Source organism: Tympanuchus pallidicinctus, unplaced genomic scaffold, assembly GCF_026119805.1.
Source record: "Tympanuchus pallidicinctus isolate F22 unplaced genomic scaffold, pur_lepc_1.0 scaffold18, whole genome shotgun sequence".
NCBI lineage: Eukaryota > Metazoa > Chordata > Aves > Galliformes > Phasianidae > Tympanuchus > Tympanuchus pallidicinctus.
Window position 1 is genome coordinate 7063926 of NW_026294699.1, and position 233354 is coordinate 7297279.

Below are 233354 nucleotides of genomic sequence, written 5' to 3' on the forward strand. Positions count from 1 at the left end.
TTATGTTAATTAGCTAAATGAATGAGCAAACTAATTCAGCACTTATCCACGTAAAAAGAAGGGACTGTGTTGGAGCTCAGAAAGTAGCCCAGCGCTGGCACCCCAGGAGAGAGATGGGAGGTGACCGTGATGGGAGTGCTGCCCAGTGGGTCCTTCTGGGGGCTGCTGCCTGCCCCACCCCTGGCCACGGCCTGCTGCTGATGAGCTCATGTCCTTTTTTATTTTATCTGGAGGCAAAAGTTATTTCTTCTGAAGGGCCAGGGCTGGAGCCAGCTGCTAATAAAAGCAAACCATCAGTGAGCAGCGATGGGAAACCAAGGGATGGTGTGGCAGGCAGGGGCTTGCTTTCAATGCACAAAAAAAAGTCCTTTTAAATTGAAATTCAGCAAGGAATTAAAAGCACATATAGGCGGACTTTATTAGAAAGTGAAACATTTGATCTTGGCTATTAATCTGTTGTAAGAAGACTTTCATTTCCTGGCCATATGTACCCAGCGATAGACGTTCATAAATGAGATCGCATTAAAATCTACTTTATGTTTCTAGTGAAATCTTTTATGCACGGTCTATTTATGAAGAAAAAAAAAAAAAAAAAAAGAAAAACAGAACAATTAGAGAAGCAGACTAAGAGAACTAAATTATTATAGCTCATTAATACGTGAGAGAAATACTGCTCCAGCCTGAAGGCTCTGCACTGTGCAGCACTGAAGTGCCCGAGGCTGTGGCTGCTCCGTGGCTGTGCTGCCAGCTGCTTATGGCAGTGGGAACGTGAGCAGCCCCTGCAAGTGGCTCATGTAGGGTTGGGCTGCAAAGATGCAACTCTTCACAATACCCATACCTGCAGGAACTGACCACAACCTAGCAACACATCTTGTGTCACAAGATTTGGCACTAACAGCTCTTCAACACCTTTGATGTTCTTGGTGTCCAAACCACCATTCTCTTCTCAGGTTAAAGGAATATATTTTTCTTCTATTTTTATTTATTTATAATGCAGGGCTGTGTCATATTCCTGCTGCATTTCAAGCAGCTTTTCATTTCCACTTGGGCAGACTGACAAAAGACCCAGTAGGGACCACAGCAGCACCATTTTGGATCATATTAATGTATTAACAAATATGGGGCTGAGACTCCTCTAGCATGGCATTAGGAACCTGGCATGAAACCACGTAGCTTGAGGGCTGCCCAAAACAAGCCAGGGCTGCCAGGGGAAGGCAGAAATCGTGCTGAAGTGCCAATGTGGCACCACAACAGCCAAGGTCATCCTTTGTGAGAGAATAAGAAATTACCTGTCTGTTTTTGAAGTATAGTAGAACCTCATGAATCTCTCACTTTTTCATCTTTTATGGACTCTTTTTTTAGAAATCAGGCTACAGATTCTTTAGTAATAGATGAAAAAAAGTCAAATATCCAGGCACTGCAAAGAAATCCCTATTGTCAAGGCAATGAAATACCTCATTGCTGTTACACTTGGCTTCTTGTGCTTTCTTACTGGCACCTGATCTGCAAAACAATTTGAGTTGATATTGTGAATTAAGTAAGTGTGCTCTACTCTGTATAAATACTAACGATGATCAGACAGATTAGGCATGGCAGAAGAAAAGAAAACCCAACAAACTGATGACACTGTGATCTCAATGAGACAAAGCTATGTGGTCCATTGAGCTCATGGCTGTGAGCATGGTGCTGCAGACAGATCTTTCCATGATGCATTGGGCTTTTTGTGCATAACCACAAGGAACGTTCAGCTCCTAGCTGAAGTTTGCTAAGAAAGCAAAATGCATGAGCACCTGGTAGCTTGATTTTTTTCTTTTTTCAAGTTAAGGCCGATGACACATTTGGAGACAATTAAAACAAAGGTGGAGCTTTTCAGCTAGGAAAAAAGAAAAAGCAGCATGCTTATGCTATATATAAATAAAACCAGGCTTCAGTACTGAGAGCAGACTGTTTTGTTATTTTTTTCCCTTCTACAGAAAATCTTTTCTTTGTGCCAGGACTAAAATATTAGCACTGTGTTCCCTCCTCTGTTTAAGCAGACCTCATTGCATCTAAGTGCCAAAAAAGTGGAATTCCAGAACAGCAGGTGAAAAGAAAACAGAAGATCAAAAGCTGCTCTGGCTGCCAGGAGAACCTGCAAGCACTGCTTGAGGGTGCATGAAAAAGTCACGCAGACTCCTGATGGTGTCAGAGACTTTTGGAAGGTCATCAAGGATGGGTTTTTTTTCTCAGGCATCCCACATCAAAAAGCAGCACTAGGAGAGAAACTCGCAATGCATCATGAGAAGCCTGTTTTAGATACACCCTGCTTGTAGGAGAATTTAGGTGTTTTCCTCAGCATAACCTATAGAAGCAGCTTTAAGAAACCCATGCTTAGACTGGAGCCTGTTAAGTGCTTATAGCAGGTGGCCATTAAACAATGGCTAATTTGTGTCCTTAACACATGTAGGGGAACTATGGAAGAAGTGTGTCTGTCTGAGCTCATCCTCTCAGCAGAGACAAAGGACAGACTTTGCTGTTCCTGTAACCAGGAGGCCTTCACATTAATTTCTGTTGCTACACACAGCTTCCATTTGTATGTCTGTGACCTTCCTCTTTAGTGATGATGAATGCTTTGGGGATGGATGGGAGAAACGTCAGTGCACTTCATCAGTAGCTGTCTTTAGAAGAGAGAGCTGCAACGGGCTTTTTCTCAATCCCTTTCTACCCCCTCTGTGTCTTGGTTTGTTTGGAAGAGGCCCAACAGCAGTCATCTGTGATTGGCTCAAAAAGTTTGGACCCGTCTCTGGACCTTGTGGGCAGTATTGGGAGCACTGGTGTCCATCTCCTGCCTCCCAGTGCTCTTACTGGTGGTGACATTAGCCCTGACCAGTGCAAGCCATCATCTTGACCAACAGTGAAAGTCTCCTCTATAATTACCATGGCTGCAAAATGGAGCCTAAGAAAAGACTCACTGGGCAGCAATTAGCATCAGCATGGGGATCACAAATCAGTAATGCTTCATTCCATTTTTACTCCTAAATATCAGCAGATAATGAAGTTCTCTTTAAATAAAGACTTCCCTCAGTGAGCTAAAATAACACGTGTACATCCACTCCTAAAGACAGCTTTTTTTTTTTTTATTTTAAAATTCTGCATCTGAAAACACAGTATGACAGAAAGCATTTATATACAACTGCAGTGTTTTTGGTATAATACAGTATTTAGTACATCCATTTCATTTTCTGCAAAAAAATTTGCTTTATTGGACAAAAAAACCAAACTCCCATTGACAAAGAATACAGCTAAGGCACGTTGTTTTCTGCTAAATGAAAGACAAGAGGGTGCAAAAACGGGTAGTGCAATAATTGCTGAAAATCACATTCTACTACAAGAAAAGCATTCTGACTTTGAACTTTGATCACCAGTCAATTTTAAGACATTTCAATATCTCATAAAATACTCCTTTAAATAAATAGCAAAATATCTACATCTTTCAGTGTGTTCCATTTGAATTTCCAATTTTTTTTAAACTTTGCTGTATATACATGTTTTTTTCTCCCTATTCAATAGCTTACAAAATATTTCTGTACAGCTTTATGCATATTATGATCTGTAACAAAATAGTTATTTCTTAAAACTATATTACCACCAGTCTTTGAAAATGACAGAATAGGAATAACTTATTATGGACTATGTTAGGAAATACAAAAATCCAATCAACCCCAAACAAAACCAAAATAACAAAGTCAGAAAAATCATTTAATTAACTCAAATCAGTTATTTTTGTTTCACAATTCTTGCTTGCTGTGTAAACCTTCTCATTTGCCTTTGGGTTGTATATGCATCAGAATACTGAAACAGGGTAGGATATGAGATTCCTAAAAGCACTGCAGCCTGCCGGGAATATTGGTGCTGCTGAAACATGACAGTGTTCCTTGGAGAACAGCAGCAATGAAACCCAACATACCCAAGCCTTAGCAGAAGTTCGTGGCCTCTGCAGACTTGGACAACCTTTGGATAAAGCTCCAGAGGCCAGATTTTTTGGAAGTGCATTTGTAACTTTGATGGTACAGCCAGACTCCTCTGTCTTCTATGCCTCCTGTTAGATTCCCAACCACCACTCAAAATCTGGCCCCTCGTGGTGACGTTCTTCACATTTTAAGACCGTACCGTTAGGAAGCATCTTCTCTCAGTTACAAGTACAAATCTGACACGAATGCTGCTGCGCTCTGCCAAAATGAGTGACGCTGCTCCAGTATTTGTCTCATGCATCTGAGAGCAGTCTGTCCTGTTACAGTCTGAAGATAAATAAAAAGCTATTATGTCTGCACTTTGTAGGTAATTAAATCAACCTTCCTTATCTACCGTAAGTTGCAAGAGACAGAGCTCATAATTTCCTAGGGTTTACATGAACTTCTGAGCCTTCCTTTGCCCAAAGGGAAGGTCATTTTCTTCCCTTAAAGACTGCATTTGTAAGCAATTTCTATTGTATTTGTGAAGTGTAAGCTGACAGCAACACAACTGAGCTGTAATAGAAACCTCAAGGTGCCTTTTATTCCTTCCACAACAAACAGAAAAAGTGAGCAAGACACAGACAACACCTAACTTTCTAACACAGTTTAAGGCCACATTTAGAAAGGATGAAAGTAAGGCTTTCTTTGAGGGGCTGCACACACTGAACGCCACAATGGGAACAGACACTGAGCAATTCAAAGCCAATAGGCTTCACCCAGAGAAAATCTGAACCACCACCCGAATTCTGGCCAACACGTCTGTGCTTTCTTTTGGATATAAGTAGGAAAATAAATGCCACAGTCATCCTGCAGAATATTCCCAGCAAACTGAAGGCGCTCCCCTAGCAAGAGATTACTGTCTTCTCGATTGAGGGTGTTAATTACAACAGAACCAAAGACAAGCAAAGTCATTACAATATACAAATGCAGCGCAATGAACCGCGCCTAGAATTGTCACTCTGTTATCAGAGGCACCTGTACAGTATCTTGCTGTTTATTTGGCAAGGTTACAAGTAATACTTCTAGGTTTTAACAAAGTAGAAAGAGAATTTGCATAGATTGTACATTCAGTTCAAGGAGACTTCTGGTACCTTTTTTTGTTGTTATCAGGTAAACATGTTTGCAGACACAGTGAGGTAGCAGCTGTGATAGCACCATGAGCAAAAGAAGGTAACCAAGGCAGAAGCAAAGAGCAGAGGGATCTATGAGCTACTGGTAGTATAAAGGAGCAAAATCAACACGGTACCTGCAGCCTCACATTGTGAGGGTTAATTGCTCGACTGCAGGAAACCTAATGCTGCTGTGGTCCTGGGTGACATAGGCTGTAAGATCTCGTTGCCTCAATTTTCAGTGCTCTCAGCCTGATTCCTCTTTTCCTTACAGTGGTGGTGATGGTGAAGGCCTTCAAAAGCCAGCCTGTTCCGTGCTGCACCTCTGAAGGGAGCTCTTGAACAGTCTACAGGAAGAAAGGTATTTCCCAATACAGCCCGTCCCACACTTGCTAAGGCTCTGTCTGCCATGTTGTCTGCAGCATCCTGCCTGCCCTCTTCCACACTGGTTTTGCTTCTCTGTGCAGCGGCAGCTGCCACCCTGTGTGACTGGGCCTCCTGTCCCAGGAGCTGCTGCTGGGCCCCAAAGGGCAGCGTCCCACCCCTCCAGCGCCAGCTGGCTCCTACTCTGCTCACGGATGTCGGCCAGTGCTTTCAATTGCCATTGAATATGGGTTTAATGCAGTGTCCTAAGAATCTTTAAGACTATCTTGGAGGCCTTGAATAGATGCAATGAAAGCACATGGATATCATTATCTTCTCACTGCCAGACTGAAGCTAAGGACAGTGGGACACAGCGCTAACTGCTTTCTACCAACTCAGTCTTTGCTGATGAAATAACCAAGCCCACTGTTACATACCTTAAATAACCATGCCCCAAGAATTGGGAAAAGGTACTTGCTGTCATGTTTTCAGATTCCTTCACATATATTAGTAGTGAGCTGACTGAAGGCTGCTCTAAAAAGCGAACTTTTCTGATTTACAACTAGGGGTTTTGATGATGCCTAAGGGATTTGGCTCACATGAGTACAGAACTTCCTGCCCAACAGAAAGCAATGGAGTTGGCCAAGGTTCCATCTGGCCAAGTCCTGAAGCCCTGGGAGCTGGGAAAATGAGGAGGGTGTGATAGCCAGCAGCAAGCTGGCAGCTCTCTGACAGCTGTGATGAAAGAAGAGAACTGCAGAAATCAACAAAAGTTGGTCCTCATTGTCTGACCACAATTAAAATCTGGATTTTGTTTTATTTTTATCTGGGAAGTCAAAACTAAGATCTCATGGTATCAGCATTTCTCAGGCTTGCTGTGCAGAAAAGAAGGTGCTCAGTTTATTCAAAGTGTTGTTGCTGCACAACTGTGTCAAACTTTTGCAGTTTCAGCACCTTCTTTGTCTTCTGCCTCTCCCTTCAGTCAGGTTTAGAATATTCCAGCTCTGACTCACTACTCTGGTCATTATAATATGAGACTGAGACTTCGTTAATATTGTGATTAGTGCTGTAGGAGATGGACAGAAGGTGAATAAACATTAGTTGGTCCTTCTGTTGGTCTTGCAGGATCATTGTTAAGTTGTTAAACAACTACACATGCATTGTGCATTAAAGCTGATACCTAGGAAAGCCACTCTGTAACACAAATGCATACACCTCCATGTGTAGGCTCAGTGGTAATGAAGACTGAGCAAGAGAGAGACAGATGGACTTCCTTGTATAATACTTGCCATCATGGAGGGGTTGTTAAAATTCCCTGCTTGCTGAGAGCACAAAAAATGAAGGCATAATTTCAACTCTAAGAAGCCTTTGAATATCAGAAAATGGAAATATAAATGCAATCACTTAATGTCCAAACATTATCAAAGAAAGAATTGGACACCTCTAAAAATAAACTGTCATTTGAGCTGTTTCTATTTGCCTCAAGGTTTAACATTACCATATAAACAGGTTTGCATATCACTAAGACCGACTTTGGATGTAATTCATTAAATCATGTATGTAGAAGTTCTGCGTTTGGCCACGTTTCCTTTCTGTGTAATTCAGATTGATCACAGAAATGTTCCACGGCTACTGTGCAGAGCAGGCACAGCATTTAAATGAGCAAAGCATTACACATAGAGGGCAAATGCACGCATATGGAAACCCATCCCTTTGCCACAGAAGGGATTCTGATCAAAGCTGGCTTTCAGCTGGAGTCCCATTCAGCAAGGAATGGCCAGCATGATTGGAAAATGACACCAGCACACTCAGATGGGGATGCATAACTTGGTTGTTTTATACGAACTGTGGGTTCCTGCTCTGAATTCTCCTTTTCACCAAATGTAAGATCTGTGAAGTTATTCTCTTCTAATAATATATGATATTCACCCCAGGCTACAAGTGCCTGCCATTTCAGGACCAGAAAAGCCATTCAGCAGCACCACCACAGCCACTTGGTTGGAGCAAGCTCTGATTCCTGATGGAAGAAGTCTTGCATCCACAGGGCTTACTGCACCATTATAGCACTTCCCAGCTTAGACTTATCTCTACAGGACCTCTGTCTGAGCCTACAGACAGACAGCTACAGCAGATGCTGTTGTGTAGGTCCAAAGCTCAACACTCACACCAGACGACGTTCCGAGCACAGCAGCTCAGCCACTGAGGATTTCAAACACATACTTACTCAGGATCAGCACCCTGTGAAAGCTTTGCCTGAGGAAGGACTGCAGGACCTCTTGTTTCAAGCTGATGCTGTAACAGCAGCACTGGGAGTGCCAGCTTGCTACTCAACTTCTTTGAGCTTTTTGTCTTTCAGAAAACAAACTAATATTAAAAAAAAAAACTAGTATACAATGTAAGTAGATACTTCAGCAACCACTTGAGTTCTTCTCCCTTTTTGAACTACAGCAAACTAATCTGTGCCTTACATTTAGAATGACTGGCAGATTTTCTTCTAGCCACAGAAGCCTGGGTTGTTGTCACCTTCTGTTTCATCTAGTTAACAATGAGAGTTTCCTAACAAAGTAATTAAAAACACTCCTGTTTAAGAATAAAAAAGTATCAAATTTAAAAATCAAGTTATCTGCATGTGTGTGTGGATGCACCCTTACACACATGCCAATGTGCAAGACAGACTGAGCAGCCTGTGAGTACCCCAGCAGCTGTACTGAGAACAATCACTGATGGGGTTGTTAATGGTGTGCCCTAACTAGCTCCCCATTTATCCACAGGGCTCTGACTGTGCAGCTGCCATTGCCATGTGACTGAAGCCCTGGATGGATTTCTCAGTGAGGACTGGAGGCTCCCAGAGAATCTGAACTTCACTGGAATGTTAGATTGAAAACAAGCACTGCTAACAAAAAAAAACTCAAAAACATACTGAGTAAGTAATAATACCGCATTGCTATCATATAAACCTGTTGGCAAACCTGGTTTTAAACACATTTGCCTCTAGAGCCAGTTGAAAAGCAGGAACATTATTTTGACTGAAATATTTCAACCAGCTCTCATTGCTACAAGCTTTCCTAAACCTAGAGCTCTCATGAGTGTCAGAATGAGGATAAAGAAAGAAAGGGAGATGTGAAGGGAGGAAGGCCTTTTCTTAATAAAGGCAGCTTCAGTTAGTAAGATAACATAATCTTCAAGCTGCAAAAGCAGCACCTACTAATTAGTCATTGACTAAAACATAAATAATAAATACCTAAATTGTTCCTTCTATGCATCCATTTTCATGCCAGATAAACACTTCAATGCTCTGCCTTCATGCCAGCACAGCTGACACTGCAATTTCAAGTCCAAAGCAAACTGCGAGTAGCTTTAAACCAACGCTACGGAGAGAGACAGAACGAGCTGCTGGAATCTCTGTGTCACGGACATCTTGCAAGCGCTGTTTAAAAGGGAATTCAACCTTTCTGTGAGATGCGATTATGGAATGATTTAAGGGTCTATTTCCCTCCTGGTGTGGAAGCTTAACTCTCATCAGCAGGAATGGGAGCTAGACATACACACACAAGGGTAAACAGATACCTTGCTGTTTAAATCAACAAGATTTTGTTCCTGATTAACACAATAGCACTTAATAGCTTTCTTGGGTCAAGAGATTACCACAGCAACAACAACAAAGTGCATGTTTTATGTAAATGCAAAATGCATCTGTTGGAGATGAATTTACATAAAACTTATATTATACAAAGTTCTTGGAATATAAGAAAGTGAAGTCTCTTGCTGCTGTAGAAAATGCAGCTAAAAGTGATGCAACAGATGCCTATTTCAAACAGGAAGCAGCCTGCTAGAAACTCTAAGGACAGGGGAGGGTAGAGTTTTCTGAGAGAATAAAGCAAGAGCACTGAGAAGCAAGGTATTGCTCTCCTTCATGTCCAGCTTTGGTCAGGAACTCTGATATCCTGCTCAGCTTTCTAGGTGCCCTGGCAAATTTTAATACCCTTCTTCACGCAGAGCTAGCAGATCTGAGACCTAAGGAGGAAATTAGTGTTAAGACTTACTTATTTGTCACTACTTAAGGAAGAAATGTGTTGCAGATTTAGGTTCCAATCTTACTCTCACTGATAAAAATAATCTCCGACTCTAAACTGCAAGGGCAAATGCCACTGTTTTACTGGTACTGAGCAACTCCACTGCTTGAGAAAATACAGCAAAAGTGAGCAGTCACTGCCCAATCTACGCCCAGTGATGCACACACTTCTGTGCAGGAAGTCTGCAAAATACGGAGTGCTGGTGAGCTTAGAAAGACCCTGCACATTCCAAAGGTCTGAATCCAGACTGCTTCTTGGTCTTTCAAAATAATATTTGAAGTAGCCAGATCCTGAACCTGACTACACGAGAAATGAAAAGCTGATACTGCCAAACACCAGTGCCACGTAGAGTTTATCATGAAATTGGTCTGAAAACCTCTGAATGTAACCTGAAGGCCCTTGCTTCGGCTCACATTCCCTAACTAGGATGACACAGACAGCACAGCAGTTAGCTGTGTCCAGAATTACTTTATGTTACATACAAAAAATAACAATGAGGGTGTACCATAATTATTTCATGTTCTGTAAGGTAATCCGGCCATATGGGATACAGCCTGCAGTAACCAACCTCCCCAGGAAGCATAAATAGAAGGGAATTTTGCTGTGATTTATTTATGGTAGCAAAATAATTAAAGCCTATGAAACACCAGAGGTACAGACAAATTTATTTTTAAAAAACACCACTTTTAGCAGCTGTTCCCTCACTGCCCTCTCCATGGCTCACTGCTGCTGCTGCTTTGAGGCCCACACGGTGAGCCAAGCCACTCCAACGGAACTGATGGAGAGAGCAGTGCCAAAGGCCTTGTCAGATTATTTTTTAAGAAATAATTACATTGCAATATGTAACAAAAAAGTATAACGTTCCCTTAGGTGAAACCTAGCATGAGATTCATGTTGGAGCAAGGTTCGATTCCCTTTTAAGACCCTATGCCGAAGGAGGGCGTACCGGCTGCTACCTCAAGCGACCGTCGGGTTTGACGGGGCCCAGCTCGGACTTGGGGTCGGGGCTCAGGGAGCTCCAGGCAGTCTGGGTGCAGGCCTGCATGACGGGGCAGGCGGTGGGGCCGGTGCTGCAGATGTCCACGGCCGACCAGACGCTGCTGACCAGTGAGTCCACCCAGGCGTCCAGCCGGGCGCCCACCAGCGCCGCGTTCCTCTTGGCCTGATCCACGCGAGCAGCGCTGACTGGAATGTTTAAGACTGGGTTCAAGCCTTGGAAGCTCTGCTCCATGTATGCGTTCTTTGGAGGCCCGCTGTGATATTTCATGGCTTCCTCTGGAGAAGGCAGAAACAAACCACAAAATTAGAGTGTCGAAGAAAACCTTTGGGGTTTAAGGGTTCAGCACAACTAAAAGGTGGGCCCAGCCTTGCAGCTCCTGCCCATAGCTGGAGCCTGGGCAATGTGCAGTTCCCTCCTGTGAAGAACTTATTCTGCATTCAGGAAAAGCCAATGTTGTCTCTCTCCCCAAGAGGAGGCCTGCAGATACGCCCTGTTCAGCTGGTTACCCCGCCAACATCCACACAGACTGTGCTTTGAAATGAGGGAATGGCTGAAGGAGACCCGAGGTGAGAGTGTTAGAAACTGTGGTCAGACTTCAAGTGTTATCAATGTCTTGTCTAGCAGGAAGAGCTCAGCCTGGTTTTCTTCTAAACAGATTGCCCTTCCCCTGTTATGGAAGTCACAACTCTTGTATGCAGTATCTGCCTCCAGAAGCCACATGGTGACACTCTGGCACCAGAAGGACAGCAACCTGGCCTTGGACCGACCAGGTAGGGCTTGCGGAGCTGCGACCCCAGCAGAATTGCTGGAAGCACTCCAGTCTCACTGGGAAAACGCTCTCTAAAGACAATCATATTTCAAGCAGTTGCACTGAATAATGGATCAAACCCATTTCCCTTGCATTGTGGTTGCTTTTCTTAGAGTAACTCCTCTACCTCAGCCAAATGCAGTACATCGTTAGAAAAAATCACTGTCAGAGTGCATAACACCTTCAAAGACCTTCAGACCCTCAGCCCAGTCTGAGGCTTGCTGACTTCTGGAGGTAGCTGAGGTGCTACTCATACGCCCAGAATGTGTGCCTCCACAAAAATTCACTCAGTGCCTCTAGGGAGTAAATTCTCAACTCTTTCTTTCTGTTCTCAGCTGACTTCTCTACCATCCTTGTTCCCGGCAGCACAGAGGATATGTTCAGCTCTGCCAACATATACAGTCTAAAACACAAAAAGGGCCCATTCAGGGCACTCCAGGCTAGGAAAGCCACTGGGTTCAGATATCATTTAGAGGCCAGGAATTACATATTCACGTCTACAATTCCTTCCACATATCCTTGCTGCTCACACTGAGCCCTTTCTTCCACACAGAGGACAGCATCTCAGGCATTGGCAATAAATCAGTATGTTGATTTAGAGGGAAAAGGGACACTTAATTGGAGCTCTGCTGTTACATTTGCAAAGTCTTTAATGTCAAATGCAGCGCAAGTCCATTACTTCAAATCCTCAATTAAATCAGTTCAGCAGATCCCCATCGCCATTATACATGCTTTAACTATTCCTATATTCTATACCTATCTACTGCCCGTTTTCCTTTAAATGAATAGACTAGAATAACTTCTAGTCAAAAGGAGTTTGTTCCATGCACTTATGTCAGAAGTGTGCTCTGCCAGAGCTCTACAGTTTAAGAAACAGAACGAGTACACATGATTAAATTTCCTCCTTTGGAAGCAATTAAATATGGAAGATTGTTTGTCAACATATTAATTAAATAGGAGTATTATAAGTAAAAATCCCCGAACAAATAAGATTTGGCATTGCTAGCAGGATCATCTGACTGAAACAGGCAGCTCAGAGAGCTTGCTGAATTAAAAGCTGCTGTGCATGTGTTTGCTGTGTGGAACAAGAGAGAAGTTTTTCCAGACAAACAACAGGATGAAACAGAACTCGCCCTGACTCAGATTTTTCTCAGACATTCCCACCTGCACACTGCTGTGTGGTTCTACACCACTCAGTGAGTGCTGCACTCTGCTGCAGACCAGCTGTGCTGCATGGATGTGCCTGCAGAGACAGTGCTCAAAGTGGATAAAGGAACTGAAGGGAATCCTTTGTTTTTAAAATAACCCAAACAAGTATTACCACGCAGAGCTGGTTAACAGCAGTCAGTGCAGAGCTACGCATCAATAGAAAACTCTAAGGGTTCAACCCAGAACCCTCTCCTTAAGCCTCCACATCTTTGTTCAAGAGTTCACAAGAGAAAGTAATGACCTCTCCTCCCTGTTCGCTGCCCATGCTGCTCATTCACACTATGGGAGATGTTGGGTGCTATTCCTCTTTGCATTAGAGACAAAAAAAGAAGAGATAATAATGACCTTATAACCTACTGGGCTGGGAAAGCAAGGAGATGTGGATCCCAAGCCCTGAAACACTGCACAAAGGGAGGCTGGAGCTACTGTGCATCATTTTGAAGTGCTTACTTACACTTCAGTCCTTGCTCATGAAAAAAGTAATGAATGTAAGGCCTGCCTCCACGAGATGTGGTTTTATACATTTAAGACTCCAGTCACAGCAACCAATTCAAAATTAACTGGACTGCAGACAGTAAGCCAGATATTTTTTTCCAGTGAAAACATCCATATGGGCCTTTGAGGTGGAAGACTTACCAGTGCAAAATATGTTCCACTGACTTTAAATTACAGTTTGAAAAAATAAGTTATTTTTTGTGCCCCGCTGCCGTTTGCACTTCACTCTGGGAGGGCATTTCCCTCCTCAACTGACTTTCCTTAGCATTACTTGTTTGGGCTGAGCACACAGCCTGCAGTCAGCTGCACAGGCTGAGATCTCAGCAGTTCTGTGTGGGTTTGTTCTTCATTTTGCAGAAAAACCAAATGAGGTTAGACAGAGAGTGGGCTACGGAATGAAAGCAGCAGTTACCTTGGTACACATTAAGGCACTAGACCTGTGGTTTTTTTTAAGGAACACAGAACGTACAGCTTTATTTCCTTACTTGAATTGCATTGAAGCCCTCTGGCAAAGAGGTAATTTTTTATCGACATTTGGTTTGTTTTCTCTTGCAGCAAACAAGACAGTGCTGCATTTGCTCATTGCAAAGCTAATCGACTCCTTGTCAACTGGATCTGAACTAAATTTCAAAGCAAATCCCTGTCTTCAGGGTTTTTCTTGGACTGACGATTCTAGGGCATGTCTACTCTCCTGCAGACACAGGCCTGCCTGCTGCTGTTACTACGTTCATCAAGAACGTATCATGTCATAGCTGGTTAATTTAAAGAAATCACAGCAGTTCTGACACAAGTTGCCACCCACTTTATAATCCGTATAGACGCAATTAGAATTGATTGAGCCATTGCAAATAACCAACAGCAAAACAAAGGTTTCCCAGTACATAATTAAGCTGATCCATAAATATGGATTAGGTTAACAGGTTTCTGAGATGTATGTGTGCATTGTGGGGTGTCTGCCAATGCCTCCAAGCCTTTGAAAGAGGCGCCTGTAGCTGGAGGGCACTGGGACCATGGGGTGGTGTTTGAGGCTCCCTGTCCAGCTGTGGGGCAGCAGGAGCTCCATGCCAGGAGCATGCAAACGCATCAGGAACCAAACATGAAAGGTGCCTCTGCAGAAGGATGCTCTCCTTCCTTCCTTCTTTGCTTGAGGGAAGAGGTTTTCAAGTAATTTATTTGTTTTCAATCTAGTCTAGAATGGGCTTGAGGTCTGGGGCTTCATCTCGATTTACTTTATTTAGGTTTTATAAAACTACATTAAACACATGGCAACTCATTAGTACCACTCCAGCTGGGACACCACCATCAAAGCTTTGTATGAATATAAACTCAAATTTGAAAATGAATTGGTTTGGCTTTTTCCCTGTATCTCTCAGTGCTTCAGGGAGATGTGTGCAGTCCCACCTGGGAGGAGCACTTGCACAGACTTTGTGCAGCAAAGAGAAAGAGAGATGATGGAGAAGCAGATCCAACCTCCATGGAATTTGCTGCCTAAAGCATACAGTAAGAAACCCTCATCCTTGTGTATAGCCACATCTTCTAGCCATCTGTCTCCCTGTCTTGCATCCTCCACATTATATTTCCTTTCTGTCTTGGCCTGAGGCATCCCAATGGCCTGTGGCAGCTTTCCTGTGTCCTTACAGTGAGCAAGGAGAACTTGGCTCTAACACAGTCAGCCATACAGTGAGACACTCTGAGTCACCATTTAAAGAAAAAACAAAACAACAACAGAATCTGGCTGTGCAGGACACAGGGAGAAGGAGATACTGGTGGACCAAGTGAAGCTCAACTTGCTTTTTCCAAATGGGTTATTTGACAAATTCACATAACTCACTTTATGTCCTTCCTCCAAACATGCAAAGACCTGAAGAAATTCCTTGGCCAGAATGATCTGCTGAAGGCAGAACTGATCAGAGACAGAACTCAGAGAAAATAGACACAGATCTGAATGACTGGAGGGGAAAGAGGAGCAATAAAGAATAAATAGCATGAGATTCTAAACTTTCCACTGAAATAGCTTTGGGAGCCTCGTTTTCTGTGGAAACATCCCCAACCTCCAAGTGTACTCAATCATTCCATGTGAGAACGGATCTCGGATCTTTTATGGGTCCAGTCCTTGTAAAGGGCAACAAATGCCTGTGTTTAAACAATTTACATTCTACCAGTTATGTGCATCTGGACATAATATGCCAGGAAAAAGCCTGTCCCTGATTTCTCCTTGTGGCTTTACTTGCATGCACTAACTCTAGGCCAAAGCTAATAAATAAATGAGAATAGAAAACGAATAACTAGCTGCATATGCTGTTTTTATAAACTGCTAAATGAAACATCTTTGCTGGTAGCTGGTCCCAGAATTAACTTTTTTAGTTCGAACTGTAATCATGAATTTTGAGAGAGATACAGGAATGAACATGTTCTGCTTCATTTAAGAGAGGAGCAAGTTGCTCCCTTCATGGTGTAGGGAAAAAGAAATCAGCTTTTGTGCTCTGTGCTGGTCAGTAGATATGCAGTGATTTAGGAAGTACAGTGACAGTTGTCACGTTCTTGCTCTCGAGATACAACAGCCTGCTGCCAGATTTGGGCAGATACTTTTTAGACAGTCAGACTGTGCACAAATATGGGCAGATCGTTATGTAGGTACCTATGTGGACTCCGGTTTCTACATCTGGAATGTGTGAGACAGAGTCAGCCTGATCCTGATGAAGCAAATCAGTGTGTATGTGAATGAAAAAGGCTTCTGGAGGAGCAAATTATCTGCAGTGGAAATCTTTCTGACAAGAGCTTTAGAGCTTTTCTTTTTTACTCAGGGTGAGGGAAGGACAAAACTTGAATCCCTAATAAAACATACTTTTCTCTTCTGCTGACAACTCCTGGCTAAGGCTGATGTATGTTTTATTTTCAGTGGGACAAGACAATAATACTATTCCTTCATTTTAGAGGATTTTTGGCAGCTTTCACATTGTTTACAACAGTAACAGAAATTGTTCTTTTAGAACTTCTAATTCTTCTGTCGTATTCTCACAATGCCTTTATTTGGCACAGAGAAATATATTTAAGTAATAAAGTGGTGACAAACTGACAAAAGCTTGAAATCAAAGCTAAATGACAATTGCCAGCACAGAGCACAGTAACATCACTGAGACAGAAAGCCTTGAAAAAACCCAAACAAACAAATCTGCATTGTAAATATCATTCTAACTAGAGTGAAGTGTCTCTCTCTGCCCCTGTAATTAATTTTCTCCTTTACCTTTGTGCCTCAGCCACAGGGAGATTATGCATCCCAGCATCAGCAGCAAAGTGCTCCTGAGGCTTTTCCTAGATAATATTGTTCCCTGGCTTTGTATTTCATTCCTATGGTAGATTCTCATTACCATATGAATAGGGCTCTTTAACAAGAAATATGAGCCAGATCTTCTCTCAGTGAATCAATGGGACAACTTTTTCTTTCTTATTTGTGGCAAAATGCAGGGACTCCCTGATTCCAGTGGAACAATTTGAGATTCCGCCTTTGGACAGAGGGCTTTTGCCTTCCCACCACAAAGCATGGGTGCTGGGCTGAAGCCTCACACATGCTTGGCTTTGCTCAGCACTCTCACATAGCAAAACACAGCAAGGCTGCTGGCTACGTGCCACATTTTCAATCCAGTCTGTGCCTCAACTGTTAAATTAGCAAAGAATGTGGAATTCATTCACTTGCAGGAGATGAATCTCTAACAGCCACGTTCAGAAGCAGGGCTGCTTCAAACTTAAAATTCTTTCTACACGCGGTGTTTTTCAGAATGTATCATTGCCTAGCAGCTAATAAGAGCAGCAGGTTGTCCGTGGTGCAGTTTTTCCTTAAGAAACGATGTCACCAAATGCTACAAGGAGAAATCAGCATGTTGGCTGTCCTGGTGAGAAATGTGTAGCATCAGGCTCCCGCTGAGCACGATAAGGGCGGCATTAGCGCTCAGCAGCTGTCTGGTGGTGCGTGTGTTACAGAAGCAGCATAGTGCTGGAAGGTGGAGGCCCGACTCGCTTTATGTGCTGCTTCATCAGGAAGAACAACTTCTGAAAAGTTAAAAGGGCCATTCGTGTATCTCTCAATTTTAAGCTAGGGATATTAGATGGAAGCACTGGAGTGCATTAAGAATAACAGTAAAGACACTGCTGACAACAAACCGGTGTTGATCACAGCGAACAAGACTGTACTCTCCCTCCCAGCTCATTGTACCTGGCACTGGATGAAGAGCTGAGCACCCAGGCATGGGCTGCTGCTGGCCCTACGGCGGCTCAGTGTTGCTGTGGTGGGAAAGAAAATGGTTTCCCTGTGTGAAGTCTGACTGGGTCTGATGCTGCACACACCAGGGCTGCTGCACCTACTGGTATTTCTGTAACACGTGTGTTTGGCATGTACTGAGCAGGCTTTGGCAGGGATCAGGCAGAAGTGAATGCCTGCACATGACAACCTGTCAGGTAGCTCTGGCCTAGAGTTATTTTCCTTGATTCAGTATTTCATATATTAATGTTTTATATCATTAAACACACAGTCTTTGCCAAGATAGCTGTTTAAACGCCTGTAACTCTGTATGAGCAAATGTGAATGCACAGCTTCAGAGAAGGGTCCGTTTTTCTTTCTAAGTGATGGCTTCTATGACAGCTGTTATTTCTGAGTCTGAATTTCCCTGGATTTTGAACAGTGTGTATTTTAAAGATATAAATAGACTTTCGTTCAAAGTGGCTGTCTTGTACAGGCTGGATACAGACACTTCACTTGTCTTGGTGCGACAATTTCATCTGATTTACTATTTATAATATTCCTCTATTTTCGCTGTTTCCAGTGCTGCACTACTTCATTTTTAACAGTGGCATTTACAATGAATACAGACAAAATAACTGTATTATTCCAGTAACAAATATTAAAACTTACCTTGTTTGATAGGCTGCCGATTTGAGAAGGTGAGAGGCGTAACAAGGAATTTGGTTTCAGCTACCTGGACCCAGTGGTGCAGAATTTTTATTGTCCAGACACCAGGCCTCAGGGGCAAATTCAAGGGTGGTTTGTAGTGAGTAAATTCTGCGCTGGATTCAATGAGGATGTCGTACGTCGCTGCTATGACGTTGACTGGGTCCACCCAAATGACAGTAACGGTGACGTTGGGGCCTTTTCCCCATTTCTGCATGCCAACTGGCTCATCTGTTGGCCCCAGGAGACCGCCGAAATTCCGGAACAGCCTTTCCTTGGCATCCCACTCCGTGCCAATCTGAAATCAGAGACCACACCACTGCTAGCATCATCTCTGCAAGCTGAGACTGCCACGTCAAATAAGGGCTCTCAAGACACAAGCTGTATTTCTCAACTTCCACAGGGTACACAGATGAGTACTATCATACTAAGAGGGATGTAATAGGCTCCAGTAGCTCTCCATTTCTTCCACATGAAAGCAGTCAATAAAGAACCAAGTCCAGTGACCGAACACTGACTATTGCAATGCATAGGTCCTATTATCTCCTGGGATATCAACACGTGCAGTACATTTGAGAGATGGAGCCTGCAACACAGACCTAGCCAGCTAGTGCTAAGAGTAAGGATGAGGCTTGTGCTGACTTCAGGACAATTCACATTGGGCCCTTTACTACAATTTATGCACGAGATGCTGTTTCCTTGCACTCCCTCCCCACATGATGCAATTATTTCTGGTAAACTCTTTTCTTACTGTCATAATAGTGACACTGTTTTTTTAATTATTCCTAACTAGCAGTAAAGCAGCTGATTCACAATCTAGCGTAAATATTTAATAGACCTTTCCTTTCTCAGGAAAGGTCTATGAAATATGAAAGCAGCTTTCATATTTCAGTGTTCTTTACGTGAATTGTAATGGTTCACCCATAACCCACAGGGTGATACAAATTTACGAGCTGTTGCCATTGAGCACTTGTACACAACTGAAAAAAAATCCATCTGTAAACAGAGAGCAATAAAATGTAATAATTACCCTTCTTAGGTCAACTTTACTTTTTACTCTTCCAGCACCAAGTCTGTGGGGGCTGCTCTGAAAGTAATGTCACCTGCTTTATGTCGGCCCATGATGTCAGAGGCGGCTGTTGGTGGGATGGCAGCAGAGGTTGAACCTTCCCACCAACATCCTATTGCATGGTGTTGCTGTGTGACAGACAGCAGCAGAGGGGCACTCTGACGTGGAAGGGTAGATAAAGCAAAAAAAAGTGGAACTGAATTCCTCCATGCAGAAAAAAATGGTGCCCACTGACATTCATGGACACTTGCTGACCACTGATGGAGACCAAACAGTGGCTGTGAGCACAGCTGAGGCAGTGGGTAGTGTGTTTCAGCAACAGTGCCATCCAAGCAGCTATCAGACAGTGTGTCATCTCTGCTGGTGCAGATTTCTATATGAGCGCGGCATGGAGCTCTTGTTCATCACTGGTGAAAATGCACAGCTAATGCTGGTGACTATGCTTTTTGTAGTGGAGAATTTGCTCTATTAAACAGTGCTATTATGCTCTTTATATCTGTTGCAGTTTCCATGCAAATAAACAGGTGGCATTACTTTCAGAGCAGCTTACACAGCGTGTACTTATGGGGCTGACAGTTAACAAACCATTCTATCCATTCTCAAAAAGGCAACAGAGTGGATCACGCTACTGAATGTCACATATTAGCTTTTGGTTGAAGTGTCTGTCTTCCTTGTCCCATAAGGTCCTGATCTCATGACCTCAAATCAAAAGCAATCAGTATCAAAAAAGATTTGAGTGACCTCATGGGAAGGGAAGAACAGAAGAAGCCCTTGGCTCTTTTTTGCAAGCAGACATCTGATGCCATTCCTTGGAGAGACATACAGATGTCTTCACCAACCCGGTACCACAACCTTCGTAGTCCTCCTGGTGCTCTTTGGCTTTAATCTCCAAACAAACAGCAGTGACGACCTATGAGTTGATCATGGTCTACACAGAAACCATGGGGTTCTCTCAGGTGGTCTCTGGAGTCCCATGCACACGCAGACAGGATCCTCTCTTTCACTAAATGTGGATACTGAAGATTTCCCCAATGCTGTCCTGTCCCTCATATTAACCTCACATGGGTCATGGGCAGAACCTGCTTTCCTGAAAGTGTAATGAATGATTGTAGCCAATTTGCTTCAAAGATTTTTCTTCTAGATTTTACCTTAATTGATGAAAATAAGTGGTCCCAATTTAATGTTGAAATCCCTCAAATCTGGAAAACTTAACAACTACCTGATATTTATTACCACTGTTGTGTATTTTGGAAACTGTCTGGTCCTGAGACCAACTTAAATAAGTCCCTGTGTTTGGCAGACAAATTACAGGAGGACTACTAGCAAAAAGCTACAAGGCCAGTAGAATAAAATTCTAACATCCTAAACTCGTCCTTCTTCATATGAATTCCTCTACAGGACTATGACACAGCAGAATAAGAGACAAAACGAGCCTTCTACTGCTCTGCCATCAGCCCAGCAGTGCCTGCTATTTCCAAGGTATTTCACCTCACATACCAGCTAATCAAACCTGACAGTGCAGCCCAAATATCAGACTCAGCAGTGACTGCCTTGAGGAGCTGTCAGAGCCAACTCTCCTGACAAAGCCAACTGAATATGTATGGAAATAAGCTGAGAAAGAAAATTTCCTGACCAGATCCCACCACCTACTCCACTGACCCTCGTTGGGTATGCTGATATCACGCCTACCTCTCAAGAGACCTGGAAATAATGAAACCACAACACGTGAAGCAAACCTGCACCCTCCTGGGCAAAGAAAACCCTGTAAGGAACAGTTGCTTCTGCCACATCTGGTATTTCTTACTGAACTGCTCCTTCAGGAAAGCAGGCTTTATCCTCAAGAATTAAATACGTTAAAGGCTTCCTTCCCAAACCCAGCAATGTTCAGAGCAGTTAACAGTATCAGGCCCAGACAAACTGGAGGTCGTGTTTCAGTCTATGGCTGAAGTCCCTCTAAAGCAGTGCTGACCACAAACCATATGAGAATGTGAATAGCATCATTCAGAGATCTTACCATCCAAGGATTTCCTAGAGATACCAGAGAAATACAAACTAAAACAGTATTCAGGAAGTGATGCCAGCTTTCCTCTTGGAGGGGGTCCTCCCACCATGAGACATACCTCACCCAAAGGCCTCTGCCTTCAGTTTGAGAAGATTCCACCCAAACCAACCCATCACCCACCGCATCGGCAGCTCCAGTCCCAGGATGGGAGCCAGTGTGGAGCTATAATCCTGCCATGCAGACAAAGCCCACAATGGAAAGCAGAGGGTGAAAGATGTGGTAGAAGCAACCAGTGCCATCTCACCGACGGCCACAGGATGCTGGAGAAGGGAAGGCATGGAGCTAAAGACATCTGTTGCAGGATCTGCCCTTTATTACCAGTTGCCAGTTGGGGGACATGCTTAGAATCACAGAATCACCAAGATTGGAAAAGACCTAAAAGATCATCCATTCCAACTGTTCACCTATTCCCAATAGCTCCCACTAAACCATGTCCCTCAACGCAACATCCAGCCTTTCCTTGAACACCCCCAGGGTCGTGACTCCACCACCTCCCTTGGCAGTCCATTCCATGCTTTCTGTGCTGCACAGCTTACAGGATAAGCTAGTTTTAGAAGCTCCATGTTTTAAAAAGAATTTTACTTAAAGCACTATTGAGAGACTTGCAGCTCCTCCCTTAAACTTGACATGGCTGAATTCCCAGTACTGAGATGACTGATTTTACAGGTCAGAAGTTACTACAGTCCTGTAATATTTGTCACAGCCCCTTAGAATATCTGAAGTAGACTTTCACTTTCAAATGGAATACAGAAAGTACAGGCTGGAATCAAACAGCAATGAAGAACTGATAACATATGAAAAGATGCGGCACAGAAAGCAACATTTTCCATATCATTATTTTAATCACCATTATTTTGGGCTTCAAGAGCAGGCACTGTGCATGGTGGATGTTTGGAAAGCTGGAACTCACCCACTGGCTTATAACTCCCAATTCTATCTCTGTTCAGTCCCCAGATAAAATTTTCCCAAGATAAATTATGCCTTGATTATGGGCTTGTGTCTCATTGCTCACCACAAACAGGACCATTAGGTTCACACAATGTGCACTAATTGCCTGCCACCTAGTTTATTTTATTCTCTGTGATGAATCACGAGTCTTAACAAGACTAGAAATGAACTTAGTGTTCCACTGAAACACTCTGAGCTGAAACTTTTAGTACTCTACAGCAAATCAATCTTCTGCCTTCCACGTAGAAGTTATCATTGATCTGGACTAATTGGACATATATTATGTGTATTATGTACAAGCCAGTTTTAGGAGATGTGGGAGTTTCCAAGAAAAAAGGAGGAAACACTTGGAAATCTTCTTTCTTGGATTTCCTGTAAGGTTATTCTATTTTCTCAGCCAAAGACTGAGTACAGGAGCCCAATGCAACTGGAACACTATTATGAACCCGTTCACATAGCGTATGGTGAAATCCCCCACTCAGGATGCAAAGTCTGAGAAGCAAAGACAAGGAGCAGAGGGCAGGAAGGGCTGATCCTGCCCAGAGAGAACCTGTCTCTGCTGCCATTCTGGTTATGTCTGAGTGACACAAAGGCACCCCGGAGCCTGCACACACAGCAAGTCTGTGCTCTTCCCAGCAGATCCCACTGGTGTAAGCTGGGGACAAAACTCCCATTTAAAAGACTCCATTCAGTTTCAAGTTTCTGCCAAATTATGGGATGAAATTTGGAAAGAAAAAGAAAACCCACACAGATTTATGTCCCAGTGAGCCCAAATCATGAATTTCTGTTTTGATGGTTAACCTGCAATCATCGATGTCCTCACCTGAGCTGAACTGCTAAGTTTGCTTTACATTAGCTGGACTTCAACAAAGAGGTGGCATTTTAATAAGCTGTAGCAGATGACAGACTTTGCAGCCACACTGAAGCTGAAGAGGTTAATGCTGGATTTATATCAGGGTAACTGAGAGTATCATTTGGCTCAGAGGCAGAGATGCCTGCTGGCCAATGGAGGGCAGAAATAAGACAAACATTTAAGAAACAATTAAAACAATTAAATGTTTGACTTTGTGCCTCCTGGTCTTTTAAAACCTAGATCATTTCTGAAAAGAGAGGACAGTCCAAGAGTTTAGGTGAGAAAAAACAAGAAAGAGATGTAAGCAGCCACCAAAACTCTTTCCCCAGATTTCAAATAGAAGAAAAGGTTTCCTCAGCCTGAAAAAAGCTCCCCAGTGACCAAATCCCTCCCATGCTTTGCACTGACACAGGTCACTGCAGCAGCAGATCCCTCCATGTCTACCTGCAGCCCAGCTACTGGCTATGAGGCCGTGAAGACGGGCTCATCAGTGCAGCAGATTTCAGGCATCCTCCCTGCAAGGCGACACTCTTCCTGTGTGTTGGGCAAAGGGGCCACTGACACACTGCTGCTTCCCCAGCAGGGGACACTGACACTGAGCATCGCTGCTCCACGGCACCTGCAGAGCAGGCTTACTGTTCTGCAGGGCCGGTTTGGGGGAAAAAAGGCTTGGTGCTAATGCACTGGAGCCAGAGGGGATCTGGCGTGTGGCCAGAGAGTTAATTCTGGTCCCACGAGTGCTCCCTCCCCACAAGTGAGATGAAGTTAGATGTATTCTTACTAAATATGTTTATTCTAGTTCTCAAATACTGAGTGAATGCGCTTGTTTCTATCATTCATTAGAAAAAGATTCTGCCAGCCCTGTTGCTTTTGAAAGAAGGACTCAGAGAAGGCATCAAACCAAAAGTGAGATAAAAAATACCAAATAAACAGCAGAAGTACTCCTACAAATCACAAGAATTAAAGCTTGTATGATCATTTATCACTGCATGAAATGGCAAGTCTACCATTGGACACATTGATAAACGAAACGCACCTTCCATCCATCTCTTTAATGGCACATTAATGTCATGGATTTGCCACGCACACCAAAACACTGAATCCAACTCAGGCATTTCTTAATTGCCCAAGAAGATGGTAATTTATGGACTAGGCTATAATGACTGGAATGCATTTGTTCAATCAATTTTGTGGCCTAATTGAAATTTGTGGCTTAACAAGAAAAATCACAAAATTAACTGCTCAGACAGTTGTATCTTTAAAACAGAACACAGATGTCAGGTTCTATTAGTGGTCAACTTTCCTGATACATTCTAGGGTACACTTTTTCCACTATATGTCAGATACCGAGACAAATTCCTACAACAAATAACAGGATTTGTGGGAAATCTCAGCCACTACTGTGATGATTTTCTCTTTCATGTTACAGCATCAATATTCTACCCAAATGCGGCACTGGTGCCTGACTATCACTAATTTCATGGTTTGTTTTCAGCATATTCTCGAGAGGAACGTTTACCACATCCTTGCTCACATCTGGAGCTTCAGAAACACGGCATTTTTCAGCTCCCACATCTCTCTCACAGCAGTCACAACAATCACAGTCACAGAACTTCTGAGCCCCTTTTACAACAGTGAATGCCTTCAGTTTGTCAAAGAGGGAATGAGGGACACTGAGAGTAACATAAGTGAGAGTTAACCATGGATCTGGGCTGGCAAACAATATTGCCTTTGATAAAGAAACTGCATTGCACTACAGAGCTGCTCTCAGCTATAAATTACATGGAAATGCAGTTTCCATAGGCTGCTGAACTAGTACATAATCTCTTCCGTGGCTCGTGTGAATGAGTGGCTATGAATACTCACCTCTGAGAACTGCAATCTTCCAAAATCACTGGGCGGACTTGCGATCTTGAAGACTTTCTTTGGCATCACCCATGTTTCCAAAGTCTCTAGTTTACTGACAGCCAGGTTGGTGGCGTGGTGTCTGATGAGGAAACCTTGGAAACGGTCAGCAAGGAAGTAAAGGTGGACAGAAACTGGGTGGCCCATGGGATAGTATCTGCAAAACAGCACATGCACACACTCATCAGTTACACGAGAGAGACATGAAATCTCCATTTACTTGGAGCTAATGGCTTAAGAAGCATTCATTTCAACTAGAGGATTCACCGCTGTACATTAAGAGATTTCAAATGCATTCATGACTCATTATCAAACATTCTTAGGCTGTACTGATTACCCTGAAACGCAGAAAATGTCAGCAGGAATATATACTCATTTAGAAGCTATCCACTGCTATCCACATGGTTATAAGCTCTTTAGGAGATACCTTTGTGCCATGCTAGCCAGCACCCCTCCCTTTCTACCTCTTCTGGGTAAAATGTGTCACCCAGAGATGTCAGATTAAATGGATAAATGATAAACAGAGAAAAAATGATGTTCAAGAAATGTGCTTACTGCCTTACATTGGATCCTCTCCTTTCTTTCGGCCCTCAGCAGGTTTAGTTCCTACCTGACAATGGCACAAAAGCAGGCTGGGGACAGCAGAGGGTGCTGCGAGGCTGGATGAGGGTGAGCCCATGCCCCAGGCTGTTCTGCACACAGATCTGCTCCCCATGCACTCCCAAAGGCAGCACTTGTAGGGCTGTGCAGCGGCAATGGGAGCTGGGATCCGGTCCCCATGTTTTAAGAAATACCCTTCATGTTCTTTCCAGATTTGAAACGACTTCTGCCATGGTTTTTTTTTACTCACAACTAACAAGAAACTGAAAAAAGGTCAAACAAAACCACTACTTGGGAGACTTGGAAACTTCCTGCTACAGTTTGGATTTTAGAGACAATGTAGTCATTGATTCAGGGTATTAAAATCTATGGTCAATTGTCTGCTGTAGTCCCAGTAAGATTTGAAATGATGCATGAGTGCACACACAGATGAATTAATAACTAAAAATATGTTCACAGCTCCAAAATCAAGTCATCTGCTACTTCACAGCAGTGACATTAACTGTCAATCAAGGCGTGTTTGCAACACATTCAAAGCCAACCAGTCTCAAAAGTCTCCCCATTCAAGTCGGGGAGGACTGGCTCCTCACACTAGTGGTAAGAGAGCTAACCAAGAATGACTTTCCATTACCCTAACCCAGCAGCAGCCAGCAGGAAGTCTCTAGAGCCCAAGAAATAAACATAACAAGACGGGCTACAAACAGGGCCAGCAGTGACAGACCGAGTGAAAACACAGCACAGCTATGCAGCCAATACCAGCAACAATCTGACTTCTGTGCTGAGCACTAAGGCCTCCTGTTTCATATGTGCAGCAGCAAATATTTACAATACCCTTGAAATAGTCTGAGTAAATTGTCTCTTGGCAGCAGCGAGTAAAAACATCTAGAGATGGTGAGAAATAAATTAAATCTCAAGCGCACATTAACGCTGTTCTCACTGAAGATGCTGATCTGCAATCTAATGCAGTAGCTGAGCAGTTTGCATGAGGCACATCTTTCTGAGGCTGCCCCTTGTTAGAACAGCGTGCAAAGCAGTTACTTACAGATGTCTCCTGGGCAGCAGTGGGCAGCAGCATGGGACTGGCACTAAGTGTGATGCAGAGCGGTGGATGCTTTCCTCGCAGTGCCTCCAGCAGTGTGAAATGAGCTGGTCTGGTGACTGCTATCAGCTAACTTTCTGCTGCTGATAGCCCTGATGGCACTGGGAATGCTGTTGAGGTGCTCAGCCCTAATGCATGCCTGCTGTCACTGCTTTAGAGATATGCAGAATCACTAGAGAAGGAGGAAGTTCATAAATGCACACATGCAGAAAGACAACAAAATATCCACAGAGAAGAGATGTGAACCATAACCTGAAGATTATCCACTTTTCCATGATTTAAACTGGCCACGGACATTTAGAGGGGGATAAGGTAGATATGAAACAAAATCCCTACTCCCTGTCACTGCTTGCAATTCCTTCTTGAGCTGTCTGTGGGGCTGCAGCCCACTGTAAGGCAGCCAGGCTTTATCCCGAGGACAGCTGCAATCAGCAGTGGATGACGTGACTTCCCTATTTATAATCTGAAGCAAGCTTGAAAAGCACCTTGAGTTCCTGTGCAATGAAAAGCTCCCCAGAAATGATACTGATTACTGATATAAATTATCATTGGAACGCTAGCAAAAGAAATAAGCACAGAAGTAATTGTTGCATTATTTCAGTACTGGCTATACATAGCTCCCATTCTCTCTGCTGGCTTCACTCTGCAGGACAAATGACCTCAGGACTTCTTTCAGTCTGCCTTTATTTCATATAAGGAAGTTATGCTACTAGTGATTATTTATAACTAATTGTTATTGATCTCTTACTGCTCTGTACTGCTAACCTTTAATGGCAAAGCTGTAATAGGAACCAAGAACCATTGCCACATCTTTCTAAACGACTTTCACAAGTCACAGTGCATTCAAAAACACAAGACAGGCCCGCTCCGTCTGTCAAACTACAAGGACTGTCTCAAATGCTTTCTAGCTCATCCTGTATGTGTTTTCTATTAAGATTACAAAAGGCAGGGTCCCAAAAATACACTTTGACGGAGAAATTAAGAGACTGTACAGTAAGACTTTAAAAGATGAATCCTCTCAGCTAAGCAGCTTGAGATGTGCGTGCAGGCAGCAAGCTTCCACCACGAGGTAAACCCTCACTATGCAAGTCTGACTCTAAGAATTCTCCCTTCAAAACATTTATATACTGAATTCCTATTTGCTAGGCTTACACACAAAAAAGGAATTTAGAATATGGCTTTTATTTGCTATATATATGTATGTATTTATATATACATATGTTTTGTTCATTCGACGTTAATGGATCCCACTTGTTGCAACATTTTTGGCACAGATGGCTGCAGCAAGCAAGCAAACCCTACTCAAGCAAGCACTTCTCTGTGCTCCGTGTATGTGCCCAGGGAAGCAAACAAGCAAAGACCATTAACCTGCCTGGATTACACTAATTCTGAAATCCCGTCCTTTGCTTTGGTAAGCATTATAGAGGTGAGCATGACCTCTGCTGCAATCACACAGAAGCTTTAGGAGCTGCGGGTGTAATACACTCGCTGAAATTAATAAAGAAAATGCAGCAGCAGGGGCAGCGGTGCCCGGCTGGATCCTGCCAGCCCTCATCAGAGGAGCTCCTTATAAGCACAGCAAATAGGTCACCTAACGTCAACTCTGAACAACCAACACTTTGTTACAGGCAGAAACACTCCTGGAACTCACAGCTGTACACCTGGCTACCAACTCCCTGCCAACACATCCCAGCAGAACCTCCTCCGGTCTTCAGAAACACCCAGAAAAAGACAAGATCCCAACTGACCGGCAGCTGTTGTCCCCAGCGGAGTGAAAGGAGCTCTCGGCTCTGCGCAGGCCCAGGCGGACGAAGGCGTGGTACATGGTGAGCGCCACGTCGCTGAGGCTGTGCACGCCGTCGGGCTCGTCGTACACGTTCTCCCAGTAGGAGCGGAGGCCGGGGGTGCCGGGCGGGTAGTTGCCGTACAGGTAATAGTCCAGCTGCCCGATTATCTCCTGGTTCACCACCGCTTCGAATTTGCGGGCAAAGAAAGTTGGCCTGGCAGTCTGCTGCGGTGAGGTGAAAGGAAAAGAGACAAGCTGAGAACGTGAGCAGAACTGCCCCACAGATAAAGGTGGCTTGAACGGCACCTGTGGTTAAGGTTCAGTTAAAAGCTATGCAGTAACTCAACAAAAATGCAGATGGTTCTGGCCTGGATGTCGGCCCGAGGTTCCCCCAAGGCAGCCAGCCCTACAGGAGTGCTCTGCTCTGGATTCAGCATCACCCATTCAAAACACATTTCTTTGCCATCAGGAACAAATTCAACGACCAGCAAAGGCACAGGATCAGATCAGACCGAAGGGGAAGCACAGCGCAGGTTCCCGTTACTTGGCTTCAACTGCCCTCCCTGGGAGGTCCTCCACCACTGGGCTGTCTCAACTTGGTGGAGATTATGCTGAGGTGTTAACAGAATGTTCTCCCATTGCATGAAACCTCAAAGGAACAGGGTGATTACAGTCTGTAGCTCTACTCAGCACGCTGTCATTACAAACAACCACATCTTCCTGAATTTTCAGGCAGCACTGCATTCAAACGAGGTGAAAATGCTAAATCATTTTAGAGAATTAAAATGAGGCATTATGGCTGTTACTAATATGTAGAATATGGAAAAGACATAGAGATCTTGGAAAGGGTCCAGAGGAGGGCGACTAAGATGATCAGGGGGCTGGAGCACCTCCCCTATGAGGACAGGCTGAGGGAGTTGGGCTTGTTCAGCCTGGAGAAGAGAAGGCTGCGGGGCGACCTCATTGCAGCCTATCAATACCTGAAGGGAACCTACACCCAGGAGGGGAGTAAACTCTTCAGAAGGGCTGACAACAGCAGGACTAGGGGAAATGGATCAAAGTTGAAGGAGGAAAGATTTAGGTTGGATGTTAGGGGGAAGTTCTTCACAAGGAGAGTGGTTAGGCCCTGGAACAGGCTGCCCAGGGAGGTTGTGGATGCCCCGTCCTTGGACGTGTTCAAGGCCAGGTTGGACGGGGTCCTGGGCAACCTGATCTGAATGTGTGTGTTTGGTGGCCCTGCTAGGCAGGGGGGTTGGAACTACATGATCCTTGAGGTCCCTTCCAACCCAGGTGATTCTGTGATTCTGTGAAAACAAATCAAATTAAAAGAAACTGAGCAGTTTAAGGAAAATCACATGTTGCACTGCTACTCTTCTGATAGAAAAGCATCCTTTGTTCCTTAGACATTGGATGTTTGAGCACTGTACATTGTTTATTGGTGTGAAAAGCATTTTTGGAAGAGAAAAATATTGAGTGTGACAAATGGCCAAATAAAATATCAGAAATTAAAATTTTTTCCTATCTATCTCTTATGGTGCGTTGTATCCCTTTTGTTTGGGGACAGACAGAACAAATAATGCAAAACTCCATCATTTCACTCATCCAATGAAGTGGTCAAGTGGGTCAGCTATTTTGAAACAATGGCTGGGATATCGCTAGAAGTCAACACGGTAAGCTGTGCTTTTAAAACTCAGCCACAATTCCTCAATCACTTTACAGACTACTCTGCAGGCAAATACTCTCACAGGTAACAGACACAACGGAAATGCAACGTGTGAATGCAGTCTTAGAGAAAAAAAAGCTGCAGCAGGCTTTTTGGACAGTTTTTGCTAGTGAATAAAACAGGGTAGGGCCCGTTCTCGGGTCCTGAAGGCAAGCGGTGTGATGAAGTCTGCATCTGTACAGCTTTGACTATTCCCTGCAGACAAAATGGACTCATCTACCTGCACTGGTAACAACAGCTGGCCTTTTCCCTTGAGCCACACTCTGTCACTGCTGGTAGGCATGAGTCAAAAATATGTCACAAAGAATCCTAATATTTAAATGATGTGTGGGGATTACTGTGTTCCTACCTCACACCCTGGTCCTGCTTGGTTTATTGCTGTAAACACAAGCAAAATGGGCACTGTAACTTAGGGCAAAATAATGACAACTGTGCTGTCACCTGATTCATCTAAAAATGAACCAGACACAAGTTTCTTTCAAGTCTGGTTTCTAAAGCAGTTATCCTCATAGCCCACAAAGACATCAGAATTACTGCGCAGTTTGGGTTCTTTCCCTGCTGTCCATTCTTTTTATGTTTTCAGAGAAAAACCCACAGTCTTTAGAAGGCACTTTTTATTTATCTTGGTGCTTGAACACTGCTTTGGCCTGCTCAGAACGAACTCTCCAGACCAGACAGCAGGAACAGCCAGGTCTCGTGTCCAGCTACTAGTGAAGCAATGCACACATCTGGACACCAAGGCTGTGAGACAGCAGCTGTATTAAGCCCAAATACCTGGTTGACAAGAATCAGGAGAATTTAGAACAAATATAATCTGTGCACAAATATAAATGGCACAGATGACAACAGTAATTTTTCTCTGCTGGTGCCAAGCATTTTGTGTCTGGAGCCACCTCCCACTGCCTTGCTCTGAAAGCTCTCCACACGCAGGAGGGATGAGGAAGGCACCCTACACCTCCGTGTCAGCGGTCTCACAGAGATCCTCTGCTCTGCACTTGACACAGTTTCAGGCATACTACTGCATATGCTACTTGACTTTTAAAAGCTTTTAAAAATCCTTTGTTTTGCCTTGCTCATATTCAGACATGCATTCTGACGTGCCAAGGAGTTCAAAAGTGCCTGAGATGGTTGAAAATTCTTTTGAGGATGTTCGTTTTCACTCTCAGACAGCACATGCTGTGGGCTCTCTGATCTCCTCCTCTGCAGCTTGCTTTGTGTCTCTGTGGAAACCACAAGTGAGACTTCTGGCACGGCGCGCTCATCCGAGGGGCTCTCTCATCAGGCACAGTGTCATAGGGGGCCTTTAATGTCTATTCTAATGCTGAACATTCCCTCACTGCTCAGTTTACCTGATAGTTGCTGCGGGTTGTTTTCCCAGCCTGGAGCAGATCCACCTCTGCAAATTTGCAGGAGCATTTTAAGGCTTCCCATGTGTTCTGTGCTGGAGACTTTCCCAGGATTGGAGTCTGGGACAGCAGAGCCCCTCCTAGATAACATCTCATTTGCTCCTTTTTGACCGCCTGTGTCTCTGACTTCAACCATGTCTGGTAGGCAGCACAGCACAATAAAGAAAAGTCTCTGTTTTGGAGCAGTCATTTTTGTGCTGTAGGGTAACTCATTCCCTATCCCACACAAAGCCTGAACAAACATGCTTTATGCAAGGAGCCCTGAGAGCCGGAGGGATGGAACTGCAAATCTGGTGACCTTGAAACAAGCACTCGTTCATTCTTAACAGAAGATACACAAGCCAGATACAGTCTGGAGAGTGAGTGCTCCCCTGAGCACAAGGATTTGCTCTCATGTCTGCCTTGAGGATACTGTATCACAAAGGAACCAATTAAACTTTTTGAGGCAGTCCTGCCAAGCCTGCATGACCGAAGTTCCTAACTCTGGCTTCCAAAACCACGAGGCAAACAGAAATATAACTGTATTTAAAGAATACAATAATGAAAACTGATTTGCCTTGTGCTATGCAAGCAATTCTAGTCAATTTTAAAGCTTTATTCTGAAGATGAGGAACCCTTAACAACATTAAGCCACAACTTTCATGAAATCATGAAGGCACCTGAGCTGGAACTTGTAAAAACTCATCAGCCCAAGTGGTACAGTGTGATGGGTGTCAAGCTTCCCTCATTTCTAGTACAAGAGGCCCACCAATGCCATGCAGTCAGAAGAGCAACCCTGGGGCCCTGCTGCACAGCAATTAGTCTCAAAGGCTAAAATACAGAAAGCCACATTTCTCCTCCTCCTGGACTGAAGATAATTGCATCCTCACACCTCTTTGGTACCTTTCTTGGGTATACCTGCCCTTTGTGGGTATTAGAAAAGAGAATGGTTCAGTTACCTGGAATCTGTGGAAGTCTGCTGGTTTGAAGTCATTGGGCGAACAGCCACACCAGTCAACAATGTGCTTGTACTGACACTTGCAACCAAGTTTACGGTTCCAGTTTGTGATGCGCAGGTTGTTGTCCACCATGGAGTCGCAGTACAAGCTATTTTCCAGAACAGTGTGAAAGAAAGACTGAAAAACAGACAGAACACATGAGTACACACATGATAAATCTCAAATTGTTCCCTAAAACAATTCTCAAACCTTAACCACCAACTTGGTTACTATGGAATAAAAAGAAGTCTCTGCTCTTGGGTGGGTCTGTGCACCTCCAACACTCCTAAATGCTCTGCTGGTTGAATGGGCTTGCACTGAAATACTCAGCTCACCCCAGGCATCAGAAGGACGTTCTGCCTTCTGCAATTACGTCTGAAATCATAAGTCTTTATCTGCTGACTCAAGGCAGCAAGGAAGTCCTATTGGGCTATCCTAATTATATCTCCATAATATCAGCTATTACATAAATCATGTGTAATGGGGACTGATATAGCAGGTTAACAGGTCAGTGAAGGCAGAGTGATTTTAAGAAGCCAGTCACGTATCTTGCAAAGAAAACCTCGTAGATAGAAACTATGGAATATGATCAAATTTAGCTCTGTAAGAGACAATTTTAGGAGTAGAGACTTCTCTTTAAAATCAGCAAGATCTATAAATAATCAGCATGACACTACCATGGCTGGCCCCCCAAATAATCCCCCTACCCTTTTAATGTTAAATGACAGCCCAGTGAATATGGATTTTATGCTTGAACTGTTTAGTTAAACCCATAAAGGCATCCATTCTCATTCAAGCGGGAGGAAGAAAAAAAAACCTTACCCAATTACCCATTGCCCTGTGTCCTTTCATAATGATACAGAAATTTCTCTAAGATAATGGATGAAAAGGTTATCAGAGTTGAGAGAAAAGGTGATTTTTAACAGAAACGGGATTAAAGCAGAATTATTCAACATGTGTGTGGAATAATAAACTCCTATCATAAGATGACAATCACCGCGTTCCACTGCAAGCTAATAAGCCTAAATCTGCAAGATCAGACTCATCAATCCCTCACAGTGTTCAGGGGCTGCTGGCAAGGAGAAAAGCTGCCACCTTAAAGAGAGCCGTAAGGTGCTGCTAGGATGGCTGCATGCTGCACTCCCTGGGAGCACAGCCCTGTGCAACGCAGCCGCCAGGCCAGCACAGTACTGCCTGCCGGGCTCAGCTCTGCCTGGGGACACTGTGTGATGCCTGACACAGTGCCATGGAGAGAGCCCAGCCTGGTGTGAGTTCCTGACCTGCAGCACCTGTAGCCAGAACCATCCCTAAGTGACAGAGCCCGTCTGCAACGATGCCTTCTAGCGCAGTTTTGAATGGAACAATAAACCTTTGTTTGGAGACTTTTTGTCTTTAAACAGAAGGAATGGGTAACAGTGAACAAAGCTACTTAGGAAGACAATATGCCAGCTTCAACAGCCCTCAGAAGCCTTGTGGAGGAACAATCTGCACACCCGGCTGGATTTCTGGTTGTTCAGTGACAGATTAATAGGCTTAAAAGTATAAAACAAAGCCACTCCTGGCAAAGATGTCCCACAAACAAACTGCATGAGCAGATCTGACGCTGACAGACGCTGACACAATTCTCACTGCTGACCGCAGGACGATCCCAAGCCCACTGACATCAGAAAAATCCTCACACTTTGTGATCTTCGAGCCATGCACGAAGCTGCCCTTTAGAAAACGAAGGCACCTCTTCGAACTCACCTCAGCAGGCAGCAACGTGTAAGAATAAAACCTCTTCATCTTTGTCACGAGGTCGTCGTTGGAAAAAGTGACATACTCCACAAACTTCCTGTTGAGGAGAAACCAGTCCGACCCCCCATCCACCGCGATGCCCTCAGGGATCTTCCTGTCCCCCAGGCGCCACATGTGCGTGTCGCACTCCAGGAAGAGCCGGTCCAGTCCCTGTTTTCTAATGAACCTGAGGGAAAGCAAAGCCGGACATTAGACGCTCATTTGTGTTTTGTTATGGGCGCTAGCTCGACAAATAATGAAGCTACTTTCTCAAACAAAACAGGACCAAGAGGTCACTTGTTTGTATTTCTGCTCTGCTCATAAACAACGCAGAGGGGTTTAATAAATGATTCATTAGTTATATGTTTGGATACAGGGGAAAGAACAACAGATTGCTTTTAAACATCATTTACACCTTCTGCTGTCCTAAGACAGAACTGTGCACATTACAGTGCCTAACGGCAGGAAATTCTGCACTGCTCATTAACTCTTTGCAAACCACTGGGGAACCACCGGATTGCAGAGGGGAACTACGACCAGTCTGTGCCGTCGGCTTCTCCAAATAAACGCGGCGCTGCTGAAAAACAGCTAACTGTACATAAAGGCAAAATGACCAATTACCTTCTATGTTATTACCCTGTGAATTTTTCTACAGGGGTATAGTTAATTAGGAAGAAATACAACTGCATTGCTCTTTGCTGTAGAATGAGTATGTTTGCTTCATTTTCAAGTCTACAGGGAACAATGTTTTGTTTACTGCTGAACCATGAACACGAGGAGCAACCACAGAACTGCAGTGTTATGGAAATGAATTATTTGAGACCAATATAATAAGAAAAAGGAGTTGGAAAATCAATCTGTGCTTGAAAACATGCTGGACTGTATGCCCACACGTTCGGGGACAGTCTGACACAGGTTTCTATTTGTTATTCCATTTTCAGAATAATTTCTCCCAAAGGGAAGCAGGACTGCCATGAATTAGCACAGGTTTACCCGGGGGGCTGAGAGCATTAATAAAGGCAAGTCACTGTGCTGAACACATGCCGTGCATTCCGAGCAATAGCAGACGGCAGCTGGCCAGGCTGCTTGCAGGAACGAGGATGTCCCAGCTAATGGGCCAAGATGAGGGGTCTTGCTCCTTGTAGGCTAATTCCCTGGTTGAAGTGTCATTCTGTATCAATCAAAGAACCAAAAAAAAAGTCATGAGAATTACAAAATGTTGTGTACTGCTTTTCAAAAAGACCAGAAACGACTTCAGGGTCTTTCCCAACGTCCTACTGACAGCGATGTCTCTGTTCTATTAACACAACCATGTGGACAATGTGTGGATGCAACATTTTTCTTTCCATGAACAAGTTTCTAATTTCATGTTCCATTATGAAGGATAACAGAAAAGTCTTGCAATTTTAATGCAGTGCTCTGGAATGTAATCTTCAAATTCAATATTTATGCAGTTATCTCCAAATCAAATATTAATGTGCCTGAAAGTTCGGTCATCTATTTATTTCCTTTCAAAACTAAATACTCATTTGAGTTAATTATTTTAAGAAAATAATAGAATTTTATTGACCATATTTAAGCAGGATGTAAAGTTCTTTCCCATGAAGTCATTTCTTCCAACTGCTATCTCTGCTGATTTATCATCCTGTATTCACATTTTCTAACAGAAGGGTTTTTGAATTCAACAGAAACCCCCAACCCAGAAGAACGCCTGATCATTTCAAAACCCCTCAACTCACAACTGTCTCAGCCAGCACTACAAGATGGGGTTTACAGCTAACAAATCCTCAAACACTTTAGCTTTACTGTCTGAAACTGGCAACAGAAGAACGCAGCCATGATCAAAATGAGAAGGTCCCAACAACTCCAGACTCACAGCTTTGTGTTTTCCGTAACGGTTTAAAGGCTTCTTTTTCTTGCTAACATACACAGTTCTATGTTTTTTTAATGTCTTGTACAAGCAAATCCTGGCGTATGGAGCGAAGAAAGACCATTCTTGGTAGCACAAATGTTTTCGCAGTAAATCTTAGTCCTAAAATCCTATTCAACAAGGTTATCAGAAGACAGCTAAATGCGCTTTCCAACATCCATACTCCAGCAAAGCGATGTAGCCCAACTGAAAAGCAACAAAGCCTTTGGGATCTGCAGAAGCCAACCCTCGTGCTAACAATTCTTAAGGAATGCTTCCCAGGAACATCTTATCAGGTTCTAAATAGCAGTAACAAACAAATAAGAAAAGGGCATTTCTCAGAAGGCTCACTCAGCCTGCTTCACACACAGTTATTACACCTAACATTGCAATTTGCTGCATAGCAGATGATTTCCTTTTATCTGTAGAGCAGCAATTCATACAAGGAACTCTGAAGTTAGAGCTCTCCACTGGGCAATGGCTTGTTATCCATTTATGCTCCTTGGGAGCCAAGGGGACCCAGCGCAGCTCAGATCTGCCAGAAGTGAAGGGATCCTGCCTGAGGATGCAGTGGGCTGTCCCAGCAAGCCCAGGCCGTGCTGCTGGCATGTGCAGCACAAAGCTGCACACCGAAGTGGAAAAGGTGGATGAGGCTTTCTTTTTTCTCCATGCCCTGCTCCAGGATGACTGATGTTACTGGCTGCTCTGGCAAGACCAATTTTGGCACTTAGGGAAGAAAGAGCTTACTCTAAGCATACTGGATGTTTCCTGAGGGAAAGCTAAAGGTGCCATTTGTATGCCATGTAGGCCTTTCAAGGAATCAAAACCCCTCCAATGTTACAAACAGTTCATAAGGATTCTTCGCTAGCCATCCAGCAACGCTTGCAGCAGCCAGTCCTGAAAAGAAAGATAAGGAGACGGAGGGCAAAACCATAACCTACTGATTTGTTTCTATAGTCTAATGCTGCATTTCATCAGTTCCTTGCTATGCCTGCTGTAATACTGAAACACTGCTTTTTCTAAAGCTATGCCAAGCTTCAGAGAAAGCAACAAAATGCAGAAGTGATGATTCTTCCCTTACGTCTCTTTCTTGGGTTTTGTAGGACAGCCAGCAGATCTCTCTTGAAAGAATGTTAAAAAAAAGTGCATTAGCAACAGTATTTCATTTCTGTTAGTCAATGTGAACAAGTTCTGGTGCTTTCTGGCATCCTGAACTTCAGGTAATACTTGCAGTTGCACTTGCCAGGACAGTGACACAGTGTGGCTGGCCAAATGCGATGCAGACTGCCATCAGATGGAGACACTTGACCCTTTCTCCTGATCTAAGTGAACAACGGAAGGAAGATAATGATGATATGAAAAGAGAGCCAGCCAGGAGAAACTAAAATTAAGATAAAACCAGGGTTAAGAAAAAAGAATCTCATTTTACCTTAGTTCACATAAGGCTCCATCTAAGACATTTTATCCTTATTTTCGCATTAACTCTTGATCAGAAGCCTCCAGCTTCATGGCAGCTGCATTCTACTCTCAAGTAACTGCAAACAGTGCATGACAGCAATGCAACTCTCCAGCTGAGCTCCCCAACCAGGCTGCTGGGGGTCTGAATGTTGCAGTTTCTGGTACTGGGCTTTACAAGGTTCCCTATTAATATTTTTATACTTAGTTAAAAAAACAACACCGGCTGCTACACACTGTGTCACATTTCGTACAGCTAGCTAACTGCCAGACAGCTCATGACTGCAGTGTAGCTCAGGGAACTCCTCTTACTTTGCAGTACATTTAAATATTTACCAACTCATTTCAAATGAGAACCTACAACTGTGCCCCACAGAGCATTTTGTAAGACATTTAGTACGTGCTCCTGCAATGTGAATATAAACATGCAGCTAAGCTCCCACAGCATGTTTGCATTACCAATAAATGCTGCTGCAGTTACCTACTCTGAGCAGACACCTCAAGCAGCTCTTCCCTTTTTGAGCAGATTTCTCCAAGTGGTGCTGTGCACTGCAGTGACACTGACACCCCCACTACTGGGTACAATGCACAAGCTCATGCTTTTGTCCTGCTGCCTTCTGCTTTCCAAAGTCCATGAATGAAGGGAACTTTCTGGCAACTGAGCATGCAGGAAGTGCAGAATTCAGAACATTGGCCCTTTAAAAAGGTCAGGGAAGAGCATTGGTATAAATAGATAAAAACAAAAAGATGAAAAAAGGGGGGGAAATAAAATGTCACCTGATGCATTTAAATTGCAGCATCCTGAATGCAAATTTTATAACGTGAAAGGCAGAATTATTTCTTATCTTTCTTTCTAAAATTCTTGAAAAAACTATGAACACAGTGCTACCCTATCAATCCCTTAAGCTTTAATGCAAATGCACAAACACCAATGAAATGAGAACGGCTGGATTTGCTTTACTTAGACTGGACTTGTTTCACAGGCATAAGCTGAACCCGTAAGCAAGCACACAAATCAGAATGCTTTTAGTAGCTTTGCCACTGCACTAACTGCTCAGAAGCTGACTAGAACGTTGCTTTTCTAAAATGATCAGGGATGGCCATTTGTCACTCTGCCCTACAGGAGAGGAGCACTGGGCCGTGTGGAGCAGCACCAGCCTCAGGGCCCAAGGTTCAGCTCAGAGCTAACAACACAGGTCACAGAGCCATGGAAAAGACACACAGCACTAAGAGACACAGAGGCATCAGCTCTGCCATCATTTGGGTACCGTGAGACCAAAAAGCACTACTCGAAGGATTTCCAAATCATCTGCATTACCAATGTGATTTCCAACACTCTTCAGCAGTTTTAAATTCAGTGTGCAATAAATCTGTGGCAGACAACAGGTCTGCTACAACAACCACTGAAGATTTAGTTCTTAACAGCGTAGCAGATATGGTACAGGATTCTAACTACTATGTTACACATGTCCTTTCTCAAGCAATGGTGTCATTATGGAAACCAAACATCCATCAGATTTAGGGTATTCCACAGGAGATGGGCTGCTCGTCGCTGATGGATACGGGTTTTATCTGGCCATTATTCCATATCTACACGGACATAATTGGATTTTTCAAGCTTTGTAATAGAGCCTCATACTCTACATAATTTATTGCTGCTTCTTCATATGCAATTTCCTCATCCTTTTCATTTGATGCTTTAATCATATCACATCTTCATACGAGCTTTAGAAGACATTTCTCATGATACTTTTGGCTTGTCGACCTTTTCCTAAGAGTTAACTTGCACTGGCTTAGAAAAATCTTATTTTCCATCTTCTGGAAATCTCTCAGAGGAGTCTTAAAAAACCTTCCTGCTTCTTAACATTTTGATGCTGTGGCTCAGAGAGCAAACTCCTCCAGTGTGCCAAAAATAAGAAAAATTCTAAAATTGTTTTTAGTGTAGGAAACTTCAAGAGTCTATTTTTGCAGTAATGACTCCACTAGGCAATGCCTTGTTTTGACAACAGCCCCATCCAGTCCCCTGTGAGAGTAAAGCTCCAAGGGGACTTTCAAGGATTTGCCTCTGCGTTTCCACCACTCCTCAGTTCCAATGTCTCTTAGGAAACGCTGGGACAACTTTTCCAAGGACAAAAATGCAACAGTGAACTCTCACGACATGGGAGTTTGCAAATCCAGTGGTTGTTTTGTTTTTTTAATATAAAAATAATCAAAATATGGAGAAAACTGCACATGAAGAGAGACAGCATGAATTCATCGCAGACGGACTCAGCAACATGAAAGCTGACATTCTGCCATCTGTTGTCTCTGATAAATGTCTTCCTCAGATGATTTCTGCTCCCCAGCACCCACACGACTAACCATGCCCACCAGGGAGTGCTGCTGGGGCGGTGCAGCTGAGCTCTAAGTTGTCTCATCCATGTGCATCTATGGGATTCAAACTTTCCAAATGATGTGGGTAAGTGTGAGTTGCTTCTATGGGCCTCCAAGCTGCCAAATCAGGTTATTCATCCCCGATTCTTTAAGCAGTGGGTAGAACAGGGCCAACAACATCTGACAAAAACAATATTCCCTGCTAATTTCATAAAACGTCTCAGGATCTTGGATGAAGGGACACAAATTTTATTACTTACACCACTAAAAAAAAAGCATGCAGCTCAACGTTCTTAGATAGCAATCAGATTTCTGATTACTTTTCCGTGCCACAATTTTCATCTCCCCACCCCACTCTGAAAGTTATTGCTTCTTCAGACCTTCCCACGTGCTGCTTCTTCCTGAACTGCTGCTTATATATTCTACCAACATTAATAAACTCAACCAAAAAAAAAAAAAAAATCCCACTTTTTCCCATGTCAAAGCACAAGGCTGCTTTCATTGCATCTTCCTACCATCTTTTATCTATGTCTTTCCTTTGCTTGGCCATTTAGCACTGCTTTCAAAAACAGAATAGGATAAAAAGCCCTATAGGGAAGCAAATAGTCAAACTGAAACAGCAAAGGCTTTACGGCGCCCCTAACTCTTTCTATAAAGCAGTAAGGAACAGATGAAAGTTAGCTGTAACATTTTCAAATGCCCTCTTTGCATAGAAGATGCACGTTGCTATTTCAGTCGCTACAGCTCACATGCAACTGTGGGGCTGAGCTACTTACAAGCAAAAAATAGATCTTCCCAGTCTGTGTGCTTCAGAATACTGAAGTGTTTGAAAAAAAAGAAAAAGAACACAAAAAGCCTGGGAGTGAGATCTGAGCCAAATGAACCACCAAATACTTGATGTGAGCAGGAAGGGAAGTGATTAAACTGTTCTGACAGCAGGGATAATAAATCCATATTTTCTAGTATTAAAAGAAAACAACAAGCACCAGAAGAGAACCCAGGTTCCACCCAAACTGCCAAATTTGTGGAGGCCGTTCCTTTAGTTACCTGTTTTCTACTATGAGCTCCAGATTCTGCTAGGATTTAGCAGCATCCAACCTTTGCAGCATGCTTACAGCACTCTGAAATGATTAATGTTTGCTTCTGTTTGTGCTTTTTTTCTTAGAAGTCATTTTCCTGTCACTGGAGATGTCACATTTCACCATCTCCATATTTTATTACACATCATCCAGGTGCTGTTCCTGGTACAGCTTGCACAACTACCAGCTTGTTCTTTCTCTTTAATAGTGTAAGACACTGAAAGGAGGAGAAAATGTGTTGCCCACTAAGTGCTGTGTAATGACTCCAGCCACTGTGCGCAATCTCCCTCACACATCTAGCTCTCTAAGGAAATAATGCTTCTCCAGCTGAGCTAAGGAGCCATTTTCACATCCGTTCCCTTTCTTGAAACTACTAAATGAAAATCAGAGTGATGCACTTTTTAATGACTTTGGCATAACTAAAAGAAAACTTCTCTCTAAAAAAGGAAGCCTGCTTTCTCTCCTTATTTGGCAGTAAAACATGTACTGATTTTGAACATGGCTTGAATACAAAGCACACTGTAATTGAGCTGTACGAGCGTTTCAGCTTTAAGATGGCACTTCTGATCTTTGTTTCTGATCTACAGACAGAATTCAGAAAATATGCAGGAGGTTACAAAGCAGATTTAGTCGGAAGGTTTACTTTTTAGGAGTCGTATTCACTCACAAATTAAAATAGGAAGCAGCAGTGATTTTTATATGCTGAGTTCCTGCATTATTAGTTTACCAGGTTTTGAGAGAAAAACCTCAGAAGAGAAGTTATCATTGCACACGGAGCATCAGTGAGTCAGGTGCAGCACCCTCTCCCATATCATCCCTTCAGCAGAACATTTTAGAGAAAAAGCCCTGTTAAGTCTGCTTAGAGACAGGATGTCCCTGGGCAAAGCTTTCTCTGACTGCCCTCTAAGTGAGAGATTGGTTTGTGTCTAAAATCCCAAATTGGCCCTGTTTTCTTTTGCCTTTTTTTTTTTTTCAGGCTGCAGCTCCTTAGCTCTTACAGAGCTCCCGTTTGCACCATTTGCCCTACTGGATACTTGTTTCACACAGGGATGTGGCAAGGCAGAGTACATAGTAACATTTAAAGAATGGCCAGACAAAGGATTTCCTGATTCCTGCCCACAGGGCTAAACCTCTAACCCTCACCGGTATGACCATAGCTCAGATAGCTCGAGCATGAAATAAAAGTCATTGGAAACTGTGTGCCAAATGGTTGTGGCAGACAGTACATTTAGGCACAACTGAATAACTGGAACATTAAAACTGAAAGATCAGGCTGGAAATTCATCTACTATACGAACAGAGGTCTAACTGCTTTTTGATCAGCTTCTGACACTCATGCATTAACATTTACTGAATGCCAATATTAATCAGAGGTCTCTGGCTGCTGGCCTGTGCCCTGTCCCTTCAGATATCTCGAGCATGCAGGAGGGGAGCCAGGCTATCTCCCCAGTAGAAATTCTGGGGAGCTGCCAAGGGGCAACATGAAGGGATCCATTCATCCAGCAGCCAGAAGCAGGAATGCTTATGGGACTCATGGAGCACACAGACAGAGGAAGCAGAACTTTGTGTCCCACGTGATGCTCCCTGATGCACAGAGAGGTTTTGTTAGAAATCCAGGAGAAAAACCCCAAAACCTGGTGATGTGCTGTAATGGGGTAAAATGTATTTAAATGTTCATAGAGTCAAAGGGAACCAATTAATTAATAAATGGGCAGTTATTGCTTTGAGTAGAGGGCAAGTGACACATTAACTTACTTTATTACTAAATTAATACTAGATTTATGTGCTTAATTGATCTAAAATGCTCTAACCCAGCTGAAGTTTCATGCTTAGTTAATGACTGTTTACATGGGTTGACAGTGACAGGACAAGACCGACTGCACCTCCCTGGCCACTGCTTCTTCCTCCTTTACTCAGCCCCACTGCTGACCACTGCTGCCAGCAGAGCTGAGTCCGCCAGTCACTCTGACACTCTGCATTTCCCAGGCTGAAGAATCTCCTGTGAAAACTGCTGACTCTAATTTAAATATTATCCCTCACAGTACTTTTTTTACTACGTGCTACAGAATTTTAGTATGCATCATGAAAGCTCATGAGGACTCCATTCAAACCAGAGCATGACAGAATTGATAAATTCAATGACAAGAGCAAGAACTGTCAAGAAGAGAAACCTGCGAGCTATTCTACCCACCCTCAGCACTGAACATGCTATGTGATGTCTCACATTCTCTCTACACTTTATCTGAACCCAGCCTTACAGCACGCTTGACATTTTACAGAATAAAGAGATTACCTGCTGACCCAGGCAGAACAAAAGAGTATTTTCAGGTGCAAAGCTACTGGGACTCAGCATATGGAGTTGCTGAAGCTGATGTAGGATTGGTTATGTAGTATGAAAATACCAATAATAAGGAAAAGAGAAGCATCACAGTCAGACAGTAAAGCTCTTTGAGCTACAGATGCTGTTGAAAGCCCTGGAAATGTGGTGCTTGGTCACTACTGCTCCCTGAAAGCAAAAGCTGATGCGCTGTGGGCAAGAGCATATCTGCCTTCCTTCAAGTCTCCCACAGGGTGGATGGAGAGGAACACTGCTCTGAGGTCTTGAAATCATAGGGGTCACAGAACCCTCAGCTATCACCCCCAGCCCTGCCAGCATGTGCAGGCTGGCCCAGAGCTCATGGAGACTCGCTGCCTGCACAAGACTTTCCTTCCGGCCCCTTTGGAAGTTTTATTATTTCTGATAAACCACCTCTGTAAGAGTGGTCAGCAAGGGGTTGTGCAGACTTGGAGCAATATTCTGGACTAATTCCAAAGTACCATTCCCAAACAGCCATCCATGTTAGACCACAAGCAGGGAACAATCATGGACTGCTTCATGCCTTCTTCCCTATAAAACCATCTTTACATCTGACCATCAGGAAGAGCCACCCTGGATCGACCATTCTCAGGTAGGGGCTTCTCCTCACCCACTTCCTCTTTGCTGGAGCAGGGATTTCTCCACTCAGTTGCACACAGAAGCCCAGTGCTGCAGGTCAAACAGCAGAGTGAAGGGCCGCCTTACCTTGCGTTGTCCCTCCCGTGCGACTTCAAGAAGTTCATGTCGCGGTACCTGGACAGGAACGCTACGAGCTGGTCATTTGTTCTGTGAGAGAAAGAACAGAAGGTGAACAATCACAGGATGAAAAGTACCATCTTTAGAGCTCTTTATGCACTTCTTGCTCTCATTTGGAAACCCTCTGCAGAACGAAGCAATTACTGAAAAACTTAAATCCTTCTGCTAAGCTCCACTGTCCTCCTGTATTGAGCATGGTGTGCCTGGAAAGAAGCAATATTATGCCTTGAAAAAAAATCACATCAAATCTTGGCAAATGTTTTCAGTATTGGAACAGAGCACATACTGAGAAATACTGCTCAGCACTTTTCAAGTATGAAAATCCAGCTGCGAGAAAGCTGGACTGATAGTTCCCTTTTACATGCTTTGCTAGGTCTGTCTCAGGGAATTTGGTGAAGTATCTATTGGCATTTTCTTTGTTTCAGTCTTTGTACTAAAGAGGCCACAGCTGGAATGCAGAAAGCAGGAGAACTTGGTTGTCAAAATCCCAATAAAATTAATAGGAACAAAGGAATTCCGAAGGTTAATTCCAGTTTGTATGGCTGGCAACTCGACACTGGCATTTTCAGAATTTCAGCTGACACGTCTGAGAAGGTACTTCTGCATGGCAGCTTTTGTGGTCTGGTTATTTCTTTAGCAATGGAGCAAAAATGTCCTCTTTTTACCTAGGTCAGCATATTTTAGGAAAAGAGAAGAAATCATATTAAAAAGATCTTCACCTTTTGGTTTGCATTCAAAAACTCATTATAGGTGCAATAGCTGTTAAGGAAATGGTCTGTAAATGAACTTGATAGCAGAAAAACTAAGAAAACCAGCTGTCAATAGCATTGTAACTTGAAAACATTTTATTAGTATAAGCCCTAGAAAATCAAGTGAAACAAGACTATTGTACCACATGCGTTTAACTTCTGGCATTGGTCTGCAACAACTCAGAAGTGTTATCAGACTAGTAGCCTATTTCCATATCTAAAAACCCAATTTCTTGTTGTCATAAATAGCATTACCTCACTGAACTTACAAGAACAAGTTAGCCATTGATTTTATCTGGACCAAATGGAGATTCTGTCCATTGACTGGCCTGTGTGACCAGGCTGAGCAGCCTCAGACCCTCCTCCTATGCTCACTCATCTACGCTTTACTACCTCCCAGGGTCAGTCTATGCATCTCAATTTGGCAACCTCAGAAAACTGCTTTCTGTATAGTAAGCTGTGCAGATTTTCACATTTGCTGCTCCAGTGATTCCCCATCTTACTGGGATGAATAGGCATTTAATGAATTTACTTAGCAATGCTTCCACATGAAATGGTTTCAATGGCTGACATCTTTGGGTGAGTTTCTAGGCAAAAGCTGGCATGCAAAGACGATCTTTAGAAATATAACCAAGTTGGGAAGTGTTTGAGTTTTAATTTTCTTACAGGACAAAAATCAAATCAACTGAAGCAACAGCCCACACCACTTAATAAAACATCATGTATGGATTGCTCACCAACCTATAGTGGGCTATTCAGTGGTGCTCCGTCGAATGCATCTGGGCTCAGGGCTGTCATATGAGCTTTTCAGTCATTTCCACTTTTTAGATACTTCTTATAAAAGCCCATATGGCTTTTAGTTCTCAAAAAAATTAATAATTGATAACTTTCCACTCTTTGAAAACACTGGTGGCATCATGGTCCTACTTTCTGTAAAATATGTATTTTTGGAAAAAACTCCCCACAGGATTTTATTAAGTATGCTTCTTTTCGTGTGTTGACAACATGGAAATAAAACATCACATTTCCATTTGGTAAAACACTTCAGTTATTTGACATTCAGATTCACGCAGTCAACCAATTCCTTGCTCAGTATGGGAGCACAACGGATTTCTATTAAGCTTTCATTCAAACCACTTCTTCTGGCCCTGACACCATGAGGATGCTGCACATCACCTCCAAGCTATCCCATCACACCACATTAAAAAGAAAACCAAGGGTATTCAACACGCTGTAGATGCTTCTTTATGTGCAGGGGCAGCACCGTCACAGAGCCAGCAGCACTGGTTATTTACAGCACCCCCAGCACCCTGTAAGAAATGAGCCTCTGCTTCATCTGAGTGAAGCAATGGAAAGTTGAGACTTCCAACCGTAGACATCATTGGGAGCAACATCATCAGCACAATGCCAAATTAATTTCTGCTCCAACTCCACACATTTCACGGCAATTCACTGAGCACAAACCTGGCAAAAAAAATCCCTTGCTAATCAGTACAGTGTAAGAGAAAGTAAGGAGAGCAACACATTTCCAGTGCTTCCTTCCTAGGAGGAAATCAGAAAGTCGGGATAAAGGAGAGTATTTTTGTGCTAATGTGCACACTAGTACATGTGTTACATTTCAATCAGTCTCCCCAGTGTGCAGCAGCACAAACACGATGTAAGAAGTCTTTCCAGAGTGGTGGTGAATGCACTCACACAGCTCCCACTTTTACTTCCCTTTGTTATTAAGCTAATTAGGAGTGTGAGGTGTCAGGGAAAAGGATTAGTTAACTGAGCATCTGTATGGTGAGTGGGTGGGGAGGGTGATGTGCGAGTAGAGGGCAGAGGAAATGTGCTCACTCACAGGTGTGTGGCACACTGAGCGAGATGTGAAACTGAACCTCTCGTGAATTCAGCATGTAGAGGGGATCCACGAAAAGGAGACAAGTGAAGGAGAATGAAGAGGAAACAAAGCATTTCTGACATCACTGATGGAGATTTAGGGTCATGCAAGAGCAGGACTCCCAGCTGGAATGGTGGGGTCCACCAAATCCATCCAGACTCAGCTCAGAGGACAAATACAGCCCTGAAAGGTTATGGCTGAACTCCTGCACTGGGTTCAGAGAGGGTTAGGACCAACACGATGCTTAGGGGTCCAAGAAATTAAGAGGTGAGAGGTACAGCAGGAATGGAGCTCAGAGAGACTGCCAAAGGAAAGCAAAGCCAGACATCAGCTTTCTCTCATGAGCATCCCTACTGTAGGGTTCAGGTGTCTGAGGGTGTAAGCAGTCACCAGGGTCTCAAGTATACGGACATGGTTTGCACTGCAGTACATTCAGAAAATAACATGTGCACTGGGAAACAAACTGGAAAATGGGAAAGAAACCCAGTGACTTAGTGCTGGCACTGTCTGGAGGCCGACCTGCCCAGGGGCAGTACGAGCATCTCCCCATGCATGGCCACAGCACAGTGCTGCACAGAACAAAGGGCAGTGCTGGTTTTAAATAAATCTTCCCTGTCCTGGTGACTAATCCATGCAAAGAGCAAAGATCCCCTTAGTTTACAGCTGTGAAAATAGATTAAGAAAAGTCTTTGGTGAATCTGAGAGAAGGAAAACAAGCAATTGTTACATTTGGAAGACAGTGAAGTCTAACATAAATTTCCTTGATTCAGCAAAGTGCATTAACGCATGGACAACCCAAAGGATGTAAAGAATAGCATCCTCTTCAATGATCATAAACCAAAACTTACACAACTGCTTAACAACATGACTTACATTAATCAAATGTTCAAAGTTCAAAGTTTTTGCTTTTGGCAGCACACATATATGGGAACAATACTGTTTGATTCTGAGTAGGAATGAGATGAATAAAAGAGCAACTGCTGTACCTCTGTTTCTGGGCACTGCCTGCCCAGGCTGAAGTGGAAATTAACAACCTTATCACCAAGTGGGAGCAGTCTGCTCACATGTGACACAGTGTGCTGTGCTACCAGCACCAGCCATTAACATGGATCTCACACAGAATCACAGAACTGGAGGAGCTGGAAGGGACCTCTGGAGATCATCTAATCCAATGCCCTGTTCAAGCAGGTTCCCTACAGGAGGAGACCTATTCTTCTCCCTGCGTATGTCTCAGATCCTTAGTGCCATTCTGACCATAGAGAATTTACCTGTCCTGCACTAGAACTTGCTATTTCTAACTTCAATTTTGAGAATAATCAGTGTTTTAAAAAAAAGTGCTATAAGCAGAAATGATTAAGCTCTAAGTTAGTGACTATGCTGAGGCCCATTTGCAAACACTGCAGTGATACCAGAAGGTTCATCATGTGTAATTGTAACTGACATTCATGGCACCCACATCTCACCTGGTAATTGTTCTGTAAACAGAACATAGAAAGGAAAATGTTTCCTGACCTGGAAAGCTCACAGGATAGAAAAAGCATTAAATAAGTCACTAAAGACTAACTAAGATCACAGTCCTCAACAGAACATCTCAAGATGATGAACACAAGTATTGGCTGAACTCGGTGCAACATCACATTGAGAGCTGGCTGCAAGACTGCTCATATCAGCCTACAAACACCCTTTACTGCTGGTAGCTAACTCCACACCCAGGGAAAATGCTCCACTGAGGGATAAGGCAGTGATGCTTAAAGCAAAATGATAAAACCATGTGGGTGCAAGCAGAACAATAAAGAAAGCCACTTTCTGTTGCACAGTTCAATTCTGGGACCCTGCACGCCCAGCCTGGTCACCACATGGTGCTGCCAGCCCATCCATCTCCCCAGCTCCAGCGCTGCCTTTGCAAGGGGAGCGCCAGAGAATCAGGCAGCATCAAGGAGAGACGACTCTGCTGTGTAAAAGCACAGGGAAGGCTATACTTAGCCCTTGCTATCTGTCACAGAACAAATATTAGCATTTGCTCAGAGAAGCCGATTCCCCTAAGACCAGTCATTCATAAAACACAGCATAAAAATGAGAGCGACAGAGGGGATTTCAGAGGCCAACCGCATGCAGAAGGTTGCAGGTGACTATTAACACCTCTGCTTTTACAGCACTGTTGTCTTTAGCTGTTTGTTTTGTCTTTCAAGCTGCGTTTAGCAGAGGAGCAGGTGGCAGAGGAGCAGCAGCAGGGCTGAACGGGACCTGCCACGCTGGGGTGCTCCAGGTGCTAGGCAGTCACAGCTTGGCCACTGCTGGGTGACCCCCCAGGTTCTCTGTGAGCAACACAATCACCTTTGCAGCACTTTCAATTACTGCTTTCCATTCAACCACATTCGGTCTCCTACAGAAAAGAACTAACAGAGTCATAGAGGAGGAGGTAAAGTCTTCTTTAAATGTCACATAGCTGAATAAACCCAGTGAGAGAACAGACACGGCTGGGCACAAAAGAGAGAAGAAGAATAAACTCCATTTTCTGCTCCTGAGACACTGCATAACACGTGTTACACAAATTCAGTTCTTCAGATGTCATCCACCAACCAAATAAATAAGAAGCCCACCATTGACAAGCAGCGGCGCATGCTTAAAATGAGCATCCTGGAGAGACCATATATAACAGAATTCCACCCAGCATTAATGAACAAATGTGATTAAAACTATCTGCAGCTCTGGACTGCAGCCAAAGCGCTGCCAGCACTATTTGATATGTAAATGCTTAAAACATTTGCTGTGTGCACAGTCCTCGATGCAAAGGCTCTATAGAGGGTTCCTTCATCTAATTAGAGATATTGGCTTAGCAAACTTTGGAGTTTATAAAAACCCTCAACGTCTCATTATTCTTTTAAAATAGAATATTCATTTGTTTGGAACGTTTTCCAGCTATATCCCACGAAGCCTCAAAATGCCTGTGGCTAATGAAAAACGCCAGCCCTGTATCAGCTAATAAACCCTTGGGCTTTTACGATAACAAAATACTCACTGCATACACTCATTAAAACTTTTTAACTTGCTGCTTTTGACTTTCTTTAGCTATTTGCTAGGTTTAAAGTAATCTACTCAATTTCCAATTATTTTATAGTGCAATTTCATCAGAAGCATTTAAATTATAGAGGATCTTATCAAACACACCACATTACAGCAGTCGCTGTGCTCCTGATCCAGTGAGGCACTTAACAGTGTGTGCTTAACCATAGCACACTTGTGGCTCTTCTGAAACGGTGCTGCTTCCATGCTTGTAGTCTCAGCAACTGTTTCAAGGGTAAGGGTCGGCATGTGCACCTTTTAGGAAGAAAAATGTGCAACAATTACACATAGAATTATCAGCTAGGAACTGTCCTTGAATTCAACTGAGATCTCTTGGATGCATCAGTGCTAAGGAGGCTTTTCCATGGAGCTCAACCCAGCTGCACCTTGGTTTGTCCACCTCCACCCTGGATATACCACATGGCTCCAGGAATACCCCTACAGTCATTGCCACAGCCAAATGATTTGCTCAGATCCCATGTTCTGAATGCCCCTACCGCTGTACCTAGAAGTAAAGAAGCAAGGAAAGCACTGCACTGCAGTGCTGTGTAATATGCAGCTGTTTTCTCCAATTTTCAAACAACCTATGTATTTCACAACAAAATTAGGAGATGCATTGCTTAAAATACTGTTTTCCCTTCATACATCTATCTCTATGCAATCTCTAGGCCTAATTATATACAAGCTTAAAAATACAAATGGAACAGAAGCTTCTGAAGATCTAAATGTGCAACAGCACAGATAAGACATGTGCAAAACCATCAAAGAAACCCAACCCCAAGCAGCACAAACATTTTCCTGAACCACCTGGTGTTCAGACATTCAACTCAGAGATATTCTGCTGGAAAGGAAGGAAACATTTCACAATGACTTGTTCAACAATTTATTATGTATTTTTCTCCCAGTTTATGAATGATCAGCACATCACAGTCGGTATCATTTGGGGTTCATTTTTTTTCCCTTCTTGCTAGCCCAGAGCTTGAGTGCCTTCCAGACAGCCTTTGCTGAAAAGGTCCATTAACTGCTTATTTCCAACAAATATTTTTAAGTTAATGCATAGACATGTGTCTGACGTAGATAAGGGCCAGAAAACCTGTTAGAGGTATGCACTGCTGCAAATCAAAACTCCAATCCCACCACATTCAGAAGAGGTGTTAGTTTAGTTGAACCAAATGTACAGAAGACATTTCCATTGGTGGCAAAAAACTGTTTATCAAGCCCCAGTGGCAGTCCCTTAATTCATATTTGGAAAGTAAAATAATGCAGATTGGAGAAGAGAAAAATACTGCAGTGTGGGGTTCACACACTTCTAATCAGAGCCTGATCCAGGCTGTTGGGATACTGGAGGCTTGCAGCCCAGACCCCACGCTGATCAGGCTGGGGAGGAATGCTGCAGGACTGTGTGCACAGCCTGGGAACGGCCTAAAATGAGCGCTGTCCTACCATTCTGACAGCTGCTCTCTTCTCTTTGCTTACGTGTTTCACAGCAGGTAGTGCTCCACAGGAAAACTTCTGAAGCACCCATTTTCTCCCCACAAGCCCAATTTATTAACATGCCCAAGTGATGTCACTCCATGACTTCTAACAGTTGCTGAAACACTTCCACAAAGACAACTATTTTTCACAAAGCTGCCCTTACCTATCATCACAACAAGGCATTCTACTACTAAACTGCCTCAATGCAGAGGTCAATAGACAGAAGCACCCTATTTAACAGGCTAACAAACCCAGTTCCTATGGAACAAACCAGAGCAGCCTCCTATTGATCTATCGATTTGTGAACATAATTTGCAAGGACACAGCACCACAAAGGGTTAAGGCACACACCACTATCCTGTGCTGAATTTAAAAAAAAAGAAAAAAAAGAAAAAAAAAAGTGTGAGAAACTTCCCTAATCCAGGGATATTTCATGATCAGAACCAAATGTGGTAGATTTTTAGGTTTATCATTGCACTGGGATTTCATGTGGCACAGAACAATGTCCTGCTTTGTGCTCTTCCAGGGTTTGGCTGCCACAGCATATTCATGCAGAGCCCCATCTGCCTACATGAAACATCCCATTTGGATGAAAACAATAATCACTGATTAAGTGGAGTGAGCGGCAGAAATGATCAACAAGTCCATTACTCAAATTAGTGAGACTTTGGTTAAAAGGAAAAAAAAAGTCTCAATATTGGGCTGAGTGGGATCCTTTCGTTTGTGTACGCTGTATATATTTTGTGCTGCATATTTTACATTCAGCAATTCTTTCACAAACTTCAAAATTAAATTATCAGCATCTCAGCATAAAAGAGAAGAAATTAAATAGGAGCCTAAATTTAAGGCAACTTCACTTTCCTACCGAATTTATTCCTTCATCCAACTGAATTTTATTAGGGCAAGTCAGTAACAAAAATGATTCTCTCATTATGATTACAATAAAAAAAGCTCACTTTCTTCCACAGAAGGGGGAAGGGCCTGTGCACGGCATACACTGCAGGCACAAGGGGTAGCTGCTGCTGTAGTGCTCCTGCCACCCACCGTGCTGCTGACCCAATGCACCTCACTGGCAATGAAACCCCAGGAGTTCACGCCAACCTTGCACGCAGGAGCAAACCTGAGACCACCATCACACTGCTGGAAGTGGGAGCAGAACACCCCGAGAGGCACAGCTCTGTCACCCAGTATTTATATTGGGTCTTGCCTACCTCCCTGGTTAATTTGCAACATAAACCTGCAAAAAACAGCCAGCATAGCTCTACACAGCACAGCGTGGAAGTGGGAAAGATCTACCTAGACAAAGAAATCCTTTTGAGCAGCCCACTCTTTCCAAGGAATAGGCAAGATAGAACATAAACTCATTCCAGATGATCTCAATCCCCTGAACACGGGTTACCTCGAGGAACACACCTGGGCCCCCCGCACAGGAGGCACCCACGTGCCATCAATGCAGCTGGCCTCCGTCTGGCCAGCCCTGCTGCAGAGGCCCTTTCACAAACCCTGGCTAAAAGCAATGCGAGTTCTACTTTGGAAGCTCCTCGTGGGCCTGCCACTCCCTTTGATCCCTGAGCTGCTGAGCAACCTGTCGGAGCGCATCAATTCAAAGGACCAGAAGGCAAAACGGGGAAAACGGGGTCAGGCTAATGGGATTTAACATTAATTCCACACCGAGTCTGAAAAGATGGAAGAACAGGGCCTGGAGGGTAAAAGGGATAATGAATTGAGAGCTGATGGAAGGAAACTTAATTGATTTTAACAACGGAAAGTCACATTTTGTTACCTTTATTTGGGTTGAGCAATAATCTTATTTTGACAATTTGGGCCAGCTGATGACCTGCCCTACTCTTTGGAGTATGGCAGTGAGGGATGCAGCACTGGGATGATGGGTATGAGCATCTAGCAGAGAGCAGGAAAACATCAAAGTCACTGTCTGGCTCCATTAGCTGGTGTCACTGGGGCTGGAGAAAAAATAGCTGGGGGGCGGGAGGCTGCTATTCACACTCACTTAGAGCTGCAACCAATGAAGTCTTATTTCATCAGGAGAACCAGTGCTTCACCTCAACCTGAGAAAGAACTTCAGATGCCCAAAGAATGCATTGTAGCAAGTTTACTTGCTAAAAATTACTTTGTGGAAGCAAGCTTTCAAACAAAGATCGATTCAGTATTTGGAAACAACCTGGCCCCAGACCAGCTCCTAACACTCCGAAGAGTGCAATTACCCCGACGAAAGGTTGAATGATGGATATAATTGACCTGTGTGCTGCAGAGTGGAATGCCTACTGCAGAGAACCATTTAGGGTCTCCTCCCCTGAGATCAGCTTGGAATTAAAGTGCAGTCACAAACACAGTCAGCTGTATTCAGCACCACCTTGTCACTCGTGTATATAGATGGAAAGTACCATACAAATGTGTTGTGACTGTGCAGGGCAAGCAGAAATGAAGTACTCAAATGTAACACAAGATTGTAATAGCCAACAAGATGTTAATTCTACCTGGGATGGCACAGCAAGGAGAGGTCCTGAATTTCTGCTCTAGGAGATGCCAGGCCAAAGCTCCCATGGCATCCCAAAATGTAAAGTTCTGACTAATCAGCACAGCAAAAATAAATTATCTTGGGAGAAAGAAATGCATTCTGCAGCATGTCCCAAATGATCTGTTACTCCAAAGCAGCTGTAATTCTGTTGCAAACTATTTCCTTCAATCAGCCCTTCCGCTCATTCACATGTGGTGAATGAGCACATACAAAATGTCAAAGCACATAATTTAATACTACAAGACCCGAATTTATATATAAATTGGCAGAAAAATCTTTAACATCAATTACCACTCAACTCGTGTACATTTTTAGCCCTATTTTGATGGAAAACAGTTTACCTACTCCCTCTCCTTTCTGTTTCAGCATCACCACTGAAAGGCTGAACTGAAACAACCCTTTGCTCACCCCTTCGTGGCCCCTTAGTGTTTAAGAGTGACTTATGAAAGGTAATGGCACATGTTGCTGCTTCATCTTCACTTTCAATTGCCACCCAATATTATTTTGCAGCTGTTTTATTGCGAGTGGCATCCTGAAATCTAAACAAAAGAAGTTTCTTAACGACAATTTCAACAGATTTTTAATTTCCTGAGAGAATTCTGCAGGGCTACAAAGGGAGAGCATGTTTAAAATGCAGTGCTATAACAGAAACGTTTCCCTTTTCCAAGCAGTTTTAGCATTTGGAATTTGATAATCATTTTACTGAACGTTCTATAAAAAACAGCTCAGTAGAGATTAAGTTGCTGCTCCCAGAGCCCAGGTAAACTCACAAGGAACTGTTTCTCTGCAGCTCTTTTACCCCTCTCCCAATTACATCTATAGAATAAAGGCTGCTTGGAGCAAAGCTGCGGGGGGAATTGGGACACAGCGTCTTGCCTGAGGACCGATGCCCACTTCCAGCCACAAACCTTGCTGCAGCTTCTTGCCCACAGGCACTAAGCAGCCGGAATGCTGTGAGAAGGGCCTGCAAATACAAGCCAGCCAGTGGGGAATTTCAATAGTGACACATTTAAAGGACAAGAGCCATTCTGCACTAAGGACCCTTTTTTCACTACTTTTTCAGATTACTCCTGACTCTTTCACCACAAAGACAAGCTCCAAGAAAAACGCAGGTCACATAGAGAGTCCTGGGGCTGTGAAGGAGAAGCAGCTGAGCTGGCAAGATCCCTCGTACTGCTCAGAGCCCTCAGCCCTAACAGATCTGTTATCCTTACCAAAACACTGCGCGAGATGTTCTTCCAGCATCCTGAAGACAAAAAATGTAATTGTGTTGCCTAGGAACTGATGCTGCACATTATCACAATGTTTGCGTTGCTATTGTTTGTAGGTAAGGCTGAATGTCATTCACTAAAGACATGCACTTAATTCTTTTATGAGGCAGACCTTTTTTCTTAGTCATAAATAAATGAAAAACAAATCGCATCCAGAAAGAAAACAGCAAAGAGCTGAAAACAAACCCTTTGGCTCTGCACTGGAGAACCTCTTTAATCAGTATGAACAGCAGAGATGAACCCAGAGACAAACCAGCCTCCAATCTGGGGTGCATTAACTTTTGTTGTCAGATTAAAGCTGCCACAGGGAACATTCCAGAAGTTCCAACTAGGCACAAAGCTACGAAGTGCTGTAGATGTCACATTCCTACAAAAAACAAAAGCTGTTTGTAGCTCCGAGCCCAGCAGGAGAAGTGAAGAAGGAGCAGCCTCATCTGCTGTGGCTGCACACAGCAAGGGCGGGTCTCTCATCACTGCCAGGTTGAAGAAAATATTATGTTAACACCAGATGTAAATAAAAGTCTCAAGCCGCAATAATTTCAACATGTCACCCCCCACCCTTTGCAAACAGCATGTGCAAAAGCTCTGCTTTGCCAACCACTAGATAATCTAGCAGTAAACCAGAGAAGTGGGATAACAGACCAGAAATGTAACCTTAAAAGAAATCTCAGGCTATTGTGCTGGAGAAGTGAGGGAAGAGAAGGAGAAAAGGTTATTTGAGGGATTTAAGGAAGAAGAACATCTGAAACTGTAAGAGAATGCAGATATATGGAAAACATAGATAAAGTCCCTTTTTGGATAGGAAAGAAGATTTCCTGGGAAGCATTAAGAGTGGACTGATGTCTGGCTTACCAGATAAAGATATTCTGAGCAAACAAAACTGCATACGATGTCAGCTACAACACCAAGATAAAAACCTTAGATGCTGGCATCTTAACAGATGCTGTACTGCCAAAGCTACCTGCTCTGCCATCAAAACAGATAAATACTATTTTCCCATGCTTCAGCTCAGGACCATGTTTGAAACACACTTTAAAGCATGCATAATGTATTATCTCCCTACTGCCAATTCCTTGCTCTATTGGCAAGGCCTGACTTTATGAGCAGCGCTGCAAGGGGTGCATGATCAGAGTGCAAAGTCAAACCCAGGCCTGGAACACCAGCATCCTTCACAGAGGCTCTCACATTGAGTAACAGCTCAATATGTACTACCAGGAAGGAAAGAGCTGTGAAGAGATGGCTCTGAAGTCAGAACCTCAGTGAAAGATGATTGTTTGGCTAAGTAAAAATGATGAGAAGTTGAGAGAGAGCATAACTGCCTTTTGAGCGAATGTCTCTGGTGATCATGTTGCTACTACACAGCTTCCATCAGCCCTGCTGGCTTTGGATTTGTAATTTTACAACAAGAGGGCACAGCTGAGTCTCAGACATTTCTCTTAAAGCTAGAGTGCTCTACCTTAGAGTTCAGTTCTTTGTTTCCTGTGCTCCCAGTAGCGCACTTTGAGTCTGCCTGTTGCAAAAGCTGAGAAGTTTTGTAGAAGCAGATGGAGAGCCTGAGTCTCGTTTGCTCACTCAGTACAAACTGCATTCTCTCACTACTTCTTTCTCAGTCATCCGCTTGAAAGGTTTGGCCACTAGGTCAAAAGTCCACAACAAACCTTATCAGGTCATCAGAAATCTGCTATATAGAACAAAACCCATCTCCAGTGAACTTTACATAGTGTCAGCCACCCAAGCTCTGCTGAAATAAGGAAACTGCTAATCCCTGGGGTCATCCCATCACCTGAAAAACAAGTTGAAAAAGTGGCAAAACATTTTCTCTTTGGTTTCCTTTCCTGATACCCAAAGGAAGCAATTTCTGGTCCCTAGTGGGGCCCAAGTGCAGGACCTGGACGTGTAAGCTACGAGAGATGAAAGTTGTGAAGAAGAAAGGTGAATGAAAGGACAGCTTTATCACTGGTAGGCTGCCTGCCATGTTCAGATTTGGCAGGAATTCAAGCAAAACTGTTGATTTTGGGTGGTTATCTTCGCTAACAATTCCCCTAGGGAGCCGGGAGCACAGGTCGGCTGGAGCAAATGAAGACTGAGAGCCAGGCTGCCTGCCTGCTGCTGGCTGATGGACTGGAAACGCTGACCTGAGAGAAAGGTCCACCTGCTTCACAGGGAATCTTTAAAGTTCCTATGGAACCCTGAAATGTGTAGTGAATATTGCTATTCAGCATTAAAAAGGTTAACTTGGCCCCTGATCAGAGGAGAACACAATAAAAGAAGAGCAGGTCACTCAAGAGCTTTCTGTCAGCTGTGGTTTCTTGATTTTTGAATACAATTCTGACTGACAGAGATGATCATCATAAGTTACATGAATTTTGGCACCTGTTACTGAAAGTACTGGTCCCAGTTAGATCATTCAATTGACTCCGTTAGAGTCTGTATCCACTCTCCCCAAATGCTACCAGTACTTTGATACATATTCAAGTTCCACACCAAAATCTCTCCTATCTCATTTGACCGAGTCTTCACAACGCAGGAAGACATTTCAATAAAATTTTTATCCTAAAAAGAACTCATCTTCATAGTATGAGCTACCAAAACACAATAGTTTTACTGGTTTTCTTATTATACCCAATCACTCATAATTGAAAATCAGTATTGTCTGCATTCCCATTTCCATAAATAAGCCACTCTTTTTTCTTACCATTCTGAAGCACTCCCCAAGCTTCTGCTAATAATTTCACTTGACCTTTATTAAAGACAGAGCATTAGCTGGCAATTAGATTTGGTGATCCCTTTGGTGATAGAGATTCAGTGATTTACTGTAAATTACAAGAAGTTCAAATGCTTCATTACGTGTATCCTCTGTACAAGCTTTGTGACCAGGTAAGCACTGACATGACATTCACCGCTAAATCAGGAAGTTCAATGAGATCATTTGAGTGTACGACACTTCACCTGTCCCATTACCCAAGGACTCATGCAAAGCACATTAAACATTCAGCATCAACAGATGCTCACCACAGTTCCCCTTGTTGGGAGTGAAATTTCAGTCCCTGAAGGTAAGGTTGACTACCTGATGCTGTTTGTCAGAGGCAATAAATAATGCAAATAGATATGCATGTAAAATAAAAGGATAAAGACATTGATAGCTTTCCCACAGAGCTTTGAAAGAGACTCTCAGAAGAACAGACTTCTTCCTCAAAAAAAAAAAAAATCATGAAAAAACTAAGAAAAAGGAAGGTATATATTTTGTTCTCTGTGAATGTTATGGTTGTGGGAGACGGTGTCTTGAGAAACGTGAAAGCATGTGCCTTTTTCTCAACCCTTAAAACAACAAAAAGACCCTAAACCACACAGCCTTAGAGCAAATAGAGAAAAAAGTCAGAAAACTCCTACCCCAAAGTATCTCTCTGCCATTTCATCGCTCCTTCTCCTACTCACTATGGTTATCAGGGTTGAGCAGAGTCAAGTTAGATGATGCTCCAAATCATTTCCCTCAGGCCAACAAACAGCCTACTGCCTCATGGAAAATGCAGTATTTTCTCAGAGGTATCTCTATGCTCAGACTGTGTGAGCGATTTCTACTGCAGTGACAACTAGAAGCACATGAATGAGAACCTCATTGTATGTACCTGCTTGACAGAGTCCACCAAGGCTTCAAAAGCTAAACACTAAGGCACGACTACAGCAACTGAGATATTCACATTTTCTTAGTTTGCATATATTTTATTTCTATTTTAATTGCTCCCCTCCCATAATGAATGGTTCTGATCTTTCTTTTTTTTTTTCTCCCTGTGCCTTTATATGCTGTGATCCTTGACATCTGCTTCTAGGCATCTCTTCTATAAGATGAAGGGTTCCCAGTACTTGTAATGTAGCCTGTGAGCATAGCAGACTGCTCCCCAGACAGATTTAGGCTTCATCATACAGAATTAACCCCGCATATAGAATGTGTTCTCCTGACTTAGAAGGCTGGATTAGCTTTTATTATCAGAAGAGAAGTAGTAAAGGTTTCAGTGTTACAGATGGAATGGCAGATGGGAAACGAAAGCTTAATGTGAAGCAGCTCTGGATCAAAACTATTAATCCACAAAATTCATATGTTCTTATGCAGGGAAGCCTAGCTAAAAACACTGCAATATGACTAACCAGTGTGAGAACTGCCTCTAGCCCATTATCTAACAAATCATGGCCTAACGTCTGGAAAAAGCAAAAACCCCTCAAACACACTATTTACTGTTTCCTGAAAAAACAATCTGTCCTGTATGCAGAGAGGTAGCGCCTTCCTAAGATCGTAAAGAATATTAATTTATAGCACCTCTACTACGGAAATTAAATAGACTCATACATATTTTTGATGAGCTAACATTTTCTAGGGTTTATAACTGTAATAGTCCACATTCAAAAAATTTTACAGCACCTGTAATTCACTGTTATTGAAGTCACAGCATTAAAAAAGGGATTTTACTTTGTGTTGAAGTGCATCGTGTAGAGGGGGAGCCTGTATCCAACAGTTCTGGTAACAGAGAGCTTTGACAGAAAGGGAAGTGAGCACTTCAGCGCCTGCCCAGCTGCTGGCAGCCCACCACGCAATCCCAGAGCAGCTGCAACGCAGCAGTGCAGCCTTCAACAATTCCCACCATGAAGAAACAAACGCCTGGAATTTTTCCAGCTGAATGGCACTTGTTTGGAGTTTGAATGACTTTAAGATACCACGGCATACTACAAAGAATCCATTAATGCAGAACTGACTGCAGTCTACTCAACAAATCCTGTGGCTGTTTATGGCCACATCTGTTAGTGACTGATCCCATTTGGCCCTGAGGTTTAACTTGTTTCGCAGAGCATTTGAGAATGCTGCAGGTCACGGCCTCAGCGCTACAAGATTACGTTTAGGGTGAACACTATACCACAGCATGGTAACTGGATACATCTGCTGGGACTGTCCTGTAATTACACTACACCTCCAACCATTTATTCACTTATAATTTATCTTACTTGATTACAAGTCCCATCACCTACCTTTCTCCTCTGTTGCCTTTCATTATTCTACTTTTTATCATCAGTGTAGGACTCCTGAGCAGGAAAATGAGTTACAGGGAATAAGAAGCTACTTTTTTTGCAGAACAGAGACACAGAGAATGTTACATGCTCTCCTTTACAATCACACATAGTTGATTGCTCACACATTGCTACAGCTCTTCCTGTAGGACACCAAATCAGATGCAATGTGAAATACTGGGAGTCCTAAGCTCAAGCTCCCTTGGTCCAATATCAGTGCACTCTCTGTGACTCTTATATTCTTGCCTAGTTTTCCTCCCCAAAACACGCTGCATTTGACTGACAGTGCTTAGAAACGGGCACCAGTGACACTTCTCACAGGAATCCCTCCTAAGGCAAAAGCTCACGCTGTTTTCAATTCACACTTCTGTGGGGATTCCTGTCTGAGACGCAAGATTCAGAAAAGTCCCATTATTTGAGATCTTGAAGAAATCTAATCAGCTCTTTTTACTGCCTTTTGCTAATATATTTATTTTGTATTAGTACAAAGAGCATGCAATGTCATCACTTATAGGAGAATTACCCAAGAAAGTTATTTCCCTTTTCTTGATTCCTTTCAGTATGAAGGGAAACAGATGTCACAAGGAGAACTTCCTCCTTCTCTCTTCTTGATAATTCTTATAGCCTAGAAACAACAGCTGAAGCACAGTTGTTCTTTGCTTTCTGTAGTTTTCACTCTCCTTCCCCTTTTTATTGCCTACTTTTGCATAATGTAGTAAACTTCACTGAATGCAGTTGTATTGCCTGGGTTATGCAAATGCAGAAAGAACGTAATTTCACTTAAAATCACAAGCTTTATCATGCGGTGATGTGTGAAGTTCCTTCCCTGATGGTGTCTGAATAGAGACATTCAGGGAATGGTTGGTGCTGAAGATATAATTGACTCCTAGCAACTTATTTGTCACTTCTACTATCATTATCCTTTACAGAAAAAGTACTAAAAAAAGGGAAGAACAGAACATTACCTTCACTGAATCTACATTCACACCTTCAGCTCCCTCTGAGACATCAAATCAAACTGTTGATCAGAGCCCTGGCAGGGAGCAATCTCTCCATGCCTGGAGTTCATTTAGCTCTGGTGTTTCCCATTACTTTACTCAGCCTCTCTCTAGGTGCCCCTTGCTGGAAATGGGGACTAAATAGAGCAGCACCTGCTTCCTCACTGAAAGTGAAGAATTGGTTCTGCTAAGCTGCTTGCAGCCACAGATGCATAGGGTACAGTAAGGTGACAGTCTCCAAGGCAAAACCACGGTTATCAGACACCAGCCTCACCAAGAGAAGTCTCCTGCTGTAAAACAGAAGAAACTGCTCCTCTGACCTCTACTTCTTGCAGCACAGAAACACCATCCCTTACAGCAGTACTTACTTCCCTTAGGAACAAGAGACGTGTTTAAATGTGCTTAAAAGACTTGCTGTACCTGATTGGGTAGTCGGCAGCGCTGAGGTTAATGAAGAAATCCCATGGCCAGTCATTCATCTCCATTAAGTCCCTCATGCTCTGCAGGTAGGTGGACAGAAGACTTGCTCCTCCCCAGATAGTTGCCATTCTCCAGGAAGTGACTCTCACATTTGGGTACTGGTTAGCAAACTGGAGCACTTGCCGGTGTAAGTAATTGGATCGCTTTACAGGAGAAAAAAGTGACATATTCAAGTTACTCTGTCCAAAATTGTCCCTCCCTGCATTGACTAACCAGTAGCTGTATTTCTTGACTACCTGAGTGTAGTGACCTTTGCCCTTCAGCTGTTACACCGCACAGCCTTCTTCTGCAAAATGTTAATGATGAAACATGTAAAGCTCCCTCTTTTAGCTCATTTCGTTACAACTCAAGTAACTGTTAAGCAGTACAATTAACGCTTAGTTATAATTTCTCATCAGTAGATCCTAGGTAGCTCTGTTAACACCTGCATCTTCAGCTGCCCCAAAGGACCTCAGGTCAGCTCTCCATTTAAGAGGCCACTGCAGCAACGAGTCAATTACTAAGTGTACAAGACAGACATGGATAGATACTCAAAGACATACAAAAAGAGATGAAAGCTCTTACACAGACAAGATAACAAGAAAGAGTTATACAAAAAGTGGCTCCAAACATATAACAGATGGAAAGACAAGAAGTGACATGCACTTTATGTGGCAGAGGTAAAGAGAAGATGAAGATGACAAAGATGGGTAGACTGACAGATGGTGAGACAGGCAATTTATAACCAGTGATATATTACCTTGTCAACATGAATGTAATAAAAATGGTCTTTATGGTAAATAGCCTTAAACATGCGTTGGAGCTGCCGAGAAGCTCTGCCATGAACAACCAAGACAAATGCGATCCTGACTGGATTGGCTGGCATGTACTCTACGGAGTCCTCATCCCACTGTACATTGTTGTTGGCTTTTCCTGTTTGAAAACAAAACACAGGACATCTCTGAGTGTATCTGAGAACAGCATGCATTTGACCTTGGCTCATTTTTTAAAAACCAGTCTCTAAGGGGAAGTGAGAACTTCCAAGGAGTGCCAGCCCATGCTGCACCAAAACCGTCCCCACCTGGAGGCTTCCACCCAGACCGAGCCACATGAGCATAGGGAAGGACCCAAAAGTCTGAGCTCCTTCTTTGAGTCAGACACACCAAGCTCTGCCTGGACACACACACTTGAACCTTCAAAGCAATCACCTCAAAGTTTCTAAGTGCTGTTCAAAATATTTTCAGAATGCCAAAGCTAACTCCTCAGCAAGAGACCCCTCGCTCCATCAAACAACCCTCATTTCTCTGATCAGCACTGCTCTGCTGAGAGGCTGGTAAAACTCTGCTATTTAACAGCAGCTGAGGATTATCTTGACAGATAGCATCTATTTGCAACTACAGGAGTAGCCTTGAACATTTAAATGGCATCCTGTGCACCTCTGCTTCTCCATGTGTGAGACTGAGCCTCAGAATCCTTTCTCAAATCTATTTTTTATTTTTTTATACTAACAGAGGAATTTATGGTCTCAATTTTCTAAGGAAAACACCATACTGTAGGTTTTTGGCTGGATGTACTGATAAGTGCTGAAGGGACATTTTTACTCAGGAATGTAGACAGCCCTGTTTTGGTTTCGTGTAACATTCTTCATCTCAAAAATCTGACCATGATAGAAGAAAACACTGATTTTATCCAAAAAAACTACCACTCATTCTTCATCTAACAACATCTTCATCCCTTTGACCTTGTCAGGATTTTTCTCAATAGAAATGTTTTAGGAAGAACTTGAAATTTTGCATGTAAGCAGAAGGAAAGCACCCCAAAGATTAACAAACTCCAAACCACTCCTGCCTCTATTTCCCCCTTGCAAACATAAACTTTTTTTTTTCTAGGCAGCATCATTGTCTAAAATGCAACTGAGCTCCTCAAAACAAAAAAAAAAAAAAAAAAAGAAAAAAAAGAAGAAAAAAAAGGTACAATTTTTCACCTGTGCTGTCTTTCTGGTTCATTTTGTCAGAAAAGAAAATCTATCTGACCATCCTGAAAAGCCTGAACTTCTAATTATATTGGAAATAGTTATTAGTTATTGCAAATAGAAGTGAATGTGAGCAGGATTCAAACATTCACTTGACACTACAGAGAAAGGTGCAGAAATGGACATACATGAGCTACGCCAGGTGAAAGTAGCAGCAGTGATCACATGCAAGAACATCAACTTAACCCATACACCGTGCTCTGGCGTAACAGGATCCTTCAGACTCAATGCACCTGTATGTATCCAATAAATAACCAGCTCAACCAGAGCACTCAGTTGGGTGGGAAGTTTGGTCCCCCCAGCAGGAAAGCAGCCCTTCAGCCCGTGGGTGCTCCACAGCCCTGCTGTGTGGGAAAGAAGAGCAGAGGAGTGTGTCCTGAGAGGTGAGCTCCAGCTCCTGCCCCTGGGCTGCCCCTCTGCTCAGCTCACACACCGACAGCAGATGCAATAGGTTTATGCACTTTTGTTTGAGTAATTGAAACGCTTCTTTAGACAACCACATGGTGCTGCCAGGTGAAAGGCAGCACCATGTGATGGAAAGGAATAGCCTCAGCATCTCCAGTGACACTCCCTCCAGGTCCTTCTCCTCAGCCATACTTCTGCAGTGCTTTGCCTTAGATAAGAACATGTTTCTTCTGTCCTGGAGGCCAAGAAAAGCTATCCATGTGAGAAGTGCATCCAATCTCTGCAGTGAGGCTCTTTGCTGTACCACATATGGGGTTGAAAGGCAGATATGTGCCTATCTGTCCCATGTAAAAGACCTTTACCTCCTTGCAGCCCCTCAGGGAAAGTCTATCTGGAGTGGTACTGCTCACAAATTAATGCAACTTTAATGCCTCAAGATGTGTTCAGATTGCCTATCAAAAAATCTTTAGCCATGAATCACTCCTAATGTTAAAAAGCACACCACCAACTTAAATGGCATTTCTTTACAAAATCATCCACTAACTCACTAAGACTCGGATGAACTCCGATTAAAAGATTAGAACAGAATTTAAATTTCATTTCTTCTATCACATCCAGTTTGTCTACCATGGCATTTACATACACTCAGTTCTTCTGTTCCTCCTACATCACTGCTGAGCCTCCCCATGTGTGTGCTCAGGGCTTCTGCTCAGCAGCAGGGACACAAAGTGACCGTGAAAGGAAAAAAATATACAAGGAGAACTGACAGGAGACTGAAGGGCAATTGCAATAGCTAAAACAAGCAATTTTTCATTTAAATTGCTCTGATTTCAAGCTGTCGATGTCCCATCAGTGGGCACAAATATTTTTAGTGGTTTTCATTACATTTTTGGATACCTCTTTACTGAAATTAGTGGCTTTCTGCAATGATATGCGGAAGGTGACGGGAATTTAAAATAGCTGTATTGTGGGTCTTTTATTTTAAACTCACTTGCTTTCAATATCCACACTATCATTTACCTAGTAATTACTGAAAACAAAATCCTCCTGAATTTTCATCTGAAATGCCACTGCACTTTATCAGGTTTCTCTAATAAATTCCTGCAGTGACTTATTCTCCTCTCTGTTATTTTCCTCTTTTTCTATGTTTCTTCCTTCTGCCTATTAAGATTCAGGTTTTTTCAGTCACATTTTCCACCTGCACGCTATTTTGGCTTCTAATCCTTTCCCTGCCTGCCTGGAATTTCACGAAGGTAAGAACATTGCAACTTTTCCATACATCAGAGTGTGTGCTGCTTCAGCTCTGTACTGGCACTTCTCTGTTTTCAGTCTGGGGCTGATGAGCAGACTGCTCTGCTGATTAAACAGAGAACCAGCTGGATTTCTGAATAAGGTGAAACACTGAGTATTCTTTTGCTCCATAAATATAGCAGGAGTTCAGGGCTGTATAAACAATGGGAAGAGTATAACAGCACTAACAACAGTGTTCCTAACAGACCTACCATGCATGTGGCACACCATAGGCCTTCGTGTCACATTAAAAAAAGCAGTCTTCAGCTCTGTGACAAAATGCCTTTTGTAAACTTACTTGGAAAATTGGAAGTTGCCTTTCTGGCTTCCTGCTCAATAACTTACATTGAGGTTTGCCAGGAAAAACACATCTCTTTTTGCAGGTAACAGGAAAACCTCTTCTCCAGTGCAGTTCCAACTTGCCTTCTCTAAGCCCCAGAGAAATCAATACTCATAATTAAGAGTTTATTCTTCAACCACTGCAGTATTACTAAATGCCAGAGTAATAAACATTGTGCAATCACTTTCCTATTTGTTGTAGTGCCACATAATGCTCAATCATCCACCAAAAGAACTCAGAACCAACTAATCTATTACTTCTAGTGCTAATTAATGAGATCGTCAGACTTCTCTAGCAGCACCAAGCAACCTTTTAATGAATTCTGTGAGCCATATTATTTTTTTGTAAATTAATCCATCCATTTCTACTCTAAGTCTGGCATCGTCCTGTCTGTTCAGCAGAATGCCTGGATACTGCTGACTCAACCTGAACACCACTTTGTGCATGGGCCAGGCCTCGATACCATGAATCAGCTGACAGAGGACATCACAAGAGGCACTGCTGTGTAGTTCAGCACACTATTTACCAATCACAACCATAACACAATCAGATAGCTACCAGTACAGCAGGAATCCCGGCCCTAAGCACTCCACAGAGGCAGAGCTCTGCATCCCTGCCTGAACACACAGGAGCAGCCCTGGGACCACTTCTGCCACTGAGCAGTAGTTGCAGATTTTCTCTGTGTTCCTCCATTCTAATTCCTCAGCACTCCTAACAATCCAGGAGGCTGGAAATGTCCAGGGTTGTCTTCGTCTGAAACTTCTTCCATTTTGGTTAGCGCAGAACAAAGACAGTTTTGCTGTGTTCAAAGGAGACAAGAATAAAAAAATATCTCTACTTAGAAATTTGCATGTTTCTAACACAACTACCAGCAGAAGTAGCTGGCAGTGTGTATACATATAAAAGCAGCAAAACAAACAGCTCTGTGGCAATTTACAGGTGAGCCTTTAGGATCTTATGAGAAGCCTTTGTTTGACAACCTGAAAATAGCAAAATTTCTCTGGACTTATCTACAAGGACGCTCTTGTTGGTGTAAAGCAAGAGAGGAAGCTCTGTTACTGTAATGATCCATTTCAGTAAAGCCACAGGGCTAAGGAGAGTACCCTGTCTGTACCCTCCAGTGAGGACACGTTACACAGACAAGGTAACTCCTGAAGCATGCTATGTGAATTGCTCTTAGGTTAGAAAGCAAATTTTGCTGTCCCAGAACCCAGAACCCAAATAGGATTTTGTCACAATGCAGGTGAGTATTCATCAAAACGTGAGCCAGGCAGCACATTTAATTCAGATGGATTTCTATGCTGATGCATCTTGCAAGGAACCCCAGCCTCCCCCTGCCTCCCGTCAGGCCTCGAGCACAGTGCTCAGACCATGGGGCTCAGTGCCTTTGCTGATCACCTCTGCCTGGGTTTTCCCTTTAGCAAAGCACACCTGGCTCCTGCTGCAATTCATTCACATGGCTGGCCATACATACGCCTTCTCTTACTGGGTTTTAACACACTCAGCAAAGCAGAAGAGATGGAATCAGCAGAGATTTTCCATGCAGCTGTCCCCAGGGCATAGGGATTTGTGAGGAATGCTTATGACTTACAAAATGAAACGCTCCTGGTTACGATCTGCAGATTTCCTTTAAATTGCTGTTACCCGTACTTACTATCTGCAAATTAGCATCGAGGACTTTGGATAAAATTTCAGAAATTATGCTGCTATTGAAAAGTGGATATTCAATTTTTTTGCAGTAATGTTTTATCTCAACAACTCTTGAGTATTTTTCATTCCCAGCCTCTGCCATGAATTACAGAAGCAATTTACGATCCTCTGTAAGTTCACACAATCAAGTAACCCGTAAGCAAAAATCAATGCAAGGTAGGTGGGGAGCAGCAAAACGTGATGTACAAGCACTCCATGACTTGTCCGTTCAGCATTAAAGAGACACATTTCAGTACTGTTCTCCCATGCTGAGCAGAAGCCCTGCCTGGAACAAAGGGGTTGATGTGGGCCTGGGCCTGCTGTTATGGTGTCAAACACAGCAGTGCAGGCTGCGGGCAGCCAGAGGAGAGGAGTTCCTGCCTTACAGCTGGACAAGGTCTTGCAGGAGATCACTGCAAGTTTCTACGCAGTGAATTTGTGGACAGTGAAGCAGTTTTATGCCCCTGCAGAAGTACAAGATAGTAAGGGAAAATGGTTACAATCATGGATTTGGGTTGAGTTGCACTGTAACTCCGGTGCTGGAGGATCTCTACCTTCCCTGAACAGAAAAATAAAGTGTGTGTGAAGAAAGGAAGGTAGGAGGAGAGAAGACACATGGAGAACTGTTTCATATTCACAACTGGATCATAAGACAATGAATTATTTCTATCTTTTCCAGGGAAAAAAATATGATGATTTTCTATTTCGGAAATTGAAAGAGAACATTTCCATCCCTGCTCTGTCACCTTCCTGTCAGAGCTGCTTAACTTTTGTGTTGTGTGCACCACTGCAAATACTCATCCAAGAACCACTGCCCCATTGGGGCGGGTACAGTCCATTAGATATAAAAGAAACCTGCACCAGGAAACTAGGTTTTCCACACCATATTTGTCTCCACACCATATGAAGGATTCACACTGAAGAACTGAGAACAAAGATTTCTATTTTTTTCTATCCCAAAGCTGTTGCAATGACACAGGACTGTGCAAAATCAACCCCAGTGCAGAAATTCAGATTACACGTGTGCGTGTGCTATACCAACACATTGTGTGAGTGGGATTCAAAGGACAGAGGCAGCGTTGGGTCTGGAAGCAGTTTGCTGTGCTCTAAATACAAATTCCGCTTTGTCTTGCAGTCAGCCTCAAGTAGTTATTGTAACCATTCCTACGTTTTGCAAACGACAGTCTAATTATCAGATACTGCTACACTGCTCTCACAGCACACACTAATCTTCATTTGCTATGCTAACTATCAAGTTTGCATTTCTGATCATTCTAGTGATGAAAATGGCCACGTTCCCAGGAGGCACATCTCAGCTACTTGTAGCTTTGCTGGAGCATGCTAGCCAAACTTTTTTCCTCCCTGAGATTACTGGTCTTGAGAACTAACCCATTGCTACGGAGCAATCAAGGCAGCAAGAAAGCACCAAAATCATCACAACACAAAGTGTAACAGAAATACAGCCATATCAAGTCTCAAGCCTCAAATTAGCATTTAAACCAGTCTGTCTTTATTCTAGCACTCTGTTGTGTTTTCTTCTTGATTTTTGTTTTTGTTTTGGAGAACGGCACATCTGTAACCTTTATTCCATCTCTTCCTGTCATGCTCACAGCACAAGTAATCAATAAGCAGTGAAAATAAATGCACTTACATGGTTAGAATAGCCTCTACTTTACATAACCGCCCAGGAGGAATCTGCTGAGACTGCTGAGGAATGAAGAGGCAGACACATGCATGCTGGTTACCTGGTGATCAATGCCTTCCTGCTCTGTTCTACCACTGTGCTGCCATCCTTCACATCCCGTATCAAGGACTGTCTCCCTGGATATCCTTAAGAAATGAACAGTCAGTCACCGTGACCAGCTGGTGTAAGGCCAGGTAACTTCACTGCAACTGCAGGAGCGAGATCATTTATATCACATGAGGGTTTGGGCTGCTAACTACAAATTCACCCTTCCTTTGAGATTCCCATTACATCTGTCCCCTGTTTTTTTAAAATCAGATTTTGAAGCACAGAGTCTGCCTTGATTCTCTGCCCACGATGACCACGAACATGATGTTGGACAGAAGAAAAAAGGGAAGACTTTTATCGTTTTTTTTTTTTATCAGTTAGGCACTGAGAAGGACTGACACTAACAGTGCAGCAAAAATAAACCTGCAAGCCTGCAGCATGTGTTGGAAAACACTGCCAAAGTTCAGATTTAACATTTTAGCTGACACTAGTTGTACTGTAAGTGGAATTAACAGAAATTTCTTCATAGAGACAAAAGATAAATAGCACACACCCAGGCAGCTCCACTCCAGAGCCACATCCCACTGAGTTCAGCTCCATGGATTTCTGAAGCTGCAGCACTGCAACGCATCTGATTGCTTGTAAGAATCTCATATTGTGGAAATAAAAGATGCACAAGAGATCAGAATCACATATGTGTATGTACCATGGATACACGTACAATCTGCGTGCATACATATGCACTGTATACACTGGTGGGTCAGTGAAAAAAATAATCACAATTGAAATGTTTAAACTAAAACATTAAACGCTACACCTCAGAAACTGGCTTCCCAAATAAATGCAATTTCTGCATTCAGAGAATAATTTTTTCTTCTGCCCGTGGGCTGACACGTAACTCTTCCGAAATATCCCTTGTGGCAGAGGACACTGGTCAGCAATGGCTTACCCAAGGCTGCTTCAAGCAGCAGAGCTGCACTACGCGATCATTCACTTTCTGTTTCCAGCCCTGCTGACCACCGGGCCTAATCGACTCACCCAGCAACAAAGGCGGCCTTCTGATGAGCAGGAGCTGGGGCTGCCGGATAGAATCAAGAGACATTTCCAAGACCTGGACCTTCCCTTAATACTGGCATCCATCAACGAGCTTGTTTTATGTCTCTCTGGATTATATGCACTAGATCAACTAATTCTGGGCAATTTAAATTTTTGTAACCTTACCCCATGCACTTCACGTTCCCTGTATGATGTATTTTTCATTTATCTGTCTTAATAGTGACACATTAATTATTTTATCATTGATTAGCTCTTGTGCTTCAAGAACGCTTGCTACCATGTACACTACTGAAAGGGTAAGCGTGAATAATTTTACCTAACAGGGAAGAAAAAGAGGACCAATTTTCTTCTAGTATATTACTTGTCAGACAGAGAAATAGAACATAATTATGTTGTGACATTTCCAACAGCAAATATATTCTATTGTAAGCAATTAACAGTGGTTCCTTTGGCAGACTTTGGAAGATTACTCATACGGTATGCAAAGCTACAATAACATCTGAATAATAAATAGCGCTGCACTCCCTTAGCTGGATTTCATCATACATGCATAGGTCAAAAGAGAGGAGAAAGAGAGGAACGGCAATTCTCGCACAAGCCACAAGTGCAAATTGCAGCACTTCTGGGATGGCAGCGGTGGGGCCGCACCGCCTTCCTGGCTGCAATGCCTTCCAGAAGCTGCTGCTGATCAAGAGGGATTAGTGCAGATGGTTTAAGAAGAAAATCATGGAGCATTAATCCTCTAAACATTTCATAGTCAACATATCTTTAATACAATCCCTCTAATCCAATTAGGGCGCCTTGAAAATCATATCTTCAATTCCACGCTGTGTCGGGATCGGCGCTGCAGGCACACGGCCGCTTCCATGCCTGCTCAGCCCCCTGCCTCTGCTCAGCACAGCCCTGAGCCCCTGCCAGCACTGCAACACACTGTGCGTCCATCACCTGACAGTCCCTGGCCACAGCTCACCAGATGGATAACACATCTTAAACACCAAACGCCTATTCGTAAAGACACAGAATTAAACATGCAGGAAAAAAAATGCATCATTTCAATTCCCGCTTTCACATCTGGACAGCAGCTATTGAGACACATTACCATTAAGAGGACTGAGGTCCCAGCAGGTGGATGGGCATCCTGTCCTTGCACCACCCATGCCCCTGAGCTAACAGGGTTTGCAACCAAGCAACAAGTTACTAACTGATCTATCACAGCTAGGATGATTTTTTTAATGTTCTCATGAAAATTACTTGGACTGGTTTCTCTCAACACTTATATTTAGGGACAAAGAACAGAGACAAAAAGCACAGTATTGTCACTAAAGCAAAATACTTTTCATTCTATTGCTCCGTGCCATTAGCATACTATTAGCAGAAGAAACTCAAATTGATGGCACAGGAAACTCTTCAACAAAAGCAAACTGCAGTGTTTTTTTTCTGTACACATTTCAGTTTTGCTGTAAAAAAACCAACAACAACGGAAGCCAACAACAACAATAAAAAAAATAGGCAGAAAAGCGGTATTTTTTTGATAAGTTACTGGCTGCAGCTAAAAGCATCCGAGGAGAATTCATATGAGCCACGCATTCTTGCAATAACACCATCATTTACAGACTGGAGCTCCAGATTTCCCACGGATTTTAACCAGGCTGCGATGTGTCTGGATGTCAAGGAGCTGCTCCAACAGCAACCCACAGAGGAGTCTGCCCTCTCCCACATACAAGCAGTATCTGCTCAATGCTGAAAATTGCAATTTTTACACTGACCTCTCTCTAAAGACAAAGATAACAATGGATATTATTCCCGAGATTACTTCAGCTCTGCACCTGCAGCTCCCACCTGTGCTGGCACTGAGCTTGGTGCAGGAGTGAGAGCCGTGCAGCAGCGCGGGACTCCAGGCACAATGCAGTGGTGCAGCACACTGTGAGCAGGGCACGAGTCCAAGGAGTTACGTGTTGAAATTAGGGAAAGCCCGTGCTGAAAAAGTGCTTTGAAGCTTTAGGTGTAATCCGGTAACACTGGCTTCCAATAGAATTCTTTTACCTGCCGCCGGCTCACAATTCACAAGCTAACTGACCACTCCTGTCACGAGGAGGCTGAAAAACAAAACACACCATGCTCAGATGTGATTCAGTGCCTCTCTGCTTAAGGACTGGAGCTCCAAACTAAACATTTCATTCACAACTTGGCTTTCATGGTAAAGCAGGACAGAAAAACCATCAACTGGCAGCAAAACTGCTAAGAAAAACTCATTTGGGAGACGAGAAAGTGTGAAACACAAGAAACATCTTACAGATTGTAAAACGGCATGTTTATTTAAAAAAACAAGAGCAGGAAAAATACAGGCTCTGGGCAGAGCACAGCAGTGACAGCTCCAGGCCCACAGGCAGCCCAGCTGCAGGTCTGTGCAGCCCAGGGCACCGAGCACAGCCTGCAGGTAACAGCAGCAACTGGGGGATGAGGAGGTGCAGGGGGGGAAGAGAAATGGGGGGAAAGCCCCAACAGTCTGTTAGGAAACTGGTTATAAGCCTCCCCACATGCCAGGGAGATCAGTAAGGAACCTAATGCTGGCACCTTAGATGTACAGAAGGGCAAACACCCCAAAGTCACCAGCACAGGACCAGCAGGGTCTCCAGGTATCACCAGGTCTCCAATTACTGCTGCAGCTGTAGGCACCTTTGCACAGCAGTGGAATTTGTTCTTTCTGTAGCTCAAAGGCTAAAACATGCCAAAGAGGTTCATCTGCTGAATTCATCTCAGCTCGTCCCCTCCTATGAGGCAGGAGTCACTCATTTGAAATCAATGGTGAATTGACAGCATTAAACCAGTATCAAAAGAGAATCAGCACATCTGAGCCACATTCTGCTCGGTTGACTCATGTTTCAGCTCTGAACAATTCTTTTGTATATAAATGCAGATCAACTTCGAGCTTTCATAACAATTCCCCATTTTATCTAAAAGAACCAAATGCAACTGAGGGGCAATTTCTTTCACATGTCACTTCTTCATCGCACAAAGTACCATCTTCTCCTCAATGTAAAACCAATTTCAATTTCTGAAATTTCTGGAAACTAATTCAACACATCATGACCAAATGCTTGATGCTCAAGAGGAGAACATTCTCAGAGCTGAAGAGATCTGAAATGAGGATGCTCGTCTGCTGGCAGCCCTTTCGTTCAAACAAAATCACTTCTTAAATCTGAAAGTCAAACGCTGTGGAAAGGGTTAATACACTGATGCAAACATCATTTAAAACAACGATTACACCTGACACCACAATTACATTGCCATAGTGTATAATCCCAAAGGAACAGAGACCTTTTGCCAAAGGTGGTTTGACTGTTAATATGAAACCCAATGTGTGCTCACTTTAATTACATTTGCCTACTGAGAACATATTACAGAGTCCAAAATGCTAATTCATTGTCAGCATGACAGCAGGAACCAATATTAAATCTTGCACACCAATCTTTGCACGCACAAATTTTCCAGATTACCAATTACCGCACAAAAACACGACATGCTGCAAGCATGGTAATCAGCATGGAAGTCAAATGGGAACCAAATACAGCAAAGTGCAGCTCAAGTTGGAGCCAGCAGTGGGTGTAGGTAATCTCCAGACTGCTCCTCCTGCCTCTGTAACCTGGTCTGACTTTATCCCGCTTACACACAGCTCTGTGCTGACTTCCTTGGCCTTAATCCTCACCAGCACAGTGATGCCGTGGTGAAACTGATGTCCGTGAACCTTGTTAGTTGAAGCATACACTTCAGTTGCTAATTCCACTTAACAGTATATAACAGCAGATCATAGGGGGGTTAGGGTGGAGCTTTTGACTCTTCTCAAGTCTTCAGTCTCCTGCATTTCAAAGACACTGCGGAGTGCTTGTGTTCTCCTCTCGTGGTTTCTGGCACCGTGCTCACGTTAGGAGTCGGTTGTACCTCCTAATCCACACCAGTACCAGCAAGACTTCTGTATCAGACACATTCAGGTCTACTTTTAATTAATGAATATATTCATGCATCATTCAGTATTTTATAAGGAAAGTGCCTGGAGTATGAAGGGAAGAGCCCCAGTGCTCACCAGTGAGCTAACCCTGGGGAGCAGAGACATAAATCCAGCTCTGAAGGCAGCAGAGACCCAGCCAACACTTCTAACTGCTTCTTTGCCTGCCTTTTTGTTGCTTTACTGATGCATAATTAATTAATAGCTACTGCGCCTTCCCAACAGAGCATTTTAAATAACAGTTAAATTTCTTTATGGATGATTATGAGTCATAAAAGTATGTCTGGATGTTCAAAGCAATAAACAAGCCCAGGTAGGAAGCCCAACCCGCTGAGGTAACTGTTCTTTCAAAGCCTGAAGTTGTGGGGATGCAAAATGCCTACTGCACAGCACTGAGCTATTTCCAGTCTGGCTTTATCCAATTAATCTGTAGAAATGTAAAATTTGCCAAACGGCAAACGCCATTCGAAAGGAACAGAAGGGCATTTCAGAAAAGCTGCTGTGTTGGTGAGGTTCAGTGTTTCACCAAAAGGAGGCTGCACCAATTTAGACCAGCTCCAAGTTATCACTTTCAGTTCTCAACTAAGACAATGGAAATTGTTGAATCACAATTATTTCTACTCAAGATTCATGCAAGTGGTGAAATATACCTTTTTAGCTTTCAAACATAGTCAGTAATGACTGATGGTTTTCCTTTTTTGCCTGAATTCTGGACAAACTCGGATTCAAAGGTATTTTTAGCGCAACTTCATGCTACTGCAGATGGATAGCTTTAGATTAATTTGAAATAAATTCATATTGCTTAAAGATGCAAACTCACTTGGACATCCCATTTCTCTGTATGGTACTATTTTCCACCTCCATGTCCAAACCCAAAAAGCTTTCTATTATTCAAAGAAAATTGCAGCATTAGTGTTCAACAACATGTCCTTCCTTAAGAAAGGAAAGGAACTTGCGCTGCTCGTTCACTCTCCTCTAGGTTTAGTTATCATCTGAATGAGGATTTCAATTCTTTTCCCAGTCTTATCCATCAAGGGACGAATCCAGATGCCATCCTGTGGTTTTGTTTCCAGTTCTCACAAGGCCAAGTGCTTCCCTCCCCTCCACTGATCCCCTGCTTATTTTTATACATGGGTACGAACCCCTTCAGAGCAGCTCTGGGATGTGAGAAGGGCTCGGTGTGGGCAGCCCGAGGAGCCCACATCCTCCAGCAGTACCACGAGGAGCAGCCAGCAGTGCCCTGAGGGAACATGTGGGTCCCCCAGCAACCAGGCCAGCCAGCTCTCGGCTGCTCACTGAGAACATTCTTAGTAGCATACAAGCAAAACAGCTCACCCTCAACTCCCCACACAAACTACTGCCATACTCTTTTTCTTTCTAATATTTCTATCTTCTAATCTTAATTCTTCTGGCTTACGGCTCAATCCTTCTATGGGGATTCATAGCAAATACAAAGAATAATATCTTCCCTACTTTCAAATATTAAGATGGATCATTATTCCTCCTGACATGTTAGAAGATATTTATCAGTATGAGTTATGAGGCCTTTCTGACTGCGAAGATTTAAACATCGATTTAATGCCAACTTAAAGACTGCTAAAAGTGTTGGAGATTGCATTAGATAAATAATTTAACAATAAAAGGTATATCAAGGCAGACATTATTGCAACCTCCTGCCAATCAATCACCATTTTCCATGTTTATCCAATTTCCATCTCAAGGCTCGGTACATCAAATTGCCTAGACATATAGGACACAACTGAAATAACTTCATCATTGAATAAAATTGCATGGCCATTAAAATTCTCTAAAATCAAGATAGCTGACATTATGTTAAATATTGGCTTCAGTTCCGTAGGGTAATAAATTCTGACCTAAATCCAATCTTTCATGGATAGCTGATTCAAAATGAAAAATTACTGTTTAGTCATTTTACCTTAGGAAAATTTCTATGGAAACCAAACACAGCCCGGGGCGGTCTTTGAAATATATGATAATTAAAAACACAACTCCCATCCCAGGCATCCTGAAACAAAGTAAATGGATTTGTTTTGGTGCACAAATATCAGACACGTTAACAGCCACCAAATTGAGAGGTTGTGCCTCTCCCAGGTCTCTGATGCAGAAGCAATCAATCGGCGCATGGCACAACTTGCACACCTTATAGCCAGCAGGCATCCCCTGCAGCTCCTGCAACAGGGCAAAGGTGCTGGGCTGGCCAGATAAAAGCAGGGAAGTAGTGCAGCAGAATTCTGCTCCGATCTCACATTTGGGCATTGCTGAAGACTCAGAAAAAACTCATTATTCTGTAACAAAATTAACTCCAACACTTTTGATAATCAGATGTTAAAATCCACTTAAATAGGAAGTGAACGACAATACCACGACACATCATGTTTTCACCTATATAATTTGCAATGGAATTAAGCACCTTTTATCCCCAGTCTGTACATGGTGTAACTCGCCTAGGGTGTCCCAATAAGCCTGTAATGTATCAACGGGGTAAATCCAAGCTCCCAAAGTCAGTGTTATATGATGGGTTATGATACGGCAAAGCAGCATGCTTTCCTCTCACTCTTTAGGCAGGAGCTCCTTAATGACTTCTGTGAGTAATCGTATCCTCAGGTGACAATCTAATAAATAGACTCTGAAAAATATATTCTTTCATCATAGCAAGAACAAGAGAACCTTTTTTTTTTTTTCCCCTTAAGTGAGATTTCTGGTTGAGTGAATTCCACTGTAACTCTCTGAGGCCTTTCAGGCTTGCAATGGGGGTCTCTCATTCCTCTCTCATTTCTTCTCTTGTTTTTGTAATCTGCACCGATAGGAAGGAAGCAAAAAGACACAATGTACCTGTCTTAATTTTGGCAACTTATGCCCACAAATGGCTATAAATGATAGAGAGAAATAAAAATGTGTGAATTTCTGTGTGAACTTTGGCCTGTTTGTTGTAAAGGACTGAGCTAAATCTAACAGGATTTCTTACCATGGACATTCAGAAGTGGATCAGGCTGAATAGAGTTCATTTCTCCTGGCCAGGTGAACAATGCCAGAAGTGTCTGAAGCCCCTCTGCAGCATCTCTCTTGAGCCCAACAGAAGTGATTTTCCCACTTGCTTTTCAGGAACCTGCTGGCAGAACATTTCTAGAAACAAAACTGCCATACAATGGTTCTTATGCCCTCAACTCAAGTTGGACATGCTTGCTTTGGACCGTACACTTCTGTGGACCTCTTCTCTTCTTTAACCTTGCTTGCTCCTATATGACCAACACTAGCTTCTTTTTCACTGGTGATCTTAAAAATTACCAAGATAGAGATACAGATATTTCTGTCTCATCATCTTAGATTTGAGTGGATACCTAAATGAAGCAGCTGACTTTTCCCAGAAATGCAAAAGATTCGGGATTACTCATTCACACTCTTGAAGCAGAGTGTAAACTAACATAAAAAGCAAAATCGGGCTACGATGGAATAACTTAGGGAATGCAGCCAAGACTGGTGGCTCTACTTCTAACTGCAGTTGTGCGTGCATAGGCAACTTTGACATTGGAGTGGTCAGAGGTACTGCGCTTCACTGCAGGCAGTACCCTTTGTTCTGGCATTAGCTAATGAACAATAGGCCAGCAGAAAACAGACTCTGGAACAGAAGTCTCCTTCTGAGATACGTCATTTTGTTGCCCCCTGAAACATAGATACATAAAGCTACTGGCATCCAAAACAGAAGTGAATACTTATGTTCTGGACTGCTGTGTAAAGAGAGAAGACAACATCACGACTTTGGAAAATCCACCTGCAATTCATGGAACCAAGTTCAAAAGTGTGCTTTTTTAAGAGGGAAAACAAATACTGGAGTAGGTTTTAGTTGCTGAAGACAGTGTTTAAATGAGTCATCAAAGCTAGTGCAATGTACATCAGCTATACTACTAACACACTTTGCTTTTAATATTTCATGGGAATCTTGGGTTTGTCTTCATCTCCTGGCAGGAAACAGTAAATTATGCAAAAATACACCTAAGTCCCACATAGGCTGCCTCTGCTGCGGCTTGGCAAACCCAGCATGTGCTACACAGAAGACTTGTTATTCCCAATTAATCTCAGCAGCTGCCTCAGCTCTTATTAGCTGTTTGCTTATGCTGGCTGGCAAGGTGGGCAACTGAGCCAGGCTTGGCTCTCCTGCCCAGCTCTCCTTTTTGTAAGGGAGTAATCCTTACCATGCTCTCAAGTAAGTGATCAAAGATGATTCGTCCTCAGACACAGGGAATGACTTTGGTCCAAATCTTCAAAGATGTTCAGAGACTCACAGATGTGCAATTAATGAGAAATTATTTCAGAGCACTAGATCCCATGCAAAAGAAAAAATACAAACAGATACAACATGCATTGCAGTAAATTCCTCCTTTAAAATTCCTTTTTCCTGCCTACCATTCAGTGAATTACCCAGAATGAATCATAGCTCACAAATAGATGGAGAACATGGAAATGTTCAGTTCTGTTTAGTCATGCTACTGTCAAGCTCACCAATATTATGCAGCACCGTAATACACAACATACACAGAAGATTTCAGCAGTTGAAAATACTCTGCTGCGTAGTAGTAGCTACTGGCTGGCTGGAAGTCTTAATTTCCAATTAAAAGCACAGATGAGTAAGCAGCAAGAGCAGCGCTTCAGCTGCAATTTACAGCAGAAGGGTGCATTCTCACTGGCAAAGCGTTTCTCTAACATTCTGAGGAGTTACACAAATGAATCAAGACTTCAACAAAACACTTTGCCCTCAGTTTCAGTGAGCAAGTCTCCAGAAAACAGAAGCAATCACCTTGCAGAATGAGGATGATACAAGCAATTACAGTTCGAATTAGTTACTTGCAGAGCTGTCTTGCTCAGCAGTGAGGTTTCCCAAGAACTCCCACCATCCTTACATCCTTGGTGACAGGCGAGCACCCACCACAAGAACTGGTTGTTAGGATCTGGCTCCAGTGAGAGCCTTCCCTCTGGGAGAGGGAACTGAAAAATTCCTTGGCCTCCTTGGAGGCTGGTGAGAAAATCAGAGAAGGAAAATGATGGAATTCTGCCACGAACTTCTCAGTAGGGCCAGGACTTGAAACCCCAGATCTTGCCAGGAACAGTTTGTGAGTAAGACTGTAAATAGAATACATTAGAGTTGCATGTGCATTAAAGCAGATACTGGGAGCTGAGAGCACTGCTCTTCCTTATGCAGGTGCCAATCAGGAATGTCTTCTTAGACACAACCAGATGATAAATCAGTGACTTATCATTGATATTAAAGCAGAGAGTGAGGGAATCAGGGCTATTCACATCTAACAAGCTCCTGAACAACCGAAGACAAGCATTTATCTGGAAGACTAAATACACACAGAGCAATTTCAGAATCTTATCCGAGGTTGCACTGCTACAGTCTCTTGTTATTCACTTTTTCTATACCAGTCTTGATTACTCAGGGAGAAAAAAGACTGATGTTTTAAAACTACCTTCTGTGTAAGAAATACTTGCACAGAAACAACTAAATCGTGGTTTTCTTAAAATAGCATTAATGTCCTATAAGACTGGCTTCATGCCTAGACTGTTGGCATTTTAATTCAGGGTAGATCCCTTCAGCAACTCCTCATTCCCAGGGAAAGACACTGCAAAACAGCCTCTGCTCTCATAAGGCCCAGTAATTCCCTGAGTTCATCAACTACGTGTACCCATCTGAAAACACGCCTGAAGCAGGGCATATTCCTTTTAACTGTGTACCAAATTCTGGAGCAAACTCTGTGAACAGTCAAGGCATCTATTCCAAGCAGCCACAAAACAGGAAAATTCTCTAGGCCAGCTGAGCGGAGGAATTTAAATGTAAAGGTTTTCCCTCCCCCCCAATTATTTTAGAGGCAATGCAGATTATGTCATTGTCCTCAAATCAAACAGGGGCTGCCTCGAGCTGCAGCTAACGTGGGATTGCTGGGACACAGCAGTCTCCTTTCCTCAAAGCAACAGCTCATCAGATGGAGGTTCCTGTGAAAACCAGTATTTCTTTCCCACACTTAGAGACATGCAAATGTTAGAAATACAGAGCTGAATGCGTAGCGAGTCAGCCTCAGCAATCTATTTCTACCTTTGGTGACACTGCAGACACAACACTGAAAGCAAATCTGAAAGTTGCTGTTGCCCATTAACATTTAATGCATACCAGTGACATTCCAACAGTTTTGTTACTGTTGCAAAGTCAGATTAGGGAAGAACTAACACTGACGCTGCTCACACAACCTTAATATAATCTGGATTTAATACTACTGTGCTTCATACTGCACAGCTTCCTGCTCAGCACTGAGTAAAACCAGGAGAATTTAGATGCAATGCTTTCACTTAAACACTCATCCACTGAATCACTGCAATGAGTCCACATCAGAAGCCCAACACCTATTTTACATGAAAATAAGCAAAACTGCTGGTATGGTTTGAGTTTTCCTACCACAAAACACTTTTTAAACATACTTTCTGACTATATTTTTAATTTAAAAACCTGCCAGCTCCCACCAACAACCTCCTTTTGCTTCAATCATATCCATCTCATCCACACCACTCCAACTATGCACACTGCAGGATCACGGAAGCATTAGCCACTGCTCAAGCACTTTGCTTTCATTGCTGTACACACACAGCAACCTTTATCAAAGTGCTCACTAAGCCCCTGCTGCTCATTTGGCCATTAGCTGCTCCCACACCTGCCCAGCTGCCCCTCTAATGCTCCCTAAAATGACAGCATTTTCCAGAACAGCAATTTGGTGATAACTAGGACTGCTGGTCGCGAATTTTTCAGCCTTCATGCCCTTCATTTATAGTGCTGTGCACTGCTCTCAGCATTTTCTTAAGATGCCATTCGCCAACACTTGTCTGCCCTCAAATTTGCTGCCCTGTTCATCTCTGTTACAAGATGTGTGGACTTTCCATCTACAAAGAAAGACATCCAGTTTCTGACTCACTGGCCAGATTCAGCTTTTGAGGATAAACCATTGATTTGGTTCCCTTTCCCAGGAACATCTCTTCCATGAGCAACGAGAAGCGTTTGGGCAGCTTTTGCATCAAGGAAGGATTGCGTTTCTGTTCCAGTGACCAAGTGCTCCAGGCACACAGTAAAAACCACAGCCTTTCCATCTGATGCCTGACTGAAAATCCAGTACAAGTGGCAGCAGCTTCTCTGCATTTTGGATCCTGGCATATACATGTACTTTTGGCACATAGGCTATTCTCTGGTTTCCATCCATACAATGAGGTAGGGTTCATTTTCAGCCAAAACAACTAAGTGTCTTTCCATTACTCTGTCATATTCTAATTTCATCTGTCAAAACGTGCACACGTGACCACAAAATGTTAACCTGAGAATCATTAGTCTGTGCATTACTGCTGATATCTTTTTTTTTCCTCTTTATAGTGTCACGGCTTCACTGATTTTGGTATTGTTGGCTCTGCTTCACACACAGCCAAGGGTACAAGGGAGGCACACCACATTTTAGAAGCTCAGTACACCTAAAATTCAAGCACTGAATCTTGAAACTGCCTTTTATACAGAAAGAAGTGCTGGAACACGGTTTCCAGAAGAGAACACAATCTCTGTACATGGTGTAATTACATCTCGGTGTACTGCAGAATAACGGCACATGGCTTAAATGCTATTAATTGTGAGCAGTTTTGTTCCACAGGATGTTGTTCGCTGATAACTACTCAATTAGTGTTATTTTGCAATTAGTCTACTCACAGTAAATTTATTGCAACTAGAGTCATCTATGGTGCAGCAAATTAAAACGCTGTCTGGGCTGTATGTGCAGTGGCTCTTATATGCTTCTTAAACCGTGCATAGCTCATCACAGTCATTTTGTCACACTGACAGATTAGAGGTGCAGGAAAGCAGCAGCCACTGTCACTGGCAATCCTGAAAACAGGAGAAAAAGATAAATTTGTGGTCCAGCCACCTTTAGATCAAACCCAGTGAGTGCAAAAACGCAATGCCAAAACTGTGAGCGCTAAACAAAGGCATACATTTACATGTCACTGTGTGCTTACCCATGCATATACAGAGGGTGAAATTTAATATTTGCTTAGTTGAAACTCCCATTCTTCTAAAATTATACAGAGGATTCTCCCATTTCCATGCTTTGAAGAACGGCTCTGCTCCACCTCGTGAGTATTTGGCATTTGTGAGGCTTATCCCCTCTGTTCCTGCAAATCAACCTCCTCCTGCCAAGTGCTTTGAAGTGTTCAGCTACACACACTGCAGGCGTACAGACTGCTACTACCTGTGCATATTATACAGTAAACAGAGCTCCAGAGCCCTTTTCTCATGGCTTGAAGAGTGAAAAAAGGTGGTGTTCTCTAAAATGAAATGGAGCACTCTCCTCAGCAGCAAATGAGAAATTCAAATCTCTTGCCTCGGTGTGCCAGAGGAGTATTATCACTAAGAAACTCAAGGGAAAGCAGTCTGATCTGTGAAGAACTTTTTCAGTGCTGGTGAGTTATGTGGAAACAGAGTAGCTTGATTATTTTTCTACTTTATTTATGAGTTGGGCTTACCCCATAGGAATGAAGGTAGCAGAAAACTGCTAAGACTACAGTAGCGCCAACAGAAAATAAATCGGGCTCACTTGAGGCAGGTTTTCTGGGGACTTTTCTTTTGCCAGAATATCTTAGAAAAAACCTCCCAAAGAAACTGCTACTTATTTTTGTCTATCTAGGGCCACAGATCTGGGTCAAGCATAAGCCCAGATGGATAACTAACAATAAGGATTAGGGCAGAGTGTCCCCTGGACTGTAGCAGCCTGTAGAAGCTGGCCCACAAGGAGGGCTGATGCAGAAACCACTCCTGATGACTCACAGATCCAGTACCAAGCACCAACGAGAACTGCACATCCAGCTAACTTGAGGGCTGTCATAATCCACATCAGAGTGAAAAGCAGAGAATTCAGGGACTGATGCAGCCAGCAGGCCTGAAGTTGGGCTACTTTAATTGCAGAAAGAAGATCAGCAAGGGAAAGTCCCAGCTTGATACACACCTTTCTGTGGAGTTGTGCAATTGTAATTTATTGCTGCTCAAATTTTTAATCACACAGGGTCACCATGGCCATCCTAAATTGCACCCTTCCCATGGGAATAAAGGACTTTGCTGGGGAATAATGTGGCACATATCACTTGTGCTTTGCCAAAGAGGTTTAAGATTAAATTATTTTAAAGCCAAGAGTTCACATTTCAACTTCCACTTCTTATCAGTGCATCTGCCCTAGAGAAAGGCCATGGACAGGAAAGAGACAGTTCATCCAGGCCCAGCTTTGCTGAGCACCAGCTGAGTCCAGCTCACCTGGGGAGTCAGTGCCTGCATGGCTGGAGACCAGGCAGGAGATGGGCCCAGCAAGGAAGCAGCCAGCCCTGCTGTCTGCAGGATGCTAATCTCCATATCCCATCTGAAAAGAACTGAACTCCCCAGAGGGATGGTGTCAGACTTACTTCCCCCCACCCCCCCTTACCTTCACTGACTATATTTCCCCCCAAAACACACTTCTACCAGCTCCAAACACTCCCTTCAAAATGAAGCGACTTACAAGCTGCCTGCTGCCCTGATCTTAGCTTTGACTTCAGATAAGGCTGCACCCAAAGCTTGTGACACCAGCTTCCTGGTCTACAGCACTGGTGTCCTGTTTTCAGGCTGGGCTCATTGGCCAATGCTTATTCAAATTCTGAGCGAGGCAGACAACTCCTCCTGTTCCAGGCCCCGTCCTGCTGCAAGGCAGACACTGCAATGTCCTCAGAGGGACTACAGCCTGTCTGCTCCTGTTCTCATGGAAACAATGCTGCATTTCATACAGGTGGCAAACAACATGCTACTGGCGTTAACAATCCTTTCTTATAGGCTGAAGATGGTTACATCCTTTTCTTTTTTTTTTTTTTTTTTTTTGCTCATTGCCATTGGAAATAAAGTATTTAAAAGAAAAAAAAAAAAAGAGCCTGTAAGATCCTGTTCCTGCTGATAACAATTCAAGTGACTGTATCGCTTAACATTTATGACAATCCAGCTGGATGGAGTCACGTCCATGATTGATAGCTACGTTGAACTATTTTGTGGCTTTGATCAACCAAGACAGGATCCAACGGGATTAAATAGTGGATGACATCTCAATGGAAACTGTAGCACTGGGAACACATTTATACACAGAGATAATGGATGAATGTGCTTCTACAATGCATAAATATTTAAACTTTACAGCTCTGCTGAAAACGGACAGGAAATCTTTTTTCAAACCAAACTGAAAGGGATAGTGCTTATATGCTAAAAATAAAGGCTAACAAGTGCCTGGATGTCTGACTTTTGCTGACAGACAGCATATAGCTTTCTTGATGCATGAACTGGCAAAATGTCTAAACAGACCTCCCCTCCGCCAGCAATCTTGACAACAGGTTGTCTTATGTTCCCAGAAGTTGATAGCCAGTGCTTCACAAACCTCTTCTAATGAAGATCAATGCCTTTCAGGCGTATCTGGACCTGATGAAGACACCTTTGACCAAGGATGTGGAAAACAGCAGCAGCAGGAAAGGTCCGAGACCACAAAACAGAACTCAATCTACGGATCTTTAACTGGGCTGTAAAATTTAACAGATCAACCAAGTGGTATTATAATAGAAAGAGACTAAGGCTGAACAGGAGCCAGTCCTGAGGAGTACTCTAACACCTACTGGGCACCTTCGATTCAGGCGTTCCCATATGTCTATCTTAATAGCCCTCTATCAGATGTTTCAGAAGTCACTACTAAGCCTGGATCTCTTCTATAGCTCTGAGGTCCCAGCCTGCCTGTGCACTGGCACCACTTGCAGAAGCGATTCATGTCCTACTCAATACGCTGCTGCTTTATCACTTCCCCACAGCAGAGCTCCCAGGTCTGCTCCAGAGCACCCTATATGTAACACAGGATGTACAGAATTCTCTGCCAATGAAATCTGGCTGTTGAAGCAGTAAACTTCAGCTGTCAGCATGGGCAGCCGGAAATAACCCCGAGGCAAAGAAAAGTCAACATTTTCTACAAAGATCCATCTGGCTAAGTTAATACATTCCCAAATTATACTTCTTAAACAGGCCTCACTGCCTAAAATAAAAATTTGAATGAAACTTAATCACTGTTAACCCAAAAAACTGCATTCACAGTCTTTTTACACTTAATATTTTAAGGTGGCATATCCCCATAACTCATGAGCTGCTAATAAATTCATGTGTATTTTAAAATAAAAGCATATTGGACAATGACTCCATTTCACTACGTCTTTGGAGGGGAACTCAGTGATGCTGAGACTGCCATCGATGCCTGATTTTGCTGAATTCTTACCTTTCTGCTGATCTGGTTTTACTCTCCCTATAACTTGTTCTGCCTTCCCTGTCTCTCTTCCCACTCACGCTGAACATCTTCTATTCGCTCCATTAATTCCTTATCTCCAATATTGGCCCACAGTGTAAAGACTTGGAATTTTACCATGAATTTTACCAATTTTACCAAAGAAAGAAAAACACCAAAAAACATGTTGTAAAAGAAAGAAACAAATCAAAAACAACCCCACAGCCACAAAACAACAGTCACAGAGGTGGGAAATGAGGTGCTGATGCCATTCACTGTGATAATATGCAACATCTAAGCTAAAAGCTTAAGCTTCTATTAGAGAGAGACATTCCTCTGGGGCACCTCCTTTTTTACACTCTGTGAAAACAGTTTAACCTCCAAATTCAGCCAAGAGCACCACGATCCTCCTCCTCTTCCCCTCTATACCACACTGAGTCTACCCAATAGTAACCACTGCTCTGAGACGGTGCAATGAACAGGTAAGCTGTCAGGGTTAGAGGATGTAAGTAAATATTCCTCATGAAATAAACTAAACATTGTTTTCAAACAAGCACTTTACTATGGTGAAATTTTACAGCTGAGTAAATGGCGGCTCATGAAGCGTTCCTACTGAAAGGCAGAAATGGGCTAGTGAAATATGCAAAGTGAAACCAAGCAGAGAGACGCCTGATGTATCTGACTGCACACAGGAACCACAAGCAACAAATCAAAGCCTGACTTAGGCAACAGTTGGCACCTGGCTCTCTACAGTAGTAATTTTGGAAATTACTTCAGCTGATTAAAGATCATTAAAAACAGAAGCGAGTCACAGAACTGGATTTTTTTTCATGCTTAAAAAAATAGTTATGTTCCTTACAGTTATCTCTTACAAAAATGCCTAGTGGCTCTAGTTCTTAGCTAGAATTCCACTGCAGAACCATTAAAAATGGCTGTAACAACAGTATATCTCATTTACTGGCTAGCAGAACACACCAGAATTAACTACAGTTGTTCTCTGATCCCAGAAAAGCAGGCAACTCAGTGACAAGACACGCACCTCAACTGTGCTTCTCTGCATCTGTAGATGAAGAACTAAAAGAAATAAAAGTAGCAGATAAATTCTCATATCACAAAGTGCAATAAAAATCTGGGGTAAGTGAAAAAGAAATTCAGCATAAATCTACCAAGGATCCTGCGATACCAACGTAACTCCCTGCTTAAAACATCCTCAGATTCTCCCCAGCTTTCCCAGACTACAGAAGTACATGTTTCTGCAGCAAAGTCCATTTCTTGTCATTAGGAATCCGTTTCAATCATACACAGTCCTACTCCCAAGACACTGCTTTATTTCTCCTTCATCACCTCCCAACTTACCCTCCAGCGTACAGAAACGTGTCACCTTCTCCGGCATCAGCTTTCCATGCTTGTGCTGACAGTACACATCAGCGATCTCCTGCCGACATTGCTTAGACTTTGCCCGGGACATGGCTGAGATTGCCTCTTTGCCCGTGACCTCGCACTTGGGTGGCTGGTCGTATCTCAGTTCAGGAGAGCTGTTTCCAGTTTTTTTCAGAGGCTGCTGTATGGGAGGTGTGTGCAGGTCCTTCAGGTTGCTGCTGCTGCTGTTCTTTCCAGGCTTATCACCCAACTGCACCACCTCATTGGAGCTCTTCCCCAGCAGCGAGTTCTCCTTTACCTTCTCCTCTTCCAGTTTCTTTCTCAAATGCTCCTTTTGCTTGCTAAGGGGTTTTTTCACCAGCTCAGACTGGTGTTTTTGCCTCTGAGTCCTGGGAGCAAAGTTACTGTTATCAATATTTTCAAAGTCCTTGGGGACCGAATTCTCATTATTGCTGTCTGTTCGTGTTTTCTCTTTCGGTCGGTGGGAAAAATAGCCATCCTATAAATAGAGAGAAAAATTACATTTTTCTTACTACAATACTCATGTGCAATGCATTACAAGCATTTCAAATATGAAAATATCAATAAATTATAGTCCAGCATACTGGAAAATGTCATGTTACAGAAAGGTAAGGCTGAGGAAGTCACCTGAGCTCCGACATCAGTGCAGGCAACCACATCACCCACTGCCCTTCATCTCTCAGCTGGGCCTGACTCCATCTCAGATGGTGCAGGGGGTTTACAGGCTTGTGAGCAGTTGCTGACTGGAGAAGACTTCATCCTGACACCATTAGAATCAATGGCAAAGCCCTCAGAAAGGCCTGGCCCAGGCCCTGACCACCAGTCCTCACCAAAGCACCCCTTGTCTCCTCGGCAGGATGAACATCCTGACCATACGGGCTGTATTGTTCAAAACATGCTATACGAAGGAAAGGGAACGGACATGGTGCAATGTTTGTCTGCTGCAGAATAACACCGGCCTTCGTGATTTCCCCCCTCCACCTGTTACCATGGAAACTCAGCCCAGCACTGACTGCAATAGCAGATTTTTAAGAGTCGCATTTTTATTTGCCATCAGACGGGTTACACTGGTGACAACTCCTGGGGAAAGCACAACAGGCAGCACGAGGACTGTGAAATCAGAGAACACCCTTGTTTGCTGTGCATTGGCAGGTGGGCTCCCTGGGAGCCAAGTTCCACCTCAGTACTGCCCATGTCCCAGCCTTGCAATGGCCACAGCGCTCCCTGGCTTCCTGAGCCTGCTGTATGGCCTCCTCCTGCAGCTGTCCTCCAAATCATCTCCAAAACATGCTGATTAAACTCAGAAAGAACCCTAATAGGGAGGCAACTCCATAGCCTACTCCTGGACACCACCATGGTCTGCACGATGGCATGCTCTCTGCAGACAGAGGGATGCAAACTGTGCCACAGGGGGAGGCTGTTTGTCTGTCCAGCCTGCTTCAGGCTGAGGGAGCTGAGCCAGGCCAGGCCTGGAGTGCTGGGGGAGTGGGGGCTGCTGAGCATGGAGAAGAGGTGGCTCTGGGACCTCTCGTTAGCATCCATTAACACCTGAAGGAAGGTGCACAGAGGATGGAGCCAGGCTCCTTGCAGTGGTGCCAGGAGCAGAGGCACTGGGCACCACCCAGAGCACAGGAGTTCTCTCTGTCCATTATTCAGCACTGTGCGACGCCCAGAGGCTGTGGGGTCTGCGCCTTGCAGATGTTCAGAAGCCACATAGATGTGGGCCTGAGCAAGGCATCCTGGAACAATATCCCTAAAAGAGTAGGCCTGAGCCAGGCAGGCCTGTAGAAATGCTAACGGCAGAGAAGGGAGGTGTGTGACAGCAGAGGGTTGTGGGCACCATGTCCTCCAGCCACAGCAGAAGCTGAGGATGGCCGAAGCTGAAAGCGTCCTTCACCAGCACTTCTAAGCCTTTGTCGCTCTTTATGCTGTCTTGAGCTGCTCATATTCTCATGGGGATCAGACAGGCGTGAAAGAAATCCTCAGCAAAAGGGCAGAATTAATTCTGAGAATGTACAAAGAACAGTACAACATCTAAGTTCTCCCAAATGCTGAGAGCTGGCTACGTGGCTCCCTTCAGACCTCCGCAAACCTCTCCTGGCTGGCACGCAATTGACAAATTGAATGAACGCATTCACAGAAGAAAGTCTGTAAGACAGAAAAGAAAAAGGAGGACAATCCCAGGGACATCAGAGAGCACAGCAATCTGTTAGAGGAAAGACACAGAAGACCAGAACAAGAGGCACCTATATGTGTAAATGAATATGAAATCGGAATCTCTGCTCTAGCTGCAGAAGCTAGCCCTCAGGCTAGCAGGTAACACTCTTTTAGACTCATGGAACAGGCAGTATCTCTACTTATTAAAGTGCTCAACAGCAGACAAAAGCAAGGGGAATTGTTACTAAAACATCTGATGACCAGGTTATAAATATTGATAGACTTTTTTTCTGCCCAGCACTCTCTCCACTCCTGCTAGACTAAGCAGGCAGAAAGCAGTGCTTGCCAAATCACAGCAGTGGCTAACGATGACTGATGGGAGCCATACTTAGCACCTACCAACCACATCTCATGTCCCAAAAATTTCAGCAGTGCTAGCTAATTGTTTTCTCCCACCTCTTCTATGAGGAGCCATTTCACAGTCAGATTTCAGCAAAAAGGAGGCTGAGATAATGACTTGTCCAAGGTCACACAGCAAGCCAGTATTGCTTTGACCTCTGCAGCTCAGCAATGAGGAATGTTTGAATAGTTTATTCATTAGAAGATCTGGTGAAGTGATTCTCTTCCACGAATATCTCAGCTTGCAAGTAGCTATTGCAAATGGAATGCAGAGGTTTTTCACAAGACAACTGTTTTTCAAACAAAATATTTTTATTTTTGAGAAAGTGTATCTTTTTTTTTTTAAAAAAAAGTCTCATTTTTAAGAGTAGAAAGCACACAAAATCAATTTTTTTCTATTTTTTAAACAAAGGAGTAAGATTTTTAAAATTTATATCTCAGTGAAAGAGCAACAAAAAAGAAACCAACAAAAAATCCCACCAAAAACAGTTTCAAGACAGCACTTGTTCCTGATCAAACAAAAAGAATTCCTCTATTTTCAGAGCCCAACTCTTTTTACTTATCCTATATCTCCAATATATCTTCAAAAAGAAAAAGACCCCTGACCCCAGCAGCGAACTGCAAACAGAGCAAGACAAATATGAAGCTTATTAACACCTCTTCCGCGGTGCTGCTGCTCTGAGTAATGGCCCAGCGCTTCAGATGTTTGATAGCTGCCATGCTCCTTTCTTGTTCAGCCAACTTCTGAACCTCAGGTTGGCTATGCCAGTAGCACACTTCATCTTGCTTTATTTTAATGCAATGATAGAAACATCTTGCATTTATATACACAGAACAGCTCTGAAAACATAACTACTCTGAAGACACACTTTCTCTAAGCTGTTGCTAGAGCTCAACTTTCCCTCTCACTCTATGCTCAAATGCATACGCACCGACCCCTTTTAAGAAGGGGCAATAAGCTGCACCCAGCCTCGCAATGAGGCAGGAACCACTGCGAGCTACCTGGGGCTGGGGATACCTGGATGGTTAAACAACAAGTGAAATGAGACACATGAGCTGCAGTCGCTGCATGGCTGGTGAGATCAAAGCCGTGCTGGGGTCATGCTGACATCCCCAAGGCTGCCTCACTGGCCAGCCATGTCCTGGCGATGGGGATGCGATGGCTTAGGGCACCTGCCTGTGCTTGCTCAACATGGGGCTGGGTCCATCTTGTGGCTCTTGTGTTACAGCCATTTGTTTCATACTTATGAGATAGTGATGTAGATAGCACCCTGATGGCAATGGTTAATTGGGTGTACAAACATATGAAAATAAACAGGGAGGCTTTTCCCTTGCTTTTTTTTTTTTTTTCCACCTGCTTATATGAAGCTGAAAGACAACACTCATCTAAAATGCTATTAATACCATTAGCATAAATTTTATGTCCCAAACACTTCCTGAGCTATTTATAGTCCTTAAACTTCAGCAACTTGCATACATGGAATATGAAGGAAAATATGAAAGAGGAAATGAGAACTTTGCGTTGCATTTCAATGACAGCCGTGCAGAGAGCTACAGGGACATGGCTCGGCAGCAATGCAAGCACCCTTATGGTTAGTTCTCATCATTGATATAGCTGAAGGCACTCTCTGTCTCTTACGGGAGCATTCCAGCACTCAGAAACTCGGCCAAAATACCTGGCTGCAACAATGAGAAAAAGTCTATCTTCTGCAGCAAACTCTTTCCAAAGCCTCCGAAGGCCGCGATGGGATCTTTCTGTGTATCTTAGCAATCTTCCCTCTCTGACTCTCACTAAATGACTTTTCTCTTCAGGTTAAAAAAGAAAAAAAGGAAAAAAAATAAGGAAACAAAGAAATATGCTGTACCACAAACAGCATATTGATAAGGGAGGAGAGCAGAATTCCACTATTTTTTTTTTTTTTTTCTTCCAGTAATTGTTCTAATGCCCACAGTAAGAAATTGGTGTGAACGCTCTGCCCTCAGCCCCTACCTGATGCCCCATGCAGACACCTCCATAGCACTAAAAAGCCTTCAAGGATGAGGTGTGGGGCCTCTCCTCTTACAAATCGCATCTGACACAGGAGAGTGGTAGAAAGCCTTGATGAAACCTCAGGAGAAAAAAGCAAAGTAAACAGAGGATTTACTGGCATAAGGCTCACCTCTTCAAACTCTTCTCTCCTTTCAAGTGCTTTGCTCCCCTCTGGGAAATGCCTTTCCAAGTGTACACGCTGGAATTTGAGAAGACAAATGTATCACAAGCGCTTCAAAGGCAGACACAAAACTAAGCTGGGCTTTAATCGCTGCCTGCCTGGGGGCACGGAGAAGACCACAAAAGCTCTGCAGAGACAGCATCTGGGAGGAGCGAGGGCTAAAAATACAGCCCAACTGCAGAACAGCTGTGCCAACCAGAAGGCGTGTATGTACCTCCGTGCATACCGAACAAAAAGCGAACAGGGCACCCAACAACTGCCATGGCTGGACATGATCTGATTGCAGCCTCAGGTGAGCCTGGGGCACCCACACCTGCTGATGCAAAGAGGGAATGCCACCAAGCACAGTCTCTACCTCTCAACAACTCAATTCCTTCTCAGCAACTTTCACCAACTATGCACAATGTAGTGGTTTCAAAGCAGGACCCACACGTGTCAGCAGGACAAGCTTTGCAGGGAGAGGACACGAAGCTCAGCACTTAAAAGTTTGCAACAGCAGCAGCTGCTGACAATAAATCGCATTCATCTGCAAAGTTTAGGAGTAGAGACAAAAGCAGCACATATGGGCTTAACCAGGCTATAGGAAGATGGATTTCTCTTGCTCTGCAATACTTATTTTACTATGCTAGATTCACTGTAGACTTTGTGCCATGGATATAAAATATGTTCAAGTCAGGACAAAGAAATCCTGGAGAAAGATCACGGTGAAATCATGCGTTGCCACTTCTGGCAGTGCTACACAATCTGTATCAGAGGATTTGCTGTTCAAAAAGTCATCCTTCCCAGCTTTGGACCAACTATTTGTAAGCAGCACCTTCCCAACTCTCAACGCACTTGCAAATTATACTGAATACATTACCAAAAACAAAAAGAAAAAGAAAATTATACCAGAACCCAATTAGAAGCAGAGAGCTTATTAACATAGCCTCTATGTATCCACAGTCAAAAATGAAAGTAGCGTTTTCAAGACAACACCTAACAATGTTATCTTTCTTTTGTACAAACTTAATCACATTCATAGAATGCTCAGAAAATTATTATTAAAATCACCATTCTGGTATTTGCAAAAGAATAGTTTTCAGGCACAGACAGAGATCAAAACAGACTCTACTCAAATCCACCTCATTTAAGAGGGCTTCTGCAACAATCACTGAGTTCTGTAGGTTTCAAACACATACCACTCAAGAGCCAAGCAATCTGACTCGTATTTCCATCACACCCCATCTGACTTTGGCTGTGCTTCTCCTGCAGCCTGGGAACCACGTGGCTTCTCTTGGGGGACAAACCACAAACTGCATTTGCACATCCTTCTTGTGCAATGTCTGTAGCTCAGCTGACAAACATGCTGCTCCTGCTGCCATTCTGCTTCTGCAGAGAGGTGCCAATCAGGTCAAAATACTTTTCTCCTCACATTTTAAATGCCAGCTCTGTTTACAGCCTTTCTAAAGAAACCCTTGGAGGGCTCGCATTGCTTTGCAAGCGCTGTATTTCAAAGCTCAGGTGTGACACTGTCATGTCTATCACCAAACACAGCCTGAGAGAAGGATTTCCACAAACACAAAGTTTAGGTCCTAACTGTATCTGGTCCTCAGAAGGTCAGGGAGAGGCAAAGTGCCACGTGCTGCATGGCGACAACCCTGGCATGGAGAGTCTGAATGACGCTGGGGCCTCTGTATGTGAATACATGACGATTCAGCAATAACACACACTCCCAAACTGGGAAGGAACGCTCTGTACCACAGGGCATGGATGAGATCACAGCCAACTACATACTGATTGCCTCTGATGCTAAAAATAACAATATAACATTATTGAAAAGTAATGTTTGAAGCTCAAAGCTATTGCATGTAGCAAGAGTCTCAGTTGTTCTCCAAAACCTGAACGGGCTTTAATTTGCCAAACTCCATCTTTATTAAAGCATTTCCCACGCAGAATGAACGCGCTTTGGTACACTGCCCACTATTTCTATAGCTTATCAGAGACCGGCTAACATGCAGACAAATGGGCAGCCAGGGGGAAAACAGAGTGAGGGCCCTGCAGGCAGCTCATGTGTGGCTCAGGGCTCTGAGCTCAAGCACCGCGCCCAGCGAGCAGTGGCTGTGCTGGGCAGGCAGCAGTGCTCAGAGCTGCTCCTTGCGGCAGCAGGACTATGCTCCTTTCACTGGAGGAGTCATCCATTGCCATCCCAGTATCACAGAAGTCCTACAGAGGCCACGCAGATGGAGGCACCATGTGCAAGCAAGCCCTGAATGGAAGCGCTCACAGTCTTTCTCTGGCACAACCTACTTCCTCTCCAAGTACAAAACCCTGGGCTTGCTGTGCTGAGAAGCACGTATCTATCAAAGCTCCGTATCTATCAAAGCTCCGTCCCACACAAAGCTGGCATTGTTCCACAAGTAACACAGACATCAGGATGTGCAGCTGCGGGGCAGTGCCCCGAGGGGCACAGGACCATCTATTCGGCCGGTCCTGAGACCAGGAAGGATTTAACAGCACTACATGGGAAGATAATTAAATAAAGTCTCCTCTTTGTTCAACATTAATTACAGCTCTGTGACATCTTATTTTGTAATGCTAGTTAATTACTCAATAATGATACCTTCCAACTGCCAAGAAGTCAGCGGATGGCATCCCTACAAGTTAAGGCTTCTCCTGGAGCACAGCCGTCCTCCTGTGCTCGGACCTTGGCACACTCGAGGGCTGTATCTTTGTCAAACCACAGGGAATCACAGAATGGCTTGGATTGGAAAGGACCTCAAAGAGACCATAATTCTGTAAGAATCCATGGGAAAAAAAAAACAACAAAAACCACCACAACATCGTCTCCATCACTGTAGAATAAATCTGACAGTGTGTCTGTACGGAGTCATCCCAACTCGTCTGCCAGATGCTTACTAAAGGATGGTCACCATCAGAATAGTAGCAAATAGTAATCTATTGATTTATTTATTTAGCAAAAAAGTCATTGCAAAGGATTTTTAAGGCTGAGCATAACAAGAGGTACCACTGCTGGTACTGCGCTGCCTATCTCAGCACACTGCAGACATCTTGTTGCTCTGTCAGAATGAACATGAAATTAAGGACTTTGGTTGAGGATGTGGCTGATGGGCCACGAGACCTTGAAAAATGAGTGCTTCTGGCAGGTTTGGACAGGAGCACAGCCAGAGAGCAGATGGAGAAGTGACAGCAGATGTTAAAGCAGTTAGCTTTGTCCATATGCTTTTCCATTTTGCTGTAATAAGTACATTGTACTTTAATCGTCAGAGGCTGAAGACTTGTGAGAATCATTCTGTGAGCAATGTATGAACCAACTTCGTGCCTGACATTAAAGAGAAAGGCACAAAGGGTGGAAACAAATTTATTGATTTTGAACTTGAAAGCTGGTAGAGATGAAAGATGTAACGGCATCAAATGCAGTCCGCCAGTACGTACAAAGATCATGAGAAGAAGTGCTCACTTGGACTTAAAGGGAAATTCCAACACTTGAAAAAGCACCAGCCCTTCAGGAAACAGCACTAACAAATACCATCACTAATACATAGGTTGCTCTGAAAGTAACGCCTCCTATTTATTTCTATGGAAACTGCAAGAGATACAAAGAGCACAACAGCACTCTGTGATAGAGAAAACTCCCAGCTACAAAGCACTATCTTTCAGCATAGTCCCCAACGTTAGCTGTGCATTTTTGTCAGTGATGAACAAGAGCTGCATGTCACAATCATATAAAAACCTGCACCAGCGAAGGTGACCCACTGCCCCCACTGCTGAAGTGCACCACCTCCCTGTGCTACATCCATTGCTGGTCTTCATCAATATTCAGCAAACAAGAATGCCCATGGGTGCCATTTTTTTTCTGCATGGAGGAATTCAATTCCATCCCTTTGCTTCATCCACTCTTCCATGTCAGATGCTGTTGTGTCAGAGTGCCCCTCTGCTGCTGTCTGTCACACAGCAACACCATGCAATGGGATGTTGGTGGGAAGGTTCATCCCACCAACAGCTGCCTCTGACATCATGGGCTGACATAAAACAGGTGACATTACTTTCAGAGCAGCTCTCATAGAAGGTGCGTACTTTTTCCTTTTGTATACATGCTATTTTTGCAATAAGGTAAAATATAGAATAAATACAGCTTCAAAACTTTGGCTGCTTTTCTCGGAACAGTTTTCCTGTGTTTTTTTTTCTGCTAGCTTGCGTTTGACTTTGAGTGATTTGGATCATGTAATAACACCACAGAGCACCCCTCAAGAGATGGAACAGATTTCCACATTTCCTGCAGCTCAGTGCAGTGCCTAAATGAGCAGCTCTTTTGCATTAACAGTAATTTCAAATGTTCATCTGGCTATTAGAGTCTGGAATAAAACTACAGGGAACTGTGAAAGCAAACATCTGCAGTATTTTAAAAACTGTCAGCCTTCTTTTCTGCTATCTCAGGCTCTTCAGGAAAATCTGTACTTACAGAGAAGGACTGGAAGATACCTAAGACTATTTTACTCAGTCTGTAACAGAACTTGCTTTATAGTCAGGAGCTGCCCCCAGCTTACAAATGCTGCTCTCTTCCATGCAATGCCTGACCCCGGGCTCAGGCAGCTCGCAGCGCTGGTGGAGCAGCTGCCCTCCAACACTGATGGCATTTTCAACCTCCTGGCCTCATTTCAACTCAACCCCATCTCTGAACAGAGCTCAGCACAAGAGATGAGGAAGGACTGAACCGAAGGGCAAAATACAATTTCTAAGGAAGCTCAGGAAAAACCCTGGAGGTTTGCTTGTCCTTTTTCTCCTTTTTTTTTTTTCTTTCCCCCACGGCTCCTTCCCAAGGGAAGGTGGATGGTACAACTCTCCCAACAGACACGAAGGAGCTTCAAGCCCAGACGTGAAGGTGCCTACATGAAGTCAGCACTTTCTCAAAGGAAAGGTGATTTAAGTGACTTTGTATTAATGCCCATTATCCTGTGCTCGTCAAACAGGACCCTCAAGCAGCATTTGAAAAATGCTGCACTTTCATAGAGTAAAAAAGCAACTGCCACTTGTGCCTCATAGATTCTACAGGACAGATGGTTACGTGTGGAGGGGGCTGCTCTGGGGAGGGCAAAACACAGCTCTGGGCCCTGGAGCACGGAGTGGGCCCTGGTAGCGAGAGCTATTCTGGTAATGAAAAGAAAACAATGTTTTGTGTATTTATGTATTTGTGTATACAGCAAGTTGTACCACTTAACTGTGTGACAAGGGTGCCCAGAAAGACGGTGCTGTATAAATAAAGAACACCAAGTGTTTACTGGGGTAAAGTTTGGCCACTGGAATGCAAACTCCAACACAACAACCACACTGCACACCCATCACCTGCCAACTTGTTTGTCAATTCCCAAACTCACCAGAAGATTCTTCTCCTGCACTGCAGTGTCAGTGATCCGTCCCACAGCAAATAACGTGGCTATGTGAACTGAACTCTTTGCCTTCATCCTTATTTCTTTCAGCCAAAATTCAGCCCATATACACTTAACGTCTTTCAGAGGAGTAGTAAACACTTGAAATTGCTTCCTGATGATTTGTTATGAACTAGATTCCAACTAACTTCAACTGGAGAACAACTCCAACTCACATCTAAACAATCTCAGACTGCCCACAGTGAACTGCTGAGAAACACAATCAGATTTCTGGCAGCTATGGAGATTAAGCATAATTAAAGTACGGATGGTAGAAACCGAAGACCCCCTCACATACAAATGAAAATATCCTTGTAAAATACGGTCAGTTTAACACAAACATATTCAGCCTTAATTAGGTAGAAAATCTATTTAGATAAATACAATACAAAGAATAATAATGAACTTCTGGATTACATTTTGTTACTTGGAGGGAAAATACAACACAAACAAATGGGAAGTAATTGGAGCTTATTTAATAGTCTCAGACTATCAGCTTGAACAACTATAATCGTTAAAGACCCTGCAGTGATCTTCTACCGATAAACGTTGTTAAATCAGAATTACAATATGACAAGCATGAACAGCAAAGCCTATTAATACAAACAGCACTAAAAGAAACAGATTAATTCCAAGCCTTTTTCAGCTGCCCAGCACCACGAGAAGCCTTTGAACCAAACATTCTAGAAGGAAAGGTCTCCACATTTCCTCTATTTTGAATAAGACTGAAATAGGAACATTTAAATATGTAGAGCAGCTGCAGGTAAGCAATGGCTGTCCAGCATTAGAAACACATCAACACAGAGCTCAGCATTCACTGCTCAAGGTGAGCCAAGCAGATCCCTTCATGCAAGTCTCAAGCACTGCCCTGACCCTGAGGACCACGAGGGACGGATGGGTGTTTGGAGCACTTTCTTGTAGGATGGATCTGGTAAACCTGGTACCACGTCTTGCTGGTGGAAAACCAACTGCTGCCATTTAATTCCTACCCATGGAAGGCATCTTCCCTCTTACACCTCTTCTCCATCCCTTCCACAAACACAAAGAGATGCTGGATGGACTCTTCTACTGCTCTAAGGACAGCTTTGAAGTCCCCTTCCCCAGAAGTTACCCCAGAGCTGCCCCAAACCTTCTATGCAGCTTCACCTTTGCCAGCCATGCCCATGAGACGGATGTGCCTGGGCCAGGCTCATTTCATCACAGCCATAGTCTGCCCCCTGTCATAGCTACATGTGGTTTGGCCATATTTTCTGCCCCTGTAAACAGGCATGATTCATACAGACCCATGGCTGTATGCCAGCCAGTAGTAGGAGATGATTTAATTAAATGGAATTAATTCAAGCCTCCATTAAATCAGGCTCAGGCGCTAACATTATCAGGAATGCGCCCTGTCACGCTGTGCACAGGTCACATTCCCAGACCTGTCACAGACTGCCCAGAGGGTCACATCCTGCCCTGCGCCTTCACAGGCTGCTCTGCAGCTCCCACCTGGAATTCTGTCAGGAACAAGGAACTGCTCACACTAAGGCAGCAGCCACTTCCTACCTGACAGCACTGCCCGGGTAGCACAGGGTAACATTGACTTTGCCAGTCACTCTCACAGCCTGAGAATGCAAAGATCCCAAATCACAATGCACTCCATTATTTTAACTAACAGAACTGTTAGTGCATCATAAAAGTACTTCCTTCTAAGGGCAACCGCAGCAAAGGTTTATATTTACAGCCTGCAGCTTTTATGGTGACCTAGAGCTAACTTTGCCTCAGGGACACTAAGGAAGCACTGCTTCTGCAGGCATGGGGAAGTTCAGCCCATAAGAATGCTTCTTTATTCCTGGTGGCTGCCCCAGGAATATCCCCTCCTATTCTCCTCACAATCTACCTGCCAGGGAGAAAACAGTAAATCATTGCTAACAAAATATTTGATCAAAACAGCAGGTTTGGGCTTACAGGTTATGAAACCTGTTCAAGCAGCACAGGACTGTGCACTAGCAGCTCCACAGCCATACTCGCATGAGCATCCATGAGCAGTACATGGGAAGTCACGCAAGCGACCTCAGCAGCACAGATTTGAGCAAGCACCAGCTTGCAGCACACCTAAAGGTTTGCTAGGGACCAATCTCTTCCAAATCAGCTGAAGTCTCATTTGAAAAAATAAATAAATTACTACTACGTATAATAAGATCAATGAAAATCCGCTTGACTGTCAATAAATTTTCTTTTGTCTTCCTCCTATCTTTCCCATTCTAAAGCAGCAAAATAACATAAATGGAGTCTGATAAAGTGTAACTTGTGTCAACAAATAGATACTGTACAAATATTTATCAAATTTACCCGGGATTTTGATTAGTCATGCCCCACATCATCAGCATTGGTCTAAAACAAGCTTAGAGTGGGAATATGATGTTACCAATTGGCAGCTGTGGCATTATTTCCACCTAAGTGGATTTCAGCGGGTAGAGGAAGTGGCAGGATGGAGTTCCTACCATCAGCCATCCAACTAGCCACTCTTTTCTGTCCATCGGGATTTTTTTTTCTTGATTTTGCAGCAGTCATCAGCTCCCAGTAACCATCATGGTAATGGTGAAAGGCAAAGACACCATTCACACCAAAGTGCTTACAGGGAGGAGCTGTCAGTCTTGTCTCCATTACAAGCATATTTATCAATCTACAGCATTCCTGATGCACGTGCTCCTGTAATGCACCTTTGAAAAGAAAACTCTTTCCTGAAAATTTCCTGATTGCAGAAGAAAGCTTCACTTGCAGAGACAGCACAACAAAGTACATAATATGGTCCATGTTCTGCTTTTCAGAATGTGCATTTCCCATTAGTATTTCTTACTATGCAACCAATTCAAGTACCAAAGTGACACCTGACAAGTATAATGCTATATATTATCAACAGAATAATAATACTCCAGCAGAGTAATCTTTCCAAAAGGTTTGAAGGAAATGAAGAAAATCTCTCTCTAATCTTATCTAGGATGCAAAAGCTGCCAAGATGAGGGCACTGCCAAAAATCTTCCTACCGCAGCTATCAGCATTAGGAATTTGAAGCTAGCTGTTTCTAATCTGTGTTTTTTAAGGATGGATGTATCAATCACTACACGGAGCAAAGCCTATGACACACACACTGCTCCATGTGCTTTTTGTGATGGCTGCAGATAAAGCTCTGCTGGCTCACAAGGCCTGGCACTTTGCTTAGCTCTTTCCCTATATTCAAGGCAAACAGCAGCTATTATCCCGCCTGCTCATCCACTACCTCTCAGTAATGTAATGCTGCTCTGAGAGAAACAGCAACTTTAGCAAGTTTCCAGGATTTTTGTCCTTGCACATATCCACCTTTCTCCAGAAAAGCTCCTCGTGTTGGCAAGTTGTTGGGATTTTATTTTCTAAACTCTGGGGCAAAGCTCTGACCCCACAGCACTACCAACACACAGCTACAGCAAAGAGAGGCAAAGCAGGAGAGCACCCGGCTCCCCAAATTCTCCTTTTGCTTTTCCCACCCTCCTGCTGCCAGCACCATGCTGGGGGAGCATGGCCACGTGAGAAGGATGGCACAGTGTTTGCTCAGGACTATGCCGGATGGAATACCAATGCAGCCCAGCAACAAGCTGAACAGCAAACAGGAAGGAGGAAAAAAAACCCTCTAAAGCAACAAATAGCCGGAGATGAGCTTTCCCAGCAGGTAACACATTGCAATTCTGAGCACAGCCGTATCACAGAGCAGCACGTGCAACAGAGATGGCTCCTCCAGGAAAACAAGCTCCAGGTTCCCACTGCTCATAAAGACAGGGCTACTTCTTCTTGTCAGCAGATCTGAAATTGTTGCCTTTTATAATTCCTTATTAGCATCAAATTATGTTAGCCGAGCAGACTTGAAGAAACCTGATCCAAGCAGACGCCTGCTGTAAATACCGATGTGAAAAGATGCATTTCGCATGTGATGAAAGCCGAGAATGAGCTGTCGTCTCCACTTAGTTTAACTCGTGCACTGTCCTTTATCATAGCAAAAGCCTTCAGCGAGAAGAAACAATGTTAGGTTCTGCCTAGGGCCCAGATTCTCAGCTCATGCTCAAAATAATTTTATGCTCTTCCAAAAGGAAAGCCTTTGAGAGCATGCTAACATCTGCATGGGCTATCACTGGTTCCCAGTTGCTCCAGAAGATTCAAAAAGAGCAGGCAGAGGTATCTATCAGGCAACGTTTACTCTTGGCATCGAAATCTCTACACCTTGAAAAGGGAACCAGATTACTATCATTCTTAACTCTGACCCAATGATGAGTTGGACAGTTTCCAGTAAACAAGTGGGCTGTTACAGAAGCAATTAAAATCAGCAGAATCACTTGAATTATTTTTTCCTTCCTTGTTTGTGAGTAAATGTGTGCTGTCGTCAAAATTCCCCTGGAAACAGAAAACAGCAGTGACAGCCAGGAGGGGCACCTGAAAAATCCCCCCAGTGGCCTCTCTGCCACCGGCTGCCCGCGAGAGGGGCACAATCCCAGCACTGCACAACAGCTGGAACTACAAATGCACACAGCCAACACGACCATTCCTGTATGTGAGCAATGACTTCAGTGCTGGTTTTACAGAGCGCGGCGAAGTGCCGGCAGCGTCTGACCAGAAATCACTGCGATGGAGAAAGAATTAGTTGAGAAGTTTTTGCAGGAAATGATTTAACATGAGCCCTCTTCACTGTAAGTTCGGCATTCATTAGATGCAAAAAGTCTTTAAGAAGCAGCATTTAATTACTCACGGATTGTTTTAATTGCTATTACAAAGCAGTAGCTCCTAATTACAGATCACATTCATACAAATATGATCTGATTGTGATCGCTAGGACTTACTGTAGTGCTCTTGTTCACCAACACAGCGTCTTTGTACTTAAAGTACAATTATGTCATTAAAAAGCCACAGGAACTTCATCATTAATGTGTGGGTAGCGTAATCTTAATTTTCTCCTGCAGATATTGAGCTGAGACCAATCATGCAAGATTTTCCAGTATGTAAAACAACTGTCACTTTTCATTACAAAGACTACGAAGCAAAGGGAACACTGAAATAACAGGGCTGAAACAACAGCTTTCCAGATTTAGAAAATCCCTTGCCACATGCTGTCTAGGAGCACTTTGTTCAATGGCTACATTTTCCCAGGAGTTCTGAAACAAGGTGTAATGTCCCTGTGTTCAGAATTCCATTCTAGGTCAGCAAATCAGTCAACAACAGACCATTCCATTTATCCTTCATGCTGATGATGGTACAACCTCAAGTGTTTGGGAGGATTTCTTTTTTTATTTATTTAAGAAAACCCGACTGAAGATCAGTGCAATTGCCAGAGGCTGAAGATTTTAGCTCATGATAGTACAAAAAAAAAAAAAAAAAAAAAAAGTCAGGCAGACTGAATGGCAAAATGTATAAAACCAAAAGTAATGCCTGATTCAGAAATGGGAGATGCGGGGAAAAAAGCCTTCAACAATAACTCATTTCAAGGAAATGCAGATACTGACGTCAGCACACAGGGACATGAAGGTAGACAGTCAGCCTTCAGAAAAGTTGAATAAAGGGCTCAGCTCTCCAAGATCCTGAACACTAGGCAAAATTAGGACGGAAGAAGGAAAATGCAAAGCAAACAGCTTTACAAAATATAATAAATGCAAATATATATGTAAGTAAAGTCAAAAACAGTCAGTGGAAAGTATGTGGTATATAAACAATGAGAAAGGATGAGGAGTTCATAAACGCTATTATGTTATTCTCCCAAAGCCCCAGACAGCTGAATGAAATGAACCCCAGGTTGGGTCTGCTCAACACTTATTTGGCCCTCGGCTTCATCTAGATTGTAATTTCTGACCCAATCCTGAACCGTGCTTCTCAGCACCCCTCCTGTCAGATGCCATGTACCAGGTACAAGGCTCTTTGTGTGCTTTCCTTTTAATCTCGTCAAAGCTTCTGTTTTGCTGTTCAATAGTTCACCTTTTGTCTGACTGCTGCCCTTGCTCAGGTTCCAACCTTTGCAGATCTGAGGACCTGTCAGACAAGGAACAAAGGACTCTTTTCTAAATGGATAAAGGAACATAAAAACAGCCACGGGTCAGATCCTGCTCGCTGTTATGACAGCGGACTGATCTGTGAAGTGCTGTCAGGATGAGTCAGGCTTCTTCAGCTGCTGGCTTCTCCAGTGAAAGCTAATGAAACCCCCCAAACTTTTCAGCCTTAAAGCAGCAGCACAGATTCAGGCGAGGACCAGAACAGAACACCATTCGTAATCAACAAAGCTTGAGTTTCCAAACACTTGAGTATCCCAAGTTGGTCCTCCATGCCATGGTGCTGCAAAGCACATGACTACAGTACTAAGGGATTCATCAGATCCAGTGGCATTCCCTGCCCTCACAGCAGAACAGATCTCTACCATGGCACTGTGTGATATTCATGGAATTTTTGTCACTACCTTAAAGCTTATGTGGATAATGTTCAATAAAGCTGTATTAATTAATATCTCCTACATGTGTAGGATGATGATGGTCTTGTAAAAGTGAGAAAGAGGCATTAAACATAGCATTAAAAAACACATTCAGACTGCATGTATTATGTTTTCATGTATAAAACGAAAAGTTAACCGGGCACCTCTAAGCCAGGATAAAGCTGCTCCAACCCAGCAGCTTTCTCTCTGACAAAATCTGGCTTATGGTATCACAGAAAACAAAAATGGATGCCTCACTCCTTTCTCAGACAACTCATTGTTTTTCACTTGCTGTAAGCCCCTGCCCACCCTGCTGGTTATGCACTCTTCCACCAGCAGAGTGGGCCAGGAAAAGCACATCCATCATCTTTCTACAGCTTTCTTTCCCCAGTTCGCAGTATCAGAAAAGAGTCCCTGTTTCTCCTGCATTATCCCCCCCCTCTAACAGACTCATGTTGATGCTGGAGATCTTCCTCCTGTTTTTAAGTACCATTACAGTCCTTACGAAAATGCACACAATGGAAATACTCATAAATACAGCTTTATAATATACTACAAGCACTGAAGGTCAAACTAAACTCAGCATGCGTCTCTTTTTCACATGATGATACACTTACATTTTACATGTAACTCACATTTCCTGATTTTTCTTCTAAAACCAAGTTTCAGAATGGCCTGTTTGTCTCCACTGCAACCTCGTAAATTTGCAGCCTGTCCTATAAAGCAACAAGTGAACAACAAAGTAAAGAAAGGTGTGGGTGGAAAGAAAAAAACCTCTTTGTTGGACATCCTCTTTGTTGACCCAGTTAAAGGAAGCTGGACCTCCAGATATTAGTTAAATGTAGAAGATACACATCTATATCCTGTTTCGTAACAGCATCAAAGCTGCTGATGTGGCATCTTCCCAGTGTTGGGTGACTCAGGATTACACGGTTTGTGAATGGAAGCTTTTTATACACCAGTGGAATTTCAGGTGCTAAGACGCAGAGAGGCAATTCCTGCCTGTTATTCAGAAAAGGTTACAGAACAAAGGAAAAATCATCACATTGCTTCATCTCATCCATTCACACAATGCACAGTGACTCATGGCTGCTGACAAAGCCTGGACTCCCAAGGAAGCTTAGTGTTTCTTGCTATCATTTTTTTTTTTTTTTTTTAATTTTGAAGTGAGGATAGCTGCAATTACCACTCAGCTGCCACTCACTTTCCTAACACTGTTTCGTGCCTAAAATAGCAAATAAAACCATTGGAGCAGACAGGAGCAGCTCAGTGCAGCAGCCTGGAGGGGATGTTCCCACTGTTATTGCAGGAGCACAGCTCCAGGCAGGGGCTGTTCCTGCAGCCAGCCTGCACTGCACACCAACACAAGCCAGCCCTGAAGGAGGCCTGGACCTATGGGTGCAGCACCAGGAGAGCAGAACAATTGTGGAGTAGCATGTACCTCATTAAATGGGGCTGAGCTGCTGCACTGTGAGAACTCAAAAAACAGTGGTAGGAAACAGGTGAGAAAGACGTACAGGCCTGTATGGGAAGCAGAGGGTTATTTCCACAGAAAAACTACAGCTCATCTGAAGTAAAACAGGAGACAGCAAATTCAACCTGCACATTCAGCAAATTCAAAGGAAGAAAACAAGGATGATTTATCTCTGAGCTCTTGCTGCAGTCTGTGGCCAGCTTTAGGTAAAATGTAGTAAACTTCTAATGCTTATACAGCATCTTTCATCCCACACACTCCACAACACACATCTCCACTGAAATACTACACTTTTCAACTGTAACACAAGCAATAAATAATTTCCACTAAAAGAATGCATATTTTTTTTCCTGAACTTTTTTGGAAACCTGTGGGCAAGACTTCCCAGTAAAGACGTGCCATACAAATATGAAAACAGGACTCCTCTAACCAACACTCCCTGTCTCAGAAAATCCAAACTGAATCTCTGCTAGGTTTATAATCCATTTACAGAAGGGAGCTTCCACACACAGCTCATGGAAGTCCACGTAAAGAGAAATGGGAACATGCACCAATAGTAAATCCAGCTAAGGGTCATCAAATCTTTTGGACAGAGTTGTGGCAGCTGATAGCTTGTGTTCCACTGATTTAGTAGGCCAACTAATAGACGTTGTGATGCCAGACATTTGAGTACATGGTCATTAAGCAATACTTTTGCAAATCCAGAAAAGCTTAGATGCTACCCATATGGTCCACAGCTAATTTTAGCCACCAGTGAAGCAAATGTATGTTACTATAATAAGAGATACAACTGCTCTACCGAGATGACACCATTAATTTAGGAACCACTGAACAGAAGCTCACAGTTCCTGCCATCCTGATTGTTCATCTGCAGCACGGAATGATTTGTCAAGTCAACAGCATTGGTTACTCAATGACTTACAAAATCAGGAGCAAGCAGCTTTTCAATAGCTCATGTCCTTCACAGGAAGAGTGCGGTCTGCACTAGGGTTCAGTATTACATGAAGAAATGTAAAACATGCACATGAAGTAGTGACAGAAGGTAGAAACACAGAAGGAAAGAAAAGAAAGGTAGAGTCAAAATGTTTTTCTGTACATCAATACCAAAAGAAGACAATTTCAGATGAATTTGAAGTGACTATGACTAACTGATATCAAATAAATAGTAATTGCTGCTCTCTACCGGAGAATACACAGCCCTTGGCATTGCTGTGTCCAGAATAGGGCCTGAGATCAGAAAGCTGCAACTGTCCCAGCACCTGCAGAACGAGTTACACAGGCAACAGACGTGATACAAATGCTCACTGTTCTGCTTCACAGCTGCTGGGAGTGCATCTTCCAGTGCCACGTAGCACACAACACGCTGCTGCCACCAACCAGCCCAGCTGCTGGTATGGCTTGTGTGATCTCTGCATACCTGAGCTAAACCTCGGGATTGCTGCTGACATCGTTCTCAACTGCTGTTTCCTTCCCAGCCTGTCTCCCATGGCTCAAGCAATCCACAGGCCGTATTCCCTCACTGAACTGTGGGGTCCCTCCAGCCCAGCACACTGCCTGCCAGGCCTGCCGGCCTCTTCTTGGCTGCCAACCCATCACCGAGTCCCACACCAATGCTGTGAGCACAACTCAGTACTGCACCTTTCCAGGAACACAACAGGAAATGCATAATGATGCATTTCTCTCAGGTGAAGCCTAAGGACACCAATTCACTCTCCTTACACGTCAGGGGCAGTTAAATAAAACATCACATCGAAGTGAGGTACATCCTAGCAATTATGTACGCATCTAATGAAGATATCTTCACCTGATAACCTCCCAGCAGCAGTTATAACAGTCCTGTGGACAGGAACACATAACTTCTCCATTCTTATCTCTGTCCATAACCCATATTTGTCTCCTTCACACGCACTTTGGATCAGGACTCACCTCGCGCACTGTGCCCACGTGTCCCAGAGTCCTGAACTGCAGCCTCTGAGGAAGTGACAGAACTCTACTGACAAGTGGACACCAATCCTAAGCACCTTCTGTTTGTCAAGAAATACCTCTTTGTAGTTGATTTCAAGTTGCCAACAGAAATTTCCACAGGCTTTCAGACTCTTGTAGTGACCCAGACGTACAAGCCAATGGAACTTCTTGCATAGATTAGCTTGGCAAATTCACCAATTTGTTAGGTTCTCCTGAAACTAACTATAAAGCAACATGCAACTACTTTTGTCAATGCAGGGAATGTGAATGTGAACCATCGTCATCGTGTATTCTGATGTGCACAAAGAATAAAACAAGGTAAGAAGCAACTTGGACAAACTGTAAAACACTAAGTACACATGGCTCTGAATTCCTGTGGTCATTTGAAAGAGCATAAAGATTCACTTACAGCTAGTAAGTGACCACTCCTCGCTTTGCATGTTTGTAACAAATCAGCTATTACAAGAATGCTTTTTGGTTGTTTTTTTTTTTTTTTTTAGCTCCACACAAGGACTTTTCAAGTGCAGAAGTTTCCTAATATAGAACGGAATTAATCAATTTCATTGCAAAAAGGTCCCAAAATATAATGCCATTTTAAACAGTTAAGTCTGAGTTACTGACCTTCAAAACTCTACTGGCCTTACTTACACACACACATAGATACACTGAGGATGATAGCCTGGGCTATGAAGTTACCAACAAAACAGGGGGGCAGACAGAAGCACAACAGCACTGAAAAATATCTTAAGTAGAAGAGATGTGGGAAAACTCACAGGAGAAAGGACTGCTCAGGTGCTACTTCTGATTAGCATGTTTGACTAAGTTAACCTAGATCCATGTATTGCTGCCAAGAAGCAGAAGAGAGCCAAACACTCAAACACCAGCTCTGAGCTGTGCTGGATGGGATCCGGGGCTCAACACAGCCCAGGCTCTGCCCAAATTTTGGAGCTTGAGCAGGTCTGTAGCTCATACACAAGCTGCAAAGAACAAACTCATGTAATTTCTCAGCAGCTAATTTAATAGCTCTTTCAAGCCATAAGATAAATGAGAAATACATTTAATACTTGAGAAAAACTCACTGTGGTCAGTAATTCCAACTAATTAAAAAGAAAGAACACAAAAAACCCCACCATATTTTCTTGTAGCTTAATTGCATGTGAAATAGAAATGATCCTATGGTGATTTATAAAAAAAAAAAAAAAAAAGACTTGGGACTTTCTATATTTGCATTTAACCCTTATGAGGTGGCTAGAAAGGGCATCATGGAGGGACAAATCCAAGGGACCCTGTGGTGAACAGCGATGGCTGTATAGCACTAGCTGAAGATCCCAATCCTTGTACTGAAGCCACAGGTTATAAACCAGGAACTCAGTGCTGTATCCCCCTGGTAAGCAGCCCGCAGCTGTGCCTCACCCTATTCTCACTGGTTTCCAAACACTCTCTGTAGCTGTATTGGAGCAGGGCTGACCTGAGGCTGACTGTCACTTGAGATAATAGCAAAGCTGTGAATAACATGGTATGACAGCAAAGGAGGCAAGAGGACAACCCAGGAGTGATTTTACTGTCGACTATGGCACTAAATGGCCAAAGCACAAACACTGTGCGGATCAACACAATATTTTCAGTGATAAGCAAAACATCTCTTCACAGTAACAGCAAATCTGAGACCAGAAGGGATTTCCTTTGCTGCGGTATTCTTTCAGGCTAACTAAAACATACGCTCACTGCAAATTTTTGGAATACAGGAAAGGAACTCTTCCCCTCACTCAGCGCCCCGCACGAGCTGACAGCAAAGCTGCTCCCTGCAGCCCTGGGTGCAGCCTTGCAGCCATCGCAGCCCCACATAGCTCAGCTTAGCCTGCACAGAAGGGCCCTGTGCAGAGCACAGAGCGGCCTTCAGGCCAGGCCGCGGGTGGTTGGTGTGTGTTCCTGCGGTGTAAAACCAAATCCCATTTATTTGGAAAGGCTCCTGTGCGTTCCCAGCCTCCGCCATGGTGGGGTGGGGTGTGCTGGCCGAGAAGATGCTGGCTCTGGGGCTGCTGAGATCATTGTGCCCACACCCTCACACAGCCCATGCTCAGAGAGCAAAGCACGGCCTGCTCAGAAGGAAAGCAGAAAATTACTTTTTAACCAGCGCCACAGAACGTTGTGCAGCAAGGTGTGCACAGGGAGGCAAACAAAATGTGCTATGAATCTAGCGTGGTTTTATCTTTAAAGAGGAACTCTGCCAGTTCATACAACCAGCACAGCCCAAACCTAATGCCTAATGGAAGCAGCTCTCTGCAGTCCCTAAGGATTACTGGAGACAAATTATCAAAAGCACATCAGTGGCAAAACTGCACCGCAAGCCAAGAAACAAAGAACAGAAAAGTTGTTTTTTTCCCCTTTCTTTTCTTCGTCCTCCTCTCTGTGCAAACTGGTTATGAACATCTATGTTGTGCAGTTGAGTAATACAGGCTGCATATGAAGCACTCTGAGCAAAAAAAAAAAGTGCAACACTTTCAGAAAGCAAAGACTTGTGTGCTTCACTGAAACCTCAGAGCCCTGCCACCCAGGATTGACTGTGGACCACGGACCACAAGAGTCAAAACAGCAGCTTTGACCAACAACATGAGGTGACTACACTGCCTAAAAGCACAGCATTACTACTTTTGGGTGACTATCGCAAGAGCTGTGTCCATTCACTGCCCACCTGGGGTAAGAGCTAGCAGCCCTCTGGCTCATTACAGAGTTTCTGAAGCTCTACATGAATAAAGCAAACCACCAACAGACATCATGGTGGTAGCTGGAGAAACTGCCCTCTGTGCAACAGCACTTGTTGAAGCCTTTCATCTTTAGACTGAAAGCCAGAGGGTGTACTAAAAGTCATGCATGGGTTTTTCCTAAGTAGGATGAGGTTTTGCACCACTGTGAAAAGATCAGACAAGACACACTGGATGATGAGCAGCGTGTGAAGATCACGTCACTGCATGGTATTTAGCTTTCAATACTTCCTATTTACAGAGCTCTCCAACTGCTCCATTCCAACACCAACAGGGCAGACAGAGCAACAGGCAGTGCTGCTGTGGCAGGGTAGGTGCAGGCCTGGAGCCAGCAGCACAGCTGTGCATCGTAAGCCAAGCACCGTGTCCCTGCAGAGCACACCCAGCAGCACTGCACCACCGCGTCCTGCCACACAGCCTGCTCCTGACCACAGGACAGGACAGGACAGCTGGGGACAGTGGAGTGTGGGGGCTCTGACAGATGCAGGCATCTCAGACAGAAGTCACACGCTGTATCAGTTACCTTACAAACACATAACATCACCCGAAATACTCACATTTCCACAGTCTGTGACCACAAGCACCATTACAACAATTACATTTCTCTACAAGTGCTCATTTTACACTCACAAATGCTCACTTCACACCACATGACTGACCTTAAATTCCTGCAGAACATAGGCTTAATTCCAGCTTCTCCCACATGCAATGACACTTGAAGCCAAACATACAAAGGTATCGAGGAACCTGAGGATAGTAACCAGTACCTCAGCACCATGACAGCACGCCTGGGAGCTATACTTCATCTCACTAGTAGTTTTCCTGTATCTTTACAAGTCTATCATGACCCATCCTAAAACAAATCTAACACACATGCTCGGGCTACAATGTTCCTTCCAGCAGCAGAATTCCAACTACAAATGCACTGCACCACAGCAACTTTGAGCCTCAGAATAAAACTTAAGTAAACTTGGAATAAAAACCCATTCCCCTGGGGAATACTCTGCAATTGTTGATATTTGACGAGACACCTGCTGAGATGGCACGGGTGACCTTCTTCCCAAAAACAGACAGGCACTGACCTTAGTGACAGCAAAGCTGATTTTAGGCTTTCACCGAGGATGGAGTCTCCTCAGGATCCCCAGCGGAACCTCTGTAACACAGCCTGTTATCTGCTGCTTCCCCCCAAACTGGGCAATTAAGACGTCCCAGAAGCATGGCAAGAAACCAGCTTTACAAAGCAATCTGTACTTCATGGTAGCTGCTCTTTATCATTTTCCAATCAACACTAGTTGGCTTCTAATTGATTTTATATTGCGTCCCTTACCAAAAGTAAGAATGTTGTGTTTACTAGGGCAGCACAAAGAGGGCAGGCCTATTCTTACTGCTGTATTTAATGCTGCTGCTAATCATGGAGATTAGACTGAAACAATTACAACAGCTAATTAAAGAACAATGCGGTTTTTGGCATCTTTTCTCAGACAGCACTATTGGGAATTCCTAACTCAGGCAAAGCAGGGATAATTAAAAATCGAGCTCTGGTTTCCCCTGCACTGGCAGCTGGATCCCGCTGATTAAACTGCAAATAAAACACATGAAACCAACACTTTGTAGTGTATCCAATTTCACTTAAAAGGGCCTTTAAAACTGAATCATAAACAGAGAAACAGCGCGCAGCAAATTATTGTGCTAAGGCTGGCTCTGCGCTCCTGCCTGTGCTTGCTCGCTATCTTCCATGGACACAGCAGTGCCTGCAGGCCGCTCGCAGCGCCCACCGCCCTTCCTAAGGCACCTCTGGGGGGGATGGCACCAGCAGCAAGCAAGCTCTGATGTAAATAACACAGCTCCGAATGGTCTGCACGGGGAAGGCAGAGCAGCACACAGCAACAACGCGGGGCAGAGGGGCTGCCACCTGCAGCAGCTCTCTGTTGTCCCCTGGGTCATGCTCAGACCGTGGCACTGCCCACAGCCTACATGTAGGCACCAGACAGACCTGCACAGCTTCATAACAAATGTAATTAAAATAACAGTGTTTACTCTTGGCAAGCATTTATTTGCCTGTACACTTCTGCCCTCTGAGAAGAGCAGCAAGAGCGCAAACCAGCCAAAAGAATGAGGCATGAAGGGTGATGTGTAAATGCCCAGCGACGTGTCTGGGAGCTCAGAAATCTGCCTGCGGCTGTTCCTGCCTGTGCCCTCTGGGCAAATACTTAATATTTGTTATTTAAAATAAAGAGATTCTGTTCAGATTTTGAAAGCAGCGCCAAAACTTTCCTATTTATGCAGTTTTGCAGAGGAGCACCCCTATTAACCCATATTCCCCCATGTAACTGGACGGTGCCTCAGGTCAAGCTGATGTCAGAGCACAATTATGCCACGATTGTAAGGGATTTTTGTTAGCATTATATATTAAAACATTTCATAAACAACAAATAATAGTAAGCAGAGAGTACACGCTTAATGCCAGCAGTATTTCTGGAGAAGAGAAGCACTAATGAGCAAGGTGCTGGTGTTGGTGATCCAGAAGAAGCAGCTGATAAAGAACTGCAGAAGAGGAAGAGAACCAAATCCCATACAGAAACATAGAATATAAACAGAGGGACCTGGCCACCAGCTCATGACAAACCTAGGAGACATGCTTGTGCTTGTGACCCCCATCTGACTGATAAAATGGGGAGTGATAACAACTGTGCTAATAGCTTTCTGTTAGCTTTGTTACTTAAATGCTCACTCACCTTATTATGCAGACATAAGCTATTCTTTACACTATCTCTTGTTTCCTACTACTCTTCTCTGTCTCTAACAACAGGAGTTTATACTAAAGAAGCAGCTTTCGCATTTTGCTCTGAAGTTACAAGTTGGTTCTCAATCCATAAGGTGATATCTGATGATTAAAATTTTGGCCAAGAAAAGCAAAGCATTTCACAGCTATCCCTCTTCATCTACTACCACCATGGCTTTACATACCTGTACAGAAGCTATGCACGTTTTTATAAAATTAAGTTACTTTAGATAAAGAAAGTGATTCAAATATAATTGTTCTTTCCAGGCTCCAAAACCAGTTTAGAACTTGGAAAAACTATTAAAGCGGAACAGCTGGAAAAAATGCTTCATTTTTCACTTAATAATAAATGCTTGAAAGGATTGCAACATTTTATAAGGTCACGTAGAACACCATTTATGGCACAACAGTAATGAGTTATTCAGCTCCAGCAAAGAATATAAATCTTTGTAATGCACATGGTTAAAATGTGGTTTAATTCTTATTATCCTTTGGCTTTGAGTCAGAGTTCCTGCTGTGCGTTATAATGTTCAGACGATACATATTTTCTGAGACTCCTTAATTAAACCTGCAGCATAAGGCTCTGCCTCCAGCTGTTGGTCACAGCACCTGCCCTGCCTGCCCTCCATCCCATCCTGCAGCCAGAGCTGGGGGACACAGTGCAACACGTGCTCCTGGCGTCCCCCAGGCTGAGGCTGTTCCTCTGGGCAGATCCTGCTGCTGCACAGCTGAAGTTTGTGACAAAATGCAGCTACTAGAAGACCAAGAAAATACAGGCTCTTTCATAGCTTGCCTTCAATAATTTCCAGGGGTATGCTAGAGCAGGAGCCTGCAGCACAAATGGTGCCTCTCCATTAGCTGGATGTATTTCTACTCTTTTCCAAAGGCCGACTGCAGCAGGAAAGCACCCGAGCCTCCTTGCTTCTCCAGCACATGCACAACAGCACTGGGTTTAATGAGCATGTATCTGGGACTGGTAAGAAAAGCAGCTTGTTCTGCTCAGCTCCACAGCCACACCCAGAGCCAACAAGAGGTGCCCCAGTGCACAGCACCTCCAAAAGTCTTGCCCACACACAGGGACTGACACAGGCTGAGTGCAGCTGTACCCGGGGTTTGTCTCGAGTGCATGCGTGTTTGAAATTCATTCCCTTTGAGCATCACTGCTGTCAAATAATTAATTTAGATGCCTGTTAAGACTGCAGAAGCCAATTCACTGAAATGAAAAGCAAATGCTTTTGCATCAAGGGCTGGAGCCAGGGAAATGTTGGAGTTCATTGCCCAGCACATCGAAGCAGCTGCCTGCCTTCCTGTGCCAGGGGGCTGCTGCCCTCTGCAAACCTCCATACGGTGTTTTCCTATGTGCAAACACAGTTATTGAAGATACAAAAGATGAAAAGAACAGCTTTGTAACTTAGAATTTTGGCCGAAGTCCTATAATTTTGAATCTGAATAGAAAAACACTGCATTCTCCAAGAAAATTGCCCAGGCAGCATTCAGCCCTTGCTGTACTGTTTCTGTAGTTACTCAGACACGTACCATATCACAAAGACAGAAATAATAGAAATAAGGACATCAGGAAAGTGCTCTTGTGCAGCCAGCATTTTGTTATCTACAGGGAACAAAACACGCTCCCATGGAGGAAGACAAACATTAAGCAAAAGAAATCTCAGTTTAAAAAGCTCTGAGATAATGGAAAACACCAACAAGAAGTTAAATCCAAATCGAGAACACAAAATGGAGGAGACACAGCTTATGTTATCAGAGCCACGACATTTACACTGGGAGATGATGTGGGAGCACAGGCATTGCCATAGGCACCATCAGCCCCACATCCTACCAGTGATGCTTCGACTGCTGCTCTGATCAGCGCCAGTATTGGCCTCAGGGTTTGGGGCCACATGCAGCAATGCAGCTGGGCAGCAGTGGGGCTCTGCTGGCCTGCCTGAGAGCATCTTCAAGGAAACGGGGCTTTGGAAAATACACAACCTAATCCCAGAGTTGAACAGATGTGAGACTAACTTGGAAAGGCATTCACGCTAAAACAGAGCAGGAATTCACCTTGGACCAACAATTCTTTACGAGCTTCCTCTACTGGCCTGCTCAGAGTAAACAGGGCACTGTTCCAAGTCTCCCAGTTCACCCCAGAGCAAATGCAGCATGAAGGATGGCTGTCAGAACACAACAGCACAGCCCACAGGGCAAACCTGCAGGCAGTGGGCAGAAATGGCACAGCCCCAAGGAACACCCTTGATAACAGCACTTTGTGTAAAACCAAGCAGGTCACTGATATCTTCTGCAACAAAACAAAGCAACAGCTTCCAAACCGGTGCGCATGCCATGGTGTTTTACAGAGAGGAAAAACTGCTTGCACTTTATTTCAAATTGCAACCAGTGATTATGAAAACTATTTGTGGTGGGACAAAGCAAAGCAGCAGGAAGTTTATACTGAGATTTCTGAATACACGTTGACAATTCACAAATGCCCAGTGCACAGATTGGGCCTCCACGGCCCAGCCCCATCCCCACAGACATTGCGGGTGTTTTGCTGAAGGGAAACAGACTTTCTTACAAACAGCCAAGCAACACAAATGCAACAACGTCCTGCCAGAACCACATCACTGGTAATAACAGCACTTGTACATCACCAGCACCATTTGGACCAGGGCTGTCCAACTGAAGAATAGCATATCAGAGCTTAATAACATTGTTTTGTTTGCTGGCTAAAATCAGCAAGCATTCTTAAAAATCACTGCACAGGGGAAAGTACAATTACAGGGCAAAAGCAGAGAGACAAAGTTTGGATACTGGGAGGTTCAGGTTGGATATTAGGAAACTTTTTTTTCAGGAAGAGCAGTCCAGCACTGGCACTGCTGCACAGGGAGTGATGGAGTCACCGTCCCTGAGGCATTCCAGAACTGCAAAGATATGGCACTGAGGACATGGTGAGCAGCACGGTGGGGGTGAGGTCAGACTGGATGACCTTAGAGATCTCTTCCAACCTTAATGATCCTATGAATAATAACAATTCCTCCTGGTTCTTGTGTAGCCATGCAATAATATTGAACATGACTTGTATAACCAAAAGCCCTGTAGCAAGGAGCAGGGAACAACTGGCATGCTGTCTCCAAAGGGTGGCATGGGGCAGAGCAACCAGACCATCCCACAGTGTTGGCATGGGAGCTGGGCCCACACAACAAGGAGCTGAGGGCCCCCCAGGATCCACCTCTTGCACAGCACCCTGGGTTGCTGCCTCCTCCTGCTTCCTCTCAAGGAGGGCACAAGCACTGCCTTGGCTGGCAACACTGACTGGCACACACAGGGTGCAGAAACCACACAGCTCTGCCCGCATGCCCCAGCAGCGTGAGATTTGGACATCTCCCACCCTTGGGATTTCACAGCATGACAGATTTCACTAATCCTGTTCTGAGGCTGTCAGCTCCCAACATGCACACGGTGTAAGGAGCTTAGGCAGTAATACTGGGCTCAGCTTTGGCTGGGGAAGGCAAGCCTCAAATTCAGATCTCCACTGATTCCTGCATACAGCCTCCTACTGCTCCGACCTCCTCAGGAACTGTTACCTAACTAATAAGGCTGGGTACGGCTGGGTTCAGAGGGTAGCAACTGAGGAGCACAGGCTGCCTCTGGGACAATGGCTCACGGCCAGGGCTGCTCGTGCCACCCACCTGGGACATGGCAGGGACAGCACCCAGCAGCATGGGCAGCAGCTGGCATGTGCAGGACTTGGCCAAAGCCACAGCCCTTGTTCTGTGGTCTCAGGCACTTGGAGGACTGGTTAATTGCAAAGAGAGACAATTTTGCCGGTATGTTACATGAAAGTGAACATAGCCAGCTGGAAGTTTCCCTGGCTACAAAATATTTATGAGCAGATCTTGAAAACGCTGCACACAAACCGTTGTGAATGTCATTCATCCAATTATTATTTTTAAGAAATCATTTGTGCATTCTGCTCAGCACAACCACGCTGCTCCTGCAGGCTAAGGATCCCCATAGGAGCATAAAGGCACTGACTGGGAAAGAACTCCAGGGATAAAAACGTTAACCTGCTGCAGCAAAGGGCATGTCACTGTAGGCAGGAAATGGAGGTCTGATACACAGGTGTCATTTAACCACAGACATTTCTAGCCACTTTATTTCTGACCTTATCTTTGCTCACATCCATGCATCCGATTATTAGACAGTAATAGCTCAGCAGATTGATTGCATTGGACATTTCTATAGGGAATACGTTAAGAAGAGTGCAGTGATAAGTCCATGCAAATCCCCCTGCATTTCCATTTTTCTCAGCAGGTAGCTAAACATGCTGTTCCTTCTTTACTTCAATAGAAGGATGAGAAATCCCCAGCTACAGCGAGCACAAATTGCAGAATCTGAAGAACCTGCAAAAAATTGCAGATTTCCCCTCAGCGGCCATTTATCCCATAGGCATTTCAGCACTTTACTCACTTCCATACCACAAGAAATTGCTGCCCAGCCCAAAAAGCTATGAATCAAAAGAAACACACTGCACTACACTGCAAAAAGCAGCAAGCATCCTGGAGATTTACATTGTCTTTCCAATGTATTTTAACAAAAGACTCCAGCCCCAGACATCTCATCACAACTGCAAGGTGCTGTTCTTCGATGGTCCCCAGACCCCTGGACTCATTTTTCTGGTATCAGTATGTATGCATGAAAAAACTTCAAGTTTCTGACTTGTGGGGTAACAGAAAGACTCAAAGTTACCCCAAAGACACCCAAAAACAGAGATGGAAAAGACCCAGTGCATTATTTTTAGACATATTCTTCTCTAAGCACTTTCTTGATTACTTGATTTCTCCATACAGTGTTCTAACAACTGAAGTGCAGAGTGGATTTTCTTCTCCCTTTCAGCAATGGGGTACCCTTTGGTTTGCACTTAGTTGAGCCGTACCCAGATTGCACAAAGGCAGCTTGCTGGGCACTCAGAAGCGACGTGCCAGGAGCTCAGCTCTGCTGCTCAAAGCGGCCACTTAACATGAAGTGCAACACCCACGGCACGCTGCGAGCCTTCCTTTCTGAGTCACTTATCGAATTAAGACAGAAAATTTCAGAGAAAGGAATTATGGGATAATAAATACCTTTTAATGACAGTATTCTTTTTATTGAGCGAGGCTCTCCAGGATACATTTTTGTTCTAAAAAGAGCTCTGTCTCAAAAAAAAAAAAATAATACGAATGAAATGGCAGACAGCATAACATCCAGCAGTGTTCTGCCCTGCTCCGTGCTGCTGAAGCAGACCCTTAGTCCAGGAGCACTCTGCTCCAGAGAACAGAGGCTAGCCCTGTGAACAGGATGTGCCCGAACTGCACAAGTGAGAAAAGGGCTCTGGCTTTGCCACAGCTCAGCATGCATACTGCTGCACGTCCTCAGCCATCAACATTTATATCCTCAATGCGGGACAGTAACAGAAGACCTTCAGAGCATCCTTCCCACTGGTTCTTTACCAGCACGTAATCTTCTGCACTGCCGGGCCTCCAGCAGCCACAGAACAGGAGTTCTGGAAGCAGACTGAGAGCGATCCCTTCAATCCAGACTATAAACTCCACTGCTCCAAGGGAGAGAAAAACTGGGCCAGAATTTCTCTTTGGGCTCACCAGAGAGTCCAGTGCACTTTGTTTCTGGAATTCCTGTGAAACGAGAGCTGGGAAGTGCAAAATGTTAACAGCCCTGCGCTCTGTGATGGAAGTAACTCCTGAAACCATGAAAACCAGTCAGAGAATCACAGCTCTTCCAGGGGGAAAGCACAACTGCCTCAGCTGCTCACAACAGCTCCCATTCTCTTTTCTTTTTCTCCCTTCTCTCCCCACTATGTTCAGAGCTCTTTGCATTTTAGTGCAGATAAACACTTCCGAGAGCGTTCCACCAACAGGCCCTTATCAAACAGCCCCGGGATGCTCAGGGTGCCTGCTTTGGTCACTGGCTCACAGCCAGGCTTAGAGACTGTGAAGCTGATACAAAATATCTTTTGGAACATCACAGTAAAAAGCAAGTTTCTGGGTTTCACTCTAGATAAGTACTGTTTTGCAACACAGTGCAAATAAATTTGCCACATCCAACATCACACAGTGCATGCTTGCTATGCACAATTTAACACAAGAAAACATGGAGCTGAAGAATTAGCTGCTTGGGACCTGCTGATGCACACCAGGTTGCAAGCGCACTCTTTTTCCAGAAGATCATTTGCAGCCACAATTGCAAAGTTTGCAATAATTGTTGATATAGTTGGAAAACGGGGGAAATGATGAAAAATTCATGCTAAGACCTCCAGAATATTGCCTCCCTTTGGGGACACAGCATGGGCTTCAGAAGTAAATGCTGCAAAACAAATACTAGCTAAGCCTGAGCTGAGGCAGGAAGGCCACAGGCAGGGAAGGCCAACTATCCAACAAGGCACTGAATGCTGAGCTGTGCAGGAAACCACCAAGCAGAGCAACCATGCTGCAGCCCTCCCAGCACACCCCAAAGTAACATGGTGCTAAGCTCCTCTCCGTCTGTCCCCAAAGAGTAAGAGAGTAAGATACACAGAGATACTTCTGCAAATCTGGGGATTCTCTGCCAACTGTGCCATTAGAATCCTATTCAAAACAGCAACACATTTGGGCTGCTGAGGTTATTTCTCACAGCAAAGAAAACAGACACTGGCAGCTAAAGGCTAACCTTGAATTGTTGACTTGAGAGCATGGATCTAAAACAACACACATTGCTAATGTTATTTTGAGTCTGTAATAAAGCAGCTGTGATTGTGACTGTGTATTTCCATTTTTACACCATGCACGGGTTTGTACTTCATTACATGCTCTGTGCTTTGACACCACTTTACAATGACACTGTATGACAATCTGTGTGAGCCCCTTTCTTGCCAGCTTTGACTCAAATGCTTGGCTCCAACGTGAGGTCCATAAAAAAAATGGAGCAGGCTTGATGAAAGAAGTACAGAACAGGCAGAAGTCTTCATTGGGAAAAGGCCATCAGAAGACCAAGGTAGAAATATCTATGCAGTCATTAAGGGACACTGGAAAGGTACGTTCCAAATAAACACTCATCTTCAGTCTGCCATTGCTATCTCATAAAGATCAACAAGATCGGAAATCAATGATGCTGCCCTATTAGAAAACACGAATCAAAGCATCAGCGACTTTCCAAAATCCCTTCTGTCACTTTGACCTTCTCCTGCCAGACGTCTCTACAGATTTTATACCATTCATTATAAAGAAGAGATCTGCATCACAACAGAAATGAGAATCCTGCAAACACATGCCTGCTCAGCCTGCAGAGCCCCTCCTCAGAGAAATACAGATCACTGCTGCTGCCATGATGGCCCTTGCCAGTCTATTTCTATGCCACCCATTTCTATTTCTGCCACCTACTTCTATGAAGGCTCTGCTTCTCATCCTGCCCAGGTTCTTCTCTTGTGACTGCAGCTATCACAGCCCAGCTCCTCCAGGCAGCCCCCACAGCAATGACAGACCAGTCCCATCTTTCAGAATGAGAAATAAGTAATGAGGGGAATAGCACTAACCTAATTTTCCAATAGGGACTTGGAGGCTGAATATACAGGAAGAGCAGACAAACAGCCGTCACTCTGGAACAGCCGAAAAGAAGGCAGTTTGAACCACTAGTGATCCAAAGCAGCACCATTAGGAACAAATGTTTGAGCAAGGATGATGTTTCCTTCACAGAGTTGCTCCTTCTCCAGATATCATCACACAGCGCTGCAGGACTCTACAATGTTTGGATGAGTGAAGGAAGCTGCAGTAACTGGTGCAGATCAGAACAACCCCAGGACACATAGAGGCCCTTGCATCTTTGATTTAATCCCCTGCTTCATTTCTTTATTAGATTACAGTTGATTATTGCTTCACAGTTTTAAGGCATTAAACTTTTTCAGAAAGATGATTGCTTGATACCAGCAAAACTTCAGAGCTCTGGTGAACTTTTCCTCCCAACAGCTGCAGTTACATCGCTGTTTTGTTTCCTATTAAAATGTTATCCTGATGAAAGTCTCTCTCCCGCTCTGCACACATTATGTGTGAGCACACAATACATTTTCTATAGTTTAGCATCTTTGGTGTCACAATCTAAACCTTTAACTTGGCTTGGCCAGAGGATTCAAGCCTTGTTAAAGAGCTTCCAAACACAAAAGCACAAGAATTGCCTATTTAGCCAGTTAATTAAGGGGTTAGAAAGAGATAGCATCCCTACAGGAGACTCCATCATTAGTGTTCTGGGATTAGCACTCTAACAAAATCTTTAACAGGAACATCTTTTAAAGTAAAAAGTACACTTAAAACCTCAGCCCTGCTGGTCCAAGGTATTACTGCAAAGTCTCACTTTCTACAGCATTCAGCTTAATTGGAATGCCTAACGAAGTGGAACCAGGTCAGTGATGCTTTCTCTTTAATCCATCACATCTGTTGAAATTAGACAGCTTTAGTTTAGCAGAATAAATTCTCATCTGTCAGGTTATCAGGCTCCTGAGACTAATTTTGAGTTTTAATATCCCCAGAAACTCAAGTCGGCGCAATTCTCACTTTGCCTAAATCACAGAGCAGAATGAAAAAAATACCTGGCTTTCCTCCAAGAAACCATATATTCACTTTTACTTTTCTTCACGCCTACAAAGCAGCCTTCGGTGCAACGATCACTGTAAATACACTAGGGAAGAAACAAGCTGTGGGCCCATAACAGACACTGGAGGCAGAAGCAGGCTGGAAAAGCCTCACACGCCTTTCCTCCACGCAGCACAGGATGGTGCAGGCAGCACTGACTGCACCCAGCTGAAAGCAGCACTAACCACAGCTGGCCCATCTCCAAGTTACATTTAATCTTTGGCCAAGGAGCTCCCACACTGGGGTACCATTACTACACATGGTAGCAGACATTATCTGACAGCTGCCCAAACACTATGAAGATTGGAAGGAAACTAAGAAACCTCAGCAAAATGCAAACGTATCAGCTAAGCCTGGAAAAAAAAGGCTCATCTGAAGGTGGCAGAAGAGGTGAGAAGAATTGTGCGTTTGGATGGCTTTACATTTCTAAAGGCAAACACCAGCACTCATAGCTCTCCTCTCAGAGATGGAGCAGGGATCCACGCATTCTCCCTGCAGCCGGCTGCTGCAAGAAGCAGGTTGGTTACAGCACTGCTCTGCATTGTCTGTTCCCATTGATATCATGGCAGGAAGATCACAATACTGGCAGGTGCACGGGGCAGATAGAATACAGAACGTGCCTAAATAACAAGAGGAAAACACTGCTTTAACAAAGACCAGCCCAGCTGCACAGCCGCCCCTTTGGGAGATCATCTGGATTTTCTCAGTCGCTGCCAATTTGATTGCAGACAAAAGCTCTTTCAGCATGTACTGTTCATTTCCAAACAGCACTGTATCTATAAGAGGAAGCAGCTACTGTATATATCAAACATCCTGGAAAGATCAGGAGATCCATCTGACAGATACAGCTTCAGACTATTCACAAGGCAGACAAACACAGCCTGATGTTAGCTGAGCAGATTTCTTCTGAAAATTATTAATTTCAAAAGCCTTCTAACCAAACAAACATGCTTTGAACAGCATTACTTCACCACGTGGGACACAGAGCATCAGCATGAGCCAATAAGACTGTGATGCTGAAAGTTTTTCCTCTTTATTCTCCTCCTGATTTTGGCTGTTTTCTGTACAGCTGTTATGCACAACGAGGACACCTTTTTTACCCCCATTATTAAGAATCAACATCCTTCATATATGTGACATGCTGTCCTGAGTTATCTCAGGGAAAATAACAGAACGCAAGCAGCTTTACTTTCATGGGCAAAAACAGGGACAAACTCAGTAAATTTTTAATTATTTTCTTCTTTCTGCTCTTACATTTTGCATGAGTGTTGTTAGAAACAGTGGCTGTTGGTTTCTGTTCTCCCAGCAGCGGCCCACAGCGCAGAACTGCTGCCCCATGGTACCACACAGGCACCCCAACGTGCTGCAGGGTGCTCAGTCTGAAGCCAACAAGGACCACCTCCTCAAGGGTTTGGTACCACACTCTGCTTCCTTCTATAAAGCTGACTGAGCTATAGAACTCTGCTGATATACTCCACAGGGTTGGGATTCCATCAGCCGCAGCCAGTGACAGCAGCCTCCTCAGTAAAACAAAGAAATTGACCAGAAATGCTCTGATGCAAGCAGGCAAATGCTGAACACAAATCACTCGTACTAATTCTTGCATTCTCTCACACATGAAACACATTGTAAACCACTCCTTTCAAGGCAGGCATTTACTTTAATCTATGTGATAATTTTTTCTTTTCTTGCACTGTCAGGAAAGAATAATGCAGCTTTATTGCTCTCCAGTACTTGTGACTGAAAATTGATAGATTCTTTTTAAAAAGAAAAAAGCTCTGAGGAAAAAAAAATTGGACAATTTATTAAGTGGTACAACAAAAATATTTTCATAACAATGAAACAGGTCGGTAGCGCTCGATAGCAAACTGCTCCTCAAAGCACAGAGAGAGAGCAGCCAGATTGAAACACTTGGAAGAAATCCCTCAGTCAAATGCATGCTGTGGGACAAAATAATTTGAGGCAAAACGAATGATTCCTCCCTGAAGTGGATGCAAAGTGCAGGTGGGAGCCTACCTCAGTGCACCGCACCAGGAGGCAGCATGCTGCACCCAGCAGCGGGCACTGCTGGGACACCAGGCCCACGCACAGCTCAAACAACAGCAAATAGATCTAACTGGGCACCCTGGCACCAGGCCCACAGGTGGCTCTAATGATGACGCTGGCCTTGAGATGGCTGGTTTCACTGAAGGGGCTCTGTTTTCAGTAGGGATGAATCAGCACAGCTCCACCAGCAGGTGCAAGCACACAAACACGTCAAATGAAAAACAAGGTGCTGTTGCAAAGTAGACAGCTGCAAGATAGAAGGAATGCTGGCAGAAGGCTGTGCTCAGCCCTTAAGTATCAGACTTCAGCAATATAAGCTTTACCTTTACCAGAAAGCCAGCCTAACAGCTTTAATGTTTATCTGTACTCTAACGTGTGCTCTAAGACAGGCAATTAACCTTGGTGTATTTACAACACATACATTTCAGAGCTCAGAGTTTAATTACAGGCAATCTGCTTCTAACAAGGGCGAGGGACTTCAGACAGCACTTTATGCGCACAGCCAGAACTCCTTCCCCATAAGCACTGGACAATGTGGGGTTAAAAGCAGAATTCATTTTCAAAATGACTTTTACTGCAATAACGCAGGAAGTTACCAGTAAGATGAAAGAACAAGTGTACAGCTGTACTGGGAATAGGTGAAAGTTTGCAGAGTTTCTTTTTTTCTATTCACAACATGCTTAAAAAATAGGAAAAAAAACAAAACCTGCACTGTCTATGCTTTGAAACTACCCTGAACATACCACCCTGCCACTTCCAAATTCTATATCACCTCTAAAGATGGGGTCAGTGGCATAAATCACAGTTCGATACTCAGTTCTGCATCAGGCCAGACCTGCACATGAGATACAGAATTTCCTCACAACTGAACTAAAATCACAACTGAAAAATGCACTCATTGTACAGACTGGTGCCTTCTGACCCAAACCTGGCACTTGTGCTGAAAGAAGCACCAACGCAGTGCCAGCAGCTCACTTCCTGCCCAGGGCGCAAAGCGGTGCGCTGAGACCATCCCGTCCTGGCACTGGGTGCCTAGCAGGCAGGAAGTTATCTCATCACTTGGACCAAGCAAAACACACCATTTGAGAGCAGCAGTGGTTGCTAAGATGATACCATTCACTGTAAACAAAGAGGCTTCCTTCTAGTTGCAGATGGGGAGGGGGGTTAAAATGAAGGCATTTTGGAGTACAGCATCCCGCAATGCCACTGTGAAACGGGAGATGAAGAACAGTTACTCCAAAACAATGAGCTTCTTTCATTAATAACACGTAAATTCAGCCTGTGCCATATACTTTTGTGGCTTTGCTTCCAAGAAATTAGAAATCAGTGTCACAGGCAACATACACCCAATCCTGTGCCCCAAACACCCACCAGCTCTATGGGACATGCTCAGTCCACCTGTGAGGCAGACACCACCAAATGCATTCTGAACAGGCACGGTGGTTTTCGGTTTGTTAGCTCACAGCACAGAAGCTGTAGGAAGTCTGGTGACTGCTGATAAAAAACGGCTGTGTGGAGATGTCAATAGTTTTCCAAGAGAATCATGCTCAAATAGCGAAGGTTAGACTTTCCAGAAGTGACAGTAACCCTTCAATTCACAAACCCACTGAAAATTCAGGTTGAGGTTATTCTGTTACTCAGCATATTGTCTCTGTATCCCAGCTGAACCAAAAGGCAGGAGAACAGCTGCTGCTCGCATAGAGCCAGCAACACTGGCACAGAACAGTGCCCAAAGCAGAGGGCAGCCCAGGGACATGTGGGGCACAGCAACACCTCACCTGCACCACAGCATGGTGTCACTGCTGCACAGGAAACCTGTGAGCACTTGTCATTTCATAAAGGTAAATATTTAATCACCGACACAATGACCCATTACTACACAGAAAGAGCAGCAGAAAGGTCATCAGATAAAAATAAGAGAGAGCAGAACCTGAGTGACATAGGTCGCAACTTACGGTAAGTACCAGCATACATTTATAGCAGCTAGTAAAGCTCAGATATCCTATCAGTTCTGGATTTCCACAGAGCCTGTGCTACTGGTTTATAGGTTATGACTGCAGTAAGCTAAGTAGAAAAAAAAAAAAAAGCAAGGGAGTAAGCTGCTTCACACACACTGCAAGTGTCTGATCTGCCTTTTGCAGCACCTTTTGCCCAAGTTGCAGCTTTTCTGCTCTGCCCAACTTACATCTCTCACTGATAACTGATTGCTGTTAATGAAAAGTCTGTGCCAGGGAGCAAAGTTCCTCTTATCACTTCTCTAAGTCTGCAGCACACGCCACAACATACCAGGCACCATACTGACCAGGTTTTGCTCAGCCTCACCTAACTCTGCCCAATGGTAGCAGTCCCACAGGAGCTGGCACACAGAACCTTCAGCAAACTCTCTGGGATATCAGACTGCTGTTTTTCAAGTGCTATGAATCATTCATTGTATCAATAGTGATGAAAGTTAAGCTGTTGCTGGACTGCAGTGTAAGCAACATGATATGGCCCTATAAATGGCACAACACATTGATGCTTGAAGATTGATGTGGGCAAAACCAGTCTTCCTACTGGAAGGTACCACCGGTGCATCAACACCAATCTGGGCTTTGCATAGGGAATAGTGTCTTACACAGGAAAAAAGCATCTGCTCCACAGCTACCACAACCTTCCTCAAAGCCAAAGAATGGGAAGAGTCAGAAGAATGGGGAACCAAATACCCCAAGGCCACACTGGAAATAGGACAAATCTCTAAGCCACTGTCCATGACACTCACCACAAGACAAGCCTCACTCCCACACCACAAAACAGTGTTTTCCTAGCACTGATTCAAAAGACACTGGGTTTGAACAAAGCTCAATGCATGCCTCGACCCAATTGTACACAGTTTTGGTGCCTGAGGCTGAGGGCTCAGCAGAAGAAAAGCTTTGTCACTGTGTTATTTACTGCTCAGACAGGAGCACAAGTTGCAAGACAGCCACCAAGGCCATGGGGCAGGAGCCAGCAGGCAAGGCTGGGGCAGGAAGCAGGCTGCACGAAGGACAGCCAGCAGCCAACCAGCACCAGAGCTGCTTGCTGTGAGCACCAGGACACAAAGCATTCACCCAGAAGTGCCACTTCACACATCCCCAGCCTGCAGGTCAGGGCCACAAAGCGGCACCGCTGTGTGTGGGCAGCACAGCTCTGAGCTGCAGCTCTGCTCCGGCCGTGCCAGCGCTGTTCTGCTGACTCATTTCACAGCCCTGTGCTCTGTTAGTTTGCCAGCTGTGGTTTTTACCCTGTGCTCAAGCTTGGCTCAAAACATTCGGATATTCACAGAAACTAATAAAATACCATTGGAAGGGACCTCCAGGACTGCTATTTCATCAAGATCTTGCCCTTTTCTCTGCTAAGGGGAAGAGCAGCAGCCAAGCAGGCACAATTAGGGCAAGGATGAGAGCACCAGCACACCGCACTGCCAACAGTGGATGGGGTGTGATGTGTCACATGCCACCAAAACCAGCATCTGCCTACAGGAAATATTTGGCAATCTTAACTGCAGCCTTCAGACACAAGTATCACCACCAGCCCTCCACCACCAGCTAGCTCTCAGGCACACATCAGATTATGTGGGGCCAAGACTTGTGGGTAGCTCCAACCCAGACCAGAGGTCACCCCAGCTTTGAAGTGTTCCACCCAACTGGAGAATTGATCCTTGCTAAAAAATAAACCACTGGGGTGTTTTGTTTTTTTTTTTTAGCAAGATCATTTCCTCATCTCACTGTTGGAAAGCCTAGAGAAGGGAGGGCCAGGTCACAGCAGGACATTCACAAACTCACAGACAGCCCCACGAGCGGCCCTATAAATGCACAGCCCCAGTCAGCACCCTCCTGCACACAGACCCAGCAGGCTCTCCCTGCGCCAGCTCCCACGGTTGTGGCTGACCCAACAGAGGGTCCAGGGTAGAAAAGCATTAACAAGAAATTAACCATTATCCCAAACAAACCTGCCTGCTGCCACTGCCATGGCTGGCTCCCCAGGCCACACAGCTGTCCCACAGCTGCAGGACAGTTAACGTTAATGTATTAACCTGGGACAGGCTTACCTTTCAGCCCTGACATGTAATACGGGATCGCTGCTCTGACACCACCTTCTCAAATCTGTGCTTAAGAATGATGCATGTTACCTCTCCAAGCAGAGGTCAGCATCCCATGCTCCTCCATAATTCATTGGGACTCTACTGTGCTGTGCAGCTGTGCTGGCAGATGGCCTCTCCAGGCCCAGGCTGAGGAGATTGCAGCACAGAACACCAAGGGGTGAGAAAGTGGGGAATACTGATCCCAGTGGGTCAGAACAGCTGATATTGAGAAGAGACACTTCCCCCTCATTTCCCAGTTCTTCTCTGAATGCCTCCAGTTCCCCAGCCCCACCAAACACAGCTCTGTGGCCACAGCTGAGTGCTGCCTGGGCAGGCAGGCAGGAACCCATTGCAGCCTCATCCGAAGTTTCCAGGCAAGCAACTTACAAGAAGAAAATTAAAGCCTGCTTTAAAGGACTCGTTAAGAAAAATATTAAAGGAAACTTAAAAAGATGCAGCCTGGGCAGAGCTTGGTTGAGCAGGCAGCGCTTTCACCCACCCCAGCATCATGCATAGGATCTATCAAAAACTATAGTGATGACAGCACGTGGCAGGACACACGGCCTACAGACTTTCAGGGAGGAAAGGGTAAAAACAGAAAAAAGGGCAAAACAAAGTTATATTTGTTCAGAAAAATCCAGCTGAAAAACCTTGAGGGTAACAAGATGCAAAGCAGCAGCTTGTACAACTTCATAGAGAATAAAGCCTGCCAGACAAATTTAATTGCTTTATTTGTTCTTTGACAGAGTTACAGACAGCGTGGAGAAAAGAAACACGGCAGAGGTCATATTTTTGGAGTTCAGGACAGCATCTGATACAGTGTCTCATGAAATCCTAATTGAGAATTTAATTCAGGCAGACTTGGAAAGGACCAGTGCACAGCCCTGGAATTGAGAACTGGCTGCAGGACTGTAAACAAATGATAATGATAAATGGCATTGTATTGAGCTGAAGGGAGGTCTTCCCAAACATATTAATTAATGACCTGGAACACAGAGCACACTAATGAAATCTGAAGATGACATTACAACTGGATTGTGCTGATGACAGCCGAGCTGCTGTCAAGTGCACGGGAAGGGGCCTTGCTGCTTCCAGGCTTCAGTCAACAGCACGCTCCCACCATCACAGCCCAGAGCCCACCAAGCTACCTCACAGCCAGCCAGCCTGCTGTTCCTGACAGCAAGGAGAGGCGTCAGGTAGGCAGGGTTTGCCCATGGGACACAAGGAATAACATCCCACTTGGGCACTGACAAACATCACAATGCCTTCAGCCCCACTAAGGTTCATTTTCCAAATATTCCCTAGGTTAACTGGAAAAAACAAACAAGCCGTGATTCTGTGGAATGATGTTCCTGATGAATCAATTTAGGACCAAACATTTCCCCAACCAGAACTTAATAACATTCAAGCTTAAATAAAGATGAAAAAGCACATTATTGTATATCTTCCTGAGAAATTTCTGAATGTAGTTTGGTAAAACTGATCTTCAGAGGATGCAACAGATGAATTGCGTTTTAATGAAAGAAATGTGTTTTAAGCACAGCTGCTGCTTTCCAGACCTCAGAAGTACTGAGTGAAGTTGAGCACCACTCTTTGGGTTTACTCCACGTGCTGCACAAAAGATGTAAGGCACACACAGGCAGGGCAGCATTCCTGGCTCCTCTCTGCAGCTTTCACGCCAGATCTTAAAACATTTTTCCCCGGAATAGCAGAACCTATCCATCATTTCAGTTATCAGCTTGGATGCAGATCCAAGTTCATCACTGTAAGTTGGAAGAACTCTCATTAGCATCTGTGCGTGTGGGGAGCCCTAAGAACACCTCATTAACTCATTAAAGAGGATTCTTACAGAGATTAGTTTAGTCAATCCTTCATTTAGCCACCAATCCATTCATGTGATGCCATTAAGTCCCTCATCAACAGCCAAGTACTTAGGACTACACTGTAGGACTGATTCTGGCCTTGGGATCACGGTGCTGGTTGGCACTTCTACTGTATACGTGTCATATCAATGCAAAGATTCCTTCAGCCCCAAACAATCATTATTTTGGATGTATGTTAAGCACACTCACATGGCAAACTAACCAGCTGAAGGCAACACCATTGTACCACAGTGGAACACAAGACATATCAGTGCCCAACTGCTTGGGCCAGCAAGTCTTGAACATGAACTTAAAGACCCACTTGCTCAAATGAAACGTTTTTAAGACCTCAAACAGCCCACATTTCCATGGTGCCCTGTAAGGCACAGCCATATGCAGAGTTCACATCTTCTAAAACAACTTAATGTTCTTGTTAAAAAGGCTTCAGAACTATTGCTTGGTACCATCCCACTCAGCCTGCAGAACTGACAGCTGCTTGGTTACCAACTGCATGGAGGCCAAGCCCACCTGACCATGCTAATAATGTCAGATAGCTGCTGTTACAGGGTAACTAAATGGATGTGGAGGACAGGAGAACCCACTGCCTTTAGCACACTGCTTGGCTCTGCATCAGCTGGACCTGAAGTTGCACTCACATCTTTCAGTACTTTGGGAAGTCAGACAAAAGCTGCTATTAATGGTACTTGAGGCAGGAGGGGGGAATCCTGAATGTAAGGTTTCAAGTGACTGCATGCTGACAAAGTGGAGTAAATAGGAAGAGTTGCTCCCAGTAAAGAAGCATGTGAAAGGGAACTCCCCAGTCTGATGGTATCAGAGCAGCCTACTCTAGGAGCCTAGAGAAAGAGATGGGAGAACCTACGGGGAAACCAATGTAAAAACCACACTGTTCATTTTCCTGGTAATTCCTTTTATTCATTGCTATAATCAACTTGACATGCAAAGCTGTTCCAAATTTACTGACAGCTTTTCAGCTGGCATCTAGTTCTCAAGGTAATTTTTTTTTTTTTTTTTAACTTAAATAGCTAATTATTCATTGCCTTAAACCAGGATGTATAACAATGTCAGGAAATCATCTGTTCAACTTATACCAAAAAGCCTTTTGGGATTAGTTCCTCTCTTTTGTATGCTGCAGAAAACACTCACTTGTAAACAATTAAATCATCATTTGAAATCTGTCTATACTTCCAACTGTTCTGGATGCAGTCTGAAAACCTGTACAGTCAAGCGTGTTACTGTTGCACCCAGGAACCACTTCTGACAGGTCCTCTTTCATCACATCTTATGGGAAAGGCTGAAGGCTGAGCTTAAGGGCTAGTACAGACTGCATAAAACCTGTAATAATGCATCTACATAACTTAAACAGTTGCTTAAGGAAAACAAAGCTACACCATTCTCAGGATTTCCTGAGAGTAGAAGGCTTGCCATCAGGATATCAATGCATTTGGACTCTGAGGTATGCTAGCTGGAAGTAACTAAGCCATGTCTGAAGCAAAAAAGGGCATCCTGTGCAGCCCCAAAGGCCTGGAACTACCATAGCCAGCCCCCATAGCACCCAGCTAAGATGCAAAGTTCTTACACCACAAAACGCTACAAGAGATAGAGGGCTGAAGCACACTAAAGGCTTTAAGATTTCTATCTCAAATTGAACTGATCGCTCTCCTACTGGCTGCTTTATGAAGGCTAGCATCCCTGCAGAACAACATGGACACAATGAGAGCTGAGCATCCCATGTGAAGCAGCTCCTTTATGAGCCTGTCCTGGGCTGAGTGCTGCAGCGAAAGTCAGGGAGTCTGGACAGTGCTCATCTGCACGTACAATTATAAGCCTGCAGCACACAACTCCATTTCCATAATTAACTCTCCAAGCAAACAGCAGTAGCATGCCACCACCCACAGCCTGGAGATCTGCCTGCAGACACACACCTTGAGAAATGCACCGCAACAATCCCAGCGCTTCTGGAGATCACTGCAAACTGCTTATCCCAGTAAATACAAGTAACACTCACTACGCAGGCAGCTGCTTGGGTCTGGAAGGTACCACCGCTAATCTGAAGCACAAATAAACACTGCTGCTCTGTCAGAGGCAGATAAGATTCTGAACACTGCACTGCTAATGGCAATAATAACCAACAAGTGTTTCAGGGAAAAAAAAATAAAAATCAAAGGGAAGTGTTTCTCATTCTAAGTTTACTGTAAGCAACAGGTGACGACCAGGCTGCAGATAGGAAATTGTTTCATCTGTGAGGAAACATATCTTAACTCATTGTGCTAATTTCCCTCAGCAGCCTTTCCTTTAAGTAAAGGCAACATATATCAAGCTTCTCTCAGACCATCTGAAAAGACATGCATGTGAAAACAACGCATTTTCTGAGCTGGTTTCCTCACACCTGAGGCAATTAAGTTACTTCTGCTGAATGACTTGAAATGCAAAGTTTTCACATTAAATCTGTCAAGCAAATCAGTGGTGTTCACTGTTTTCTAAGGAAATAGCTGCTAGATAGTAAGGAGATAGTTCGTTTTTGGGGGAAGAAACTTCTTAAAAAGATAAATAAACAATTTATTGTTAACATTTCGTTCCAAAAGAACTCAAAAATTTCAGTAGAAGTAAACTATACTTTCACAAAGCCAATGCTGCTCTACTGGACACCAGATCACCCAGGAATTTGAATGGCAGTCAGGTACACATTCGATTGGAGCAAAAGAAGAGCAGGTCAGCAGGTCTGCCAGCACAGAATTCTTTGGATTTTTAAATGTACATCTTTGGAGGCAACAAAATGCAGGTTGCGAGTTCATTCATTCCCTAATGACAAGCAGAAAATCTGCCCTGGGCAAGATACCATAAGCTCCATCCATACTCCAAAGTCAGGGCTTCCTCCATAAGCACATACCATTGCACACCAGTGCTGCTGTATAGGGCTCAGCAGAAGGGAATTAATAACAGCCCCACAGAGCTGCTCTATGGGACTGACGGGTATGAAAGCCCAGGAACTTCCTCACTATGCAGTAAGCAAGACTTTAAATAGGCACTTGTGGGCCTCATCCTCAAGTTGAGCTAAAAAAAAAAAAAAAGCAGCTGTTTCCCAGAAAGGAAGCAGGGAAACGATCCTCTGAGTTTCTGATTGCTAGCTGAGGGAAAGCAATGTACAAAACCCCATATAGGAAGGGTTACAACACTGAAATGAGATGACACTGAGTGCTGTAATTAAGAGCTAAAACTTGCAGGCAGACTTGAGAAGAACAGAAGCAGAGCTCTGGCTCATATTAAACAGAGAAGTGCAGAAGGGGAGACCCTCTTCTGACCTTTTTCTCTCAAAGCATGGAGTACATGGGCGTTCCCTGCAAAAAGCAGCTGCAGAACTACACACATGTATCACGGTGCATAACTGGGCTGGGTTACTCAAAAAACACTGAATTCTGAGAAAAAATAAGGGTAGAAAGCCTTCACAGCAACCTCAGCTAACTGCCCCAAACAGCCCCAAGTCACCACAGCGCTCCAGCCCGACACACGTGCTGCAGCTGTTTACAGGAGGGACAGTCCTGCTCTCAGCAGGTATGTGCCCCAGCAGGGCCATTTGCTGGGAGACTCGCTCCTGTGGGGAGTCCCAGCCCCTGCTCACAGCCATCCATACCCAAAGGGCTGGGAGCTGCAATTTCAGAGTGTCACTGAGCACTCAAGCTGCTCCCACCCCTGCACGTGGAGATGCACCATGATGCTCTCCAAGAACTTCAATTTGCAATGCACTGGACTTTTTTCTTCCTATCCTGCATTGCAACTGCAGTGACAGCTTTTTCTGGGTTCACCAGGACAGCATCCTTTGCGTTTTCCAAAAATTCTGCTTAAGTTAGATAAGAAAAACCTAAGCCTGATTTCTGATGGAAAAAAAAACAAACAAAACAAAAAAATTGATTTTTAAACAGAACTCTCTCCAAGCAATAAACCAACCAGTTAATCGCCTGGTCAGAAGCCAAAAAGGGTATTTTGTAAAATGATGAACACTTTATAATTGCCTTTAACTGCTCGGCAAATATGCTCTTAGCTTTTAACTTCTCCAAAATTTGCTTTCTTATTGCTTCCAATGTGGGAGAAATTAGCATGCTCTTTCTTCCCATACATACATTTTGGTGTAGAAACAGTGCAATAAAATCACTCTTACTGAGCAGGGGAATTATATCACTGCACAGAAATCTGCTACAAGTGATTCCCTCCAGTTTAAAGCTGATATATCAGTTGATGGTGTCCAAAGAAAAAAAAAAAAAAAAGGTCTGGGCAATGACCAAACCCTAACAGCAACACTACCCATTACCCCCTAAAAGCAACACTACCCATTACTGCACAGGTATGCAACGCCAAACAAACGCCCTCCCCTCCTGCACAATCAGCCCTTGTTAGAAGCAAGGCAGAGAGCTCTCCAAACGCAAACATTTGCTGTGCTGGCATCCTATATAATATTTGGCACCAGAGCTCCAACTTTGTTATTTCCCCAAGGAGCAACAATTTCCTTTGTGCAACAGCAAGGCAGTGTCTGTCCAAGCCTACCTCAAGGCCAAGTTCAGCAGGAAGATGAAAGGGCTGCATTGAGTTCAGTGCCCCGCAGCCTCTTGGGCTGCAGGATGCAGAGAGGGCTGCTTGTGAGGCTGTGGGCAGCAGGACACGTAAGTGCTCAGGAGTGTTAAAGAGGTGTGCTGGGCACGCCTACTGAATGACGACTATGAGGCTTTAAATAAAGCAGTTATGAAAGCTCTGTGGCTTCAATCTCCTTTTTCTTGGATGGGAAATGACCCACAAAGCCCACACAGCAATACCAGTGCAACCAGCAGGGATGCAGACACCCGGCCCCCAGCTGCCCCCATGGAGCTGAGATGCACCTGGAGAGCTGGCATGCTGTCCTACCATGGCCATGCACCTCCTGCTCTGTAACTCTTCCAAAATACTCCCCGGACTCTTTTCCCTCAGCTGTATCTCACAGAGCAACAAGTGTTTACTCTGCAATTTTTAGGAGGCCACTGACAGCTCCAGTGTAATCCTAAGATGCTCCATGGTGCTTCCCAAGTAATTCCTAAAGGACACAAGCCAGGTCTGTTCCAGTCTGTGATATGAAATAAATGCATATTCAACACATCTTAGTCCTAGAATTTTGACAATGCTGGGGAGTGCTGTGATTTCACTCAGATAATCAAATGGTTGCACTGAGTACATTTAATAAACAGGGCTTTATTTATTCTGCTAGTCATTTACAGAACTGATCCTCCCAGCAGCCAGCAAATTTTATCCCCAGTACCCTGCATTTCACTTGGTACATAGGCAAAGTTGATAAATGCAAACATTTAAGTGTGACTTTCAAGACCTGCAACAAACATTCTATTTGCAGAAAGAAAGTTCAGCTGATTACCCACAGGCTGTCAATGCACCCCGCCTGCTCTCATCTTCCCAGCACCCCTTCGGCTCCAAGTGGCTGTGACATTTAGCACTGCAGTCCTACCTACACAGCTCAGCCTCACACCAACGTTCCTGAAAAAACCTTTATGTTGCTACAACCTGTGGCCAAGCACAACAGTGGCACCAAAGCTCTTTAACAATTGCTTGGCTATGCATTAGCAAATGACAAACAAGGATAAGCAATTTTATTAATAACTAAAGCCAACCCACGCAAAGCACTTAGCAGGAAAAGAGAAAAGGCTTTTGGGGGATTTTTGCAGGGTGCACATCAATATTTCTGCCTGCTGCACACTTTTATGTTTAGGAGATAACACTGCAGCATCTGCAGAGCTCAGTTTATGCCCACTATGCAAAGCATGGCTGGTTGCAATTTGAGTAAAAGAGATCCTGACTGCAGTAACTGCATCATTTCAGCCATTACATCACACTTCCACTTTCAGATCTGGTCTGCTTATTGATTGAGGAAAAAAAGAGGGTTTAAAGCACTAGGATTTAGGTGATGGAGTGGGAAGAAGGAATCCAGTTGCTCCCTTTGCAGCTGGGCCCAGCACTCAATGCCAGGGAGCTTGGTCATCAATCTGCTAGAGCCAGGATGGGCCACAGGAAAGGTGAAGGGCAGGTTTTGGTTAAGGCTTGCTTGGGTTTTGGTTACACAACTCCTGGGGGCAGCAGCTCCCCACCTCCCCAGGGCACAATGCCTGTGCATGGGACAAAGTCAAGCAAGGAAGAAGGCTTCACTCTTCCACAGTGTTTACTGTGGGCTTAGGAGGCAATGAAGCAAAGAAAAGGGTTATTGCTCTCACAGTCTCTGAAGTATTTGTTGCTGCTACTGCTGATATTATTTTGGCAGAACTGCATGCTCTCTTGACAGAACAAATGATCAAATCATACTCTGTTATTTTACCAGATTTCCAGCATTAATATGTAACAGCTTGCTCTAACCTAATCCAATCTAAAACAATTTGATGGAGAAGAATGGAGGCACTCCAAGCACACACTGCAGCCCAGTGCCTGGAGCACAGCACCTCCCTCACCCCAGTGGATGGCACCTCAGGAAGGCTGCCTCCCTCATCTGTCCCTCTCACTGCAGTCTATATTTTGTAACAGCAGCTGAAATGATAAATCTGCCTTTTCTGACAATCTCAGAGTCCACACCTATCTCACACATTACATGATCAGGCTCTACCCTGAAGAGCTGACACGTGAATTGAATACAGGTATAACTCCACATCAGGCTCTTCTGTGCCGTCTGTAGAGGAACACAAGTTACTACTAAAAAATTACCTTAGTGCCTACCTATAAACTGGGCAGAAGTTCCCCCTCGTTAGACCCCAGCCCCAGGGCCATGCTCTCATCACCACACATCCAGCACCAGTTGGCCCAGCCTCCTGCAGCCTGTATTCACTGTGAAGGTAATGATGTCTGAAACTACAGCCACTGCTGCAGCTTTAACCAGTTTCCAAAGCATGCCTTCAGCACATCACATTGATACCATGGCTGGTCCATGCAGAGCACACAGCACAGGGTGCTACAACACTTGGATAGAGCCAAAACCTAAAGCAAGTAAATAAGGTGATGAGCCCAGTTCCCATACATTACAGCATTTTATAGTTAACATGCAACGCTACATCCAAAGTCACTGTGTTCCACGTGCCCAATTGCCATACTCTCCATGTTTCCAGGTGTGTTCTGGGCCAGCTGGGACGTAACAGAACAGGGCCAGCATCCAGAAAACCAACAGGGATGCTCCCAGTGGTGCCCACCTGCTCAGGGACCCTTCAAAGAAAGCAGTCACTGAAAATTGAATGCTCATCTCCTTCCAGAAGGACGAGAACTCCTGAAGATCTGTTCTGCCAGCGAAGGACATGCCCTCACGAATACCGCACACACAGCAGGCCTCACCACCAGCTAATGCAAATTATTTCAGTGTTGAGCAAACTACGCAGACGACCTGAGCAATTCCACACGCAAAGCTGCCGCGCTGCTGAGCACACCCATGCTGATCTGCTGAGCTGCCCTCAGCTGCTGCAGGAATTTAAAACAGACATCAGCCATCAGCCAAGCTCCGCTCACAGCAGCAGATTTACACAGCATGCAGTGGCTGTATACAACACCGCTCCCATTGCAGCACACATCTGTACAACAACGAGTGCTCTCAAAGCGCTGTAGCCCGGTGCAGTGACATATGTTAAATACAGCCACAAGTGAGCTGCGAGCAGAGAGCCATGAATAACCGTATTGATTGCAGTAAAGAAAACCTGAACGTGTTCAGAGCGGAGGCACTTTCTGATGAAATTCTTTCCATTTGGTAAAGACACAGACATTGCCTTACACCCATCTGCACACCTAGCAATAAAACAGAATTCCAGGTGATCCTTTGGGGGTGAGCTACGGCCACTGCTTGCAGAGCTGAACAGCAGCAAGGCCTGGAGCTGACCTGAATTCTACTCAAGAACCAGAGCTGGAAATCTTAAATTTAACTCTGTGAATTTCTTGATAAAATTTTTCAAAGGTTTTCTATGCTTTGCATTTTTAAGGCATGACAAACCCTAACATGCAACCATTACACACATATGTATTTTAGCAAGTACAGCATATGGGGGATATCTCGTAGCCAATGCAACAGAATGAAAGGTGACAGCAATGCAGAAGGTGACAGTAAGGCAGTGCTTCTCCTGCCCTCCAGCCACTGAAACCTTGCACAGAGCTCTCACACAACCCCACGTGCCAGGTGTTCAGCCAAGCACCATTTTCCAGTGCACTGAGCAGGGGCTCAGCATCTGTAGAACTCCTTGTAAGGGTCTCTCAATGCACCAGCCGTTATTTAATGCAAGAACTAGAACAAGCAAGTGAATTCTTGAAAACAGTATTTGCCAACAACTGTTGGGAAACTTCCCCTAGAAAACACTGTGCCTCAAACAAGGGTTACATGCAGCTCCGCACACCAGCACTTGTGTGGAAGCTCTCCTCCCTGCTCTCCTGCAGGCTGTGCAATCAGGTACACAACTCAGCTATTCCATGCAGGCGTGTGAACCTTTACACTTGGGTGCTGAAGGAAAGATCTATCCTTGACGCAAAATCAATCACAGAGCAGGGTGACTTTCCAAGCTCCTGCGGGTTTGCTCTAAAGACAGCACTAATTCTTTTTGCAACTGTGAAAGAGCTGCACAAAGCATCTGCCTGGGACGTTGTCTGAAAGCGCCCAACACGAGCTCCCCATCTGAGAACGTTATGCAACAGCATTCACACAAAAATAATGTTTCCTTACAATTTTTCTTGGAATTGGTGCTCAAAACTACTGCACTTCTTAGAGGCTGTTATGAGAGCTCCTAAATTTATCTTCCAAAGCAGGACGACTTCTGGTAAATCAATCAAAGCAGTAATAGAAAGTGTTTGACAAGACAGTGAATGATCAGGAATCCGAAGGAAGAACAGCTCAGCATCAAAACATCACACAGAAGTGACTTTATATTCTCAAAATAACAAACCCATGCGACTGCTCCATCTGACAAGGCTCACCACCGCTGTCAGCACCCTTCCAGCAGCACTTGCTGCCCATCTTCCAGCCCTGCAACACACACCTGGCCAGGCAGTGTCTGCATGTCACTGCGCTCAAGAAGTGCAGCACAGGTGACCCAATGCACCTGGAACAGCCAGAAAACAGTGTGCTGAAGGACTTCTCTATAAAGGTGGACACACGTTGGATGAGACAGCCCTTTGAAGAGAACCTGGTAGAAGCTTCCAAAGATAAAACACACAACAGGAGCTGTCAGACAACAGTGAAGTTTCCGGAAAGTCTTGCAGAAACTTTCAAGAAAGGAAAAGTTTCCATAAAGAGAAAGCAGCTTCCGTCTGATGAGAGCTTCCAGGAAAGCCTGGGATCAATTATGTTATACTCAAAAGAGAGGGAGTGCATTTTGCTCAATGGTTTAGACTCACACACACCAGGAAAACAAAAAATAAAAAGAAAAAAGGAAAGCCCACCTTTGAAATGTGTAGAACTCTACAGCTAAATATTTCTTTCATAACATACTGAGCTCCCTCAAGGTAAACACAACATTATACACAAGCCTGCCTTCAAATCCAGAGCACATCCACGGCCAAGTTTGGGCTTGTTTATGTTGGTTTATTTCTGACACTGCCCACCACTACCACAACACAAAGGCCCTCCAATGCCTCCGCTGTCAGTGGGGCCTCTCTGCTCTGAACAGAGCAACAGCATTCTTGCTTTAAAGAAAACTACCAAGACCTGCAGCGACAAAAGGCTGAGCGTAGAGTGCAGCAGAGGCCCATGGGGCAGCCGAGGCCACTGGAAAGGTCAGGATGAGTAAAACTTACAGCTCCTGTCCTCAGCACCCTGCATCCTCTGCAGAATCTAGAGGTCTCCCAGCACAGCCTGATCCTTCTGCCAGCAAAAAAATAGAGCATCTTCTGAATTCAGCAGGTTTGGGACGAGGCAGTGCGAGCAGCCACCTGCACCGCACTGGGCAAAGGTCACCTGCATGCAGCCTCCATCACACGGATGCAAAGTTCACTCCTCTGCAAGGAATCCACCATGAAGATCACCCATATGGGATCTCAGTGGGGTAAAGGTTCTGCAGAGGTTCATTCATAGGCCTGAGCTGCAGTTTCTAATGTGAACCTGAAATTACTGGCAGAACACCAAAAACGTAAGGTATGCATTATTGATACTTCTGATCAAAAGATAATCCAAGCTATGAATTTGAAGTTAGACAGATACCACCTTCACAAAGTATTAATTTCTCCATCTCTGGCACATCTGTCCTGCTTTATCCTGAATACTGATCGACTCAGTACATAGCCTTACCCTGAGGTAAAAACATTTCGAATGACTTAGAAATCCATACAAGACTGTGCCAGCTATAAGGTGGCAGCAAGAGCTGCCAACATAGGGAATATATGGCGTGCCCAGTGGTAGTTCCTGAAAAATTGCCAGGTACCAAAGATAAACTAACAAGGACAGCACCTTGCTACGTCATCTTGTGCTCACCAAGTTGATTGCAGGACCTCATTTTCTGTAATGCACTGGGGAGGAAAAGATACAGAAATTGGAAAGCGACTGGCAGGATCTCACAGACCCTCATCAGTGGAGGAGACTGCAAATAAGTATCAAAATATTACACTTCCATGCTATTAAAAAGGCCACAGATTATCAACACTTCCTTCAGACAAGGACAGGCTACTTTCCAAATCTCTTACTGTTCTTTCTGACCCTGCTACATAGAACTGGTGCCAAGGATGCACTTTGTCATGTTGCAAATACAAAACCAGTTGGCAGCTTCTGTTGCAGTTACCACAAAGAATAGCTACAGTGAGAGAAAAATAAATAGAAAGTAGCAGACTGCTTCTCATCCAGAGAGAGAGAATCTAAGCATGCTTATTTAAACAAACAATAACAAAACAACAAGTCTTTGTACAGCCTTAACCTGAAACCAAAGATGACAAAAGCCTTTGGATGAACTGCAGATGATTTTAGAGCAACAGTTCTGTTAAGAACTAGGAACCATTCTGCAAACAGCATAACACAGCACACAGCCGTGCTCCCCTAACAACCAAGACTTGCATGAACACAAATCTTATTCACCTACCCAAATCCTTTTCCACTGATATTTGCTCTGAATTGATTGAGTGTTCTTGCCTTCCCTCAACCAACACCACCCACTGGAATCCATGGAACCCTCACCAACTATCAGCAAAGGCTCCAAACCTGGGTGGGCTGCACTGCGCTGCCCCACAGGTCAGCAGGAGCCCTCCATTCTGCCTCCCTGCTTCAAGATGTGTCCTCCTGGGCTTTGCAGCAGGCTGTGAGAAACGTGCCTAAGTGTGTACATTAATATGCATATATACACACATTTGTGTAAAGCGGGCTGGTTCCACTGTAAATGTGGCAAAGAGAAAAATATTTATTCTAGATGCATTTACTTATAGCATATTTGGGACAAGTGCCTTTCATAGGCAGGGAGGGGAAAAATAATCAAGTGTTTCCCAATGACAGCAGAGCCCTAACCATTAGCTCAGCATGTCCTTTTATCTGCCATTGTAAAAAGTCGCATCGCGCCACGCTGCTTCATGTAAGAGCAGAATTTGTAATGCCTCTTCAGCAATGCGCATCAGACCCGAACTTGATTTTGAGTACATGCTAAAGGAAACATCAACCCTAAGCTCGGGCAATAAAAGTCAAAGCACTGCAAGGCAGCGGATGATGTGACAGCAGCCCATCACTACTGACCATCACCAAGGTGTGGGTCCCACAGCCAGGCCAGGGGTTCCAACACAGAGGATAAGTGTTGGAGCACATGCTAAGGCATAAGCTGAAAGGTGTAAGAGGGGATTCTGCCACCAGTTCCAGTGTAATCACACCGACACTTCAGAGCACAGGACAGTGAAAGTCGTAACATTAATTCAACTCTAAGTGGCATTGAGAAGCTCAAAAAGGTGTCACAGTTAATAATGTATACTGGATATACAGTTATCAACAGCTGATTCAGTAACAGTTTGGAGCTTTCCCATTACACATACTGTTCTGTACCACCCCTGCAGAACACAAACCACAGTGCTCTTTGAGAAGATGCACACCCAAACAAAGCAGAAATCTATTTATTTTTTACTACTCTACTTACAAAATATAACAAATGCTCTATGCTATGTTTCCATGAGCTCTTTTAACATCCATATAAATAACTATCAGCCTTCTCCTATTGCTGCCACTGAAGAGCAACACAGAAAGATGCTTCTCATAAAGCAGCTGCTACCATAAAGAACACACACATAGCAAAGAAGTAATTTCCAGGGAAATGGGAAAACAAAAGTGTGTATTTTATCCTGCTACTTTTCAGAGAGTTCACTGGACTTTTTATAGCCTCAGAAGCATGTTCATCCCTTCCAATCTGCCTTTCTGATTGAATAAGAGAATATAAACTCAACTGCTATTTCCTCAAGCATACTATTTAGGACCCCAAGACTTAAGACATAGACACTTCCATACATTTTCCTCCAGCCTTCGTTATTATCCAACGTAAATTTTGCAACTGATCGAAAAAGATTTGCACCCCATTATTCACGTGTACATTCCAGCTTACCATGGCTTTGAGCAGACTTCCCAAGGTGCTTTCTACTTCAGGACAGAAATCCACCTCAGAGCAGAAAGCTGTGACAAATTGCCCTGCACTGTTTGCTCTGCTTACACCCCATCTCTTGGTTCAATGCGGGTCTCTGAGTGAGTTGTGCACAGGATTTGTGCTGCCTTTCTGCACAGCTGTGGTGTGAAAATGCCATCAATGAGAAATAGGATGCAAACAAGGAGACACACGCTACAACTCAGGCCAAGTATGTAAAGGTGTTACAAACTGCTCACAAAATAACCCCACAGCTGTCATCCAGAGAGGAAACCTCAGTGACGTGTCAGCAAAGTTGGAAAAAGTGACATTTTTACTTAGATATGATGTAAAGAAGCAAACAAAGTTCATCTCACATATAACACTAGTTTGAAAGGGCATCCGAAGAGCATGATTAAAAACCTCTTTGGAGAATCACATAAATAGAATCACAGAGATATACAGATCTGTAAGATCACTAAGTCCACCCAACATACCCAGCTGGGTCACAGAAGCCACACAGCATCACTGCACGTGGGGCCACAGCACTCCCATAGGGACCGGGTATGAAATAAACTGCATCTTAACCTCACACTTCCACCTATTTTGCCATCGCTTTCCCATATCAACAAGTCCTTGTTCACATCACTCAATACCTACAAGGACTGTGGGTTCACATAAAGGGTGAGGTACTGCCAAGGTCTCTGGTGGCACAAACAAAAGCTGCATGCCAGAAGCACACAGCTCAGGTGATGTGCTGTGCACCGGTTACAAAGACATTCAGAATATGCAGAAAGTGCACAATGTGTATTTCTACAACCATTTGCTTTTTCTAGTGATCAAAGCCAGTCTCTCTCTGCAAAGAGAAAGTTGCAAACTGCTCTGCTCAAACACTCAGAACAAGGAATGTTCTCTGCTCTGTAAAGAGAGGAACAGAAGTAGAGATGCACATCAGTGAGAATAAAGGATTAAAGGGAAAGCAGGAAAACCTCGTCCTTGGAAAGCAAAAAGGTGCCAGCAGTGAGGGATCACAGCTTTGGGTAAGAGAACAAGTCTCCAGGCACAGGGGGAACCTGAGTAGAAAGCTGATCTGTATGCAGGGACGCGCTGCCCCATGGCATCGGGCACACCAGGCAGCTGCAGGACCGGCTGCCAGCACTTGTGGAACACGTCCAGCAGTGCTCAGCAGCACTGTCCAATTGCTCACACATGTGGGCTATGGGGAACAGCCATGTCACAGTGCTGAGCATTTCCATGTGCTGCTGCCGCCTCAGGCAGCAGAACAGCCATAGCAGCAAGTTCAGCCCAACATGGGGATCAGGGAGAGGCTTTTGGCAAAAAGAGAGTAGGATGAGAACACCAAGGAGAGTCAGGAGTTAAGACAGCAGTGATACATACCAGCTGCTCTGAGACAGTGACATCCCATGATCCACGAGCCAGGTGACTGAAGTTATCTTTTAACAGAAACGCCTACTTCCAAAAACCCTTGAAATACATACATACTAAAATAATTACTGTTACATAAATCCTTGTGCACACATGCCAAGAAAAGAGGTTTCTTTAAACAATAGCAAAATCAGCAATGACAAGAAGAGTACAAGCCAGATTTCCCAAGCTAGCTGTGCAGCCTGACCACACACTGCTGTACACAGACACCATTCCCTGTGCGCAGGGAGATGCTCAGGGCTGGGTACCTTGGAAGCCCTCATCCTCCAGCACCACTGCACCTCAGGTGCACTGCAGAACTGGTCGGGATCCTGGTCTCACTGTGTCAGCTAAGCAGCTGCCCCACAGCACAGAACAGCCACCACATGCCCAGTCTGTGCCCCTGGAGTCAGGCACAACCTCAGCATCACAGCATCCTTGACAACTTACACCTGTGGGAAGCAGCCTTCAGCAATTCCTTAAATGGCTACTGAACTGTGAACACACAGTATTCTTCAGAAAGTCCATTCAACCCTGCAGGAAGTTTTCTTGAGCAATGCCCACACCGCCTGGTCCCCAGCTCTGTGCACATAGCACCAACCCACAGCCAGCCAACCAATGCCTTCATGGTGTACTGCCAGCAAGGAAACATCTGTGTTTGTTCTGTTTACTCAGCTAGCTTTAGAGGATTAGGAATAGAAGAACAGTTTCTTCTCAAGGACTCAGCACCATCAATTCAGCAGCTATGATGGCCCAAGATTTTGGGTTTTTTTCCTCTGAAAAAGATGTTAAGGCACATGAGGGACAAGCAGGTAATCTAAGATAGCCAGCACAGTTTCACCAAGGGAAGGTCACTCCTTACCAACCTCATGTCCTTCTATAATGGAGTGATGGCATTCGTGAACAAAGGGAAGAGAAATTCTGCCATCTGCCTGGATTTGTGCAAGGCCTTTAACATGGTCCCACAACATAACCACAACTGTAAACTGGAGAGAGATATCCAGGTGACAAGCAGCATCCTCTGGCCTTCAGTTGCACCAGGGTAAGATTGGAGGTTGGATATCAGGAAAAACTTCTTTACAGAAAGGATTGTGAGTACTGGAATAGGCTCCCCAGAGAGGTATTTGAGCACCATCCCTGGATGTGTTTAAAAACCATTTGGATGCAGTGCTCAGGGACAAGATTTAGTGGAGGGCTGTTAGGGTTAGTTAGGTTATGGTTGGACTCAATGACCTTTAAGGTCTTCTCCAACCTGAGCAATTCTATGATTCTAACTTGAAGACAAAGCAGGCAGGCTGAACACACTCAGAAACCTCACCTACTCCCAAAGCTGACCCAATTAAGTCCACAAATAAACTCTTATAGAAATATACTACTTCCTAAAAGAAGGCTGAAAGTATTATAGGTGAAGCATAATGCAAATACAGATGGATGCCACATCCTTCCATCAAAATAATGCTTCCTTGCATCAAGCATAAAGCACGCCTGAACACCTTCCTCCTACATGAGCATCTGCAGTAATACTGCATCACATGAAATCACTGACATAGCATGATTCGAAAGAGAACCAACAAGGCCAGCGGGATACTGAAGGCCTTCAGGAAATATCCAAAATTATAAGTTTCAACACTCCTAAAACCACTAAAAATGGAAAGTGACTGTCAAGGAATCCCACTGCAGCCAGGAGGAACCCAGTCAGGCCGGTCTCCTGCCTGCAGCTTCTGTGCAGAGCAGGAAGACATGAAAAGCTGAAATAATTTTATGCATTATTTTGAATCAAATTTACTGCCTAATACAACAAATCACATCAGACCGAAAGCAGTTTTAGGCTTTACAGAACCAGTATTTGTAAAACCCACATTAAAAAAAAAAAAAAGACTATCAAATAAATGGTATATATATTATAGAGCACATTAGGACAACCAAAACACCTTTATTTTAAAATCCATTTGAGTCCAACAACTTAAATGAATGTATAGAGCCTACATAAACCCTAACACGATGGCATTCACATGACCCTTATTGCATCACTTCACATTCCATCTGCAGCATCCAGTCAGGATGCTCAGTGGCTCTGCAGACCCACAGCTCAGTCCCAGTGCTCAGTTTCGTAAGCTCATGCAGACCTGTCTTCCACAATAGTACACAGAAAAAGCTGAAATTCAGTTAGGAAAAGTGCTTCCAAGATAGTCTGCACAACAGCCTCTCATACATCATGCTTATGCAGGATAACGATCAGGGCGTCAACCAACACTAAACTAAATGAAGAGTTTCCAAAAGTAACAGTTGATTAGAACAGCTCAATCCCCATCAGGTGATGACTTGTCAGGCCACAGGATCATTTAAATTGGATACTGCAAAGTGAAATGCTGCAAGAGAATCATCAGTTTAAAGAACCCAGCCTATCAGCCAGACAACTCTCACTGCTATCAGCTGGCACAGAGACCGAATGAGGGAATACAGCACATATCTCTGCTCACATAAGATTAGCAGTGTCAGGACTCGAATCTATTCTGCCCTACTGAATGATGAAAAAAGTAAAATAAAATAACCAACAACTTTACTAATGAGATTTTTTCAAACTACTGTAGCACCTCTCCTGTCCCAGCCATAGCAGCAGGTCTAAACATGCAGGGATACACAGACACTGCCAAAGTTTTATTTTCAACAAACAGGAAGCAGCCAGAGCAGGCAGCCACAAGCCAGGATGCAAACAGCTCACGGACAGCAGCAAGCAGGGAAAACGAACGCCCACAAACTTATTCAACACAAGAGAAACACTCTTCTGTAACAAAGTTCCTGATAACCACATAGCTAACAGAGACCTGCCGTGCTTCATTTGCCAATGCCACGAATCCATCTCTGAAGGAACTGTGCCACCATCAGCACTGCTGGCTGAGGCACAACGGCTCCAGCAGCACACAGACTGCTCCGTCTGCAGGGGAAGTGCACAACACCAGCTTAAAAATAGCAACACGAGACAGAACTTTGCTAACGAGCAAAACAACACCTTGCTCCTTGGCTGCAGATGGCTTCCAACCACCAAACAAGTTTGTTGAGGTGGCAGAGTTCAGATCAAAGTCTGCGGAGGTCTCATAATTCAACTAGAAACAAAACCCAGAAGTTAATTAAAACCAGGGCAGCATGAAATTTGAGGGCTTACTCTCACTTACCCAAGAGTTACACCCTCTGCAAACTGAAAGCACCTCTGGCACTGCATGTGGCCACTGAACACTCATTACAAAAGTGGTGACACCTGGAAGAAGCCAAAGTTCCCAACGGCTGCAGAGGTGCCCACACTGCCCCAACATGGGCTCCTGAAGAACCAGCCAACCTGCCAGGCCTCAGCTTCCCTCTGCCTGCAGGCACTCACAAGGAAGTGTGTGATGTGAGAACTGCTTCACATTCACCCACAGCTAAAACGTGAAAATCGCCAAGGGACTCCAACTTGCTCATGTATTTGGCTGTATGAAGACAAGTCCTTATCTTTCACATGAAACATACTTGGGTCAAATTCTGCCACACTGAATATGTGCAAAAGGCCACACATCCCACAGCACATCCAGATGCAGAAGTTCTGCAGTTCCACACAAGCACCAGGAAACAAGCAACACCACCTGCTGCTCTTCAGCATCCAGAGACACAAAAACCAGCTTGAAAAGAAACCAAAAGAGAAAAATACCATAACTTGCAACTGTGGGGCTTGAGGACAGATCTCTGTTTACAACCTGGAAAATGAGCAGATCTGAAATTGTCTTTTACTAATAAATGCTCATTAATCACTTGTAGTCCCTCAGCACTGGGGATCAGACAGCGGCAGCCCAGTTAGTGTAAATTTTTAATGCTGAACTGGATTAGAGAGGTACAGCACAGTGCCACCATGGCTGCAGTGCTACCAGCACAGACACCCCCCCAGCAGCAGCAATATTACCAGGGTCTGACCCAGCCTTGCTGGGGCAAGAGCCATAACCTTGTTGCAAAGTCTCGGGCACAGCAAAGCATGCTGTGCTAACAGCAGAAAGCCACAGTCAGAGCTTATTGCAGCATTTTATCAGGGTGATATTGCGATCAAGGCAGGCTATGGCATTTCAGATCCCCATTACCAGCAGCTCAGGCAGGGGATGAGGATCAATGCCACAGCACATCCTGCACCCCAGCATCCTCAGCCACGCGCTCCAAACCCAACAGGCAGGATCCAAACACACACAGCGAGTATTTCACAGCCATGCTCCCCCCACCCTCCACTCAGCTGCTCAGTCTGAGCGCCAGCTACAGTTATAATTATCGTCATAATTATTATTTTAATAGGAACCAATGACTTATCAAAATATTGCGCTGAAGGCTGGCACGTCGTCTCCTGTAAGGCTGCCAAGGAGGAACAAGCGAGCTCCTTGCCGATGCGCCGCTCCACACACGCCCCGAGCACAGCGCACCTCCGAGTTTCTATTTCTGCAGCGAGTGACTAAACTCAGTCCTAGGGAATGCCAAGATGCAAGCAATTTGAGGCACAGTCACTGTGCAAAGTATTATTAGTGCCCTGCTACACACACTAACAGCTTTGTTTACTACGCTGACTCCTCTTCAGCTTGTTTGCTCGGGTTCCAGGTACCGCAGGCCAAGCTGCTGAAGCTGGGTGCCCTCGGGTACAGACTGCAGCACCAGTGGCAGCTTCCACAGAAAGTTGGCTGAGCATAAGCAAGCCTATGGGCATCTGAGTCAGTGTAATTAGGGGCCTACATACAGACCACCTCCACCTACCCAAATCTGGTCCTCTACAGGCAACAAGCTGCTGTTTTCCATGAGTGGCAATACCAGCCTATCTACGCTTGCTATAGGGTTCAAAATGACTGAAGCAGCTCCCTGCTAACACCCCACTCCCACACGGTGGTTTGGTTTAAAAGACCCCAGTTAGCAGGCATCCGCTTAGCTAGTGAGGGCTCCAGATATGCTTCCCAACTGAGGGCAAAACCCCAAGAGTATAAAGCTGGCCAACACCCAGCAGCCAAAGGCTCCCCACACCATGCAGGCAGCCGTCTCCCATTGAGCCCCAGAACACGACAAGAGGAGCATCCGTGCATCTCTGGCACGCGGCTGCTCATTCTGCAGGAACTAAAAGCTTGCCAGGGAAATGTCATTTTTCAGGTTTGTCTGTTCACTTCTCAACTAAGGGTCAATGAGCTGGATATAATTTCAGGGAACTTGCCTCACTGTAGTCAATACAGTCGCGACCTTCACTGCTTTTTCTTTTAAAATAACGCGTTTTAACTGAACCATGCGTCCTCCTCAATCAAAGTGTGCAATTATAAAGAACAAAGCTAACTACAAACAGGCATGGCTTTAAGAGCAAAACCAAAGACCATTCAAAAATTCAGAGAGCATGAAATTCAGAACTCAGCATTAAGAAAAGTCAGTGAATGCCATCAACTGTAAGAAAAATGCTCAGACTGCATCAACATAACTGAACCAAAAAGTACATCTGAAGGACATGCGAAGGCTGCAGCATGAAGGAAAAATGAGTGCCCATGACTCATCCAACCAAATCCAAGTAAAATTGAACTCTGCAGTTTCATTCGGCTTTGTAGAACTGTTTTAAATAAACACTCCACTTACTAATGCTCTCTAATAATATGTGAGCAGCAGTGTGACAATAAAATACATGGGAGGCATCTGAGACCTGACCACGCTCCAGTACAAAAGCTTCCTCAGCCAACTTCTTTTTAATAGTGAACTGATAGCAATGGTGAAGTTTAAACCCTTTGACACAAACAACAAAAATGACCCTTGGAGAAATTCTCCCATCATCTCCACAAACAAGGGGTCACACAACTTTGGCATATGACCCTTTTGGTACCTGGCACTAAGCATGAGCTCAGCAATGTCACACCATGCAGAAGTTCAGGCAGCACCACTTGCTGCTCATACATCCAGCAGGTTATAAAGCCTGGCCTCTTATCTTCTACATCACACCTAACCTGAGGAAAGCCTTTGGCCTCTGCTTAATGCATTGCTGAGGAGAGGCTCACAGCACTCAGATGTCTCCAAGGCAGCAAAACAATTTTTGCTTCCAACTGAAGTCTGGAAATCTCTTTCACCTGTGGGGGCACAGCTGGGCAGCCCATTTGTAACAGCAGCCTCCTGCCAATTTCATTCCCAATTCATCCTCACTGATCAACTCTGACTCATCCTACCCTCACACTCTGCAACACCAATCACAGAGCAATTCCAAGCAGTTCGTGGAAGCCCTGTGCTGAGCAGGCAAGTGATGGCAGCACCACAGCAGTGACACTCATGACTCATTTGAATGTTATCAGCTCTACCTGCCATCCAGCCTGCAAGCTCCTCCAAGCAGGGACCCTTCCTTACATAGGTCTGTAAAAATTCTAGTGCCCAGATGGTGCCATACAAATGAATAATAACTATATTTCCATGTAGACCAATATTGTGCCTAATGTAAATTACTTTCACTGATCCAAGAGGAAATCATTTTCTCATTTTGAAATGAAAAGAGAGAGTAAAAATAATGATTACTTGTTTGACGCTATTATTATAACGATAATTACATTTGTGGGTCCAGAATCCTCAGCTGGTGTGCTGAGTTCAGTGGAGCCACGCCAACCAGTGTCAGCTGGCAAGCTGGGCCCAGTCTTAGCTGAGCACCTCCAACTATTTCACAAGGTTTGATCACTTCAGCCCACAACACTTCTGTCAAAAATAGGAAGTTCACCGAACTTGTTTTGCAGCCTGGGGAGCAGAGCAGCAGATCTCATGTTATGAGGGATGGACTCCTGCAAAGCACAGCAGGTTTCCAGGCAGAACTGCCATGGTCTCTCCAGCTCATCTGCAGAGATTCAGGTCTGGAGAGAGCTCGATTGCCTTCTGGAGGCACTCAGCTCTCTCCATTCATTAGCAGCCTGGTTTTTGTGAGCATCAGCCCAAGCCTAAGTGCTCAGAATGGGACAGCTGTGATCACTGGCACCAAACGTGGAAGGGATAAAGGCAGACCTTGCCGTTTCTCAGCTTCTCTGGAGGAAAGAAAGCACAGTCATCAGACCAAAGAGGACCAAGTCTGGACACTCAAGAACTGGAAACCTCAAAAGGAGAGACTGCTTTTAGATACGTGGCTCTGAAGGCTTTGTTGCAGATGTCCAGAGGCCAGGGAAATGCAACCAGGACTCCAACTTCACCCTCTGCTCCTATACAGAGCCCTCCTGCCCATCCCACACATGTAGGCACTGCACCCCAAGGGCACACAGTTACTGAAAGCTGTGCAAGAGGACCACAGCAACCAAGTCTAAGAATCCAATTAAAGCACTTGAGAGCACAGCTACTCATCATGAACTGTGCTACTACACATTCAGAGCTGGCATGGTGACAGCTCCAAAAGCAAGTTTTGTACCCAAAACACACTTCAGACATTACTTCCAACAAGAAGGCTGGAGTGGCAAAGGGGGTCACTCAGCACACAAGCCCCAGCTTTCTCCAGTCTCTCCAGCAGCCAGAACACAGCACAGCTCCCTGTTCTGCGCCTGCTCCCCTCCCCCTGCCCTTCCCTCCCCAATCTTACTACTGTGAAGAAAAATCAGGAGTACTTCATTAAAGTTAATCCTTGAGGTTATATAATTTGACTGTCCTTGTAAACTAAGCCAACTCCTTCCTTTCACTGTACTCCTGTCTCTTCATCAAACACCGATAAGATGCTGTACCAGTTATTGTGGACTTCAAATACAGAGAGAAAAGATATTTTGAAAAGTACTTCTGAAGACAGCAGAGAGATGCAGCAGGTAACATAGAGCAACAGTTGGTCTTCCCTTGCTAAAAAAAAAATAAAACTTAAAAAAAATGCTTCTAATTCAAAGGAAACACCTGCACAAACCCATTAAAAAACAAAACAAAAAAAAACAAACAACAAGAAAGCACTCCAGTGGCCTGGCAGAGACTTCAGATGGCACAGCCAATTAATACAGATCCACTTCATACACCTTCCCACATCCCACAGAAAGATCCTTAACGAGCTAACTGCTGCAGGAGTCTGTCAGCCTGAGCCAGTTCTAGCACTCTTCTTAAATAATGCATATATTAGTTCTGTTACTGAAAAGATTTGTTTGTTTTATTAACATGTGCCTTGCTAAGTGCTAAGACTTCACAGAAATCATTACACAGCTCCTAGCTCTAGATGTATCACATCCCCCCCTTCCCATTACAAAACAATTAGCAGCCTCCATTCCCCTTTTCCGTTGTTAGTGAAGTTGTACTGCTCCATGATTAAGGTCCCATTAACAAGCAGAAGGTACTTAACAGCTAAGTCAGTACTTCTTAGAAATGGATCATTTTTAGCCACCTCACAGCTCAATGCCATGCATTTTGCTCTCAACCTAAGGCTGTTAGCTCAGCTGCTCCACTGACACCCAAAGTCATACAGAAAGCAGGCAGGTCATGGTTCACCCTGTCCTGGGGGTGAACACAGATAGAGCTCCCTCGCAGCTTTCCTGCACTCAGAGCTGGAATGAGTGAGGCCACCTGTCTGCATTAACAAGGGGAAGATGAGGAGACAGGTATCACCTGTGTTGTAACATGTGGAACCCACTCACTGATTGAAGCAGAAAGATTAAGTTAGAGGTGAAATAACAGGCTTGTTTTTCTTACCTCCCTTTGAAAACTTTCTACCCAAGAGCTCCACACCCAGGTGCAGCAAGGGACCCCCTTGCAAAAAGGAAAATGAAGGGGAGGAGAGGCACCAGTGATCCTCAGGTCCATCCTCTACAGTTAAACTTCTTCTCATGGTTAGACAATCTTCATCCCTCCCACACAAAAGCTGTCTCTCCATGTTTCCCAGTTCCAACACTTCCAGCTATTGAAAGCTGCATTTGGTGCCCTGAGACAGCACCATGCCAAAGAAGCATGCCACTCCTTTAAAGTGAATCCCCAACATCCCGGACTACAGAAGTGCTCTGAACCAATGCCAGCAACCACACCTCTCTAGGCTGCACAGTGACTGCCAGCACTGCTTGGCAGACAGGTGGTAACACAGCAGTGCTGCATGGCACCAGGACACAGCCCTGCCCCCCCTACTCAAGGGACATGCAGCCACAGCTGGGGAGCACAGCACACAGCTGCAGGCAGCCTGAGCCTGATGTCACCTCCCTCCATCACCAGCAGCCCTGCAGCAGGGATGCACATTCCTCCACCCTCCCTTTGGACTCCAGTGCACAGCACCCACCAACAGCCACTTCCAGCACCCCAAGCAGGCAGCATAAACAAAGCCTAGCGAAGCAGTGAGCTGCTGCTGAATCCTTCTTGCTTTTACTGCCAGAGTGCTGCAGAACACAGAAAGACCATGCAAAGGCTATCCAACAGCTGTGAAAATCACACGTGGCAGCAAGCACCCACTGAAGTCACTGCTACACTGATACAATTCATACTTCCTCAAAGATATCTATCACCTGATTTAATTCAACATAGAACAACTGCAGGAAACTGCCTATGAGTACTGAAAGCCCCAGATGCAGCTGGCCTGGGTATTCAGCCCCGAGAACATGTGCAGTTACAGAATAGCTCCTTTCTAAATCATTTCTTCCTGCCAACTTGGCAACTTACAGTCAATTAGGCTTAGTAGCACCTTTTTAAAAAAAAAAAAAAACAAAAAAAACCCAACACAGTATGGTGTTATTCCATGTTTCGGACGACTACATGGATCAGATAGCATTTAGCAAAAAAATGCGAATACCTCTTAAACATTCGCATCAAATTGCATTTCCTTTCCCACAGACATAGATGACCAAACCCTCACACTGCTCTGATGTCTGACTCAGAAGGGTAAGGCAAGTACCGCAGTTTTAGTCTTCCACGTAGATCGGAGACAGAAAAATCAAAATAAAAACACTGTAACCTCATAGGGCAACTTTCAGACAGAAACCTGAGAAAAGCCGTCTTCTGTACAGTGCTTTCTGGTTGAAAGACAAGAACGAGAAGTCTTTAAAAACAAAACACTTGGGATGGGCTCTGGGGCCATCAACATCAGGGTGTAACGGCAGCGCTGTGCTCACACAGCCTGCAACTCTTGACACTGCAAAGCAATCTGACACACACCAACTATGGGAAACTTGGGCTGAAAAGGAGAGCAACTTTGCACAAGCACTACATAAATTAGATTTTAACATGGAAACAAAGCACTGGGAAAAAAGAAGACATCTTTCACATTGATTCTGTGTCATGTAATTCCATCGAACAGAGAGTTTCTGTGTGAACTGAACCTGAAACCAAAAGCAGGCCCGCCTGGGAGACAGACAGCACACAGCAGGGCTGGGTACATGCATGTGTGCAATAAGCAATGCAGAGCTGGACCTGGGAGTGCCAGGAGCTGCACAGCACTGCACAAACTGTCCCATGTTCCAAAGGCTCAGTCTTACACACGGCTTCCAGAGCTCGCCCAAGCAGCTCTAAGCACGGAGCCACATCCCTGCGTGCAGAACCACAAGCACCATGAGCTTGTCTTAAAAAAGCATCATCCCTTCTCAACACAGCACTCGCATGCAGCACAGCTCCTGCGTGGCACTGCCAGCTGGAGGATGGTGTGCTGCAGTCCCACCGCTTACAGAGGGAACCAGGGGAGAACTAGTATGCTTTTAGTAAAAGTCTTCTACCAGGAACCTCAATGCTCCATCTTCAGGTCTCTGCTCAAATTCGTGTGCACGCAGCAGTGAGTCACAGCTCCCAGATCCACACACCCGGAGCCCTCCATGCAGACAGCACTTCTCAGCATCTCAGCCCTGCACTGGGTGCCCATCCCATCGCACCAGGCACAGGGCTGGGATGTCTGCAAGTTAGCTGTGAGCAGTGCCCTCCCGACAGCCACCCAGAGCACGGAGCAGAAGGGCTCCCGAGGCAAGGAGCAGGGCTGGAGCTGGCTCCGTATGGAGCCTTGCAGCAGTACGATCCTCAAGGGCTCACACAGAGAGACCCAGCGGGAAAAGCTCCGGGCAAACGAGGGGGAGATGAGACAATGAAGGACTGGACCGGGAGAGAAAGACGGCAGGGCTGGAGGAAAAACCGCGGAAATCCAGTACTTAGACTTCTCAAAGCGGTGTGTATCGACATACGGCAACGCACAGAGTCAAGCGCCGAACCGGGCAAGGCTCTCAGCAATCACACCTGGCACACGAGGACCGCACGGCGCTGCCTTCCACAGGCGGTCCCCCATCCCGCCCCATCCCGCTCAGCACCGACCCGCTGCAGCTTTCCCTCACAAGATGCACTCAGAAATCCCAGAGCAAACAAAGCGGCTCACGTTCCTAACGGACAGCGCACAACTGAAGTCTCGCAGCCCGCAGCACGAGCGGCACAGGCGGTGCTCCGCCGGAACGCTCCGAAACGCGGTACGAATAGGACGCTGCGCGGCCACTGCGGGCCCGGATTGCAAAATGAAAAAAAAAAAAATAAAAAAAAAAATGGGGAGAGAAGGAACGTGTTCAGTGGGCAACGGCATCGTTACATTAAATCGCGTTGCCTGTAACCTACCGGGCCGGGCAGAGCCGGGCGAGAAGCAGCGGCGCCCGCGCGGTCTCTGGCGAAAAAAGCAAACGCGTGAACGAAGCGAGCCCGCGGCACGCGGCGGCCCCGAGGCGAAGTTGAGCGGCGCCGCGCCCGCCGGCACCGCTGCTCGGAGGGCTCCGCGGGGAGCTCTGCCCGGCACCGCCCCGCGCCCCGACCGCGGCCCCGCGGAGCTTCCGCACGTACCATCGCCTTCCCGTGCACGGCGCCGGCCCCGCGGCGGTGCGGCTGCGCGCGGTGCTCGCCGCCGCCGGCGGTGCCTCGGTCCCGCTTCTCGCGGCCGGAGGCGCCGCGCTGCTCCTCTCCGGCGTCGAGGGAGGTGAAATTCCAGACGAGGAGGGTCTGCAGCAGCAGCACGGTGAGCGCCGCCACCAACGCCGAGCGGGAGCGTCTCGCCAGCCGCCGGGCGCACGGAGCCGCCACCATCTTCGCCGCCGCCGCGCTGCCGAGAGCCGCCGCATCCGCCGCGGCGCGGAGTTTTCAGCCGGGCAGAGCCAGACGTCAGCAGCGGGAGGAGGGCGGGGGGTGGGGAGGCGGAGGTGTGCGCGGCGCGTGGCGGCGCGGTGCCGGAGGAGCCGGCGGGAGGGGAGGGGGCGGCGGCGGCGGGCGCCGTGTCGACCCGAGGCCGGCGAGCCCCGAGCGGGGTGGGGGCGGAGGAGGAAGAGGAAGGAGAGGGGTGGGCTGCGGCCGGGGGAAGGGAGGGGCGCGCCGGGGGCTGCCGGCGGCGGGCGAGCCCCGGCCCCGCGAGAGGGGAAGGGGCCGCCGCGGGGCGGGGCGGGGCGAGGCGGCTCCGCGCCTCGCGGCGGGCGGGGGAGGGGCGCGGGGCCCGCGCGGGTGGCGACTGCCACCTTCCGAGGGAGGGCGGCGGCACCTGGCGGGACGGAAGGGGCCGGGAGCGCGGCCGGGCGGCTGGTAGTCGGATCAGATCGAATCACCGCGCGGAGCTGCGGGCCGGGCATCTGCGACCGACCCGTGCCGAGCTGAACCGCGTCGGAACACCAGCAGTTTCGGCGTGGCTGCATTAAACACGATTGAAGCAAAAAGCAGCGTGATGCGCATTCCTTCGTAAAATTAAACCGGCGAACAAACAGCTGAACTTTCGCAGCACGTCGGTACCGCCGCCCCAACGCCCCGCACCGCGCTGCCAGCTGCACGCGCGGCACCGCGCTGTGGGCAGGAAGGGCCGCCTGAAGCACGCGGCGTGTCAGAGCAGGTGCCGGTCTGGGTGCAGGTGACTGTAATGAACTGCCTGCTACCGCAAAAACCGTAATGCGTAATGGACTACTTCAGTGCCCGTTTCTCCCGTGCTTACTGGTTTTGTAATTTGCATCCTGTCTGATGATAGCCGAGAGATGGGGGGGTTTCCAATCTGCCCATACAGTGCCTCTCTGAAAGCGCCATCAAGCCAAATCCAAAGGTGAAAAACATGATCTGATGGGGACAGTTGCTCTTCCTAAACACCAGAGAAGCAGAATTGCAGAGTGGTGCTGCACTGCTGCTGGGCACTGTGCATTCTGCAGTGCAACCATCAGCTCTGCTGCTGCCGCTTCATGCACAGCACACTGGGATCCACACCAGGCCAAAACACAACACGTGCTTTCAAACAGGCTCACCATCAGCATCACTGCCTTCGAGACATCTCTGAGCAGAGAGGAGAAAGTGCTCCTTTAGAGCAAGACAACACAATGGCCTGTGACCATCCATTCATGATCTGGCTCACCTTTACTTTGGGCAATAGGACCCTGCCCATTTTTGCCAGCTCTGATTGATGGCAGACTGTTCTTCATGGGTCAAAAGCATAACTTAAATTCGGCACTGCCAGACTGTGCACCAGTTGTACACACATCGGATTTACTGGCCGCGCAGTACAACAAAGTGAATTGTTTGAAAATAAAGCTAGAGAGCTTCAAAGTATTCTTGAATATTTTTGATGGATAGTCTACACAGTTCAGGAAATTGATGGATAATTTTTATTCAGAGCCATCAAATAACTGTGCATTGTAAATGCACTTAAGCAAATCTACTGACAAACGCCAGACAGAAGTGCTTCCCATGTGACATGAGAAGAGTGTTCCTTCTAAAAAGCAGAGAGAGGAGCGTGAGTGGCACCAGCTGCCTGCACAGCTTTTCTTGGGCCTGGCGAGGCTGTGGGCCCAGGAGCTGAGTGCCATCACCATGAGCTCTGAGGAGCTGCAGGCCTCAGGACCTCATTCTGGTTCTCTTCACCATTCTGGGAGGCGCATTCAAAATGATGCCACAGAAGTACTATAAAGCAGAATTCAATCTGGCCCCAAACCACATTAATTTATAACCCATAAACTTCTGAGGCTTCTGCATACAGATGGGAGCCTCAGCAAGCAAGTGGGGGAATGAGGCTTCCTCTTTGACAACATCCTCCTCAACCCTGTATTTCCAGAGGGGATATAAAATCTGGAAAGGACAATGCAGGAGGCACAGCATCCATTTATATAACCATGCTATGACCAACGACATCTAACTGCTCGTAATATCCTTGCTCTATTGCTAAAGAAAACAGTCAAATATAAATAAGTAGCAGCATAACTGAACTAATTTTTTCCTGTGCTATAATGGTTCAAACCAGAAAGTAAAAGAAGGCAGAACTGAGATTCTTGAGAATTTGAAGATAGAAAAAAACAACAAAAAAAGCCCCACAAAAATGGAATAACTACACTGCACAAATCCTAAGAATAAATTCAAATCAGAAGTTACACAGAAGTTCGAAACACAAAATGAAGTTTTCTTATTTTGACATTCATGAATAAGAGCGGCATAAGGGAGCCAGGCTGCTGCAGAAAGAGTTAACCTGGTCAGATGGAGATGTTTGAGAGCTACCACTGAAAATTCCTGATGCTGCTCATGTTCTGTAAGACTGTTGGCATCTAGTGCAAAGCACAAAGGAGAAATGGGTTTATTTGTCCTAGAAAGATATTACCACACTTACCACTGAGCAAAGAGGTGATGTTTTAAGAAGGGATAACCACTGTGAGTTGTCAAATTTACTGTAAAATCCTGACCGATAATTGGCTGAACTATTTTTTACCCCTGCACAGACACATCACTCAGCCTGGGGTGTGTGAGAAGCCGTGGGCCGACCTGCAGTGATGGAAACAAATTACCTGATTCTGTTCCAGTACATCTTTTATTTCAGAGTACTTATCCCCTCTTTCTCCTTATGACATCAACACAGCCTGAAACTGACTCAAGTACAAAGAAATAAATGAAGTTTAGAGCAGTGTTAATATGCAATATCCTTCTCTCTCCTCTGAAAAGCTTACGGTCCATCTGGTGAAGGAACAGTACTGGCTTATCTGAACTCCAACTCACAGGCTGACTCATAGGCACTTCAGAAGCACATTCTGTATTCAGCGAAAGACTAAGTTATTTCAGAGTGAAGATTTGCATTTTTCTTAAGAACAGCCACGTCCCTATTGCATCAGAATTTAGACTGCAGATATGCTATCATGGCAAAGGGAGGAAAGGCATATCTGGAGTGAACTGATTTTTATAAAGATGGGTATCTTTAATGTACTGTCTACTTTTCTTAGACAAAACCTGAAGATTCACTTATATGTGCTCATTTTATATCTACCTTCTCTCCAAGTTACAAAGGCCATGTTCTCTCTTAGCACACGCACTGGAAGAACTGATGTCCATGGAGATGTCACCACTGTGAGCAAGAAACACCTTTTTCTCTGGTCCTCCTGTACACCCAGCATTCTGTACATTCCAGCAAGCTATTCTGAATCTGCTGTAATTTCACCTGCCTACTTAATATTGTGGAAACACAAGTTTTGGTGTCACTACAGACACGCAGAAATCATTTTTTTTACAGCAACATTTCATTCCAATAACAATACTTAAAATTAGCAACGTGAACAATCCTTATTTTCATTGCTGGATCACTGTAGTCAAAGAGATGAAAAACAGGTACTTTTCTGGGTTCGATTTGTATAAAATATGTAATAGTATGTGGAATATACAGTCCTTCTTCCTCCACTTCAGGAACCGAGGGAGAAAGGAAGAATTACTTCCTCTGACACCATGCTAAATTGTCCCTTTTTCTGTATAATCCTTTCACATATATAACATTTTACTACCAGTGAGGGGAGCTGCCATGTATATTTACTTTATATACAGCCATCAGTGCTGCGACAGCTTTTTCTTTCAGCCAGTGGTCCAGGATAATCACGAAAGGATTACCCATCTGTTCTTGCCATGTGGCATTTTGCCTTCAATAAGGAGATATTGCAGTTCACAGCTTCCTACAGTTCTTTTTTCTGATGTTCTCTCATTAACTAAAAATTGTATTATTATCCTTCTGAGTTACTAAGTTGGAAAGTCTGGAAGACTCATGAAGGTGACCTACTTTAGGTTATCTAAGTTAGGAGCAGACACTAACTGTTGCAGATTGCACTTCTTTGTGATGCAGAAGGACCTTGGGTCTCGGGCTTAGGCCTTCATTCTGGATTTTGCTTTTCTGTCTTATTTTATTTTTGTCTTCCCACTTAATGGGAAAAGAAGAAAATCAAAGGGAGTAGAAATAAAAAAAAAAAAAAAAAAAAAAGAGTGAAGAATTAGTATGGAGAATGACATGAGATCACGTTTGCATGATTAATCAGTTTTTCAAAACACCAACAGTTTTTGGAACTACATTTACGCAATGCCATACCAATGCAAAGTATGTGCAGAGATTTCTACCACCATTCACCTGCAAGATTTCCCATGTGTTTAATCTCTTATTTGAGACACCACTATCATTTGCCACAGAAAAAATAGTTAAAAGGAAAAAGGCTTTATAAAGAAGATTTCAATACTTTCTCATTTTGCCTAAAACTGAAAGATCTGATGTAGTCTTATAATACATGATTTCTCATTTTAGTAGCTTTTGAATTTGTTGAACAAGGAACATACTGTAAATACTTATTTTGAACACAACATGGGGAAGATTATGGTAAAGGCGAGACATCCTTTACCATCTTTGAGAATTATTTTTAGTGAATCTAGCACTTACTTTTGTCTATGCCCCAGATCTTCTATCACAAAAAAAGAACCTCCAGAAATAGGAACAGAAGATGTGAGATTCATTCAGAATTCAGAATCTAGAAAACATGTTGCTAGAGGGAATAAGCCTAATTCTTTAAGAGATAAAAAGATGGGTTCTTGAAGCCCTATGGAGACAGAGGAAAATCCTCATGAACTAGCTAACCAACAGCAGTTCTGTAGTGCCAGACAGCGTCTACATCTGGATGGTCTCCGCCTCATTATGATTTCTGCTTTGAAGAACTTCATGACTGGGAGGGAAAGGAGATAGGAAACCAATTTATCCACATCAGCAGCATCACACCAGCTGCCTGTGACTCTCAGAGCCCCGCTGCTGACCGTGCTTAACAGTGGCTCCTACTGACCACACATAAGGAGTGACCATTTGCACACAGTGGTTTGTTTGCTGCTTGGCATGCCTGCAGCTACATATCACATACGTGCAGAGTTGTGCCACATCACAGCACGCACTGTTGCAACCACCTTTGAGGAACACACGAGGTTTCGTGCCCTCCATCATGGCTCATCCGTTTTGAAAACTGATATTTAGGCCATGTAGGAGCTCTGCAGTTGGAATGACTGTTCAGCAAGGGCCGCTGGAGGTGATGGCTTGCTCTCTGTGGTCTCATGAAGGAAGACCATAGGCGAGGTAGTAAGTCCTGCAGTTTCTGCTCCCTTCTCATCTGCCTGAGAAGGCAGAGATTACCTGTATGACTGCAGATCTACCTTTTCCTGAAGAACTATTAAAATATTTTAGCTCTTCTATGACCCAAATAAGCATCTGGAAATCACTGTAAACTCAAAGAATTAGGTTTTAGTCCAGAAAAGCACTTTAAGAGACGTGATTCCTGCATTTGGTGGTGTATCAAGGCTTGAATAGAATGTGTCCTTACACGCTTTGCTGAGATGATGCTTTAAATAACAGTGCCATGCACACCTGTTTAAAGTATTCAGATACTGAACTTGGCTTCAAACAGAATGCAACCACTGATCAACAGTGATTTCTTAGGCTTTTTTTTTTCTCATGTATTTGTAAAATAATTATATAGGTTTTTTAAATTCTTCTCCCACCCACAAATTCAGAAGTGTTTTCTAGGTTGTTGTTCAATAGCAAGTGTGAGAGTTTTTCTTCCTGCAAATTCATATGCAGCACAACATCATCTCCAGATGAACTTCTGCCTGTGTCTGAACTAGGAAACTGCCCAGCTCAACAAAAGCTTATGCAGCATATCTGAGAGATGCCTTCCTCCTCCAGGGCAGACCTACCATAGAAATCCATAGAAGGTCAAAACAGAGAGGGGAAATCAGCGTCCCTGCTTCTCTTTGCTTAGCAGTGGCCTGCTTCACCTTTGCTTAGGAGATGACCTTTAGTAATTAATTCGACTACCAGGAAACACCTTCACATTTCACATGGGGTGTTTCTGTATCTGTAGGTCTGTGGCAATGCCGGGACTGAGCTCATTCAGTCCATCACCAGATCCCACAGGGAGCACTGCAGGTGCTGTGATGGCAGTGCAGGAAGGTACACAGCATGCTCATGTTGGCTCGCTGGGAAGCAAGCCACGGCCAGTTCTTAGCGCAGGTTTTATGTGTGAATTTGCAAGCCTGTTTGTTTGAATATACAGCCCTACATTTGATTTGTACAACTATTGCTAAACATTGTTACAAATACACTCATGAAGAGCAGATTGCAGTTGTCTGGTAGCACAGGTTGATTGTATTTCCTTGCCTTAATTCCCTCACCTCGCTATGCACAGCCCTCCATCTCATCACAATTACCGTTTGCAGTCACTGAAGGAATGCCAAAGACACAGCTGGAGTCTGAGCCCATTCCCTTTGAATGGAGCCCATCCAAGTCACTCCTTCCAATCACAGAGTAAAGGCCGGGGAGAAACTTTTTCACCATTTTTAATACAGAACTTTTGCGTGACTGAACGGAGATATTTGTTTGATATGCTGCCAATCTGACATCATTTTTAAGCATTAAAATGTAAGCAAAAAAGTGTGCAATCCGTTTGTTAATGATGGGTTGTTATTTATAAAATGTATTGAAGTGGGTAAGGTAATTTGCTTGTTAGTCAGCAGATAGGCTCATTTCTTCTCAATTCCTTTTCAGAAAAGCAGATCTCACTCTGCCATTACCTTTCACCCCCAGCCCACCAGATTTCCACAGCTGTTGATAAGACTGTGCTCTAGCTGTACACAGCACTGAAACATCTCAGTGGCCGCATTCTTGCCTGAAAATGAACCCACTATTTTGATAGCCCATTCTGCTAGATAAACTTCACTTCAGCAGATTATCATATCTGTCTTGGATTTACCTGAGCACAGATGGAAAATGCAAATGGGATCTAACATTTTTTAAGCTCCATGTTATGAAAGAGGCCGTGTTATTACGCATTTCATGCATTAGTCTCTCCTTTGTGCTGCACGTAATTGGCAGAGCTTTTCACTGACAAAAACCACCTGACCAAATTCTCTTCTAACCTCATGCCCTGCAGAAATCTGCCTTAGGTTAATCTATATTAGGAATAATATTCACGTTGACTCTGTGCTCATTTGAAAAATGTGTTTAAGAAGCTCTAACAGATACAATCCTTTTCTCTTTACTTTGTTCCCTGCTGTTGTGGTCTCTCATGGGATTTTTTGCAGAGTGGTTAAGTGATCTATATTGAGAAAAGCAAAGATAATGGGAGCTCTATTCATGGGTTAAACACTTAGCTGCTTTAATACAAGATGTGTAGGAGCAGCTCCTAATGACATTCAAATCTTGTTATTGCTGTACTTCATTGTAGGATATACTTGGTTTTGTGGCTGCAAGAAGCAAATGTCAGAGATGGCTGTAAATCCTGAAGAGCAAATAAATCCCTCAGCATGTAGAGATGATGCCTGACTTTGCTCTTACCACAGTGTGCATCTGTGGACTTCACTGCTCTTGCTCCTGACTTACACCAAGAAACCAAGGGCTTGTGCCATGCCTACCATCACATCTGACTGTAAGGGCGTCAGCTCTTACCATCAGATTGATGAACAGCTTCTAAGCCTTCTTTGAGAAGACTCCTGTCTATCTGTAGTGTTTTGGCCTGTGAGCGTTCCTCTAAAAACATGACAGTGATAAGCTCTGAGCCTTCAGTATTTCTGGTTTCACATCCAACTTATTTTTCCTACATCCTCCACGGCTTGCTAGCATCCTCTCCCTACTCTATACTGGCAGATTTCTAGTATCAGCACTGATTATAGCTGAATACACATAAATAATGTCACTGCTCTCTGTGCCTCTAAACCCTATGAACCATCTTTTCCACAAAGGAAGGTTGTAGTAAAGGTAGATCCAGAGGCATAACACAACAGGCCTGGCTTTATTCATAAATCCATCAAAGACTTTACAAATATTAGAACCTTAGGCAAAATGTGAAGAAGGAACTGCTTGAAAGCCAGGCTCATGTTCATAAAACAAAAGCTAGCTAGATTAACAGATTAACAGCTCTATTGATATGAGTTCAATTGATATGAGTTCAACAGAATTAGAGGTTGCAAAAAAAAAAAAAAAAAAGTGAGATGGAGAATCACTGGTTGATTGAATGGTATTGTGAAGCTTATTCCTAATTAAGGGCGCAGTATTTAAAGGTGCACAATTGAATCCAAGCGCCACTGAATTTCAAGAGATGTTGAATGCATTTAACCAATTCAAGTTTCTTTGTTGCTTAAGAAAATGTTAATTTGGTAGATGGAATGAAAATACAGGCATTTATTAGACTTCAATTTTCTGCTTAAAGTGGCAAAATAACCTGCTAAATAACCATAGGCAATTTCTCAGATTCACGTGGTACAGTACCAAGTGTTCCAGGTGTCAGAATATCCTTCAGAAAGGTTATTCCACCCAACTGACCGCAATCACTGCACTTCTTAAGCAGCCTGAGCATTGCCTGATCTGATGGTGACAAAATGAGCCATTCTACCATATGAGATCTGCAATGCAGATAAAGATAAAGATCGTTCCAAAGATAAAAGGACAAGATCCAGTGGATCCCTGCAGATCAAACGTATGAAAAGTGTAAGACTGCATTTATGTTACACTCAACATTCTTCTTGCACATTTTCTTCATCATTACTAGCTTGGATTATGATAGAATCTTTTAGTCTTGCATGTCCTTATAAACAAAATATTTTGCTAAAACTGAATTATGATGAAGCTATGCATCACATGGATCTTGTTTGGAAGGAATCACAGACACAAGCACCAGCTTAAGACCAGGTCCTTAATGCATCTTTGCTGCGAATAACGTAATCAGAGCAACAGTTTTAAATGCTTCTTCCCATCTTTCTCTCACTTCTAATTTTCAGATTCAGTGTATTTGTTCATGTAGCAAAGTCATCTCCTTACAAACATTAGATGGAGACTCATGTTGGAAATTTAAAGTGCTTTTAAACAATCTGTTATGTTTACTTCTTATTACTGCCTGACTGAGATGAAATCACCAACTTTACCACCGGTTAAGAGCACATGTGGGATAAGTTAACGTACTTCAGCTGATGTTACAAGATGCAAAGAAAAGTTATGCTGGATAAACTGGGCTGTAAATCCCCATTACTATGTCTGTAATTCATGCAGGGTTAGCAGGGTCTTCTGTTTTTTTTAGGCTATTTAGCAGAAGTTTAATACTGAACTGAGAAAGTCAGCGTGGTGGAGCACATAACTCATCAAACATTGGTGTGACAGCCTCCTCCTGAAGGTGCAGTCAGCAGCATCAGTGCTGGCCCAGGGACTGGGCTGGGGATGCCCATCATGTCCCCATCTAGCTGTCCTTGTGGGAGGGATCATCAGCACCAGCCATCTGTCACCACCTCCTGATCGAGAGAGTCCACTGAACACATCTGCAGGAACACTCCTACTGTTCTTCAGGCAAATCTGTCTGTGATAGGTCAGATCCATTTAAAAATGTTTAAAGTTACTCAGTTGACATCTGTTTGGCAGCACTTTCACAAACTGCTCTCCATTGCAGTAATAGCAAAGAGCATTTGAGGAACAGTGACTTTGTGCACTGATACAGCTGGATCAGGAAGGAAGTACGAAGGAGTGAAAAGAGCAGCTCCTCCCTGGGCTTCTGAGTAATTGTGCAAAGGGGATAAAGCCAGTTAGTCTTACCACAGAGACATGAAAACCAGTACCCTGAATGGGCAGGAACTCTTCAGCTCAGCTGAAGGTCAAACAGCAACCCCAATGAGGAACCAAACAGCAATCTGAAACATCATCAACCCAGAACAGTAACTTCAACCTCACAGCAAAACTCCAATATTATGGCAGCTACCAAAACCTTTGGAGGAAAAAGCTCTGTACCCTTTCTGGAGTCTCAGGAAATGTCCCACCTCCTGCCACACCGATCTTTCAGAGCAGTCTGCCCAGCTGGCTTTATTTACCACTATGGCAAGATGCTGTTAACACCATTGTAACCACACATCAGAATCAGAACCTGCTGTCAGATAACTTCAGCTGTAGTGCTTTCAACAGCAGTGAAAATTTAAACTGACATGCAATATCATGGACGTGCCATAAATAATTAGCAAAGAGAATTGCATAACATATTTATCCTTAGCATACATTTATGTGTGTTGAAAACATTTCAAGTTGACAAAATAGTCGTGGACTTCTCAAGATGATATTTTTTTCAAAACAGATTAATAGTTCAGCTGATTGAATTTTGAAATATTTCTAAAGATAGAAAAGAGGTGAGAAATCAAAAAAGAAGGGAGGGATGGCTAGGTCAGCACCAGGCAGTGGAGACACTTTGGTGATGAAACATACTCAGGTGAGCTGCTCCAGCCATTGGAAGCAATTGCAGGCATGGTGAACCCAAGACTTAAGACTCAGACCTAGTTCTTTGCCAGGAGACATACCCATAGCTGCATCCAAAAAGTAGGGAAAAAAAGAAAACTTCCATTTGCTAAACAACATTAGATCTTGGCAAGGAAAGTGATAATACAGGTAAAGCTAAAGTCAACTCTCTCGTGTACAGTTGTCCCACTCTCTGAATAAATTATTGCATGTGCTAGCATACCACAGAGCTGTCTTGGAGGTCTGATTAAATGCGCTTTCTCTCTCTTCTCCAACATCACCAGATCAGGGCAAAAGATTGGTTTTAAACCTTTCTGCTGCTACTGGCACAGGAGCAACAATAACTCAATCCCTGCATCTGGGAAGTGATGTGCTAACAGCATATCAAGCAAAGCAAATTACTTCCCGACTGAAGCAACGAGGCACCCAGGAGGGTAGAACAATAAAAACTTTATCCTTGGCCTGTTCCTGGGCTGATGTAGATTTATACTGCCTCTTGTGAAAAGCCAGTGGGCAAACTCTTTACCAGGGTCCTTAATGCTGGAGAGGGTGACGTGACACAGCCTGACTGCATGTCCCAGAATGCCAAGAAGTCATAAATGAAAATATGTATTATACACCTTGGGCAAAATATTAGTAAATATTAAGGTTAATGGCCTTCAAATATAATATAAGACTGCCATAAAGAGGAAGTCAGTAAATTGTTCTCTGAGCCCAAACAAAGGCACAACAAGAAAACTGCAAGAACTGAGATTTAAAAAGACATGAAAAAGTGTTAAAAAAATCAGTAAGATTGTCTGGGGAGGTGGTGAAGTCTCCACAAATGCAGGTTGACAAATAATCTCCCAGGAATGGCAGAAGCACTGCTAATTTTCCTGGAGAGCAAAACAGAACTCCAGGATCCCTTCCACCTCATATTCCATGATCTTACAAACATGAACTTGGGAGAAAGGAAGGGAAGAGAGCCCTGGCCAATTCCAAACAGATGAACTCCATGTTTCCCTTCTGCACATCCTGGAATGCTAGAAATGCACGTTCCCAGCAGTTCTGTATTAACGAATGGTAGAATTTACTGAAAGGGCATAAAGGAACGATTGCAATCAGAATGTCCAAATCATGGCTTAAGAAATGGCAGTGGTTGTGTATGGAGCTGCACTACACATCAGTTCCACTGCTGGCCTTGCAGGCATCTCCTTGGTGTAGTCAGGATCCTGACTCGGCCTGAGGCTGATTGAGGATGTGGCTTTGGCTGCCAGCTGCACCTCTGCCTGCAGACACCTCGCTGTCACTGCTTCCCTCTGCAGTTCCTGGGGATCACAGCCATTAAAGCAAACAACTGACTACAGCTTTCGGCAGCCAAATTTCAGCTTCACTGCTGTCAGAACTTCAATTATCATGGTTGGGCTATAATTTTCAGGCTGGTAAAACCTCAATTGTCATGTTTGGAGTTTCTTTAATGTTTATGCTAAATGCACGAGCTTGATTTGAATGGCAGTGGCTGAGGGCACTTGGCAAAGACTTTCGTGTGTTGCACCAAAACCCTGTTTGGCCTAGGCTGGCACTACAATCGCAGATAAAGAATGTGCTTTTTTATCCAGAAGTAATTTGTAACAGACTATTTTCCAAAATAATTCTGCGTAAAGGATGAACCAAGACAAGAGCCAAATGATCTTTGCCTCTCCATTACGGGAACTAATTCAGGCTCAGAAAACATATGGAACTGAAAGAGGCTGATCTGACCTATCTTACAAACTACGCTGTGGATGAAGGAAGGGGGTGGATGCAGCACTCTTACCATCACAGATAGGCAGGTCTAGAGGTGAAGTACTGAAGTTTATTGTCAGTAACTGTTTGGTCTGCCCAGGATCCTTACGTAGCATTATGGAGCAGAAGCATTTGTGTAGCAAACCCAACTGCAGCAAGAGCTTACTGAGGAGCAAAGAAGTAGGCTGCTGAAATCTGCTCCCTGTAAGTGGGGCAGTTTGGATTATTCAAAGGCATCTGAACATCTGGAGAAGTCTGTGAAGTATTCGAGGAGGACATATTTTCTAAAATAAATGCTAAATTCAAACACTTACGGGGACACATCATTTTGACCTCTATTTACTCAAGGCTGCTCATATGAGCTAAGCAAATAGCTTAGCAAATACCAAATGTGTGAGGTTACGTTTTTACATTTGAATTTGGGCTTTTGGTAAATGCAAACAATGGAGGAGGCTAACACAAATACATCGGTACCAGTTTACAAGTCACTCTGTGGCAAAGAAAGGGAGGTTTGGGAATATTTGTCATTTCAACACCAGAAGGCCTTTGTTGTTAAATAAAGTGAATGCTGATGATTTATCAGTAATGTTTTCAACATAAGTCTGAGAAACTGAAAGCTCTAAAGAAGACAAAGAAGAAATATAATATTTGAGCAAGTTTACTGTAAAGTGAAGGGCTATTTTATCTCAGATAAATCACAATAAAACAAGTGGACTTCAAGTCTGATACTGAAATAAATCCAATTTAGCCTCATGTAATTGCTTATTTGATTCTCAAATATGACATGGAGTTAGAAAACAAATTGATATTCTGTCACTTCTGTTTCAGTAAACTTAACTCAAACAAGTTGCCCTTTAGATGCATCTTGAATGGAACAGTGCTTGATTTTCATCCCAAGGAAATCAGTGTATTAAATTAGTTTGAAAAATTATTATCCAAACCATGACACTTTTTCAGACAGTGTTGCAACAGCATACTAAAAAGATCAAATTTCCCCTGAGAACCAGAACCAGCACAAAAGAAGATGAAGCACTGTAGTATGTCCTCTCTCTGGAAGACAAAGCATCAGCACTAAAGGTAGAACACAAGCTCAGACGTATGCAGTAGACGCAAACAGCAGAAGAGTTGTGTGCCTGGGCTGACATCCTGCTCCCTCTCTCTTCGCAGACAAAATACAGACAAATTTGTATTATTTTGACATGTCTCATGTATATAAAGAAGCTATGTAGACTCTATGCTGTCTTAATGATTGTCAGAATACTGCAGCCAGCACTAGAAACCACAACTCATGATGATAAGAAATTGAATGATGGGTTTTGTTTTGTTTTTTTTTTTGGGGGGGGGATATACAACTATCTCTATATGCTCTTTGATTAAAGAAAAAAATTAAAAAAAAAATTAGTTCATTTACATGAAGTTACTAAATTTTGTGTTACAGAGATATATGCCAATAAAAAGATGATGAGGTTATGATGAGATGAGGGTATGATGAGGTTACGAGATGGCAAGTTAAAGGTGTGCACCGAGTGCAGATCCACATGGTTACCAGGTTGTGGGAACCGAGAACATTGACTGAGAACATCCAGAACAATCACCTTTTCAAGGATTCTATTGATGCATGTTTTTACTGTGTACAATAACCAAAACGACCTTGATAACATTCTAGATAGGATTTAATATATCCTTTTCCCCCTGCTATTGTACTTGTAAACTCGAGATAATGAGTATTGTCAGTTTTCAAAGCTTGTCCAGACAGATCTCTAGGATCTGTGGGTAACATCTAGATGACCCTTCCTTTCATCACCACGTCCTCTTTGATCCTGAGCTCTTTCTTTAAGGGATCATTTCATTCAGATTTCACCACCACCGTACATCTTTGGGGTTTTGTCCTCCTCTCTCCTGGCATGCATTTTATTTGCCATCAAATAACTTTAGCGCGTTACATACTGAGGAGCAATAGGCTACCTTTGCAGATAAAATATTTGTTGACCAAGGCACTGACAAAGCATTAGAAGAAGTGCATAAGTGTGTGGTGTACCACAGTTCAGTTATGACTTCTCGTTCTGCTTTGCTACATGTGATGCCGTGACAGCAGCACAAATCAATGCTCTCCTGACATGGTGTTGCTGCCAAAGCCAGCATGGCTACAGAGCAGCACAGCACGAGAAGATGTGGCTGAAGGCACTACAGCCCCACCTGACCCTGTGACTGCTCAGGCTCCTACATATTTTTGTGACAAAACTCCTTTTTCAGCAGCTAATAAGTCACTGTCCTATTGCAGGCCGAAAGCCCTCAGCCTTGTAAGCTGTAAATGAACATAAAGCTGAAGTTCATACCTGAGCTGTGTCCAGGCTTCCAGCTGAAGGCTAACATTGATCAGTCAAGGGTACAAAACAGGGAGTAGAAGGCTGTTACTATATGAGCTCCACAAAAAAAAAATCAATGTGTGTTTGAAATGGGAATCAATCTACTGAGGCTGGCAGATTGCGATGAGACCATGTATTCTCATTACAGCCCTACCTGCAGAACCTGGGGGCAATGCAGTGAGCTGACTGGGAGGGGAAAACAGCGGAGCACTCAGCAATGTGCTGCAGTAATGTCTAGAGGAAATGAAGCATGGCCATGGAAGTCCATATTGTGAATAAGCTATGCTCCTACCCTCAACATTGGCTTATTATTATTATAGGTATTTTTAAACATAGACTTTACCAGTATTCTCAGTTGAAAAGCACATATTAAGCAGAAAATAATCTCCAGCTTTTGCTTCATCTGGTGGAACTTCAACTCAGTGAATCCAGAGAATTGCAAAGGAGATAAAAGCAGCCATCCTACACTGTGTCTCAACAAGTACTTTTGTCCCCTACACATTCAGAAACCACCAGTCACATGTTAAATCTGCACAGCCCAGACCTGCTAACAGCTGCTTGTCTAATTAGAACAGAAATGATGTGCAGGCCCTGACACACCAGTGCAGGGCAGTGCCTTGTGTGTGGCAGTCCCAAAGGAAAATGCGCTTCAGCAGGGAGTGGCTGCCCAGCTCACTCAGGCTTCTGAAATAATTCCAGTCTGCAGGGCTTTTCTCTATCCATCCCAGCTGCCTCTCATCATTCTCCAAGGCTGTTTCAAATACAAACCCTTCCCTCCCAATCCCATTAGCTTTAGTTCTGTCTGCAGCATCATCCTGCCCACAACAGCCAGCCCCACATGGCCTTTCACCCAACACAGCATGCTGACTGCGCAGTGCCTCCTCCTTCCACCTCTGAAATGTGCATCTGGAGATCACTCCTCCAGCAGGTTATTTTTGGCACAAATATCCCTCAAAAGCAGATAGTAATGAGGCATAAAGCTGCCAAAAATGCCAAGACCGAGCAACAGCTCCAAATATTCAACTCAAGTCATGTCACCCGTAATTCCCATGGGCTAATGGGACCTGGCAGCTGAGCTGCTGCCTTCACAGCCTGCAGGCCCCATGTTCCCATACTGACCCATCCCAGAGACTCAGTGTGACCATCCAGCAGCAAATACGAGATCGGGACTCTGAAACTTGACTGTACTTTTAGCATTTCTTCTGTATTCTTGTATCACCACAAGTGCTGATTTGCACACTGACCAAGTAATTTAACCAAAAACCAGGAGGATGTTCAAACCAGAAGTATCTGAAATGCAATATGCTGAAATAAATACATACAATAAATGCAGTCGAGCTTTCTAGAACTCAGGGTAGAATTCTGCTGACAGTTACACACATGTAAGCAGAGTCGTCCCACCGAAAGCAGGAAGTTGGCATCGCTTTACTCAGGATGAGAAAACCAAGTGTCCCTGCCGGACTTTGTGCTTTGCCTTTGATTGCTCAAGTCCCAGTGACCCCATGGGAGAAATCACGTGGGAGGGCCACGAGACCTTCGAAGAAATGTCAAGGCTCGAGCATGAGCACTTCCAAGGGTGAATGCAAACTTCCATTTGTATTTGCACATAAGGGAGTTACAGCCCTTTTACTTAGCACCATGGACTTACATGTGGAATAAATACCTATTCTGATCTACTCTCATGCAGTGTATTGCATTTACTATTTTTCTTCTATGCTCTCTACAATTCTTTCATCCCCACTGTCATTATGATCATGACACAGAGAAATAACATTGATTTTTAAAGCTCTCGTTTTCTGCCTGGTTCAGTAATAAGATAAAAAGCCTAGAACTTAATTTCTTACCCCAAAATAGAATATCCTCAGCCTGCCCTATAACATATGGACTTAGGAAAAAAAGCAAAGCCACAAAGCCTGCTATCTCAGGAGAACTCACTTGAAATGGGGAGGTGGGGGAGCACACAATGCACAAACCAATGAGAACAACACCAGGACCACATCTGAAGGAAGGAATGCAGTATGAACTGGATAACATCATCCCTTGAGAATCAACAGATAAAACCCTGTCTAGAAATCACTGATCACAGGAGCTGTTCCAGCTTGTGCCACAAACAACTTCCCACTACTTCCTTCTCCTCTATAAACATCCTTTAGTTCTTTCTGGAAAATGGAAGAGTACCACATGGAAGAAGTGTTCCTAAGTAGCATGCTGAGCTCCAAATGTGAACAACAATTAATCATTTATACTCAATTAATCATAATTTATAAGGAATGGCTGTTAATGCTTTTATGAACTACCTAACCCATTTGAAGAGACAGAGGCAGAATTTTGGTTGTGACTTGCTCTTAAGAGTGACAACTACAGTGTAGCTCAACAGCTGCCAAAGGCAGCAGCCTTCCCTCTATGAAGAGAGGAATTCTCAGAATTGCAGTAGGGCTGAGGAAAGTTCTGAATGAGAAGCAGAAATGAAAGCAAGTGTGGGCAGAGAGCACCATCTCCTTTCATGCAAACCCCACTGAACAGCTGGTGGCAGGAACTTGACGTAATCCAGAGCCTTGGCTTAAGCTAGGAATGACTAACCTTAATTCTGCAAACGAGCAATTGCCACATGAGACAACTGAAAGAGCAGGGAGGTGCAGCACTGCCAGATGTTATTCTGGAGCTATTTTTACATGACAGACAGATAGCAAGTCCTCTTGATTTAAGAGGAGAAGCTTTGCCTTCATGCACTGATGTTTTCGATACCCAGAACGAGGAGTGGCACACAGCCTGGCCAGATGCTCTATCCAGTTCAGGTGCGGACCAAGAGGAAACTGAAGTGAGAATTGTTAGTGACATTTGTATAATTTATGGACCTGGAATCGTCTTCTATGCCTCAGGCTGTGTTTATGGATATTAGAAAGCTGGACTTCATGGTTTACACCCTCTCAGCTGTATAAGCTGAGAAGAATAGCAATAACTTAATGAAACCTTGAAATCCTCTGACCAAATTCACGTCAGGCACCCATCACACATCTGTGGAGATATTTTAGAACTTCCTAGCAGATATTCAAAGAGTGTTAATGATAGGCAACATACAAGAAGTACTGTAGCAAAAGAAGAATTACATGCAGGACTCTGATGTGTTTTTCTACCAATAAATCTGGTTCATTCATCCATGCCAGTTAAAACACAAAGGCAAGATGGAACACATGTATTTCAACATTCTTGCAACATCATTCTGAACCTCTCCCTCCGGATTTCAGGACTTTCCAGCTAGGAGGAGCTCAGTTCATTGTATTCCAGTCTGTCAGTGCAGCAGTTTGGGGTGTTTTCTTTTCTTTTTCTTCCCCCTCCACCTTCTCACATTAACAGCTGCTTTCCATCCCAAACCAGCCCAACCTGCTGTGGAAAGCTGAGCTCAGCAGGACCACTCTTGGGAAAATCTCTTGGTAAACTATTAAAACAAGTAATTAGGGCACTTTCATCTTTTGCATACCGACTCTCAGCTGTTATGAGCAATGAGAGAGCAGGAACTCGTGGAGCTCTACAGAGCAGCCAACAAAGGACGGAGAAATAGTTACGCACGGGTAGAAGTGGACGTGGACGGGAGCTACAGATACATTAGGAAACCAGTTGCGTAGAGCAAGCCTAGAGGTGAGGACAGAAAGCAGCCAGTCAACCAACACTGAAACGCCAGGGTAGGTCTGGGCTGGCAGAAGCCCCCGCGTCGCCCGCGTCCCGCAGCCTCCCGCCCCGCGCTGCGCCCCCGCCTGCCGCCAGGTGGCACCGCAGCACTGGCGTCGGGGGCGGCACGGGGCGAGCATGGTCCGTGCGGGCGGGAATGGGATGGGATGGGATGGAGGATCGCAGCGTGGGGTGTGCAGCCAGCCCAGCCCAGAATACGCGGCAGCACTCGGCCGTACTGCCCGTTCTGCGGGGGGTAGCTCTGCCTCCTGCACGTTTAAACCTTCAGAAAGCACTATTGCTGCTCACCATAGCCCGGTGAACTGCCTCCTGAGTCGTGGAATTATTGAGATTAAGATTTTTTAAAATTAATTTAGGGAGAGGTGAGGAAAGAGAATGATTTAAAGCTCATAAACAGATTCTTTTTTTTTTTTCTTTTTTTTCTTTTCTTTTTTTTCTTCTCCTTTGTAATTGAAACCCAAAGGAAATGGTACTTTGCAAGTCTTCACCAATCGGTGCAGTCAGACCTATGTCTATCACAGCAATAAAATTTCAGAGCACTTTGTAAAAAGAACATTTAGGTTGCATTCCCACTTTACCATCGGGAGAGCTAGGACACCCATGGTAGAGCAAGTGACCCCAGTTACCCCAGCCAAAGACAGGAACCTCGAGGCATTCTGCAGTCCAGCTCCAGTGCTGCTCCTGCATAGGAGAGATGGAGAACCTCCCAAGGAACTGGTTACCTAGCTTCCAACTCTGCAATGCTCACGCACACATCCATAAAGGCCCATAGGGTGATAGGAGTCTCCCTCCTGAACACACAGCACTTAGCCTCTCTCCTTCCTGCCCATCTTCACCACCAAAAAGACTCCTCTCTCCCTCTCACTAACCTGATATAGAGGTGAGAAGGCTGAAGGCTGGGCACGGGCCCAACTCCTACCCAAGGCCAGCAGACCTCTGCCCAGCCCCACACGTTCCTGTGCTGCTGGGGGGTTGCTGAGCACTGCCTGGGTGAGAGCAGAGCCAACGCTGAGCGCAGGGCCTCGTCTGCAAGCACCAGGAAATTGTTCAGCAATGACAGTGCCTGCAACAGCCCGGTCCTGAAAAAATTCTCGTGCATGAATAAGTTTACTCAAATTCACAGTCCCACAGAATCCAATTAAACAACCCATGAGCATACAGCTATTCATGTATTCACAGATACGGACAGCTGGGCCCGGCATTTATTTTGGGCTGGTGCCAGTTACAGTAACCATCCCTTGATCTGTATTTCATTTCTCAGCTATACAATTAAAAGTTAAATTCAAACCATCCTACTCCCTGCGGACTCACAAGGATGAAACTTTTATAGGTCTTCAAATACATTATGTATCAACTACTTGTGTCTGTTTTCTAGCAGATCTCCCATGGATTCTATGGGGAAAGCACAAAACAATGAATTATGTATTCAGGATTTTGTGCCGATCTTTGTGCATAATTGTTACAGTGTTCAGAATAAAGGGAACACAGCTATTTGATAATTAATTATGCTGTAATTGCAACCACCTGGGAAAAACAGATAGCACTAAGAGGCAAACAGGGGTCAATAATATTAATATCGTTGATCGCTAATCTTGCATATACAAGCACCAATTAGTTAAGCAGAGTTAAACAGAGCCAGTGATAATTTGCATGAGGAATTCTGAACATAGAGATAAATTAAACACATGGAAAGTAAGAGAAGTGAAGCTATCAAATCAAACTGAAACGTGATCTATTTTCCTTCCTTCAGGTTACACTTTAGGGATTATCACAGGGCTCTGTGCACTCTAGAAGTTGAGCTCACCTCTGCATTATGAGCCCTGTAGAGCCACCAAAGGCTCATGCTGGGCACACTGAGGGGACTGGGCAGGAGAGGGCTGAGCACAGCTGGGGTGTGCTGCACCTGCATGTCCACCACTGCCTGTGTGGCACTCACACAGAGTCCTGCACAGGGATGAATAACCAGAGCTTTGATTTCAGTGAGAGGAAGGACCATGCTGAGCATCATGTGCATGGAGAGCTATCTGGCTGGACCGGAGCTCAAAGAGAATGGGTGGGTGCTGGAGCAGTTAGGTTTGGTGCTGTTTTTGCACATTCAAGCTGGCCACAGAGAAAGAAATAACTTTCAAAAAGCAGTAACTAACTAATGCAGGGATTTTTGCAGGGTCCAAGGCAACCCTCCAGCTGCAGCATTTATATATGCTATGCAAATGGCACTACTTTCAATCTAAGCTGTGCTTGGAGATACTGACTATAAAGATACTGTACTGAAGTTTCTAGACTTCACAACAGGCTCTGGGACTCCCACTTGGTGCTTGTACAAAAAAAAAAAAAGCAGGAAGTCACAGTCATTTCACAAACAGCAGTGAGAAACCTGGTCTGTGTAATCATGGCATATTTGCAGAGAGATGTTTTCTCATTAAAGGCCCCACCTTAAGTGCACTGAATGAAGGGCATGCTGTCCTGCATGATGCTGGGATCAGATCCTGTCAAGAGGCTTGAGGCACAGCTGTTACTGACCTGCATATACTCGAGTATCCCTTTACTACTGGGACCCTTAACTCGGACTAATTACAGAAGCAAACACAGACACGCACATCCCAGTCCTTGGGAGCATTATCCTCCCATGATAATTCTATCCTCGAGCTCTCTCGTCAGTTATCTGCTTTACAACAAGTCTACATCCTTTTGTATTCTCTCTGCCAAAAGGCAACGTTTAAAATGCTGTAAAATAAAACTGTGTACAAATTAAAGAGTCAACACATTTTACTTCTGCTCAGTAACTAAAATACTTTCACTTCACTATGTAATCTGTAACTGCTGAAATGTTTCATGTCTGTTTATAAGCCTTCCTGTATTTTCTTCTCATTACTTCAAATACATTTTAAAAGCTTGTTAAGATAGATTTGTTGGTATTTCGTATCTAGCTGACTGTGCATGTTAAAGGCTTTGAGTGCAGCTTTCCTAACTTGAAATGCACTATTTTTCATGCTGCTTGTTAAAACACGCATTATTCCAACCATGTACATTAATTGGCTTGTCTAGGGAAACAGGACTCAGCTTATGAAGTCTGTCATCCTGCTTTGTAGCTTAATTAGAAAATAAAATTATTTTCCTTCCCTCTGGTCAAATTATGTGCAGTGGTTTGTTTTTTTTCTTCCTTGTGCTGCTGTTTTTAAATTCCAGGCTCAAGCAGTGGATACATTGGGTCCTACTTCCATGGCTGCTTCTGGGGCTGGTGGTTGATGCAGCATTTGTGGGTAAACTTGCATTCACAGCGAGCTCCTAAACCGAGTTTGTAAGCACTTGAATCTGAGTATGCCAAAACAAGAACACATTCAAGCTAAAGTCAAAGGACTGTTTAAGGTTTTGTACATTGACGTGCAGTGTGTTGCATGGACCCAGTCACCATACAGCACAGACATGGCTACTGTGGGAAGAGATTCCATCCTGCTCATCGTCCACAGCTCCCACCAAGGAAGACTCTGCTCCCAAGCCCTCTCTGCTGAAGGAAACCCCAGGAAGGCTGGTGAAGGGCTGCTCTCTAACAGTGGAACACTGGAAAACAGCAAGAACCTGAAGCACAACAAAACGTTTAAAATACCTAAATGTACTAAAACATTCTTCCTTCCTGATACACTGAGCCCTGCACAGTTCAGAAGTTCAGATGATCCTCTGAACCATCAGCCACAATCTTGACCTCCTGGTACTTAATCAATATCCCCATTATTAACAGCTCCAAAATGCTTTTCCATAGCCCTTAGAATTTTTTAAGAGAGATGGAAAAGGATATGCTTTGCTAACATGTATTTTTTTCAGTAGATATGCTGTGAAAGGTCCTAACCACTTAGGAGTAAAAGCAGAGGATGTAAGGGGAATGTGATACTCTTCTGATTTACACAGAGCTGCAGTATCTTTGGAGAGAAGTTACCAGACTTCACAACACATTTGCCACTATAAACTTCACTTTTTATCGCACACAATCTCATTACCTTTCACAAGAGAAGATCAATCTTAACTAAAATCAAAGTCTTACAGCAGACAGCCCCTCTATAAAGGTATTCAGGTAAAAACTCATGATTTCAGAAAGTCATAGGATCCTCAAGGCTTTCCCTCCATGCTGCACCACCCACTCCCATCCTCTAAGGGCAGGAAGGACATATGTGCCGAAGAGTTACTGGCATCCTCTGTGACTAGGCATTCTGTGAGTGTTTTAGGAAATCTGTTAATGGGAAATTAATTGGAATCAAGATCAGTCAATTGCACAGATTTTCCCCTTGATTAACACACCCACTGATCGACAGGATGAATTACAAGTTGTGCTATTTACTGATATAGCTGACTGCTGGGGAAATGTACTGGTGTGCACAGTACAGTGGCATTTAACGTGTCCAACAATCTGCCTGTGCCAGGAGGGTCGTGATGATGCAGGGAATGAAACCACTGACCAGGAGGAGCCCCTGAAGCTCAAGAAGAAACAGATGACTTCCACCTGCTTCATCCCCAACTTAGTACTAAAGCCTACAGTGACAGTGTGGTGATGGCATTACTGGTTAAAAGCTGCACAGATGCAGTGCCTGGACTAGAATGTAAGAGCACCAAGCGAATAAAAAAGTCAGTGCTGGGCCCTCCCTGAAGCACCCATTGGCACAGGAGCACCCAGCAGCCTAAGTCCCTCTCCTCTGTTCTTTCCATTCAGGTTAGCAGTGAGGGTCGGAAGGAGCTGCTGACCACTGGCAGAGCACTGTGCCAGGCAGGGTGCTGCTCTGGAAACGAGTAGATATGTGTGAGAAGGGGAATATCGTGCCTGGGGAGTTGTGAGCTTTTTGAGGCAGAAAAGGCATGAAGTTTTCTTTGCATTTAGAAATTTAAAGAAATTAGCTTCAATCTAATACTTTATCACTCCATTCTCAAATCTGATGGTTTTCAGTGGTCTGTTTTTGTCCACTGTTGTCAGGCTTGCACTGAATGCCAAGCTCTTGCTGACCTTACCCGTGCATGGATCAGCCAGCTTTCCTTTCAGAACAGTGCTCACAGATCAGTGAGGGCAGATACCTCCACCCTTCTGTAAATGCCCACAGTCCATACAGAGCACTCTGGACAGATCAGTGACCAAAACTGTCAGCTGTGACAAAATGGAACGCTGAAGATTAAGCAGAAAAAGCAGTCATTGAAATAGGCATTGAAAGGTTGGGTCTTCCTTTTCACTTATCTCATTCTAAAGCTCCCAACACTGGTCTGTCTCAGAAAAGCGCTGACCAGGGGCTTATTTATCATGCATGAAATTATTTTATTTCATCCTGGGGACTATTGAGAAAATGACCTGAAAACCATGCAGAAAATAGTCAATTTTCAAGTTTGACAGTAAGAAAAAGCAAAATGAATGATTTATGCCAAACTCAGGGGTCACATCCCTCCTCACCCACTGACCATCCCAAGCCGTGTCTGCGTGGAGCTATTAATCAAAAATACATCAAACTCCATTCAATCTGCAGGCATCAGAGATATTTCAACTTCTAGTTGATGAATCCATCCCTTCCTATCAGGCCATGGATATAGAAACCACACAGTGCATGGAGAGTCCCAGAATGAGATATTACTTTGTGGCAAGGCAAAGTTGTGTCTTTTCTTCAGTCATTTGCACTGTTAGTAATGACTAGATGGGTGGTACCATTTTTTATATCTCAGAAAACTTCCATGAATTATTCTGAAATCCCAATATTGACAAAATTAACAACTCACATGAACAGATTTTTTTAAAGACTAATTGCTGGGGCAGAACAGATTTTTAAGATGACGCAAATGAGAACACATCATCTCTTCCACTTCGGAGGATGTAAGGACTGCCTTTCTGTGAAGGGCATGTGTGTGGTCCAGGCACAGTTATGTACCTACACCACTGACAGACTACATTTTTGGCTACCTATATCTCTCCTGTATACCATTTCCGATTCATTTTGGAACTGACGCAGGGAACAAAGGATTTATCTCCATCACTATTTGCCCCTTGAGGAAAGCTGGCTGAGATGCACAAATGAGAATCCCTGTTCCAGGTGTCTGTGCACGGAGCTTTCTTTCCCCACTCCCAGGACAGACCTACAGGAACATGCACCTTTCATACAGCCATCTGCTCGCTCCCCTTGCGAGTTATTTCTGCAAAGTAAGTTGGCATCTCTGAGCCACAGTCACATCTGCATCTGGTACAGGTACCTTTTGGAGGACATCTGGGAACATCCTGGAAACTTTCAGAGATGTATGGGGAGTAAGCAAGCTGTGAGCATTGCATACCTTGTGCAGAAGACACCGGACTCAATAGGTCTGAACTTCTCTCTAAGCATCATCTGTCCATCTGTGAACAGAGGATGGTTCATCTTCTAGGCTTATATCACCTTTATCACAAATATGTAAGAGGGATTATGAATGTAACAGAAATTGCTTGTCTGACCCCACAGAATTCTGTTCTGCCAGCTTTCAACAGAGACAAGGATTTCAGCTGTGATGCATCACTGCTATATATAGTTTATCCTAGATGGCAATACATGTCCTCCTGCTTACTTATACATTATCCAGCCTCCCTTCCCTTGCAATGCCTTCCCAAGGTTGCAGTTCCAGTTCCAGAGTGTTGTCTCCATAGATGTGGAGAGACTTTGCCAATTTTTGCTGCCTGAGCATCAAATCACAGGAACACACAAGGTTTATAGAGCTCAAAAATAATTCCACAGGGAGCATAACGCTTCCTGCAGTGCCAGCTGGTGCTATTTGTTGCTGTGCAAAATGCCTTCAGGCTTTGGTCTTGTCAGTCTTTGCTGTCTTTGCTAACTGTAATGCCAAAGATGATTCAGTGATGTGCTGAAAGCAACGAACATTGGAGGCCCACGGTCCCAATGCTCAGCAATAAACATTTCCATTGTCTGGAGCTCCTGGCAATTCTAATGGAAGAGCTGAGATTCATGTCAGAGCAGTTCAGGCCAAGATGAATTGTGCTTCCACCAGACAGCTCTAATGCTCCAGGTCCTCTTCCCTGGTGGCCACTGAGCAGAAACCCAGAGCAACCAGCCTGCCATGCCTGGTATGGAGACATCCCAGCCAACAGAGACCATTTAATATGGTTCTGCTTTCCCTCCTGGTGCTTGGCTGACAAGGAGGGGCAGAGCCTTAGGTATGAATAATATTCTGCCCTGTCCTTCTCTCAGAAGAGATAAGCAGGAAAGAGTGTGTAAAATAGCAAAGAGATCCATTTCTACACTCCAACTCCAGGTAATAGATCTGATTCTCCTGTTGCTCACACACAAAAAAATGCGTACCACTCACACCTCTTTAGATTAATTCTAAATTCATGCAGGATTTGTTCAAAACACTTCAGCCTGTCAGTTATATCCCACTACTGTGGGATCTGTGTGCTTGGAGGAGACCAAACAGGTATGACCTTAGAAAATTCAGAAGGCAAATGATGTGGAAAGAAGTTACAAGACTTGCTGTCTCCCCATGACAGGTGTAGGTGAGCATTTAAAACAATTCTGCATTTAGTGATTCTCTCCTTTTAGGTCATAAGATCTTGGATGGTATTTTCTCTTCAGATTTCCTTTATGCAGATTTTTTATTTTTTAAATAGAGGCAGAAATCCCTGGGATTCTTTCTGGCAAATGATTTCCATTGTAACTTAGAGAACAACAGGTTTTAACTGCTAATCTTGCATTGTTCAACTTTTCAACTAAAAAATGGCAAAATCATGTCTTAATGGAGGCAGAAGCATTGCCATGCTAATTTGCTTCTGAATGATTTAAAAAAGATGTCACAGGCAGCTTGGAGAAAGAACTATTTAAGAAGTCTACCCAATTTAATACTTTTATTATTGTTTGCTATTTATGCAACTACACAGATGTCCCCGGTGTTTAACAGGGCTGCTCATCGTTTATGTAGCACTTTACATTTTAAAGACCAACACAAACATTAACTGTCTAATCCTAGCAAAATCTCCGTCTGGAAGATGAGTAACGCTGTCCTTCCTCCACAGACGGGATCCCTCCATGCCACATCTCCACGTCTTGCCCCAGACAACCAGCACAGAACGAGGCCACCAGCCCAGCCCCTCCCGGTGGCCAGGAGCAGGCAGTCCCAGGGGACACGGCCGTGCTGGGTGGATGGCTCCAACAAGGACATGCTTGTATTTTAGAAGACTAATACGAGATTCCTAAGCCGCTGCCCATAGCCATAGGCCTTCCTGCCTCTCAAAGTGCTTATCAATGTGAAGCAACATGAAGCAAAATCATGCATTTTCTATATGAATACAACATGTGCTCCTGTGCGTTGTATGATGCAATACGACATAACACAGCTCCTCCAGGTGTAAAGAACAAACAAATCGCTGTAATTGTAGCATTAGGGACTCAAACCATGGACTGCATGGAAAGATATCTGAGTGCTTTATACCTGCCTTCCTATAGGCAATTAGCCCCTACAGAAACATGAAGCATCTTCCACATCATCACTGCCTCAAGGCGATACTCAGAGCCAACCGTCAGCTCAAACTCTGCGTCACATCCATTCTGCTCAGCACTGAAGACCCAGTGGCTGCTCTTGCTTCAAGATCACGCCTGAACTCCATGGCTTGATCCCATCACAGCCTATGTGGGAAGCTGCTTCCCAGTGGTACAAGAAACACATCTCTTTTGTTTTTTTTTCTTTTCAGGCCTGTAAATGAGGAAGACACAATAGAGGTGCCCTTCTAGAACGGCTGCCTTATATATTCAGTCAATTGAAAATTGCTTCTCGTTTCATATTAACACTAGTAACTTGAATTTCTCAGCTGTCATCTGATAGATATGAGCACTGAGAGAGAAAATAAAACAAACATCATGTATAAACAACCCTAGGGACTAAATTTTGCAGACTGCAAACATCAGTGGTGTGCAATCCTTTGTTTGCTGAGGTGAGCAAGTACACAGGGAGAACTGTACACAACAATTATGTTAAAACACTGCACAGCACTCCAGCTTTAAATATCTCAGAGGGACAAAACAGAAGTGTGAGTACTCTAGAATGAAAAGAGATATTTTCAGTTCTCTTTGAATATGGAGAGGTGAGGGTCGCAAACAAGGCAGCCAGCCTGCAAGAACAACATGCAACACCTGAGAGTTGCACTGGGGAGCTGCACACAGCCCTGGGATGCAGCCACTGCCTTCAACAGGAGCTGCTTAAAAAAGGAAGAAACTAATGAGTTTTATTCCACATAGTACTTCTGTTAAGAACAAAGTGGGGTGCAGTGACATAAAAAGATGCCTAAAGGATGACGTGTTCTTCAAATGGCTGCTGTTGCAGGCCTGTGAGGTTTGCTCAAGGAGAGCTCAGGGAACGGGGATGTCTTTGGAAGGGCCACAAGCACTAGAATGACAGCTCTTAACAGAGTGTCCCTGATAAATCTGTGAAGTCTGCAGCAGTACTGTGCTTCAAATGTATGCTTTTTCTCATTGAGATGGGTAACCCAACACTTTATAAAAACAGATCTCACCAACTTTGCGATTTCTTCATAGAAATGTATATGAGTGCCATCATATAATTCATCATCAGCATTCCCTACTCATTGAAATGTCTTAAAATCAATTGACAGATGCATCTCTTCTCCCCAAACTTATTTTCCTTTAGGGCTTATTTTGAGCAATTTACTCAAGCAAAACTCCCCAGTAATCCCAAAGATCCCAATTCACTTTGCCTCAGACCCTTGTCCCAGCCGCCCAGTTCCAAGTGTGAAGAGCTTGTATAAAGAGTGCAAGGAAAATAACCAAGAAATCTTTAAATAGCAGAACAGTTCTGGTAATTTCTTTAGAATAAATAACACTTTCCAAACCATGTCTATTAATGTCAATTTGCAACACCAAAGCAGGAGCAAGTACACTATATTTAGCTTATAATGGCTCTGGGGTAATTACAGTAGCAGTATGTGCCTACAGGAGTGACACAAATGTGAAATTAATCCTTCCAGCTGGGAAACCCAGCCTGGATGCCAAGACAGCTCCACCAATGATGTCAGGAAAAACGCAAAGAGCAGCAAGTGAAAAGACAGCATAAATGTCTTTCTGATGTGAAAATCAGTAACAAATGTTGAATAACCTGGGAAGATTATTCTGTGAGGTTAGCTTTCAGGCTCTTGGACAGCTTATGCAAATCCTCAGCCCCTCTGCTCATCTCTGCTTACTGAACATCAGCAGGACCACCCTCAGCTGATGCAAAGTGGCCCAGCCTCACAGGGAGATCCAGCTCTGCTTTTCTCTAGAGCTGGTTGCTCAAAAATCTTTCCCTTGGAGCTGCTGGTCCCTTCCCTGAGAAACACTGCTCCAAGACCATTCTCCAATTCCCTTTGCAGCTCTGGTATGTAAAGCCAGGGCTGCTCTGCCAGGCAGAAAAAGAATGTTCAAAATTAATGAACAAAAGTAACTATCAGAAGAAAGGCAGAGAACTGTTTATTCAAATCATGTAAAGATTTACACTCCATTAAGCCTCTTCCAATCCCCACCTGGAGAATACAAAGAGCGCTGCAGAGAGGGCTCGCGCTGTACAAATCCTTGGTGGCAGACAGAAGGGGCATATATTTAGTAACTAAAAAGGATAGACCAATATTTTGAAGACAATTTGAGGCCGTAAGGACTACAGAGCAATCAGATCTATTTAAGGATCAGTCTGGGATTTTTTACGACTACAAACAGAAATACCATTTTGCTCTAAGCACGCTATAAATGTGGAGCCGCAGCAGACAGGGAGACATTTTTGCAGCATTTATAAAGACATCAAAGCATGAAGGATAACCTCAGAAATATGCTTTAGTTCTCAAAGAAAATGTCTAAATGGGTGGAAGAAACGCAAAACTTTCATAAGCGTTCAAAAGGTTTAGGGGTCTTCTCCTCTGCTATGTAACAAAAACACAGCTTTAGCTGTGCTAAGGTTACAGAGTTCCTGTGCTATGCTTCCTAAATTGAAGCTTCCTTGACAATCACCTGCAAAATACCTCAGGTAGAAAAGTTCCTGTGTGAATTTTGTTCCCAATACATCTACACGCTGTCAGAAGCAGGGACACTGAGCAGGTGTAATGAAGAGTGCAAAGTCTCATAGAGTTCAGATGCCTGGATGTACTAAAAAAAAAAGTTGTTAAACTTTCTGCCAGCACTCAGTTAGCATCCCTGCAGGTCTCATGCTGAGCTCAACCCACGGGTCAGCACGTTAACCCTGTCACCCTGCAAGCTCCCATTTGCTCCAAAGTGCCCTGCAGCACTGCTCTGCCAGTGCTAAATGAAAGCTAAAAGTCCACTGCCAACAAATGAAGCCAACATTTAATTTAAATTACACAAATTACACAAACAATTATTCTCCCAGTAGAGACAACACGCTGTGGACAGAGGCCTGAGACAAGCCCTGCTCAAGCATCCCACGTGCACATCAGTTCCAGGGCTGGGGTTAAGTGATGCGGTGCTGCTGCAATACCAAGTGATTCACAGCCTCAAAACCTAACAAACATTTAGCAGCTTACTGACCAGTGCTGTTCAGCCAGCACGCCCTGACTAATGATGTGCTGCAGCACAGAGCTGTTTGCTAGCCTCTGCAAATGTGAAGGTTTATCCAAACCCTGTTATTACAGACAACATCTGAATTACATTAAAAAGCTTCTTCTAGCTAGGCATGAGACTGTTGAAACAAAAACAAAAAGCCACAAGCTGGACCTCCACACTAACAAAATAGCATTTTTCTAAGTGCAATGTGTACTGCCACTGGTGTATTCACACTCTAAAAAACAGTAAGAAAACATTAAAGTCATAATGAGAAACCATAAAGGAAAAGACATGTACAGGGAAGGGCAGAATACGGCGTGTTTCCTCAAGCATTTTGACACAAATGGGCACAGGAGAAAGCTGCCACAGAGCCCTCAGCGACCAGGTAGAGAGACACAGCACAGCCCAACCTGGATCTGCCTTCTCTCCTGCCTTCCTACTTGGCAGTGTTTTAAGGGAAAGTCATGCTGCTGCTAGACAAGAGAGCTTTGGGGCAGAACCTATAACAGCTCCCCAGCAGCTTGTTAAGAGCTGTCCTCGCTATTTCTGCTTTACAGTGTTTTACAGAAAGGCTTCTGTTGGCCTCAGCCTCTTCCCTCCTCCGATTTCTTCTTCTCATCCAAGAGCTGGGACAGGAGCCAGCAGACTTTCAACACCGTGCACTTCACAGCAAGTCCCTTCTCCTCCTCATCTTCACTCCAGCTCTGTGTGCACAGCATCCCCTCGCACAAGGCTGCAAACTCGTTAGCTGCTCAGCTCACCCCGTCTTAACTGCCAGCACTCATTAGAGGCCATTAGCAAACCGCCTAAACCATACAAGCATGCACCAAGGGCTCCAAAAGCTTTCACTCATACTTAAATAAGTTTGTGTTAATAGAAAGCAAGGGTGCTGTTAGAACACTTACCAACCCTAAGTGTATTTTGGGAAGGTGACCCTATCTTGGAGCCAACCCTGCTGCAGGAGCGGAGCTGAGCAGTCTGCACAAAGCATGCAGCTCTCCCTGGGCAGCTGAAGGCTGTGTCAAAGTGGTGGAAAATTTGGAAATGAGATGCAGTATCACTAAGTGGATAGGAATACCATCAGTGCAACCTATTGAATATTCAGATTAGACCTGGGCTTAAAAGCCTTGAGCAAAATGAGGGTCTTGTTATCCTAAGTGGCTGCAATAAAAAAAAGACAATGATTTCTATCAAGAGCTACAACTTCAGTCCTGAAAATCAGGAGTGGAGGAACACGTTTCTATTTTTGCAAAAGTTAATGAATCTTTCCAAAATGCCCCATGAAATTTTGTTTCCATTCACTTCAGATTTTGGACCAAAGGTGCAGATTATTTACTATTTCCTGCAAAGATGTTTCTACAGGCTGACTTACACTGTTCCTTAGGAGAAAAACAGCTCAAAATGCATTACTAAGCTTGTTTGCATATGTCTAGGTCTTGAATACTACAGGAGTACCGTAACTATAATTGTGTGCCAGCATTTCTGACACAACTGAAGGATCTCTACATCTCAAATGTTAGTAAAACAAACCTTTCTTTGAACAACTGAACTAAGAACCTGTAAGTCACTGAGGCATTTTCGCAATCTTTATGGATCAACACTCCATCACAGTTTGGGCTTGTGACTCAGCTGGGACACTGGGGTAGGCACAGATATGCAGCGCTCTCTTCTGCAGCACAAGTAAGTCTTCCTAAGAGAGGCAGCTCTTTGCACAGCAAAAAAAAAAATTATTACACAGATTGTGCAATTATTACATCATTGTCCTTCACTTGTAATCCTTGCCTTCTTCCAGGATATGAGGCTGGATATGAAGACAAACCAGAAGTAATGAAGGGGCAAGATACCTAAAGCCATGGCAGTGCTGTAGGAGAACCATGCCGGGAAACCCAGCTGGGAGCCCAGCAGGCCCCAACCCAAGGCACAGAAGGGCTCAGCGTGCTGTGCTGGCACTCTGTGAAGGCTGAAAAATGTGAAAATTCAGATAATTTGATTTTGCGAATCAGAAAATATTTCAGGCCTTATTTATAAAAATGGCTCCTGCTTGTGCTCCAGCATACAAACACAGACATATTTCCTTGCCAGCACATTAGCTTATTTTTTCCATGGGGAATTTCTACTCTTACCTTGTACATTACGTCACTGTCTCAGCCACTTGGTTGCTCTCAACAGCTTCTGAACTTATTCTTTTTTGTTATCCTTTTTATTTGGTGGAGTCCAACCTAGAAAGCCCTGCATAACTTCTCCCAGGTGTGCACTTTAATGGGAAGAGGCTATCCGGGCAGAAGTGGCTGGGGAGGAGCAGGTTTCCTGAACACTGGCCCTGTGAATCAACCTTCAGTCCCTCTTCCAGAGGCACAGCAAGCTGCTCTGGTGTTACATTCATGCAAACCATTACATTATTTAAAAGCAGACTGGCCATGCTTTTGGGCACTTCAGTGCTTGCAGAAATGCGAGCAACAGTGGTTCCACCTCAAACAAATGGCTTCAGTAGCAGTCTGGCAGAAGCCAGGGTGTTAAAAACAGAGCCATTACCCACTCATTCATCAGCCACACGTTGTCTGGCTTCAGTGGTGTTAGCAGCAAATGGAAGAGCACAGTGATATTTATTTTTTATAGCAGAGAACTTTGACAAACAGCAGCAGGCAGCTAGTCCATTTATATTTCTTTCAGCATATATTCTTAAGAGTGGCAGTCACCATTATGGAAGCCATCAAAAACCTAGCTCTGACCTTAAATAAGTGTGCTCCTATGTCAGACAGTTCCAGGAAAGAGAATTTATGAGATAGATACAAAATGCAGGGAAGGAAGAAAAGTTAAGCTACTCTTGCTAGAGATTCAGTCCAAGCTCACAGTAACCACCATATCAGCTATTTGCCACCATCATCAGCTATTTGTCCTAATTCTTTGTGCCCCTTTAGAATAATAACCACTCTTAACATTTGGGTGGGATCAACTGCTGGCTGACGCTTATTAACCATCTAAACAACAGCATCCAAATTACCAAGGCTTCAGAGTGCTTGATATATCAGAGTCTAGATTACTCAGGCCTATACATTTTAAACTTGCATAAAGAGTGGGCAGGAGTACAACTCTGAAACTTTATAGATGAAAAAGAGTGCTGAAGGAGCAACTATTACAGCATGGGTTGGCTACCTTTTGCATATCCTTTCCTCACAGAAAATTTTGCATAATAATATCCCTCATATCAGCTTTGATATTTCAAGGATAAAAGCATCCATTAAGGACTTGCTTTGTCATGTATGCCACTCTTCTGCAAAAATGGAATCCCAGCAGCAATACAATGTGCCGTTCTCCTTGTTTACATCTCCTCCTGGTTTAATCATGCTTTCCAAACAATGCTTATTTATTTTTATGAAGCTAGCTGAAAATCCTATTGCTCAAATTTCTTTTATATAATAATCTGGAAAAGAATTCAATAAATGACTCAGAGCCTTAAGCTCTATTGCATTTTTTATCCTGCTTTAAACTCATTTGCAAGCAAAGCGGTGTTAACTTAAGATCCACTCATCATTTTCTTTGTGAGAAAATATCAGCACATGCAAACTAATTACAAAAGCAGAAGTACAAAGAATTGTCTTTTTTTTTTCCCCCTATTGAAAAGACACTTGGAAAATAAAGATATTTCCCTGTGCAGCCCAGTGTTGCATTACCACAGAGGGGAAACCAAAGGCCCTGAAGTGCTGTGCTGTGCCTCTCGCCTTGCCCAGGTGCCCCACGCTGCACAGCATCACTCTGTGCCACAAGTTCAGTCTCAGAAACACCAGCAAGGCTTGGCCAGCAGTGGAAATAAAAAAAAAAGCAGAGCAACTCTCCAGTGAATTTACGAGTCCTTGACACACCACTTAAATGCTTTCAAAATGGTGAGACAACATAGGCTGTCAGTGGGCCATGTCAACTTCTGCTATATCCAAAGAAACTCAAGACTGTTTGTGTTCTTTCAGTTTTTGCTTCTCCCATCAGCCCTCAGCATTTTGTGTTTTCAGAGAGCTCCTCAAGTGCTCAGGGGCCAGGCCAGGTCTGCCTGTGATCTTGCCCAGAGCTCCTGGTCTGGGAAGAAGCAGCATTTCCCCTACACAGTACAGCTGTTTCTCAGATTTTCTTCCTCGTGTAAGTTCTGATTTTCCAAGAGGAAGATGCACGGAGATGTACCACATTTCCCAAGAGCTGCCACATGACTCCAGATTCTGTGATTCCAGGTGATGGGGGTCAAGTTTCTTCCAGGTTCTGGCAGCCCAGTCATAGCCTTCCTCTCTCTCCCATTTGAGTTATTAATTGTAACTCTCTTTCTTACTATTATCTTCCATTCTTTTACCATTTGCAGTAAATTAATTATTTCTCCTCATCCTAATTGGGTTATTTTTCTTTCCTTCTCCCCAAAAGGGGAGAAAGAACCCTTCTGCACTGTCATGCTTGAAACCACAACAAAAGGACTGCCCAGGGAAAAACTCATCTGGAAAAAAATAATATTGTCTTTAATTTTGAAAACAATAGAGCGGGTAGAAACATTTGAACTTTAAGAAATGAGAAAATGGCAAACAGAAGTAGCATCAGTTTTAGAAGGAAAATGGATAACTTCTTCCAAGCATTTCCCTCCTAGCTGGATTAAAACCAACTTAAAATACAAGCCAGCTCTCCATGAAGCATGGGCACAGCAGTACGTTCTTCATATCACTTCTCCCATCGGCATGGGGGAATCACTGCTTCCCTGCCACCTGCCAGCCACCAGCTCAGGCTCTGTGCCTGCTCCTGCTGCTCCCACTACCTGCTCTCCTGCCTTTGTCTCTTTGCGAAATAGCCTGGAGCCCAGCCCAGCTTGCAAAAGCTCGCAACACATCTTGAATTTTAATTCACTCCACTTCTAAATTATCTATCTCTTTTTAAACCAAGACACAAGGAGAATGAGCCAATTTATTATTAATATACTCCAAAACCAATCTGCCAAGAAAGTCCTCCCGGCACACTGCAGCACATCCAGCACTCAGGGAACTGCTGGGTGGGAATACTGATTTGAAAGGCACAGGGAACATTGGACCTGGGGACACAAAACTCACTGTGATAACTCATTTTTGAAATATACTTCAAATACTGTATACATCAATGGTCAAACAGATGGCCCAGCAGATAGACGGATCTGGCCTGTGTATTGAGACCAGCCACCACTGCCACCACACACCCTGTAGTGCTCAGGCAGCTGCACAACACATCAGCTCCAGGCAGTGAGGAGCAGGTCTGCAAGGCAGTGTGCCAGCATCTGAGTGAGATCGTTCCTTGTCTGTCACCACGGAGTAACCATACATGGCTGCAAACCCACCTGCTCCGCTCTGGGGGTGCTGGGATTGCTCCCTCCACACGGGGAAGCATTTGTCATTAAGAGCAGTAGGACAAGGGCTGTGCAGAGGTTCTCTGAGATGAGAAGTGGAGGCAGGTCGGTGCGAAACAGCTCTGGCAGGACCAAGGGCTGTAGAGCTCAGCAGCCAACCACAGTGGGGAATCAAACCAATGAAGTCCTGCAGACCAGAGCCTCATCCTGCCTCCACCGCCCTGACACTCACAGCACTTTGATGGGCTCTTCTTCTGATTTACCCTCACACTATGCTGTCAATGGTGACCACGACCAGGAGTGTCAAGCCCTCTCTGCCCCAGGACTGCCACCATGGGTCCATGAACAGTGCCTGGCCTCCAGCTGGGTGCTGCACCCTGCCCACCCCCAGGAATTTCTCAAGGCAGCTGCTGGAGTGCTGCAACCAGCCTGAAAATGAAGAGACCTCTCTGAACACAGTGGCCAGCTGCATGTAATTTTTGCTAAGTAATAATTAAATTATTTTTACTTTTTCACACAATGGCTTTCATCTCTTCCCTGAATCTCTCTTACAGACTGTGCACTTTGCAGTGGTGCTTGTACTGCATTTTCCAGCACTCTTATTAGGGGTTTTTCTCCATCCCACTGACAAATTGCCAAGCTGATAAAACGAATAAAGTGTGAAAGTGAGTGTAAAAGTGCACAATGGGTTTCTCCTTTGCTCCCCTTGACATGACATGACACAAGCATCTAATTAAACTGCCCTCAGGAGCTGGTAATTAGCATTTGTTCCAGCAAAGACTGCCCCTGAGCATGGCTGGGAGCAGAGAAGTGGGAGCCAAAAGAATCGCTGGGATGCTGGTGCTCTGCTGACATGTGTTGTGGTCCTAGTTGGTTAATCACAGCCACAAGGACAGACAATACTTCCAATGGAGGTAATCCATGAAGACAGCTTACATCATCACTATAAATATTATTTTAATGCATTAGGCTTTTAATCCTCATCATAATTAGTTGATTAATCCCCTTAAATGGTGAGAAGACAATTGGTCAATCCATTTTACTGCAACCTTGAAATCTTTCCCATTGTAGCTCTGTGTCACCAATACAGAACATGCAACTGCTTCCATTAGTCACTGCCAAAATATGTATCTTTTTCCACGGGAATGCATCTGTAGGAATACTTAAAGAATAGCAGATTATTTGTTGTATTTCTTGGACCTATAAATATGAACTCTGTAGGGGACATTTTTATTGCTTTTGGAGCGATTTGGGTTCACTTATTCTAAAATATATCCAAGCATTTTTCATCTCATTTTTAAGTCCCGTGGCTGAAAGAAATAATTGTTCCAGAATGAAAAGCCAAGCAGGAAAACGCGGGGACTAAGCGACCCAGGGGTTTCTTAACGAGACACAGAGCTGCTTTGCTCTGTTTAATTTTATTCAGGCCAGTAGTGAATAGAACTTATTTACCTCCTGGCTTCTTTTGGTGGCTGCAGGTTGACAGTGGAAAAACATCTACGTAAAGCTGTGCAGCCCAAAGCTAATGTAGGATGGGCCTGGGAGGCAAAGGGCAGGAGAAGCTGGTTTCCCTGTTGTGCACACGGAAAGGTTGATCCTCGGGGTAGGGTTGCTCAGGGACAAATACAAACAGGCAGCAAAGGTGAAACATTTCTGCACTGTGGTGCTACTGTGCTGCTCCTGCCACCTTCATTAACATCCAAACAGGAGACCTTCATCTTCATATGAGCTCATTCACAGCATTTCTTCATAAAAGAATCTGATGGCACCAGCACAAATTATTTTTTTCCAGATTTGAAGTCCAATTCATACCTTACAATTACTATCATTGGAAAACTCACCTGTTTGGACAATTTGATTTTAAAAAAAATCTCAAGGTTATTATTCTCCAAACTATTTTAAAAAGGCAAGCACACATCCTGGAAGAAATCATGTAAAACTCTGTCACTTCTACCACCAACCTAAAGCCAAAACCAACCCAAAGCAAAATGCAATCAAGGTAAGAATATGGCAGCTTTTAAGATGCTGCTACAATGGTAAGTCACCACCCAATTTTGCTACAAAAAAAACCCCAAACAAACAAATCAAAAGCACATCAAAAAGCCTGTAAGGCATTGAAAAGGACAGGAGACTGGCTGGTACACATATTGACTGAGCATTTATAGCTACAACATTCAGGAATGCAAATTGAAATGAATCAATGCCAGCAGGGATGCCTAAAAGACATAAGTGAGAATTACAGCAATTAAGAATGTTGTCTCGAAGGAAATTAGAAGAGTTCATTAGTTACCATGCCTTAAAGGAAAATGTAAGAAAGAAAAAAGGAAAAAGAGAAAAAGAAAGTAAGAAAGAAAGAACAAAAGAAAGAAAGGAAAGAAAAAAAAAAGGAAGGAAAGAAGAAAAAAGAGAAAAAAATATCAGAAAATCAGAAAAAGAGGAACAAAAAAAGATAATGAACACTGTGTTCGCCATCCTCATTTTATAAAAGATGAAGAAATGAAAAAAAAAGGAGATAGGAAGCGAAGCCCCATAAATAACAGAACCAATATGTTCTGCCATGAGATCAATGGCCAGCGTGCTCAAGGTTTTGCTGATGTAAGTCCAATTTGTCATTAAATTCTGCAGGAACTGGTTACATTGAAAAGAGTGCAAAAACCAAAGTTGCAGAGTAATAGTACAGCAGAAGTTGGATTTACGATACAACGCAGCTGGAGCCCCAGATGGCTGTGAGGGGTAAAACATTTATGATGCTGCCTTGATTATCGCGGTGCAGGGTGCTGGGTCACCTGCATCATGGTACACTCTCTTGCTCTGCTGCCGGTGGAACCAGAAGGGATTTAGGTGAGGACCATCTGTGCTCTGCCTGGCCTGGGTGTGAGGTGTGGTGAGCCTGCTGAGTGCCAGGGACCCCAAACCTCACAGCAGCTGTGAAAGCTCCTGTGAGAGTCCTGAACAAGGCTTACAAACTCAGCTCACTTTTGGTATACTAAGGACCACATACATTAAAAACTCCTGATGGATAGTTTGGACACACATACGCTGGAAACAAGAGTCTTAGCGTACATCTCCTGGTCCTTTATCTGCAGGAAGGTAAAAACCAATGTCTGTTTCAGGGTTTATCTCACGCCTTGGCTGAACAACACACCGCTGTCTGCAGACTGTATACTTCTGATTCGTTACTGACAGAATAGTATCTTACCAGGTCAGTAAGAATATGCAGCATCATGTACCACGAGCAGCTATCACCAGTGGCTATCAAGACGGGTGCAACTGCCACTCTTCATCCAGAACACATGTAATGGCCTCCTAAGCTTCTGCTTAAAACAGCAGCTTAAGAAAAAAGACATACATGTGTGTACTTATATGCCTCTGAGAGCCAATCCAGGGAGATGCACACAAATCTGAATGAAGGGATCTGAATGGAGACACAAATAGCTTGCAAAGCACAGTCACCAATGCTTCTTGCTGATGGCACCATGCCGTCATACTGGCTTTCAGGTTCACATTTATGCACCTTCTAAAACAAACGCCACCCTTGGCTACAGGAAGGCATTTCTTCATTTCTGAACTACTGGCACCTCCAGCACTCTGCCTTTCCTCCATCAGGCGCAGACAGGAGAACCACATGCAGTGGGCTGGGCTGGGGGTTTGGCTGCAGGACCTGCAGGACCGAAGGACCTGCAGGACAGAAGTGAGGCACCACTCTGTGAGCACAGCTGGGCTGAGAGGAAGCAGCAGACTGTGCTCACTTCAGCCAAGAGCTGGAGCTCTATCTTTCCTCTGCTCTTTCTGTATGTACTCTAAAATGCCCTTTCAAATCATGGAATTTCAGTGACAGTTTAGATATTCAATTATTTCCTTAAGCACAGAGTCTGCATTCCTTCATCTGTTAGTTATGTATATTTAGTACAGATAGAACAGCACCTGCTGACTGCATGATTCATTTGCATCCAAGTCACAGAATGGGAACTTAAGGACCTCCAGTGCTGTTGCTGAAATTGATGCTACTGATGCTGCCAATTCAAACTCCTGTTGCTGGTACTAATCAGCATCTCTTTAAAATGATTACAGCATTCAGATTGGGTCATAAAACTACCAGGTGGGCCATATTTCGTACTGCTTCCCCTTTTTGCTACAGCCTTTCCTAGGGGAAGCTATTTATTGGTCCCATCAATCCCTCTTACAGTCATTAGCATGGGAAGGAGATGTCACATCGTTTTAATGTCTCATATATTTTTTGAATTACGCAATCATCATAATCTGCTTGGCACAAAATACTGTTTTCATCAAACTCAGTGGTTAAGGCAAAAATATTATTTGTTAACTTTGCTGCAGAGTAATAGAAACATATGTCTGTATGAAACCAAAGGTTTTTATTGTTTATTTAAAAGTCCTCTAAACTGCATGAGAACTTTACTCACACAATTTCTATCAGGCCAGATTGTTCTCAAGCAAAAGCTGGTGTGGTGAATTCAAATCACTAAATCTGAACCTGCTGTATCCAACTCCACTTTTAACAAGTCAAGGGACTTGATTAAGATGCATTTTTTCAAGGAGAATTCACAAGAGCTAAAAGATGGCTCAGAGGCATGAGAGTTTCCTGGGTTTTTGGGGGGAGTACGTTATTTGTTTTAGGGAAGATGTAGACTTTAACTGGAAGAGAAAGACAGCCTGGAGGTTCTTAGTAATTTTAAGCAGAGCAAATCTTTGATTCCCATCTATGGGCTGGTAAAAGCGTTGATAGAATTCCTTTACAGTACCTTCAGACCTATGAACATTTGTTCTTGCTGGTCAACTCTCCTTGCAGCTTCCCTGCACTGTGCCCTCGCAGGGCATGTGCTGCTGTGGTGGTGAAGCAGCCCAAGGCACAGCACGGCTCCTGTGCCTGCAGCCACTTCGCTTGTGCTAAGCTTGCTCACACGTCTGCTCCCACAGATCTGCCCTAAATAATTCTGCCAAGGTCTTGCCCAGCAAACCTGACAGATTGTTCTTCTGCTGGCACAGTTTGTAGCATTGCTCAGACACAGGGAAGGAGAAAGGGTCTTCCTTTGTACCTGCAGAGACTCGTTATGTTTTATGGTACAGAGAAGGGAGCAAAGTCACACACTGATTTACTGCATCCCTCTTTCTATAGCTTGCAATGCATATCAAACTTGTTGAAAACTTTAGAAGGCCATGTATTTGTTCCTGCTTTCCAGTTTGATTCCATTTATAGTCCTTGCTGCAAGTCTTCTGTGCGCATCAAGAAAGAATTGATTAGGAACTTGAGGACTGACACCTTCATGGCTGACATACATGATTTTTACATGTCTAAGGTAACACTTTTACCCAGCTTTGCAGTGCCATCTCTGGTTGCTCACCTTGGGAACTGCAGGGTGTGAGCAGGAAGCTGCCAGTGGCTCTGCACCCCTTCCCTTCTGTCTATCTCCCTCTTGCAAACACATGATGTCATGAAAAGAAGAAAAAGCCCTAAGAGGTACTGCTGCCTTAGACACACCAAAGGTCTGCTGAGCCCAGCTCTGTCTTTGGCAGTGCCAGAACACACTTCCATGCACTGCCAGCCATAAATCTGAGCTCCCCACAATGCCCACCTGGACATAGCCTTGCTGGGGACGCCCATGCGTGCCACCTCAATCCCAGCACAGACAGTGAGGGCAGGCTATGAAAGAGCTACAGGAGAGCCACACTGCCCACAGCACAGCCAAAGGGAAGTTCTGCTGCTGGGGGTCATTCATCAGAGCCGGACACCAAGGAGGAAAAAAAAATAGACCAAGCATTTCAGCTGAGCAATTACAGACAAAACCCATGCCAGTTCCGTGACACAGACTTTGGGGAACTTGAGCACGTTTGGAAAGTTCATGAGTCTGGCTTTGGTTCTCTAACCATCAACTGTGAGTTTAAATCGTTCATTTTCCTTAATTAAGGAGGGAAGAATGACTTCCTGTTTCAACAATGTAATTCCCCAGTGCTGCTTTGGCCTTTCAGCACTGCGATGTGAAAGACAGAAACTCGGTGAAAAGGACAGCAAGGCAGATTTTGTTCTTTGTTCTCTGCTCCCCTTTTACTTTTCTAAAGTTCAGTGAGTTAACACCATTCTCATTAATTGATTACGATTTTTAAAAATAGCCTTAATAAGAATTGCCCAGCAATTGTACTTCAGCTCTAAAAAAATTTACCAAAGATTACTTGCCCTTTGGAAGCATGAAGATAGTGGAACAGAACAACTGCTAGCCTGTTATCCATAGGACATTATTATTGGCAGCAGAATGAATATGTTACATTCAAAGGTGATACAGGCAGTGCAGATATTTCTATGAAGACTTACATAGGAACAATTTCTGGAGATTTTAAGTGAGGGCTGCTGTCTTTTCCTTCTCCCCCTTTCAACTTCTCATCCCCTCCAGCAGCCTCCCCCAGGCTTTCAGTACTCTAGAGAAGTCCTTAGTCCCCAGCTGCACCTCCCAGCAGCACCCATTCCCCAGCTGCATCCAGCTCCACTGGAAGGTGGGAAGAACAAAGGTTGGGGCATCCTTTAGGCAGACTGCTTACATCCTTTAGGCAGACTGCTTACCACGACTCTGAGCCCACAGAGCTTGAGCTCTTAAGAGGCTCAGGCTGAGCCCAGAAGCTCAGTCAAGTAAAATTCAGTTATCTGAATAGTTCTGTCTCAGCCTGCAGTCATCCTATCCTTGCTACAGCTCAAAATTCTCCCATGAACACTGATTTTCGTATTAGAAACAAGCAGATGTAGTGATTGACACAAACCAGGAAGGAAGTGACATTTAGGATGTTCATTAGCATTAACGGAGTGCTGTCTCCTGGACTTCCTCAAATAAACAAAACACAGGCATGCATCAGTCAGCTGTCTCACTGCCCAACAAAGACATGACGTTAAAAGCAGCCTAATTGTCACTTCAGTAAAAATTACCTGCACAAAAAAGCATTCCAAAAAGAGAAAGGGGTATGAGTGGGATTATGGACACTTCAGTTCTGAGCATGCAGGTCTCTAGGGGAATGACTGTGTCCTGTTTATGGGTTAAGGAAAGGTTCTAAAACATTCTGAGTGCCCTGGTTTTGAATATTAATCTTTTCTTGCCATTTTGTAGACAAGCTGTCTAAGAAGTACTTAGTATGAGAATTATTGCCGAGCTAAGTTTGTCTCCATGAAGATTTTAGGCCTGAAGAAATTTCTGCTTCTACCATTCCGTCCTCCCTCCAAAAGCCAAATGATCTGACATCAGTAATTTAAATACTTGCCATATTGAACTTTAGGTTTATTTGCTTTTTCCATGTGAAGGGAAGGTAGAGGTGGGATGAAGGCACTGTTCCCCCTTGGCTGCCAGGGATTCCCCCACAACCTCTGCCCAGGTGCCTGATGCTCAGAGGCCCTGCCTGCCATAGCACATCAGACACCTGGTGATGCAGCACAGTTTAAAAAGCAGCTAGCCAAACAAAAAGCCTCTGCTATTGATGTTCTCTGTTTCTGTACAAATGGCAATCAGTGAATTAACTGCCTACTATTAATTATTAATAGCAATTAATTACTCTGTTCCATATTCTGGGAGTTCTACAGGCACAGCTTTCAGTTAAGTCAATTCACCAGTTTGGGAAACTGATTATTTTTTCATGCAATGTATTCAATACTCCCCACATTCATACATCATTCTTTGAGCCAAGCTATTCTGCAGCCTTCTATAAATCAGGAACTGACAGAGAGAGAGTGGCTGGGCAGCAGATGGGACCAGGAAATGTGGGACCCATCCTGGTTTGGCTAACTGGTGCCTGTAGCACTGCAGGAGCAGGCTCTGCCACTGGTCTTCCCCACATTCAGAGGTTCAAGGCTTTGTAGTGCTACAGTAATTGCACAGTTTGAGCTGGCCTGGTACAAGGGGGATATGCAACACAGACAGAATTGGGAGTGCTTTGTTTGTTTTCCTGATGACCTTGCTGCTCACTCATGTGCACCTTCTACTCCTCATCAGAGGAGGGTACATGGCAAAGCAGAAATATATCTTACCCTTTCTTTATACTGGCAAAAAAACTGGCACAAACTGCAAGTAGGGAAGAGTGTGGTCCACTGGTTTTAAACCAAAGCATACACACTTCCCTTTACTCAGCAGTTTCTACACAGAACTTACAATTCAGAAGACAGCATTTGGTTATAAGATCTGACTGCCCTCCTCTTCTTCTGTACGGTGCAGATCATTAAGTCCCAGGTACCACCCCTCAGCTCAGCCCAGGAGCTGGGATTGACTGCAGCTCCCCAGGGATCAATTACCCATGTACCAAACAGAGACAGAAGTACAGCAGCACCAGGGCCTTTGCAATGGATGAGAACTGGTGAAGAGCTGTGTTTCTAGCACACACACAGAGCATTCCCAGACAGGCAAAGGCTTTCTTACTGGGAAAACTTTCTTTACTACATGGTAGCATTCTGCATTTATCCCAAGTAGATGGAAGATATTTCTATACAAAACTTAAAAGCTGGGAGAAATTGGTTTAATGTTGGAGAGTTTCCTATTAAAATGAAGAAGGAAAAGAAGGAGGACAATATCCTGTGTTATATGCAAGTTATTGACTGTATATGATGATGAACAGGAATGTCTTTGCAGACTCATGATGGGTACATGGTGCAGTGGAGAACACTGTGGCACACTGCACATGTTCACACTTCGCTCTCCGCTTTCTGTCAGTCCTCCAGTAAGTATTTTAAACATCCATCTTGACTACTTTTATTTCCTTTACTGTAAAATGTTCTGCTAGTAACATTACAATTAATGGATAGGAAAGATTTGCTCCCGATGAGTTGGGATAATATAGCTTTTCCCTTGTAATGAAGCCGTATTATTTTATGGAGTCACTATCACTTACATGTCCTTTGAGTTTGTGTGCACAGCATCCTGGAGCACAGCAGCTCACAAGCTCTCTACCGAACACATGAAAACCATTACAACAGGAAATGATCTTTACTTTCTATGAAGATTTATGCTTCCAATGGTTTTTCAAGGTTTTCTTAGAAGGCATTGGCAGCTACAGCAGAGACAAAGCTGAAATGTATTAAATATGCAAGAATGTACTAATGTAATATTAAGTTTGTATGACTCAGTTTATAATGTTAGAAAAAATATCATGAAAAATGCTATATTACAACAACAAACAACCGTGCCATGCAGCTGCACAGCCAGGGATAGCAGTGCTCCACACATTCTGAGATATTTAAATAAAATGTATAGAACAAAAATTGAACTGAAGTATAAAGAATGGAAATGATATGACTAAATTCCCTGCATAGCTTGAGAGGCTCCAGAAGCAGCTTCAGCGAGTGTCAAATTTTGGTTTAAGGACTTCTTTTCCACCACGCTCTGAATTTTTTACCACTGCTGTTGGGAAGAGGTGACCCACAGAGAGCAAAGCAGCTCACACGCTTAACCACGCTGATCCGGCACTGCTCTCTGCAGACAGCAGACCGTATGCTCTGAGGTCCTTTGCAGAAGACCCTGTGCCAGCACAGGCCAGACTGTGCCCTGCCTGTACTTTGCTTCCTTCCTCCCGTGGCAGGAAAGCTCGGCATTAACAGCCGGAGCTCCAGGCTAAACAACGTCTGTTCAGCAGCGCCTGGTGCAGCAAGGTCTGAGCGTAGGAGTAGCAGCATTTTAAAACATTATCTACTCTGTCTGTTGCCAAGAAGCATCGAAGCAACTCTCTTGTGACAGCTCCTGTCCATCCCCAACTGTTGGTTCCCCACTTGCTGCTCTCCCTTCTCTTGTGGGCAGGTCCCCTGGGCAAGGGGAAGAGGGGCTATTGGCCACACACAGAAACTTTCTGCTAGCCTGGGGCTACAGGCAGCTCCACAGAGCCAGGTAAAATAGGAAAAGAACATTTATTTTTAAATTAATATATTAGGTCTTCAGAAATAATTTCCTAGTGCAGCAACCCTGGACATCCTGGGCAAGAGGCAGCAAAGCCCACTGCTGCTCCTGACAAATGCTCTGTTATCCCTCTGCACATTTTTACTTGACATCAGCAAAATCAGCTCCATTAACACGAGGTTACTCTTTGGAAATTTTTTGTCTTGATTAATTCAATTTATGTAATTTATTTTGGACCTCTGATTCCATTAGTGGGATCAATATTAATTTAAATCAGAATGCTGTGTATTTTGCCCTGCTCCATTCATGTAGATCAGGTGCACGGCATTTCTCCTAATTGTATCTCTGACAAATTATCCTCGGGCAGGATTACTGAGATCAAGTAAAAAGAATGGCTGTAACCAGCTTTCCCTTTCTGTTTTTGGCAGGGTTAGCCCACAGCTAAACTTTTGAAGGATTTTACACATCAGACTTAGAAGCAAACAGAATAAAAATGGTCACTGTTTGAGAAAATGAGGGCTCAGGTGAGGCAGCCTTTTCCTCACCCAAGAAAGCAGCAGATGCTGCTGCAGGAATCTCATGCGTAGGAACAAGGAGCCTCTTAGTGAAGGACTCTACAGTCAAGGGGGGACTGTGTATGGAACAGGGCACAAGCCGTTATGGGAAAAAAAAAAGGGGAGGGAAGGGGGGGTTGCAGAGAAGTAGGAGGGCAGAAAATATACTTATAACCAAAGAGCAGAGCGTTGAGTGACTAGCACACCATGATGGAGCAGGGTGTGAATACCAAACAAAGAGTAATGCAAAAGGTGGAGAGGAGACTGGAATGCCAGCAGAGTCCAGAGGAGGATCCTTGACAGGCTTTTAGGCACTGCTCTAAGCAGATGTGGCCGTTAGGGTCTTGCACACTTGGGCAGTCAAAGCTTAATCCTAATAGCATGCAGCAGCAGATGGGCTGTTGGCAGGTGGCCCTTACCAGGTTACCACAATGCTGAGTGCTCAGCAGTGCAAGCAATGACCTAACACTCCAATTAAACTTGACAAAGGGTCAAGGGCTTAGAGTATAACATTTCTACCAGCTGCTGCATGTAGTGATTCAGGGACGAGGTGGTTAAAGGTGTCTGTGACACTTGCACAGTTCCTAATTACACTGAGTGTTGAATGGAAGTAGGATCTAGGGAGGAGCTTTGAGAGTAAACAACACTGCAAGCTAGAGCACAGAGAACCTTCCCCACCCACTTACAGCAGCGTGGCTTTGCTGGGAGGCCAACTCAGCAGGTCCATGTACAGCCCACAGCTCAGTGCAGCCTCACAGCCTGGGCTTCAGCAGGCCTGTATCCTGACTACATGAAATGTGCCTGGCACCTGCTTACATGCTTGCACAACTTGTATCTGGATTCATAAGTCACCTGGAATTATAAATGAGGAAGACTTGCACTGAGCTAACTCAATTGAAGCAAGTCTTTTACTTCATTTTTACAGCAGCTTTTACAGCAAAGTTGAGTGAAAGATGTAAAAACAAGGCACAGTCTGTTCATATCAGAATTCAGCGTCATTATCATAAAATAAAGTGATAAATTAATTTCTTTCCCTGAGGAAATCCAGGCTGTCTTATTAAATTTAACACACTGCAGATGCCCAGCCCTTGCCCATGTCTAACTGCTGGTAGTGTCCTTCTGCAGCACAGGTGTGGATGCTGCAGCCCCTCACCTTGCAGTGACTGTCAACCTGAACCCTATCTTGGGTTTCAGAGATGACTCACATTGAAGTGAAGTATCTGGAAGCCCTCCAGCTGATCTATCAGCACTGCTGCCTGTGGAAGGACTGACTAGGGACACATCAGCTGCACCAAGAAGCAGGACACCAGCAGCTCAAGTAACCCCAATGATTCCTGATCCAAACCATGCAAACCTGCTATTGCTCCCTGCTGGGGACATGTGTGCTCTCTCTCAGCACTGCAGAAAGACTCTCATCACCCAGAGTGGCTGCTGCCATCCTCATGGCTATGACTGAATGATGACAAATTAGCTTCAAGCTTTAACAAACATCAAGTTCAACCCTGAGCTCACTAGAAGGCATGGGGTAGGCTGTAGCAAACCCACTGCCCATGTGTTCAGATTCCAAAGAGGTCTTTTCAGATATGAGACAGACACAGAGTGAATGTGTTTCATCTTCCATCTATCTGGAAGATAGAATGGACTATGAGGAAGCAACAGCAACCTCTGCAACATGTACTAAGGGACATTGGTTTAGTGGGGAAATATGGGTGGTAGGTGGACAATTGGACTGGAGGACCTTGGAGGACTTTTCCAACCTTAGTGATTCTATGATGCTGTCTCCCTGATGGGTGGGTGAACAATGTGGTGCTGCAAAGTGCCAGCCACCCACTGCCAGCCATACCAGCGCAGACACAGGGAGCAGAGCCACCTGCTGTTATGGTAGCGCTCATGTCTCTCTTCATTACATGCTTTATTCCACCCAGGAAGATGATTTCTGAATACTACTGTAAGGCAAGCAATTAATAGCATTATTACTATAATTATTAGTATTATTAACTTGTGCAGTCACTGTAATTAATGATCAGTGCAGCCTGATGCTGGCTGGTTTGGAAAAGCAGTGTTTGCACAGTAGCTGGTGGAGGCACACCTTTTGCCAGCTTACACTGGTGCAGAAAATGAGCTCCCCAGCTCAGCAGCACATTGCTCAGTCACTTCTGCTTTGTCTTGGCAGTCTCAGCTGTGCCTGTGATTTCAGCTGCCAGACCTGAGTTGGTCTTCCAAAAGTGGCACAGCTACTGAGCAAATCTTTCCAACCATCTATCATTTTACTGAATTCATGAGTACTTCTTGCATCAGACTTGGATGATCTCCCCATCTCCATGCTTCCTGACCAATTACCCACCATCCTGCACATTCGGGACCTTACTTTTATTGTCTCCTGCATGAGAATTAGAGTTTTTCCTTCATCTGAGGCAAGTGAAGGGAAAAAGAAGTGAACAGGGACAAAGAGACTACAGTGTTTCCTGCATGTACTATGCACTGCACAGAAAAGTCTTTGTGAAATAAGTCATCAAATTAGGTTATGATGAATGCAGGGCTCTCCCTGTGAAACGACTTACTCCAGGAGAAGCCAACCCAAGCAAATCTGGCTTCACCATGCTCAGGTCAAGCCTGACCTTGAAGCCCTCCTGTGCCTGGAGGGGTACCCAGCTATAGCTGCCAGCCCTCCCCACAGCACGTTGTGCACACATCCATTCCATTTCCCCTCTATCATTCAAGTTTGCTTTCTCAAATTGTGCACTTGGGGAGGAACAATGAGTAAGGAGTGCACCTTAACCTTCAGTTATAAACCATGAGACAGTCGTGCAACCATTATAATCAGTGTTTTGATTACATTTCTATTCCACTGCAACAGAATAAGCTAACAATGACTCATGGACACGCCACAGTCACCACATTGCCCACGTATAGACACCAAAGCTTCTCTTAAGAATAACACATCCAAAGCAGAGGGAGGATGTGATCTGAATGGAGAACAGAATGTGCCTCCAGACCCTTGATCTAAACTGCTCTTCAGCGATGCTCAGCAGAGCGGTGGCAGAGTGGAGCCATGTCTCCCACAGGTGTCCATCAGGCCATGCTCAGGGGCTGTGGGGACACCACCTGCTGCTCCTGCTGCATCAGAAGCCTAGGGAACAGGACATGGTAAAGCCATCACTGAAGATCAGGATTCAAAGCAGTAAGTATGTTTTGCGGGAGTGAGCTGACTGGGTGCATAAAGGTTACAATGCCTGACACATGGACAGGGATCTGCTTGTACATCTGAAAAGCTCACTGAAAGCTAGAGTTATGGGAAGGAATTGTGTTTTGCCTGAGGAATGCAGGTTGCCAGGAGGGGAAAAAGTGTCCAGCAGAAAGTGTAACATGAAACACCAGTAAGGCCAGGATCAGAATCTACTTTATTTCCTATGCATTATTCAGCTATATTAAAAATATCTTAATAGGAAGGCTATAAGGATTGATTAATTAATTAATTAAGCAATGAGAACAGAGGTCTTTAGGTTTGTAAGTATTCTTTTTTTGCTGATTTGGAGATTGTAAGCTATGGCTCAGGCAACAATATCAGTTCCAACTAGGTGATGTATCTGTTTTGTTTCCTTCTGAAAAGTTCAGCACAAAGCCAGGACAGCAGCCCATCCCACGAGAGCCTTAGCAAGCAGCTGCTCATTGGTTTGGTTTTGTTTCTTGGAAAGGTTCAAGCCTTCAAGGAAAGACCTTTCAAATTTAACTGCACCTCTGCTGGGATATGAGATCTCATTTGTCATTTCAGAGTCTTTTGTGATGAAAACACAGACTCTTCAGCTACCATGACCATTCCAATCTCTGTCCTGAGAGTTAAATACCCTCCCTTCTCCTGAGAAATGTTATTAATGAAAGACAAGAGAGACTACTTTTCAACTTGAACAGTTAACACTGCACCAGTAACACTTGTGAGTTGACAGCATGGAAAGGCAAAGTAGCAAACCAGCTTGCACCCAAAGGAACAGTCTTTTTAAATATTTCTGTCTTGGAACCTTTCAAATCTTTCTGAAGGTTTGACTTGCACAGAGATACCAAATTGCCAGTGCTCACCATTGTTAAAAAGGAGACACAATTAAAGTGTAAGTATCTGTACAGAGCTTGGGGTATCTGACACATGTCAGGCTATGTAGTCTCCTTAAATTGGGATGAATGACATTGCCAAGACCTTCCTACTAGGAACACCTATTGGGAATCTGTGCTACAGTACCCAAGAGGTAGGATTTAGGCTTAACAGCCAAAGAAGAAAATAAAAGTTCTGGGATCAAGCAGCAATCCAGGATCCTGTGTCCAGATGCCAAGGGTACCAAGACAATCATCCAGTGAGTGACACCTCCTTGTTAAATCTCCTGATTCATTAGCAGTTCAGAGTCTTCAAGGCGATATGCAGACATTCAGTAGCCCTTGCCAAATCAACTTGCCATTAAACTACCCAGCTGCTCTGAGGATTCTGCCTATTTATTCTAATACTTTTTTAATAACCACAACAATAGATGGCAGGCTTTCACAGCTCAGCTGAACTGTTATGTGAAGAAATACCTTCTTTTATCTGTCCCAAATCTTAATGTGACAATCTCACCTGAAGGTGGCTTGACCTTGCACTACAAGAAACAGCTTGCCATGCCTCTTCTCCATGCCACTCATTATGTCACACACTTCTGTCATACTCCTCCCCTGTGTACCTCTTTGCTATGACATAAAGAATCAGTCCATTTAACCACAATAACAGAACATTTTCTGCTTTGTCCTCTGGTGCTTTCCTGGTAATTCCTACCATTCTATCTGGGTTTTCGGTTTGTTTTGCTTTGCTAGGGAATTGACAATATAATGGATAGTTCTATAAAACCACTCAGGAAAGAGATCTTGCAGTTAATAGCTAGTTCAGAGACCATCACTGAGTGTGTTTTTCCTCCCATGTGCATCACTGCACATTTATCAACAATGAATTTCATCTGCCATTTTGTCAAAGTGTTTGACAATATGAGCTTAGGGATCCACTCATGCAAACTCACCCTGCCCCATGAGGTTGCTCCACTGAACTCACAGGCAGGCTGCTTGGAGCTCTAACATGGGCGTGGGAAACAATCTGCTTGCAAACTGGGGAAATGCAGAATAACTAATTACTATTCAGGAAAAACAGTGCCTAAAAGCAGAGGTACAGTGAGCTGCCCTTGACAGCTGTGGGAAGCAGGAAGGAATGGGAAGACAATGGGCTCATACCAACTTCTGTGCTCTCAGTATAGGAGCACGGAGAAAGCACTCATGGTTCCAAATCAACACTGCTTTCACAATCCTCAAAATACAGTGCAAAGGCACATTAATACAGAATACAAATGGATAAGTCTTCAACGAGGCAAAGTCTTACATTAGTCCTACCAACCCTCTTTCACATTCAGCAGTGATGTGACATGAAGTGCAGGCTGCTCTTCTTTCCAGAGCATTTGCCCTGTGACAACTAAACCAGCAGCCCCTCCTGGTTTCAGAAATCAAACATGATTCTCATGGTTAACCTGTTTCTCAAGAATATACTAACATTCTCTTTTCAATGAAGAGAGTACCCTGTGTTGCTAGTGAAGGCAAATAAAACTAGTGAACTAATGCTAGAGACAGTTGCTTTTGGAGCAGTGATTCAGTTAAAGTACCTTGGAGAGAGGAATTACATCCATGCAGTGGGTGACACCACCCTTAAGAACCTCTGCATGATGTAAAAAACCTGCAGTCAGGGAACGTGCTGCTTAGCCCTGTCACAGCTCCATGGTCTCCAGCATGATGGAGCTGTTAGCCATCAAAGATAATGTTTTCAAACATGAGTGTTCTAACCTTGGGAATTAAGCTTGGATTCAAAACTGAGCAAAATGAATTGAAAAAATTTATTTCAGTGGAACTTGGTTGGCTCATGCTTTTAGATCGTTTTTGTGGCGATAAGAGGCCTTATTTTAGATGTGTCAGCTGTCTGCTGTATCAGCTAAACCACGGAAAACTTGTCTTCATAACAATCAAGACTGAACAAAAAACCTCAAAATTTGGTCTGCAGTCTGAGTTACCTGCAGGACAAGTAACAGAAGTAGGTGTGCAAGAAGCCTGTGGACATAGCAAAGGCTGAATCACAATGGATATGGACAAACCTTAAGTGTGGAGTATTCAGAATTTAGGTGAAAATCCCAAGGCTTCTTTTGAGAGATGATAGTGTTGTCATTCCCTGATCCCAGTTGCTGGGTTCACTGCAGAGGGGCTCACTGCTGTATTTACAATGAGAAGCATCTGTCCATACAGGGGTACACAACCCTATAAGTTCAGAAGCAGAGCTGGATTTTGGGAAATTCATATTTTCTCAGAATCTAACACGCTGAAGATTTTGCAGATACTGACCAGTGGGTTTAATATTGCTTTTTGCTATGAGCATCTGCAGTCAGCAATATACAGGATAATAAAATACAGTTAGAGTATGACTTTGAAGAAAGAAGAAGGCTACAGCTCCCTCATATGGCATGACTCATATCCTTTTTCACAGTAATTCTTAACAGTAATAATCCTGTTCCAGTATTTCATTAACTTTCTTCACTTAAGTCAGTGAATCTGCAGTGACAATCCTAGGGAAGCTGCTCTTGTTTGTGTGTGCCATTCTGTTATGCCATAAGTTACGTATGTCTGAGTGCATGATGCTGGCAGCAATCTAAGTCACAATTTGAAAATGTAAGGATACAAGTCATAATCAGGCAAAATAATTTATGATCTTTCAGAACACCACAATCCATCCTGTAATAATTGCCATCACAAAATGTCACCAAGGGTTAGATGGCCCAGTTCAGGATCAACTTAGGAGAAAACCAGAGGCAAATGCATGGAAACTGGCACTTGTGCCTTGTTTGCTTTACCAGTACAGAGGAAAATGAACATCACTTTGTCTCTCCAACAGTCCTTGCTTTCAGATCCACCTTGTCATAACACTGCTGCTCTCCCTAATCCCTTCAATGCAGACAGTTGTTATGCTGTCCTTCAGAGCATCTGTTTGAATAGCAGTCTACAAAACATCACTACAGGCAATGAAGCTGATAGCATTATGCGAAGAGGACCATTAAATCACCATTTAAAAAATAATTTTTAACCTACATTATTGGGGTCACTAATTAAAAATCAATTCCTTTCCTGTTGCAAATCTGACAGTAATTCTACCTCCAATGAGTACAGCAAGATTAACAGCACGTCAGGTAAATGCAGCTGGGAAATGACATTTTCATTAGTGATTTATTGGGTGTGAAATTTCCACCATGGTGAAATATTCATGAACAATGGAGGTTAGAATGTCTCCATAAATATCCACATGGCTAATTACTGCTGAGTCCCACACTGGATTAAATGTTCACAAAGCAAGACATTCAAAAGCCGCAGAAGAATTATCTAGGACAAGACTTCTGGGAGAAACTAAAAATACACAAAACCCAACAAGCACTGAAGTAACAGGCTTTCTGCTAATCACAATGCATCACCTTTCCCACTCCCACAAATAACCAAAGAAAGCAAAGCAAAGCAATACAGTATTGGCTAGATGGCCTGCTAATTATGGTGCCAAGCATTGATCCCAGCCTTGAAGACAAGGTAGATACAGTAGATATGGTACCAAGCTACTTTTTGCCCATATCCCTTGGGCTGAGCACATCTAGAGAGCATTTGTTCAAGCATTCAGCTTGACCCAGGACCCAGACACCCCCACCTACTGCCTCTCACTGAGCAGCCCAGGCCTCACATGGGGCTGTCAGCCTCAGCCCAGCACCTCTTGCTCTGCTCCTGCTCAACCTAACAAGACACCAGCCATGGCATGGACTGCAACACCCTGAGCTTCTTTTTAGCATACACCTTAATTATTGCCGTTATATTAAATTACAAGGAAGTTGACTTGATGCAATGTCTGCAACGGCAATGCAGACCCAGCAAACAGTCGTGCTGCTACTTCAGAACCTCTACACGAACAGTAAAGTCAACAGAGTGAGAGGCAGTATTTGGAGCCGACCATCTATCTTCCGCTTGCTGACTGCAGGTAGAAAAGGCATTAACTCTTGGGACCACCAGTAATTGTCAGCCTTCACAGGAGCCAAATCAGAGCCTGCAAGATCCCAAATCTGCAAAGGTGACTTTAAGCAACACCAGCTTCTTATCACTGGGGCATTGGTAGTTGGCTTTTTTTTTTCCACTTTTAATTAGATCACATCACAGATCTGCATTAATGCACAACTGCTTGCACACACACACAGAGAGGAAAGGCATTGCTCTCTGTGAGGGGCATTTGAGGTGGAACAAAGACCCCAGTAACTGCTGCTGCTGTCAGCATGGCTGCATGGGGCACAGACAGAAACGTGTTCTGTTGTAATATCAGCATTTATGACTAGAAAGATAAATCTGTGCTGCAGGTTAAACAAGCTTTTTTTTTTCTTCTCCTTTTTTTCTTCCTTCTTTTTAAATGATGGTACAAATCTTCCACGTGGTAAACTGCTAGTGAAAAAATCTCCCTGTCAAATTTGGTGCTTGGACAACAATTCTACACCCAGGCTTGACAGCTTCAATCTAGCACAGCTCTGATGGCGTTCATTAGCAGTGGGATAAGCTGCCCAGCTGAGCTGGAAAACAAGATCCAGAACTGGAGAACAAATAGGTGACCAAAGTTAATAGTTTGTGAGGTCTTGTCTAGCATGATAGCCCTTGAAGAACAATGTGCTATATAAAGACATTTAGAGAGAAGAAGAATCCTCAAATTACTTCGTGTGTTGTAGTTTGGAAGTTTCAAACTGTTTAAAAACAGATTTATGAAACCAAATTTTGCCCGGTTTGGATTAAATAGAAGAAATTAAGGAAGCTGTTGAAAATGCAGAAGCAGCAAGTTTAAGTGAATTGAGCCTAGGAAGCCATAGGAATATAATGGCTTTGAAAGCAATTCATTCTGCTCATCACAGCCTTACACTGAGGTTTCTAAAATCTCTTTCTGAGCTCATTGTTAAAAGCTTTTCTACATATTACTAACGTTGTTGTTGACTAAAATGCTAAGTAATGACACAAACATCACTCAAAATCAAATTATCAGATGTACAGACAACATACTCCAGGATTTAATAGTGTGTTAAATGATTGCAGGGAAATGTTTTGTGGAGCCAGTGAAGCAGCAGCAGAAGCTAATTCAATTCTCAAATGAGTAGAAGTGAGAAACCGTTCTTATAAAACAGATATTGTAAAAATACATGCAGGCACACACTGCTGGCTTCTGGAGAGGCAGAAGGAGTTTCTTCTCCTGGCAATAAATGCCTTGGTGACTAACATAGTCTACCTTGAGCCAAAACTGCTCTGTGTGCCTGGAATAACAGTGGCCAAAATAGCCGTATGAGGAACATCGTATGTTCTAAATACCAGTCGTGATTCAGAACTATTTATCACTGATCATGAGCTGATGAACATATGGATCTCAAGTTAAATGAAAGTCATCTTAAATTTCTGGAAGCTGCTAGAGAGCAAAAGCAGAGTTCTTCTGGTATCTTCTGAACAAACACATCCTGGCACAAGTTTTGCCTGCCACATAAAGGCTTCACATTGCCCTCAATTTGTCAAACATGTATCAACCATCACTTGGCTTTATCAGCCTTGTTCTAGAAGCACATCCCAGGTGAACTACTACCAGGATAGTTTTGTTAAACTAGAAAGAAATGGTTATTTCTAGTTTCTTTACAACAGAAAGCTTTCTTATTCACAGAACAAACTAGAAGAAATAGAAAAAGCCAGGGAAGAGCAGATATTCCATTAGGTTAACTGCAGAAACTACAGAACTTTTACCTGTATCATAAACACAACACTGAATGAGTGGAACCTTCTTTTGTATTGGAGGGACATTATACGGATCTCATTTTATTTCTTTTGGAAATGGGTTTGTAACGGTGCTCGAGGTTAAGAAGTATGTAAGTGGAAAAACAGGAAAAAATGAGGAGTTTTAATAAAAGATGTGCCAAGAAAGATGAGAACACAAATCTTGTAATACACAAGAAAGCGTGGTATGGTTGAACTTTATGCTTTTCGTGTTCTTTTTTTATTAATATTTTCTTTCCGTTGCTCAATGTGTCCATAAGGCAGAATTCACAGGGCTGTTACATACAGGCTGTGTATTTCTACGCAGTGTGTCCTACCTGCAACACAAATGAGTTTCCTAAACAAATAAAAAAGAGAAGAGCTATGAAGTTCCACACATACATGCTCCTCAGTTTACACAGAGTTGGCTTCTGCAAACACGCACAGGACACTGGAAACCACAAATGGCAGTCATTGTCATGCAGTCCTCTGAGCCTGCTGCCCTGCAGCTGAGCTGACTATCTCACCAGCTGTTTGATGTTGGTCTCAGCACTAAACAAAGGAAGCAGCACTCAGAAGACACGCTGACTTCCCACAGACTTGCAGGGGTAATGTGCAGCCCTCCTTGTCCTTTCTGTTCCCCACTATGTTACCGGCAGAGCTCAAGCTCAGAAGGTGCAGGGCAGGCGCAGCACACACGGTCCCCTGGTAACCAGCACTGATGTTCCAGCCAGGCAACACCATCATGAGAGGTGACTCCACATCCCCCTGGTTGCTTGCATTTCCCACAAGTAACCACTGCAGGGCATCTTGAAGAAGTCTTAAACTGAAGGAACAGTCTCGTGGCTTGTGAAAAAGATGATAGCCCTGGATCTGTGGCTTTGGTGAGCAAAAAGCAAGCACCAGTGGAAAGGTATTTCCCACTGTGGTACAGAATTGGGGCATCTCAAATGCAAATGACCACATTCCAACCCAGCTGAAAGCATGGAGTCATCACACTTCTCTCCTCAGCAAATAAGTGAGGCCCACACCTGAACTGAACCCACTCAGATTTGAAGGAGAGTTCCGGCTCACTTTACTTATTCACTGAATATGATATTTTGCACAAGCTGCTTGCTTAGAGAAGTTTAACTTTTCTAAAATTGCTCATGACAATCAGGGACAACAAACCCTAAGGACTTTTAATTAGACCACATCCTTGTCTGGCATATTTGGAAACTGGTAAGAGGCAAATAGGATACAACTGGTAATGGTGCACACACTGAATATTAACGCTGTTGAAGGAAGAAAATAGTGTATTCATAGCTTAGGGAAGAGCAAAGAAGAAAAAAAAAAGACAACTCCAGAAGAATTGATGGAGTGGGGCTGGCTAGAGAGAACATGGGGTCCCTCTGAAATCAAAGGGAATTTTGCCTTGACTGTACTGCAATTAAGATTACCCCATTAAATACATATCAGTTCCGTATACAACCATAAAACACACTATTTGATGCACTAAATACAGTTTTACTTTCTATCCCTTTCTCACCTACTTTGCAGCTTCTGACAAAAGCAGGACATAAGGTGAACAACGAAACCCAGCAATGAGTAGGGTGCAGAGGAGGCAGGCTGGTGTGCTGACATGAATCTGGATCGTTTGGGGCCTGTAAAATAATCTTTATAAAGACAGGAAGAGAACTCCTGCAGCATTTACACTTTCCAACACAGCCAGAATCCTTCAAAACTTGGTGTGCCCAGAATGAGATCCCAAGCTCCATGTATTACATTGATTTTGTAATTGATTATATTCCCTGGGTCAGTATTTGGAAGCCTGTTAGACATAAATTTTTCAGCTGATTTGTCTCCCTGGACAGCTGCTGCTTACAACCTCAGACTTTCCAATAGATGATGACAGCATGGTGAACAATGGCTCGACCACTGCGATCATTCACTTCCCCCCTGTGGGCTGCAATCCAAAAGTTTCCTATACCTCTTTCTTTCAATACGGTAAATCATTATTGGGGAAAAAAGTGTCTAGGTTTCAACTATCACGAGTGCACTCTGCTGCTCCCACAGGGTTGTGAGGCTGCGCAGTCGCTGCCTGTGCTTCAAACTCAGCTGGTGCCACACACTGCATGCTCACACAGCACACTGTTCCCATTAATCTCAGCAGAGGTTCAGCCCAAGTCACACCTTCCGTTTCCTGCTCAATATACCCAGTACTTACATACAGTATTTCAAGGCCTGCTTTTCCAGGCATTTTCTGATTTCTAACTACAACTAAGAGCTCAGAGTCCACTAAAATCAATGACAGCCTTTCCTCTCACTGTGCAGTTCCATAGTTAACCCCGTGAAGATTTGGCAAGACCTGGTTCTCCCTCAGAAGCATGGTTCTCACTATAACACTGATTATAAAGGTACCATAAACACCAGGGAAAATGGAAAGAGGTAGAGAAAGGCTGAGCTGGCAGTCAGCAATGTCGTTAAAGCGGCTACAAAGGGGACAGAGATGCCCTGTTCACATGGAGGAGACAAGCAGCAACAAGAGAGGATTCTCCTTGGTACGAGACAGAAATGTTTTACAGGGGAAGCCATACTCGTCAAGTGCCTCTGCAAGAGAAGGCATATTGGGCTGGCAGTTCCTCGCAGAGCTCATCAGCAGAAGGGGATTTCTCTCAGCAAGTCCAGAGGGATCACTTTGTAGTTTTTAATAACCATCCGTATCCTAACTGGCTTTAATTCACAACTTCTTCAGAGGTTATTACTTAACCTCAGCTGGCAATTATTTTACTAATTGCTGCTTTCAAAAGTACCACCTTCATATTTACTGGGTTTTATGATAAAGGGCTTTAAGTCCATAAACCTTTGCTTTTTGTTCACAGAAGGACAGAGGCCAGTTGTAGTCCTTCAGTACAAAACGCTTTATGCAGACCTACCAGAAGGCAATCCCTGCTCCAAGGAGTTTACAATTTAAATCCGTGATTGAACACTTGTTCACATTCTTATCTTGAGGGAGGCAGATTGTACTGGAGACTCTAAAGCCATTACTCATCCTATTCATGTATTCAAGTGCACGCATACACAAGGGCTGCCCCAAAAGTAATGTCTCCTGGTTTATTGTATCGGCCCACAGCATCAGAAACAGATGTTGGTGGGATGGCAGCAGAGGTTGAATCTTCCCATCAACATCCCATCACATGCTGTTGCTATATGACACATAGCAGCAGAGGGGCACTCTGACAGAACGGCATGGATAAAGCAAAGGGGGGGAACTGAATTCCTCCATGCAGAAAAAAATGGCAGCCACTGACATTCATGGACATTTCCTGAACATTTCTGGAGACCAACCAGTGGCTGTGGCACAGTGAGCTGCTGGTGGTGCATTTCAGCAGTGACAGTGGAGCACCTCCACTGGTGCAGATTTTTATGAGAGCATCATGCAGCTCATGTTCATCACTGGTGAAAATGCACAGTTAATGGGGGTGACTACACTGAAAAATAGTGTTTTGTAGCTGAGAATTCACTCTTTTCAAATAGTGTTATTGTGCTCTTTAGAGCTGTTGTGGTATCCATGGAAATAAATACAAGGTATTATTTCCACAGTGACCTACATACATTTGCACAACTGCAAGAGGTCACAAGAGCCAAATGACAGCAGGTGGATATAAAGAGAGATTATTGTAACTAATGCAATAAGCAGAGGCTACACAACAGTAGCCATTTAGCTCTTGCTGAATATTTTATTGGACATATGTTGGGTGCAAAAATCAAGGAGAGAACTGAAAAAGGCAACATAATGTTTTGTAAGTTTTTAGGAGAGTTTTTCTTCTTCTTTATTATGTGTAAACATACAAAAATGTCAGATAGAGATTGGATTAACGTCTTAATTTCTAAGGAGCATTAAGCTATCTTGCACACTGTATAAACTTTTATAATTTTCAAGTAAAAGGACATAAGCAATTTCAACAAAGTTTAGAGAAATACTCTAGGCAAGAGTTACTATATTCAAATCCAAGATTCACAATTCCAAACCACGTTTAATGCCTGCACTGTAACAGGATTCACCATGCAGAGGAAGACATTCATTCCCCATTTTCTGTAGCTTGGCTTTCGCACAAACCAGGGTCAGACTGATTGAACAAACAGCAGGGTTGGGAATAACAAACCAGAGAAGCTGCAGCACTGCTGAGGGTGAATACAATCCCACTCCAGCTGCAGAGTTTGTGGATTATACAGCATCATGAACTGAGCAGGATTCTTTTGCAACATCATCCATCACTAAAATGCATTAGAGAAGTAGAAGCTATAAAACAACATAAAAGTTTCTCTCTGCTAAATGATGTTACAGACTGCCAGTTTCCTACAGATGTGTCAGTATTTTAAAAGGATGCTTAACTGTTGTGGCTAAAACAAACATTGCAGACAATAAAAATATTAAAAGCCTACAAAGGTTCGTTTCTCAGCTCGCAGAGGCCATGCAGCTGAAATGTGTGCACAGGACAGGAACTGTTTAGCTTAGAACACACCAGAATCAGAGAAAGAAGATAGTTTGTTGGATTTTTTCTCTGCTGCACATTTAAATTTAAAAATTTATATTACTTCCCTGTTACCTTATTTCTATGTCTGCTTTTTTTTTTTTTTTTTTTTTTTTTTTCCTTATTCCTTTATTTTTATAGAATCACAGAATGGTTTGGGTTTGAGAGGGGACCTTAAAGATGATCTGGTTCCAAACCCCACCAGATCATGCTGTCCAGGGCCCTTAGCACTCGCATGAATGGGGCAGCCACAGCTTTTCTGGGCAACCTGTGCCAGCAGCTCACCACCTGAACCTCTTCCTTATACATATCTAATCTAAATCCATCCACTTCTGGTTTTTAAGCCATTACCCCTTGTCCCGTCATTAAACTCCCTGATTAAGATTCCCTGACCATTTTTCCTGTAGGTACTGCAAGACCACACTGAGGTCTCCCCAGAGCCTTCTCCTACCAAGACTGAACAAGATCTTCATGGGAGAGCTGCTCCAGCCCCCTGAGCATCCTTGTGGCCCTTCCTCCATACCTCCTCCAACAGCTCTATGTCTCTCTTACGCTGGGGATCCCAGAGCTGCTTTACCTCCTGTTTGAGGCTCTCTCACTTTTCTGGCAGCATGAGGTACTGACATACTCCACCAGAAAGGAGGCCCTGGTGCAGAGCACTTGTGCAATCTCTGGCATCTTCCTATTTCATGGCAGTCAGTCTCATTTCTCAGCTTCCATATCTGATGCAGCACAAAGTCACACTCCATTGAAGAGAAAAAAGGAGGTCTTTCCACCTACCCAGGCTACAAGCTTATTTTTGAGGACAGTTTCCTTCCTAGACAAGCTTCCTGCTCTCTTAATATGCGTTCTGAGATTTGCAGCTTTCCCCCACAGAAAACCACATTTGGGTGATGATCACTGATGATTAATTCACCCGAGGCAGCATGCTGGGCTTGCTGAAGGAGCCCTGTTCTGCACTGCAGTATGAGGAGGACAAGCAGCTCTCCCTCCTGCTGCACCATGCAGACCTCCTGCAATGGGGAGCATGGAGAGATCTGAGAAATGCAGCTGCTGTAGCACAAAATACTGCAACAGCAGTGAGGAAAGCTGCTGTGATGTAGTGGTGACAGCAAGGAGCAAACAAGAAGAATGGAGGTCAAAAATATTTGATGGAGAACAATTTCCAACAGTTGGTTAGCAGCTGAAAACAGGCATCAGAGCTGCTGGTCCTTTATGTCCTCATAATCAGCTGCGTCTACGCAGTGCAGGAGTTGCCAATACAATTTATTTTAAAATATTCTGAATGCTGTGCTAAAAATAATGGAAAACAGAATTACCCAGAAGTGCTCTTTCTAAGAATCTTCAAAACACATTCACAACGAACACCTTCTTTTTAAACTTTTGGAAAACACACTCAAGCAATAGAGGGAGCAGCGAGGTATTAATTTAGCACTTTAGTGTGAGGCTGGTTTTGCTCAGTTAACTTTAGGCTATTGCTGCTTTATTGTGCAAATAAATTAGTCAGATCCTATTAATTACATATCTTTATTTGGTTTTACATCTTTTGTGGAGAGCACTGAGAGTGAACAGAGGAAGCTGAGGCTCACAAATGATGTCACATCAGAACACTTAACTCTCTCCTGATCTATACCACAGCATTCTAGAAATGGAAGAAAACATCAAGCCAGCAATGAGATCCAACCCCAGGCCTGCACATCCCCAGCACTACTGCAGCAGTTTTAATGAGGAGGCACAGTGATGCTGAAGGTCCGGGGCCTTAAGGGACAAGAACAGACCCAAAGCATTGCTCTCTGGTTTTCTCTTGGGACCCTCTTCCCACTCCGTTTTTCAGTACTTTTTCCATTATTTCTGTGCTGTTTTGCATTCTAAATGAATCCAGGATCTGGCATATGTGAACATGTGAAGCCCTGGCTTTAAGGAAGGTCAAACCCTCACTCTGTCCATAGGGCCAAAGTTCTGCCTGAAACCTCTGGCTCTCCTGGTACACTAAGAAGCAAAGCACCAAAACCTTCTGATAATCTTCTTATGCAAATAAGAAAGGGCTTAGCCTTTCCTGCAGCTGGAGTGGCAGGTAAGAGCAGACAGGGAGAATACAGATAATGAGAAAACTTCTATCTGAAAATGCAAAGCCTTCTGCAGAGTCAGCTCAAGCTGACATCCACAGGATGCTTTCCATCTGTTCCACTGGACACTGAATCTTTTAACACCTGGCAGCGTTTCACAGGTCATACTGGCAGAAGGGAGTAGTAAAAACACATTTTCAGAATTATATTCTTCCAATCTTAAAAGTCAGGAATTGCTTAAATATGAAGAATATATTTTTTTAAGCATCAGTGGAAGAAAAATCAAGTTGGTAAAACCTTCTGAATTCCCAGAATTTTGAGCTCTAAATAGAAGACCTAAGCATTTCCCTTTACCTGCTACATAAGCAAGAAAGAAGCCTGTCCACATACAAATCCTGGGCTGCAGCAGCTGCTAAATTCCTCTCCTTTAACAGCTTCCACCATTGGCGCAAAGTAATTGTTTTTAAACTAAAGATTAATGGTTTATAGTTTTCACTGTACTTCCATTAGAAACAAGAAAAGCAACCAAGCAAATACCCCATTACTGCTGTGCAAGGCTTTCCTCAGGTTTGCTATGGGATGGCTCAGGCAGCGTCTTCTGCGTTTTACAAAGACAAAAATTCTTCCCCTCAACAAACCTGCCATCACCTCTTTCCATCTCAGCTGTCCTGAACGTTAAAGGCAACTTTTTTTTCTGATAAGTTTATTTCTTCTGTTTATAGGAAATTAACCAAACCATTTTATACACCCACCTTTTCCTGAAGATACAAAAACTAATACAGAACCTCCTCTTGATGCTTCTTCATAGTTCAATTCAGTAATAATGAAAAGTATTTATACTAATGGCATATTTCCTTTATATAAAGGAAGCTGAAACCAATGCTGATGAGAAGACTTGGTCCCACTGTCCCACCAGGCAATTGGGATTGGGATGGGAACACCACATGTGAGGAACATAATGGGTTGAAGGGAAATGTCCAGGCTCACTCCAACAGCCCACTGGAAGCAATTGTTCATTCCCGAGGTGTCTCCATGCTTGTGTGACTGGGGCTGGGCACAGCTGTTTACTTCCAGATGCCATTTTGCTATTGCTTTACGTAAGAGACCGAGTTAGGAAAAGCAGTGCAGGCATGTGACATGCAGGAAGATTTTAACAGCTTTTTCGCTTCATACTATTCATGGACATCAGACAGATAAAGAGATCACTTTGGTCATTTCTGATGTGGATGACAGCAGTTATATCATAGCAGATGACAATTTCATAGGAGCATCATGGTGGGAATTAAACACCAGTGCTCCATCTAAAGGAAAATGCTGTTTAAACACTCACCCTGTAACATTCACGCAGCATTTGGCCACAAGTGGTTCCCAGGTCTCAGCACAGGGCCCCCAGAAGCCCTCTTCCAACCAGGACCTCGTGTGACAGTCGTCATACAGTCAACACACAGCAGCACCTGAGGGGCAGCCCGAGCTCCTCTGGAGCACTGGAACAGGACAGAGTTGGAGCAGCAGTTGCTGCAACGGGACTGAGAAATCCTGCCTCAAAACAGACTTGGTTTCAGCTCCTAACCTGGAAGATCTGCTCAGATAAGCTTAATGTTTTGGTGAGGCTGCATTTGAACCCTATCAAGAAAAAAATCCCAAACCGAAATATAACAAAATACAAAACCTTCCGCCAAATGCTCTAAGTAGAATCAAGAGTGGTAAGAGATGTGAGCCTTAGATGACAAGACAGCTGTGCTGTTCCACCCTCCTCCAAAGCAACCAAGATAATCTCATGTAACTCTGAGCAGCTTTCTGTATATTTTTAGCCCCACTGACACCAAACTGCCAGCAATACCAAAACACAGCACTGATGTTTAGGATGCCATAGCCATGTGGGAGCCACTGCAGCTCCTCCTGCAGCACAGAGGAGCTGGGTGCCACCTGCTCCAAGGGTCCTCTCAAGCCACCCCTAAATCCAGCAGATGTTCCCAGCACCTTATGCAGCATAAGATCTAAAGGGAAGGGGAACCAAACCAGGAAATATGGAGGGAGGAGGTTTCTGGGCCAAACTGCCTTTATTACTCTTGGTATTGCTCAGGTTCTGACAGCCACACCAACACAGCAGAAACAATGCACCCAGATTGAAATTTTCACCTTTAAAAAGCAGCAAAGGGCTTCTGTACAAATATTGATTTCTGTAAACAGATTTCTCTTTTATTAACTGCTTCAAAAAGTCATTTTATACCAAGTGCGCAGCATTAACTCCAAATATCATTTGTCACACCGGACAATACCAGTGCTCGCATTGACTTTTTCCCATCTGCTCCCTGTAACCACAAAGCTTGTCTTATTTAAGTGCTGCTCCCACCTTTAGAGCACAAGCAGGTGGAGATGTGCATAAAAATGGACCTCGCTTTATTTCCATCATAAGAATACATTTTGCGCTGAGACAAATTTAAAACACAGCAGGGTGATATTATTGTGCTTACGGTGAAATAACCAAAACAAATATTCTGAAATTTCTATTTTCAAAACTTCAGCAATTACATCGAGTAGAGAGAATTATTATGCAAACAAGATTCCTATCTGAGTACTAAGCAGATCTTGATGCAAACACTTCAGAATGTGCTCAGCAAAGCGGGCACGTGCAGGAATCTTAGCTGTGAGAAGTCTCCTCCTGCACTGTGTGTGTTTGGGGCCCAACCCAAATGTGAGGCACAAGAGAAGCAACTCCAGTGTCACTGTGTGCGGGTGGCTGAGCCAAGGGCCAGGGTGGCTCATGACTGTGAAACGTGTGGTCACCATCAGACCTGGATTTCTGAAAACACAGCTCCTAAAGCCTCTGACATGGTTCAGAGAGAACAGAGCAGTAATGGAAGAAATAGAAAATCAGCCACAAGTTTGACATTATTTGCAGATGCCTGAAGAAGTGTTGGAGCTATTATTACAGAATGTGTTTCTTGCACAATAGCAGCATCTCTAACAAAACACTTCAGGATTTCAAATATGAGTACAAAGATGTTGGCACCTTATGCAAATGTACAAGTGGCAAAAAGATGGCACTTCCCCTAGAGAAGGGGAAATCCCTGCATGCAATGTGTCTCTGAGCCTTCCTACCCTGGGATAAAGCATTTCGGTGAAGGAAAATGTTAACCTCAACTTGTGTGTAGCTTAACAGTTGGTTTTCAGTTGTAAGAACATGTGATTTTTTCTTTTATGCCAAAATACTCTTTACGATTACACTTAAATGATGGATATGAGCTGGAGAGTCCAGTTGCTACAGGTCTGAATTAAAAGTAGTCTGTGAATAGGGAACTGAAGTGGAGCTATATAATGAAGAAGAAAAAAAACTGCCCCAGGTGTGGCTTTGAAGTGACTACAGAGGTACCATGTAACAGGGAAGGGTCCCCTTGAACATATTGTCATCAGAAGTTAATGGGTTGTAAAGAGTGGAACTTAATAAGGAAAACGATTTCCATAATGCCAACAGTTTGTTAAAACAGCCCAAAACTATTTCACTTGTGGTGACACTAAAGTAAAGGTAAATCACTCTGTGCATTAGGCAGTATCATTTCAATAGGTTGGGAGGGAAGGATATTTTTAACAAACTAATAAAGTGATACAGATGATACAATTAGGTCAATAAAGTCAGAAAGATTGAGTTTCATTATCCTATCCAATACTGCATATTGTGCAACCAAGTGTGTTAATTGAAAACTTTCAACTATATGATTCCAGGATGTTAAAAACAACAGAATAACATGTACTTGGATGCTAATAATGGCACTGTAAATAGACATAAATTTTAGCAATCAAGGCCTCTGGAGTACAGTGGTCATTAAATGCATAATAAAAACAACAACTCAACAGCATGGGTGCAGAAAGCAAATGAGATGCAGGATGCTTTGCAGGAGCTGCTTATGCAAATTTAGATGAAGGTTTGCAGCACTGAACTTACAAGTCACAGTGGTCTCGGTCTGTGGCTCCCATTACAGAGAAGCCTCTTTTCCCTAAGTCCTTTCTCTCATTCTTAAACTCAGTCCCTGCCCCACAAATGCTGAGATTTTACAAACTGCTGCACAGCCTTTTCGTCTCTTGCAAACTGTCTGAAGCACCAAAAGTCACAGTTGATCCAAATTCCCAAGACAAATTTAGCAAAGATAAGGTTTTTCCTTGTAGTGCAGACCTCAAAGATTATGCATTAGGGAGGAAGAACAGTTCTATCATATAAAATATTAGTTGGTTTAGATACTCTTCTTTAAAATATAAGGGTCCGATGTGAGATCTAGTACATCCAAATGTTAGATCATACTTGCACAGAGCACAAAGATAAAAGCTAAGACATATATTCCTCAAACATGAAGAAACTCAGATATCTTCTGATTTAAAAAAAATCCATTACTTACAGTGTGACTTCAACTACAAAATATTAAACTAAAATATTGAACTATATTGTTATACAGTCCTATTGCCTAAATGTAATTCCCAGTACTTGAAAATTTTCACTATGAAAAAGAGTTTCACATTATCAGCACAATTATCACACTTGGCACTCCATGCTCTCATATTCGTTTCTTACCACATTTGCAAGGCATCAAGAATGCTACTCAGAATTAAATACAAGAAAGCTTTGCTTCACCCTATAGAACACATCGGTAATAGAAAATGAGACAGTGCAACTACCACAAAGACTTGCAAAGGAAAACCAGGACAGTTTCATTTACTATAATCCCTTTTAGATGGACTTTTGAATTCTCAATTCAGCTGTCATTGACTTTCCTGGCTTATTCAAAGTCCGTCACAAAGAAGTTATAAAGGAAATGAAATGCAATCAACTTTCTGGTACCCAGATGGAGAGAAGAGATATGCAATACTGCACTGAGAGAGGCTGTAAGTCTCACTTCCAACGTGAGTACCTGAGTGCTTGAGCTATCAAGTTCAATGGTGTGAATATTACATTTCTCCCAAGAAGTTAACAAGCCTATTTTCTCAAAACCATACATGTATTTGGATACTTAGAATAGGCATTTCCTCAATGCTTGCCACTAGCACTGACCAGATGGTCACTGGTATGACCAACAAACCATCAGCAGACTGTCAAAGACCACTATAGGGTACATATACAACATATTTCATGCAAGGAGGCTTTCACAGTGAGCACGCAGGCCTGGAAACATCAAAACATGGCATTCAGAGTTAAGCAACATAATCTGAGCATGAAAAGTGATGAGACCACCTGTTCTTCCACACGGAGAATGCACAGCCAAGGTGCATGGACGCTGGCTCCAGCCTGGCCTGACTGCAGCTGGAAGGAGCCCTGTGCTGCTGTGCTTGTGAGGAGGATTCCTGTGGCCAACAGCTTGAGGGAAGGGCAGTGAGATCGTTAGGAAAATGTCACAGCCTTGGTAAGAAGGTTCAGGAGTGGGTAAAAGCACCCAAGGGCTTGGTACAAGATAAAACTCTATGTTTAGAATGCAGAAACTTCAACAACATAGAAATCAGTTTTTCTTTAACTCAGTGGTGAATTAGAATAGTTGGCACATAAGGAAAACAACAACCAAATTAAGATCGATATATTGCTGAGATACACATGGCCTTTCCAAAACCTTCTCCAAAGGTTTCAAAACCTTTCTCACCACTTTGAAGCGTCCAACACCATTCAATAGCACCTGGCTTCCCTTAAAAGCAAAGGGAGGAGCTCATTTATTAGAGTGAGGCTTTCAAGAATTTTCATTCTTTCCAACTCACTTTACAGAAAAATACATTTCAGAAGTTCTATTACTGGTTAACCTAAAATGTTGCATGTCAGAAAAAACAAAAGATCAAATTCTGATAGATTGAAAAAATCTCTCCTAAGCTATTTTGATACCAGCATATCTTTCTAGATTGAGAAGGACGGGGCTCCTCTAGTGAAGATGAATATGACAGTGCAGAGGGTAAGCTAAAAAGGCACATGTCCAGAAAAAAAAAAATCTATATTTTAATAAAACATTTGAGATTTGACTGGGATGGGCTGAGTATGTGGAAGTTTGAGGCAGAAAACCCTTCAGAAAGTCCTAGAACAAAGATTTCCTGTTTGTCCCATAAGGAATGGATATGCATCCACCCAGTTTGTCACCCAACACAACATCCATTCACAGCACCCACTAATCCCTAGGGTGTTCTTGGTGTACAAAGAGCTATGAGCTGACAGCTGCAATATTTAGGCTACTAATACAACAGTTACCACAATATTGAGAAGGAAGATCTGAAGGAAAAAGGTTATGCGGATGTTGCATAATTATCCGTGCGCTCCACAGATCAGCTCTGTGCAAATCTCTTGTCCTCTCATCTGTCTAAGACATGGCCAGGGGAATTGCCAGGCTGATCTTTACACGTTTCCTTCTCTCAAGGAGGTGTTCACATGGGGGATAGAGGTGAAGGCACTGACACAGCCTTGGAACCAGCACAGAGGGCGTAGCTCAGCTGGGTACCGGCGCAAGGCAGTAGCCTTGGAGAGACGGTGTCAGAGGCAGGCAGGGGGTATTATCTTCAAAGCTATTAAATTAGAACACAAGATCCTAACCAAGAACAACATAACTCTTCAAATACAGAATACAAATCTTCTGATTGGAAAACAAATCCTGACTCCCACGCCACCCACTGTGTCCTTGTGAAATCGTCCTTCTTCCAGCCTGGCTCTCCAGCACACCTGCCACAGCTCCAAGGCTGCTGCTGCTCTTGCAGTCCCTGCAGACTCTGGCAGCCTGACAGCAAAACAGTCCTGACACTGTCACCTGTGCCCCCAGCTCTGCTGCTGGGTCTGCTCCTAGCACTTCCCTACAACACTCCCTGGGGTCTCTCCATTCCAGTGCTATGCCCCAAACTGATGGATAGATCAGTAACAGCATCCAAAGTGCTCATCCTTGGAAAGCTGAGAATGGAGGAGCTAGAGAAAATGGGCAAGAGACAGCGTGTATGAGATGAAGCAGGGGAGGTTTCACACTAGTACAAGACAGAAAATGTTCTACAGTGAGAACTGTCAATCACTGAACAACCTCCCCAGGGATATGGTGCAGCTGCCAGCTAAGCTTTTCCTCTTCGAATTTTGTCCTAGGAGCCAGCAGAAATCCAATACTGTTTCGTCTTTTATCTGTCATTTTCACTGGAAGGTTTTATTAGTTCAATTAGCAGAGCTATCCATACCAAAATTTCTCTTCCTGCTATTATTTTACAGCTTTTGAATATAAAATTCAGCAGGCAGAAAGACTTTGAGACGAAAATTTATGGCAAGCTTAAGAATCCTCCAGTCTTCATTCCTAACTTTTTAGGATACACTAAATAGTATATAAAGATTCTTATTCCATGTGAACAGCTTGAAGTGAAAGACTTCTATAGGTCTTGCCTGCACAATGGGGCAGCTGCAGGTCAGTTCCCCTTCAGATGAATGCCCATATTCAGTCTGTTGTCCAACATTTCCTTTTGCTTGTGACAACAGAGATTAGTCCTTCTCTGAGCTGTCTTCATAGGATCACCAAAGATCCCCTAGTCCAACAACTAACCCATCCCCAGCGTGCCCACTGGCACCAAAAGTGTGCCAAAGTGTTGGTCCCTCCCAGCATCTGAAGAACTTTGTAGAATCCCATCCCACTTCTCTATCTATGTTGCAGAAAATGATTTTGGCAAGCATTGGTACAATACATAGTGTTTCTGTCATTACTGTTCTAGTAACACACATCACTTTTTATTCTGCCTGAAATGCTATTGATTTACACCTTTCCTTAAGGGCAGTGTTAAGATGCAAGTGAACTATTCTCTCTGCATTATCTGAAATGGACTAAATACTTCCACCTCAGGAAACAAGCACTTCAACCTGACGGCAGCCAGCAGGGCTGGGAAGGACCCTGCCCAGGCACAGCTCCAGGCCCATACAGCAGCCCACCACAAAGACTGCCTGCACGGCCACGACATTTAGCACACGGCAGCAGTGAGGACCATTTCTGAAGTTTTCAGAAGCTGTTCTTTGTGATTGCAGAAACAGAGCACCAACGACCTTCCCTGCACTCTCCTGCAAGGCCTATGGCAGTCAGAGAACTGTCAGGTAGGAAAGGATAGCAGTTCCTTTTCAGGCTCCCATTCCTTCTAAATCCATCAATTTTTATCCACATATTCTGTTTCCCCACAACCTCAAGGACAGGAGGTTGAGGGATGTGACTTAACAACTCCCTGTCTTGATGTATCCCCACAAACACAGCTCCTTGAAGCACCACACTTCAAGAACATGCTTCACAGGAACCCCAGACACAGCCAACTAAGTTGTTCAGTGTGTCCCAAAGTGCCAAAATATTACTGAAGGAGTCAAAAGAAATAAATTAGATGAGTCAAATTGGCCCTTGCTAAATACACACAACACTTTTGCATAAAACAATGCAAGTAGAGGGGAAGTATTTAGTACCAAAGTGTCTATTTTCAGTAGTTGTTACTGCTACAGAACAGTGCTTATAATCAGGACCCATGAACTTGTAAATGCACTGCATACACAGATGCTAACTTTCAGCAGCAAAATCTAAATGCAATAAGTGTTCATTCTGTAACCATACTTAAGAAACTACGGTGCAAAAGTACAGTCAAGACAACCTCTATTTATCTGATGTCTAAAAATTCTGCATTGGAGGACTGACCCATCAGTGCTATTTCGGTTAAGTGTGAATCATCTCTCACACCTTAAATCAGCAAATTACCGTATCATTACTCTTGTGTTTGTCATTCTGAGCACCTCATCTCAGACAGCAGAGGAAATATTTCTTTCTTTGACAGTCGCTGATAATGAATGTATTCTCATAAAAACATTTTGCAAGGGTCAGAGTGTCACCTCTTACAGAGGGATTCTTAAACAGCTTTTCTGCACATGGCAAATAGAGAACGTGCTCGTGCTGCTAGTGAATCATATCCACTCCAGCAAATGACTTTGGTTCCTCTACTTATGGTGTGAAAGTGACAGCAGAAAAGCAATCAGGTCAGTACCTAGCAGGGACCAACAAATCCAGGTGTACCACAACATAAAAATTGTTAACGTGACACAGCACTGGAATACATTGTATTTCTCAGCATCTCCTATTACCACCTGCTGCACTGTACCAGAATTGAGAGGTCAGTGTCTTCATTTCATTAAAAAAATCAATCCATGTTTTGCATTGCATTATGCTAGCTGTGTTATGTCTTCTCCAGGTTGGTCACAGCTTTATTTGAAAACAAGGTGCACAGCCCTATAGGGTAAACAGAAATATCAGTCCTCTATGCAGGAGTTTTTTCCATATTCTACTTTCATAGAATGTCTCTAATTAAACTGCAATTCTCTAACTCCAAATCTGATCTGTCATTTTTCTGTTCTGAATTTGCAGATTTTCCTCTCAAGTGCCTCCACTTTCAGAGCTTATTTTCTAACACATTTCAGAAGTCAATTGATTTTTTCAGCAATTAATAATGTGTTATTTCTTTTAAGAAGTGGACTTTAAAAGAGAATAGCTTCAAAGACTTTCAGTTTTGAAAAGCGGAAGATCTGATGAGAACACAGACAAGAGCCCTGCTTCTAATCCAAAACGATGCACTTGAGCTGATAAACTCCATGTGTTGGCAAAAGAAAACAATTCAGAAGAACAGACATTAGTGAATAAAGGAGGCTGAGAGAACTGATTAATTCTATTGACTCAGAGCAGCACTGTGTGCATTTCACATTCTTCCAGAAACAAGACTTCTTGGGCTGGAACTCCCATGTGCAGAATACCATTACCTTCAGGAACAACATGCGCCTGCGCACAGAGCTGCTATTCCACCTGAAAACACTATGAAAAGCTTTCCAAGTGGAAGCTGAGATCACAGATCTGAACAGCTTCTTCTGATATAAAAGGATATTAATTTTGAATGCAATCTAATACCAAAACTTGCTGACAATAGAAGCTGATTGACAAGAGAACAGGTAATTCCATTGCACAGTTGCGCCTCCCTTCAGCCAGTGTTAGTGGATAGGGTGGCAAAATGCACATCCCCAGAACAGAACATTTAGTAACTCTTAGCAAATTCTTCTGATACAAACACCCTGCAGACACTATCACCACATGCCTAGTGACCAGCTGATCTTCAGAGCCAAGAGACCAACATTTAATACAAGCAGTTCAAAGAAACAGAACTGAAACAACAGCATCATTCGTCAACTGAACCTCTCTTGCTGCGAATAAAAATCAATGATAATCCTGTCTCTAACTTTTTAGGTTGTGTTCTACAGATATATTACAAAGACTCTGAAAGATAATGGAGCCTGGAATATGAGCTTCATCCTTAAAATGATATGTAACATAATTACACTTGATGTTCTACTGTGATACAAATTCACAGGAGAAGTCTGACTCCCGTATAATTGCTTATTTGACATGAGTGTCTGTGTAGCTGAAGTCACACTGAGCTTTCAGCTTGTCAAAAATTTTTGGCTTTCCACCTGTGAAACATTAGATCTGAACTGTCTTTCTAACATCAAACTGATCCAAGCAAGATGGCCCTTCTCATCTTGGCCTCAGTATCGCTTCCAGCCACACGCAGGGGCTGAACGCACCAGGACCTACAGTGTCATCCTGTGGAGTAACTGAGCCATCAGCACACCAAATCCTGAGAAAAAAAACAGGTTCCTCAGCACATCCCAAGCAGCAGAGGAAATCTCATCACACATGGGCAGCATTTACCCAATTCAAAGGCAAAGGACAAGAAAGGAACTGAGGTCTGAAGCGTAATCTCACCCCCTGCACACACAAAAACTGTAGGTCACCTCCTTGTGAACAACATCCTCTCTCACAAATTCCACCTTCATCGAATGTGTGATTATTTGTATTCACATGGCACAGAGAACCTGCAACAGAACAGCAGTGGGCCAAAGCCTGAAGCGAGTTGGAGAAGCATCCTCGGCAGCCATCAGCTCCTTCTCAACTAGGAACTTGCCTTAGGAGTGCACTGTCTCCACAAAATCAATCTGAAGATCAAACACACTGGTACCTGCAGTCAAAGAACAGCATATTCTCAGCACCCAGGGTGACTTTGCAGGGCTTTTCTTTCTCCTAGCAACAAATATTACAGCTGAGAGACTCTGAGCACTGGTATATGAGCACATCACACCACCCAAATAACCAAGTTTAAACATTCTTAAATGCTTATTTCAGTGTGCTGCTGTGTTGGTAAGGGCTTTCTGGTTTAAATTAAAAACAAGGACAATATGAATAAAGATGACTCTGAATTCATAAAGATGAATTTAGTGGGATTAAGAGAACAATTTCAGACCAAGCATGCAAACTTCTAACAACAGCTAAAACTCAGCCATATCACAGCAAAAACAAACCCAACACCACAAAAATCAGTGAAAACTAGCTTTAAAAAAGACAGTGCAAAAAGAAGATTGAAAAAGGTGAAAACCAATACCAGTGAAGGTTAAAATGAAAGCCACATACTCTGCCTTTTCATGCACATAACTCACTAAAATAGATTATCTCCCACCACTGGAATGGCTCAGTGCCTCGAGGAAATGCAAAACAATTACTGTTTCAGAATAAAAAAGACCACAGGACACGAGGAAGAATACTCTTCCAGCAACAAAAATTAAAAAGAAGAACAGGTGGGGAAAGCCTTCCTGCATACTAATGAAAACACGCAGGAAAAGGACGTCACATCGATAGTGAGAAAGACAAACACAGCCAAGCAGACCTGCAGTGAAGCGGGGCAACACAAAGACTTATGGATCCAAGTTCTCACTGAACAGAACAATGCAAGCATTATTCTGAGCAAAAATCCTGCCCACTTGAGCAAACAGCCCCTGCGAAAAAGAACATCTTATTAAGCCGTACCTGCGCCTTGTACAAAAGAAATGAGTTTCATAATGCATGGCAACAAAGGGAAAGTTGATCCTGACTTTTCATTGCTATTATAAATTTGGAACTATTTCACTGAAGCCATTGAAATTATTGTACAGAGACAAAAACTCAGCAGATGTAAAATGAAGTTCAGGTTCAGCAAGAAATGTAGACTCCCTGTTCTTAATTCTCCTGCAGCAGAAGGCCTTATGTTAATGGCACAAGGAAGGAAAATACAAACAGCAAATCAATTTTGCCCATTTTTCAAGTTATGATTAACATAAAGCAATTTCCACCACTTTTTTTTTTTTTTTTTCCCTTCCATCACTGTTTTGGTGTTTATAGCACTTCCAACACTGAAATTACATCATGGGATGAATAATTTAAGGACGAAATGACACATGAATGGCACTACAAAGTTTGCTTCTCAAGCAAGAAAGCTAACATCCCTCAGAAGGCAGCTGAGTCACCTAGTGTATAAATAACCCTGTCAAGAGAATGATTTTGACTCGCTGCAAAATCACACAGCCCAGGAAGGAAGGTGGGAAACACAGCGGACATTACAGGTGTGCTAGCTGCTCCTTTCCCTACGCCATCTCAAACACCATCAAGCAGCAAAACTGTGCATGAAGGCAGACCCAAATGCCATGTTTCCAGCAGCAGACACCAGTTTTTCTGATGATCCATTAACTCTGTCATGATTTGCAAACCCTAGTTGTCATAGTAGTTCACTTAGCCATCTATGTGCACTTAGCCTTATGAAATGCCTGGATGGAGTCACATACAAAGCTGGTGAAGCAAAGCAGTGGGAAATACCCCAGCCAGGAGGATTTACGGCTATGCAGAAATGACTTGCATTATCATATCTGAAGAAACCAACTAATAGCTTTCTCAGCTCTCTTCTTGTTCTGGAAATCACGATGCAGTGATGATGCACAATACTTGGAAACACTGAAGATTCACTCTTCATCTGTAATGCAATCTGTGAACACTTTTGCAGGCTTCAATGTTGACTTAAATGCTCAGCTATATCAAGTTCCTTTAATCAGCAGAAATAAATGAAGAGGGACATAATTCACAGCCAAATATTTTTATATTCCTTACTCTGAGATGGCCAATATAAAAATGCACAGGTAAGTAATGACCAACAAATGTACCACCTCTCACAACATCGACCTCTCGAACTGTGCTGTCCTTTTCCATCTTCTACTTTTGGAGTACATAATGCTCAGCTCACTGCAAAGTATCCTTCTGAAAATGCCCACTCTTGCCAGAGGAAAAAGAAGAAAACAAACAAACAGGAAAGCCTCCAGACTAAAAAATAATCCACATTTCCCTGTGGGAGTGATGTGTTGAGAGATTAAATCTGTCTTTCATATGAGCGTAGTATCTATATTCATTTATTTTACACATTTTCATTTTCTTTTGCCTTTTCGTTCTCTTTCGACAGAGGCAAAGATCAAGTTATCTGCTGAGTAATGAAACCCTCCTGCCCCAAAAGCAAACAGAAACTTCCTCTGGGTAACAATTATTATTCTTCTTTTGCCATCACTTTCACCTTCCTCTACCCTCCCCATCCATATACCAGGTGTTTTCTCCATTTTTCACTCACTTACACATCCTTGTAATTCACGGACTCAGATAAAGAATAGAAAAAGGGATACAGAAAAATAAAGAAAAAGACACTGATGTTTTCTTTCTACTTGATTTTGTAAAGAAACTGTAGAGGAAAAAAAATGGTCTCATATTATTTAAAAAAAAAAAAAAAAAAAGTCACTGCATTATCAACATGGCAAATGATTTTAAGGATGAAAACAAAGATTAATTTCCCCAGCATATGTTAAAAGGCATTGCAGCATGTTGACATTCCAAGCAGAGCAAATGGAAAGAATGAGCTGGCAGAGCTGCTCTCTCAGCAATGTGCTGGGAGATCGTTTGCAGCTGTGATGCCACTGGGCATTCATGATTTCTGCATTACATCCTTCTGAAGAGCACGCTGGCTGGGAGCACAGTATTGTCTTTCTCATTTATCTCCCTTTCTGAGAAGCCAGTCTAGTATCTGTGAATACAAATGAGGGAGTATGATGAAAATAAGTTTGTCTGGCATTGTGAGTCAACTGTGAATGACTAACAATCAATGAATAAGCCAGTGGGTGTTTGATTACATGGCATGTATGTTAGCTTTTTGATGGCTAACCTCTTGAAGCATATATCCATCCCCTTGGCTCCCTAGGAGAGGATAAACTTTTCAAGGTAGTACTGTCTGTCTCAGCATCTGTTTGCATGGTGCCCAAGCAATACAATCAGTGTTCTCCAATTGGCTCCTAACGTGAAACTGAACACTCATTTCCTTTCATTACCACACAACAAATAGTTTGTGTTTATTCTTCTACTCTCTTGGTAGTTAGAAGGCTCATTGATTGGATCCACTGTTAGTTGCTCACTCTGACAAAAGAATTGTCTTGCTGGATAAGAGAGAAGCAGGAAACTCTTTACCCTCAGCAGTTGCACTCTTATTTACATTCTCTTCCACAAATAATTTCAGCTGGATACCTTTTCTGCCAAAAATGGATGCTTGATGAAGACAAGTGAGATCCTTGAAGTGTGCTTTAGGTGTGAACAGTGGCGTCTTTGCCTTGTAACTCTGAGGACGTCTTCCTGAGTTAGCAGTGATCCAGCTTCCGAAGACCCATTCTTTAAAATGAGGTACAGTTTGGAAAAGTGCACAGCTCTGCAGCGTTTCCTCTTAGCATCTCTTTAAAGAAAGCATTCTCAGGCTGGCTGGCTCTCAAGCACCTATGCTGGCTACTCTTTGGCTAATCACGAAGCTTCCTGTTACCACAGTGAAAGTAACATACTTCCTGCTTCTTCAAAAAGCAGAATATAGTGCAACTTTGTGCAGCTTCTCCGAAAATAACCTAACCAAATGTATCAATAGGAAGATCTATCGACTTCCTACCAAAGGTATTTAATTTAAGGGCTACATGAGAAGAAAAATAAGAGCTAATCCAGTTAGAGACCTCAAGCCCTCAAGCCACCCAGGCTACAGTAAGTGGAACATTCAGCTCTGATGGAAGCTGCTGCGAGCCAGCACCCAGACAGAGCTCCAGAGCCTACAGTGCTCGCATCCAGGAGGGAAATGGACAGATCTCTGTGCTGGGAGCGGAGCTGCGAGAGACTCTGCTTCCCTTGCCAGGGCCACCTCCAAGTCCTCTGGCCCTCCATCCTTCCTGCTCCTGCCTCCACTTCTTAGTGCTAATTACTGCACCACTGACCTCTTTGTTCTGTAGCTCTGTTTTGTGAACGATTGTATTATGTATGTATTACTCAATACACTGGGGTTAATATGGAGCTAAGTATATAACAAAACTAAGTTCAGTGAACTTTGCCTCCTCTGCCTGTTTATTGTCTTCTCATATGCGCACTGAGAATCTTCACCTCTTGAGAAGTTATTCAGCAACTTCCCTCAGTTTCATTTTATCATTTTTATCAGTACATTCGCATTATATTACTGAAATGGTAACCTCTATTTCTTTCTTAAAAGTCACCGAGTCCTTCAGAGAGGGTTTTGAAAAGAAGTTTTCATGGTTTGCTTGAGCATTATAATGTAATTCTTACTTCCAAGAGAAAAAGCTAAGGCAGGGATGACTGAAAAAGTGAATACAGACATTTCAGGTGCAATTTTGCAATTTCTCATTTTAACCAAAATGAATTATTGTTTACCATTCTGTTAGCCATACCTCAATAATATGAATGCTGAAGTCACCATATCCCACTCAAATTCCTGTACTGCAACATGCACACATTACTGTGAACCATCACAGCAGGACTGGCCCTTACATGCACTCCACAGCAGAAGGAACAGCACCAGAAACTCACACAGCAGCCCAACCAGCAGGTGAGCATTGCTTTTGGTATTTAAAATAAAGGTATTACCTCATCAAGGCAGAATCTAAACAGAATGACTGTTTGGATTAAGGCTTAATAACTAGTTCTAATTCAGAGTTGCCTGGATGGGCCGTTCCTGTACAATGGCCACCTGGTCTACTGCAAATGATTCTGGGCCCACCAAACTGTTTTATGAAGCAGTCAAACCTGAATGGGTCCAGATTCTGAGACATAGACTGAAAGAAGCACAATTGCATCCATCACAGGTTTTCAGAGCCAACTCTGTACTTTTGTACTTTCACCCTGCAGTTTTTTTGTTTTTTAATAAAAGGGAAGTTGGGATCTACAAAAACAAAATACTTTGCATTTTCCAAACAGGAGCATTCCAATGAATCTAATATAGATTTCAACCTCTTTGTCTATTCTTT

The 233354-nt window shown here is 43.8% G+C and overlaps 1 protein-coding gene across 2 annotated transcripts; it reads right to left on the bottom strand.

Annotated features, from left to right (window-relative positions):
- Nucleotides 1–10185: 10185 nt before the first annotated feature.
- On the bottom strand, nucleotides 10186–155242 carry XYLT1 (xylosyltransferase 1). 2 transcript variants are annotated; one of them, XM_052680114.1, is made up of 11 exons: nucleotides 154938–155242; nucleotides 86879–87401; nucleotides 62373–62545; nucleotides 61574–61776; nucleotides 44073–44153; nucleotides 34166–34382; nucleotides 32381–32557; nucleotides 28276–28535; nucleotides 24790–24985; nucleotides 17956–18289; nucleotides 10186–10812 (listed from the first exon to the last, which is right to left on the bottom strand). In XM_052680114.1, the coding sequence occupies exons 1-11, from the start codon at nucleotides 155175–155177 to the stop codon at nucleotides 10490–10492; spliced, it is 2727 nt and encodes a 908-aa protein (XP_052536074.1). In that variant the 5' UTR covers nucleotides 155178–155242; the 3' UTR covers nucleotides 10186–10489. The 2 variants fall into 2 exon arrangements, with proteins under 2 accessions (XP_052536074.1, XP_052536073.1); XM_052680113.1 differs by having other exon boundaries at nucleotides 28276–28538; nucleotides 154938–155240.
- Between the last annotated feature and the right edge of the window lie 78112 nt (nucleotides 155243–233354).

Excerpts from the sequence above, each read along its gene's own strand:
- XYLT1 (XM_052680113.1), bottom strand. The coding sequence starts at position 155,177 with ATGGTGGCGGCTCCGTGCGCCCGGCGGCTGGCGAGACGCTCCCGCTCG. Across the intron at positions 87,402-154,937 it reads CCGTGCACGGGAAGGCGATG|GATGGCTATTTTTCCCACCG; the intron begins GTACGTGCGGAA and ends CTCTATTTATAG. Across the intron at positions 28,539-32,380 it reads CAGACTTCCACAGATTCCAG|CAGACTGCCAGGCCAACTTT; the intron begins GTAACTGAACCA and ends ACCTCACCGCAG.